The following is a 273,438-nucleotide window of genomic DNA, read 5'->3' on the forward strand; positions in this document are numbered from 1 at the left end:
CTCTGAGAGGATTCACTGAACAGCACCAGATGGAAATCATAAGGTAAATACCAACCAAGAAGTACCTGCAGGAGAGTTGCTTATTTCACATTTATTAAGAACATTCTGCCAACCCCTCAGCTTGGTATCAGTTAGTCCCTGAGGTACTACTTGACATGGTTACTCTAAAGAAAAACCCATCCACTATGAGAGACTGTGCACAGGCCAACCTACCTTTTCCCCGCTGCTTCCCAGAGGCAAAGATCTCACTGGATCCAGGCAATAATGTTTCAAGAAGATCCGTCACACATTCCTTCGGGGCCTCTCGTGTTTGCCATGGGTTCTTATAACCTAGACAGCAAGAGCCATGAAAAGAAAGTGTGGTGGGAGCTGACAAGATAATTTAATGGAAGTTTTTCCAACAAATAATATGTGTGTTCAAATAGAAGGAAAAGAACCAAGCCCTCTGAAAACTACATGAACAACAATATAAAAGGTAAGGTCAGAAGCAGAGCCAAAAAAAAGTTTTTAAAAAATGCTGAGAAGATAAACATAATGCCAGCTGGTTGTGTTGATCTCTCTTCCTTCATAAGGGTTTTCTCTCTTCTTGATTCAATGTAAGCATTGTTCTAACCCTTTCCAAATCCAAAGAGAAAAGTAAAATGTAATCATCATGTTTTATGTGTCTTTCCTGGAGCTGTATTCAAGATTTGTGTAGAGCAAGTTATTGAAATATTGGCTTTTTTCTTTACCTTAATAGAATAGACTATTATAATAAAAGACTTGGTATTGATAAACGTTAAAAAAAATCCTCCAAAACAAATGCAGAAAATAAAAATGCAAGTCCTAAATGCCTTTTCAACCAAAATGAATTTTCATTCACTTTTTAAAAAGAGTTCAGATTTCTCAAAGGATGAAAAATAAGACATTGGTCTTTGCATGAGAAACTTTCTGCAAAAATTAGCAATGATCCTTGATGCCCAGGGAACTGAGTAGTGATCATCCGTTTTCTCAACAGATTTGTCTTAAAAATTTGTAAAGACCCTTACAATACATTCACATTATCAAGTCCTAAACCCTTTCAATGTCAGTGAACTGAAAACTTCGGTGAAATAAATTTTGTTTCCTGGCTTTGGTTAGCTTTGGTAGGTGCGCTGGTTAATTCACTTACAAAGTTAATGACATCAGGTTGAACTTGAACCACGCGTTGCTTCACTCCGAAGACAAACACCACCCAAACCTTCCTTCCATCTCCTCTAACTCAGGGCCCTGAAGCCCAGGCAGAGCCCTGGCTATGAAAGTGATTGTTTACATCAAGAGATAAGTGCATTCGACTTGGAATAGCGGACTACACAAGCAACATGAGTTCACGTCATCCATGTCATCTTTGGGGTTGAAGAACAGCATTTGGACTTTCTTCTTAGACTTGCTATCCATTTATTTTGATAATGCTGTTGATTGGGTCTGAGTCAATGCCGGATATACTGAAAACCCTGCTGCAGGTAGTTAAAAATTTACCTCTGCACAGAGGCATGGGCCAGAGAAACCTTTAGGATTGCCTGGAATTCCCGTATATACAGTTGGAGAATCTTTACCACTAAAGTGTGGGAGATTGGTATCTAAACTGTCTGCTTTCTAAAAAGTGAAAATCCTAGAATGGCTTTCACTTATTCAACCTTGATCACTCAGGAGGAAATGAGAACTGAGTGCAGCAACTATGGCAACCATTGTTAAGGTCATTATACGGAGTCTATTTGAGCAGCGTAAAAGAAACTTATTTGGCCATAGAACCACACAAGAAAACCATTCTACATCTGTCACTGAGTCAGGGGGTGGGTATGAGCACATGGAGACAGATGGTGGAATTTCTGTGATTAATGTTAAGACCAGAAGGAGATATCAGAATCCAGTGTGGGGAGGTGAGAGGATTACCTTGCACATTTTGTTCTGTGACCAGCTGCAGGAGGAGGCTCTGAAGCCTCCAGCTGCCATCAGGTCATGGACCCCTGTTGAGGGTGATGACTCAAATGAACTCATTCCCGCCTGCGTTGTCGTGGGCCATGAGTAAAGCCCAAAGCTGTTACCTGAGCCATGGTTAACTGAAGCAAGGATTAAGGCCCCTTTGGCAATGGGTGATCAACTTCCAAGAAAATGTACATAGGAACAGACTCTCATTCGGGCATATAATTCCAGGGGGGGTTGTGGATCCCCAAAGCCTCAGGTCAAAACTCCCCAATGCTAGAGAAGCTGACCATCAAAGAGGTGAACTTTGGGGAACCATTTCTAGTTGGGGGGCCTCACACTGAAAAGCTGAAAGCTGACTCAGACCCTGTGTTGGGAGGGGAACAAAGAGAAGACAGTACCTCTCTTCCCTCTGATTACAGGTGATGAGAAATCTGTTGTGCTTCCTCATCCCAGCTCTGAGGCTCTTGGACCAGGAGGAATTGTGTAGACGATGAGGAAATTTCCCATCCTACCCTAAGTTCTCACATATTCTGACAATAAAATCCCATCAAAGAAGGTGATATGTTATGTATAAGATTCCTTCTTGTGACCTTGAAAAGCCCAACTAATACACCTACCAAGATGTGAGGTGGGATGTTGCAGTAGGATTACTCAATTGCCTGCTGGAAGGCTGGCTTCTCTCTTCCCCACTACTTCCCTGTAGCATCACAGCCAAGATGGGACCACCCCACATGCCAGCCCTTATCCTAGATACTGATTGTCTTTATTGTTTGTCTCTTATTGTGGGCTTAGAAGAAAGTTTCTGGGTAGTTGAACTCTGAAATGAGAATCTGGTAACTTGGAAAACAAGTGCTAACAAAAGTTGCCCAATAGAATGCTGTGAGGTAGGGGAATTGCTCCACATTAGAATTTGGACAGACTCCTAGAATTTCCTAGCTGTCCTTCAGTGCACAGTGTTTTTGAGAAGAACATTAGTCAAGGTGAGTTACACCCAATGTCACCAGGTCACAGGAATTGGAAATACCATGGAAGTCCACAGAGCTCAGGTCTAAAGAGCATTCAGGAAACCACCACTCCCAACCTGGCAACACACACAAACACACACATTCACATACACTGGTATACACCCGCCCTCACCTCCAGAGCAAAGGCTCACGTCCTCATACGGAACACTAAGATGGAATGAGGGCTGCTAAAGATTTGGATCAATGTTCAAATCAGAAGGGAGACTCAATAAAGAGGCTTTAAAAAGAGTCTTGAAGAAAATGGTTCATCACTTTTCTAGAATGAATTATCTTAAGGCAGGGAATTAGACGAGATTCATTTCTCATTTCTGGAATTGAAAATTGAGGAAATTTTCAAGAAAGGGTCAAGAGGGATTAACCAAGATGGCGGAGTAGAAGGACGTGCTCTCACTCCCTCTTGCGAGAGCACCAGAATCACAACTGGCTGCTGGACAATCATCGACAGGAAGACACTGGACTTCACCAAGGAGGATACCCCACGTCCAAGGACAGAGGAGAAGCCACAGTGAGACGGTAGGAGGGGCGCAATCAGAGTAAAATCAAATCCCATAACTGCTGGGTGGGCGACTCACAGACTGGCGAACACTTATACCACAGAAGTCCACCCACTGGAGTGAAGGTTCTGAGCCCCACGTCAGGCTTCCCAACCTGGGGGTCCGGCAATGGGAGGAGGAATTCCTAGAGAATCAGACTTTGAAGCCTAGTGGGAATTGATTGCAGGACTTCGACAGGACAGGGAGAAACAGAGACCCCACCCTTGGAGGGCACACACAAAGTAGTGTGCGCATCAGGACCCAGGGGAAGGAGCAGTGACCCTGGGGGAGACTGAACCAGACCTACCTGCTGGTGTTGGGGGGTCTCCTGCAGAGGCAGGGGGTGGCTCTGTTTCACCGTGGGGACAAGGACACTGGCAGCAGAGGTTCTGGGAAGTTCTCCTTGGCGTGAGCCCTCCCAGAGTCTGCCATTAACCCCACCAAAGAGCCCAGGTAGGCTCCAGTGTTGGGTTGCCTCAGGCAAAACAACCAACAGGGAGGGAACCCAGCCCTACCCATCAGCAGTCAAGCAGATTAAAGTTTTACTGAGCTCTGACCTCCACAGCAACAGTCAGCTCTACCCACCACCAGACCCTCCCATCAAACCTCTTAGATAGCCTCAACCACCAGAGGGCAGACAGCAGAAGCAAGAAAAACTACAATCCTGCAGCCTGTGGACCAAAAACCACAGTTACAGAAAGATAGAGAAGATGAAAAGGCAGAGGGCTATATACCAGATGAAGGAACAAGAAAAAAAACGCAGAAAAACAAATAAATGAAGTGGAGATAGGCAACCTTCCAGAAAAAGAATTCAGAATAATGATAATGAAGATGATCCAGGACCTCGGAATAAGAATGGAGGCAAAGATTGAGAAGATGCAAGAAATGATTAACAAAGACCTAGAAGAATTAAAGAACAAACAAACAGAGATGACCAATACAATAACTGAAATGAAAACTACACTAGAAGGAATCAATAGCAGAATAACTGAGGCAGAAGAACGGATAAGTGACCTGGAAGACAGAATGGTGAAATTCACTGCTGCAGAACAGACTAAAGAAAAAAGAATGAAAAGAAATGAAGACAGCCTAAGAGACCTCTGGGACAACATTAAATGCAACAATATTCGCATTATAGGGGTCCCAGAAGGAGAAGAGAGAGAGAAAGGACCAGAGAAAATATTTGAAGAGATTATAGTTGAAAACCTCCCTAACATGGGAAAGGAAATAGCCACCCAAGTCCAGGAAGTGCAGAGAGTCCCATACAGGATAAACCCAAGGAGAAACATGCTGAGACACATAGTAATCAAAGTGGCAAAAATTAAAGACAAAGAAAAATTATTGAAAGCAGCAAGGGAAAAACAACAAATAACATACAAGGGAACTCCCATAAGGTTAACAGCTGATTTCTCAGCAGAAACTCGACAAGCCAGAAGGGAGTGGCATGATATACTTAAAGTGATGAAAGGGAAGAACCTACAACCAAGATTACTCTACCCGGAAAGGATCTCATTTAGGTTTGATGAAGAAATCAAAAGCTTTACAGACAAGCAAAAGCTAAGAGAATTCAGCACCACCAAACCAGCTCTACGACAAATGCTAAAGGAACTTCTCTAAGTGGGAAACACAAGAGAAGAAAAGGACCTACAAAAACAAACCCAAAACAATTGAGAAAATGCTCATAGGAACATACATATCGATAATTACCTTAAACGTGAATGGATTAAATGCTCCAACCAAAAGACACAGGCTTGCTGAATGGATACAAAAACAAGACCCATATATATGCTGTCTACAAGAGACCCACTTTAGACCTAGGGACACATACAGACTGAAAGTGAGGGGATGGAAAAAGATATTCCATGCAAATGGAAATCAAAAGAATGCTGGAGTAGCCATACTCATATCAGATAAAATAGACTTTAAAATAAAGAATGTTACAAGAGACAAGAAAGGACACTACATAATGATCAAGGGATCAATCCAAGAAGAAGATATAACAATTATAAATATATACGCACCCAACATAGGAGTACCTCAATACATAAGGCAACTGCTAACAGCTATAAAAGAGGAAATCGACAGTAACAAAATAATAGTGGGGGACTTTAACACCTCACTTACACCAATGGACAGATCACCCAAAATGAAAATAAATAAGGAAACAGAAGCTTTAAATGACACAATAGACCAGATAGATTTAATTGATATTTATAGGACATTCCATCCAAAAACAGCAGATTACACGTTCTTCTCAAGTGTGCATGGGACATTCTCCAGGATAGATCACATCTTGGGTCACAAATCAAGCCTCAGTAAATTTAAGAAAATTGATAACATATCAAGCATCTTTTCTGACCACAGTGCTATGAGATTAGAAATGAATTACAGGGAAAAAAACGTAAAAAAGACAAACACATGGAGGCTAAACAATACATTACTATATTACCAAGAGACCACTGAAGAAATCAAAGAGGAAATAAAAAATACCTAGAGACAAATGACAATGAAAACACGACGACCCAAAACCTATGGGATGCAGCAAAAGCAGTTCTAAGAGGGAAGTTTATAGCTATACAAGCCTACCTCAAGAAACAAGAAAAATCTCAAGTAAACAATCTAACCTTACACCTAAAGGAACTACAGAAAGAAGAACAAACAAAACCCAAAGTTAGCAGAAGGAAAGAAATCATAAAGATCAGAGCGGAAGTAAATGAAATAGAAACAAAGAAAACAATAGCAAAGATCAACAAAACTAAAAGCTGGTTCTTTGAGAAGATAAAAAAAATTGATAAGCCATTAGCCAGACTCATCAAGAAAAAGAGGGAGAGGACTCAAATCAATAAAATCAGAAATGAAAAAGGAGAAGTTACAACAAACACCACAGAAATACAAGGCATCCTAAGAGACTACTACAAGCAACTTTATGCCAATAAAATGGACAACCTGGAAGAAATGGACAAATTCTTAGAAAGGTATAACCTTCCAAGACTGAACCAGGAAGAAACAGAAAATATGAACAGATCAATCACAAGTAATGAAATTGAAACTGTGATTAAAAATCTTCCAACAAAAGTCCAGGACCAGATGGCTTCACAGGTGAATTCTATCAAACATTTAGAGAAGAGCTAACACCTATCCTTCTCAAACTCTTCCAAAAAACTGCAGAGGAAGGAACACTCCCAAACTCATTCTATGACGCCACCATCACCCTGATACCAAAATCAGACAAAGACACTACAAAAAAAGAAAATTACAGACCAATATCACTGATGAATATAGATGCAAAAATCCTCAACAAAATACTAGCAAACAGAATCCAACAACACATTAAAAGGATCATACACCACGATCAAGTGGGATTTATCCCAGGGATGCAAGGATTCTTCAATATATGCAAATCAATCAATGTGATACACCATATTAACAAATTGAAGAATAAAAACCATATGATCATCTCAATAGATGCAGAAAAAGCTTTTAACAAAATTCAACACCCATTTAAGAGAAAAACTCTCCAGAAAGTGGGCATAGAGCGAACCTATCTCAACATAATAAAGGCCATATATGACAAACCCACAGCAAACATCATTCTCAATAGTGAAAAACTGAAAGCCTTTCCTCTAAGATCAGGAACAAGACAAGGATGTCCACTCTCACCACTATTATTCAACATAGTTTTGGAAGTCCTAGCCATGGCAATCAGAGAAGAAAAAGAAATAAAAGGAATGCAAATTGGAAAAGAAGAAGTAAAACTGTCACTGTTTGCAGATGACATGATACTATACATAGAGAATCCTAAAACTGCCACCAGAAAACTGCTAGAGCTAATAATGAATATGGTAAAGTTGCAGGATACAAAATGAATGCACAGAAATCTCTTGCATTCCTATACACTAATGATGAAAAATCTGAAAGAGAAATTATGGAAACACTCCCATTTACCATTGCAACAAAAAGAATAAAGTACCTAGGAATAAACCTACCTAGGGAGACAAAAGACCTGTATGCAGAAAACTATAAGACACTGATGAAAGAAATTAAAGATGATACCAACAGATGGAGAGATATACCATGTTCTTGGATTGGAAGAATCAACATTGTGAAAATGACTATACTACCCAAAGCAATCTACAGATTCAATGCAATCCCTACCAAATTATCAATGGCATTTTTTATGGAGCTAGAACAAATCATGTTAAAATTTGTATGGAGACACAAAAGACCCCGAATAGCCAAAGCAGTCTTGAGGGAAAAAAACGGAGCTGGAGGAATCAGACTCCCTGACTTCAGACTATACTACAAAGCTATGGTAATCAAGACAATATGGTACTGGCACAAAAACAGAAATATAGATCAATGGAACAAGATAGAAAGCCCAGAGATAAACCCACGCACCTATGGTCAACTAATCTATGACAAAGGAGGCAAAGATATACAATGCAGAAAAGACAGCCTCTTCAATAAGTTGTGCTGGGGAAACTGGACAGCTACATGTAAAAGAATGAAATTAGAATACTCCCTAACACCATACACAAAAATAAACTCAAAATGGATTAGAGACCTAAATGTAAGACTGGATACTATAAAACTCTTAGAGGAAAACATAGGAAGAACACTCTTTGACATAAATCACAGCAAGATCTTTTTTGATCCACCTCCTAGAGTAATGGAAAGAAAAACAAAAATAAACAAATGGGACCTAATGAAACTTCAAAGCTTTTGCACAGCAAAGGAAACCATAAATAAGACGAAAAGACAACCCTCAGAATGGGAGAAAATATTTGCAAACGAATCAATGGACAAAGGATTAATCTCCAAAATATATAAACAGCTCATGCAGCTCAATATTAAAGAAACAAACACCCCAATCCAAAAATGGGCAGAAGCCCTAAATAGACATTTCTCCAAAGAAGACATACAGATGGCCACGAAGCACATGAAAAGCTGCTGAACATCACTAATTATTAGAGAAATGAAAATCAAAACTACAATGAGGTATCACCTCACACCAGTTAGAATGGGCATCATCAGAAAATCTACAAACAACAAATGCTGGAGAGGGTGTGGAGAAAAGGGAACCCTCATGCCCTGTTGGTGGGAATGTAAATTGATAGAGCCACTATGGAGAGCAACATGGAGGTTCCTTAAAAAACTAAAAATAGAATTACCATATGACCCAGCAATCCCACTACTGGGCATTTACCCAGAGAAAATCATAATTCAAAAAGACACATGCACCCGAATGTTCATTGCAGCACTATTTACAATAGCCAGGTCATGGAAGCAACCTAAATGCCCATCAACAGACGAATGGATAAAGAAGTTGTGGGACATATATACAATGGAATATTACTCAGCCATAAAAAGGAACGAAATTGAGTCATTTGTTGAGACGTGGATGGATCTAGAGACTGTCATACAGAGTGAAGTAAGTCAGAAAGAGAAAAACAAATATCATATATTAACGCATGTATGTGGAACCTAGAAAAATGGTACAGATGAGCCGGTTTGCAGGGCAGAAGTTGAGACACAGATGTAGAGAACGGACATATGGACACCAAGGGGGGAAAACTGCGGTGAGCTGGGGATGGTGGTGTGCTGAATTGGGCGATTGGGATTGACATGTATACACTGATGTGTATAAAATTGATGCCTAATAAGAACATGCAGTATAAAAAAAACAAACAAACCAAACAACTAATACTAAACTTTCATTGGGTTATTTGTATGGAAATATGTTAATATAAATGTTTCAGACATTACATGAAATTTCTAAAAATCTTATATGTTCTGGTATAATGTTATAAGTCATAATCCTAGTTATTACTTTAAAATGTATATCTCAGAAATAATTAATTTTCTTGTCAACTGCATTATTATGAACTTTCATCAAATCTTTTAACTGTGGTCATTTTTAAGTCTTTTGTCATTTACAGACAGTTCTGGGTGTACGCTGATGCTTTTGCAAATATGTTCCTATAAAAGGGTTTCATCTTTAAGAAATTCATGGAAAAGACTCTGACAAGTACAGGTTTCTGGTAACTGTACTGCTGAACTGAATGAATAAGCATTTTCAGAACTCTAATGAAAAACTGATGAACTCATAAAAGTGTTAACAAAAGATCAAGATGAAAAAAAAATTAATTACATGGGACTGAGTGAACTGATGATGATGAGTATAATTTTTGTGACTTTGTCTGAATTTAAAAAAAAAAATCCCACCAGGACTCAGAGGCAAAGAACATACAAATCAATTTTCACTGCAAAGTAAAGGAGCTGTTACAGTGGAGGATTTCTGGACTGAATGTCAATATTATGACATAGTATGAGTGTGTTTCATGTTTGGTAATTGCAATCATTGTTGCTTTTGTTGTGGTCATCCATGTACAATGCTTGGTGTCAGTCTATTTATCTCTTGTAAAAATAAAATTGTGTGTGTGTGTGTGTGTGTGTGTGTGTGTGTGTGTAAAAAAAGAAAGGGTTAAGGGAAGGCCAAGCAGCTTTCTCAGCTAGATTATGAGAAAATAATTTGTCTTAGGAAAAAACTGAAAAGTGACATTAGATAACCTGCAGCTGCTTAGGTAGAAAAGTGACATTAGATAACCTGCAGCTGCTTAGGTAGAAAATTCTGAACGAATTTTCAGAATTGTTGTTGCTCACCAATAATCATAACAATAGCAGTAATAGCAATACCCATCACTTCATCACCTGAACTCTCAACCCCATCATTCTACATACCCCCAATCTGATCTCATCTCTCAGATTTCCCAAACTCCCAACTCCTCAAATCGTCCCACTGTACCCTCTGGAATCACAGCCCTCTCAGCAAAATCTCCTGCATCTTCAAACATGGCCAACTGTTTCTTTTTCCAAATGGTTTTAATGAAAATCTGGCTCTCTCTGAGCACACCGCTTTTCCTGGTGCCCTCAAGTGGATTGCTCTCCTTTCCACACATCTTGTACCACCAGACCCAGAAGTGGAGAATGACAGCCTCCCCGACCTCCTTATCCCACCAACACATTGTACCTCCCTCCTCCACAAATGCCCTTCTTTGAAGTTCTGACATCAGACTCTATCAGCAGACAATAGTGGCTCTTTTTTATGGTCACATATCTTTCTTTAGAGTTATTCTCCCTCACTTGTTGAAGATTTTATCTCCAGGTGCTCTGTTACCATCAGCTGGTATCACTTTTGGTGATTTTAATATCAATGTAAATTATTCCTCTGATACCCTGACCTCTCAGCTCATCAATCTCTTCTCCTCCACCTTTCTTCAGCTACCACTCTTATGCAGTACCTTGGCTTCATCATTACCAATATCTGCATCCCATCCATGATCAAGCATTCCATTCTTTGATCATCTCCTTCCCTTTGGTATCCCAATTCCAAAAACCTTGAGACCCCACATAATTCACAGTCCAGTCAACCATTCACCTTTTCAATATTCCTCACCCATTCAGTGTCCTGGTCTCCCTCCTCACCTAGTTTATATTACCTGCTCCAAACTTAAGTCATTCCTTTGCATTCTCCTCAACTCCCTCATCCCCTCTCTCTTCCTGTTGTATTTGCTTGGCATAACTCCAAACCTACTTAAATCCAGTTCTCCACCTACTGTATGACTGACTATACCTGTGTAGCTGAAGATGGTTAAAAAACATACAAACATCCTGACCAGTCTCTCTTCAAATTCATGAACTCTACGGCACATGGATCCTTTCACGATACCTTGCTATCTCTTTACTCTGGTCCATTCATTCCCATATCTTACTCCAAAGCCATACGGCAAACAGAACCAGGATGCCAGGAGATATTACTTTTGTTACTCATGTGAACATCTAAGCGGGACCTATGGCAAGCAGAAGACCTGAGCCAGTTGGCTCCTACCCCAATAAACTTGTCCAGAGCTCCAAATGCCCTCATAAATACCCAAGTGTGCCACCCAAATATTCTCACGGTTTTATGTGTGCCATGACTTTAAAAGATTAGGGAAAGTATTTTAGATAATAGTTCATACTTCCTTCTCCTTGAATCCCCAATATTTCCTTCCCAATTCTCATGCTCAACTTACGGCTTTCTCCCTATTTAATTGACAAAATTGAGTCAATCAAGAGAAAACTTTCGTAATTTCCACCCCCACATTTATCAACCTGCTTTTTCTCCATTCCTGTAAATAACGTCCATCCTCTTCACTAAAGGTGATCCCTCCTCTTGTGTCCTAGGACCCTTCACTCTCTCCTACTCAAGGTATCTGGGACAACTCCCCCCTCCCCTTAGCTGCTTATTCCCACATCCAATATACCGATAGGATGTTATTTCTCTTATCTTAAAAACAAACAAAAAACTTGACCTCACTTTCCCATCCACTTACAACCCATCTCTCTCCTTTCCTTTTAAGCAAAACTCAAAGTCTATACTTACTGTCTCTAATTGCTCTCTCTCCAGTCTCTTGAACCCTTAGCCCTTCTTTTCTATATTGATTCAGGCCCCAGGTCATCTAATCCTAAAGCATCCTCAAACTTTAAAGTGCCTTAAAATCACCTGGGGATCATGGTAAAATGCCAATATCCTTTCAATAGTTCTGGGGTAGGGTCTGAGACTCTGCATTCCTAACAAGCTCCTAGGTAATGTTAATGCTGCAAGGAGCAATGATCTAGTTCACTCTCATAGCATCAAAGACAATCTACATTTTGATGACTTTCATATTTCTGTCTCTACTCTGGACCTCTCTCCTGAACTTCAGACTCATATTCAACTGCTCACTTGCCATTCCACTTGGATGTCTCAAACTTAATATATCTAAAACAAGCCCTGAATCCTGCTGTCCCTCAACCAGCTTCTCCTTCAGTCTTCCCAATCTCAGTAACTGACAATTTCATCCTTAAAACTTCTCAGACCAAAAACTTTAGCATCATCCTTGAGTACTATCCTTCTTTCCCACCTATATCCAATTTATCATCAAATTCTGTTGTTTCTTTCTTCAAGATACATGCAGAGTCCAACCACCTCTCAGCTACACCATTGTTGCCACCTCGGTCCAAGCTGTTGTGGTCTTTCACTGGGACCATGTCAACAGACTCCTAACTGGTCTCTCTGCCTTTATGTTCTTACCTATTTCAGTCTAGTCTCAACACAGCAGCAGAGTGACACTGCTAGAATATAACTCCAATCACTTCACTTCTCACTCCAATGGTTTCCCTTATCACTTGGGGTAAAAGCCAGTGTTCTTATGGAAGACCATATCATCTCCCCTCCTACCACCCTTATCCCTATGATTCTATTTCTCTCTCTAATCTTAATAAAACACCTCATTGTTGTTCCTCCAACTTAATGAGCATCATTTTGCCTTTGCTTTTGCTCTTCCATTTGCCTCAATGACTCTTCTTCAAGACACCCACATGGCTTACTTCCCTTTAAATCTCTAGTTAGTTTTTCTCCTTAAGCTACTATATTACATAGTTTAACCAATTGTTTATTTCTGTCCCCACCCAATAGAATGTAAGCTGCATGAGACTGAAGACTTTGCCTTTTTCGTTGCTGCTATATCACTATCACCTAGAACACAGAGCTGACACTTGATAATTTGTTGAACATCTGGTTAAGAATTCTCATTTGCTGTCACTTTTTCATAAATGCTTCTGCAGTACCCTCAGGTGCCAGGCATCACGTTACTGTTCTTGTCGTCAGTTGACAAGCTTCGGTCCCCCCAGTCACCACTGTTGTGTTCCACTGGTCTCCTAAGCATCCCAGCTCTTTCATCCCGCTTGATTGCCCAAGCTACAAGGTCAATGGTTCTCAGCTGGCTGCACATTAGAATCACTTGCGGAGCCTTTGAGCTATCAATAACCTAACTCCATTCTCCCAAGATTCTTCTTTAATTGGTTTGAAATGGGGCTTTGTCTCCATGTTTCCTCAAGTTCTCCAGATTTTCCTAATGTTCATCCAGGTTTCACAACCACTGCTCTGATAATTATCACTCTTAGTCCAGGCTCTACAAAAAAATATCACCACAACAGCAATTTATTTCTTACATTTCTGGAGGCTGGGAAGTCTAAGATCAAGGTGCCGGCAGATCCGGGGTCTGGTGAGAGTGAGCTCCTCGTTCATACGCAGCCGCCTTCTCACTGCGTCCTCACCGGAAAAGGACCAGAGAGCATCCTGGGATCTCTTTTATAAGGGTACTAATTCTCTTCATGAAGGCTCCACCCTCATGACCTCATCACCTCCCAAAGGCTCCACCTCCTAATACCATCACACTGAGATTAGGGTTTCAACATATGAATTTTGGGGGGATACAAACGTTCAGACCATAGCAATCATTTTGACCTTGAAAGAATAGTGTGTTTTAAAAACTTTAATGTGAACAAGAGTCACCTGGAGGGTTTGTTAAAACAGTTTCCTGGGCAAACCGCCAGTGATTCTCATCCAGCAGGTTCGGGGAGGGGTACATGCGTTTCTATATCTAATAAGTTTATAGGTAATGCATGGTGCTACAGGCCTCAGGACCACACTCTGAGAACCACTGGTCTAGTTCTTTCAGGTTACTATCTCTGTGGAGAAAGTTCCAGTAACCTTGCAGGGACTGGGTTTAGGAGCTCTCAGCAGGATAGCACTTTCTGCAATCCTGGTCATACCCTCTAGGCACCCACACCTGGGAATCCAGCAGCAAAAGCTCTTTCATTCTCTCTCTCTCTCAGAGTGAGTTCCCTCCCCAACAGTGAGGGCAGAACTAATTTTCCTTTTTTGGGCGAAGCTTGACTTTGAGTTGTGCATTGACTTGGTATTTATTTAAAGTATTTATTGGGACTTCCCTGGTGGTCCAGTGGTAAAAAAAAAATCTGCGTTCCAATGCAGGGGACACGGGTTCAATCCCTGGTCAGGGAACTGAGATCCCACATGCCGTGGGGCAACTAAGCCCGTACGCCACAACTACTGAGCTCACGCGCCTCAATGAGAGTGCCCGCGCGCCCTGGAGCCCACGCACCACACTAGAGAGAAAAAACCCGCATGCCATAAGGAAGAGCCCGCGTGCCGCAATGAAAGATCCCACATGCCTCGACGAAGATCCCGTGTGCTGCAACTAAGACCTGACGCAGCCAAAAAAATAAAGAAAACAAAATTAAAAAGAAAATAATTTATTAAACTCCTATTATGCACAATACACCATGCTTGGCACTGGAGGATACAGCAGGGTGTTCTCGCCATAGCAAAGTTAACCAGTGGCCCCAAAGTGTTTTTCTGCATTTCTTCCAAGGATCAACAGGTAGCCTGGGAGGTTATTCCAGAGTTCTCCAGACAGAAATGCAGATTAGGCTTCAATAGGAAGTTTGATGTGCCCTCACAGACCCTTGCAGCAACTGAACAGTTTGCACATGTGCTCTCCCTTTAAGAGACAAAAAGTAGGTACTCTCATCCAAAAACTAACCCTAAAGGATGGCTGATGGAAACATTGTTAATACGCAAATATTTTCCAGCCATTGGTAAGGATTTCCCATGCCCTTTCCTTGCTGAATAAGTGTTTTAGGCCAACCATCCTCCACACAGAGTGTAAGTAGCACAAGGAAATAGAGTTGCACAGCCAAATAAGATGGGAAACATTGCACATGATATTCCACTCTTAGAGAGTTGAAAATGCACCTTTGCAAGTTAAAGGCTCTGAAAAGTCCTTCAGTAACATACAACATCCCCCTAAACAGACTGAGAAACTACTGACACAGGTCCCTCCAAGCCCCTTGTTAGTATACCTTTACAGACTTTGGGCTATATTAGATAGAATCACTTCAGCATTAGTAAAGCCTGTTACAAATCAACGACAAAGCCACAAACCTGAATCTCGGCAGTGCTGGAAAACATGAGCTTTCTCCAGCTGTGAGCATTCTGCTTTTCTGCAGAGATTTTCTGCAGTTTGAGACCCAGTGGGAGGGTAGAGCAGGGCTGGTAGGCTCTCTACAGAGGAAAGCATAACCAGAAAGTGCTTCTCTCTTTGTGTGGTAAACAGTCAGGTGACTTGCCTCTGATTAGAAATGAGTCTAAACTTCCAGTGGCTCCAAATCCAGGAGTCAGATGTGATTTCTGGAAAGACCTGTGACCTCTGAAATCACAGCTCACAGCTCTCTGAACATCCTTCAACAGGGACTGTGTGAGGAACAAAATGAGAACCATATATACAAAGCACCTGGCACAAACTCAGTGGAAAAAAAAAAGAGTTAACCAGGGGGTGAAAGATCAGAAAAACTGAAAACCACAGGAATTAGTATTAAGCTGGAAGACACCTTCCAGAACCAGCAGGTGAGGAACTCGTGGACCTGCTCCCCAGTGAAACAATGGTTACTGGTAAAAATCATCAAACAACCATTTAAAGTCTCTGGACTAAAGGCATACAGTAAATGAAGAAACATTTAATCAAGAAAATATAGTAAATCTATTAAGAGCAAAAGTCCATAGCAATTCAGCCATAACCTGCTCCCATATCCCTTCCCTAGCTTGGTATGAAAGAAGCTCTACTCTGGGACGTTGTGGCCAAGAAGATGGGGTTCCTTTTGCCCCTCGTTCACAGTGTGGGACTACAGGATCTCCCTAGGGGTGCAGGCCAGCTGCATTTCACATTCCCCTGGCCTGCAGCTCTGTGTCACAGAGGCTAAATTCCAGACGAGTGCAATGGAGAGGTCAGGGGCCCCCCCGCCTCCCCCCAGTCCCCACTGTAGGGCGCAGGCTCATCCCAGGTGTGGCAGCTGAGAACCCTTGGGCCCTGATTGCTCTCACACTAGCTCATTCAAAGGGCAGAAGTTTTATGTCAGGAGATGCAAGCTTAGAAGACCAGACTCTACCACCCCAACTCAATACCTTGCTATAAAACTGGGGTGTCCTCCAAGGGCAGTGGGAAACTGCTTGCCCCCAGTTCTGGAACAGTGGCTCAGAGATTTTGCCCAGGTGGAGAGGCACATCATCGGGACAGAGAACTCTCCCCAAAGGAAAGGACTTTATTGGGAACAGAGTGTGGGGGAAGCTCAAGCCTGAAGGTGCTTTCAGAAACAATCGAGATTTAGGTGGGAAGCAATTGAGAGCAGGCTGGTAGCTCCAGAAGAACAAGGTAGCTACAGTGCTTTGTGACCACCTAGAGGGGTGGGAGAGGGAGGGTGGGAGGGACACTGCAAGAGGGAGGAGATGTGGGGACATATGTATATGTATAGCTGATTCACTTTGTTGTAAAGCAGAAACTAACACACCACTGTAAAGCAATTATACGCCAATAAAGATGTTAAAAAAAAAAAAAAAAAAAAAAGAACAACGAGCTAAACCAGTAGGCCGGCTAGTTTACCAGAGAGAACCAGGAAAAAAGACAGCTAGGAAAAAATAAAATAAAACAAAGGAACCTAAATGTGTCTCAAGCAGGCAGCTTAATCACACAGAAAGGAATTATTCCAAATGACTTTAAAGCACGGAAATTTGCCTGCATCTCTGGTGGAATATACCCTAAAGATTAAAAAAAGAAAAAATGCAAGGGAAACAGAGGAAAAGGAAATTAAACATTTTTCAGTAATTGTAGTGTTGGTATAGTATTGTACTATTATTTTGAAACTGTGAGCCAGAGAGTAATTACATAATACCCTAATTTTTATCACTGTTAGTGTTTTGAGGACTGGAATTCTTGGCATGGGAGAGAGAAAATGCAGATAGTAGAAGAAAGGTAAGTAAAAACCCTATAGTTCTGAATTTGGATTGAAAGTGATGGTATGACCTTATGACATATTTTCACTATAGTATAGAAATAGGTAGAGATATAGACATAAACATAGAAATAGACATATATAGAGATGTACTTCTTTGCTCAGTTCAAATCCATTATATATTTTATCTATATCTAGTTCTTAGCTCGATCCACTGAAAAGACCAATGCAATGACCAATTCAATAGCAAGGAGCAACTCTAGTGACCAAATTTTGGTCTTCAAATACCATTTCCCACTGAGAGGAACCTGGGCTCCTTAGAGAAGTGGTGAGTTCCATGTCTGCAAGTAAGCTTAGAATATCTACAAGTAAGCTGAGATACCAAGATGCAAAGAAACTATCAAAACCTACTAGGGTGTTTCAAAAGGGCTCAGCTAGAAACCTTTGGATCTAACCACTAATTAACAGGAAATAGGGAGTACAGAAACTTGTTAAACACCTCTAGGGAGAAGAAAATAGCAAAATCCAGACTGTGGAAAACTGCAAAGGATAAAAAACCCAGTTTCTCCAACCAGTAAATTGCATGAAAAAAAGAAAGAAAAGAAAATGGAGGGAGAATCTATAAAGGAACTTAAGAGATATATAAACCAATTACAATATGTAAACCTTAATTGGATCTTGATTCAAACAAACTAGGCAGGCCTATTTTATACCATTCAGATATGAATAAATATCTGTTACAACAGTTTAGTTAAATGATACCAGTCCCTCGGCAACATGGTTCAAATTTCAGTTGACACAGTATACTGATTGTGAATAATTGCATAAAATACAAACCTCACTACTAGCCCTTCTGTCCGTGACTCTGCATCATCCCTCAGTATCCACAGGGACTGGTTCCAGGCGCCCCCGTGGATACCAAAATCCGTGGATGCTCAAGTCCCTTATATAAAATGGCGTAGTACAATGAATACAGTCGACCCTCCATGTCTGCAGGTTTTGCATCAGGCTCAGTGACCAATCATGTCACTTCTTTCAAAGTCTGTTGGTGACTGGTCTCTGTGCAACCGTTACTCAGTACACTCAAAAACAGTAAGGCGGGGTGGGAGGGAGACGCAAGAGGGAGGAGATATGGGGATATATGTATATGTATAGCTGATTCACTTTGTTATACAGCAGAAACGAACACACCATTGTAAAGCAATTATACTCCAATAAAGATGTTAAAAAAAAAAACAGTACAGTGTGTGGAGTGTGTGGTGGCGTGCCTCCTGGTCTCACAGTGATAAACCCACATACTAGTTTACAAAAATGGAAAACCAAGAGGGAATTGGCCAACAAAGATGAAAATGCAGCAGCGACAAAAAGTGATAATGCTGGAAGTGAAATTCAAATAGTACGTAAATGGAGTTATGGAAGAAACAGCTGACCATGGGAATGTTGAGCAGCTATTTAGGAGATTCTAGATATGCAGCCAGAGGGACCTGATGAAGGCAAACTTAGTGACATAAATGAGGAAAGCGGTTGTGACAAAAAGACAAAGATGTCCCAGAGGAAGTGACATCAGCCAAAGTCTTTACATTAAACAGACTCTTAGAGATATTTCACAACATTGGAGGCACTAAGGATAAAATGTTGGAAGCTGATCCAAACAGAAAGAAGTATGACAACTTGCCAAGACATGCTCTCTTCACATCGTGAGTTACATGCCCAGAAGAAAACCATTGCTCAAACTATTCTTGACAAGTATTTATAAAGAAATAAAACACTTTAATTCTAAATGTTTTAGAGTGTACTAAATATTAGTTTCACCAGATATTTCATTTCCTTATTTATAACCAGCAGTTTGAGAGGTTTTAAATGTCCAATTGTTTAATATTTTTAAAGGTCATGGAACAATCATATTTTTCCCATTAATTATTTAAATTATTTTTGTATGGTACTTTAACATTCCCACACTATTGTGCAAAGGGAGGACTACCTATGTTTGGAAAAAAATGAGACAATGGCACTTGTACATTGAATGGATATTTCAGGATATTAGGGACTTCTTTCTTTTTAGTTGTTGCAGTGGCATTGTGGATATGGTTTTTTTTTTTTTAAAACAAAAGGATAAGAGAGAAAGTCCTTGCCTTTTAGAGGTACACACAGCTAAAGTTGTATGATGTCTGGGATTTGCTGAAAATTATGTAGGACGGAAATTCAAGGGAGAACAGATGAAATAAGATTGGCTATGTGTTGATACCTATTGAAGCTCAGCAACAGGGATGTGAAGTTTATTATATTATATGCCTACTTTTATATATATTTGAAATTTCCAAAATTTTCTAAATATGCTAATTGACCAGATAATGTAAAAAGATCATCATCCAATGTTTAATTTTACTTTGTGGATCCCTGGCCACAGAATAGCCAGGCAACATTGCAAAGTTCAAGTGCAAATCCTGGTGTGGGCTCCCAAGTAGGAAGGAAGCTTAGTCTGTGCAAGGACACTCTAGTGCCTGCTTTGCCTCCTCAAGGGCACCGGAGCATCCAACCTAAATGGGTGACAAGAGGAAATAAAAATGAAGATTTCTTCCTCACAAGAGGATTGCCTATGATCATGTTTGTTTATACGTTTCCGTAGAATATTAGTAAGCCCCTGGCACCTGTTGCCAGTGAAGAGGCAGAGGGGAAGAGAGATGGTTGTTTAGAAAATTGTCTTGTTTTTGTTAGCTTATAGAACTCAGACAAAAATGATGGTCAGGCAATCAACTGTGGCCAACTATTTTTTTTTACCTCTGAATTTAATTTCCAGCTTTATTGAGATATAATTTACATATAGCACTGTGTAAATTTAATGTGTTGATTTGATATACCTATGTATTACAAAATGATGACCACCATAGTGTTAGCTAACACCTCCAACACATCACATAATCACCACTTCTTTTCTGTGGTGAGAATATATAAGATGTACTCTCTTGGCAACTTTCAAGCATATAACACAGATTGTTAACTATAATCAACATGCTGCACATTACATCCCCAGACTTATTCATCTTAATGACTGGAAGTTTGTATCCTTTGACTGAAGTTTGTATCCTTTGACATCTCCCTATTTCCCTTGGCCCCTGGCAACCACCATTTTACTCTATTTTTTTAAAAAATAAAACAGAGAAAGCCTATTCTTTACATTATAATTTTAGGTAAATTACAACTTTAATTTCTTAGGAGTTAATTGCAAGATGGATTTCTGTATTATTTTTAGCATTTGTGTCAATACTTGTCAATCAAAATACAATTCAGCTTTAGTTCCATTTATCAGCACATCTGTCATTGCTGTTGAAGATCATTCCTTCTATTATTCCATCAGTGTCAAAGGTGAATGGGGAAGAACATATTTAAAGAGTTGTTTATACACGAAAATTATTTAGGCTTAAATTCCAATATTTACAATGGCTTCAGGAGAAAATGTATTAGAGATTCATTTAAATTAGCGTGTGAGTCTGAGTTCACTTCAGTAATTGGCATATGCATTTTTTTGGGGAAAAGCAGTTATCCTAACAATAGAACCAAATCTCTACAAGGGAGCACTATTTGAAGGTCAATCTGTACTTTCTGTACCGATTTTGTACTTTGATGAATGGAAGATGTAAATTGTGTCAACTTTTGATCCAAGTAACTATCATTACTGCTGCATTAATTCATTTTGCTACATGAAATTAAAGGCCAGCATTAGCATATTTGCTTAGACAAAAATTTTGACCACATTTCCCAATGCGCTATATCATTTTACAGTTAGAGAAACTGAGTTATTAAAAAAGCAACTGAGTGGTCCCACTATAATGAATTAAGGATAAAGTCTAAACTTCTGCCAAGAAGTCTCCCTTCTCTGAGAATGTACATAGATACTGATTCCCCAGTTTCCTGTCAACAGACAGAAAGTGACTGGGGTCTGTTTGGCTCTACACACTGGGAGCAGCTAATAATTCACCATCTATTGATTTGGAGTTCTCATGCCCAAGGCATTTGTCTTGAATTTATGGGTTTTTCTCATTGTATCTTTTAATAGGGAATTGTGATTGTCTGCACCTGTTTTAACAGGTCAAACAGGTTTTTACATTGAGCTTTTTAAACTTCATTCTAAATTGTCTTCCACATAATATTTGAGGGTTCTTTCTTTAGCAAACTACTAAAATATTTACATTGGGGGTTTTATTAACCTTTCACTCTGATACACTGCAATTTCCCAACCCTGGAAGGTTCTCAGTTACTGGAAGGAAATGTACTTGTTTCAAGCCTTAGCTTTTTTCTCGTAACGAGGAAGAATAATGTGAAAGGTCTGAGAAATAAATGAAAAAAGTATGAGTCAGATGAGAGTGGGTGTAGACTGAGACAAGAAGAACCCAAAACTCCAGACTTACATATAGAAAATAAACAGATAAAAGTAGAAGGCCTGTGGCCAGAATAATGTATTTTGCAAATGAAAAAAAAAGAGTGAAGAAAATCTGATGCGAAGAAAAGCCAGGTGGTATGATGAGCAGTGGAGCTTGGGTGAACAACGTTGACTTTCCCTTCTTGTTTCAGCGTTTTCCTTCTTAAAGTGAGCTTTTAGAATTAGGGCTTCTTTTGTCACATTTAGTTTGCATTTGACTCCTTCTCCCTTTGCAAAGTTTTGTTTGTTTGTTTTTTACTCAAAAAGAACTAGAAAGGCTTCTGGTTTCAGATCTGGTATGTAAGGAACTTAGAAGTTGCCACGCCAACCTAACAATAAATAAAAAGTTGAACAAACTGAAACATCAGCAACTCTTCTTAGATCTGTCAGAGAAGTAAAGTCACAGGACAAACTGCTGCTGAAGCAGGGGCTGAGACTGGGGCTAGATGAGGGTGCTCCTGGTTGCCCAGCCTTCTGTCGAGAACCTTTCCTGGGATCAGAGCTGCTGTTGCCAGGGAAAAGTGTTGTCTCCCTTGCCCCTCTAATGGGCCCCATGGTGTGATGCTGTGTCTGTGTATTCTATACAAAGGTACTTGTCCTTTACCTTTGTAAACTACATTTGACATAGATTAAACCCATATAAACAGCTTTAAAAAATTGGAGACAGACAGGTGTATACAGAGAATCACAACTTACCTGAGTAGAAACTACAAAGGAGAAATCTCCATAGGAACTAGTGCTGGGATAGGACAACCTGAACTGTAACTGATGAGTTTCTAGAGGCTCAGTGTAGGCAAGCCTGAGAGATGAAAACTCCGAGGGGATGCAGTCATCAGGGGAGAGGGACCCACACCTTCATGAGTTTTACCTCCCAAAGCTCTAACAGGGTCTCACAAGAAAGATGGATGAAAATTCCCTTTTGCTTCCAGCAGGGGGAGCAGAAAGGTAATCATTTTGAAAAATACCAGAGAATTCTGTTTTTCTTATCAAGGCTTGAACTCAGAAAAAACTATTTTACCAGATCCTAACCTATCTGGGGAAGGGAAGTACCCAATTCCAACCCACTCTAGCAGTCCAGCTCCACTTAAGAGGGGCGAAAAAAGCTGAGAAGCATTGGTGAAGTTCACAGTCCAGGGGCACAGGATCACCAGAAGACTGAGACCTAGTCATAGGAGTACAGAGCTCTTGTTTCCCCCTTCGTATTACTACTATATAACTAACAGCCTATTTGCCACAGCTCCTTTTCCCCAAAAGGAAATTTTTCACAAAAAATTTACAAGGGGCATACAAAAAGGTAAAAAACCCAGTTTAAAGAGATTGAACAAGTATCAGAACTAGAGTCAGATATGCCAGGAATTATCAGACCAGGAATGCATAAAAACTATTAATATCCTAAGGGATCTAAAAGAAAAAATAGACAAGATACAAGAACAGATAGATAATGTAAACAAAAAGATAGAAATTCTAAGAAAGAATCAAAAAGAAATATAGAGATCAAAAACACTGTAATAGAAATGAAGAATACCTTTGATGAGCTCATTAGTAGACTGAACATGGCTGAGGAAAGAATCTCTGAGCTTGACGATATGACAATAGAAACCTCCCAGACTGAAAAACATAGAGAAAAAAACCTGAATATTCAAGAACTATGGGACAACTACATAAGGTATAATATATCTGTAATAGGAATACCAGAAGAAAAAGAAATAAACAAAAGAAATATTTGAAGCAATAATGACTGAGAACTTCCCCCAAAGTAGTGTCAGACACCAAACTGCAGATCCAGGAAGCTCAGTGAACACCAAGCAAGATTAATGGCCCCCCAAAGCCCCACACCTAGGCATTATATTCAAACTGCAGAAAATCAAACATAGAGAAAAAATCTTGAAAGAAGAAGAAAAAATACACTATACTTATGAGGAGAAAAGACAAGAATTACATTTGACTACTGCTCAAAAACCATGCAGGCAAGAAGAGTGGGGTGAAATATTTAAAGTGTTGACAGAAAAAACCCAAAAGCTAGAATTCAGTACCCTGTAAAATTATCATACAAAAGTAAAGGAGAAATAAAGACAGTGCAAAACAAACAAAAATTGAGGGAATTTGTTGCCAGTAGACCTACCTTGAAAGAAACATTAAAAGAAGTTCTTCAGAGAGAAGGAAAATTATATAGGTCAGAAACTCAGCTTTCCATGAAAAAAGGAAGAGCATCAAAGAATGAATAAGTAAAGGTAAAATAAATCTTTTATTTTTATTATTCTTAAATGATCTAAAATATTATAGCTTGTTCAATAAATAATAGAAACATATTTGGTTACATATAGCATGCATATAAATATGCTTACATAATAAATAAAATGAATGCCAGCAATGATATAAAAAACAGGAGAGAGGTATTAGGAATATTTTGTTATTATGAGGTACCTGTACTACTCCTGCAGTGCCATGGTGTTATTTAAAGGTTACTTAGATTAGTTGTAAATATATATTGCCAACTCTATGGCAACCACTAAAAAGTTTGAAAAAAAAGTTTAATTGATGTGCTAAGAAAGGAGAAAAAATGGCATCATAAAATGCTCAATTAAAGTCATAAAAGGGAGAAAAAGTGACGAGGACAAAAATAGGAACAAAGAACAAGGGCAATAAATAGAAAATAATAACAAGTATGGTAGATATTAATTGAACTATATCAATAATCACTTTAAATTTTAATGGTCTAAACACTAGTTAAAAGAGAGAGACTGTCAGAGTGAATCAAAAAAATTAGACCCAACTTTAAAAATGAAAAGTATGGAAAAAGTTATACCATGCTAACATTAATCAAAAGAAAGTGGGAGTACCTATATTAATTCCAGACAGAGCTGACTTCACAGCAAAGAAAGTTATTAGGGATAGAGAGGGGCATTACATAATTATAAAGAGGTCAATACTACAAGAAGCCTTAACAATCCTTAATGTGTATGTGCCTAACAACTGAGGTGTGTGTACACACAAAATACATGAAGCAAAAACTGACAGAACTGCAAGGAGAAATTGTAATAGATGAATCCACTATTACGGTTGAGAGACGCTATGAATGACAGATTCAGCAGGCAGAAAATCAGTGTAGACATAGTCGAACTCAACAGCACCATTAATCACCTGGATATAACTGACATCTACAGACTTCATCCAACAACAGAAAAATACCCACTCTTTTCAACCCTGCATGGAAAATCACACTGTGGGCCATAAAAACCCTTAACAAATTTAAAAGAATAGAAATCGCATGATGTCTGCTCTCAGACCACAGTGGAATTAAACTAGAAATCAATAACAGAAGGATAGCTGGAAAATTCCAGAATACTTGGAGATTAAACATTACATTTCTAAAGAACACAAGTCAAAGAAGCAATCTCAACACAGATAAAAATATTTTGAACTAATTGAACATAAAAAAGCAACTTATCAAAATTTGTGGCATGCAGCAAAAATCGTGCTTAGACAAAAACTTATAGCATTGAATGTATATATTAGAAAAGAAGAAAGACCTAAATTCAATCATCTAAGCTTCCACCTTAGAAACCAATAAAGAAAAGCATATTAAATCCAAATTAGGCAAAGAAAAGAAATAATAAAGAATTAAATCAGTAATCAATGAAATTTAAAACAGGAGGTCATTCGAGAAAATAAACAAAACAAAAACTTGATTCTTTGAAAAGATCAACAAAATAGACAAATCTCTAGCCAGGCTAGCTAAGAAAATGAAAGAGAGGACATAAATTACTAATATCAGAAATGAAAGAGGGAAAATCACTACTGATCCTATAGGCATTAAAAAGACAATAAAAGAATAATGTGTAAAACTCTATGCCCATAAATTTGATAACCTAGAGGAGATGGAACCATTCCCAAAAGACACAATCTGCTAAACCTCAGACAAGAAGAAATAGGCAATTTGAATAGACCTTTTAAAGAAATTGAAACAATAATTAATAACTTTCTGAAACAAAGCACCAGGCCCAGATGGGTTCACTGGTGAATTCTATCAAACATTTAAGGAAGAAATTCTACCAATTCTCTGCAATCTCTTTCAGAAGATAGACACAGAAGAGATACTTTCTAACTCATTCTTTGAAGCCAGCATTACCCTAATAATAAATCTGACAAAGGCTTTACAAGAAAATAAAAGACCAATATCTCTCAGGAACATAGATGCAAAATGCTGAATAAAATATTAGCAAGTCAAATTCAGCAATGTGTAAAAAGAATTATACACCATTACCAAGTGGGATTATTCCTTGGTACACCAGGCTGGTTCAGCATTTGAAATCAGTTCACATAATTCATCACAATGACAGGATAAATAAGAAAAATCACATGATCATAACAATATATGCGGAAAAAGCAGTTGACAAAATCCAACACCAATTCCTGATAAAAACTCTCAGCAAAGTAGGATTAGAGGGGAACATTCTCAACTTGATAAAGAACATCTACAGAAACCCTCCAGCTAACCCCTACTTAATGGTGAGAAATCTGAAGCTTTCCCACTAAGATCAAGAACCCGGCAAGGATGTACCCTCTCACCACTGCTTTCAGCATCTTACCGGAAGTTCTAGCTAATTCAAAAAGAAGAGAAAATAAAATCATACAAATTGTGAAGGAAAAAATAAAACTGTCTTTGCTCATAATCACATACGTAGAAAATCCAAAAGAACTGACAAAAAAAAAAAATCCACTTGAAGCTCATAAGTGATTATTGCAAGGATGCAAGGTACAAGGTAAATATACAAAATACAATTACTTTCCTATTTCTAGTAATGAACAAGTAAAATTTGAAATTAAAAACACATTACCATTTACATTAGCATCCTCCCCAAAATGAAATACTTAGGTATAAATATTTCCTCTATGTGAGGAAAACTATAAAACTCTGATGAATGAAATAAAAAAGGAACTAAATAGATATTCCATATTCATGGGTAGGAAGACTCAATATTGTCAAGATATTGGTTCTTCCCAACTTATCTACAGATTCAACACAATCCCTATCAGAATCCCAACAAGTTATTTTATAGATATCAACAAACTGATTCTTAAGTTTATATGGAGAGAATAAAGACCCAAAATATCCAACTCAATAATGAAAGAGAAGAACAAAGTCCAAGAACTGACACTACCCAACTTCAAGTTTTTCTACAAAGCTTCAAGAGACTATAGTATTGGCAAAAGAATACACAAATAGTTCAATGAAGCAGAGTAGAGAGCCCAGAAACAGACCCACATAAATATAGTCAACTTAACTGTGACAATGAGGAAAGGCAATACAATGGAGAAAAGAGAGTCTTTTCAACAAATGGTGCTAGAACACCTGAACATCCTCACACCAGAAATGACTCTAGACACAGACCGTACACTTTTCACAAAACCTAACTCAAAATGGATCACAGACCTAAATATAAAATACAGAACTATAAAACTTATAGAAGATAACATAGAAAACCTACATAACCTTGGGTATGGTGATGACTTTTTATATACAACACCAAAGGCACGATTAACGAAAGAAAAATTGATAAGTTGGACTTCATTAAAATTAAAAACCTCTGCTCTGCCTAAGGCATTGTCAGGAGCATAAGACAAGCCACACTTGCAAAAGACACATTTGATAAAGGACTGTTACCCACAATATACAAAGAACTCTTAAAACTCACCAATTAGAGAGTGAACAACCCAATTAAAAAATGTGCAAAAGACCTGAACAGACATCCCATCAAAGAAGATATACAGATGGCAAATAAGCATATGAAAAGTGTTCAACATCACATCATCAGGGAAATGCAAATGAAAACAACAATGAGATAAGAGTATACACCTATTAGAATGGCCAAATTCCCAGACACTGACACCACCAAATGCTGGTGAGGATTCAAACAGGAATTCTCATTCATTGCTGGCAGGAATGAAAAATGGTACAGTCACTTTGGAAAACAGATTGAAGGTTTCTTACAAAATTAAATATATTCTTACCACAAGATCCTTGGTATTTACCCAAAGGATTTGAAAACTTATGTCCACACAAAAAGCTGCACAGGAATGTTTATTCATAATTGCCAGAAGTTGGACACAACCAAAATGTCCTTCAGTAGGTGAATGGATAAATAAACAGTGGTACATCCAGACAATGGAATATTATTCTATACCAAAATGAAATGAGATAGCAAGCCATGAAAAGACAGGGCTTTCCTATCTGAAGGAGGAAACAAATGCAAATTATCAATACTAAGTAAGAGAAGTCAATCTGAAAAGGCTACTACATACTGTATGATTCCAACTACGTGACATTCCAGAAAAGGCAAAACTATGGAAACAGTAAAAAGATCTGTGGTTACCAGGGCTTAGGAAGGAGGAAGGTATGAATAAGGGTTCACCAAGAATGAAACTTAATGTAAACATTGGATTTTGGGTGATAATGATGTGTTGATCGTAACAAATGTACCACTCTCGTGCGGGATGTTGAGAGTGGGGGAGGTTAGGGAGGGCTGGGATGGGGGGTGGGTTACAGGAACTCTCTTACTTTCTGCTCAGTTTTGCTGTGAACTTAAAACTGCCCTAAAAAATAAAGTTTATTAATTTAAAAACTTGAACTGGGATAACTAGAATAGAGCATGCTCTGAGACTGCCCTCTCAGGGTCACATGTGAAAATAAAAAATTTTTTCTCCCAATAAGAAAAGGGAGTGGGAGGCCTTGGCACTCAGTTGGGATCTACTGTCCATCTACCACACAATGGCACCTGCATCTTTCATGAAGAAACTCTGCAAGGAAGAAAAGGGGTCCCAAGAAGCCTCATCAATTAAAAACAGGGATTTGGACAAAGAATTCCACCCAGGTTCTAGTGTAGAAATCCTATTTCCCTTGATGAGATCTGCTCACTTGTCAAGATAGTGATAAAAATAGCTACTGCTCTTTGAATAAGCTTTCAAATAAATAAATGAACCCTTGTGGAATATATATCTTTTTTATTCTATAAGTCCCCATTTTAAAACAGAAATAAGCTCAAAAGTGTCCTCATTCATGAAAGTGGGGACACAAATAGTTATTTGTACAACCATGTTCATAAAAGCATCATCCAACATAGTCAAAAGGTGGAAGCAACCTAAGTTGTCCATTGACAAATGAAAGGAGAATCAAAATGTCATATATATGTACCTGCAATGGAATATCATTCAGCCTTAAAAAGAAAATTCTGACATATGCCACAATATGATGAACCCTGAAGACATTATTAAGTGAAATAAGCCAGTCACAAAAGGACAAATACTATATGATTCCACTCATATGAGGTACGCAGAGTAGTTAAATTCATAGAGACAGAAGATAGAATGGTAGTTGCCAGGAGCTGGGGGAAAGGATAAATAGGAAGTTTTATTTAATGGTTTCAGAGTTTCAGTTTTGCAAGATGAAAAAATTTCTGTGGATGGATTGTGATGATGATTGTATAACAATGTGAACGTACTTAAAGCCACTGAACTGTACATTTAGAAATGGTTAAAATAGTAAATTTTAGGTTATGTATATTTTACCACAATTTAAAAAAAGAAATAATTTTTAGAGGGCCTTAATTCACATGGGATTCTCAAGAAGCTATATCTAAAGGAAAGATTCATGTTTTGTGTACCATGATCCTTAGAGACTGAAGTAAGAGATCAATGAGACACGATTAATGAACACATCTGAAAACAGCTAAGTTTCACACAAATATATGGATTTTATTGACACACGATATTTTCCTACAGTAATAAATAGAATGCAATCTTAAGGGTTAGTTTGGAGTTGAGAAGGCAGTGTATCCTTGATAGGGGTGGTCAGATTTTGTGGTACCATTTTCTTTAGGACTGCATCTAAGAGGGAACGAGTGTACTGGCCGGGAATCACACAGGTGTATGCAACATCTGTGTGGGCCCTAATGTTTCTCTCCACACCAACAACATAATTCATAGACCCTGGCTAATATCCCCCAAGGTTTCCCCCCCTCCCAGTTTTAACATATCATAAAAATAGCTAGTGCCATAAAATCAACATTTCAAATATAAAAATTCTTTTATACAAATATAATTCATAATATAATCATTCTTAAAATACAGCCATTTATATGAGTTTGAAACATTATTAAAATAAATATTTCCTAGAGAAAATTTCATTTGCATCACAAAATTATAAAACAGAAGCATATAAAACTAATTCAAGATTGACTCTACTTCAGTGTGTCCATTATCTATCCTGCTCAGTAATATACAGTATGAAGTGCACATAGGTAGCCTGAAAACACACCACATCACCCTCTCTATATCTAGATCTTTGAATTTCATGTACATCTACCTGGAGCGCCCACAGCCTATCTGCCTACACACTCTCTACCTGGAGCTTCTGTGTGATGAAGGGTTTTCCTGCACCAATTTGCATTAAAGCGTTTTTCCAGCCATCCTTCAGTTCAGAAGTCTTATGAGCTTGTTACTTTCTGGAAGCAGACATCTTCACTTCCAAATCAAGGGAGCTACATCCTTGTTCCCTACATGGGACTGTAACAGCCCATTTCCCAGATAAGGGATGTTTTCTGATTTATTTGCATTTGGGTATTGCTGAATGGTACTAACCCTGATTTCCAAGATCGGGAAGTTCTGTCTCCTGACTGATACTTAGGTGCTATGTGGTGCACATTTTGATGGGCTGTCTTGTGACTCTCACAGCATTCCATTACTTGCTTGGAAACGGGGCGGTCTGAATCCTTAACAGACAATATAGCTGTGTTTTTAAATATCGTGGAGAAAGTGGAGAAAAAGGTATATAAACATATATAAGCTACTAAAGTTTCCAGTTATCATTACTTAATTGTATCTCTAAGTAGTATGATTACAGTTCTTCTTCAATAATACAAATGAGTAAGTTTCACTAAACAATAAGTTGAAGAATTAAGCTGGCTGACGTTTACAGTCACCTTTCCAATGACGACCAAAGGAAAAAGTTTTCAGGAAAAGCTGGCTTGCGATTACAAGCGGTATAAACCTTCAAGGATTTGAAGTACCTGTCACACGGTTTGACCATTGCCAGGAAGCCATTCATCCACCGGAACATCCTTAATTCCTCTTACCCGAAGTTTTCCTTTTTTTAAAAAACATCATTCATCCTTGTTTCCTGAGGCAGAAACTCTTTTTTTTTTTCTTCAACTCCATGCGTGAATGTCCCAGGCAAACCTTTGTTCTGCTCTCTAAAACCTTGTTTCTTGCACCTCTTCTTCCGTCTCCTCCTTCAGGGCAGCGATTTTGGACCGAGACCTCTGCTTGCTCGAGTTCCGGTGGGGGAAGAGCTTCAAGCGGACGGCGGGGCTGATCGCCTGCCGGAAGAGGCTCTTCTCGCTCAGCAGCCTCTGGATGGAGTCGTACTGCCGTACTCTATTCTCCTCTATGACCTAGGGAAGTGGCCGTTAGTGAGATCTCGGACAAGGAGGCAGGGCGGACCAAAGCAAGGCAAGAAGGGCACAGGCTCAGAGGATGAGGAAAGCCAGAAAGAACACACAGCGTCCGTCCAGAGGCTTGCAGTCTGAACAGTCAGGGAGAGCTCATTTCACTGCTGAGTCCTCGTGCTTTACGGAGCTTCTACCATTTGTGAAATTAGCTGTAATTTTTTACTTAGAAGCTGGGAGATTGTTTTTTTTAATTGGTATAGTACTGAACAATGTGCTTCTTCAGAGAACTTTAGAGGAACTAAGGGGGCTTTGAAAGCAAGAATTATTCATGTTAGATCCCTTATGCATTAACCTTACAAATGAGTGTAAGTCCACAGCACCATAAAGAGTTGAACCGCGTCAACAGTGGATTTGAAGCTTAACAATTTCAAATCGGTCAGGATGTGCCTGAGTTACTGTGCCTCCTTCACATGTTCAAGCTGAGCCTGACCGTAGCTGGGCAAGAGGTTGTGAGTCGGCCCCTAACTTGTCACTCGAAGCTTAGTAATAATAATGGTAATAACAATCCTTCAGTAAGGAAAGCATTTACCTCCAGGAGCCTGAAAAGCCTTAACAGAAATGATGTGATACATCATCCTCAGGATTTCCTTGTGGCTGAACTCAAAGGAATTTGTAAACATCACTTGAGAGACTCTGTGACAGTTTTGAAACCGCAATGAGAAGGTGGTTGGGAGACGCACTAAGCTGAGTTCCAAATAATAGCTAGAAAAATGAAATAAACCTTTCAACTACTGCATTAAAACCATACATCAGGTTGCAAGACAATCCAGGCCTGTCCTGGACCCCATCCATGGGAGATTTAGTTACTGAAAGCATCAGGACTTAGTCTTTTTCATGACTTGATCCCCAAATGAAAGAAGCAAAAAGTATAGATGTTCCAATTTATTAATGTAATTTAGTAATAAGCTGTTATTTTAGATTTGCTGAAATCCAACCTCAACTCGTTGCACACATCAAAGTGAGAAACTTGGGCAGGTATTTTGAGTAAAGCTGGATAGCTGTGAGCTTGTACATTGCTGTGACTTGCAGGAACCAGCACATATCAGATTGTTATCAAGAGTCAAAGGAGAGATGAGATCTTAGGTAAATTAGAAACACTCACCAAAAGTCGTTGACATTCCAACATTGCCTCTATCCTGTGTTCAGAGAGGATTACTGTGCAATCAGCAAATGCTTGTTTTAGGGTTCTTCGAATGATTTGGTATGTTCTAGCAAAGAAAAAAATACCGCATATAACATCACAGAACATTAATAATCTGTCTCTATCCTTGATAACATACCTATTCTTCTGTCAATTTAATTCCTTAAATTACTTATCTTTCCTTGAATCCTTTTAACAGAATGTTGCAATAGAGTCAGTCACAATCAGCTTTCCAACCACAGGGCAGATTCTAAGTTTTCATAAATAAATAGGACAAATATTTGGGAAAAAATTTCACAGTTTGAAAAAAGTTTCCCAAATAAGTATATTTTTCATTATGTAGCATCAATAGTAGTTCTTTATTTTGTGCTATAAATACTTCCTATGTTATAAATGGGATAGTAAGGAAAACCCTAAGGACCCAAGTATGCTTAGTAACTAAATATTTTATCACACATCAATAACGGGGAAGAGTTTGTATGAAATTGCAAAATTACACTGAGAAGAGAGTACACAGCTCTTATACTAGGAAATAAGTACTTGTGCTCATGTCAAGTAGTAACTGGGCAATTATTTCATATCTAGAAGGTAGTCTTCTGCTTGCAGACATGACAGCCTGATGGAAATTTGTGTCAATATGAAGTATGTCTCAATGATTCTTTTCCCCCTGTGTTATTAAATAGCAGGAATTCTGAAACTCACATTGGATCCAAATGAGCACTGGGTTCATCAAGCAGCAGGATCTTTGCTTTACTGAGAACAGATCTGGCCAAGCACATCAGCTGCTTGTGGCCGTGGCTTAGGACACAACCCCCATCCACAAGGACAAAATCAAGCTTCCCAGGAAACTGCTCTATCACAGATCTGAGTCCAACCTGCAGAAAAGAAAGAGGGAAAACACTGGGCTTAGGAGGGGTAGTTCACATACTGCAGGGTTAAAAACACTTAAGAGGCTGATAATCTGAAAAGATAGGAGTTCCAAAAGTTTAAATTTCATAACAACCCCCCACCATTCCTGCTATTTGGCTTTCACTGAACAAAAGACTATGTATAATCTTGGCAGCTCTAAAGCATCAGTCTACAGACTGTTTCAGCTCTGTACTTTTCCTTTCATGAGGTTTTCAGTGAGTGCCTATTCTATGCCAGGTGTCCTCCAATAGGGATTAAAGAGATGATAAATGGCCCATGGGCCCTGCAAAGCTCAGGGTTTATAAAGACATACACAGATAATTATAACACAATTGAATACATGCTAGAAAAGATAATATGTATAGAATGCAGTTACTTACTCTATCATGACAGATTCTTTTATGCTACCTTCCATTCTCTACTCTGTAATAATAGAGCATGAAAGGCAGCAATAAAAATCAACTGAGGAGCCATTTAAAAACACATATGGCAATGCACTACTCATCTCTTTAATTCATAAAAACTGACTTTAAGAAAGTCATGAAACTATGAAGTAAAGATAACTGGAGTTAAAATAGTGGTGTATTACTGGAGATTTAAAGGTGCTTAAATATTGGGGTGGAATATGAGAGTTGTGTTAGGGTCAATAGCTTATTTTTTTAAACTAGATAGGAAAAATAAATAGGTTGAAAAAGCAAATGAGATAGAGAAACCCATTCTTTTGAAATAAGATAAAAAATGAAACCTTGCCTCATATCACTTATTCAAATAAATGTGCATTGACATATATATTTTTGCCAAGCGTTGCTGAGTGTTTGAGACCTAAAGAGATACACAGATGATTATATCCTGCCCCTGGGAAGTCTGGGATTTAGTACTGGGAGGTAAGATGTGTTCCCACCTACCTGTAATACAGGCAGAATGAGATAATGGCCTTAAGACAGACTCTCATGAGTTCAGTGATGAATTTGGAGATGGCCTACATCACTGTGTTTGTTCAATAAATATTAACTGTGCCCAGGATATGTATTGCAGCCAATACTCCTTTCCTTGAGTGGATTTCTCATTAAAGCAACCTCACTTTGTGGGAATTCATTATGTTTGAAAAGAGTTTCTGAGATGGTAGGGAAAGTAAACATATTAATTAGACAAGGGGGACTATTCTCATGTATCCTGGAAGACTCAAACATAAAACTAATTTTGGATCTAACCAGCTGAGAATGTGAATAAGGGCTCTTGGGTGAGGAACTGGAGGACTTGTGTTCTTTCTCTCTTCAACTTTCGCTTTTTATTGGCTTCAGCCTGTGAACCTGCTACATCTCTCCCCTCTTAAAACAAAAACCCCTCACTTGCCTCCAGGTTCTCCTTTAGCTATTATTTATTTATTTAATGGATCTTTATTGGAGTATAATTGCTTCACAATACTGTGTTAGTTTCTGTTGTACAACAAAGTGAATCAGCCATACGCATATATATGTCCCCATATCCCCTCCCTCTTGAGCCTCCCTCCCACCCTCCCTATCCCACCCCTCTAGGTCATTGCAAAGCACTGAGCTGATCTCCCTGTGCTATGCTGCTGCTTCCCACTAGCTAACCATTTTAAATTTGGTAGTGCATATATGTCGATGCTACTCTCACGTCGCCCCAGCTTCCCCCTCCCCTCCCGTGTCCCCAAGTCCATTCTCTATGTCTACATCTTTATTCCTGCCCTGCCAGTAGGTTCGTCAGTACCATTTTTTTTTAAGAGTCCATATATATGCGTTAGCATACAGTATTTTCTCTGACTTATTTCACTCTGTATGACAGACTCTAGGTTCATCTACCTCACTACAAATAACTCAATTTCATTTCTTTTTATGGCTGAGTAATATTCCATTGTATATATGTGCCACGTCTTTATCCATTCATCTGTCGATGGACACTTAGGTTGCTTCCATGTCCTGGCTATTGTAAATAGTGCTGCAATGAACATTGTGGTATATGTCGCTTTTTGAATTATGGTTTTCTCAGGGTATATGCCCAGTAGTGGGATTGTTGGGTTGTATGGTAGTTCTATTTTTAGTTTTTTAAGGAACCTCCATACTGTTCTCCATAGTGGCTGTATCAATTTACATTCCCACCAACAGTGCAAGAGGGTTCCCTTTTCTCCACACCGTCTCCAGCATTTATTGTTTGTAGATTTTTTGATGATGGTCATTCTGACTGGTGTGAGGTGATACCTCATTGTAGTTTTGATTTGCATTTCTCTAATAATTAGTGATGTTGAGCATCCTTTCATGTGCTTCTTGGCCATCTGTATGTCTTCTTTGGTGAAATGTCTATTTAGGTCTTCTGCCCATTTTTTAAACTGTTTGTCTTTAAATTGTTTGTCTTTTTGATATTGAGCTCCATGAGCTCTTTGTATATTTTGGAGATTAATCCTTTGTCTGTTGCTTCATTTGCAAATATATTCTCCCATTCTGAGGGTTGTCTTTTTGTCCTGTTTATGGTTTCCTTTGCTGTGCAAAAGCTTTTAAGTTTAATTAGGTCCCATTTGTTTATTTTTGTTTTTATTTTCATTACTCTAGGAGGTGGGTCAAAAAAGATCTTGCTGTGGTTTACATCAAAGAGTGTTTTTCCTATGTTTTCCTCTGAGAGTTTTATAGTGTCTGGTCTTATATTTAGGTCTCTAATCCATTTTGAGTTTATTTTTGTGTATGGTGTTAGGGAGTGTTCTAATTTCATTCTTTTACATGTAGCTGCCCAGTTTTTCCAGCACCACTTATTGAAGAGGCTGCCTTTTCTCCATTGTATGTTCTTGCCTCCTTTGTCATAAATTAGGTGACCATATGTGTGTGGGTTTATCTCTGGGTTTTCTATCCTGTACCATTGATCTATATTTCTGTTTTTGTGCCACTACCATATTGTCTTGATTACTGTAGCTTTGTAGTATAGTCTGAAGTCAGGGAGCCTGATTCCTCTAGCCCCATTTTTCTCTCTCAAGATTGCTTTGGCTATTCGGGGTCTTTTGTATTTCCATACGAACTGTAAAATTTTTTGTTATAATTCTGTGAAGAATGACATTGGTAGTTTGATAGGGATTGCATTGAATCTGTAGATTGCTTTGGGTAGTATAGTCATTTTCACAATATTGATTCTTCCAATCCAAGAACATGGTATATTTCTCCATCTGTTTATGTCATCTTTGATTTCTTTCATCAGTGTTTCATAGTTCTCTGAGTAAAGGTCTTTTGCCTCCTTAGGCAGGTTTATTCCTGGGTATTTTATTCTTTTTGCTCTGATGGTAAATGGGATTGTTTCCTTAATTTTTCTTTTTGATTTTTCATTGTTAGTGTATAGGAATGCCAGAGATTTCTGTGCATTTTGTATCCTGCCACCTTACCAAATTCATTGATTAGTTCTAGTAGTTTTCTGGTGGCATCTTTAGGATTTTCTATGTATAGTGTCATGTCATCTGCAAACAGTGACAGTTTTACTTCTTCTTTACCAATTTGTATTCCTTTTATTTCTTTTTCTTCTCTGATTGCCGTGGCCAGGACTTCCAAAACTATGTTGAATAAGAGTGGTGTGAGTGGACATCCTTGTCTTGTTCCCGATCTTAGTGGAAATGCTTTCAGTTTTTCACCATTGAGTATGATGTTTGCTGTGGGTTTGTCATATATGGTCTTTATTATGTTGAGGTAGATTCCCTCTATGCCCATTTTCTGGAGAGTTTTTATTGTAAATGGGTGTCGAATTTTGTCAAAAGCTTTTTCTGCATCTATTGAGATGATCATATGGTTTTTATTCCTTAATTCATTAATACGGTGTATCACATTGATTGATTTGCATATATTGAAGAATCCTTGCATCCCTGGGATCAATTCCACTTGGTCATGGTGTATGATCATTTTAGTACGTTGTTGGATTCTGTTTGCTAGTATTTTGTTCAGGATTTTTGCATCTATGTTCATCAGTGATACTGGTCTATAATTTTCTTTCTTTGTGATATCTTTTCCTGGTTTTGGTATCAGGGTGATGGTGGCTTCATAGAATGAACTTGGGAGTGTTCCTTCCTCTGCAATTTTTTGGAAGAGTTTGAGAAGGGTTGGTGTTAGCTCTTCTCTAAATGTTTGATAGAATTCACCTGTGAAGCCATCTGGTCCTGGACTTTTGTTTGTTGGAAGATTTTAAATTACAGTTTCAATTTCATTACTTCTGCGCACGGGCTTTTTCTAGTCTCAACCAGTGGGGGCTACTCTTTATTTCAGTGCACGGGCTTCTCATTGCAGTGGCTTCTCTTGTTGCAGAGCATGGGCTCTAGGTGCGCTGGCTTCAGTAGCTGTGGCGTGCAGGCTCCATAGTTGTGGCTCACGGGCCTAACCGCTCCACGGCGTGTGGGATCTTCCCAGACCAGGGTTCAAACCCGTGTCCCCTGCATTGGCACACGCATTCTTAACCACTGTGCCACCAGGGAAGCCCTAGCCATTATTTAATGTCTCCTCCTTTTCTCATCTAGAAATCTTAAATAATGAGTGTGTATCTGTTTTCTCTACTGCCTGAGACCATAGAACATTTTTTTCCCTTCTTCAAACATCTATTCCTTGCCTTATGAGAAACCACACCCTCTATGGACATTTCTTCTTATTATCACATGTAGGTAATTCTCCCTCTTCCTGTCCCTTGAATATTAGTTTTCCTCATTGCCAACTCTCCAAATGCTCCTTCTGAGATCTCATTCATGCTCAGAGTATCGACTACCACCGATAAGCGAATGATTTTTCATCTTTATCTCCAGCCCTGGACCTCTTCCAAATACTTCTTAATCTTCCATCTCCGTGCTAGCCCTATTACAACAACCCTAGGCCAGGCCATTATTATCTCTTAAGCTTCATACTGTAATCTCAAGTTGATTTGTCACCTGACAACCTCACAGGGATCCTTCTAAAATATAGGTTTGACCCCATCATTTCTCTGTTTTAAATCGTATGGTGGCTCTCCTGCTGACAGAATAACTGAACTCTCTCACATGGCACATAAGGCATCCAGAATCGAGCCCCCTCCACTTTTACTTCCAGCAGCACTAAACACTCAGCTTGTAGTTCCCTATACACTTTGACCTTCTCAGGTTGGTGCCATTGCTTAGCCGGGAGCACCATTCCAAATACTCCTGATCATCCTCTAGGGCAGTCAGGCACATAGTCACAGAAGCATGGGTGCAAGTTCCCCTGTTAGACTGTTGGCTTCCTGAGGGTAAAGACATGTGCTCTTTAGCTCAGTACCAATGCCAGACACATTGTCAGCCTCAACACATCCATTCATTTGTTCAACAATTGTGTACTGAGCCCCTGGAATGCTGGCCAAACAAAACAAACACAGTTTTGATGAATGACAAATAAATCCAATTTAAGGAAGAATGACAAATGGTAAATGAATGAGTGCTGGTTTTAGCTCCCCCAATATGGAGTGTGATCTAAAACCAGTCACTTCACCTGTTGGTGTGCCTCCATTTTCTCATCTTTAAGACTCTATAAAACCCCTTATAAACAAATTATAAAATAAGAAGTTCTTTAACACTGATAGGTCAGTATTTCCTTTCAGATCAATCAGAAATACTTCAGAATTTTTCTTAAGTCAAATTAAGCATCAAGAAAAGTACTGATGAAAGACTGGAGCTATGAAGTCACACAGAAGTGGCTTTCAGTCTGCACTCCACCACTCGTTGGCTGATGCTGTCAGATGTGTTACTGGAAGTCTCACTTAGCTCACTGGAAAAAAATGGAGAAAATGCTAGGATAGACTTCAAAGGCTTGTAATGGGGATTAAATGGGATAATTTGTGGAAGGAGCTTGCCACAGAGTGTAGCTTGTGGTAAGCACCTAATCCACCCTAACTATTAGTATTGTTAGAGCCTGGGAAATCCCAAGACATGGGCCTGGCCACTGAAACACTTCCCTGGTATGACAGTATGATTTGTAAGATTCTCCCTTTACAAGTTACCTTGGAATGCAAGTTAGCAGGAAGTGTCACAATACTAGTAATTTACATCATGCTTAGTAACAAGATTGAGACTTTGGTAAGAACGTTGCAGCATGTAGTCTCCCTTTAGATTCACACCAATCATACCCTAGTTTCCTAAGGCCATACGGGGAAAGCTACTTTAGTGTGTTATACTTTGTACTTTCTTGTGATAGAGAGCTGAGCAAAGCGTGTGGTTCTTACCCAAATGAAACTATTTCTTAACACAAGTAAATAAGTACCTAAATATATAGCACTGTCAATATTTAGAGAAGAAAACTGTATAAAATGAGTGACAGAGACACAGACCAATCTAGGGTGCATTTTGCCACATTCCTATCTCAACTGTTTTACTCACTATCAAGTATAGTAAAAATCTTTTAAAATCATATTCACTAGAGAAAGGTCAACATAAGTTAGTAAAACTTTAAATTTGAAGTCAGTGAATATTTAACAAATGTATTAATTACCTATTTTCTGCCAGATATTGTGATAGGCTTTGGAGAGAAAATGGGAAGGAAGATAGACTAGTAATTGGTTTTTAAAAGATATAAAGTTCTTGTTACCAACTCCATGTGCTGATAAGAATGGCTTAAATTAACCTCATGATTGTTTGGGTGCTTAGTCATGTATTCCTTAATAGACTCTTAATGAGAGTTTATTAAAGTCTAGGCACTATGGCCGACCTGGGAATTCAAAGATGAATAACACAAGGCTCTGCCTTGAAGGAACTCATGGCTCAGACAGGGAGAAAAATAGTAAGTGGGAAATTACTGTTAAAAGAGAAAAGAGCTATGGGGGGGGGGGGGGAAGACTTAAAGGGAACTTGCTACAAAGATCATCTAATTTAGTGATCTTTAACAGCAGAATTCTTTAAAATTAAATATATACATGTATATACACACATATACATATATATTCCCAATATAATGTTATTTACACTATTGTCACAAACCACTTTTCAACAGATTAAAAAAAAAATACAAACTTTAGATTAGCTCTGTCCAAACTAAGGTGAATTTTAATTACTGGAATCTAAACATTTCTAAGTATTTTTGTTCCAACTTAGCATTACAAATAAATCAAAGCATCAAAAGTTTGTGGATATAAAGAACTTTGGGAAGAAAGAATTTGCCAGCTCTATGCGGTTGAGCTAATAAATCATATGTATTTCCAAACTGCTATTTACAAAGAAGAAATTTTATTTTGTGACATATCAAACTAAAAAAATGTATTACAGTCTGTAAAGGACCAGGCATTTTCTTCAAAGTGTTGACTTTTGCTATTGCTGCACTCTGGAATGTTATTATAGAGCAAGAGTTTGCTCTTGTGATAAGGAAACATGAAAAAAAAAAATCAGAAAAGTGAACTGTGGTTGGACTGGGCAGTAATAAAAATAGACTCTGTCAACTCCTTTAGACACTCCTTTTGCTATTCTACAGGTTTTCCAGGGCAAATTTTCTGCTTAAAAGGCCACTATTTCTGTTATTTTGTTTGCCCTCTAAAATAGCTTACCTGACTATCGATGTGTAAGGAAGGAAACTATTTTCTAAGTAATCTAAAAAGCAAGCAATTACCAAAAAGTCTTCCTTCTAAAAGCATTCTAAACCATTCTAGAACCAACAGATGTGCTGCTTGGATGACACTGGGTAACACAGACTGTGGTGAAGGAGCCTGAGATTATGGACAACACTGGGAAAGCTCACTGTGGCGAAAGAGCCTGTGAACCAGAAATCAAGGGAGACAGCTGTTTCTGCGCCCACCACCCATCTCAGCCAAGTCCCTCAGATGTCTCAGGGCTCAGTGTCCTCATTGTTAATGGTGATACCCGTTGTGTGTCAATCACAAGGCTACCTGCATGATACATTACACATGAACCATTAATTTATTCATTTAAATAAATGAATCAGATCATTCATTCATTCATTCATCCATCCAATCAATGTTTACTGAACACCAACCACATGCCCAACACTACTCTAAGCAAAGAAATACCACAGTGAATATCTCTGCCCTCAAGGAACTTACAAGCCGGTGGCGGACATGGACAAGTTAAGAGGTAAATCTCTCTCCCATGCGAAGAAAGCTGTGAAAGGGGTGTAGGTATAGGAGACACGTAGGAGGGGATCCTCCCTCACACCTGGAGCATCAGGGCAGGTTTCTGGGAAGAAGTGATGTGTAAGGAGAGGCCTGAATGAGGAGGAGGAGCAGGCAGTGAAGGACTGGGGGGTGCCCCAGGCACAGAGCGTGCGAAAAAACCTCTGCAGAACAGAGAGCACATGGTGCCTTAGAGGAACCAAAGGAATTCAGTGTAGCTGGATCCTGGTAAGCAGAGGCAGTTGGGGAGGGAGTTTAGAGAGGCAGGCAAAGATGAAATCATGAAGGACGTTACAAGCCACCTTGAGCAGTGTGGACTTTGCCCAATGGGCAATAAGGAGCCTTAAGAAGGGGAGAAACAAGTGCTCAGATGCAAGGTTGCAAAGAACAGAATGAACTGTAGGCAGCCAGTAAGAGAGACACCAGACAGGAGCCTGTTTCTAAAATCCACATGAGAATTAGTAGTGGTGTGAGATGGGGATGGAGAAAAGTGAGTACATTCTAGATTTTTACAGGAGACAGTCTTGACAGGGCTTGATATGTGAAGACAGGTGGAGAAATTGGGAGTCAAGGATGAGACCCAGGTCTTGGCTTTGGGCAATGAGAAGCTGGTGATGCCATCCACTGGAATTGGAAACGCAGGACACTTGTGCGGGTGGGGCAGCTAAGAGACTCACTTATGGACATAAGATGCCTGTCCATGCTGAGATGTCAGGTAGGGAGCTCTGGAGACAGGCAGGTTTGGGAGTCATCAGCACAGAAGTATTAGTTAGAGCTAAGAGGATGCATGATATTTCCCAGGAAGAGTAAGTAAAGTAAGACAACAATTAGGATTCTGGTAAGCAACAACATTTAAGAGATGGCCAGGTAAAGACCTCATGAAAACATGATTACAATAGCTAACATTTACTTACTACCTATTATGTGCCAGGCCTTAGGCTGGGCCCATTATACATATTAGCCTGAAAATGCACAGCAATGCTACCAATTTATTAGACCACAATGTTAGGGTCAACTTTTTTTTCCTCAAGATTCAGCCTCCTTTGAAATTCTCTTTGGTCTACACAGCTGGTAAAGTCAGTGCTCCTGTGGAGAAGCTATCTGGTCCTGAGTGGTTTGGGAAGGGGAAAATGAGATCTTTGTAGTTCTGGGTCTTAGAAATTCTTTCCCTCCCTTGGACTTGTTTTAAATTCATCCATAGAATTATAAGGCATACAGTGCCAAGATGAAGGTATGGGCCTAGGGTACAAAGGGTAAGGAAGCTGCTTTGGCCAGTTTTGCTTCCAAGTCTTAGAGCTTGTAACTAAGCATGTTCCTCATGGCTTCACACAGTTCAGTCCAGATCTGCAAAGATAAGGTTTCACACTGGAGTGCAGGGCCCAATGCAAGGTAGGAATAGAGTGTTTCTTGGCCTGACATTGTCATCGTGCACACTTTTGATTTCCGTTTCAGGGAAAGGGGAGTTACAAAGAATTGGGATAAGATTCAAGTGTTTGGCTCTCTGCTGTTATTCAATTCATTTCCCTCTAGAGAAACAAGTCATACAAAGGTCACAGAGAGGACTAGACGAAATGAAATTCAATCCCAGTTGGCCCTGGCCAATCCTGGTTTACACCTTTTGTCCCATTATCCTGTCCAGGTGAGAAATTGACCCCTCCCCAAATGGTCCTGTTTGGGCAAAGTATATGATCAATCATATAGGACTAAAGTCCAGACCCCACAACTTGTAAACCAATGCCTTTTCTGCTTCTCTGGGATGTTGCTTTTTTGTCTGTACTCCATTCTCAGGCCTCCTCAACAAAAATTTATCACTACTACTCAAACACATGACAGTACTGTAAGGACAGCAGCCCATCTCTGTGTTTGAACAGCAAGTTATTTTTAAAAGGATCAGTAAAAAGATACACCTAAGTATGAGTTGATCAAATAAAAATCTAAACAGGTAAAATTTCTGCATATATTGGCATTTAAAATCTTAACCATGTCTTCTAAAATTTTAGATTATTTTTATGATCCTGATTTCCTGTAAACTTTATTGTGACTTGGCAATACTTGCAGATTTTATAAAGTCTAATGTCTTCCTTTCAAAGTTTCTCTCCCACCACATTGTGTTCCTATAGTTCATTCTCTGAAGTCACATCAAAGACCTTAAAATGTGTCACTTGCAATTTAGTTAATGTTTTCTTTAAAACCCCTGTTTGTTCGGTAATAAGGAAACTTTGATAATGAAGACGGTTAATCTAAGTGCATTTTATTAGGGGCATGTTAAGGTTAGACACTCAATGGGTAAGTGTTTAACACTCACAGGCATTTCAAAGCTTCTGGCAAGATCCACTCTGAAGGGAGGAAGCAAAGGAAAGAACATTTGGGATAAACAGAATTGGGCTTTACAACAAGGACCAAATATGTCAGAGATAATGGAATAAAGCTGTTCCCTGAGAAGACCTTTGCATCTCAACGTTCTTAGGTCCCATAATTGTACTCTGCCACCATCCAGAGCTTTGGACATAAACCTCAAGTTTAGTAAACTGGAACAATTTATGTTCTCCTTTTCTTAAATATAATGCCTGTATTTCAAGAATTATCAGTTAACACCTAGGGTGTCTGTTAAGGGAACGAAGAATCCCACTCTAGTTCTCCCCCAACCCTAAATTCCTCCATATAATGCCTTCAGTTATAATGAACCACCTGGTGGGTAAATACAGGGTATTATTTAGGAATTTAGATTCCATTTTAATCCATGTATTTCCTATGGTGTCCTAATGACCTCAAGGAATAGAGTCTGCCACATCTAGGTCATGTGGTATTTTGGCTGGAGGTGCTCATAGCCAAAGCCTCTGAAGGCAGTTGATTTCTGGTGACTTCCAGAGAAGATTGTAGCCATCTGCAGGTGTTCTAGGATGATCATTAACCTTTTGTGCTAAACCTATACTTCCCAGACAAGTATATCATGTCAAACCAAAGCCTCCTTCTTGTGCTGGGAAAGTTTCAGAACCCAGACAGGGAGTAGATGAGAAGGTGTGGACAGATGCGCCTCTGTGTCGGGAATGATCCTGGTGTGCTGTAGGTGTCTGGGTCTCTCCTAGTTCATGTCTCAGTGATGCGCATTTGGGAAGAAGGCCGAAGTATACTATCTCTGGGGGCTGATAGTTGGAGACTTACTACTGAGGAAAGGGCTAGGTCTAATCCAGAAAACTTGGTGCTTGAGGTATATCAGAGTTTACCATTTTAAAGTTATCCACACACACATGCACATACATGCACAAAGTGTATAAAATTCTCTCAGCTGTGATAACCACTCGTGTGTTATGAGCAACCTTTTTCAAAATTAATTCAGTGAGCATACTTACCTCATCAGCAACTTTCCATATTTCTTGATCACTCCACTGCCCATAAGGATCCAAGTTTTTTCTAAATGTTCCATAAAAGATGAATACTTTCTATAACAATAAAAAAAGAGGAAAGCATGAATAACCTAAACAACTTTGTATATTTCCCTCATTTTATTGTGAAATATTCCACAGAGAAAAAAATATTTTAAAAAATAGCACAACAAACATCCATGCACTTACCATCCAGTTTTCTTAAATTTTTATCATATTTGCTTTGTATCTTTTTTAAGAAATAAAATATTACAGCTACATTTGAAGTCTCTTGTTAACACTTATCTAATCACAATGTCCTTAGAATAAAGAAATTGAGATCACTATAAGTTGTGGGAAATTAAATTCTTTTTATTCCTAGTAATATTCCTTACTATGAACAAATATAATATAAAATTAAAGTTAAAATTATAAGTTTATGAGTTATAATTAACTTGTTAGAAGAAATTCCTATTTTGTTCATGTATTTTCCTTGGATTTCTTTTATGATCCTAGCTTCCTCAGGGATTCTGAAACTCTATGAATTTACAGACACTCAAACACATATGTTCATATGGTCTAAAACCAAGGCACACTTCTACTTATACAACCAGACAGACACAGGAGAGTGTCACGACTTAGAAATCAGTGAAAGAACGAAAATCAAATATTTGTTTAACTGAATGCATGTCACAGAAGGGAAGGGAGGCAGACAAGCTGGATCCTGCTGAGGTGGCAAAATGACAATCAAATTTCCTGTAAGGAGCATTGCACAACTATCACCCCTACTTGCTACATCACTGTCTACTTAGGTCTGCCTATATGAATAAAAAAATTTTTTTAAAGAAAATCACTGTCTCACTGGGAAATGCTGATGCAACAATAAAAATAATATTTAGATCTCTCTCTCTCTCTCTGTACACATGGGTGAACTGAAAAATACTTTTGACGTAACATTCAGAACATTTTTTTCTTTACCATTTTTCTTTTGCCTTTGGTTAATAACATCCAGTCAGGAGAACTGAGAACTAAATTCTTTGAAGCTTTAGTTTTCACTAATTGCCTTAGACTAAGAGAGAATGCTCAGTGCCCAACTGGTCTGTGAGGAACTGCACAAGGTAAGTCACCCCAGGTGAATGGTGTCTGTGCCTCTCAGGCAGAAGGAGAGTATCCTCACCATGGCAGCCAAGTTCAAGGAGAGTCACATTAGAAACCTCATTCCCCGGGGCATAATTGATGGCTTAAAGAACAAAGTTGTGGCCAGATATCACAGGAACCCTCTGGAGAAGGCAACAAGACTTATGCTGGTATTTCTTAATCTGCATCAAATCACGTTCCTAAGGGATGCTTCCATTGCTTTACAGAAGTGAATATAAGGGCTTCCCTGGTGGCGCAGTGGTTGAGAATCTGCCTGCTAATGCAGGGGACACAGGTTCGAGCCCTGGTCTGGGAGGATCCCACATGCCGCGGAGCAACTAGGCCCGTGAGCCACAATTACTGAGCCTGCGCGTCTGGAGCCTGTGCTCCGCAACAAGAAAGGCCGCAATAGTGAGAGGCCCGCGCAGTGCGATGAAGAGTGGCCCCCGCTTGCCGCAACCGGAGAAAGCCTTCGCACAGAAACGAAGACCCAACACCGCCATAAATAAGTAAATAAATAAAATTTTAAAAAAAAAGTGAATATAAGAGACAAATATATGACTCATAAGAGATGATGGATATATTTGGACATCCTCCTCCAAGCTTCCAAGTAAATGAAAGTAATGTCCAAATAAGCTAAAGAGAGCAGACAAAGTGTGCTATCAGGAGATTCTGATAAAGAGAATTAAATAAGAAGTGGCTCCAAGAATGCCAATGTATTATTGAAGCAATTAGGTTTATTTAGTATCTAAAGTTCAAAGGCTTGCCAATGGAATTTTGCCATTTACTGTTTTTCACGTTTTCTTTTAATATTATGTTTCTTTATATAAAAGCTTCTAGCATTATTGAGAAACATAGGAAATAACAACTGTGAGGGTTTACCAAGTATAAGCCAATGTACTACCTCAGTCACTAAAGTTATCTCCACCGGGAACTCAGAGGCCAGAACACAGAGCTCCGGTCTATGGCAGGCTTACCATGTGCCAGGTAAGGCTCTTTACATGTGTTATCGCTTTTTATCCTCATATCAGCCTAATGAAATAGATCTTATTGTACATGAAGAAATCACAGCTGGGAGAAGTTAAGTGACTTGCCCAGGGTTACTTAGCTAGTAGTTATAGAGTTGGAATTCAAACCTAAGAGTGTTTGTCTCCAAACCTGTGCTCCTCATAACCATAGCAAAACGCCTCAAGTCCTGGGCAGACCAGTTTTTATTCCTATCTGGAGCACAAGAAAGATGAAAGGTTGAACAGGTGCCGCCCACTGGGTCCATAAAGAGCCCATCAGTGCTCGGCAGCATGGTCATAATCCAAGCACTGCTATCCAGCCTTCTGGTCACAGGCTCAGTTCCTGCACTGGGAGTGGAGATTTTAGCTTCCTGTTCCTATTCAGGACCTGACTTGAGGGCTTTTATATGGGTTACAGTGACCTTGTAACTTTCAAAGAGACTTAACATAGCCAATGGAAGAGCACAATAGGAAATTTTACTTTGGCCAAACGGAAAAGGCCATTATTCTGGAGGACTGTGTAGAGGCCAAAGGTGTCATAACATCAAAGCAGACACAGAAGTTATAAAGGCAAGGTGCCTTGCTAAGGTGCTGTGGCAATGCAGCTCTGGCCTGGTAGGTATACCTGTGAACAGGAACCCAATCTCTTTGAGCCTTAGTGTTACTGTAAAATGGGGAGATGCTACCTTTCTTCTCAAATCTGCTCTAACTTTGGGCTTTCCCATTTTGATAGATGGCACCTTCGTTTTATCAATCCACAAACTTTGGAGTCATCCATGACTTATCTTTCTTCCTGATCCTCCTAAAAGGAACCAATCATCAGTCCTGTGGATTGTTTTCCCCAATATATCTCAAATCCATTTGTTTCTCTATCTCTACGGCCACCACATAGTTCAAGCCACCAGTATCTTTCTCTGAACACTCTAAGAACCTCCTCATTGGTTTCCTTCCTTTCACTCTTGCCTCCCTCCCAGCCCACTCTCATTTAGCAACCAAAGCAATCACCACAAGTGTAAGTTGCATCATGTCATTAACCTTTAAAAAAACTGACAGTGGCCTTCCATTACATTCAGAGCAAAATGTAAAACCCTTAAGATGGCCTACAGACCCTGCACGATGCAGCCGCTTCCACTTCGCCTGTCTCATTTAGTGCCCTTGGCTACTCCACTCCCTTTTTCACTCCAGCCTCCAGCCACCTGGGTTTCTTTCACTTCCTCAGTTCACTTCACACATTCTATCCTCCCTGCCTGGGAATCTCATCCCCTACCTTCTTCCTATGGCCAACTACATCCTTCAGGTCTCAAGTTCAATGTCACTTCCTCAGAGAATCTCTCTTGATTCTTAACACGGAATAAGGTCGTCCAGTAGGATACGGCTTATAGTGAATATTAAAATTACATATGCATTTATGAGCATTTTGTTTTTAATGTCTATCTCCTCTCCTAGACCATAACTTTGCTGTGTACCCTGTCATTAGCACACAGGCTTTACATAGTATATGCTCAGTAAACACTGCCTGAATAAATAAATGGGCTGATGTGAACATAAGAAGTAAAAACTATGAAACATCATAGCCACAGTTCAGCACATACTATTTTTCTTCCTTTTGAAAGAATAGCTACCACAACCCAGAGTGTTTAAATGAATAGTACTAACAGCGCATTAAAACTTTGATGTTTGTAATTGCTTGAGAAATGGTATGCCTAACTTTTTTCACAGTAGCCTGATAATTTATACATAATAAATGTATGGCAATATACTATATATTACTCTTATTTAAAATAGATATATATTCAAAATTACAAAGGAAGAAAGTTTTTGTTGAAACTAGACATCCAAAAGTTTTAGATGTAGTGGATTTGATACCATTCAGAAATTCTATAGGTCTTTTGTTTACAGTTTATTGTCTAGCATTAAAATAATACTTTAATTTTAACTTTAAAGAAAAATTAAGTGAACAAACTGGTTCAGTTAAAATTCAGTTTCATACAATTAATCAAACATTCCATTCTTGTCTGACAAATAGTACCTGGCACTCATTTGCTTTGAGGGGTGCCAGTGGGTGTCCCATTGTTTTCTATACTATTGGAAACAGTGTTTCTACAAACTCATCTCTAAAGCTGAGAGGTCCTTGGAGGTCACCTATGCCCTTTTCCTGGTGTACGGATGAAACAGCCAGGGTCCTAAGAAGTTATATGGTTTGGCCAAGGAGGCACAGTCCGATTGTGCAACAAAAAATACGCTGGAAATTATATATCACAATGATCTTCTACCTCTCTTTCAAGAAACTGTTCACCGGTAGGAAAATTAGGATGTGCAAATATTTGATATTTATGTAATGTCATCATGTATGTACACTACAAAGAACAGTTCTTGGGGCTCAAGGAAGAACAAAGAGAGCACCATTGTTCGCCACCTGACTCATCTCTTCCCTGAAGCTGACTCCTCAACCGCTCAGCTCAGTGGCGATGGCTGAGCCTGTGTGGGGCGTTCAGGGCTGGCCACGCATCACAGCAACAGGCATTATGCTTTAGCCTTGGAGGTCAGATGAAAAACAAAAAAGCATCTGTCTTCTGTGGTTATTGAGTGTAGTATAAATTAAACAAGTGGGAGGAATGACTCCTTAAGTATATAGTGTTGTTTTGTTTTGGCTCAGAAGGGGGGAAAAATATATATATACACACATATATACACAATATGTATATATATACACATACAATGTACAGTTTTATTAAAATGTGGCTCAAATGTTTATAAGCATCAAAGTGTCTGTGATCTTGCCTTTTGGCAATGTTTGCAAAACTGTATTATACATTGAATTTGTACAATAAAAATTCATCCAATATGAACAAATCGAGATCCTAAGGTTGGATTACAGAATGTCTAAAAATAAATGCTGCTTTGCTTTTAGGAACATCTAGGAACAAAAACAAGGTGAATTTTATTAGTCAAAAATGTTTAAGGTTGATAACAACTTGAGAATAACTTTAAAATTTTGATGTACTTATCATTTATTTGTATGTAAATGACTGCATGTAACGTGTTCAGATTATTGTTTCTGTAAAGTCATTTAATGTTTCACAACCTTTTACACTACGTTTTAATACACACTTTTTCAGAAATAGCATTAAAAAATGATTTTCAGATCTGGCCAAATTATCACAAATTTCAAATGGTTAGGCTCAGAAATAGTACAATTGTGTTGCACTAATGTCCATACTAGTTATTTTTCTTTTCTCCCTTGAATTCGGCACTCCACGCCCAATGCCCACTGTCCTCTGCACTTTAGTCCAGGCTTTTACCACATCACAGCTAGAGAGTGTCTGAGCCCATCTCCCTGCTTCCCATCCTGCCTGCTCCACTGTCCACACACAGCCAGCCGCAGCATGTTCTTCGGCTGCCCTTTTACCACCCTCCTCCCAGCTCAAGAAGACTCAACCCACTCCTTGACCACTTTAGTACTAGTGAAGTCTTTCCCTCTTTCTCCTAACGCTCCCTAACAGGCGGCCTCCTCTGCCCATTTTGCCCCCACAGCTCTTTCTAGTTCCACCTCTGTAGCTGTTTACAATATCCGTGTCTAGGATCCTGGAATATCCTCTCCACAACTCCCTGCCCCCAACCCTTCTAAAACCTACACATTTTACGACCCTTTAAGGCCCACCTTCATCATCATCTTCTTTGTGAAACTGTCAATACTCATTTGTTCATTTCCAATCCAATACAAAGATGAAAGAGACATGCTTCTCTATCCTCAAGGAACTCTAAAAAATAGTAACAACCAGCATAACACAGTGTGTTGTAATTGCTACAGGCCAGGGAGTAGTTTAAGTACTTCGAGTTATTTATTCCTTTACTCATTTAATCCTCATAAAACCCCAATGAAGTAGTTACTACTATTATACATGTTTTACGGACAAGGAAATTGAGGCTCAGAGAAATTAAATAAATTGCATAAGGTTATACGGCAAGAAAACCCAGACACTCGTAGAACCACAGCCTCTTGTAAAAGAGAGCAAGCATTTAGTGACTCAGCAGAAAAATATACATCTTGAATTCCTACCATGTAACTTACTGTATGTGCTATATAAGAGATAGAAAAATCAGTAAGGGAAAAAAAATCTATGTTTAATTTAGCATTGCTACTCTATTCTTCTTGCTAGATTTCTTTGATTGTTGATGATTTTGTCTTTACGTCTTGCTTCCTTAACTAGTAATGTCTACAAAGTGTTTATAATACTGAGTGGAAATTAAACAAATACACAGATAATTCCAATACAAGACACAGAGAAGTACCAGGAGAGATTTGTAAACAAAGTTCTAGATCCCATCTGGGATTGGGATGTGGGAGTGGAGAGCTGGGGTTAGAGTCAGGGTTAACAGGGAAAGGGAGGGAGTCAGAAAAGGCCATCTGGCAGAGTTTAACATCGGAGATGCCAAAGTGACTCCAGTGAAGGAAGATCATCTCAGACAGAGGAAGTGCGCGGACAGAGGAAATGAGCGAGAAAAGTGAGGTATATCTCACGGCACAGTAAGTCCAGCTTGACTGAAACTTAAAGGTGCCCAGGTATGAAGAGTGGTGGATCTGACTGGGCAGGTTGGGTTGGGACCAGATTATCAGGGACCTAAACCACAAATGGAAGAATCTGGATGTTATTCAGTGAAGAAAGGGGTGTCCTAGAAGGTTTTTGACTTGGCAAATCACAGAGCTGGAATGCTACTGTAAAAAAGTTTAATCTGTGTGCAACATGTAATAGAGAATTCCAAAGAATAAGGAGAGAAAAGCACAGCAGTGGGAGTAAAAGAAGGAAGGCTACAGTTCTGTGGTGAAGGTAGCAATGACAGAGCTTGGAGCTGGATTCTTGCTCATCATTACCCAAGGCACTCCATCACTATACTTAAAAGTCTTGGTGTTCAACTGCCTAAGCCAATGGGACGCTGACTATAGGCCTCGCTGTCTTCTCCACGCTCTCAGAGCTTAGAGGTAAAGTAGATCAAATTAAAGAAGGCTCCACCTTGAAATGTACACAATGTCCTGTTTTCCACGCTGGTACCTTCTCTAAGATTGCTTTCTAGCTGCAGGAGGGAAGAACACACAAACACACACACACAGACACACTGCAAGAATTTGCCAAAACTACTGACATCTTGTGATTCCACAGCTGACGTCTCGGGGTCACTATGAGGGAGAGGGAAGTTTCTTGTTCAAAGTGCCTGTTTCATGTGTCTGAAAACAAGTGACTAATTGACCTAGAGATCTCTGTTATCTCAGTGTCAGAGGTCTTGGGGGAACCTCTTGTAAGGTCAGAAAGATGGAAGGGAAAAAAAAAGATGGAAAAGCAAACAAAAATAGTTCCTGGATTTTTAATTTCTTCTTTCTGCTTTTTAAAGATCAAACTCCAGGAAAGGAAAAAAATTACTTAATTTGAACTTTCAAAGGAAAGTTGGGAAAATAAAAGCAACTCTTGGTTTGGATGTTATAAAGGTCTGAGGAGTTTACCCTCTTTCTCTCTTTCTTGGGCATTCACTTAACGTTCTCAAGATGTCACTGTACAAGAAATAGTACCTTCTGTCTACAGACATCCTTGTGATACCGGAAGACAGTCCCAGAAACCAGGGTCATAAACATGTACAATGAGAAGCATTTTTATTAGCACGATTACACAGTTTTAAAGGCGTAGCTCAAAGTATTTCTTGTTTAGTTTATAAAAAACTTGATGCCATAGAAGAGGGAAAAGGCAAGTTTGGAAGATTCATGTTGGCAGAGAGACAAGATAAAGAATTTTCATAATTCTAGCCCACTTGGTTTTCCTCTACGTTTTGCATATTTGGGTTCCTAAATAGAACATACAATAAAACAAAAATCTATTCATCACATGGCAGATAAACTAAAGGATTCTCAGTGAAACTGAAATTATTTCTTAGAGCTTTGCTTATTCTAATGGGCAAATTTGTATAAACAAAAACAACAAAAAAGAACAAAAGTTTCACTACTGTAGTTTAAAATGGGATCAGAAAACAGAGTCAACTGAAGGCAATGCTTCTCAGAAAACCAAATTCTATCCCATGCTCTTCAATATTGTTATCTTGCCTAATGCTGTCACCTTGGGATACTTGTATTCCCAGTGTTTCTTTATCTTCAGACCGTCTGACAATCCCTTTTTTCTTTCTGAAGAAACAATACTGTTTTTCAAAAGTTCAACCAAAGCTGAACTTTTGAAAAAGCTTTTGATGAAGCTTCTGGCAACATGACAAAGTTTAGATAAATGAATTAAAAGCATCAGTCTAGCAGTTACAATATTTAGTGCCGCATTAGATGAAAGGAGCAAATGTTCCACAGAGGCAATCTATCAAGAAATACAAGCTGTTTTCTCAGGCTAGATTTGCAGCCGGTAGCATCTACTTGGAGATGCTCCTGGCATTTTAATTTTGTGTTAAAAGTAGAGAATTGTTAGGACCATGGTAGTAGAAAGGATTCAGTGCCCATTAGTACAAGGGGAACAAAGATATTAAAACAGCAACTATATCCATAGAGATGAGAACAAACACCAGTAGATATACAGCCCATGCCTTTCAGATTTGGTCCCAGTAAAGACATTCCTTGGTTTCCATTAAGATCATTTAAAAATGGAACTGTTGCTATTTCTCTCATAATTAAAAAGTCCTCTTGCCCAATAACACAGATAGAATATACTAAGCCAGTGAGGCTGAAGATCCTTTGTGACGCAAATAAAAGAGTGACATTAAAAAAAAAAAAAAAAAGCTACAGATTACTCTGACATGGTTCATTCTATTCAAAGAACAAAAAAAACAATCATTACACTTTTTATTTTCAATTCCACTACTTCATGCTTCCAAGTGTTTGTTATTTCAGCAGCATCTTTTATATCTTGCAAAGCATTTCTCAACCTGCTGTGATTGCTAACTTGGAGCTCAGACCACTGAAGCAGAAAAAAAAACAATTGATAAAAACAAAAGCCCCAATGCTCCTGCTGTGGTTTATGTCTTCTGGAAAAAGCTATCAAAACTATTAATAGTTCAATAACTGTATGTCAGAGAATTCCAAACTTCTAGAAGTAGTTTTTCTCCGTATGAAAAGGCTGCATTGTAGAAAAAAAAAGACAGCGATACATAGGGAATATATTTTGCAGGGAAATGTGAATTTGAGTGCAAGTGTCAAATAAAGGGAAAAATGTACTTAGTTATTTTTTTTTACTAGCTAAGTCTTTCTGGCTTACCTGTGGTACGACTCCAAAGGCTTTCCTCCACTGTTGCAAAGTTACTGAATCCCAAGACACACCATCTATTTGGATTTCTCCTTTGGTGTTCAGCAGTCTCAAAAAAGCCAATAACAAAGTGCTCTTCCCTGATCCAGTTCTTCCCAAGAGGCCCACCTAGAACATAAGTGATGGAATTACTCGTGTGACAGATAGATACAATACCATAAATGTAATCTGGTATTAAACGTTAATAAAAAACCCCAGTGGAACCGTTTTCTTGTTGCTGTTGTTGTTTTGTTTGTTTTTTAAATCATCACCAGGGGAAGTTTCACTTATTCATTCAAACCTTTTTGCACACTTCAAATTCTGACCAAAATTGATCTGGAACAGAGCAACCCTGGAAGACAATATAGAAACTGGCCATAACGGATTGGATCCCTGATGCTGGGTTCATTTATCACTGACCTTTACGAACGGCAAAAAGGTTGAAAATGCCCATTTTGCATCGAAGAAAACAAAGATAGAGTGTCTTAATGCACATAATTTTTGAGAATGGGCTCAAGCCAGAAGCAGAGACCTATAGCTTGATCTAGTTCCAAACATGAATATGAGTTTGAAAATTAATAAATCTGCAACAGTTCTAATATTTAGATACTGCCATAATAAAATAAGCGAGCATCAAGTTTAGGCCTAAAATAAAGAATAAGTTCACATTCTCACGGAAGGCAGGTTGGGCCTTGCCACTCCTCAGTGGATAAGCACGTGGACAGTTGTCAAATCAACTTCTTATATCCATTCTGACTGGCAAGAAGAGAATTTTAGGAAGCAAAAGGGATATTAAGGAAAAGAAAAAACTATTCTTGTTCCTTAAAGACTGTAAGAACACAGCATGGAAGTGAGAAGGCTGTGTACTGCAAGGAGAGGACAGGTGCCTCATGTGCCCCACAGGGAGCTGACTCTGTTCTGATGCCAGCGCAGACCCAGCTCTTAGAGGAAGACGCTGTGAGTGGGACAGAACATTTCTGCAGTCATTAACTAAACCCTGAATAAACTGCTCAACCTTTAGTGGCACTGAATGTTTCTTTCTTTCCCCTTACATTATTGCTATTTCTTTTTTATCATTTGGCCTTTTTACAAGAGAGCTGAACAAATGGTCTTGTAAATCATGCTTTTTACACTATTTGTGGTAAAGGACAGTTTTGCTTTGTGTTTTAGTTTCCAATCCACCACCAGTACTTTAAAAAGTAGAAAATAAAAATGAATTTCGAAATGCTTGCTCTCAATTTCTATACTTATTACAGACTAGTAACAGTTTCTAAACCGGAACTAGTTACAGACCACAATAAATGCTTGAGAGCGTACAGAAACCCACAATAATAATAACTTATTGAATACTGATTAGGAACCTGGTAGTAAACTAGGCCTTTAGGTAAGCTGATAAACAAAAGTGACACAATTGTCTTTCTGTCTATCATAAGAGCCCTATAATGGGACTTTCACACGTTTGTTTTCTGAGACAACTGAGAAAATCAGATAAACAACATATTATACATAACACTCTGTTGAGGTTCTTCATACTACTAATCACAATTGGTAATTATTTTATTTATTCTTTCCTTGATTATTGCTTGTATTCACCCAAAGAATATAAGTTCAAAAAGGTCAGGGTAATCTACCTTGTTTTCCACTGAATTCTCAGCACCTGGCATAGTGGTTGGCTCACATAAATACTCAATAAAAACTTATCTGGATTGACTGAGAGACAGTCAGATGGAAGGATGAATAGATGGATGGACAGACAGACAGATAGGTGGGTGAGCAGGTGGGTAGATAGATGGAAGGAAGGAAGGAAGGAAGGAAGGAAGGGAGGAAGGGAGGAAGGGAGGAAGGGAGGAAGGGAGGGAGGGCAGATGAATGAATAAACTTATTTAGTAGATCTAATAAATAAATTGATATAGTCAATTTTGGTCAATTACCAGATCAACTCTTAATTTAAAAATCTTGTGGAATTTCATATGCACACTTCTATTTCTGAATGAGCCCATGTTGTACAAACACATTCACCATACATCATGATTTTCCAAACACAACAGTAAGGCTTTGTATAAGCAATCTGAGTATGCCCTGTGTAGATGAGGCATGAGGAAAGAGAAGCGAAGGCAAATTCAAGAGCAGAAAGTGATCTGCTCTAAAGTCATATCAAGCACTTTTGATGAAAAGTTCCTTGAGTTTCAGACTCTTAAATCATTAGCCAGGATTCTAATGATTAGGATAAATGACTACATTCCTTTTCCTTAAGAAGCAAACATTGAATGTTTAGAGAACACAGGTTTTATGTTGGGATAAAACTGGATTAAGACGCAATTTGTAAATCTATAGCTTTAAAGTTTTTAGCTATCACTCTGGTTTCCTTATATTGTTGAACTGCTGGCATTGCATTATGTCATACACGGTTTTCAACAGCACGGAATCTAATTGGTTCATACATAACAAAGTCTTCTGTTGTTTATATAATTGGCACATAATAATTCTTTTCCAGGATTTGTTTTTCCAGGCTTCTCAGTGATCTGTTGAATAAGGCCAGAGTACTTCCCGCAAATAAGCTTTTAAGATAGATCTTAATTCCAAGTCAATGTTTTCTAGTAACTTCAGTGTACCTCCTCTTTGAGAACTTTGGATCAAGATAAATCACAATGTTATGTGGAAAGTTAAACAGTGTTGAGTTTGGTGCTAGCTGTAATTGCATTGTACCATGACTAGAACAGTCTCAGTACATTCTTTTCAGAGTGTCTTATTCGCCATTTTAATACTGCAACAGACTGAAACCTGTTGTAATTACTTTTCACCTCCTTTAGTCTCCAGAAATCAAGATGCCAAATCAAATGAAATTTGGATCCCCAGAGTTATAATAATTGTAACTTTTATATGTTGATTATTAATCTGTTTATTATTAATAAAGCATAATTCCTAACATAATAAGTTCTTGAGACTATGCTCCTTATAAAACCAGTATAAGACAGAATTCCATATGTGTTTAACAAATCAAATAGATACTAGGCACTTATGCTGCTATGATCTGAGCCCCTGATATTGTGTGAAATTGTTTGTGGCATCTTAGTATTTTAAAGAGACTACAAATGGAGAAAGCAGATAAGCTCACCCAAAAGAACAGACCTTGAAGTCTGATGCAATATCTATTTAATCAGAGGACTGTCCAGTACTGTAGTATATACAATATATCATCTGAGGCATTTTGTTAAATCTAGGTTTATCATGAAAGACTTAGCTCCAAATTAAAATCACAGCCTGTATTTTGAGAGGAAAGAGAAAACGAAAAAAAGGAAGAGATATTCTAGTTAGGGGAAGGTGATGTTAAAAATTTAGGCAAAAATCAAAAGCTTTTAAGAAAAAACTATTTGAGACTGAAAAGAAAAATAAGTTTTTTTTAAGTTACTGTTTTTAAGTTAAAGTTATGAAATACTTGCTACATTTCTCATGCATTGAAAATAAAATTTTAAAGCACAGGTTCTGTGAAGTAAAGGCCTAAATTAAGAGCCCAGAAAGTAATAGGACATCTCTTCACTAAAGTAATTTCTATGAACAAAGTGTTTTAATATGAAGATTGAATCATTTTTCTGCACAAAATATTGATTTTTTCATCTTTTCACCATGCTATAGGCTGAATATTTGTGTCTCTCCTAAATTCATATGTTGAAATCCTAACCCTCAATGTGACAGTATTAGGAGGTAGGGCCATTGGGAGGTGATTTGGTCATGAGGGTGGAGCCTTCATGAATGGGATTAGTGCCCTTATAAAAGAGGCCCCAGAGAAATTCCTTGTCCCTTCCACCATGTGAGGTTACAGTGAGAAGACAGACACCTATGATGAAGTGGGCTCTCATCAGACACTGAACCTGTGGTGCCATGATCTTGGACTTCCCAGACCCCAGAATTGTAAGAAATAAATTTCTGTTGTTTATAAGTCACGAAGCCTATGATATTTTGTTATAGCAGCCTGAATGGACTCAGACACACCATAGAACCAAGAACACCGAAATTCATTAAAAATTAAACAAGAAATGCCCATTTAAGTCCTTTTCCAATGTTTTCTCTCTCTCTTTTAAGAAGATGAATTAGACCACAGTTAAGCTTGCAGGATTTTTGGATAATAGAAATAATATACAGATGGTCCCTGAGTTAAGATGGTTTGACTTACAATTTTCTGACTTTACAATGATGCGAAAGCAATATGCATTCAGTAGAAACTGTACTTTGAATTTTGAATTTTGATCTTTTCCTGGGCTAGTGATATGTGGTACGATACTCTCTCATGATGCTGGATAGCAGCAGTGAGCTGCAGCTCCCAGTCAGCCATGCGATTATGAGGGTAAACAACTGATACACTCACAACCTTTCCATAACCATACAACCATTCTGTTTTCACTCAGTATAATATTCAATAAATTACATGAGATATTCAACACTTTATTATAAAATAGGCTTTGTGTAAGACAACTTTGCCCAACTGTAGGCTAACGTAAGTGTTCTGAGCTTGTTTAAGGTAGGCCAGGCTAAGCTATGATGTTTAGTAGATTAAGTGTATTAAATGCATTTTTGACTTAATATTTTCAACTTATGGTGGGTTCAACAGGACATAACCCCATCATAAGTCAAGGAAGATCCATACTAAACTTGAGCCTACTTCTTAATCACCATGCAAGAAGTTTTTTGGGGGGCATCTTGTTACAGTTTGCAAGATGTTGTTAAAGGTTCTAAGGGCAAAGCAGTAGAAATTACATCCTTAAGAGAGTTGCTCAGAATAACATTTTAAGAATCAATTCCTACTGTAATCAATCATATGACCTAGAAGTAGGTATAATCCATTCATTCATTCATGCATTTAACATATAGTAAGCTAGGCAATGTGCCAGGCAAAGGGACCAAAAAATTGAAAAACAAGACTTCTAGTTTCTGGTCCAGCATATAAGGAATTTGGGTGTCATCACTCTATCTTAACAACAAGTGAAAAGCTGAGCAAACTGAAAATCAAAACTCTTCTTAGATCCTTCAGAAAATGAAGTCACAGGGCAAATCATTGCCACTACAAGTGGAGAGAGAGACAGAATCACAACTTACTGGAGCAGAAACACATGATCAGAAACTTCCATAGCAACTTGAGTGAGGGTAGGGAAATCGAAACTGTAACCAACAAATTGCTGGAGGCTCAGTGTGGTCAAGTCTGAGAGTAAAAACCTCCCAGTGAGGTCATTCATAGAGAGGTCCCCACACTTTTGTAAGTATTACCTCCAGGAGCTCAATTACAGTTCATCTCACAGTGAAGTACACAGAAATACCTTCTGGTGCATCCAGCAGGAAGATGTGGGAAACCACAATTTCATAATATTACAGAACATTCTGTTTTTCTTTTTTTTTTTTTTAAACATCTTTATTGAAGTATAATTGCCTTACAATGGTGTGTTAGCTTCTGCTTTATAACAAAGTGAATCAGTTATACATATACAATATGTTCCCATATCTCTTCCCTCTTGCATCTCCCTCCCTCCCACCCTCCCCATCCCACCCCTCTAGGTGGTCACAAAGCACCGAGCTGATCTCCCTGTGCTATGCGGCTGCTTCCCACTAGCTACCTATTTTACATTTGGTAGTGTATATATGTCCATGACACTCTCTCACCCTGTCACATCTCACCCCACCCCCTCCCCATATCCTCAAGTCCATTCTCTAGTAGGTCTGTGTCTTTATTCCCGTCTTGCCACTAGGTTCTTCATGGCTTTTTTTCCCCTTAGATTCCGTATATATGTGTTAGCATACTGTATTTGTTTTTCTCTTTCTGACTTACTTCACTCTGTATGACAGACTCTAACTCCATCCACCTCATTACAAATACCTCCATTTCATTTCTTTTTATGGCTGAGTAATATTCCATTGTATATATGTGCCACATCTTCTTTATCCATTCATCTGTCGATGGACATTTAGGTTGCTTCCATGTCCTGGCTATTGTAAATAGAGCTGCAATGAACATTTTGGTACAAGACTCTTTTTGACCTATGGTTTTCTCAGGGTATATGCCCAGTAGTGGGATTGCTGGATCGTATGGTAGTTCTATTTGTAGTTTTTTAAGGAACCTCCATACTGTTCTCCATAGTGGCTGTATCAATTTACATTCCCACCAACAGTGCAAGAGAGTTCCCTTTCCTCCACACCCTCTCCAGCATTTATTGTTTCTAGATTTTTTGATGATGGCCATTCTGACTGGTGTGAGATGATATCTCATTGTAGTTTTGATTTGCATTTCTCTAATGATTAATGATGTTGAGCATTCTTTCATGTGTCTGTTGGCCATCTGTATATCTTCTTTGGAGAAATGTCTATTTAGGTCTTCTGCCCATTTTTGGATTGGGTTGTTCGTTTTTTTGTTATTGAGCTGCATGAGCTGCTTGTAAATCTTGGAGATTAATCCTTTGTCAGTTGCTTCATTTGCAAATATTTTCTCCCATTCTGATGGTTGTCTTTTGGTCTTGTTTATGGTTTCCTTTGCTGTGCAAAAGCTTTTAAGTTTCATTAGGTCCCATTTGTTTATTTGTGTTCTTATTTCCATTTCTCTGGGAGCTGGGTCAAAAAGAATCTTGCTGTGATGTATGTCATAGAATGTTCTGCCTATGTTTTCCTCTAAGAGTTTGATAGTGTCTGGTCTTACACTTAGGTCTTTAATCCATTTTGAGTTTATTTTTGTGCATGGTGTCAGGGAGTGTTCTAATTTCATACTTTTACATGTATCTGTCCAATTTTCCCAGCACCACTTATTGAAGAGGCTGTCTTTCCTCCACTGTATATGCTTGCCTCCTTTATCAAAGATAAGGTGACCATATGTGCGTGGGTTTATCTCTGGGCTTTCTATCCTGTTCCATTGATCAATATTTCTGTTTTTGTGCCAGTACCAAACTGTCTTGATTACTGTAGCTTTGTAATATAGTCTGAAGTCAGGGAGCCTGATTCCCCCAGCTCCATTTTTCATTCTCAAGATTGCTTTGGCTATTCGGGGTCTTTTGTGTTTCCATACAAATTGTGAAATTTTTTGTTCTAGTTCTGTGAAAAATGCCAGTGGTAGTTTGATAGGGATTGCATTGAATCTGTAGATTGCTTTGGGTAGTAGAGTCATTTTCACAATGTTGATTCTTCCAATCCAGGAACATGGTATATCTTTCCATCTATTTGTATCATCTTTAATTTCTTTCATCAGTGTCTTATAATTTTCTGCATACAGGTCTTTTGTCTCCTTAGGTAGGTTTATTCCTAGATATTTTATTCTTTTTGTTGCAATGGTAAACGGGAGTGTTTTCTTAATTTCACTTTCAGATTTTTCGTCATTAGTGTATAGAAATGCAAGAGATTTCTGTGCATTAATTTTGTATCCTGCTACTTTACCAAATTCATTGATTAGCTCTAGGAGTTTTCTGGTAGCATCTTTAGGATTCTCTATGTATAGTATCATGTCATCTGCAAACAGTGACAGCTTTACTTCTTCTTTTCCGATTTGGATTCCTTTTATTTCTTTGTCTTCTCTGATTGCTGTGGCTAACACTTCCAAAACTATGTTGAATAATAGTGGTGAGAGTGGGCAACCTTGTATTGTTCCTGATCTTAGTGGAAATGGTTTCAGTTTTTCACCATTGAGGACAATGTTGGCTGTGGGTTTGTCATATATGGCCTTTATTATGTTGAGGAAAGTTCCCTCTATGCCTACTTTCTGCAGGACTTTTATCATAAATGGGTGTTGAATTTTGTCGAAAGCTTTCTCTGCATCTATTGAGATGATCATATGGTTTTTCTCCTTCAATTTGTTAATATGGTGTATCACATTGATTGATTTACGTATATTGAAGAATCCTTGCATTCCTGGGATAAACCCCACTTGATCATGGTGTATGATCCTTTTAATGTGCTGTTGGATTCTGTTTGTGAGTATTTTGTTGAGGATTTTTGCATCTATGTTCATCAGTGATATTGGCCTGTAGTTTTCTTTCTTTGTGACATCTTTGTCTGGTTTTGGTATCAGGGTGATGGTGGCCTCGTAGAATGAGTTTGGGAGTGTTCCTCCCTCTGCAATATTTTGGAAGAGTTTGAGAAGGATAGGTGTTAGCTCTTCTCTAAATGTTTGATAGAATTCACCTGTGAAGCCATCTGGTCCTGGGCTTTTGTTTGTTGGAAGGTTTTTAATCACAGTTTCAATTTCAGTGCTTGTGATTGGTCTGTTCATATTTTCTATTTCTTCCTGGTTCAGTCTCGGCAGTTTGTGCATTTCTAAGAATCTGTCCATTTCTTCCAGGTTGTCCATTTTATTGGCGTAGAGTTGCTTGTAGTAATCTCTCATGATCTTTTGTATTTCTGCAGTGTCAGTGGTTACTTCTCCTTTTTCATTTCTAATTCTATTGATTTGAGACTTCTCCCCTTTTTTGTTTGATGAGTCTGGCTAATGGTTTATCAATTTTGTTTATCTTCTCAAAGAACCAGCTTTTAGTTTTATTGATTTTTGCTATTGTTTCCTTCATTTCTTTTTCATTTATTTCTGACCTGATCTTTATGATTTCTTTCCTTCTGCTGGCTTTGGGGTTTTTTTGTTCTTCTTTCTCTAATTGCTTTAGGTGCAAGGTTAGGTTGTTTATTCGAGATGTTTCCTGTTTCTTGAGGTAGGCTTGTATTGCTATAAACTTCCCTCTTAGCACTGCTTTTGCTGCGTCCCATAGGTTTTGGGTCGTCGTATCTCCATTGTCATTTGTTTCTAGGTATTTTTTGATTTCCCCTTTGATTTCTTCAGTGATCACTTCATTATTAAGTAGTGTATTGTGTAGCCTCCATGTGTTTGTATTTTTTACAGATCTTTTCCTGTAATTGATATCTAGTCTCATAGCGTTGTGGTCGGAAAAGATACTTGATACGATTTCAATTTTCTTAAATTTACCAAGGCTTGATTTGTGACCCAAGATATGATCTATCCTGGAGAATGTTCCATGCGCACTTGAGAAAAATGTGTATTCTGTTGTTTTTGGGTGGAATGTCCTATAAATATCAATTAAGTCCATCTTGTTTAATGTATCATTTAAAGCTTGTGTTTCCTTATTTATTTTCATTTTGGATGATCTGTCCATTGATGAAAGTGGGGTGTTAAAGTCCCCTACTATGATTGTGTTGCTGTCAATTTCCCCTTTTATGGCTGTTAGTATTTGCCTTATGTATTGAGGTGCTCCTATGTTGGGTGCATAAATATTTACAATTGTTATACCTTCCTCTTGGATCAATCCCTTGATCATTATATAGTGTCCTTCTTTGTCTCTTATAATATTCTTTATTTTAAAGTCTATTTTGTCTGATATGAGAATTGCTACTCCAGCTTTCTTTTGATTTCCATTTGCATGGAATATCTTTTTCCATCCCCTCACTTTCAGTCTGTATGTGTCTCTAGGTCTGAAGTGGGTCTCTTGTAGACAGCATATATATGGGTCTTGTTTTTGTATCCATTCAGCCAGTCTGTGTCTTTTGGTGGGAGCATTTAATCCATTTACATTCAAGGTAATTATCGATATGTATGTTCCCATTCCCATTTTCTTAAATGTTTTGGGTTTGTTATTGTAGGTGTTTTCCTTCTCTTGTGTTTCTTGCCTAGAGAAGTTCCTTTAGCATTTGTTGTAAAGCTGGTTTGGTGGTGCTGAACTCTCTCAGCTTTTGCTTGTCTGTAAAGGTTTTAATTTCTCCATCAAATCTGAATGAGATCCTTGCTGGGTAGAGTAACCTTGGTTGTAGGTTTTTCTCCTTCATCACTTTAAGTATATCCTGCCACTCCCTTCTGGCTTGCAGAGTTTCTGCTGAAAGATCAGATGTTAACCTTATGGGGATTCCCTTGTGTGTTATTTGTTGTTTTTCCCTTGCTGCTTTTAATATGTTTTCTTTATATTTAATTTTTGACAGTTTGATTAATATGTGTCTTGGCGTGTTTCTCCTTGGGTTTATCCTGTATGGGACTCTCTGTGCTTCCTGGACTTGATTAACTATTTCCTTTCCCATATTAGGGAAGTTTTCAACTATAATCTCTTCAAATATTTTCTCAGTCCCTTTCTTTTTCTCTTCTTCTTCTGGGACCCCTATAATTCGAATGTTGGTGCGTTTAATGTTGTCCCAGAGGTCTCTGAGACTGTCCTCAGTTCTTTTCATTCTTTTCTCTTTATCCTGCTCTGCAGTAGTTATTTCCACCATTTTATCTTCCAGGTCACTTATCCTTTCTTCTGCCTCAGTTATTCTGCTATTGATCCCATCTAGAGTATTTTTAATTTCATTTATTGTGTTTTTCATCGTTGCTTGGTTCCTCTTTAGTTCTTCTACGTCCTTGTTAAATGTTTCTTGCATTTTGTCTATTCTGTTTCCAAGATTTTGGATCATCCTTACTATCATTATTCTGAATTCTTTTTCAGGTAGACTACCTATTTCCTCTTCATTTGTTAGGTCTGGTGTGTTTTGACCCTGCTCCTTCATCTGCTGTGTGTTTTTCTGTCGTCTCATTTTGCTTATCTTACTGTGTTTGGGGTCTCCTTTTCACAGGCTGCAGGTTCGTAGTTCCCGTTGTTTTTGGTATCTGTCCCCAGTGGGTAAGGTTGGTTCAGTGGGTTGTGTAGGCTTCCTGGTGGAGGGGACTATTGCCTGTGTTCTGGTGGATGAGGTTGAATCTTGTCTTTCTGGTGGGCACGTCCACGTCTGGTGGTGTGTTTTGGGGTGTCTGTGACCTTATGATTTTAGGCAGCCTCCCTGCTAATGGATGGGGCTGTGTTCCTGTCTTGCTAGTTGTTTGGCATAGGGTGTCCAGCCCTGTAGCTTGCTGGTCGTTGAGTGAAGCTGGGTCTTGATGTTGAGATGGAGATCTCTGAGAGATTTTTGTCGTTTGGTGTTACGTGGAGCTGGTAGGTCTCTTGTGGACCAGTGTCCTGAAGTTGGCTCTCCCACCTCAGAGGCACAGCCCTGATGCCTGGCTGGAGCACCAAGAGCCTTTCATCCACACAGCAGTTACAGGTATATTGCCTGTCTCAAAAAAATATCTTCTGGAAGAAGATCTTCATGAGAAAGTCTTCTAGTCATGCACTTAAATCACTTTTTTAAATTCCATAAGATATCTTCTTAGTAGAACAGGCCATTATCCATATTTTAAGTGCTATGGATTACAATGGGAGTTCCATCTTTAAATTCCTTACACTATCGGAGGCCTGAGCAGTGGAAGCTGCGGACCCGTCTTCAGGGCCAGCTGAGGGCTGCAGTCTCAGAAGGGAACTGCTGAAAAGGCACAGATGGCGCCTGCCGCCTTCAGACCAGTCCCGACCTCAGGTAGCGGTAAACTCAGGAGCTGTAGCAGGACCCTCTTGGCGGCAGCAGCCAGCTCTTCCTCTGTTTTTCTTAACAAGGCCTCCTTCAAGAGAAACTATTTTACCAGAACCTAACCTACTGGGTTTTTTATTAGAACCTAACTGCTCAAAGAAAGGAGAATACTCAACTCCAGCCCACACAAGTGTACTGTTGCACCTAAGGGGGAGAAGAATCTGAGAAGCACTTGTGAAGTTCACTGCTCAAGGGCACAGTCTCAATAAAAGACTGAGACTTAATTATAGAACAATAGAACACTTCCCTTTTCCCCAGACCTTACACCACTAAAGGCCTAATTATCAGTTTCTTTTATCCAGTATATCATGCCCACCTTTCAACAAAAAATCACAAAGTAGGGAATTCCCTGGTGGTCCAGTGGTTAAGACTTCGCCTTCCAATGCAGGGGGTACAGGTTCGATCCCTGGTGAGGGAGCTAAGATCCCATATGCCTCGTGGCCAAAAAACCAAAACATAAAACAGAAGCAATATTGTAACAAATTCAATAAAGACTTTAAAAATGGTCCATGTCAAAAAAAAAAAAATCTTTAAAAAAAAATTACAAGGTACACTAAAAGGCAAAAAACACAGTATGAAGAGATTAAGCAAGCATCAGAACCAGAGTCAGATATGCCAGAAATGTTGGGATTATCAGTCTAGGAATTTAAAAGAACTATGAATAATATGCTAAGAGCCCTAATGGAAAAAGTAGAAAACATGCAAGAACAGATAGTGTAAGCAGAGAGAATGAAATTTTAATAAAATTAAAAAAGAAATGCAAGAGATAAAAAACAACAACAACACTTTAACAGAAATGAAGAATGGCTATGATGGGCACAGCAGACTGAACATGGCTAGGAAAAAAAACCTGTGAGCTTGAGGCTATGACAACAGAAACCTCCAAACCAAAAAACAAAGAGAAAAAGACTAAACAAAAAAACCCCCCAGAATATCCAAGAACTGTGGGACAATTACAAAAGGTATAGTATACCACTAATGGAAATACCAGAAGGAGAAGAAAGAGAGAAAGGAACAAAAATATTTGAAACAATAATGACTCAGAACTTCCCCAAATTAATGTCAAAAACTAAACCATAGGTCCAGGAAGTTCACAGAACACCAAGCAGGATAAATGCCAAAAAACTACATGTAGGTATATCATATTCAAACTACAGAAAATCAGAGATAAAGAAAAAATCTTGAAAGAAGCCAGAGGGGAAAAAACCACCTTATTTATAGAGGAACAAAGAAAAGAACTAAATTCAACTTTTCTTCAGAAAACATGCAAGCAAAAAAAGAATGGAGTGAAATATTTAAAGTGTTGAGAGAAAAGGACCACCAAGCTAGAATTCTGTACCTTGTGAAATTATCCTTCAAAAGATAAGGGAGAAATAAAGACTTTCTCAAACAAAAATCAAGGGAATTTGATGCCAGTAGATCAGCTTTGCAATAAATGTTTTAAAAAGTTCTTCAGGAAAATTAAGTCAGAAATTCTGATCTACGTAAAGAAAGGAAGAGCGTTAGAGAATGAATAAGTGAAGGTAAAATAAGAAATATTATTTTTCTTATTCTTAATTGATCTGACAGGTAGTAGTGTGTTCAAAATAATAATAGCAACAATGTATTCAATTATGTATGTTTATATATATGCTTCTGTATAAGTGAAATGAATGGCAGCAACAATACAAGGGACAAAGAGGGAGGAAGTGGGAATACAGTTGACCCTTGAACAACACAGGTTTGAACTGTGCAAGTCCACTTACACGCAGATTATTTTCAATAGTAAACACTACAGTGCTACAATATCCAGAGTTGGTTGAATTAGATGATGCAGAACAGCGGATAAAGAGGGACCATGTGTACAGAGCAATCTCGGATAAACAGAGAAGATATTTTCGACTGTGCAGAGGGTGGGCACCCCCTACCTCCACCCTGTTCAGGGGTCAACTGTATTTTGTTATAATAACATACTTCCACGACCTGTGAGGCACTATAGTGTTGTTTAAAGGTGACCTGGATTAGTTGAAAACATATATTGCAAATTTTAGGGCAACTACAAAAAGTTTTAATCTCTCTCACCTATTTCTCTCATCCTCCCAGTGCCCACCCCTCTGGCAACCACTTGTTCTCTGTATCTATGACTCTCTGTTTTGTTATATTTGTTCATTTTTTTTGTTTTTAGAGTTCGTGTATAAGTGAAGCCAGATGGTATTTGTCTTGCCCTGACTAATTTCACTTTAAAGAAATAAACCCGCTTTAAATGTAAAGGCGTATAGAAATAGATTAAAAGTACAGAAAAAGATATACCATGTTAACACTAATTAAAGAAAGTTGTAGTAACTAATTTTACACAGAGCAGATATCAGAGCAAGAGAAATTATCAGATAAGGGGTACCATATAATGATAAAGGGGCCAATACTCCAGAAAGACATAATTTTTAATGTGTATATGCCTAACAACATTGTGTCAAAATAACATGAGGCAAAAACTGACAGAATTGCAAAGAGAAATAGATGAATCCACTATTACAGTTGGAGACTTCAATATTCCTCTATCAAAAATGGACAGACACAGAAGTTAGAAAATCAGTAAGGATATAATTGAACTCTACACAATCATCAGTCAATTGGATATAATTAACACCTATAGACTACTTCATCCAACAACAGCAAAATAACATTCTTCTCAAGCTCACAGGGAACATTCACCAAGATAAATCACATTATGGGTCATAAAACACAATTTAACGAATTCAAGAGAATGCAACTCATACAATGTATGCTCTCAGACCACGATGGACTTAAACCAGAAATCAATAACAGAAAGACAGCTGGAAAATCCCCAAATACTTGGACATTAAACAACACATAGGGTAAAAAAGAAATCTCAAGGGAAAAAAAGATTTCAAATAAATGAAAATAGGAAAGAAATTTATCAGATTTTGTGGTACGCAGCAAAAGCAGTACAGAGGGAAATTTATAATATTAAATGCTATAGAAAAGAAGAAATATCTAATATAGAAATATCTAATATATCTCATACAAAATAAATATATATCTGTAGTATAATATAAATATCTTGTATAGAAAAGAATATGTAATACAAAAAAGAAGAAATAACTAAAATCAATAATCTAAGCTTCCATCTTAGGAAACCAGAAAAAGAAGAGTAAATTAAATCAAAATTAGGCAGAAGAAAAATAAATAAATAACAATTACAGTAGAATCAACCAATTGAAAACAGGAAATTGGTAGGGAAAATCAATGAAACTAAAACCTGGTTCTCTGAAAAGATCATTAAATTTTATAAGTTTCTAGCCAGGCTAACTAAGAAAATAAGAGAGATGTCACAAATTACTAACATCAAAAATGAAAGAATATTTACCTTATTTAGCATAAGGAATGTGGTTAATATTGTAATAACTTTGTATGGGGATGGCTGGTTACTAGACTTATTGTGGTGACCATTTCATAATGTATGCAGATGTCAAATCACTATGTAGTACACCTGAACCTTACATAATAGTATGTCAACTATATTTCAATTAAAAATTTTTTAAAGAAATGAAAGAGGGAAACTCACTACATCTCTTAATACATATTATTAATAGTAAAGAAATACTATGAAAAACTCTATGCGCACTAGTTTGATAACTTAGATGAAATGAACAAATTCCTTAAAAGATACAATCTGCCAAAACTCATAAGAAGAAATAGACAATCTGAATAGGCATATACTTTTTAAAGAAATTGAATTGATAATTAATAACCTTCCAAATCAGAAAGTACCAATCCCAGATAGATTCACTGGTGAATTCTACAAGTCACCTAAAGTAGAAATTCTACCAATTTTCTACAATCTCATTCAGAAGATAGAAGCAAAAGGGATACATCCTAAATCATTCTATGAGACCAGCATTGCCATAATACCAAAACTAAAGATATTACAGATCAATATTTCTCATGAACATAGATGCAAAATGCTTAAAAAAATTAACAAATGAAACCCAACAACGTAAAAAGAGAATTATACACCATGACCAAGTGGGATTTATCCCAGATATGCAGGGTTGGTTCAACATTTGAAAATCAATTAATACAATCCATCATATCAACAGGCAAGAAAAATAATACAGCCATATCAACAGATGCAGAAAAAGCCTTTGACAAAATCCACCACCAATGCCTGATAAAAGCTCTTAGCAAAGTAGGAATAGAGGGGAAGGTCATCAACTTGATAAAGAACCTCTACAAAAACCCTACAGCTATTATTACTGAATGATGAAAAACGTGAAGCTTTCCCACTAAGATCAACATCAAGGCAAGAATGCTCCCCTCTTACAACTGCTTTCAGCATCCTAATCTTAGCTAATGCAACAAGACAAGAAAAGGAAATAAAAGGCATACAGATTGAGAAGAACAAAGTAAAACTGTTTTTGTTCACAGATGATGTTATCATCTAGGTAGAAAGTACAAAAGACTCAACACTAAAACTCCTGGAACTAATAAGTGACTATAGCAAGATTGCAGGATACAAGGTTAATATACAGAAGTCAACTGCTTTCCTACATACCAGCAATGAACAAGTGGAATTTTAAATTTAAAACAAAATACAATTTACATTAGCACTCCCCAAAATGAAATACTTAGGTATAAATCTTAAGAAAATATACGCAAGATCGGGATGAGAAAAATTACAAAAGTGATGAATTAAATCAAAGAAAAATTAAACAAATAGAGAGATATTCCATGTTCATGGATAGGAAGCCTCAATATTGTCAAGATGTTGGTTCTTCTCAACTTGATCTATAGATTCAGTGCAATCCCAGTCAAAATCCCAGCAAGTTATTTTGTGTATATGGCAAACTGATTCTAAAGTTTATATGGAGATGCAAAAGAACAGTCAACACATTATTGAAGGAGAAGAACAAAATCAGAGGACTGACACTACTCAACTTCGATGATTGTGGAAGTTGACTTAAAATATTAAGGCAGCCTAATAAGAACACCTTCAGTTTTCCAGCTTTTTGCTCAATGATTCTCTTTAACTCCACTTCTCTTTAACTCCACTTATCTCCTTTCCTCCTGTCTCAAGAAACAAAACAAAACAAACAAACAAAAAAACTCCCAACTACTCCTACAGAACAAAGGCAAATCCCTCTATATACCCATCCTCTTAGACAGATGTTCTTGCTTTCTCTCTCCCATCACCAACACTGGTGTTCTATATAACCCCTCAATTTAGGACTCACCCATTCCCTAAGCCTTTACTGTTGGAATTCTACCCTCACTCTTCTACATCACTCCTCTACACCTAACGACTCTCTTAAGTATGGGTTCTCACAAGTAGATGGGCATGTATCAGCACCACCTGGAAGGTGTGATAAAACACAGACCACTGTCCCCACCCCTTGGGCAGTAGGGCTCAGTGAGGCTCAAAAATATGCATTTCTCGCAAGTTTTCAAGTGACGCAGATGATGCTGGTGCAGGAACCACACTTTGAGAACCACTGCTCTCAAAGACCATGTGGTAGCAAAATCAATTAGGATTTTCTGAGTTATAACCTCCCTTTATTGCTTTGGCTCTCAAGATCCATAATCTGCACCAACTTGCACCAATCTTGGATCCAATTACATCCTTTATGCATCCTCCAGTCATCGAATGACTGAACCAGTCATTGTTTTCCGTACATGCTCCATGCCTCATGTTTTTCCCTCTGCCTACAGCACCCTTCTTCACCCACCTTAATTACTCAAATCACAGTTTAAGTCTTGAAGCCTCATTCTAAATGCTACTTCCTGTGGTAAACCTTCCCTGAACAGGCCAACTCCCAGCCAAATGATAATAACTGCTTCCTCTTCTGAATTACCTTAGCATTTTATCTATATATCTCTTATTCAAGGGTATAATTTTTTGGGGCGGGGAGGGGAGCTCTTTTCAAGAATAAAGATTTCAAAACTATAAACACAAAATTATGTACAGGCCCTTGAAAGGGGCTCAGGCAAGTGAAGTTCTTTGAAACCTCAGCCTTGTTAGCTTCAGAGTAATTCTGCTTTAGCTGTTACTGGATTTCACATTTCCCCTTTTAGATTGACATCTTCTGTGACAGATCTCTCTCTCTCTTTCTGTCTTCTTTCTTCTGCTCCTTCTTTTTCTTCTTTTAAGAGAAGCAGGTAAAAAAGGACTTTGAGGTCAGAGAGATCTGAGTTTGAGATCCCTGCTACTTCACTCACTTAACTGATCGTTAGTTTCTTCCACTATGCGCAAAAAGGGTAATAACATCTACCTTTGGAGTTATAATAAGATCAAATGTGATAGCAAATAAAGGTCTTTAAACAGTGCTTAGGACATGATAAGTGCTCTATAAACATCTATAGCCTTATGTGAGTAATTTTCAATTCTCCCAAAGCACCTAGGGAGTGTCTTGCAAAGACACATCGCCTGCTTCCTGTATAAAGGTTCAGAGAAGATGGAATGCCTGGGCATATTGCTTCTTCTCATTTTACAGCATCTCTGATTACTACTCTCACATCAAGGAAACTACCTACAAAAATGAGGACTCTGAAACTCTGTCACTCTACTAGGACTTGTTTGTATTTAATTTAGTGGGCAAGTGAGCATTGGAAAAGCAAATGGATGGGAGAATGTCAGGAGGAGGGAAAGCAAATAATTTACCAAATCTATTCCTCCTGTGGATCAACCTATCTGTTGCTGTTGTTATAACTTCACAGCGCTTTTGGCATCCAGCCTGGTGACCTTCAGCTGCCTATGTCATTCATTGATGTATGAAGCAAGAAAGAGTAATTAATTATGCTTTTCTCAATGGAAGGGAAGAATGAAGGCAAACCATTAATTTTACTTAGTTCCAAAGCATAACTTTAGACAACCTCATTCTAATATTAGGGGAAAATTCAGTCTAGAACCTAGTCTTTCCATTTATGCCCATTTATACTTTTCTCTCAGGAAAAAACAAATCTCATTCTTGATGAGCATAAATATAATAAAGAGCTAATTTTAGTAGTATGTGAATATATTTTTCCTAACTAGACTAAAAGGTAAGTCAAAATTTCCAGTGTGCAATTTCAAGCCATTTAGCATAAGATGTAGAAAATTTTTGCTCACTCTATACTTTTTTCTTATCAGAACTTTGCCTAATACATCCAATTATCAAACATTCGTAAACCCATGGGCAAAAGCAAGTGAAAACAGTCTGTTTCTGTGTTGGTGACAGTGATGATGGCCTAACAAACCTTACTGACCATTATCTCCCCAGTTAAAAAAAAAAAAATCTCTGTTTGAAATTAAACCACAGAGAGATGAAGTTTTAAAATTCAGTTTTCAGGGAATTGGTTGGTGGCACAGTGGTTAAGACTTCGTGCTCCCAATGCCGGGGGCCCGGGTTCGATCCCTGGTCAGGGAACTAGATCCCAAATGCATGCCACAACTAAGGAGCTGGTGAGCCGCAACTAAAACTGGCGCAACACAATAAATATTTTTAAAAATAAATAAAATAAAATAAAATTCAGTTTTCATAAGAAGTGGCCCTATTGTATTCTATCTCAATTTAAATGGAAAAGAAAGCAATCCAAACAATATAATACTCCTGCTAGATTTACAGAGTGGCCCAGAATAAGGAATCTGGAGAGAATATAAAATCACATTTACAGAGCATAAAATGTAGGGAGAATGACCATCCCCTTCTCTAAGAATCAATTCCAGAATCCGTATATTTGAGTAACTTCTGTGAATTCAGCCCAGTGCTGGGATCCATAAAAAACACTTCAAAATAGTACAAGGTTATTTTTGCTTATTAAATAATAAAAAATTATTGCTTCATAAATAATTATAGCTTAGTGCATTATTGGGAAGAAAATTTAACAATCCATACCTTGATGAAAACTCCAACTAAACAAGCAAATTGAAAAAAGCTAAGAAAAAAAGTACCACTTGTTTGAAAGAGTGTCAATTAGGTAAAATTTAAGAAAACTTTAGATGGAATCAGCAACAAAATATTTCCCTCACCTGAAATGGAAGATAGTTTCAAGATGCAAAATCTAAAACATGTTATAATTTTTGTTTATTTAACAGCTTCTTTAGTTGGTAAGGTAGCAATCAATTAGATATTCTGCAAGTAGAATCACATTTAAAATGGTCCCAGGGCTTCCCTGGTGGCGCAGTGGTTGAGAATCCGCCTGCCAATGCAGTTCGATTCCTGGTCCAGGAAGATCCCACATGCCACAGAGCAACTAAGCCTGTGCGCCACAACTACAGAGCCTGTGCTCTAGAGCGCATGAGCCACAACTATTGAGCCTGCATGCCGCAACCACTGAAGCCCACGTGCCTAGAGCCCGTGCTCCACAAGAGAAGCCACCGCAATGAGAAGCCTGCGCACCGCAACAAAGAGTAGCCCCCGCTCACTGCAACTAGAGAAAGCATGCACACAGCAACAAAGACCCAACTCAGCCAAAAATAAATAAATAAACTGAAAAAAAAAAAAAAAGGTCCCATTATATGCCCAGGAGTGGGATTGCTGGATCATATGGTAGCTCTATTTTTAGTTTTTTAAGGAACCTCCATACTGTTCTCCATAGTGACTACACCAATTTACATTCCCACCAACAGTGTAGGAGGGTTCCTTTTGCTCCACACCATCTCCAGCACTTATTATTTGTAGACTTTTTGATGATGGTCATTCTGACCAGTGTGAGGTGATATCTCACTGTAGTTCTGATTTGCATTTCTCTAATAATTAGTGATGTCTAGCATCTTTTCATGTGTTTTTTGGCCATGTGTATGTCTTCTTTGGAGAAATGTCTATTTAGATCTTCTACCCATTTTTTGATTGGGTTGTTAGTTTTTTGATATTGAGCTGCATGAGCTGTTTGTATAAGCAACCTAAATGTCCATCGACAGAGGAATGGATAAAGAAGATGTGGCATATATATATATATATATATATATATATATATATATATATATATATAAAATGGAATATTACTCAGCCATAAAAGGAACAAAATAATGTCATTTCCAGCAACATGGATGGACCCAGAGATTGTCATACAGAGTGAAGTAAGTTAGAAAGAGAAAGACAAATATCATAATATTGCTTATATGTGGAACCTAGAAAAATGGTACAGATGAACTTACTTGCAAAGCAGAAATAGAATCACAGATGTAGAAAACAAACTCATGGTTACCAAGGGGGAAAGAGGTGGGTGGGATGAATTGGGGGATTAGGACTGACATATATACACTACTATGTATAAAATAGATAACTAATGAGCACCTACTGTATAGCAGAGGGAGCGCTACTCAGTGCTCTGTGGTGACCTAAATAGGAATGGAATCTAAAAAAGAGTGCATATATGTATATATATAACTGATTCACTTTGATGTACAGCAGAAACTAACACAACATTGTAAAGTAGCTATACTCCAATAAAAATTAATACAAAAATAAAATAAAATGGAATAAAATGGTTCCATTATATAGATTCAGGACTTTGCAAAGTATATTTCACATGAAACAATGACTTCATATAATAACTTGAAAATATTTGTGTTCAATATTGGTCCTAGTCTACAATAACAATGTTACAAATGGATTCTACTAACACATTGCTTTAGGCTACTGAGATTCACTTACTGAACACAGGTTTAACAAAGCAAGCAATGTTTAAATCTCACCCTCTGGCCAGGACTTATTGAGAAGGAAATGTTCTCTAATACGGCATTCCCACCGTCTGTATACTTCACTGTGAGGTCTTTGACGGTCATTCGGCCCCCTGAGGGCCAGATGTCATCTTTCTTCACATGTTGATTCTTGATAATCATAACTTTCGAGAGCTGGTCATCCTTGGATGGTTTCAATGACTTGTTAGGTTTACCGTCTTCTGCTGGCATATCAATAAACTTAAAGACTCGGCTCACAGATCGCATCTGAAATAAAAATAATTTTTAATTTTTGTTTAAGAGCTGCAGGCAAAGTCATAATTAGTTTGGTGTTTCCTAAAAAATAACTTGTAAGATGTGATGCTAGCTAGTCGTCACTTGGTTATTTGTTAGGTTTTTCAATGAACTAACAGGAAATAATTGGGTGTAATTAAAAGCTTAACCAAGAGAATTAACTAGGATTTCTATAAATGCGCTCTGTATATAACTGCTTATTTTTGTGATCAGTTAATTCTCAGTTATGCAAGCCACACATAAATAGCCAAACTCTACTCAAGGGAATAGATGATGTCAAGGGGAAAACTTTTTTCTACCATGAGTAGTACTACACAATGTTTTACAACTGGTATATTATAGTAAAATGTTTCACACCTCTAAACCACTACATAAGAGTCTTGCCTTACTCTCACAGTACATTAATAACTATCGACAATTCTATGTCAGCTGGGTGGTAAGTGGACTCTTGAAGCTTAGTAAATTTTGAATAACTTCACAATAATCTTCAAACAAATTTAAGTCACTGGCATATATCTGTAGTTAAATATTACATTTTTAATCTGAATTACTTAAAGATCAATTTCCATTTCTGAGCAAAATGTGACTGTGTATAAGGGCTGTATTTAAAATTCAACCATTTTTTAAATTAATTTATTTTTTAAAATTTATTTTATTGAAGTATAGTTGATTTACAATGTTGTGTTAGTTTCTGGTGTACTGCAAAGTGATTCAGTTATGCGTATGTATATAAATTCTTTTTCATATTCTTTTCCCTTATGGTTTATCACAGGATATTGAATATAGTTCCCTTGCAACAGTAGGACCTTGTTGTTTATCCATTCTATATATAATAGTTTGCATCTGCTAACCTCAAACTCCCAATCCATTCCCCCACCACTGCCTACCCGCCTTGGCAACCACAAGTCCATTCTCTTTGTCTGTGAGTCTGTTTCTGTTTTGTAAATAAGTTCATTTGTGTCATATTTTAGATTCTACATATAAGTGGTATCATATAGTATTTGTCTTTCTCCTTCTGACTTACTTTACTTAGTATGATGATCTCTAGTTGCATCCATGTTGCTGCAAATGGCATTATGAAATTCAACTATTTTTCAAAGGTGCTTAAATTCTTTAACGAGAACATATTTCTCTGAACAATTATAATTTATTGGAATTTGGAATGTGATTTTTAAAATAGCCTGGCATATAATAAACATCCAATAAATATTTGAAAAAATTTTAAGTGAATAAAGGGATAAATATGTGAATGATTAAATATATAAATAAATAAATGAATAAGAAGAAAGAGTTGGAGACTTTGAATTCACTCAATTTCTATTTTTAAAAGATATCATCCTTGATTCTATGGCTTAGTCCTTCACAGGTGTTAACAGCTTACTAGACAGAAATTTTTTTGTCTTAAAAGTAATTGTTTTTAAGTCTTTTGTCATTTACAGACAGTTCTGGGTGTACTCTGATGCTTTTGCAAATATGTTCCTATAAAAGGCTTTCATCTTCAAGAAATTCATGGAAAAGACTCTGACAAGTACAGGCTTCTGGTAACTGACTGTACTGCTGAACTGAATGAATAAGCATTTTCAGAACTCTAATGAAAAACTGATGAACTCATAAAAGTGCTAACAAAAGATCAAGATGAAAAAAAAAAATTAATTACATGGGACTGAGTGAACTGATGAGGATGAGTATAATTTTTGTGACTTTCTGTCTGAATTAAAAAAAAAAAAAAAATCCCACAAGGACTCAGAGGCAAAGAATATACAAATCAATTTTCACTGCAAAGTAAAGGAGCTGTTACAGTGGAGGATTACTGGACTGAATGTCAATATTATGACATAGTATGAGTGTGTTTCATGTTTGGTAATTGCAATCATTGTTGCTTTTGTTGTGGTCATCCATGTACAATGCTTGGTGTCAGTCTATTTATCTCTTGTAAAAATAAAATGCAGTGTGTGTGTGTGAAAAAATAAAAATAAAAACTAAGAAAGCCAAAAAAAAAAAAAAAGAAAAATATTTTTGAAAAATTAATGTGTTTGTCATAGCTGAACAAAATGTCAAATGTTTGAATCAGAGAATAAAAACATTTTTAAAACAGCAAAAAAAAAAAAAAAAAAAGTAATTGTTGATTCTGGCTTTACCCAGTCAAGAATTTAACCTTCTCCTTTACAATGTTAATTTCTTATCATCGTATTTATAGTTAAGGTTTAGATTATTAGAAATGATTCTTTTTGCAAAAAAAATGGTGGGAAGAAATGCTTTTGGGCATTTGTCTCTATTATTTCTATTTTTCATTATCAAAAGGTGAAATGGGAAGAATTCTTCACCTTTAGTATGAAATGACTGGTAGATGAATCAGAGAAGTTTAGATATTGATCCTTAACTGAACATTAAAAGTTCCATCTTAGCAAATCTAATAGCGTTGCCTGTTTTCACATGCACTGATCAAGCCTGCTGTTTATAAAGAGCTTTCTTCTATCTAGTAATTGTGTGCTTCAATTTCCTTCACCTTGAAAATACCTTCGAATTATCTTCAATAATTATTTGAAATTCAAAAAGGGAATCTTTTTAAGCCAAGCCCACTGTAAATGGAAGTGAAAAGTATCCAAAGCCCACATCCATCATAAATAACTCTAGAGGAAATGAAAGGCATATTATAACTAGTCCTCTGACATAGTATTTTAAATTCCAAATTATGGGTGATTTTCAGAGTTTGTTAAATCCTGATTCAGTTATTTTTTATTAATTTTGAATTAAAGTAAACTGTTGACATTTCTGCATGTCAATGCTGTGAAGAATTCTAAATTAGTCTTTGTTAGGTGCTTTAGTATGTCAAGAAAGGTATAACAAAAATCCCTCATATTTTCATACTTCCAAGCAATCAAAAAACATGTAAATACTGCTATCTAAACTACTCAAAATTATATGTGGTGTTATTAGAAAATGACATTCAAAACTACTATTTTGGTAGCACTAAAATGTAGTGGATAAGCTTTCTGTGTAAGGATTTGTGTTTGAGTACAGCAAATTACATTCTCCATTAGCAAGGGTGAATCCAGAACTTCTCTGTTTGCTTGTTTGTTTTTTTGTTTGTTTTTTGAATGCAGAACTTCTAATGCCAGCTATGATAGATGGAAAGTACCTATCAAATTTAGAAAACAATTTTCAACTCGTCACCTTTCATATAGTCTAATTGCATAAAATGACCCCAGACAGGCTATTATAGTTACCCAGAGCATGGTCAAATATCCCTGACCAAGAACTAGTTCACCTTAACAATGGGCACTCATCCACAGCACATGAACATTCACTCAACTCAATGGGTTAGAATATTTTCTGATGGGAAGAAAAGGTGGCTAGTGCAGACACCTGCATTATGGTCAGTTTCTCAGCCACTGAAATGCCATTACTGAATAGATGATGTGGCCAGATAATGTTATGAATTGCTAACTAATTCCTTGTGCCTCGCGGGCTCTCCAATTTGCGCATTCTAGTTTCACTGCCTCTCAAGGAGAACCAGAGCACAGAAAATCATTTCTGGTCTTGCAAGTTGCAAAAAATTGCCTTTGTAGTCAGAGACTGACAGTTTGAAAATTTTGAGGCACATGAATATTGCCTTTTAAGCTTCAAAAACCAAACCCTGAAGGACACAAAGCACAGTGTTTATGTAAAAAACAGTAGTCATGGATGAAATTCTGATGGATGAGAAATAGCCTCTCTCCTCACTGCACAATCCAACTCATGAATGGGCTGAGACACCAGTTCCTCTTAAAAGAAGCAGTGCCTTGCAACTGAACTCTGGTTCTCTCCTCAAGTAGATTTGAGGGATTTTAGAACATAGGAAGCCTATGCCTCATTTCTAAGGTGGAGTCAGGAATGAGGAGGGCCTTAGAGAAGCTTCCAGTGCCCGGCATGGCACAGGAGCAATAGAGTGGACACGGATGCTTGGCATGTCTAGACATAGATAACATGACATAGCTTCAGATTTTCTTGTATTTCCAGAATGGTGCTGAAGGGAAGCCAAAGAATCCCAACGCTTTGATCCCTCAGGGTCTTCCCTTCCTCAGAGACAGGGAAGAAGCTGAGAGAGAGAGAGAGCTCACTTAGGGAGAGCTCATAATCAGGACCAGAAGGACAAAGACCCAATATACCTGGACTGTACACCTCTAGGTCAGAGGCAGTCTCAGAGACAGCAAGCACAACAAGGGACAACCTAGGGCCAGACGCCCCCTCCCTCAGTGTCTTGGTATCCTGTAAACTCCACTCACAATTTATTATGGATTCACTTCTAGGAAGATCTCTGTATTTGCTGAGGTTGTTTCTTCCACTCGGCGGAAGGCATGTTCAAATAGAAAATAAATTTGACTATAGCACAAGTAGTCATATTTCTCATACACTTGATTTCACAGCCAAAGATTCATACCTGAAATCAGGGATGGATCCAGGTTTGGTGGAACCTGAAACTTAAGTAATTTAGGGGACTCTTCTTAAGAAAAAGAATATATATACAATGAAATCCTAGCCATAAAAAGGATGAAATATTGCCATTTGCAGCAATATTGATGGATCTAGAGAATATCATACTAAGTGAAGCAAGTGAGACAGAGAAAGATAAATATATGATATCACTTATATGTGAAATCTAAAAAATAATACTAATGAATCTATCTACAAAACAGAAACAGACTCACAGATACAGAAAACAAATTTATGGTTACTAAGGGGGAATAAATTAGGAGCATGGGATTAACAGATGCACACTACTATAAATAAAATAGATAAGCAACAAGGATTTACAGGGAACAATATTCAAAAAGAGGGAAGAAAGAAAAAGAATTAAAATTCTGCATAGAAAATTAAGTATAGGGCCTTCAAAGGGTTCCATGCAAGTGAGAGAACATGAAGCTTACATCCCATGAGCTTCAGTTAAATCCACTGTGGCTATTACAGTAAACTTATTCAAGCATTGTTTGTTGTATCTTCCCCATCTAGTGTTTACCATCATGCAGTCCCTTAATAAATCTTTGTTCGTAATGAATTAATGCATTGTTCTACCTCATATGCAGAAAGCAGTTTCTGAGCAGGGAGAATGACAGTGCTGTGGGGACCTTAGCAGGAAATCCAGGCTGCGGTTGCAGCCTCGGCCTCTCAGCCTGAAAATATACATTGCTATTTGGATTAGAAGGAAGTTGCAACATACCAAACTATTTTTAGTCTCATATTTTTGTCTTCATTGAGCTTTTTAAACTAACTTAATCCTGTCTCTAATTTGGAATGTCTAAACATTTTCAGGTGATACGTAAAAACTGCTACGCCATTGTCCAGCTATGTAGATGGAGCTGGATGGAAATTCAGATTTGGCAATTTTCAGAGTTCTGTAGACGGAGTCAGGCAAACTCCTTAACCTTAAGCTGCTGCTTCTGTGCATAGAAAAGTGTTTCCCGAAGAGGAATGAGGGGGAGGCTCTGTCTAGCCCACTGACAGCAAAGTCTCAACGTGGCCATTACCAGCTTAGGTGGGAGAATGTGTCTTAGATTTTAAGAAGTAAATGATGAAGCCAAAATGAGACTCAGGCACTGAAACATCAAACCTTTCCTCACATGAAGAGGAAAACTTGATATACTTTGCACAGACTTCTATAAAATTGGAGTTCAACTAAAATGAAGTGGGATTTTTGCTTGAGTAGCATCTGCTTTAAATTTTTGGCTTGATTATTCAAATTTATTATGCTCAAAAAATTCTCCTGAGTCAATCTTTAAAACTGAATCTCATTATCTTTATGATAGCATCTAAATCAGGGGTCCCCAACCCCCAGTCTGCGGACCTCTACAGTTCTGCGGCCCCTCTACAGAACAGGGCCACACAACAGGAGGTGAGTGGTGGGCCAGTGAGCAAAGCTTCATCTGACGCTCCCCATCGCTCACAGTACCGCCTGAACCAACCCCCCCAACCCCCCGTCTGTGGAAAAATTGTTTTCCACGAAACCGGTCCCTGGTGTCAAAAAGGTTGGGGACCGCTGGCCTAAATTACTAATCTAGGCATCAGGAGAACAGAGTCTTTTGGGAAAAGACAGCTCCACAGCCTCATCTCAACTTTATAACAGATATATTTAGTGAAAAAGAAAATGATTCCTGATTTTCCTTTCCACCTTTTGTTAACAAAGAGGGAAGAAAAGGCTTAAAGATCTATTCTAGGGGAAGTCAGGAAGCCAGACTCCTCTCCCTCACAAAATATTGCTCTTTTTCCTTTCATCCTTTTGGCTATTTGGAAACCAGTACATCAAAATTGTGCATTAACACCTAAACTACATGCTGTAATACCCCAAAAGCCATGATGACAGAAAATATATTTCATAAGCCTGAGATCTGGCTGGCAACACTGTAAAGAGTTTTCACAACTGGTTGTTATAGGAAGATTATAAGAAGTAAATGTGAAGAGAATCATCTAGAAGAGTGACATGTGAAAAACCACACATTTTGCAAGAGAAATTTTCAAAACGTGAAGTACGTGAAAGGGAGGATTAAAGTGTTTTAAATCATAGATTCTTCCTGGTAGGCCCAAACTAAATGCTTTTCAGAATCAACTAACTAGAGACCTGAGGCCCAAGACCATGTTAGAGTCATTGTCATAACCTTTAAGCCATGCATATAGACTTAAGAGATAATGGTTATCATGGAAACAGACTCTGCCCAAAACATATTCTTGAAACTCTGGTCTATCGTTCTGCACCTATTACTTACGCTCCTAGAGCTCTTAAAAAGTCAATCAGAACTGTATGGTTATAAATCATTAACAGCATAAATGAGTTACTTATAGTATACTATAAATTCTAACCCTTTGGAAATTATTATAGCTTGCTATTTAACTTGTGGCAAATCACATGGCAAGTCAATGTCACTTTTTCTGACTGCAAGAAGTGAGAAAGAGAAAGAAAACACATTACAACGAATGACAAAAGACATATCCTAAATAAACGTAGAGGTATCAAATATGTTGTGCCTATTTCAATAAGTAAGAGCTTCAATAATCAAGGTACTAAGTGCCAATAGGCAAAGAAAGACTCTCAAATTTACCTGTCTGAAAAGGTCTGATATCACTTATTGAATCTACTACTCAAACTTGAACTCTTTCTGGTGTTACGTTTTTTAAAAGCACATGATAGGCCATCAGTAAGTGCTTGGTGAATGCAATTGGGTCTATGTGGTATCCATTAAACATACTTCAAAGGAAATCTCAAGAAGAGAAGATTTACTAAAAAACAAAATCCAGAACAACAAATCAAAATATTTTCCCAAGGTTTTGATTTTCTCTAAGCATCTTAATTTTGAGATAGTGCAACTTCCCCAAGTTCTCTATCATTAAGCACCATCCTTTATATGTCATATACAGAATTATATGTGTCATTGGCTGATATACAGGACAAAAATAATTTGCTGATGGTCTATCAGTTCCAAAGTAAATTCTATCCCATAGACCAGAGGTCAGCAAAACTATGGCCCAATGGCCAGATCCAGCCACATCCATTTGTTTACATTAGCTTTGCCCTACAAAGGCTGAGTTGAATAATTGTCATAGAGACCACATAGCTCACAAGGCTTAAAAAAGGACTATCTAACCCTTTATAGACAAAGTTTTCTGACTCCGTGCCATGACTCACAGAAAACTGGAGTGAAAATGAATCTTAGAGACCATCTAATCCAGTGATTCTCAAGTCTAGATTTACCGGAATCACCTGGAACACTTTTTAAAAGACAGACATCATGCCTGGTCACCTTGCCCCCAACCAAGAGAACTGCTTTAACTAATCTTAGAGGACCCTAAGTAATCTCTATCTTTATAAAGTTTCCACATGCGCTGTCAGGTTGAGAACCTCTGTTCTAATCCACTCCTTCTTGGTACAAATGAAAAATTCTAAACCCAGGAAGTTAAAGTGACAGGCACAAAGCTCAACAAATTTTCCAAACTTTTCCACACTCCCGCAATCCCTTCAGGTTCTCATAAGCCTCTCCTACTAATTCAAGACCCAAGAACATCTTAATGGTGCTTTCTTTGTCTTTGTTGGTTCTAGTAACACACTGGTTCAGAGTTCTTTATCAGCTCTGACAACTGCAGTGGTGAATGACCTAATCATTGGACATGAGCATTCGGGGACAGTGGCAGATACGTGTGATTCCTGAGAGCACCTGGAATTGTGCCTGCATACATGCCAATCAAGACTTGAAATCTTTCATAGGTTCAGAAGAGAATGTCAGAGCTAACAGAAGCTTACAAAATTTCTAACCAAACTGTTTCATTTACAAAAGAGAAAAGTGAAGCCCTCAAGTGGGTTATGACTTGCCTAAGGCCACACAACTTCTTGGTGGTAGGGCCAGAGTGGAACACAGAATAGAAAGTCACTTTGCAGGATGGAAATAGAAAGGCTAGGTGGAAAGAAGTCTTGGGACAGAGGTCATAAGTGGAAACTACACCACAAAGACTCATGAGAACAGAAAAACAAAGAAAGGTGTTATCAAGAGGACATTAAAAGGAGGTTAAAAAAAAATAGGAGGAGTGAATCCTCCCCTCAGATTCTCATGGCAGAAACTACTGTCAATGCAATAGAATTAGGCATCAGGAGCACTGAAGAAAAGGCAGGTTCCCCACTTCTCCTCCCATCAGGTTTCTTGTTGGTCATTGTACAATCAGTCACTTGATCTTTACTGGAACCCAAAATAAACACGGTCAATAAAAGGACAAAGGAGAAACAGAGGGAGTTTCTATTGACAGAAAACTCTTCTCAGATTACATCAATCTTGCAAGAACTTTCTGGAAACTCATTAACTGGAATCTAACTGTGAACCGTACAGAGGCACAGTCTTCCCTGCTCATCCCGGCGGCTCCCATACTCCTGTGTTATTAGGAACACACTCTATAACAGGGATGGCTTATCTGCTGCTGCAATTGGTGAATTAAGGCAGTGGATACTATTCATATGCTCAGATCTTTTAGCTCTGCCCACTAGGGTGTAGACAGCCCTGAAAACAGATGAATTGTCAACTGCCTCATTCAAACAGTGAGACTATGAGTGTGGGCAATTCACTAGTCACCAAATGGCTTGATAAGCACTAAGTCTGAAACATCACCTCATCACCTTTCATCCTTTCTACCTCTTATTTATTTATTTAATTTTCACTCATTCATGGAGGCAAAAATCTAGGTATGCACAGCCTATTTAAGATATATAATGTTTAAGTAGCTAACAGTAGGAGACAGAGAAGCTTTATGGTACTAAAAATGGCAGGCATCTTGTGAATCCAAATAAAATAAATAAGCATACAGCTTTGTTAATTAAGAACACAAAAATTTTAAGATAATAGCTCTAGCAATAACACCTATAATCCATATAGTACGTGAGGAATGGAGCTAAAAAGAATTAACACTTCTCTTTTCATCCTATCTACAGAATAGTATGAGATACACAATTGAAATGAATAGAGACATACATGCTATTCATGTTAAAATGAAGAGTGAATTAGAAATAATAGTTTTTAAAACACTGTGATATCAATTGAAATAATTGGAAATCCCTTAACATGGAGGTTTCTAGTGGGAATTATTAAGTTGGACTCTGATAATTTTACTATTTTACAAATTTCTGGGGTTATTCACAACCTATTACACTATGCAGTTCATAAGGTGACAATGTTCAGATGATTTTTTTCCCAAACTGCTATATAAAACTAGACAAACTAGCAGGTAGAAGTTTCGTTCACTTTTAATGGTCTCTTGATACTGCAAGCATATTTTGAGGAGATTCCAAACAAGAACTATGCCCTAAAATGTCAAGTCTACTGGAAGACATTCTATCACTGTGTTTTATAAACACTGGGAGGTGTCAAGTTAGTAGTTGGATATATATTTAGAGGGCAGGGGAGTGGTCTAAATTAGAGATATGAATGTGCAATGCATTGAGAGATGATTTCTGAAGCATGGAGTTAGATAACAGTTAGAGAAAGTGTAGATAGAGGAGGGCTGGAATACAACTGATGTTTAGAGCTCTGCAAGAAGATGAGAGGCCAGCAAAGAGAACTAAGGAGGAACCAGAGAGGCAGCGGAAAACGAGGTGGGAGTAGCATCACCCTATTGAGAGAAGAAAGGATCACAAGAAGGATGGTCCATGGCATAAGTAACTGCTGAGAGGTTGAGAGAAACAAAGATGCTGGCTCCGGAAAGATGTTGGTCATGAGTGCTGGGGATGATGGAAATGAAATGAAGCAGGTTATGTAAAGAAAGGGGGGCGGGGAGGAATGGAGTCAGGCACTCTTTTAAGAATTTTTGCTGAAAACTGGTCAAAGAAATGGAGTGCTAGCTGGAGATCAAGGGATGGCAGTTTTTTTTTTTAAATATATATATCTTTATTGGAGTATAAATGCTTTACAGTGTTGTGTTAGTTTCTGCTGTACAATAAACTGAATCAGCTATATGTGTACCTGTATCCCCATATCCCCTCCCTCTTGAGCCTCCCTCCCACCCTCCTTATCCCACCCCTCTAGATCGTCACAAAGCATTAAGCTGATCTCCCTGTGCTATGCAGCAGCTTCCCAGGATGGTAGTTTTATGCTAGGGAGAAAGGTCCCACAAAGAGGGGTTGATCGCATATCACTGGCCTTTATACAGGAGCGAAGACACAGAGGGCACTGGAGCATATGAGTAGTGGTGCAGAAGGGTGGTGGAGAGAAAGGAGGGAATTCTTTCTGGTTGCATGTTTTTTTCTATATAGTATGTAGCAAGGTCATTGGCTGAGAATGCAGGGGGTGGAATTATTGGAGCACCTGAGAAGAGACAAGAAGGTGGGAAAGAACCATCTTAGGGAATAAAATAGAGAATTTATTAGGAAAATGTAATAAAAGGGTTGTTGACCAGTTCTGAGTGCCAACATCTGAGATGTGCAGTCAGTCATAAATGCAAAGATACCTGAGGTTGTGATGAGGAAGTGTTATCCTCCAAATATTACCTCTACCGTTTGAAAGCTAATGAAAGCTAGGCACCTGGGTTAAGCAATGGATGAGCAGTAGAAGAAAAGTCATATTGCCATTTTTATAACTTCATATTTCTGTTGACGGTTGACTCTTTGTTCATGTCTAAACCCAGCCAGATGCGTAAATGAAATATTCTTTCCAAGTCTAAAGACATTTTTTTCTGAGTACCTTTGTACTGAAAAACTAAAAGTGTGTGTCAAACAAAACACCCTGTTTACTGCATTTTAAACTCAGGTCTAAATTCATTTCAGAACTCAGTAAAGTAAAGTGAGTTTTCACTTCAGAGGTCACAAGGACCTTTAGTGTTAACATATATGTAAACATGAAGTTTGAGGGCAGAGCTCTCTCCCCTTCTACTTTCAACATATGCTAGGTGAAAACCAACAGATTACTGGACAACTTTAGCAGTTGCAGGGGTGGAAGCAGCAAGATGGGAATTAATAACTAGATAAAGGCCCAGGAAAGACCAGTTGTGCTGTTTGGCAGGGAAATGAAAACTAACATGATCACTTTGATATTCAAAGAAAAGAAAATGACTTTAAAAAATATGATGAAATGCAAATATTGATACTTTCCATAGACTGTATTAGAACATAATAGTTTTTTGCAAAGATCCTTTTATGCCAGGAGGTGAAACAATGTCAAAGAACAGGTCACAAAGCCCAGGATGACCATGTGAAAAACTAGAGAAATTAAAATGCCTGAAAGAAATTTTAATGGAGATTAGACATGCAAAACAGACACCAAACAAAGAGAGGCTGTAGAGGCTGTTACATAAACCAAGCAAACTAACGTGACAAAGAGAAAGGAATTGTGCATATACGAGCTAAAGAGATGCTTTCAGATAAAGAAAACGAAGTGAAGTGCATGAGGATTTTAATCGTAAAGTCAAAGTTGTAGAAAGTTTGAACAAAGAATTAAATAGATGCCAGCACAATATTTACTTACTATCTTCCTGCTATCTTCCAATAGAAACATTTTAAAGTACATTTACAAGACTCAACCCCAAAAGCATAAGAGCTAAGTGAGGAGATGAATGGCATCACTAAAAAGAGCTGGTCAAACTCACAAAGAAAATGATGTTGAAGGAAAAGAAAAAAAACCCTGCTATAAATCAGGTTAAGGTTAAATTACATTTCAATGAATTACTACAGTGCTTTGGTTAAATAAAATATTAAGTCACATAGACAAGAAGAGGGAATGAAAAGGTTTGGTTTTTCCCTATAGAAGTATTTTTTATAACGATACTTGTTCTGACAGGAACTGATTATACAAATTTCACAGCTGAATGAATGTGTGCATTTTGAGAACATGCCAACTGTCTCAGGGAATAAGAAAAAGAACCTAAGCCAAAAGGGTAATAACAAGTGTTATATAGTCATTCCCAACATGGGTTTCTAGACCGTCCACAAATACAGTACTGGATGTCTGATTTGAATACAGTACTCCAGCTAGACTAATAGAAGTTGATGATGAAGCTATCCAGACCAACTATACCATCTGATGAAAATTATGCATTTGTTTTTTAAATAAAAAGAGGAAAGATGCCTTGATTCCATTTATCTCTCACTCTTGCTGCCATGGGATTTGTGCCCTGGACACAGTGTTACCTCACATACGTTACTGCAGGCTCTGCACTCCAAGGAACCAAAACAAGAGAAATCACAAAACCAAAATATGGTCTTTGTACACACTAATAAATTACATAAATATGTGACAATATTGACCAAGCAAAAAGAGAAGGCAATGATAAACACTTAAGAATGAGAAAGGAGCTACCACCAAAAAAAAAAAAAAAAAAGACTGTGGAAATTTTAAATATGAAAAATATTATGAAAAATGTAATGCTGATAAATTTGAAAACCCAAGATAGGGGAGGATTTCTTAAAAAGATACCAAAAGCACAAAACATAAAGGAAAATATTGAAAAATTTAACTTCATTAAACTTAAAAGTTTCTTTCCATCAAAAGATACTATAAGCCAAGCCACTGACTGGAGGACCATGTTTGAAATGTATACAAGTGACAAGTGATTCAGAATTCATAAACTCCAACAAATGAATTAAGAAAAAAACCAATCTACTTGAAAAATGAGCAATCGAAATGAACAAGCAATTAACAGACAAGGAATCTCAAATGGCCAATAAATATGTATTAAGCTGCCCTATCTCCTCAGCATTCACTTCACACCCATCAGATTTCCAAAATTAAAAAGTCTGACAAGAATAGCTATCATCAGAAAGTCTACAAATAATAAATGCTGGAGAGGTTGTGGAGAAAAGAGAACCCTCTTACACTACTGATGGGAATGTAAATTTGTGCAGCCACTATGGAAAACAGTATGGGGAGGTTCCTTAAAAAAATTAAAAATAGAGCTACCATTTGATCCAGCAATCCCATTCCTGGGCATACGTCTGGAAAAGTTAAAAACTAATTCAAAAAGATACATGTACCCCAATGTTCACAGCAGCACTGTTTACAATAGCCAAGAAATGGAAGCAACCTAAGTGTCCATCAACAGATGAATGGATAAAGAAGATGTGGTACATATATACAATGGAATACTACTCAGCCATAAAAAAGAATGAAATAATGCCATTTGCAGCAACATGGATGGACCTAGAGAATATCATACTAAGTGAGTAAGTCAGAGAAATACAGATGCTATACATTATCACTTATATGTGGAATCTAAAAAGTAATACAAATGAATCTACATACAAAACAGAAACAGACTCACAGACATAGAAAACAAACTTATGGTTACCAAAGGGGAAAGGGAGGGGCGGAGGGATAAATTAGGAGTATAGGATTAGCAGATACAAACTACTATATATAAAATAGATAAGCAATAAGGATTTACTGTATCCACAGGGAACTATATTCAATATCTTGTAATAACCTATAATGGAAAATAATCTGAAAAAATATATATATAACTGAATCACTTCGCTGTACACTTGAAACTAACACAATGTTATAAATCAACTATACTTCAATTAAACCAAAGTCCAACAATATCAAGTGTTGCATGTCATAGCTATGGACCTCTGAGAATTCTTATACTCTCTTTTTTTTTTTTTTTAATAGCTACTTTTTATTTTATTTATTTATTTATTTTTTATTTTTGGCTGTCCTGGCTCTTCGGTTCGTGCGAGGGCTTTCTCCAGTTGCGGCAAGCGGGGGCCACTCTTCATCGCGGTGCGCGGGCCTCTCACCATCGCGGCCCCTCCCGTTGCGGGGCACAGGCTCCAGACGCGCAGGCTCAGCAGTTGTGGCTCACGGGCCCAGCTGCTCCGCGGCATGTGGGATCTTCCCAGACCAGGGCTCGAACCCGTGTCCCCTGCACTAGCAGGCAGACTCTCAACCACTGCGCCACCAGGGAAGCCCTATACTCTCTTGATGGGAGGTTAAACTGGTACAACAGATCTTAGAATAATTTGGCACCATCTAGTAAAGTTGAACATGGGTGAATTCTATGGCCTACCAATACCACTCCTGGATGGCTATCCTAGAAAAATCCTGGGCAAGGAGACTGCAAGAATGTTCACCGTAGCACCAGATCTTGATTGTGGCTATTTATGTGGAGGAAAGAAGAGTTATGGGTTTAATGAGAGATAGACAGTGACCTTCAATTTATCCGCAGTGTTTTATTTCTTAAGCTGGGTCTGGGTATATAGTCATCCCTTATGTTACTACCTATACTTTTTGGTTCATCTGAATTTTTTTTCATAAAATATAAAAAAAATAATACTTACCAAGCTATCCACATCTATGCTAGAGTTTATGGCCCACTGTAGTGTACTCATGATATTCATGGCTAAAGTTAGAATAATCCCAGCTTTTCCCTCTCCTTCACCTATAGGTGGAAAAAAGATATAAACAAACTTTATGCTGTTTCTCTCTTCTGTGAACCACTTTATGTATTCCTAGAAGAGGGCACATATTAAAGTTACATTTTGATTCTGTACCAGTTTTAACCATTTTTCATCTCAGATCCCCACAGCATGTATCACTAGTAATAATATGCCCTGTATATAATAAGTATTCAACCAACATTTTAAATCGAAGAGTGATTGACTATTAGGAAAGAGTTGCCCTTTTTTAAATGCTTCAGATAGTGAAGGGGATGTTGGTGTTGGGTAAATATCACTTTTATCCCTTCTACTATCACTCTGTAAGTAATAATACCTTCAAAGACTACAATGGACAATGGAAAAAAAGTCCTGTGTCTGTCTGAATAAGCTCCTCTACAAAGAAGTCAAAAGTAGGAGAGATATGTGTGTGAGCAGTGTCCAGAAGATGTTTAGATGTGCTTCATGCCTTTGTGAGGCGGACTTTCTCTGCCAATCAGATGCTGTTGGGAAGAAAGAACTTCGAGGTTCATGGGGAAGTCAGAACTCATGGGTCTGCCATTTGGAAAAAGAGAAGACTGCTCTTTATGTTAAAATAAAATTGACTCATTCACCCAGGAAGAACAATACTTAAAAGTCTAATTAGAGTAAATAGTTTTTAAGGGCTAGAGGGGACCACTAATTAAAGTTCATAAATACTCTCTATTCATGGCCCTAAAATTTTTCTAATAAGAATGTTCTTAAATTATTATAAATTTAGGTTATCAAGTCTCAATTGAGAGTCAGTCCTTGCATCTGTAATGCATGATAAAACTGCCATAGGGTTCTAAAATTGGGAGAAATAATTCGTCCCATTATTATGAATTGAAATTTTTGCTTCTACAATTCCTCTAACAGAAGACAAACCATAGACAGCAGGTATGTGCTTTTAATACTAAATCATTTATTCTAAATAGGTGAGATTTATCCAGGGCCCCAATATATTACTCATTCTGAAGAGTAAGATGAGAGTAAGATAAAATTTTTAAAATAATAACAATAATAAGTAATATAAGATTTTCAGGTGCTTACTATGGACCAGGCACTACACTAAGTGTTTTGTACAAATTATCACATTTAATACTCACCACAAACTTATGGGATAGGTACTATTATTATGTTTATTTACACATGAGGAAAATGAGGGCTTTAGAGAAGTTAATTAAAGTGTACAAGTTACCACAGCTGAAGACCAGCAGAGGCAGGGTTGTTATTAGCTGTGTGGCTAACATTCACTCTGGGTGGGCATCTGATTTAATGGATAGGTCCTGAGCTATACTGATTGCGAAATGCTTTGACTATCATGCCTGGTAAATCGGGACTCAATCAGATCCTTAACCATTATGTTATAGCACATGATATATTGGTTTGAATTCACTGTTAACAAATCCTTGTTCACTCAGCCCTCTTGGATCCCATTTCAAATAACTTAATTAAAGGCAAAATTTTTTAAAAATCCTGAACCACAAAAGAAATTTTATTTTGTTTTAAAGTTGCCCCAAATTACTGTACTGCTAAAGATTTAGTTCATTTGCCTGGCCCCTTATATTCTTTCATAGAGTCATTTCCCATCGCCCTAGGCTGAGAGAACAGTGAAGGCGGGGAATCCACTAGTCTCGCGGCACCTATGTAGACAGCAGGTGGACCCTTCAGCCAAAATGAGCCTGTTTTCAGTTCTTGCCCATACTTGGTAACTGGACAGAGGGAAGTCAGCTGTTCATTCAAAGGGCCTGAATGGAGAGGCCATATAAGGTCACTGTAGCACAGCTCTGGGACATCAGGGAAACCAGTCTTCAGAGAAAGAGAAATGAATGAAGTAGCCAGAGGAAGGAATGGGCACGGCCGGCATCCGGTCTCCAGAGACGGGAAGCTCTGAGTCTGACTCTCCACGCCTGTCCCATTTTCCCTGGAGGCTCCGTGTGCCTCCCACCCTGTGCTCCACGAGGTCCTCCTATAATTCTCCAACACGCGCTTCATTTTGTTTGATCCGGATTCTATTCTTAGAACCAAACGACCCCTCAGATTTGGCAGTCACTCTGAATCTCTGTCCACAGTCACATATATAAGATATTTCAACCTTTCTTATAGCTCAGTAATTCACCTTTTTTAATTAGAAGAGCTCACTTGTCTATATAGGTTTTCATTTTACTTACGATGAAATATTTTACGTTTTTCACCCAAAGATCCTAAAACTCAGAACATTTGTATTTGAAAAATATGGCACTTTCACCTAAGTTATTTCACTTCTATGGCAGTTTTTCACCATGCAAAGTTCACATTAGGATGACAAATTGCACCAACTGGTGGTTAAAAGAACAAAACTTACCAGGGAGGGGGATTTTGTGTGTATCTGTATATAAATTTGGATGTTTCTTTTCCCCTATTCAGAGAGTTCTTTAATAAAGAGATCTATTACTTTTGAAGCCAAGATCCTTTATCAAAATGAGAGTCATGAGATGGTTTTTTTCTTTGAATCACAGATTTGTTATCTGACACTCCTTGTATCTCAGTTTTTCAACTGCATACATCTCTAATTCAAAGAAATCATTCATTCAACAATAAACAAATTATTTGATCAATAAACTCTCAAAAAATTGATTTAAAGATATCTAAAATTTTTAACCTATAAGAATGTAGCATTTTGTTGGTTGGCAAAGCTTTAAATTAAATGCTTAGCTAAATAGTTAAGGAGTTCACAGTACCTGTTGTTAAAATGGAAATGAAGGTAACAGCAATGAAGAAGAGGACAAAAATCATTTCTACTCTCATTTGGAACCAGCGCAGTGCTGATAGATACAAGAACCAGTTGGCAGTATGTAAATTCAGAGCTTTGTGGAACAAAGTTTCAAAGTAAGGCTGCCGTCCAAAGGCACGAAGTGTCCATAGTCCCTTTAAGCTCGTAACAAGATGAGTGAAAATTGGACTTCTGCCTGTGAAATATTACATAGGAAACAATGCAAGTCATGTAAACACATAATGCAAATTCTTACTTTAAAAAGAGTGGCTTAAAGAATAACCAAACAACAAATGTCATTGGTTAAAAAGGCTTTTCATTTTGGTGCCGTACTTTGAATAGATGCAATCTGTTATTTTTTTAATGAGTTACCCTCTTTTTTACTTGGTTACCATGGATGGGAACTTATTATAAAATCACTGCCATTATTTATTCATATCCCTTGGCTACCACTGGGCATTGTTTATCTGACTAATCCTAAATTAATCAGAGAAAAAGTTTTTCTTTTGAGGCAATTTATTCAAGGCCTCAATTAAGAAAGTTTATGTGACTTAATTTAGCAAATAACCTTCAATGCAGAAACACACTGGAAATATATCCCCTGAAAATGCACCCAAACAAAGGCTGTTACTGAACAACGTGCTTCCCAAAGAGCTCAAGCAGTGTTTGGGGGCACACAAAAAGGCAGACCCCCAGGAGAGAAAGGAAAGGTGTCTGAAAACAAGCCAGAGGGAAGAATTTTGTCCAGTATCATTTGGGAACACAGACAAACATTTAGTAATAGCAGCACTATGTTTTCAGATTTTAGTTTATATGATTATGAATGGATATAATGTACATCAAGCCTCCTAAGACTCTATATACTTGTCTTAAAATCAAAACGAAGTCACATGGTCATTCATTAATAAAAACAATCTATGTGTGCTTTATAATTTACTGTTTCCTTTTCCTACTTATACTTTTTTTTGGGGGGGGGGATAGTTTGTGGTTTAACATTATATTTTAAATCTGAAAGAAGACAAAGGTCAAATTCTCAATAATAATACTTAAGATCTAATGAATAACAAAAGTATGAGACCCAAGAGAGTTATATATGATGAGAATGTACAGAGACGGCCTGGATCACAGTTGAAATAGATGTTTTTAAAAGTCGTTGTCATATAATGCCAGAGATTAAAAATGGGAAAAAAATTTTGGAAAGGTACATAAATCACAGATAAATATCCACGAATAGCTCTTGTGATATTTTCCCAGGTGAGCGTTGCACAGGCTGCATCATACCTTCAGATTCCAGCTGTTTGAGTTGCTGTGAGGTGCAGAGGAAGTAGGCTCTCAACAGAATAAAAGCCACTATCACTGGCACTGTAGCTAGGAAGATGTAGGGTAGTAAAACTGAGACTACCGCCACAGCCCCAATCACAATTAATAACAACTGTGGGATCAAAGAAAATACACTGGTAAGTAAACAGTTCCATGTTGCAAAGTGCACAAGGTATGTTAGCAACATCTTTCTAAATAGGGTCTTCACACTCTGTTCCATTCTTCCTACTGGGAAGGCAGCCACCTCTAAGTATATTTTTCATAAGTTCTATCAAAATTCCAAAAATTGTTTAGGTTGCTCATAATAATGTTTTGCAGTTTAGAAAACACGGTATTCTTGCATCTTAGTGTATACTCACTTCCTATACACTTTAAAGTGCTGTATGATAAATAAATTTTAAATGAACATAATTTTTTTCTAGCCTGGGCTTCTTTTAAAAGAAACTTTCTATTTTAAAATAATTTTAGTATGAATGTGAAATTTTAGGATTTATTTTGTTCAGACAATTTCTGAAAATTGGGCATTCACCTTGGAGCCTTTTGAGTCAGAAAAATCTGGTAGGCTTGGTCATCTAGGCAAGCTACTTAATTTCTTCAAACCTAGTTGATTAACATTTAAGATTGAAAAAAAAAAGTATACTTAATAAATTTCACTCCCCTTCCTGTTTTTGTTCCTGTTCCTTAAAACAATCGAAGATGACCTAGAGGCTCAAAAAAAAGCAAAAAGAAGATTTTGGGGGTATGGCTGATTTAATTTGAAATTAGACCACTTTTCTCTCATATACTGTCAAATGAATTTTGTGTTTCAGTCAAGCCCATTCATTAGAGACATATCTTCACATTATCCACCCCCAAAACTGGATCCTTGTGGGCAGTCTCAGAAATAAGTTAACCATATTGGTGTTCTTCAGATCAAGTTCAAGGCTTAAATTCTATATTTCCAAAGGACACTAAATCCATACATATTAAAAAAAAATCTGCTAACATTTGTTCCACAATACCCCATGTGAATAAAGTATAAATAAAGTAACTGTCACAACAAGGGTTGAAAAATAAACCTATCATAACATCTATCTGATAATCACTGAGCCAGTTGTCTACCAACTGCCATGGGTGACACATGTACTTTAAAACCAATACAGAAATACAGAACATTTTGGTAGATGAAAACATGAATAAGCGTGTAACTAAGATCTGCATAAATCTTCTTTGAATGGGTTGTTATGTTCATCTAAAGCTTCGGATGATCATATCTCAATGATACTTTTCTAGGGAAAATGCCTCTAAGGTGTCCATCATCAAATTCTACAATAAGCCCTTCACTCATTCTCGTTCAACAAATACTCAGATAAATACAGTGCCAAACACTGGACTAAGTACATATGATGACTCAATAATCTAAAGAAAGTCTTCTCTATTCTGTTCTTGCCCTACAAGTTCCACCAGTGCAATGAGAAAGCCTCAAACGCCCTAGTTACTACATGATAAGACTTCATCAATGGCAAATGACTCAGTTTTTTAACTGAGGGTATTTATTTCTCAGAAATAGGATCTTTTGAAAAAAAGAGAAAAATTAACTTCCAAGCATTATTTACTAGGAAATACAATTTAATTTAAATGGGCCACTATATTAAATACCAGTATGTCTGAAAGACAAATGCTATTGCATTGGCAACATGGAAACGTTCAGCTATTCCATTAGAATCAGGGTTTTTTTTTTGTTTGCTGTTGACAGTTGTAAACAGTACTGTGTTCATTTGTCTTGTGCTATTTTTACCATGTAATTCCAATCTGGAGCTGTTGGATTATAACAGTGGGTGGGGAAAGTGATCATTGTTTTTTCTTTTCTTTTTTTTTTTCTGTTTTTGTTTTCTTGTTTTTTTAACATCTTTATTGGAGTATAATTGCTTTACAATGGTGTGTTAGTTTCTGCTTTATAGCAAAATGAATCAGTTATACATATACATATGTCCCCATATCTCTTCCCTCTTGCGTCTCTCTCCCTCCCACCCTCCCTATCCCACCCCTCTAGGTGGTCACAAAGCACAGAGCTGATCTCCCTGTGCTATGCGGCTGCTTCCCACTAGCTATCTATTTTACGTTTGGTAGTGTATATATGTCCATGCCACTGTCTCACTTTGTCCCAGCTTACCCTTCCCCCTCCCCGTATCCTCAAGTCCATTCTCTAGTAGGTCTGTGTCTTTATTCCTGTCTTGCCCCTAGGTTCTTCATGACCATTTTTTTTTTTTTTAGGTTCCATATATATGTGTTAGCATATGGTATTTGTTTTTCTCTTTCTAACTTAATTATTGCTGATATGGTGGAGATTCTTAGGAATGACAATGTAACTATGTTACAATAGAACAGGAAGAGTTGTGCAGCCAACCCTACCAAGATATCACATAGGGTTTGAGAAGAATGGAGAAGGTGGGTAAAACTGGAAATGGTGAAATATTCACAAGGTAGATTTCCAGCGATTAAAATTATCCAGAATACAGCCCAAACTGAGAAGTGAACAGTAAATCTAAGCTTTGAGGAAAATAACTCTATTTGCTTTATAAGGAGCCCTCCTTAGGCATTGAGGTCAGAAGCTAATAATTTAGCACTTGTGCAAAACTAAAGGCACTGGTTTAATATGTTTGATATTCTAATTATACAAAGAAACTTTAAATTCTGTCCTAGTTTTTAATTCACAGTGAATAAGAAACAAGTCATTTCAGACCAGGTATATTAGTGAGAGGACAACAAAATAAATAAATAGAGGGACTTCAATACAAGATGGAAATGTGAGTACAGATTCTAATTCCCGTTCATCCCTACCCAAATCCTAAAATTCTAGGGGAAAAAAATCAACAGACTATAAAACCTGCAAGGCACCAGATGATAAGAATGAAGGATCACTTTGAAATCATTTAGAAGGTTAATTAATTAATTGATTGATCAATAAATAGATAATAAATACCTATTTAAAACCAGGCAATGAACACCAGATCTGGAATTTAATTCATAATTGATAGTTAGTCCTTGAGAATTTTTAAGCCAGGGATTAATGGAATTAACAGAATGAATAAGGGAGGAAAAAAGATGTAAAAGACATAGTAAAGATCAAAGTGGCGGGACTCACTGTGTATTCATATATTAGGGTAAGACAGAAAGAATCAAAAAAACCTAAAGGTTTTGAGGCTGACAAGAGAAGATTTGCATATTTTAAAACACGGAGGCTTCTGTTTCGTGAAAAAAATCAGTCACTGAAGCATAGAGATAAGTAGGACACCAGGATAGTTTTTTTTCTGTGTGGCTTCAAGTTCAAATTTGTCATGTATGGTCCACTTCCAGTATGCCAATCTGAAGCATACAAGTTTAATATTGAAAGTGACCATCATCAGACTTATCTTCCTCATTTGAGAAACCTGAGACTCTTAGAGATAAAGTATCTAGCTCAAGGTAAAATAAATAGTGGTATCTGCAGAATAGAATCTGGATCTTTCATTTTCACTATACAATGTTCCAATCCAGAAAGTAAATTGCCCAGAATATTATCAAATGTTAAGAACTAGAGTTAATAGAAATAACATTTTTTTAAAAAAAGGAAATTTACAGGTGTGCCTCATTCTGTGAAAAAATCTGTTTCTGAAATGTGACTAAAAAGAAATTTAACTAATCTGAACCTAAGTATAACCAAAGGGGTTCACAATTTAAAGGACCCCTCTGATGCATTTTTTAATAAAATCAAAATTAATCAGATTTTTACTGTATTTGATTGTCATGTATCATGCTTCCTTAATGTGAGACCTCCTTGTAAATAAAATAGGGAAATCAAAATTAAAAAGCCCTGCCCAATCACTTATGAAACAACTAGTGAGCTGCAACAACATTAGAAGTTGAGCAGAAACTACTGAAATTGCCGTAAGAGAAAGGATGAGAACCATCACGTGTGTCAAGAAGTGTTAATTCATAAAATAAGTGTTCAAAACTGCACTCTCCCAAAGGATTTCTGAAGTGAGCCTTACACTGATTCAGAAAATACTCAGCAGACTACAAAAGTTTTTTTTTTAAAAAATTATCAAGGGCTAACATTTGCGAATTCTTTTGCAATCATGTCAAGATGTCCATGTTCCCGTTTGTACCTGATTTAATAATATTACAGTTGAGACCAGTCATTTACAATCCTAGAACAAGGAAGAAATGCCCAGAAATTAAAGAAAGACATGGGAAACATTCCTTCACATGCATAAACTCAAAGCATCGGTTAAAGAATTCCAGCAGCGGCTGCTAAGTTATATCCCTAAACAGAGTAACTGAAGGAAACTCAAAATACTAAAGTTCACCTGGAACAGTTAATGTGTTTGACTGTGCCAATCATTTCAGATGAGGCAAACTGGCAATCTGGTTTTTGTGCACCTGCCAATGTCAGCTGTGTATACACACAAATGTGATAGCCCTTATTTTATTTTATTTCACAGGTTCTCAGTGGGGGGGGTGACGAACAACTCATCCTGAGATGGGCAGCATCCTGTTCCAAGTGTCTCTCCAAGGAGGTTATTTGAGACTGCGTCATTTACTCTCTGAAGCTCAACCTAAGCCAGACAGTAAGCTGTTTTCAAACCTCATTCAACAGCCAAGGTTATTAACTCACAACACTCAAGTTCTGTCACTTAGGAAGTCTTGATGCGGTATCCCCTAGGTCACCTTCATCTCCAACCCCTTCTTCCCTTCTCCACTTTCACCATCAATCACCCCACGCTAAGGACACATGCTCAGAGTCAGACTGCCCTGCAGGTGTCTTCAGATCTGTCACCCAGGGATAGTCCTGACTAGTCCTGAATTTTTCCTTCCTCTCTCACCTGCTTGAAAACTTACCTGTACTTCTGTCCCTGCATTATGGTCCTTACTGTGAGATTGCTAACTAGCTAATCTTTGCCAAAGTGTTCATGGATGAGACTGGTTGAAACTGTAGTCCACCAGGAAACTGACTGATCTTCATTTTAACACGGACCCTCGGGAGGTAGGTGACTTCTATCAAATAGTGATGCCAATGTCAAAAATGTCACACTTCACGGACAGTGATTTGGGGGAAAACGGTCTGCCATGCATCTTAAATCACTCCCAAGTAGACAGCTATTATATCTAAATGAGGAATTGCCTTAGGTTTTGGTCAGGTAAACAGTTCTGACTTACTACTGAATTTACTAAATTTATGACTATTTTGAAGATTTTTTTTAATATTGAAAAGATTTATACAATATACAGGCTTCAACTCTTAATCGAATGAAAAGTAAGCAAGAACTAATTTACTACATTTTCTAATTAGTTTTAAAAAGTGCAACAAAGCAAAGTCACTTAATAGTACTTATTTTTACAAACCTGAATGAAGTCAAATATGGTAAGAGGCAGAAGATCATCCAAAACTGCTGTATCTTTGGAGAATCTATTGAGAATCCCACCTATAATGTGAAGAAAAATTCTTCAAAAACTAGTAATCTTAAAAATATGTATCAATATTTGATGAATTTGATAAATTTGGATCACAGCAGAAGCATTCAGAACTCAAATACAAATGAGTACATAATCATATATATATACATATATATATATATAATGACGTAGACAACTTTAGTACAAGGATTCTAAGTAACTTGTGCAAAGATTCTAAATAACTCTGTGTTCAAGTTATTGTCTACTACTTTTAAACTTTTATAAAATACAGATTGCTGTAAGATTCAGGCAAAAACCAAGGTCTTTAATAGAGCCCTATCACAAATTATGTCAGGAATAGGCACCCATCCTACTACTAAAGTCTCCCATTTACAAGCCTGAGTTTAGTAATAATTTTCTGGATATGCTCTCATCATTCCCTCATATCGTATTTTGTAATATAGAGCCTCCCTATCCTTCAACTTCCACACCTTTCTAAAACATACCTCAGCAGAACCCGTGGCTGCTCTCAACCCCTTCCTGCCCACCACGTGGACCTCCTTTGCCCTGTCCTCCTTTTCTACCCTCTTCACTGGCAATCTAAGCTTCAGTCTGTCTTCTAAATTAACAGACTCACATTTGTATGTCTGATCATTTTTTCCTTCAATGAAGAAAAGTTACACATGGAGTGTCTACTAGGTGTCAGGCACAATGCTAGGCACTGAGATAACAGAGGTGAATAAGCCTTGCTCCTTGCCCTTGAGGAATACATTGTCTAGGGGTGAGTTAAACCTATAATTAGATAAAATACAACACAATACTGTACAAACAAAGTGATATTGAATCTTATCATTTACCCCCCGCCATTTATCGCAGGATAAAGTCTAAAATTCTTAGTTTAATATTTAATATCTTCCATGATTTGGCCGTAAACTACCCTAGGTACAAGCTTCCTCTTCTCAAACATTGTTTCAAACTGGCTTATTGTTTAAATACACCTTATACTCTCCTACCTCCTTGCCTTTTCCACGTAGCTCCTCTGCCTGAAAACCCTTTCCTCTCATGTCTACATGTTAAAATCTATGTCTCCTTCCTGGCCCAACTCAAATGCCTTTCCTGCAAGGAAGCGTCAATTTTTGCACCACCTCAAATTAATCCCTTCTTCCTCTGGACACATTTAATACCTTTAATACATCTTTACAGCACTTCTGTGTTGTAATAATTATATCCATGTTGTACAGTCGCTTGTATACATGTCTTACCTCTTTTTTCTATATTGTAAATTTCTAGAGGTCATTGGACCATGCCACATTTATTTTGTATCACTCTGAGCCCTCGGCAAAAAGCCTTATGTAGGAAGAATTCAATGCTTATTTTTTTATTTGTCACTATCTCCTTGCCCTTGCTAATGATATTTTATTTAGCATATTTAATTAAATATATTTGTATATCTTTTCATAAATGAATCAAAAATTGAAAAAAAAGTAGCGTATGGTATTTATTCTGTGTAGAAAATGAAAGTTGCTTTGGTAAAAAAAAAAAAAAATATATATATATATCATTCTAGTGCTTAGTATATTTCAAATGGGAAACAATGGAAAGTGAACAACAGTGGGGAACTGGCATTTATTTCATGTTGGCTATGTAACAGGCTAGTAGATGATGACTTTTTTTCATTCTCACAATGATCCTCTGAGATAATTATTCCTTTCCCCATTTTACAGATGCGGATGCAAAGTCTCAGAAGAGTAACTTGCCCATGATCATCACTCTCATGAGGACAAGCCAGACCTCAAACAATTCCCATGATCCTTTCATTAATTCTCATTGCCCATTTCTCATTGCTAGAATCCTGGGCAAATCCCCTACCTTCTCTGGATCTCAGTTTTCCCATTTAAAAAAATGAAATCATTGGATCAAGGTAATTGGGCATTCTCTTTTAGGTCTAAAATTTCTTAGCTCTAAAACAGAAGCGTGGTGATGAGTGTATCCAAATGAGGCAAGGCTTTAGTGATACACAAGGACTTAAAAGAATAAATATAAGGAAGATCTTCTTGAATACTAACACTGAAATGTTTTACCCAGAAAAAAATGATGGATAATTCTTATCTTGAGATTTTTAGATACAAATCACTCTAAAAATCTCGGTCTTGGAATTTATTCTTTCCTTTATAATCAAATGTTCCTGTGTCTACCTCCTCTCCCTTGTCTGGATCCTTCCAGGGCAAGAACTGTGCCTTATTCATCCTTTCATACCAGTCCCTGGCTTAGTGCCATAGAAAGTAAGTGCTCAACAGATTTCTGTAAGAATAAAACTTGGGAGATTCCTTATTAACCTCAGATTCTTTAAATGTGAATTTGTCTAAAGGGGAATCAATAAAATTGATTACTTTCAAAGTACCTTATTGTCCTTAGTTTTTAAAATCTTTGGTCCCTTTATTTCACTACTCTTACTTTCTGTGGCCTTATTTTTGTTGAGGTGTAATTGACAAAAAAATTGTAAGATATTTAAAGTATACAACGTGATGATTTAATATATGTATACATTGTGAAAGGATTCCTCTCACTGAGTTCATTAACACATTCACCCCCTTTCATAGTTACCTTTGTGCGTGTGTGAGAGAACATTTAAGTTTTATTCTCTTAGCAAATTTCAATTATACAGGACAGTGTTATCAATTATAGTCACCACGTTATACATTAGATCTTCAGACCTTACTCATCTTATAACGGACAGCTTGTACTCTTTTATTAACCTCTATGATAGTGTCAAAAATACTTTTAAAATACATTTGGGATCCGCCCAACCCATTTAAAACAACCCTGAATGAATTTATGGGATCATCTTTGAACAGTTACATGAAACTAGATTACTCTACCTCATCAAAACACTTTATTAGTAAAAGAATCTTAGAATTGTTTTGATCACTTCAAATCTTCTCTTTTAAACAACAATATACATTGGCAGCAAGATGCCTAGAAGGGGGCTAGATCAAATATCTGAATAGAGAAGGACAGCTGACTCAGAAGGGCCTGCTTCTGCTGCTACAGTCCCATCAGCATCATGTCCTAACAAATGGAGCTACTCTAATTAACTGATACAGAAATATGAGGAGTGATGGTATCTGAGAGCCTATAATACCTGAGACAGGTACATGCCAGTCATAAGGAAGCTCAACAAAGGGTAGATGCCTGCATGCAAAAGCCAGTGCTACTACTAGAAAACCAACCAACTCACAGGCCCTGTTTGTGGAGGAGCAGCAGCTTCATTTTGTACACTTAGTCAAGTACCTGCTTTCAACGTGTTGAGGGTTGACATAGGGGCTTGAAGAACAGACTGTAACATTTTGTGGTGTAGTATTTTTGACGCTGTGATTAGAGTATGCACCAGTGGTAAACCTCTGAAGAGTCCCAGAGCAAGCAAAGTGTCAGCTACTCCCACATAAATGTAGAAAACATAATACGAGCTGGTGCTGGTGATGATCACTGTATAACTGTTATTTGCTGTACTATTCCCTTTGTCTTGAGGAGATGGTCTGTAAAGCAAAAGGAAATTGTTATCAGGCAACCAAACTTTCCCACTGAATTTCCAATACATGTAAATGATGCTGAATTTGAGTCTAAAGAAACACAACATATTTCATTAGCAGAGCTTATGCCTTTAACCTGAAGGACTTACTATTGCAAGAAAGTAGATTAAGTTTTTAACCATTGAAATAGATAAAATTTCAAATACTCAGAGAAAATACTAAGTGTGCAAGGTTGTTTTAAATATTGTTATTGCATTGTATGGAAACTAAGCACAACTAAATCCTTTAAAAATTGGTAAAGAGCTGCAGGAACTGCACATGCTCACAATTTTAAACAAAAGAACTCAATTTTCCACTACAGTACTGTGGGGAAATGAAGCAGAGTGGATATTACAATAATTAATAAGACCCAAATAATCAATAGAAACAAAATACAATCCACAATAGGACATGGAATACTCACTTTGGAAGTAGCCACAACACAGCCAAAGAAACAGCCACCTGGAATGGAACAATACACACTTGATTTTTTTCCCAGCATCTTCTCCTATTTTTCCCACACCAACTTCTAATTCCACCATGACTAACATTGAAATATATACAATTTCATTTTCCTTTGCTTTACTTTCCTGGGTCCAGCAGCTGCAATAATTGTTCTAAGAACCACTATTTGAGGTGAGAACATGTTAAGTTAATGGAATTCAAATTTCACTGAATAAAATACTTTTCCATTTCTCTCCTTCATTCAACAGGAACTGTTCATAGAACCTCACAGCAGAGCTAATATTGCAGTTAAACATTTTAAATAATAAAGTTTGTTTCTTACGAAGAGATTACTCTCAGCCTGCTGGCAGATAATTTATCTGGTTGGTGGCTATAAATAATTTCATTTGTCATACAATGATTATGAGGGACATAACTATAAGACCAATTAATTACTGGAAAAGATGAGATATATATTTATGAAAACCAGTTAAAATCTCAAAAGTGTAAAAATTCATGGTTTTTTGGGGGAGGTGGTAGTGGGATGGACTGGGAGATTGGGATTGACAGATATACACTAATATGTATAAAACAGATAACTAATAAGAACCTGCTGTATAAAAAATAAATAAATAAAATAAAATTCAAAATAAATAAATAAATAAATAAATTCATGGTTTTTGAATAAAGATAAGGTGCATTCAGGTTAAAACATACACTATTGGCACTATTTGGGCTTTCTCAAGGTGGAAACTTTTGGTTGAAGAACAAATGTTCTATACCATAACTAAACCAAAATAAAAAAATGTTTAACAACCATGATTTTTCTTTTTAGTTTCTGTGTTATTTAAATGATCTGTACTCTGCTCTATTTCAATTTGGCATTCCAGTCTCCTAAATGCTGTGGGAAAACCATCTTGTGATGATACCAACACAATTATAACACCAGAAATATTTACACAATTATAAGACAAATTATACAATTAGCCCGATAACTTTAACAAAGAATCAAATAGAAAAAAAAGGAGAAATTGTAAGTAAAATAATTTGAAAATGAACACAGAATAAAAATAAATAGGGGAGAAACAAATACGCTTGGTATAAGAAATCTATCTCTTATTTCATAATCAATTTATCTTAAGTATTTAACAGTACCATATAAAAATTATGGAGAATAATTAACATTAATTAAGAAATTACATTATGAAGTTCTATACTTTAAATAGTATATAATTTTAGGTAAATTTGCATATCAGATAGGAGTATAATAATGAAAAATCTAATAGCATCATTCTCACTTTCCTACTTTTTTTCATTATACACATAGCCTATATGAACCATATTAATAAAAAAAAAACCCACCTTTGTTTCCTTGAAATTCAAGTGAATTCAAAATGACAAGAAACACAGCAATAATCTAGCTATTTCAAAAGTCTTTGTTCCAGTGCAAATGTTTTCCGATTTCCTAAGACTAATCAAATTACTCAAGAACCTAGATAAGGGTATATTTCTGAGTGACTCTTTGGTTATTATAGTCCCTCTTTGTTCCAGTGAAAGAAGTGTCAATAATGTTGGCATTCTAACCTTCTCTGAATGTGAGTAAATCCCAGAAATAAATATTTTATAATATTTACAATAACCAAAGCAGTTGTTCAAAGACACTGATCTAATCAGTGTAATATAAAGTTATTTCTTGGCTCTTGTGAATAGAGCCCACTTGCGGAAGAGACCACTTGTGGAACCACCAACCCAAACTACTTTTATTGACTGGAACAAAAACATTTCCAAGGACTTGACATAATGACTTTAATGAAAATGTCTGGGGCATATAGAAACAATTAAGCAAGCAAGTTCTAACATTTAATTTCCAAAATGTCTGAGGTTATAAAGTTCATACAGTTTGTGATAGAGTGACAGTCCTGAAAGATTCGAGGAAAAGCAAAAAGGTCATTATTTTCAGCTCTTTCAGGGTTTTAAACATCATTCCATATCACATAGAAAATGGTCCCGTCTAGATCAGCACTGTCCAAGAGAAATTTCTACAAAAATAGAAATGTTCAATATCTGCACTGTTCAGTATCACTGCCACTTAATACACATGGCACTTGATCACTTGAAATGTGACCAGTGTGGGTGACTGAGGAACTGAATTTTACATTGTGTTTCATTTTAAATAATTTCATTTAATTTATATGGTCATACATGGCTGGTGGGTGGCTACTGTACTGGACAGTGCATGAATAGACTAAAACTGTTAGTTAGAGAGGGGTGTAGCCAGAGTATTTATTATATACCCATGCTAGGTATCAGGAGTCTGATGATGGTGTTCTCTAAGGATAGATCCATGAACAGTCAACATGATGATTCACGAACTTTGCAAATGACCCCAAATGAAAAAGAAGTAGCCAGTATTTAGAAGCTAGGTCACAATTTAAATTATATAGATAATTTGTCTCTATGATTTAAAAAATAATGGCATGTCGGGGATAGAATATACAGCATATACATACGGAAAGAGAAATTAAGTGCCTCTTTCTGAAAGACTTATTTGCTAAATGAACTAGTAAACATCTTTGGAGACGTGACAGATGAAGGTTAATCATCTATATAGTAAAACACCAACAGTATGATTTCGAAAATAAGACGTGATGGAGAACTAGAGCAAGAATATATTCAAGACTTAGGAGGAACCCTACCATGACATAACCTGGCTAGGTACAAGTCTGATACTCACAACGAAAGAAAATAGGCATGAAAAGAGAAGAAAACTGCCAAGACCAGGTATAGAAAAGGTTCAAAAACGTGAATACAACCAAATGAGGTATAACGGTCCAATATTCTATCATGAAGAACTTTAATGAACTACAAAAAAGACACTCCTAAATACTTCACTGTGGAATATCTTCAGAAGCCTTTAAATATGACTTAAAGATTCTAAACACTCTGGATGCTGAGCCTAGTTAATAACAGCAATCCCTTCCTGTCATAACAGATGTTCCGGCCTCCCTTCGTGTCCCCATCCAATCCATTTTCCATATAGCAGACAGAGTGATCTTTATTAAAGCATAAAAAAGTCATATCATACCCTGAATGAAGCCTTTCAAAGGCTTCCTGTTGCATTTAAAATAAAACCCAAATTCTTTACTTCAGCCAATGGTTCTGCAAACCTGTTTCTGGCCTACTTTTCCAATGTCACCACATGACATGCCACTCACTTCTCTCTCCCATTGTTCCAATTGTGCTGGCCTCCTCTCAGTTTCCATAATTTACCAAACTTTTCCAAGACCTCTGCATTTGCCCCAGTTTCTGCATGTCTGAGTCCTTCTTATCTTTTGGGTGTCAATTAAATGTCATTTCGTCAGGAAGCCTTCCCTGTCTACCCTCCTTTGCCCAGCTTTATATTAGTTCACTGTTTATTTCCTTCTGGCACTTATTACACTCTGTGATTATTTCCATCAAAATGTATTTATCCTCTGTCCTCTTTCCTATTGTAGCCTTAGTGTCTAAAACAACACCCGGTAAACAGTAGGCATTTGGTAAATCTGTACTTAATAAATAAAGGAAGGGATAAATAAGAGTATACTTAAATAAAAAATACAGGGACTTCCCTGGTGGCACGGTGGTTGGGACTCTGCACTCCCAATGCGGGGGGCCTGGGTTCAATCCCTGGTCAGGGAACTAGATCCCACATGCATGCCACATCTAAGAGTTCACCTGCCACAACTAAGACCCAGTGCAACCAAATAAATAATAAATAAATGTTTTTTTAAAAAAATAAAACATACCAATGTCAACAGAGAGAAATTATATACTAATCACATAGAAAACATTTTAAAAAGCATAACATATCATGATATGTTATGTAGGATAAAGATAAAGAACCGGAACGAATTCATTCTATAAGTTCTGTACAAATGCAGAATTCAGAGCTCTTCCCAAGTCACACAAGGAGATCTGTGTGTAAATGACTACCATTAAAATAGTATTGGCATTTTGAGTTTTCACCAAAGGAGCACAGCATTATGAATGTCCTGTTAACATAAGTACATTAGTGTATTCTATCTGTACATTCTGTTCTTCATGGTATACACAGCATATAGAATTATGCCTGACACACTGAAAGAACTAAAAAAATACGTGTTGAATGAGTAAGTGGCTGAATGAATGACAGGCAGTAATAGTAAAGTGACACCTTGTTATGACTTAATCGTAGATTTCAATGCTTTGCAGGTTAAATCACGCCCTAAAACATAGACACTTGCTAAGTAATGCTGCCTGAAAAGTACTACTATCAATAAAGGTATAACTATCATTAAGGTATTATGGGAGCATATATTGCATATATTAATAATGTAAAGCCACCTAGTGATTCCTCATTAGCAAACAGAAGGGAAATCATAAGGGAATAGTATATAGCAATTCTCTGACACTTTTCTTAAAACTCTCAGGAATAAAAGGACTAAACTGGATCTTTAGATACTCCAGGCAACAATAATACCCTCTGGTTGTTGTAAAAGGAAGGAGGAAACTGCTTCCTACTGTATAATTTGCGTTTCTTCTCTATCTAGTCAATGCTGTACTGCCAAGTTAGAGCACTAGAGAGACCAACATAATAGAAATTTAAAAGCCTATATCCCTGGTGCTAATATCTAAGAACTTAACAGAAGATATTGTTCTATGGTAAAGAAAACAGTACAAAAATATAAGGTAGACTGACTCCTTTATCAAAATGACACTCTAATGATAATTGGTAACAAACTGAGTAGACCAAACTAATTTTTTCAGTTTAGCACTTTGAAGAAATAAAAAAAGTTATTACTTTCATACTCTAAAAGGGAAGTTTATTGAACGTACTCTATAAAATTATAAAATCTAGATTGAAGTATGGCCCCTATGAAAACTAAAAATGGGTACATCACTTCCACAAAGGAAGAAATGTATCTTAACTTTTCTTTAGGTTCTCTGATCATGTTGAGTATGAGGCTCTAAATAAAGTTTAAAAGACCTAAACTATCTTCCTGGATTAGCACTTGTACCATGATGCAAAGCACATATGAGATATTTCAATGGTAATGAGAAGAGGCACATTGGTATTAAGAAAGGAGCTTAGTCTAAAAGTAAAATTACGGAAATTTTGATTCAAAGATGTGACAGAATTGTGAACATCTGAATGATTTGTTTAGCTGCATAACTGTGCACATGATGAAAACAATTACTGTTTTTCTACTATCACCAAGTTTTTGTTATTCAAAATTTTGAGAACCAGGCAATTGGCAATGCCTTCAGGATATTGGGCCAAAAAAGGCTCATAATTTTTTATATTATTTCTTGCCTAGAAAATGACATTACTGTTTTTTTTTGTCCATTAAAAAGAAAAGTTTTTGCTATAATTGTGAGAGCTCAACTAATAATGGGAAGTTATACAACATTTACATCCTCTGTTGTAGTTTGGTTTCTAGCCTAAAGACAAAGGACCACTGTCTTCTTGAGTAAGTGAGCTAATAATATTGTACACATGTTCGGTGGCTCAATGCTCAGTCTCTAATTAATTAACTATACACTGTGTTGAAAGTCACGTAAGTTCAGCTCTACAGCTCTACCTGGGACAAGGGTCCTGTAAGTGAACATAAATCACCACCACATTCAGATAGGACCATTTTTTCTCATAAAACTAAACTGAAGACAGTCAAGTAATGTTGATCTTTCAATGAAGAGGTTCAAATCATTAACAGTGACAAAGGGCTGGTTTGAGATTAACTGTGGCACAGGACTGAGTTTCATTCACATTAATGTTGGTCATTTGGCATGATTGGCAGAGATTAATGAGGTAAATTAAAAATACATTTCAATGCAATTTTCATTATCTCATGTGAGAGTCTCAAGTTACTCAACCCCATAGTTTTGTTACACTGTAAAAGGAATTATTGAAATTTTCACTATATCTCTGTCATGGACTTGTCCACCTCAAACTAGCTTGAGCTTTATAATGATGATAGACATTAAGGATATTAGTAAGAATAGCAATTAGCATTGCTCATTATATGCCAAGCCCTACAGTAAGTGCTTTATAATCATGGTATCTCTTAACCCACAAAAATGACCTTTGAAATTGGTACTATTACAACCTCCATTTTATAGGTGAGGAAACTGAGGCTCAGAGAGGTTAACTAACTTGTTCAGTGTCATAGTGTTAATAACACAGAATTAGAATTCACAGCCAGATCAGTCTGAGTCCAGAGGTGGCACTACGCAATACTGCATCTCACATTCAGCCTCCATTTGTTTCATTAATTTAAAATAGTAGTAGAGCAAAAGAAGAGATATCATCAAAACTCAAAGATCAAATGGAAACCAACACTTTATAGGTGAAGTGGTACGTACAACTTTTGGTACATACCTTTAATATTTTATACTACTTTACTTGGTCAAGGAGGAGTGATAATATTTTATGTAGACTTCTTAACTGAGGTTAGAAACAGCCTAATAAGACAATGAAGTAGTTTTAAGTTTGGGTTTCAGGTATGTATATAATTGCCCTCAGGAGAGGCAGTACTTCACCTGGGTCATTTCTCCCCTGAAGGCAGCCTGGGCCTTTATGTTGGATTCAGGCTGTATATTAGGACACATCCACCAGTATCCTCCGAGATAAATATCTAGAGTAGTCATTCACAGGCTGAATCCAATCCACAGATGTGTTTTTTTGTACCCACGTAGTGTTCATTTCTTTGTTTTACTTTAACCAACTACCCACACTTAAAAATGGGAAATTTTTACAGAAAAAATCTGTATCTTCACCTTCTGTTGAAAAATAAGAAGGTTTAGCGAAACTGATCCCAAAACCCCTCATGGGAAGTCCTTGACTGGTGTTGAGTTACGACTGCCCCCGTTCGACAATTGGAGGGCAAATATTCTCCATCGAGCCTCAAAGCCACTTCACCCCTAGACATCCTCTGCCAAGCCTCTTTTCGCATTTAAGTGGCTGCTCCTGATCTAGAGAAAAACCTCATTCACCAACCAGCTTCAGAAACCTCTTACCTTAATGCAGAACTGAACTTGTGACCTACTGCCCCCCTCTTTTATTTTAACCTGGTGATGTGAAGGACAGCAGCAGCATGGTAAAGAGACCATGATGGTGGCATTGAAGACAAAAGAATTCTGTAGGCAAATGGGTGATTTGAATCTCTGAAAGGCTTGTTTAAAATGATTTCTAAGCCACTAATATATATTTATTTTATTTTGTGAGGAGATAGTCTTTTAAAGGTGGTGATTCATCACTGGCATATTTAATAACGCAATATCTAGAGCCAAATGAATTTAATATTTAGTACAGAATAATTTTCATTGTTTAAATTCAGTTCATATAAAGACATTCTACTTTGAGGTTTTGAATGTCTCAATTAAAAACTCTTCATATAGAAGATATGTGCTTAAGTATATTTTATATGCTATGTATGAAGTAACAAAATATCAATAGAAGAACTATACATATCATTATAATGATATAAAATTTCATATATACATATACACTTATATTTATGTATATATATACATTTATACATGTGTATATATATATATATATATATCCTTCCAAACTATTCTTAATTTAACTTTAAATCACATTTATATTTAATAACAGAAAATTCTTACCTCAGCTAGAAAAATGACTAAGCACCAAATTAGCACAAAAAGTAAGCTCTTGTGGACAGTAATATATCGAAGGTATGTGTTCCATGTAGTCACTGCTGGTATGTTCTCCACATCATCAAAAAAGCACTCCTGAAAAAAAGAATCATGGTTATTACAATGAGACAATACAGGTTCACACCAGCACTGTGGTTTTATTTTGAATGTGTGGAAATAAAGGAATATTACTATTTGAAACTAAGTGAATTTCAACAAATATAAACCATTATGAATGACACAGGTGATGTCACTCCACAGCCAATATAATGTCCACTGGAGCAACATAGCTTTTTGAAAAATGAGAAACACTGCGATTCTTCAAACTCTGAATGTAATATTGCTGATAAAACAACTGTATTATTTTTGAACAATTTTACCATTTTAATGCTTAACAGTGTCACACATTTTATCAAATAAATGGTACCAGCAAACTGAAGCTTCCCAGAACCGTCCTTGACTTAACTTTGAGAGCTATAGTTCAATAATTTGAAAGAGAGAAAATCCAGATATTTCAAAGGGAAAGGATAGTTTTGTTTCTTATAAAGTCAACAAAATTCACAGAAGAAGCACTAGAACATCAAAGAAAGGGTCCTAGGAAATTGGAATATGACACACTGGTTAGATGTAAAAATTTTTGAAGTCAAGTAAACCTGCATTTGAATCTGGACTCTATCATTGACTTCCTAGGAGCTGCTTGAATTCAGGCAGCTGAACTTCTCTAAAATTTAGTTTCCTTATCTATAAATGAGAATAATGAGAGGTACCTTCTAAGAATATGCTCATGACACTAGAAGCAATCAATAAATACTATTATCAGTCAAAGTGATCATTCTTTACAATTAAACTTATAGAATCAGGTTTGAGAAATTCATTCGGATTGGTATTAAAACCATACAGATAAATTATCTTTTAGGAAACCTTTTTTAAGATTATAGAAACACTGAAAGTATGCATTTTAGAGATCATCTATTCTGTTCCCTCATTTTACAAACAAAGAAACTTTGGCCCAGAGACATTAAATGACATGTGACTTGCCAAAGTTCACACTACTCTTAATTGATCTATGCTATTAAACGTATCAATTTATTACAACATTGTTTCATCCAAGGCACTTAAGGAATTTTTCTAGTTTAAAAAAAAAACCCTCCTCTTTTCTATTGCCTCCTATTTTAAGAATAAAAGCATTTTACTCTTTAGAACTTAATATAAAAGACTTTCTACCTGAACGTTGGCACTAGTATATGTTGAATTTCACATACCTTCTTTAAAAGAAACCTGCCCAGGGCTTCCCTGGTGGCGCAGTGGTTGAGAATCTGCCTGCCAATGCAGGGGACACGGGTTCGAGCCCTGGTCTGGGAAGATCCCACATGCCATGGAGCAACTGGCCCCGTGAGCCACAATTACTGGGCCTGCGCATCTGGAGCCTGTGCTCCGCAACAAGAGAGGCCGCGATAGTAAGAGGCCCGCGCACTGTGATGAAAAGTGGCCCCCACTTGCCGCAACTAGAGAAAGCCCTCGCACAGAAACGAAGACCCAACACAGCCATAAATAAATAAAATAAATAAATAAAATTTTTTTAAAAAAGAGAGTTCCTACTCAAAAAAAAAAAAAAAAAAGAAAGAAACCTGCCCAGAAATCCTATGTATAATGCAAATTTAAACGATAAAAAAGCTCACATTAACTAAATTCAGGCAAGACCGATGTATAAGCCAGAATGTTAGTCCTGTTGAGAGACTAGATGTTTATATACCTTATAGAGGCTACCTGCATACAGCAACATTTCTTTGTCTCTCAATAACTGAAGCTATTACTTGTTTATATATTTGTTTTCACTCCACCTCTTCCCACAGAGGTTTTAGGAGGGTAATGAAACAGATTTATAATAATTCATAATTTTTCTCATTAATAATAATGATTATCACTGCTTTGTAAAGGACTCAATATTAGTCCTTGCTTTGACTTACATCTTACGGTAAGAGACATCACAAAAGGAAATAGTTGATTCTTTCACATTTCGAAGTTGCTTACATAATTTACATACTTTGGACTTTGGGAATCTTAAAAATAAACCTCATCCTACACTCAAATTTGAGTAAGTTTTGCTACATAGTATGTATTACATCCCACTCTTTGTGGCCAAAAGAAAAAAAAGAAAGGAAAAAACGGAAACACCACACTGATTACTTATACACACCCTTAAATCTTCTTCATTAATTTCTTCACTTATTTCCAAGTCAGTATCTTGAGATAACCGTCTTGAATATATATCCATTTCAGTTAAGCTCGCCTGAGGGGCCAATGACATTTTTCGTGTGGATGTTGCTGTCTTTCGGTGAATGCTTTGACCTTGGTTCACTGAGGAGCCGGTCATAAGGTTCAGGACTGACTGCCTCCTTCGTCCCTGAAATGTGGGACCAGCACTGACCATGTTGCTCTGAGGCAGGATCGCCGCTCTCGGTTCAGAACCGGGAACTAAGGATAGTCTTCTCTCTAAAGGCTCAACAGAATCTTCTTCGATGCCATTCATTTGTAATGGAGCCTTCTGTACAATTGAAAATTTCCTCATAGAGCTGATTGAATTGAGAATGGAGTTCTTCCTTTTTTCACCACACTCTCCAGTCTGTTTAAAAGATTGCTTTTTTGTTTCATTCCAGGACACAGAAGTATCTCCTTCTAGTGAGAAACGCTGTAAAGTCTCAGTTATGATTGAATTTCTTCGTTCTGCAGTAAACTGGTCAAAAGTGTCATATCCCATGAGCTTTGAGCTGAAGTCGGGCCGTTGATTTTGTAACTCAGAAAATGTCCCATAAAAATAGCTGCTACCTTCATGTAAAATTAGTATTTTGTCAGCTTTCTTTAAATGTTCCATTTTAGAGGTGACCAAAATCCTAGTTTTGTTAGCCATCAATTTACAGATACAGCTTTAAGAATATAAAAATATATAAATATTAATTTTATAAACAATTTATTACAATAGTATATATATTGCATTTTAACATTTTATTAACCTATTCTTGTATAAAACCTCTATCATACAATGTTATTATACTTAAAATAATTTTAAAAGTAAATATGCAATAGTAACTAATTTGCACTTCTTGAATTATTATGGCATGAAATACTGTATTATTGAATTATTATAGTACGCTACATTATAAAGCTGAGTGTTAACAGACCTAGAATGAAATTAAATATCTGATATTAAATAAACATTTGACTTTGAACCAACTGGTTACCCTCTGGGTCATGGCTGATTCATCTAGAAAATGAGGGAATCGTTAGATGACCTTTAAGATTCCTCAGGGTTTATATTTCTACGTGTCTTCTAAAATGTCAGAGCTTTCTTGTTCTTTAAATTTTCCACTCATTTCCTTTTATATTTTAAGTTGACCACAAATTTTGTCCTCAAGAGCTTATATTAAGACTAATTTGATTTGTTAAAAACACAACAACAATAACAAACATGAGAACTGGATAATAAATTTGACCCTCCTCCAACAAAACTTCCCTCTAAGTCTAGAAGTAAATCCTTTCTAGAACCACCTAAGGGAGACCAATTTCTTTTTGGCATTAAAACATTTTATATTATATATTGATAGAAAGAGGTATCATTCTAGTCTATACTCTAACATACTAACATAACTAGCAAAGCTTATATTGGTAAGAAGGTACTTATAGTTACAGGACTATAAAAATAGTATCATAGGCATTAAATTTCGCTAAATTCTAGGAAAGGTGCTTCTAGAAATAATATGGCCATTTTATACACACACAATCTACATCCTTATTGATTAAAATGAATCATGATAATTCTCTGAATAAACTACTTTATAGTCTATGAAATCATTTTGAAACCTTAAAATCAAGTTATATAACTAACTGTTCCTGTTAGGAACTTCACATACGTTGAGCCCTAATGGGAGCTCCAATGAAATGTATACCCCGAGCTTTGTGTGACTGAGGAGAAGGTTCTGAAGGAGGTATTGAGGTAGATGAATAGTCTGAGCATTCACCTATATTAAAACATTAAAACATTCAGTTTCTCTGGCTCCTTAAGAAGTTTACTACCTAAGGAGGAGATAAAATAAAATACTAACACGAAAAAAGTGAATGAAAAATTTAAGTATAATAATCAATTAAAATAATATAAGCTATGTCACAAGACAATAATACTATAAAAACTACATAAATAGTGACTGTTAAAGTAATAATGGGAAAAATTGGTTCAGCATAAGGTGGACAGAAAAGTGGACGTGATCTTTAATCTTGACTGTGGAGGGAAGATCAGATTTGAATAAGTGGCTACATTACATTTTGTCATTCTAAGTCACAATGGTGGACATATTTCTCAAGGAATAATATGCAGCCTATGGTGGTATAGTTGTTCTTTCTTGTCTTTTAGCGTGAATAAGTTATTCAAAGAACATACCTTTCAAATATTTCTTTCTCTGTTAACACATCTAGGTATCCAAAAGGAGAGTCTAATAGGTACAAATCAGCATCTCTGTATACTGCTCTAAAAAGAAAATGGAAATGAAATTATATTCCTTCAATATTTCCCATGTCTTCTGGTATAGATGATTTTAAGTGAAGAACAAAAAGATAAGTCATATGTGATTTTTATGGCTTTTCGCAATACTCCAAAAACTGCTGAAGTGGTTTTGCTAAATATAAGTGACATACACTTGAAGTTACAAAAGTTACAAACTGAATCACACCATACATACAATTTTAAATATTACCTTAAAAAAGAAAAAGAAAACCTTTTAACAATAGTATCTATTTACAGCCAAGCACTATGCCACACGCTGGGAATACAATGGTAAAAATTACACAAGCTCTGCCCTCAAAGGTCCTGCATTTTGGTGGGAAACAAAGAAGAACAGACTTTTTCAAACCTGTAAAATGTCAGAGACAGCACCTAAATTGCAGCATTTATGTGAAATTATTTTTTTAATATTTTTCCAGTGTTGACTGTTACCGACAAATTGATAGCAGTGTTGTTACAGCTGTATGATTGATATTGCTCTTTGGTCCTTACAGTCTTAGTTTCTGGACCATACTCTTAAAAATTCCACACAAGTGAAGGATGAAAAATTTGCAATGAAAATGTATACCCATATTGTTTTATATTATAAAATTTTAGAAAATTTTACTATTTTCTAAGTTAAAAAATAAAATTTTATGAGCAAGTAAAATCTTCATTAAGTTGATCTTAGGACAGTAATAAGATGAAGATATGGTCCCATATGAACGGAAGTGAGGCAATTTCTTCATAACATTTAAACTTTTTTCAGCTGTGGTTGTTAGTACCCTATACCTGTGCCAGTCACATAGCATTCAGTGTTTACGTATAGTTCTGTAAAAAAGGAAACTGTGTTTAGTCAGCAGGTAACTAAGAGAAGTAATAACAATAATAATAATTAAAAAACAGAAATGACAAAAAGTCAAAGTAAAATCTAGAAGAACCTTTGCAGTGTAAATTATTTTTGAAGATAACACGTAAGAACTAGATAAAAGTCCCCCATCGAAATGTACCCTCGAGGGCTTCCTTCTCTTACTCAGCTCTTCTCTCTCTCCTACGCATCTATGACCACAGTTTCTCAAGAGATCAGAAATAACATATTCATCATCCCCAAATGGACAATATATGACACATTCAGATCAGAATAGCAATAAACAATTATTTTCTTTAATGCCTCAAACTGTGTGCATTTTATAATAAAACTGAATCTTCAACTGGTAAATACAAACTCAATTCTATACTGAATGCCTGAAGCCATAGAGCATATCTTACCTAAATTTGAAATGAGATGTTTAAGACAAGTCTTACTTTGGCTCACAGATTAATCAACTTTCAGTTATTTAGAAACTATTATTTTATCTGTGAATTATCCATATCTATTGATTTATTACTTGACATTGTAATCCCAAGATCAAGGCGTGGTTTAATGTAGAGTCAAGACGACCTGGTTCAAACTGTAACCCTAGAATTTCCCAGTATGGATTTTGGCAAGTTAAGATCTAACCTTCTCATTTATCTCATTATCTCTTCTATAAACTGGGGAGAACAATCCTTTTTTGGCAGAGTGATATGGGGATTAAGTAAAATTACACATGTACTCATGCACACCCAACCCAGAATAGTACTAGGCAACTGTAGGTGCTCAGTGAGTTAGTTTCCTGCCCCAGCTTTTGAAAGCACAAGAAAGTAAGGGAAAGAAGCCAGAATATCAATAGGTCAAGGTGATTTCTTGCTAACAACTTCGGCAACACAGTAAGAAGAATTTAGTTCAAATAAAACTGGAGTAACATTTGCCATACCACATCACCAATAATTTTTTAAACTGACAGTTACAATTTAACCACAAAGGTTTCTTCTTGACACAAATTAACTATACATATATATACACTTCCCTTTGACACTTCAAAATGCTTAGACCAAGAATGTCTCCACCAAGGGACCACCATAGCCCCCACTATATTAGATGTGCTTGTCCTATTTATTTTTCTTTAAAGATTACAGACTTTTAGCTAAGTGACATCATTTGCCCTGCTATTTCTGTCATGAGATTAATTAGTAATGTTGAAAATTTTGAAAATTTATGTTTATCTAAACCAAGAAGCATAAACAGAAGCCTAGAGCAGGTGTGTACATTTTGGGATGGGGCAAGCAAGGAACTGTATGAAGGACTAAATAAAAATTTACATCTTCTCTTTCACTCTGCTAGGCAGAGTGCCAGGGTTTTCCATTTGTAGTAAATCATGTCATGAGGCAAACACACACACCAACATAAGGGTATGCATTTTTAAAAAGCCATCAGCTTTATCAGACATGAATACTATATCATTAACTATAGTTCTTAAAGGTTATTCTTAACCTGTTACCTATAAGATCCCGGGCATTTTTCAATTCCGGAAACAGAATATAAAGAAATAGAGAATCAACTATAATTTTTACATGCATGATATTTACAACAAATGCTCGCTGGACCAATAATCAGATATTCACCTTGCTAAAGAAATTCTTGCTTGCTGACCTCCACTCAATGTGATTCCACCATCTCCAAGAACTATGTTGTCTTTCTCTGCAAATTTGGAGATGTCCTGTTATCAAAAATAGACAGAGAGGAATTGTCAGTATGTTGGATCTGAATTTGAAAGGTACATTTTCCTTCAAATGCAATCGTATATCAGACTTCTGCTTTAACCACAGCAGAAATTGTAAACACCGCATCTCAGTTATTTTAAATGCATTTCAATTGCTCAAAACATTGTTGAAATTTTATAAAGAAAACTTTCTTTAATTTTTCAAATGTTATTTATGATAATTAAATAAGAATTGGAAAATATCAGAAAGTAAAGCATATGCATATTTATGATACGTAAAGAGGTGTGTATATCATCCATTGACCATTTTACAAACCCAAGTGCTATTAATGTGCTAAAGTGCACTTCCTTTCAATTTAAATTCACTCCTTTAAAAGGAAATCCCCAAAGATGAATAAACCTCCTAATAAGAGAAACTAAAAGAATACCATTTACAGCTCCCTGCAGTATCTAAGCATATTCAGTGACCAGGGGTACAAAGCACCTCTTTTCCACACTTCTCTCACCTACCCACCCAAACAACACAGCCTTCTCCCTCATCCATCCTCCCACCTCATTCTTATGTCTTCTCCCCATCCGCTCTGTCTCTCCTGTCACCTCCCTGCCACACGTGTCCTGTCATCCCTTCTCCAGTTAATGAACTCTGTGGCAACAACCATGCTAGACATTGTAGAAGATTAGAATTTATAAGAAATAATCTTCAAATTGCAGTCATTGTAAGTCTAACTTGGAAAATAAGCCATAATCCTGGAGAAAGCTAAAAAACATCCCAAAGAATTAATTAACCATTTTAAGAGAATAAAACAATATGCAATTAATTGGCAAATTAATTGTTCAGAATATAGAAGTATTGTAAAGTAGATAGAAAATGCTGTAAGGCTTTCTGGAATAGGTGAGGTTTGCCCTGAGACTTGAGAATGTGACGAGTTAGATGGATAGGATTCTCTCTTTAATTCAAAACAAGTTCTTTGCCTTTTCTTTTCTCATCCCCATACATCTTCTCTTTTCTTTTGTTGCCACCTTCTTCTCTCTCCCTCTATTAAAAATACTCTTCCACTCTATTCCTCCTTTTTCTTTCACAATCTAGAAGCAGCACATCAGCTCTCCTTGACCTGACATGAACATTACCTGTATTTAAATTGTCAAAATGGGTACTTATATTGTCCATTTGTTTCTGTTATCCACCATATGAAAGTCAAATAGAACTTCATACACAAAACTGTAAACTCACAAAGCTGGTAAATTAGTACATGATCATTCATATTAAGAGTTAGTTGGCAGCTCCTGTAGGCTTAGAACCATGCCAGCCACTGCCCCCAAGGAATGGCTGCTGTCAATACTCCTGAGCTAAGGGGACCAAAAAGGATCAAAAATGTGACTTAAAAAATGCTGACATGTTGGAGGAGATACAGCAGGACCCAGTGGAGCTAGCTACTCAGGCACTGGAGAAATGCAACACAGAGAGGTCATTGAGACCCATATAGCACTGTGATGCGGAGGACCTTCTGTAGTTATGAGACACGTGAAACAAAGTGCTTCATTTCTTTCCACTGGACTGAATTTTTTTGTTCAACTCATGAACCAGGCCACATAACCAGGATTCCATCCAAATAACAAGGACTACAGCTAAATTCCACACCCAAGGTCTTAAATCTCAGTCTTGCTAAGGGAGCATGTCCAGGAGCACCTCAGCCTTTAAGCCTTTAGTGAGCAGTTCTATGCAGCACAACCTCTGTACTCAATTTAGAGCAATTAGTAAAATGGCTTACATGTGTATTTCTTCTCTGCTGCACCATATTTTCCTTCCCCATATCCCATTCCCTTTTAAAAAATTTAAATCTTTTAGAGGAAAAGAAAGAATAATTTATCTTATATGAATAGACTGAGTGCAGGCTTTTGTAAAGGAGGCACATTTTCTAACAGAATCTCTTTTTTTTTTTGGCTGCATTAGGTCTTCGTTGCTGTGCGCGGGCTCTCTCTAGTTGCAGCGAGCGGGGGATACTGCTTGTTGGGGTGCACGGGCTTCTCATTGCAGTGGCTTCTCTTGTTGCGGAGCACGGGCTCTAGGTGTCTAGGTGTGCGGGCTTCAGTAGTTGTGGTTCGTGGGCTCAGTAGTAGTGGCTTGTGGGATCTAGAGCACAGGCTCAGTAGTTGTGGCACACGGGCTTAGTTGCTCCTAGGTATGTGGGATCTTCCCGGACCAGGGCTTGAACCCGTGTCCCCGGCACTGGCAGGCGGATTCTTAACCACTGTGCCACCAGGGAAACCCTCTGACACGATCTTAAAAAACCAGAGGTTGCTGGAATTATTAGAGTTTTTTTTTTAAATTTGAATTCAATACAGTATCAGTTAAATCAGTTAAAATTTCTATTTTTTTTAAATTTAGAAATATCAGTGGTTATTTTGATGGTATGCTTATAACACTGTTACACTTAGGGGATTATAGATTTGGAGGGTGTAGAATCCTAGCCCAGTGCAAGAGTTTAACAAAGATTTGTGGAATGAAGGAAGAAAAAAGGAGAGAATGGATGAAGGAAAGGTAAACAAACATTAAGTGACAAAGAAACAGGTGCATATAAGAAAATAAGAAAGGTGTACAGCATAGAAAAGAAAGAAAATGGGAAAAGGAATAATTGTCAGAAGAAGTAGACATCTGTAGGAAAAAGCAGGAAGATACTGGCAGCATAAAGAGACAAGAAAAGTGAAGGGAAAGATTGGAAATGATAGAAGACAAGGAACTATAATTGACACTTTAGCAAATATCCCTAGTGAATGTAAATGTCCAAAGAATACAAATGCAATTTATTTCAATAATTTTCTTTTCTTAAGACAGAATAAATAAGAGGCTGTTTCAGCCAAATTTCTCTCACAGGAGCCTGTAATATTCACCCTTTAAACAAGCCAAGGAAATAGGAGGGAGAAGGAAAAAAAAAACATTCTCTTCCTTCTTTCCTGTATGAGTAGGCTGAAACATAATATTAGAGAAAGAAATTGGAAGATCCTCAAGTGAGCTTAGGCTTTACATGTTCAGATCGAATGGAAAACCATCAATTTCCTCCAAAAACGACCGGAAATAGCCATTCCTTTGAGTATCACTCCTCAAATCCTGACCTGGAACTGGTCCAGGGAAAGGAGAAAAATACATTAAGAAAATGAGGGATTCAAGGAAGGAATTGCTTAGATGGTTTCTTGGTACCAAGTTAATCTATTTCAATTATAACCACAAGCTACTCTGCTTCATTTTTATTTTCAGAACGCTATTAATTTTGAGCTCCTATGATAATGTACTCTGCCCCGTGCCTGGTCTGTTCAGCACGTTTAGTCAGAAGCCACGCCTGCATCCCTGGGGTGCCCCAGGCCTGCCTGGCATGATGCCTAATAAGTGACTGGTCATCTTCTTTGGCCTGCCTTAGACAGAATGGGATTTCTCAGTGCGAAATTTCCCCTCATACTTGGGAGAATTTCCAGGTTGGGTGCACCCTGGAAAAATGCCATGACGAACTGAATCTAAGCATCTCTGCTCCCAAGTCACTGGTGAGCTGGAATCTGAATTATGTTTGCGGTGCCCATTTAGAGAGCTGTTGGGATGTCATGTAAACTATGCTAATGGTGATGGTTCAATAAGTAACAAAGCTGGAATACTGAACTGCATAGCGTGGGGCCCAGGATTTGAACCCTGCTCTGCAGGCTTATTGTGAAATCTCAGTTGCTTAACAGCTTTGTAACTTAATTCTCCTAACCATAAGCTAGGTGTAATTATAGTCTGTCTTTTATAAAGGGTGCTCAGTATAAGAATTAAGAATATGTCATATACAAAGCAATTCGATAAATATAAATCAATGAAATGAAATGTGCCAATCCAAGTAGAATATTTTTAATTCTAAAATAAAGTTTAAAACAAAATAGAGAACATGAATGGCAACATTGACCAGAGAGCACAATGACTTATTTTCTAGCTCTGTTTCCGCTAATAACTGGATAAGTAGCTTTGGGCAAGTCTATTCTGGCCTTCAGTTCTCCCTCTGTAAATGGGGGTAATAGTACCTTCCTTTAACAGTTGCAAAAATTTGAAGTAACTTCATATAAAGAGCTTGGTCCATAATGCGCACTCAAACTTTGGTGATTTGCAATTTTAGAATGATATATTTACCAACAATCTGTGTACATCATTCATTTCCATTTGGCCTTAAGTATAATGCTTACCTGATGTAATACTCTGCCCCATTCTCCTATTAAAGGAAAGGCAGATTCTTATTAAGGCCTGAAAATATAGCCTTTATTAGCATATGATTGTAAGAAACGTACAAGGGATAATGTATCGGAAAAGAATCAGACTTAGAATTGGAAGCCGTGCATTCAAGTCCCAAGTTCGCGTGCCTTTTACCAGATGTACTTCTGTTGAGGTTGCTATGTATGTAGTCACATGTTTTGAAACTAAGAGTCAAGGTTCTTAAGGGTGACACCATATTCCCAGACAAGATCTAGATACCTTCCAAATGCTACCTCTCTAGAGATGGTTAGTTAATTTTATTTAACATTTTAGCCATGGTAAATTGTGCTATGATATTTTTATTCATCTTATTATCTTCTCATTATAAAAGAAGCAAGGAGGGTAGGGAATGCCAGTTCTCTACCTTCTTTTTTCTGAGAAACTTTTTCATGTTTTTGGGATGATTCTGTAGTATTTGATTTGAAATTTCCACCAGAATATGTTTCAGCAGTACAAACAAATAAGAAGACTATTTTTAAATCCCCACATTCTGCTAATTGACTGCGGTACTACTGAATGAAGAACACCTAGTTAGACAAATAAATATTTTAGCAATCAACACCACAGTAACCTTCTTGATGAGTCAACATCAGAATTCTATAATAAGAAAGCAGCTTGATGCAAGCTCCTTTCAGGAAGCTCTGTGCTTGAATTCACTGGTCCACATTTATTTGCAGTCTGGACTAGACTGGACTGGAAGTGTAAGATTTTGTATTTCAAAATACATAGCTCCGGGCTTCCCTGGTGGCGCAGTGGTTAAGAATCTGCCTGCCAGTGCAGGGTACACGGGTTCGAGCCCTGGTCCGGGAAGATCGCACATGCCATGGAACAACTAAGTCCGTGCGCCACAACTACTGAGCCTGCGCTCTAGAGCCGGTGCTCTGCAACAAGGGAAGCCACCGCAATGAGAAGCCAGTGCACCGCAGCAAAGAGTAGCCCCCGCTCGCCTCAACTAGAGAGAAGCCCGGGTGCAGCAACAGAGACCCAGTGCAGCCAAAAATAAAAAATAAATTAATTAAAAAAAAAAACAAAAAACATAGCTCTGTCAGATGCTCTGTGATCTTCCCTGGCATTTGCTACCAAAAAAAAAAAAAAAAAGTCTACTGATAACACCATTGTACATAAATCATTGAGCTTTTGTGATTTTATTTCTGTGAGATATATTCTCATGAATGAGACAGCATGGTCACAGGTATGTGTCTTCTTTCTTTTTAAAAGATACTGCTGCCAGAATCCTTTACAAAACAACTTTTAAAAGTAACAGTTCCAGGGCTTCCCTGGTGGTGCAGTGGTTGAGAATCCATCTGCCAATGCAGGGGACACAGGTTCAGGCCCTGGTCCAGGAAGATCCCACATGCCTCGGAGCAACTAAGCCTGTCCACCACAACTACTGAGCTGGCACTCTATAGACTGAGAGCCACAACTATTAGAGCCCACGCGCCTAGAGCTCGTGCTCCGCAATGAGAAGCCACCGCAGTGAGAAGCCCGCGCACCGCAACAAAGAGTAGTCCCCACTTACCGCAACTAGAGAAAGCCCACGCGCAGCAACGAAAACCCAACGCAGCCAAAAATAAATAAATAAATTTATTTTTTTAAAAAAGTAACAGTTCCATCAGCAAGATTTGATGGAACTGTTACTTTTCTTCACATCACCAACAATAGGTATCATCACATTTTAATTTTTGCTAACTTGTCATTTTAATTTGCATTTTCCTTAATAATGGTGAAATTTTAAATATTTATTGGTAACGTGGGGTTTGTCTTCTGTGAAATGCCTGTTTTTACCCGATTTTTGTCCTTTTCTTATCAATTCATTTTTCATTTTAAGGTATAGATATTAACAACTTTTTCTTTAATATTTTTAAAACATTTTCCCTGTTTCTATTTTTACTATGTATGTACCATCTGTCATATGCAAAATTTAAATTTTTCATGTAGTTAATATATCTACCTGCAATTAGTATACTGGTTAAAAAATACTACTGCGCTTTCAGGTTATACAGATAGTATCCTAAATTTTCTTTTAAAATGTTTATTACTCTTTTTAAATTAAAGAATTTATTCAAGGTATGATTTATGTTTATACATGGTGTGAGATAAGAACGTAGTCTTATTTTCTTTTAGTTGGATAGTAGACATAATTTATTAAATGATGTTTCCACTCAATTTATATATCATCTATCATAGTCTCATATTTCCAAAGATCTATTTCTGGGCTCTCTGTTTGGTTCCTCTGATCCATTCTCTATTCCTACACTAATATTCTGCTGAGTTTTTGGTGTTTAGGTTTTTTAATGGCTTTAAGTATGACTTAATACCTGACAAAGCACGATTCTTCTTCATAAATTTTTGTCTCTTTTTGCTTACTTAGTCTTCTATATAATAACAATATTAACAACAACAATAATATAAATAATACTAATAATAGCTAATGGATATTGAGTGCTTACTATGCACCAGGCACTATTTTAAGCATTTTACAAGTATTAACTTCTTTAATACTCATCACAACACTATCCCCATTATAAATATGAGAAAATTGAAAGTTAGAAAAGGTTAATATCATTCCAAAGATAACACAGCCAATAAACAATAGAGCAAGAATTCAAACCAAGGCAGTTTGTCTACAATGTGTGTACTCTTAACTACTTTTTATATTTCCTCCCACATGAAATTTAAGTTCGGTTTAATAAAATTCCAAAAGCAATCTCATTCAGATGTATTGTGCTTTTATTAAATGTATACATAAGTTTGGATGTGATTCACACCTTAGGATACTAAATCTTATTAAAAATCATATCTTTCCATTAATTCAGTTGTTTTAGATCTTTCGATAAGACTTTGCAACCTTCTTCATATATATCCTGTAAATTTCCTGTTAGATTTATCCTTAAGCATTTTATGGTTTTCTACTATTGTGAATTGAATAGCTTTTTATTTCCACTTCTAGATTGCTATTGCCAGTGTAAAGAAAAGCTGATTATTTTTGTATGCTCATCTACTATTCAGCCATCTTATCATAGTCCCTTATTAATTCTGGCAGGGTTTTGCTCTCCGTTTGCTTTTGCTAGAATCACTTAGGGTTTTCTTAGGTGAACAATTTTTTCACCAACATGTAATATTATTCTTATTTTAAGACAAATGGCATTAACCTTTCACCATTTAAAATAATGTTAGGACTTCCCTGGTGATGCAGTGGTTAAGAATCTGCCTGCCAATGCAGGGGACACGGGTTCAAGCCCTGGTCCGGGAAGACCCCACATGCCACAGAGCAACTAAGCCCGTGCGCCACAACTACTAAGCCTGTACTCTAGCGCCTGTGAGCCACAACTACTGAAGCCCATGTGCCTAGAGCCCGTGCTCCACAACAAGAGAAGCCACCGCAATGAGAAGCCCGCGCACCACAACGAAGAGTAGCCCCCGCTCACGGCAACTAGAGAAAGCCCACGTGCAGCAATGAAGACCCAACGCAGCCATAAATAAATAAATAAATAAATTTTAAATAAATAAATAAAATTAAAATAATGCTTACTTTGGATTGTTTGGTTTAAAAAAGGTACGAAGCTCTTTAATGAAGTTTTCTTCTACTATTCTTACTTTGAATTTTTATTAGAAATAACTGCTGAATTTTATGTAAGACCCTTTTAGCATGTACTGACCCTATTATATGGTCTTCTTCCTTGTCAATGTAACAAATTATATTGTATTTATAGATTGTTTATATTGAAGCACCCTTGTATTCCTATTCATGAATCTTGCCTGATATTTTATTTTTTATACCATACTGAATTCTATTTAGTAGTATTTTATTTAAATATCTATATTCATAAGTATGATTTATTACAGTTTTCTTTTTTATATAATTTTTCATATTTTGGTACAAAGACTATTCTGGCTTTAGAAAATGAAGAGTTTTTCATTTTTTTCTATGATTTGGTATAGTTTAAATAATATTGGAAGTTATATTATTAAAGGTAAAATAGAATCCAGCTATGCAATTATCTAGTGATAGTACCTTTTAATTTTTATTAATCGACATTGAACCATCTTTACAATGGTAATCTGTCTATTCAAGTTTCCTTATGCTTCTTTCTTCAATTTTGATCAGTTGTATTTTGCTAGTAAATCATCCAGTTCCTCTAGGTTTTTAACTTTTTCAACAGATTTGCATTAATTTTTAATAATAATTTTAATCTTGTCCATATTTTTGCTTAAGCTTCTTTGTCATTCCTAATATTTTAAGTCTTTTCCTTACTAAAGATAAGGATAGATTCAACTATTTTACTGGTCTTTTCAAAGAACTGGCTTTGAAGAATTATTATATCTTTCGTTTATCTGTTTGTTTCCTACTTCATTAAATTTTTATCCTTCCTTACTCCCTCTTTTAACTTTTTATTATTTGGTTGCTTTTTAAAAATTCTCAAGAAAAATATGAATTTTGTGTATTTTTAGGCTTGCTTCTTAACAATAAAGGCATTTAAAGCTATAAATTTCCCTCTGAGTACAGCCATGTTCTGTAGATTTTTATATGAAGTGTTCACTCTTTCAATGTATTCTAGATTTTAAACAATTAACACTCAGTCAGGAGATTTTACCTCTCAAAGTATGTGTTTTTCAACTTAACTAACTTAATCATATGTAAACAAATGTTATCTTTTACCAAGCATAGGCAACATGTTTAGTCAGACATTTTCATTAGAAACTCCAGGGCTTCCCTGGTGGTGCAGTGGTTGAGAGTCTGCCTGCTAGTGCAGGGGACACGGGTTTGAGCTCTGGTCTGGGAGGATCCCACATGCCGCGGAACAACTGGGCCCATGAGCCACAATTGCCGACCCTGTGCGTCTGGAGCCTGTTCTCCACAACAAGAGAGGCCGCGATAGGGTAGGGCCCATGCACCGCGATGGAGAGTGGCCCCCGCTTGCCGCAACTGGGGAAGGCCCTCGCACAGAGGCGAGGACCCAGCACAGACAAAAATAAATAAATAAAATTAAATTGAATTAAAAATAAAAGATAGCATCATGTAATGGCAATTCCATAAATCTGGGTTTAAAAAAAAAAAAACAAAAAAAAACTCCAAACTATGACTTAAGAAGAAGCTAAGAAACGATTTTTTAATAAAGAAAGAAAAGAAAAGGAAAAAGTTTGAGTGGAAGAAGAGTGCTATTAGAAGGGCTTACATGTATTTCCTAAAATCTGAATGGATTTTTACAGACATTCATTAGCCAAACTTAAAAAACTGGGGATTGCGCTAAATTTAGCTTAAGAGAAGAGATCTTCAAAATTACTTGCAAAAGATCTAAACAGGTATGAAATTTAAGGGTTTTGATCCTTTGTTTCCTTTTTAGGGAATAGAAGATGTCTTAAGTGTTAGATAAGACTTTATCCGCTAGCAGAGGAGATTCAAGATGACGGAGGAGTAAGACACGGAGATCACCTTCCTCCCCACAAATACATCAGAAATACATCCACATGTGGCACAGCTCCTACAGAACACCCACTGAACGGTGGCAGAAGACCTCAGACTTCCCAAAAGGCAAGAAACTCCCCACGTACCTGGGTAGGGCAAAAGAAAAAACAAAAAACAGAGACAAAAGAATAGGGATGGGACCTGCACCTCTGCGAGGGAGCTGTGAAGGAGGAAAGGTTTCCACACACTAGGAAGCCCCTTCACTGGTGGAGATGGGGGCTGGCAGGGGGGCGGGGGGGAGGAGACTCGTAGCCACAGAAGAGAGCTCAGCAACAGGGGTGCAGAGGGCAAAGCGGAGAGATTCCCGCACAGAGGCTCGGTGCCAACCAGCACTCACCAGCCCTAGAGGCTTGTGTGCTCACCCGCAGGGGTGGGCGGGGGCTGGGAGCTGAGGCTCGGGCTTCGGTTGGATTGCAGGGAGAGGACTGGGGTTGGCTGCATGAACACAGCCTGAAGGGGTTAGTGGGCCACAGCTAGCCGGGAGGGAGTCCGGGAAAATGTCTGGAGCTGCCGAAGAGACAAGAGACGTTTTCTTGCCTCTCTGTTTGCTGGTGCGCGAGGAGAGGGGATTCAGAGCGCCACGTAAACGAGCTCCAGAGACGGGCGCGAGCCGCGGCTATCAGCGCAGACCCCAGAGACGGGCATGAGACGCTAAGGTTGCTGCTGCCGCCACCAAGAAGCCTGTGTGCGAGCACAGGTCACTCTCCACACCTCCCCTCCCGGGAGCCTGTGCAGCCCGCCACTGCCAGGGTCCCATGATCCAGGGACAACTTCCCTGGGAGAACACACGGCACGCCTCAGGCTGGTGCAATGTCACTCTAGCCTCTGCCGCCGCAGGCTCGTCCCGCATCCGTACCCCTCCCTCCCCCAGCCTGAGTGAGCCAGAGCCCCCGAATCAGCTGCTCCTTTAACCCCGTCCTGTCTGAGCGAAGAACAGACGCCCTCAGGTGACCTACACGCAGAGGCAGGTCCAAATCCAAAGCTGAACCCCAGGAGCTGTGTGAACAAAGCAGAGAAAGGGAAATCTCTCCCAGCAGCCTCAGGAGCAGCGGATTAAATCTCCACAGTCAACTTGATGTACCCTGCATCTGTGGAATACCTGAATAGACAACGAATCATCCCAAATTGAGGAGGTGGACTTTGGGAGCAATGATATATATATATTTTTTCCCTTTTTCTCTTTTTGTGAGTGTGTATGTGTATGCTTCTGTGTGTGATTTTGTCTGTATAGCTATGCTTTTACCATTTGCCCTAGGGTTCTGTCTGTCCTTTTTTATTTATTTATTTATTTTTAGTACAGTTTTCAGCACTTGTTATCATTGGTGGATGTGTTTTTTGGTTTGGTTGTTTTCTTCTTTCTTTCTTTTTATTAAATTACTTAAAAAATATTTTAATAACTATTTTTTGTTTTTTATTTTAATAACTTTTAAATTTTATCTTAATTTATTTTATCTTTATCTTTCTTTCTTTTTTCTCCCTTTTATTCTGAGCTGTGTGGATGGCAGGCTTTTGGTGCTCCAGCCAGGCATCAGGGCTGTGCCTCTGAGGTGGGAGAGCCAAGTTCAGGACATAGGTCCACCAGAGGCCTCCCAGCTCCACATTATATCAAACGGCGAAAATCTCCAACAGATCTCCATCTCAACGCCAAGACCCAGCTCCACTCAACGACCAGCAAGCTCCAGTGCTGGACACCCTATGCTAAACAACTAGCAAGAGAGGAACACAACCCCACCCATTAGCAGAGAGGCTGCCTAAAAATCATAGTAAGGTCACAGACACCCCAAAAAACACCACCGGACATAGTCCTGCCCACCACAAAGACAAGATCCAGCCTCATCCACCAGAACACAGGCACTAGTCCCCTTCACCAGGAAGCCTACACAACCCACTGAACCAACCTTAGCCACTGGAGGCACACACCAAAAACAACGGGAATGACGAACCTGCAGCTTGCATAAAGGAGACCCCAAACACAGTAAGTTGAGCAAAATGAGAAGACAAAGAAACACACAGCAGATGAAGGAGCAAGGTAAAAACCCACCAGACCTACTAGATGAAGAGGAGAATGGTGAAAATACAAGAAACGCTTAACAAGGGTCTAGAAGAACTAAAGAGCAAACAAACAATCATGAACAACACAATAAACGAAATTAAAAATTCTCTAGAAGGGATCAATAGCAGAATAACTAAGGCAGAAGAAGGATAAGTGACCTGGAAGATAAAATAATGGAAATAACTACTGCAGAGCAGAATAAAGAAAAAGAAAAGAAAAGAATTGAGGAGAGTCTCAGAGACCTCTGGGACAATATTAAATGCACCAACATTCGAATTATAGGGGTCCCAGAAGAAGAAGAGAAAAAGAAAAGGACTGAGAAAATATTTGAAGAGATTATAGTTGAAAACTTCCCTAATATGGGAAAGGAAATAGTTAATCAAGTCCAGGAAGCACAGAGAGTCCCATACAGGATACATCCAAGGAGAAACACACCAAGACACAAATTAATCAAACTATCAAAAATTAAATACAAAGAAAAACTATTAAAAGCAGCAAGGGAAAAACAACAAGTAACATACAAGGGAATCCCCATAAGGCTAACAGCTGATCATTCAGCAGAAACTCTGCAAGCCAGAAGGGAGTGGCAGGACATATTTAAAGTGATGAAAGGGGAAAACCTACAACCAAGATTACTCTACCCAGCAAGGATCTCATTCAGATTTGACGGAGAAATTAAAACCTTTACAGACAAGCAAAAGTTAAGAGAATTCATCACCACCAAACCAGCTTTACAACAAATGCTAAAGGCACTTCTCTAGGGAGGAAACACAAGAGAAGGAAAAGACCTACAATAACAAACCCAAAACAATTAAGAAAATGGTAATAGGAACACACATTTTGATAATTACCTTAAATGTAAATGGATTAAATGCTCCAACCAAAAGACATAGACTGGCTGAATGGATACAAAAACAAGACCCGTATATATGCTGTCTACAAGAGACCCACTTCAGACCTAGGGACACATACAGACTGAAAGTGAGAGGATGGAAAAAGATATACCATGCAAATGGAAATCAAAAGAAAGCTGGAGTAGCAATTCTCATATCAGACAAAATAGACTTTAAAATACAGACTATTACAAGAGACAAAGAAGGACACTACATAATGATCAAGGGATCAATCCAAGACGAAGATATAACAATTGTAAATATTTATGCACCCAACATAGGAGCACCTCAATACATAAGGTAAATACTAACAGCCATAAAAGGGGAAATCGACAGTAACACAATCATAGTAGGGGACTTTAACACCCCACATTCACCAATGGACAGATCATCCAAAATGAAAATAAATAAGGAAACACAAGCTTTAAATGATACATTAAACAAGATGGACTTAATTGATATTTATAGGACATTCCATCCAAAAACAGCAGAACACACTTTCTTCTCAAGTGCTCATAGAACATTCTCCAGGATAGATCATATCTTGGGTCACAAATCAAGCCCTGGTAAATTTAAGAAAATTGAAATTGTATCAAGTATCTTTTCTGACCACAACGCTATAAGACTAGATATCAATTACAGGAAAAAATCTGTAAAAAATACAAACACATGAAGGCTAAACAATACACTAGTTAATAACGAAGAGGTCACTGAAGAAATCAAAGAGGAAATCAAAAAATACCTAGAAAAAAATGACAATGAAAACACGACGACCCAAAGCCTATGGGATGCAGCAAAAGCAGTTCTAAGAGGGAAGTTTATAGCAATATCATCCTACCCTAAGAAACAGGAAACGTCTCAAATAAACAACCTAACCTTACACCTAAAGCAATTAGAGAAAGAAGAACAAAAAAACCCCCAAAGTTAGCAGAAGAAAAGAAATCATAAATATCAGATCAGAAATAAATGAAAAATAAATGAAGAAAACAGTAGCAAAGATCAATAAAACTAAAAGCCGGTTCTTTGAGAAGATAAACAAAATTGATAAACCATTAGCCAGACTCATCAAACAAAAAAGGGGAGAAGTCTCAAATCAATAGAATTAGAAATGAAAAAGGAGAAGTAACAACTGACACTGCAGAAATACAAAGGATCATGAGAGATTAGTACAAGCAACTATACATCAATAAAATGGACAACCAGGATGAAATGGACAAGTTCTTAGAAAAGCACAACCTTCTGAGACTGAACCAGGAAGAAATAGAAAGTATGAACAGACCAATCACAAGCACTGAAATTGAAACTGTGATTAAAAATCTTCCAACAAACAAAAGGCCAGGACCAGAAAGCTTCAGAGGTGAATTCTACCAAACATTTAGAGAAGAGCTAACCCCTATCCTTCTCAAACTCTTCCAAAATACAGCAGAGAGAGGAACACTCCCAAACTCATTCTACGAGGCCACCATCACCCTGATACCAAAACCAGACAAAGATGGCACAGAAAAAGAAAACTACAGACCAATATCACTGATGAACATGGATGCAAAAATCCTCAACAAAATACTATCAAACAGAATCAAACAGCACATTAAAAGGATCATACACCATGATCAAGTAGGGTTTATCCCAGGAATGCAAGGATTCTTCAATATACGCAAATCAATCAATGTGATACACCATATTAACATTGAAGGAGAAAAACCATATGATCATCTCAACAGATGCAGAAATAGATTTCGACAAAATTCAACACTCACTTATGATAAAAACCCTCCAGAAAGTAGGCCTACAGGGAACTTACCTCAACATAATAAAGGCCATGTATGACAAACCCACAGCCAACATCATCCTCGACGGTGAAAAACTGAAACCATTTCCACTAAGATCAGGAACAAGACAAGGTTCCCACTCTCACCACTATTACTCACAATAGTTTTGGAAGTTTTAGTCACAGCAATCAGAGAAGAAAAAGAAATAATAGGAATACAAATTGGAAGAGAAGAGGTAAAACTGTCACTCTTTGCAGATGACATGATACTATACATAGAGAATCCTAAAGATGCCACCAGAAAACTACTAGAGCTAAACAATGAATTTGGTAAAGTAGCAGGATACAAAATTAATGCACAGAAATCTCTTGCATTCCTATACATTAATGATGAAAAATCTGAAAGTGAAATTAAGAAAACACTCCCATTTACCATTGCAACAAAAAGAATAAAATACCTAGGAATAAACCTACCTAAGGAGACAAATGACCTGTATGCAGAAAATTATAAGACACTGATGAACAAAATTAAAGATGATACAAACAGATGGAGAGATATACCCTGTTCTTGGATTGGAAAAATCAACATTGTGAAAATGACTATACTACCCAAAGCAATCTACAGGTTCAATGCAATCCCTATCAAACTACCAATGGCATTTTTCACAGAACTAGAACAAAAAATTTCACAATTTGTGTGGAAACATAAAAGACCTCGAATAGCCAAAGCAATCTTGAGAAAGAAAAACGGAGCTGGAGGAATCAGGCTCCCAGACTTCAGACTATACTACAAAGCTACAGTAATCAAGACAGTATGGTACTGGCACAAAAACAGAAATATAGATCAATGGAATGGGATACAAAGCCCAGAGATAAACCCACGCACATATGGTCACCTTATCTTTGATAAAGGAGGCAAGAATACACAATGGAGAAGAGACAGCCTCTTCAATAAGTGGTTCCGGGAAAACGGGATAGCTACATGTAAAAGAATGAAATTAGAACACTCCCTAACACCATACACAAAAGTAAACTCAAAATGGATTAGAGATGTAAATGTAAGGCCAGACACTGTCAATCTCTTAGAGGAAAACATAGGCAGAACACCCTATGACATAAATCACAGCAAGATCCTTTTGGACTCACCTCCTAGAGAAATGGAAATAAAAACACAAATAAACAGATGGGACCTAATGAAACTTAAAAGCTTTTGCACAGCAAAGGAAACCATAAATAAGACCAAAAGACAACCCTCAGAAAGGGAGAAAATATTTGCAAATGAAGCAACTGACAAAGGATTAATCTCCAAAATTTACAAGCAGCTCATGCAGCTCAATATCAAAAGAACAAACAACCCAATCCAAAAATGGGCAGAAGACCTAAACAGACATTTCTCCAAAGAAGATATACAGATTGCCAACAAACACATGAAAGAATGCTCAACATCATTAATCATCAGAGGAATGCAAATCAAAACTACAATGCAATATCATCTCACACCAGTCGGAATGGCCATCATCTAAAAATCTACAAACAATATATGCTGGAGAGGGTGTGGAGAAAAGGGAACCCTCATACACTGTTGGTGGGAATGTAAATTGATACAGCCACTATGGAGAACAGTATGGAGGTTCCTTAAAAAACTAAACATAGGACTACCATATGACCCAGCAATCCCACTACTGGGCATATACCCTGAGAAAACCATAATTCAAAAAGAGTCATGTACCACAATGTTCATTGCAGCTCTATTTACAATAGCCAGGACAGGGAAGCAACCTAAGTGTCCATCGACAGATGAATGGATAAAGAAGATGTGGCACATATATACAATGGAATATTACTCAGCCATAAAAAGAAACGAAACTGAGTTATTTGTAGTGAGGTGGATGGACCTAGAGTCTGTCGTACAGAGTGAAGTAAGTCAGAAAGAGAAAAACAAATACCGTATGCTAACACATATATATGGCATCTAAAAAAGAAAAAAATATGGTCATGAAGAACCTAGGGGCAAGACGGGAATAAAGACGCAGACCTACTAGAGAATGGACTTGAGGACAAGGGGAGGGGGACGTGTAAACTGGGACAAAGTGAGAGAGTGGTAGCGTATGTATGGACGTATATACACTACCAAATGTAAAATAGATAGCTAGTGGGAAGCAATCGCGTAACACAGGGAAATCAGTTCGGTGCTTTGTGACCAGCTAGAAGGGTGGGATAGGGAGGGTGGGAGGGAGGGAGACGCAAGAGGGAGGAGATATGGGGATATATGAATATGTATAACTGATTCACTTTTTTATAAAGGAGAAACTAACACAACATTGTAAAGCAATTATACTCCAATAAAAATGTTTTAAAAAATTAAATAAATAAATAATAAAAATTAAAAAAAGACTTTATCCAGTAGTAGTACTTTCCTCAATAATATTTTAATGGTGTATAAAATATTTTCTTTGGTAACTATAGTATATCTAACCAGAGGTTATCACAACTGATATCCAAAATACTCATTATAGTGACTGGGGTATAGACACACATACATTTGAATATACATACATATATACACACATATAGATTGCATTTTTATACATCTGTATAGATGTACATAGATGTGTGTATACGTATATTATTTACACGTATATGTATGGTATACATACATACATGCATGTGTTTATTCAGCTTGATCTCTATCATCCACTATTATGGTGCTAAGCAAGTGAATTCTGCATAAGTAAAATGGGATGTTTATTGATATTTTCCTTCTTAACTAGGTTACTAGTTCTCTTATCAAAAAAAAATAAAACATATGTGGAAGATATGGAGTTCTTAAGTATCAAGTTGTCTCACTTTCCAAAGGTTTATCCTCTTCAATCCTGTTAACATAACATAATGAGAGCTGATTCATGGGATACGATGATATCCCATGACCCTAAAATATAGGAGAAGTCATATTTTTTCTCAGCTGGTAGCAGATAGCTTGGCCAAAGAACGTATGATCCACATTACTTTAAACAATTCAAATTCATTCAATCAAACTGATCATGTCACACCCCTGCTTAAAACAAAACATCATAAAACAGACGACCAAAAATATATTGGATCCTTGTGAACTCCAGAATAAAATCCAAACTTTAAAAGATGGCATACAGGGACTTCCTTGGTGGCGCAGTGGTTAAGAATCCACCTGCCAATGCAGAGGACATGGGTTTGAGCCCTGGTCCAGGAAGATCCTACATGCCACGGAGCAACTAAGCCCCTGTGCCACAACTGCTGAGCCTGCGCTCTGGAGCCCATGAGCCACAACTACGGAGCCTGCGTGCCTAGAGCCCGTGCTCTGCAGCAGGAGAAGCCACCGCAATAAGAAGCCTGTGCACTGCAATGAGTAGCCCCTGCTCACGGCAACTAGAGGGAAAGCCCGTGCGCAGCAACGAAGACCCCACGCAGCCAAAAAATAAATAAATTAATTAAAAAAATAAAAATAGAAAGATGGCATACAAAACTTTTCCCAGCTCACTTCTTCAGACTCACCTCCCAGCACTCCTCCAAATACGTCTTGACCCTTAGCCACACGAAAGTTTTATTGCTCTCCAAATTTACCATATCTTTCACTATTTGCACCTGCCAGTCCCTCTATCTAGAATGGCTTTCCTCTACTTCTTTATCTGGCAAATTCCTTTAAAATCAATAAAAATTTAATATCCTCCATAAAGTCTTCCATGACTTTTTTGACAACTAGTCATGACTTTTCTGTTCCTATGTGTTATAAGAGCTTTCATCTCTTTTCTTATTGTCTGTTTACCCTCAAAGACTGTGAGCTTCTCAAGGGCAAGGGCAGGGTTATAATTTGCTCTATGCTTTGGGAACCAGGACAGGTTTAAATTATTATAGGCATATGTTCCAAACAGTGAGCAAGTATTTTAGGCAACTTAGAGATGGTTAAGATTAATCCCCTGCATTCGGGAGCTTACAATCTATAATCTATCAAGGACAACTTAATGAAAGAGCTGGATTTTGAGCTGAGATGTGGCTTCATGCCTGGGAGAACCTTTGTGTCTTCCTCATCGAACCTAACCAAGTCTGCCCCCAACTTATCTCTCTGGCCAGCTTGAGATACTGGGATATGTCACCAGAGCACACTCGTTAACCCAAAATAATAAATAAAGTTAAATGGTAAAGCTACCGTCATTTGAAAAGTAGATTCTGGGGGCTTCCCTGGTGGCTCAGTGGTTGAGAATCTGCCTGCTAATGCAGGGGACACGGGTTCGAGCCCTGGTCTGGGAAGATCCCACATGTTGTGGGGCAACTAGGCCCGTGAGCCACAACTACTGAGCCTGCGCGTCTGGAGCCTGTGCTCCGCAACAAGAGAGGCCCGCGCACCACGATGAAGAGTGGCCTCCACTTGCCGCAACTAGAGAAAGCCCTAGCACAGAAACGAAGACCCAACATAGCAATCAATCAATCAATCAATCAATCTTTAAAAAAAAAAAAAAGAAAAGTAGATTCTGATGGAGAATAAACAGACAGATGAACGGAACAGAATATTCCACAAACAAACAAACAAACCCACACATAGATCAGAACCTAGCATAAAAGTGTTAGAATGACAGTTTATAGGGAAAGGAGAAACTGCTCAAAAAATTATCTCGTGACATATGGATCCCCATTTGGAAGATAAAATTAGACCCCTAGCTCATACCAAATACAAAAATTAATTCCAATGGTTTGTAGTCCTGAATGGAAAAAATGAAACTTTAAGAATATTGAGAATACACAAGAATATATTTTTATGATTTGTATTAGAAAGGATTGTCTTAAAGATAAAGAACAAACCATAAAAGACAATATGGATGTAATTCATTATATGAAAATCAAAAAACTCTCTATAACAAAAGATTCTAGAACAAAACATACATTGCATTACCTCCCATCCCTAAAGGACAGTAATGCAATGTATATAACTGTTTTAGTCCAGTCCCTCCAAGCTGCAGATACCAAGAAAGTACTGAACATGAAATTATCTTATTATGGGAAATACTTGTATAAAAGAAAACAGGAAAGGAGGCAAGGAAGGCTGGGAGAGCTGTCAGACCTCAATGCAGTTCCAACCCAAGTGAAGGAGAGAAGGACAGAAGGTTAGATGGAAAGACATTAGAACACTTTGCAATCTAAGCAAGGTTTGACAGAGCCACCTGGGAGTCTCTGAGCCAAAATCCGTTAATAAATAAGTCCCATGTCTTTCAGACACAAATCTGCTTCAGTATCCCTGTCACACTCAATCATTTGTGGGAAGGTGTAGTCTCAAGACAAACTCTGAAAGTGAAGGATTTTAACTCATAGCAGTGGGCCCTCATTCAATTACATTCCCTAAGACAGAGGTGTATAAGGCACATCTCACAGCTACCACAATCTTACCAAAAAAACTGGCAAAGGATATGTAGTCAAATGACTAACAAATATAATCTCACAAGCAATCAGGGAACTGCAAATTAGAACAGTAAAGAGATAGGACTTCTTACAACTTAGAATGGCAAAAATTAAACTCTGTCAATAACAAGAGTTTTCAAAGATTGAGGAAATGGGAACGCTTATAAATGACTGGTGGTAGTGTAAATCGGTACAGCTACTTTAAAATACAATTTGGCAGCATCTAGTGATATTGGAAATGTACATACATATCCTAGGACACCACAATTCATCTGTTTACACCAGAGAAACTCTTACACATGTGCAAAGAGAAATATTCAAAGATTGTCATTGCAGTGCTAAGTAAAATCTTAGAACAATCTAAATATTCATCAATAGCAGAGTAAATAAAATGTTACACATAAGCACCATATAGCAGTTTAAAAGAATGAAATAAATTTCTACATCTAAGTAGCATAGCTATACCTCAAAAAGGTAATTGGGGCAAAGAAAGCAAGTTGAAGAATTATGTGTACAAATTATACCATTTATGTAAATTTTAAAGCCACACAAAACTATTAAGTATTGTTTATAGATAAATATGTATGGTGTAAATTCATTTAAATGGATTGGAAAAGTACATATCACATTTGTAACAGTGATTGCCTGAAGTTTGGGGTTTATGGAAGAATCATGGTGAGAAGGATTTGGTGAAATGTTTGTTTTTTTTTTTTAACATCTTTATTGGAGTATAATTGCTTTACAATGGTGTGTTAGTTTCTGCTTTATAACAATGTGAATCAGCTATACATATACATATATCCGCATATCTCCTCCCTCTTGCGTCTCTCTCCCTCCCACCCTCCCTATCCCACCCCTCTAGGTGGTCACAAAGCACAGAGCTGATCTCCCTGTGCTATGCGGCTGCTTCCCACTAGCTATTGGTTTTACATTTGGTAGTGTATATATGTCCATGCCACTCTCTCACTTTGTCCCAGCTTACCCTTCCCCCTCCCCAGGCAGGATGGGAATAAAGACGCAGACCTACTAGAGAATGGACTTGAGGATTTGGTGAAATGTTCTTACAATTCGTCTAGGGCTCTAACAATATAGTTAAGAAAACAGGGATGTCGTCATATGAATGTTTCCTATCTGGAATAGATGCTAGTGATGCAGATTACCTTGAAAAAGCACGAAAATAAGAGATTCCTGCATCTGAAAAAGATTTGATGTTCTGAACCAATGCACTTGGCCTCCTTTTCTGGACTGAAACCATTTATGAAGAGAAATGTGTCAATATGGATAATTTAACAAGTATCTCAAAGATCATAATTACTAGTAAGCTGCCGAGATTGAAGTGAAACAAAACAGTAGGGGTAGGCTGAAGAGAATTGTGAATAAGCCCATTATTTTAAGATCAGATGCATTAATAACACCAATATCCTGCTGCTAATGTGAGTACTTGTTCTGATTACTGTATTGTTCATTTGGAGATTTCTTTATTAGTATTTAGCTTCTATTTGATTTAACATAAAACACTTTGTTTTGTATACACTGTTAAACATTTATCTTTGCTGATTACTAAGGGCACTCCAATCTGGTGCTATATTTATCTTAAGGGTGTTGGTTTTCAGCCTTGGTGCTATCATGAGTTTAAAAAGCAGCGTAAGAGCATGTGCTGCTCCGAGAAGCTTTGCACCCAGAGACAAATTCTATTTCTCTTTACTTGCACTGCAACTTCTCTTGAGTTCTCTTGGAGTTACCCATAAAAATTATTGGAGGAAATCATTTATTGGAATTAAGATACGGGGCATGATTTGATTTCTAATATAAAAATTAACTACTGAGATTTTTCTAAACCTAAATCTTAAAATAAATCAAATATAAACTTTTAAAAATTGTGATCAGTTAATTTTCCTGTTGAAGGAGACCCTGAAAAATCTTTCTTTGTAACCACCCTACACTGCCATTTCAGTTTTTAATAATTTTCTCATCACAGTTTATTTACAGATAAAATCAAATATCTGGATCATTGGTTTTCAAAGTGTGATCCTTGGACCAATTATTTCAGAATCACCTGGGGAGCTTGTTTAAAAATGCTGCACCTATTCTTACTCAGAAGAATTAGGGCAGAGTGCAGGAATCTGTGATTTTTAACCTGTGATTTTTATGCCTGTTTGAATAGATACCTGTTCTTTTGGCTAACTTCCTTTACAACCTGCTGGTCAGAAAGGCAAATATCAACTTCAAAGGATTCTGCGCACAAAATACATTAAGTCTGTTTAAGATTGTAAAGCACTTGAAAATACTTAGATAAAGAGTACCAGAGAGGGTCAAAGTAATATTATAATAAATGTTCAATAAAGATTAACTTATTTTATTATTAAAAAGTATATAATATACTCAATGTTATGAACACACTTTTCACACAAATGTGTATCACTTTACTTTTTTAAAATGCACCTAAATTTCTTCACCCTGATATTATTCAACTGAGCCAGACAAACCAGAAGCTGTTAAAGAGGAACTGCTAATACAAAGCTCATCAACTCTGACTTGAACATAGAGGAATGGTATAGGGTATTACTATATTGAGAGAGAGAGAACTTTAAAGAAAGGGTGGAGTGTTACATTTAATGGTCCTATGTAATTATGCAATATTTGCTGAGTACATTTGAGCTTCCTGCGACTTTGTAGATAGGAAAATACCATAAACCTTGTTTTATGGCCGTCTTATCCCTCTTCAGAACAACCTTGACAATACAGCTGCTTGTGGTAAGGGAGGACGGTGAGCAGCCTGGGTTGAGGGAACATGAACTTCAGAAGTAATGCCATTCAATAAGGCATGTCTTTAACAGTGAATCATTAGACAGTTAATGCCACTGTTGTTAATGTTTAATAATTACTAAGCACTTGTATTATGCTTTATGCACATGGAAACTAGGCAAGAAGGAGGAAGGAGAAAAGAAGTGTTGGGGGAACAGAGGGAAGGGGAAGGGAGAAGAGAGGAAGAAGAGAATGTGAGAAAGCCAAGAGGTACTGTATAGAGAGAAAAAATGAATTAACCATGTCTGCACACAGCTGTTGTAACTGTGGATGTAGCTCTGTATGATGTGCATCCACAGAGGGAGGTTAACTTCTAAAGCAGGGAATATACATGAATGAATTCTATAAATTAAAAACTGGAGTTCCGGGCTTCCCTGGTGGCGCAGTGGTTGAGAGTCTGCCTGCTAATGCAGGGGACACGGGTTCGAGCCCTGGTCTGGGAGGATCCCACATGCCACGGAGCAGCTGGGCCCGTGAGCCACAGCTACTGAGCCTGCGCGTCTGGAGCCTGTGCCCCCCAACGGGAGGGGCCGCGATAGTGAAAGGCCCGCGCACCGCGATGAGGAGCGGTCCCCGCACCGCGATGAAGAGTGGCCCCCACTTGCCGTAACTAGAGAAAGCCCTCGCACGAACCGAAGACCCAACATAGCGAAAAATAAATAAATAAATAAATAAAGTAGCTATAAAAAAAAAAAAAAAAAAACTGGAGTTCTGTTCATTAGGGAAGATAGTTTGTTGGCCTAAGTCAAACTTGATTACAAATAGCTGTACCTACAAATATTGGCTAAAGATTAATCCTTGCTAGAAAGCTTAAGAAGTGAGAACGTTCTATCAACTTGAAAAATAAAAACTCTTCTTTCACTGGGTTTTGGTACTGACCAAAAGTTTTCATAGCAGAAAACTCGAATTCCAATATATTTGTTATTGGACCCAACAAAAGCACAAAAAGCACTATTATAATAGATATTACGGTCTTTTGTCGTCAATATTAAACTACTGTTTAACATTCATATACATATATATACATACATGGTTTTATGTATGAACTTGTGAGTATATATGTAATTCTATTCATAGCTCGAAGAGCTGTAAAATGCAGTGCTTTAATGTATCTTGGGATAAGTGTCCCCAAGGAAGTTAGAAAAGATACTTGAGACAAAGAATCTTATTTATTGTGTTCTAGCTCTACATTAGACTCATTTAACGACAGATTTCTGGACTCCAGATTTCAGATTCTCTGAAATGATTCTTAACAATCTATTTTTTAAAAGCTCTCTAGATGATTTTAATTCAGTTGGTCTAAGAATTGGCAGTTAAGAACCTACTCATTCCTTAACTATCTTTTCTAGGTCTACCCACCCAAGATGCTGGGACAAATCCAGCATCCAGAAAGTACTCCTTTCTCAGAGTTTCACTGGCACATTACTGTGTTATCTTGCACTTGATCCTGCTCTGGAGTTCCTCGCAGGTCTCCCAGGTCCCTAGTAACCAGGGCTCCTCAGGAGATGGGCTTCAATACGTCCTCACCCATCACCTCTGAAGTAATCCTACCAAGATCCTTATTCTCTCAAGAGCTCATTTTAGAAAACCAGCTGCTCAACTTGCCCTGAGAAGGCTTCCTTCCCTGAGCTGACTGCCCACCTACTTGGACCTCCAGGTTTTAAATTTGAGGTCATGAGGCATGAAGAAGAGATTCTGCCCCAAGGTGAGAAGAAAAGAAGATAATTTGGGAGAAGATACGGGAAGAAATGTTCTGACATTTAAATTTCAAGTGTGTTAGTATAGGTGGTCTTCCCAAGATCCAGGAGTATGGAATTTAGGAGTATGGTAGCTTGATATGTCAATTATATGAAAATAAATATCCTCCAAAGACTTTTCAAAACTATGTCATGAAATTTTCAGTGCCGTTAGTTCACAAGTCTTTGTTATCATAACATTCTCTTTCACAAATGGCAGACTTATAATCCCAATGGTTTAATAATACTGTTACAATCATAGTGACATTAACCAGCCTGAAGTCCTAACTCAAAGTCTGCAATGTTCAATGCATAAGTCGTAGGAGTTTCTAATAGGCAACAACCCTAATCGAGTATAGCAAAAAAGAGAAGAAGTCAGAAGGTTTGGATTCTCTTGCTGGTCCCATCAATTATGAGACGTGATCTTCAACAAGTCTCTCAAACTTTCACTTCTTACACTTTAAAATGTGCATAACAATATTTCATAAATGTCTATCCACATCTCCATTATCCCCCTCCAGTTTGCATGTTACACTGGATAAATCTTCCTAAAATATTGTTTTTATTATGGCACTCCCTCCAGTGAAGAAAAGCAACCATGGAGGACCCACCTGCTCCCCTCACAAGGAGCCTGTGCTCCCACTAAGCACCACGTTTTGCCGACTCCTCTTGCAGCTAAACCGCTGCATGAGAACTGGATTTCCCCAGGGATATGAAACATGAAAGTGAAGTGTGGATGACTCTCCCTTTCTGCCTCTTGTGGCTATTTGGTTTAATTGCTGGCAAGTGGGGAGACAGAAACCACGATCTGATTGTTCTCTCCCAGTTCAGCTCTCATCATATACCCCTTCCTTTCCAGGTCCCAGCTTCGCTGCACTACCTAGAGCTCCCCTGAAAGTGCAGTGCTCTCACTTGACTCCAGCCCATTTCATCCTACACCCCAGCCACACACAACTGGCCACAGCTCCTCGAAGGTACAATGTTCTCTGTTGGCTCCCGGCTTTGTACATTGTGTTCTCTTTCTGGAATGTTCTCCCTGTTCTTCATTCAAATGATTCCTACTCATCCATCAACTCTCACCTTAGATGTCACTTCCTCCAGGGAAACCTCACCTGACCTTCTAAGACCAGATTAAGTGCTGCTTCTCTATACCATATAAGTACCCGGTATTAACCAATATCATAGAACTTAACAAACTGCACTGGTTTTACTTGTTCATTTCCACCAGAATGAAAGACCTTTGAGGACAGGGATTGTGCCTTTTTCACCAGTAATTCCCAGAGTTTGACGCAGTCCCTAGTTTAATGTTTGCACTCACAAATATTTACTACATGAGTGAATATATATATTCACATATATGTGTGTGTGTGTGTGTATATATATATATATATATATATTTCCCCCCCTAAAAAATCTGTAAGTCAAAAACTCATTACAGACAGGACCCTTGTTATACTTGCAGGCAGCATTCAGAGTACCTAACATATACTGTGTCCATAGCAGAAACTCAACAAATGCTTATTGAAATCAATTTTTTAATTTATGAAATTTGAATCAAGGGTAATTAAACCTTCTAAATAAAAATTAGGTATTATAGACTTGGTTCTGAAATATATTCATGGTAATATAATTGCTATTTCAAGGGCTATTTTTGTCTAGAGAATACTTATACTCAATTTTTAGAAAACCCAAGTTTCCCTTCCTGGAAAGGAATTTATGAACATTACCAAGTTCTAAGGTTCTATTAAAGTCTAAAGTTCTATTAAAATATAAGTGTAAAATCTTCTCTTGATCTCGTTTAATTAGCCATCACTACAAAATGGAAAATTCCAAAAGTGTAGGGTCCAGTATCCCAGTTCTTCAAAAGGGATGAAACATCAGGCCTATATATAATGATACAGCATGGCTTTGACCTTTGGAAAACTTAATGATTTTTTGTTTTTTAATATGAAGGCCTGGCCTAAATATCTTAATTTCATTATCTATTCATGAGATAGCTTGGTCCCAGACAGTTATAATTCAACTTTTATACTACTGTCCTGTTGACCTGCCCACATCTTAGGAAGAGGGGCAGTCTTAGGGTTATTCAGGTTTTAGAGATGCAAGAACTCCCATTTGTTTAAGCTAATAATTAGTTCCAGAATTGTAATCTTAATTGCTAAACCCTAGTTCACACTTTTAGAATTCAGCACATTTTCATTTTGATTGTAAACTCTAGGGAAAGTGGTCACTAGATAACTAGAAAGTGAAAATTCAATGGACCAAGGTGTGCAAAAATGCTTAGCAGAGCACTGCTGACTTATGCCCTCCCAATGGATGTTAGCTAGTATTTATTTTTAAGTTCCAGGGTTCAAATGAAGTGAAATAATAGTCTAGTTCAGGAAACGCTATGGTGTTCCTGTTTGGTTCCACAGTTTTATTAAATAAATGTACTTGCTTCATATTATAATAAATAAATGGGAGTGCTTTCAAACTTAATTACCTATCAATCAGTAGAAAATGACAGGTGGTTCAAGGTACAGTCACTTAGTGTGGTTTATTCTGGTTTAGGGGACATAGTTCAGTGTGTTTCGAATATCTGCTTTGGATGTCTATTATATCTTGGCTACTACTGAATGCAAATGTTAATTTGTGTGGCACCATTTTATTTACAGATCTCACAACTGAACATTCCTGAATTCTCCTGCAATGGTGGATTGACCACCCAAAGGTTAAGTCTGTTCAATGCAGGTTAGTTTTGGCCAGATCTGAAGATCCAGGGGTCAAATTCAAATTTAATTAGTCTTGTGGTATCTGCATGATGGAATTTATTTTCCAGCACAGCTGTTAACTCATTTCTTTGCTTACTTCCCTCCCAAGTTTTTCATACTTCTTGCCAGTTTCCCTCCCAAGATTTCTTTCTCTTAGTAATTTCTTGCCAAGTTCCCTCCCAATTTTTTTTTCTTCTAGTGACTAAATATGAAAACTGTCTAGTGGAATAGAAAACACAAACAGATTTTACTTCTTCAACTTACACAGTAAATATTTTTATTACAATGTGTATGTAATGAATGGCCGTGACAAATATTTACCTAATGACGACCATTTTGTGGTTACAGAAGGACTGCAACAGCTTTGTGAAAACCAATTACATATCCTTAGCCTCGGACCTATTCTCACATCCCCCACCCCACCTCCCACCATGCACTATTACAAAAGCCAATTACTGCTCCAAACCAGGTCCTTTTACAAGAGAGTGAGTCACTGAAGAAAGACAGTCCAATTACTTGGTACCCAAACACTAGCCTGCCTGGGATCCGTTGCTGTCAGTTGTGAGGCAGTGTCATAGGATAAGATATTGGAGAATGGCAAAGGAGCGGTATTCTGGAAAGTTTTACAAGGCAAGAGGACAGTGAAACCTGTCACTCTTTCAATGACAAAATATGATTATAATCTCCTTACGGGATAAGTAAATTAATGGGGGCCCAATTATATTAATTCCTCTTTTTGAGCTAGCAAAATCTTCAGTGCTGGTTACAAAAGTCACAAATATTTAGGAGGATTCTAAGGGTAGTCTGGGAACGTGGAAAGAAAACATTGGAGGATAAGTTAATGGGCACAAGGATACAAAATGGTATTTTTAAGAATTAACTATTAATTTGTCTAGAAATCCATTCTACTATAATCTAGATCCAAAGTAGGACATATAAGCAAGACATGGAGAAGTTCCTGAAAGAGGAGACCTAAAGGTGAAGAGTCTGAACAGGACTTGCTTTCTCGTGTCTGCTTGTTACAATTTATTCTATCAGCATAGCACTGTCTCCATGCCCTTCCCTGTGATAAAGTCTTCACTCAATCCCACTGGCTGAATAGTTTTCAACCACAGACTGAAATCAGAAAACTATGTGAACTATGTTGTGCATGCTTTTTCCTATCCAAGCGAATTTGCACCTACCTGCCTACTCCTATGACACCAGGCATCATTACACACTCAAGTGCTTTGTAGATATCAAAGTTGAATAAAAACACAAAAATGATGAAGAAAATATTCCGCCTCATCTACAGTTGCAAGTCTAGATGTAGTACATTAAGAAACAGATCAGCTTTGGCAGTCAAAATGAAAACCTATTGAATCATGAATGTTTATATTTGGTGATAGGGGCCACAGAGAGAACACGCTGAGGGAGTGCTGGGCTGACACCAGGTGTTAACCCTCAAGGATTCTGTAGGTATTTTGTGTTCCTGTGCTCAAAACTCCTCCACCAAATGCTTAAAAAAATAAAACCTTCATTTTGGAAGGTTCTCACTGGCCTCTTTCAAAGGCGGGAACAGTTGTTTAACAACAACAAAAATCGGAAACTCTAAAGTCACTGAAAATAGGGGAAACTTGATTTTGACTGCCAGGATAGTCTAGCACTTTTAATTATGTTTGTCACTCCCAGCAAAAACTTTCTGTTGTATAATTGTCTCCTCAAACTCTGAGACTGTGAGGCTCAGAAAAGAACATTTTCTGAGCAAAATTCTTGCAACTGACATGGCTACTTCAAAATATTTCTGAAACAGTCATCCAGCAAGAATTTATCCTTCTCCCTATCAATGTGCTTGGTGGAGTATCCCAAAATAAAGTTTTTAGAATCACTATTCTCAAGGAATTTACCATGTAGTTGGATAGATAACAGCATACAGGAAACATTCAGTAAAGAGAAGAGAAAATCATATACTAATGTACTCATTGTACTTACTACATTTGCCAGTTTAAAGTACAGGAACTTAGGAGATGCTGGATGGTTTCGCCTATCATAAGATGACTAGGAAGACCTAAGTCAGTTGCAAAAGTCAGCAGGACAGAAAGGAGCAGGGACTCAGGGACTATTAAAAATAAAAAGCTAAGTGTTTTATTTGCTATTTTAAGGCAAAGAGGATGAAGAATGAATTGTACAATAAAAAAACAAAAAACATCGTCATTATTAAAACCCATCTAGTGGTGTCCTCCACTGGTACTTTGTTAGCAAGACCTGTGATCCCTCTGCTTGATCAGACATCTTAGTTCTATGTAACTGACCTCCACATCCTTCTTTGCTAAACCCATAGCATCTCTACCTGTACCTCTTTCCAGTTCCTGTTATGCAAGGAATCCTTAATCCTAAACCAATTTCTCTTCTCTTCTAATATCTAGAGGAAAAAAATATTCACTTTTTCCCAAAGGCTCATTTTTCCTGATGCTCTTTCCTAAGGATGCAAATATTGAACAGTATACAAATAAGGGATTCCTTATCTTCTCATAATTACTCTGATACTTTTGTCTCTTCTTGTCCATCATTGACATTATCTGGATTACTGAAATAGCTTCCTATTAGTCTTCCTCCTTCTAATCAGAAGAGCAAAAAGTACTACTACTACTACTACTACTAATCACTGTTTTATTTATTAAGTACTCTCTACGTGCCAGAAGAATCCACAAAACCCTATAAAATAGGTAATATTATCCTTATATTGCAGAGGATAAAACTCAGTATACAGCAAGGTTAAATAACTTTCTTCAGTAGCCCAGCTCTATTAGGTTTCAAAATCTCTGTTCTTTCTGCTAGTCCACAAAGGTTCGAATCATGTCCACCTTAATTCTGCTTCTCATATCACAGCCAAAGAGATATATCTGAATTGCAAAGCTGATTACATCACTTCCCTGATTAAAGCTCTCCAAGACCAAATTCCTGAGACTGGTTTTCAAGGCTCCCAAGTCATGGCCCTCCGGCTTCATTCCTCCCCACTCACGTTCCCCCAATAACACTCTCGTTCTATCAAGATGCTTGTGGTTCCCCACGCAAACCAAGTGGTTTCATGTCTGGTTTTTCTGCTCATGCAGTTTCCTCTGTCCAGAATATATTTTCCATTTTTACTTATCCTTCAAGGTGTCTGTTTTTAGAGAAAGCCTCCCTGAGAAGCTCCCTCAGCTGGGCTTCTGTAGTGCCTGAGAGCACTTCTAGCCCAACGCTTGCTATATTATACTGAAATAGTCTCTTTGGATATGTTTTCTTTGAGTAAAGGAATAATAAGGTTTTCATTTGGTACCCACCCTGCCTCCACCACAGTGAATGGTGTCTGGTAATCACAGAAGTCATGTTGTGGGGTTTGAAAGGGACAGAGAAACTAGAACCACCTCCCAACCCTGTGGCCATTTCTGGAGCATGGAACCAATATGCCTACACGCCAGAACTTCAGGATCGTATGCCAACTGTTTTCTTCCACAGAACACTCCAACTTTTGTTGATTGGGTCATGTAGACCAGCTATAGATGACCACTTTTATAATTTTCTCTTAAAACTGCTTTTGTCAGCATCAAAATTGATACTGATGATTTTTCATGGTTCTCTTCAATTACGCCAAATCCCACCTTTTTCCACAGTACTCACTAACAAGAACAGGGTCTCAGACACATTTATCTTACGTCATGCTCTCTAGCAGTATTCTCCACCTCCAAAGGAAATAGAAATGAGCTACTGTTTACTGAATGGCTAATTTGTACCACATGTTGTGTTAGGCACCTATTTATCGCATTTAATTTTCTCAACAATCCAGGGGACATCACTCATCAATCTTCACTTCTTCATATCAACCTAATCTTCTCTACTTTATTGGCAGCTCTAATGTTCTTAATCAAAAAAATTCCTCCAACGCCATAAGTTTCACTCTTGTCGCCATTAGAATTCCACAGGGACTCATTCCATCAGAGGACATCAGCCTTGTGCCTCCTCTGGAGATTATTCCTTACATTAGCAGACTCAGCTTCATCCTTTTACTCCTATAGAAATGTCTCTTTTCTTCCTATTAGAGCAGCCATTACATTCTTTATTGATTTTTTTTTCCTACTGGCCCATGAACTTCCGCAGTATATAGATCTTGCTCTATTCATATTTTCATAAAATACAGCAAGTCTCAATAATGTTTTCAAAATTAAGACTCCCTATTTTCTTATAGTTTAAAAGTTCATTTAGGCACAGAAAACCATATATTGTATGATTCTAATTATGTGAAATATCTAGAATAGGAATATTTTAAAGACAAAAGTTTGCTTAGGACTGGGTGGACGAGTTAGGTATGAGAGAATGTAAATTGATTGCTAACCGGGATTTCTTTTAGAGGAGTTGAAAATGTGGTGATGGTTGTACAACCTTGAGAATATACTAAAAAAAAAAAAAAAAAGGATTATACACTTTAAAAATAATTTTAAGGCTGGCCATGGAATCAGAAAAAAAAGGAATAATATGTGTTTACTCTTATCCTCTTTCCTTCATTATTTTAACAGTTTTATCAAGATATAATTCACATACCATACAACCATTCATTAAAATACAGGTCACTTTACTATGCACTCTTTAGAAAATAGACTACATCTTATTCAACTTGGCATTCTCAGGACCTAGCACAGTATTCAGAAGATAGTAAATGCTCATTCTATGAATTAGGTACCTATACCTCTGAATTTACTACTACTAATATAGCTATGCCATATTTGGGTTAAATATACTTTCATAGGTTTACTTGGGGGGAATCAAGACACCAATTATAAGACCATTTCTATGGGAAAAGATATATTCAAAGCAAAAAATAAAACCTACCAGAAACCTGCCAACACCTTGCCACTAATAAACAAAGAGAGCCCATGATTTATCTTGCAGGGCACTCACTATCAGTCCTACATCCTAGCCCCCTCCTAGACAAATATCTATATTCTCTAGAAACACGCAGATTCTTTATAACAAATTTAATGAGTGTTCCAACCTCTAGGTTTTGAAATACTATCCCTGGAAGAAGAGCTTTTGAGGAATGAAGAATATTTCTTCAAGGTAAATCCAGTATTTTTCAGGATAGCTTTCATTTTTATTATGCTTTCAGGGTGTATGAAAAATAAGAGAATGGAGCTTTTAAAAACTACTGTTGAATAAGTCAGTACATACATAAAAAGCCATTTGTTCAAGGATGTAGCCCTCTTTTGTAAGGACTGCAGTTTCTATCTAATCCACAATTAGCCTTTTTTCTATTTTTCTTGCACTGCATTTTAAGCTTCATTTTATTCCACTGCAATTTTTTTTCATAAAAGTTGATTTAAAGGAATCTACTAATGTCAAATGCCATTTACCAAGGATAGTGATTTTGAATCAAGATCATTATTCAGGCAATACTACTAATAAACCTCATAATGTCATATTTTCCCTGCTGATAAACCTCATAATGATATATTCCCTACCATTAACATCGATAATTATTGAACCCTTTATCATGCAATTTATGTATTGAATAGTACAAGATCCATGTACTGACTTCATTTGGAATGCTTTCTGTATTTCCAGATGATTAGCTCATTCCTCGATATTGTTACGAAGTGATTCGTCGTAATTTTGCCTCTGTTTCAGAGAATTAGTCACTAAAGGTTGTATGATTACATGTTCAAGGCCAAAGGATGAGATATAATCACAATTTAATCGCTGATTCCCTACCGGAGGTCAATGTTCGTTTCATTAGGCTATGGTGTTATTAAAATAATTAAAATCCTCTTATGTAATTTTGAAGTACCTTTCAAAAAATATATGCTATATAAATGTCTATGGAGGACATCTGTCTCACTAATAAGTGTACAAAATTCTTACCATTCATAGAGTTTTTATTGTAACCAAACCAGACCACCATTTAAAAAATAAATTGTAAAAAAAAAAAAAAATTTAAATAAATAAATAAATAAATAAATAAATTGTAACTTCTTTATGTTTCTGCAAGCTTCTTACAGCAGGGGTCATATATTTTATTAATTAATTTACTCACAGTTTACCCATTGTGGAAATGTGATTAATATATACAGATTGAGGGCTTCCCTGGTGGCGCAGTGGTTGAGAATCTGCCTGCCAATGCAGGGCACACGGGTTCGAGCCCTGGTCTGGGAAGATCCCACATGCCGTAGAGCGGCTGGGCCCGCGAGCCACGGTTATTGAGCCTGCGCGTCTGGAGCCTGTGCTCCGTAACAAGAGAGGCCCGCGCACCGCGATGAAGAGTGGCCCCCGCTTGCCACAACTAGAGAAAGCCCTCGCGCAGAAACGAAGACCCAGCACAGCCATAAATAAATAAATAAATAAAATTAAAAAATAAAAATAAAAAATATATATACAGATTGATTAAGTAAAAAGTTAAATATATAGTTTGAAGGTTTCATATGCATAATCAGATATTTTTCACATAGTTACTTACCTCTTCTAGTTGGCATGCTTTGATGACACTCCTATATCTATACTCATCATAGGAAACACCAAAGATGATGTTATCTTTAATGGTGCCAGGCATGATCCAGGAAAACTGAGAGCAGAATGAAATTCTTCCACTGTGCTTAATTTTACCCTCTGAAGGCTCCAGTTCTCCCATAATCATCATTAGAAGTGAAGTCTGGAAATAAACCCATTGTTATTAAGTTAAATCACTTGATCACATCACTCTCAGGATGCACGTGCCTCCAACTGTCATCCTAAGCAGAAGTATCTATTCTAATTTTTAAAGATTCTATATTAATTTAGTCAATTCAAAACATTTTAAGCACTTCCTGTTCTAGATATACTGCTATGCACAAAAGATACAAAGAGGAATAAAAGAGACAATTACAATGGAGTGTGATAAGTGCTACAATAGAGGCTCACAGAGATGGGGCACCTAATTCAGATTGTTGGGATGGGTTTGGAAGAGGTCAGGGAAAGATTAGTAACAGCTGACATTTATTGACAGCTCATTTATTTTTTCACATGCCTTATTCAATCTATCTAATGCCGTTGTACTTTTCTTGGAAACATGTTCAGAATCTGGGGGCTTCTTCCACTACTACCTGGATTAAGCTAATATCATCTCTTGCCAGAATAAATACAATAGCCTTCTAACTTATCTCCTTGCTCTGCCCTTGTCTTCCTATAATCTATTCTCAAAGTGGCCCTGTCAAAATGTAAGTCTGATCATGTTACTTTTCTACTGAAAACCCTCCAAAGGTTTCTAATGTCTTCAGAACAAAAGCCTAACTCCTCACAAGGCCCTTTGTAAGTCCCTCAGAGCCTTTTTACAAGGTCCCAAGTAATGGTGTGGCTCCCATTACTTCTCTGACAGCTCTACTCTCCACGGCTCACTGTGCCAACCCCAACGACCTCCTTGCTGTTGTGTGAACTGGACAGACACAGTCCCATTTCACAGGTTTGCTCCACCCCCTACCTGGAAGATTTCCCCAGAGAGCCACATGACCTAATCTCTCACCTCCTTCAAGTTTTTGCTCAAATGTTACCTTTCAATGAGGCCTTCCTTATCTCCACTGCTTAAAATCATACCCCTATCACCAATCTTCCTTTCTGTTTTATCTTCATAGTATTTACTATCATATGACACACACACACACACACACACACACACACACACACACACATATATATATATGTATATCTCCCACTAGAATGTGAGCCTTTTGGGTTGAGGAAGAGGGTATGTTGTGGGTTTTTTTCACTACTATATCCTCAGGACCTAGAATGGTACCTGGCACAAAGTAGCTACTCAATATAATCGCTAAATGATATTGTATTTTACTCAATAATTTAATGATATGATACATTATATTAAATTAGAAGGGCTCAAAAACTTTAAACAGTGAATTACTGGTACATAAATATAGAAACCAATGGAAGAGAATTAAAACTACACAAACAGATCCAAATGCATAAAAGAACTAGTGTTTGATAAAGATGGCATCTAAAATCAGTGGAGAAAAATAGACTATTCAGTATATGGTGCTGAACAACTGAACAGCCAACTGGAGGTCAAACAAAAAAACTGTAGGCATATATCACACCATATGCATGATGAACTCCAAACAGGCCAAAGAATAATTATAAAAATAAGACCATAAAACACTTGAAGAAAACATTGAAGGATGCCTAAATTAAAAAAGAAAGAAAGAAAGAAAAAAAAAATGGAGTAAGAAAGCCTTTCTATGACTCAAAATCCAGAAGCCATAACATAAAAGATAAATTAAATCACGTTTAAAAAAATCTTGTGCACAGAAAACTAAAGGAAAAAATGTCAAGCTGAAGTAAATATTTGCAAGTTATATCACTCAAAGGAATAATTTCCCTCTTAAGTGATCTTAAAATCAAAAAGAAAAATACCAACATCCCATTAGAAAATTGTGCAAAGTATACAAACAGATATTTTACCAAAAATTAAAATAGAAGTGGCCTTTAAACATATGACAAGATATTGTACTTTATTCATAATAAGAGAAGTGCAAATTGAAAAACACACTGACATATGGCTTCACCCAATGAGACTGGAAATAATTCAAAAATTAGATGCCGTCTGCTGCGGATGCTGTGGGGGAATAAATCTGCAATCTTATGTGGACTGTATGGCCTGTGAATAAATCGATGCAACCTTCAGGAAGTTTGACAGATATACAAATGCTTTACCATTTCTAGGAAGCTACATTGCAGAAATACTTGTAGACGTGCTGAATGGCATATATGCAAGATTAGTCATAGCATCATTCTTTGTGTTAGCTAAGCATTGGAAATAACCCAAATTGTCAATCGATAGGTGACTCATTACATTACAGACCTCTATCCAAACAATAAAATACTATGTAGCGATATATATAATACATATACATTCAAAAAATTAACAAGAGTAGCTGCCTGGGTTGGGAGAAAGAATGGTGGAAAGTGGCAAATAAGCAGAGGAGAAACAGAAGTGAGAGGGAAAATTTTCAACTTTTTATACATTTTAATTTTCCAGAATTTTTAATTTTTGATTAAATTTTAATAAATAATAATATCACCTAAAATATATTAGGAAGAAAGGAGGGACAAGAGACGACATCTTTGTGATATCTAGTTCAGTAAATTTTAAAATTCTTATTGTATAGGGAAAAAAAATCCAAAATTCCTTATTTCTACATAAAATTCTTCTATATAAAAATTAAAACTAGAAGTGTTATTTTCATATAGAACAGCTTTATAAATCCCAACAATGGAATGGATCTGATTATATATGGATTACATATCTATATATATAATATATAGATATATATATGTGTAGGCATATAATATTATATGTGTATATATACATATATATGTATACATATATATGCCCACAATATACAGGTTAAATATAGGTTTGTATATGTTAAATAAAAAGGTTAAATATATATTTAACAATATTTATCTATATAAACTTATATAGATAAATATATAATATTTATCAATATAAACATTTATCAATAGTTTGCTATTTTGAGAGATGTGAAGTTAAATGTAAACATCATTGAATATAATATATATATAAAATACCAAATATTGATAAAACTTGGCAGACTTTGTATTTTATTTAAAAAGTAAGCAAAAACAGAAGCCAACAGCCATTCCACACATCTGATGCTCAGTTATTAGCAGAGCAAGCTAAGAGTTCCAGAGCAAGGCCAGCCAGGGCAGAAGACAGAGACTATGTGGTGTCAGGGGTTGTCAGCAAGGCCACAGACCTGCTTCAGTTGTGTAGACAACAGAAGAACTAAAAATCCCCACACCCTGGGGGCGATGCCATAAGCCAGCCTTTAGTTGGGGATACCCAGGAGTGTAGACTCTTACACCAATACTGCTTAATTAAAATAATTCAAGGAAGTTCCATAAATGAAAGATATTGAATGTAGATTAGAACCCCCCCCCCCGCAAAATTCATTTTCCCAAAGACATTCAATTAAATAAATTTATATCAAGCACCTATTACATGCTAGGTACTATGATAGTCCTTGGAATATAAAAACAAAGAAGACATGGTTCCCCTACAGTCTAGACATTAATAACAAGGGAGAGTGATAAAATTAAACCTGACCTTACTGGGTTTTTTTAAAGAGACTAAGACGTGTGTTTTATTCAAAAATTAAACAGTCCAATAAAAATTAGGTTTTAAAATCTGTAAACTCTTTGACTCTGCAATCCTAGTCTTAGAAACTGATCATTAGAAAATTATGAAATGCACAAAGATACAGAGCAATAGATTTACAAATAATAGAGAATGCCATCACAACATCATTTATGCAAAAATAACTTGGCAATAATCTGAATATTCAACAAAAACATGTAATGCTATGCAGCCATTGGGAATGACAGTGCTCTGCAGATAAATCTTTGTGATGTGTTTGATTTCTATCTGAGTGAAATTGGTTACAATACAGTATTAGAGAATAATCCTATTTTGGTTTTTATAAACACATATATATAGGAAAATGTCTGGAAGAAAAATATTTCAAAATATTTACCTGATTATCCCTAAGAGGTGAAATTAGGAATAATGTGCATTTTTCCCGATATTTTTTGTTCTATCTGCATTTTCTTGCTTTTCTACAAAGTTTTAACAACAGTATAAACAACTACCATTTATTAAGCATGTACTTTGTTCCAAGTACTGCATCAAGGGCTTTCTGTACATTTGCTTATCTAATCCTTATACCTGACCTTATTGTATTTTATATCTCTGGATTTCCAGAGATGTAAAATACAACCAAAATCTCAGAGATAGCTACTTGATCCATAATGTCCTTCTGGACACAAGTATACACATATATATATGCTTTTATAAAATGCAGATCATAATGTACATATTATTTTATAACCTGTTGTCTTTCTTCACTTAAGAGTATCTTCAGAGTCATTTTTTAACATCCCTTAGCCTGACTGAATAACATGCCATTATATAACTACACCAAAATTTATCTAATCAATCCCCTATTGTTAGATATTTAGGGCTTCCCCCAATTTTGGGCTACTGAAACAATGTTGTGATGAATATATAAAATCTCTGCAAACATACTAGGATAAGTCATAGAAATTGACAAGTTATTTGGTTATTTTTAAGGCTTTGGATATACAAATTACCAAATTGAGTGGTGCAGGATTTATCTTGAAATGTGAATATTTTCAATTATTCTATCATATATTTTAGCTAGATCTTTTATCTAATAAGATTATAAAATGCTCCATTCCTATACTATGAAAGGACATCCTCCTAGACTGAGTTGCCAAGTTGTTTCTCAGAGGGGTTTAATTATTCCTAAGGGGCCACTGCCTCCATCTGACTCCATCTTCATATCTACTTCCCAGAAGATGCAACTGTAACTCCAGCCAGCAATTATCTGCTCATCAGTTCTTAATAGAGTTGCCTGAAATTTAATTGCTGGTTAAGTCTTGTAATCTGTAATCCCAAAGCTATTTGCTTACACCTTTAAAGAAGTAATTTTAAACACCTAAACAAAATTAATTTTAAAAATTCTGTGAAATACTATTACTGTCTGCTCACAAGCAATCATTCTTGTTTAGATCATCTGTGACTTGTTTATTAGCAGCTCCTCCTATGGTATCATTTTCTTTTAATAGTGATAATTGCTAGTAATATTATACAAGAAATAGAAGGAAAAAGTAGCACTTGAAGAAGAAACACATTTTTCTAAGAAGAAAATGCACAACTACAGCTACTTTATTGAAAGGCCTGTTTCTCATGTGGGGAAACGTACCTGGAGAGAGAAATAAGCAAATTGTATCTCACTAGCACTATGAACACTAAATTCAATGACTAGAAATTTTCTGTGGCATTTTGTTTCCCACGTCTCAGACTAAATTCTTCAAAATATGGTTCTTCCTATATTAGACATTAATAAATAACTGTCTTTCAGGAGTATTTCTATTTTTATTTACATTTTTATCTTATAGCAGCACTGCTCCTTCCTTCCTCCCTCCCTTCCTCCCTCCCTCCCTTCTTCCCTCCCTCGCTTTCTTCCTTCCTTCCTTTTCTTTCATCAAAGCTAAAATTATAGTCAAATGGGATGAAGGACCTATTTTTAATAGACTTTCAAAGCAAATACCTATTATCCTTAGTAGCCCATTCCAAAGCCAGGAGGCCCTTTCTTATCCCTGATTTTATTCCTTCATGCCCTTTAAATTTATTTCCTAGATAAAGACAACAAGTGTTTATAATTATCTGAACAATAACTCAGATCTTTGAAGATCACTATAAAGTCTTCTCTGACAATAAAGTTTGACCCTTTAGCTTTCTAACCTATTAATTTTTGTCAGATATATCTCCAAATATCCATGGTTTATAATTAGTTGGGGTGGGGGGGAGGGTGTTGAGGCTGACCAGCACTGAATAAATTAACATTCCTATGTATAGCCTTCAAAAAACTGTCCCAACTCAATAATTTTTCCTCATAATAAATCATAAGCAAGTCTGAGTCCATTCTCCAAAATTCTAATGTCAACAAAATGGGGACCTTTTACATGCAGTTATTGAAGTAAAATCTAAGCCATGATTTTCCTGGACCAGCTCTGAGAAAATGTCTGTGCCACAGACTGGTAAAAATGGATGCCTCATTTGTTCAATAAAGTTATTGAATGCTCATCCTGTATGTGCATGACGCTGTGCTGAGTGGTGTCCAAAATATAAAGATATAAAAGAAAAAGTCACTGAAAATAATAGGAAGAAATAAAAGGCTAGAGGATGCTATCAGTGGAATAACTTATATTATAAGGAACTCTACATCCAAGTATTCTCCTAATACCAATGTAAGAATTTCTCCAAAACACCTTATTACATTACAGACAAACTAGAAAAAGAAAGGAGAAAATCATGTCAAGTTAAGATCTTCATAATGAGGTATAAATGAGACTACCTTGCCTGCTCCAGTAGATCCAGCGACAGCCAACAACTGTCCTCTTTCTATCTTGAAACTGATATCTTTCAGGACAGGAGCACCGAGAAGTGAGAAGTTACTGAAGAAGAGGCTGTTATCACCATTGGAAATTTTTCTATTGTTATTATTTTGTTTTGCTTTCTCAAATAATTTCCCAAATCCCTGTAAAAAAAACAAACAAACATGTTTTTCAGATATTTTCAATAGCTACTTGCATTATGTATGATTAGTTTGAAAAGCACATGGCACATGACCCATACTTTACAGCACACAATTGATAGCACATGATTTCTAGAGCACATGATCCAAAACATCTGAAAATTATAATAATAATTTCAATTTCTCAGATTGTTGCTCACCACCAAATTTAATTAAAGATATCTATCTACATATATAAAGGTATCTATCTATATATATGTGTGCATGTATATATATATATATATGTGTGTATGTAAATATATACACACACATAAATATATATCCTCTCCTATAGGCTGGGTACATAAACATAATTATTTAATCTTCAGCAGAATAACAATATATGAGGTAGATTTTATAATCCTTCTCTTTCAAAGCTGTAGACTGTGACTCAAAGAGGTTAAGCAACTAAAGTCACGTAAGTAGTAGGCCTGAGTAGAATTACAACCCAAATCTTCTGCTCTATCATGCTGGTAGTACCTTCCTCTGAGAAGCTCAAAGCATTTCTTTAATTAGCTATTATTAAGTATAAATGTGATGATACTGCCATATGATTTGAATGAATTCCATTTTTGTAAGGGTAGCTGGGAGAAGGAATTCTCTTTTGAAAGTGCCCTGCTTCTATACTGCCCCATGGGAAGCTTTAGGGTAGAGGTCTTCAAACCAAAGTAAACAGCACTACAGATTATCAGGAGGAAGGTAGTGCACACAGTTTTAACGGAATGTATTCCCACATCCTCAACATGCAAAAGTACTCCTTCCTAAAGTTAATCTGCCTGAGAATTTGCCTGCTGTTTGTCATTTCTCTTTCCCACTTCCTTCTCACAATTGTCCTTCCCTCACTTTACACAGAAGAGGCAGATTTCTCACCAGCCCTAAGTTTAGCTACGTTGCACTTTCTGGAGTGCAAAAAGTTCAGTAATACAAACAATGGGACCATAAGAGAATGATTTTCTCCTGAAAGGTGATCCCATAAAAGCAAAGCCAGAAATACTGAAGGAGGTAACATCTTATTTCACCCAAGTTTCAAACTGATGGCAATCTATGTGTCTTATCATCTCAGAATCATATTTCAGAAATGAATTGAGAAATAAGATATTTTAATTAACTTATTATTTAATTAATTATTTAATTTTAATGAGTTAATAAATTAATACAAATTATTATCTGCATTTTAAAGTCTAGTCACACTTTCCTGACATAAAGCAAGTCACATTTAGCTGATTGGCTTGACAATGAGACCTGATTTCATAAATTCATTTATTTCCCATGAAATTGCACTGAAACTGCAGCTCCCAAGTTTTGAAAAAAATTATTTAACATATGAAGACAATGTACAATAGACAAGAATTACATTCTTTGCCACCACTTAAACCTATGTTGAAAAATTAGTTTTTAAGTTGAAAAGTCAACTTAAAATGTATCAGATATACATAGTTTTTCAGAACTATTTTAGGGCATACATAAGCAATTAAGCTTGAAGACAACTGCGTGAATACTTATGATATGAATGGCTAACATCCCTTTCAGTCAACAGATAACTAAAAGCAAAGCTTTTAAGAAGTAGGCAATGAAAAGTCTTTAAATGAGACAAAGTCATCTGTTATTCCTTTATTCATTTATTTATCTAATAGACATTTATTGAGCATCACCTCTGTATTAAAGACCACTTCAGGGACTTCCCTGGTGGTCCAGTGGTTAACACTCCATGCTCCCAGTGCAGGGGGCCTGGGTTCGATCCCTGGTCAGGGAATTAGATCCCGCTTGCCGCAACTAAGAGTCCGCATGCTGCAACTAAAGATCCCCGAAGATCCCACGTGCCGCAACTAAGACCCGGCACAACCAAATAAACAAATACATATTTTTTAAAAAGACCACTTCAAAAATCCCACATAGGAGAATAACATATGGATAGATATTAATACTGCAATGTGTTTAGTGCTACAACCGAAAATTCACACCAAGTCCTATAGGAGCGCATTAGAGAAAGCAACTGACTCAGTCTGGAATTTGACCAAGTAAATGACACAGTACTAGGCTATGAAGGATGTAAGTGGTTATTTCACAAGAACAAGAAATAGTCTAGGTGTTCCAGGAAGAAGGATCTGGATGCACAACATTTTAGGCTTAAAAGAACAAAATAGATCTCAGGAACGGTGAGTGGCTAGGTGAGATGTATGTGGTAAGATGACAAAGGGTATCCTTGGTAAGGTGGGCAGTGCAGGCTATTAAGGGGCTCATGTGCCATGCTTAGAAATAGGACTTTTATCCAATAAGCCCTTGGACCAATGGAAGGTTGTTTTTACTAATAACTTTAATTTCTGAGTACAGAAGTAAAACACTTATTTCAGGAAATTTGGTAAACAGAGGAAAGCAGCAAGAAGAAAAAAATAATCACCTGTAATCCTACCACTGAAAAGAAACCATGTTTAACATTTTAATGATACCCCTCCACTCCTTCACATATATATATAAAATCATACGTATGATATTTTACAACATTAAGGAAAAATTATACATAAGGTTTGTGACCTGCTTTTTCTGACTTACAATAAATCATAAATATTTTCACATACCATTAAACATTCTTCTAAATATAATTTTAAGTTGCAGGATAGTATCCAAGAGTATGGATAAACTATAAATAGTTCTCTATTTTTGACATTATATGGTTTTCTTTTTAACTTAAGAATTCTGTGATGCATGTATTTTGCTATAAATCTTGGAGCAAATCTCTTTTTTTTTTTTTTTAAGTATAAATTCCCGCACGTGGGATTTCCAGGGCAAAAGGTATAGCAAAAATTCTAAGTCTTTTGAAAAGCAGTTCCAAATTTTCCTCCATTAAGGTATGAGAGTGCTAGATTTGAGGAACCATTATCAACACTGTTGCTTTCTGGTTTGGGATTTATTTTGTATTGTTTTGTTCAGTTTTTTGTGTTTTATAGGTGAAAATGGAATCTCACTATTGACCTTATTTTTATTTGATCCCTAGTAAAGTTGAACATGTTCCGTGTTTACAAGTCCCCTGTGGTTGTCAGAGGAAGGATTATGATACCCTTTGTCTTTACTTCAGTCTCTGTCTCATCTTCTCAACTAGCTGGGTAATAAATCATGACATTCTGAACTTCAGTCTCCTGAGTCGTTGAGGGTTTTAAATGAGATAATATATATGAAAGTATTTTGTATACAGTAAAGCATTAGTCCACTTTTTAAAATTAGAGGCAGAGAAACCTAGGCTGACCTTTTGGCTCTCTCCTAACCAGTTGTATAACCTTATTCGAGTTACTTACACTCCCTAAAGCTCAGCTTCCCAATACATAAATAGAAACTGTACCTACTCACAGGTGTGGTGTGAGTGAGGAGTCATATATAACTCATCAGGGACTTGCCTCTTGAGTAACTGGGTGAACGGTGACATCATCAAACGTGTGGAGAAGACACTGGAAGGAGCAGGTTTATGAAGCTTGGGGAGTGATGAATGTGGGTGCCTGAGGAGCTTGCAGGGAATTTAGAAATGATGTATGAAGTTCAGGAAAGAAACTGGGGCTAGAGATTTGCCTTTGAGAGTCATCAGCACTTTGATGTCAGTTGAGCCTGAGTCACCCAGAGAGCATGAAATGCCTGAAGGAAGCCTAGGTGTAGATGCAGTGGCCCATCACCATTGAAGAGGCAGAGAGGGAAGACTTAGAAGTCATGGTCAGAATATAAGATGACATGGAAAGAGTGGTTCACTAAAGCTAATTTAAATAAGTAGTTTTAAAAGAACAGTTTTAATGTATTGGTAAGGGCAGAATCCAGATTGCAGCAGGGAAAAGTCATAAAAGATGACGAAGCAAGAACAGCTTTGATGGCAAAAGAAAGCAGAATGATCAAGCTTGGAGGATGAGGCTGGGTGCGCAAAAGTCAGAGAAGAAATTTTTTTAACTTGAAAATATTTAAATGTGAAAAGGAGTCAGTTGAAAAAAAGATGTTGAAACTTGTAGAGAGAGACTAATTCCTGGCCCCATGTCCTGAGAAGATGAAGCAAGACGATAACAGTTTAGTCAAAGGCAGGAGGAAGCATACATCTTTCACTTAGACAAGAAAGAGAAGAAAAAAATCATCCCAAGGGTGAAGAAAGAAGTTATAAGCATTCATACATGATGCTGCATATTTTATAGCATCTATATATTTTCTCTATATCTTACAGAAGTCAAGGCCATCTGCTGGGGGTGAGCAGAACCTGGGAGAGATTGGGAGTTTCAGGAAAGTGGTAAAAATCTGGAAAAGCTTTTAGAGAAATGGTAAAGAAAATTAACTAAATATAAATGAAAATATTTCCCAAGAAAGTTTATAGGCCCATTTGAAGTTGAAACAATAACTGTATAAAACTTGTAACTGACTAGAGTATATGATTTTCCCAGATAGCACCTCCTTCGTCAAAGATATCAAGTGAATGTTTTGTAGCAAAAAATTCAGTGAAAGGAAAAGGGAATTGAGGTTGCTGCTGGGAGAAGAACTGAAGTGACTGGTGTTGTCACTGGTGGAGGTTAAACCAGGAGTCGTCCAAAAGGGAGAACTAAGGAGCCTAGAAATTTTCATGAAATTGGAAGGCAGTAAAGGTGGGATGAAGAGACTGAGAGAGCTAAGGTCAGGAAATTCTGAACTAAAAAAGAGATTCCAGAGTGCGACATTTCCAAAGTGGAGTAAGTCTAGGTGCTCACCAAGCTCAGCATGTGACCATGAAAGGAAGCTTCTGAACTAACTGTAAAATGTAAGTTCTGAGGACAGTACTGGAAGGATTTCTCATGTGGGTGCTGAAGTCTCAGACATGATGGCAGAGATTTAACAAGCACCACTATCCTGGGTAAATATCATCAAGGAGTGTCCAGAATTTGATAGCTGACAGAGTCTGGAGGATGAGGATACAGCCAGACAGAAGGTTCACTGAAAGAGTTGTAGACTGTGACATTGGGGTCCAAAACCTGACTTCAGCCCTTGCCTGTTCTGTGAGCTGAGCCAGGTTCTGTAACCTTCCTAAGCCTCCATTCCCTTATCAGCAAAATGGAAACATTAAGATTTCATCATAGGAATGTTATGAGAAATAAGACAAAACATATAAAGTGCTTATCTAGTACCTGGCAGATTGTAAGGGCTCAAGCATGCTACCTATTTTATTAGATGAAAGCAGAGGGAAATGGAGATTAGAAAAACAATTGTCTGTAAGTACTGTCAAACTTCTTATTTTTCTTCATGCCTAGAAGGGCATTTGAAATTCCTAAAATCAAAGAAGTAAAATCAATCTGATCCACACACCTCTCCACAATTTTTCTGGGCAGATAAAGAATTATTCTCTTACTTACATCTAAAAAAATGAAGTATAGTAAAGCCCTTGAGGTCAGGTTACTTATATAAATAAAACCAATTTAAGATATTGTGAAATATGTAGAAATGGGACATTGGTTTCATAACTCCTATGTTTACTCAACATAAAAAAGTGATAAGGAAAGAGGAACTCAACAGGTATTCTCAATAATCAAATATTACTTCTTTAGAAGCTGAAAAAAATCATTGATAATATTTTTTCTGACCATGAGAAATATGAGAGAATTTTTAGTAGTGAATTAAAATAAGTAAAAATAGTAGAAAACAATACATTGGTCTATTTCTCATACATCTTTATGGTGACTGGTGTATGTAAATTGCATTGGATTGGAACTTGAGATCAAAGAGGGTAGCATTTACTGAGGAACTATTATGTGCATGGTACTATGCTGAATACTTTCCATAAGTTATCTCAGTCAATCCTCACAACAAAATTGCAAGGTATATATTAATATTCCCATTTTATAGATGAAGAACGAGAGGCTCCACAAAGTTCAGTAACTTGGTCTAGATTACACAGATAGTAAATGGCAGAACCAGGATTCAAACCCAGCTCTATCTGGCTCCAAAACCTATGAGCTTTGTATTACTTCCTAATTTGTTATGTGAAACAAATTACATGACTTAGAAAAAAATGACGAGGCTTGTCTATCGTATTTAATATTCCTGGGCCTCTACCTCTTAATCTATAAAATAAGTTCTATCATCATTCTAACTTTATTGCCCATCCGGATGAAAACCAGAACCACAAACAAGCAAAGCTTAAATATTTAGAACAAACAAAAACGAAAAATATCTGACCTCCTCCCAGAAGGCTGTTACATTCTCCATCACTACTTCTGTAGTTGTTAAGTTATATTCCAGTGTCTTATATTCTTGCTTTTGTAAGAAATCCTGTTTGCAAAAGAGAGCAAAAACGTATTGCAGAACCAGGATACCATTAATACATTATTACATCTATTTTACACTCTAATAGTGATGCATTCTGTACTTGGATTTTATGAATTATATTAGAAATTGTTTCTTAATAAAATAATTTTATAAGTGTTCTAAAGTTAATTTGCCAAGTACTAGAATTCATCATTTTGAAATGTGATATTTTATAAAACTGTTTTTATACATTAGATTTTTAACATACCACTGATTCATCCTTGTACTATTACATGTTACCCTTAGTGATGAATTTATAAAGCACACCTGAATTACCCACCAATTGCCTCAATTCAACATTAAGAGAGAGAAAACTATTATCTTCATCTTTATAGCACCCTCCTGATTAGAGACATCATTAGCATCACTTCTCTGGGTTAAGTAAAGGTGTGAAGATCTGATCTAACTGATTTTAGGGTATCAAACCTTGATTCTAAAAGAAGGGCTCTATTAGCGAATCAGAATCACAGTGCTCCTAGAGATGGTGGGAGCATGAGGAAGAATTAAGTTTATGCATCCTGAAGTCTTCTTCATAGGAGGTAGTTTTAAAAATCTGGTGCTTGCTCACTTTTTCCCTTCTCGCCTCTTCAATTCACTCATTATCTCTATTTTGGTTTCCCCCTTTTTCTCCCAGTTTTGTTTTTAAGATCTGTTTCTCTGTCTGTATTCCTGTTTAGTGAATCTGTTTCTCTGATGCATTCTCTTTGGGTCTCTATGTCTGTTTCTCTCTCTCTCTCTCTTTCTCTATCTCCTCACCACCTCCCACATGGCTGTGATGGACTAACAGAAGAAATAAGACTAGTCCAAGAGCTGCCATGGTTCTGAGCTACATTCACCAATCTGTCTAAATTGCAGATCTCAAACTCACATATTTTCAAGATAATAAAACTAAGGAAGGTGGCTAAGTAGAGACTGTGATGAACTGGAGAGGGCAGACCTTCTCTGAGGGGGGAGCTGCCACAGCTTGTGAGGGAAGAGGACCCAGTTTACTGTATACTTCAAATTTTCAAAAGAGGCTGAAGACATGATTTGTTGTATATGTGACAGCACACAATTTTTAAATGCTGCCAACGAATTCAAATGCGTTGTTTTAGGTTTTTTTGTTTTGTTTTGTTTTTTAATGTAAAGGTCAAATAAAACAGGTCAAGGGCCAAAATTAAGTCCATGGGCCACCATTTGCAAACTCTGGCCTAGGCTAAATAATGGCAGAACTACCTAAAAGTGGCTCACCCTTCACCCTCATTTTTTAAATTTATGTCACAATGATTTATTTTCTGGGTTAACTATTTAAATGGATATCAAACAAGTATAATAAAACATTTTGAACTGTATATTAATTATAAAAATAATAACCACACCCAAGGTTATGGTGCTGATTCTGTTAGCTTTGCATTAATTGAGTCTCATTACCTGAGGACTTTAGAACCTCCCTTCAAAATTACCAGCTACATCAGCTTGCTGAGATTTTAAGGTAATTAATGTGTCATAAAATGCCACTGTCATCCATCACACAGTCCAGAAAAACACTTGGAAAAGTTTAAGGTGAACATTCCTAGTGTTAGCTGCAAAATCTTATAACTCCCGGATGAATCTGCCACCATCATTTTGCACATTTGCCAAGTTCATTAGAACTGCTCTATTGATTGATTACTTGAATAAAAATCTCCAGAATACAGAAACAATATTTTCTTCAATTTCTCTGACTTAAGAGAATTTCACAGGCCTTCATTTTATTTCACTAGGCTTTCATTACAAGGGCTCATTAGACCACATACAGACATCAAGACAGGAGATACTGTGCATCAAACAGGCCCAAGGCCAAGAATACCTCTCCAGAGAGTTTGCTCATGAATAAAGTTCTAAACTGTTCTAAATTCATTGTGATGATGCCCAATTTTGGTACATTACCTGTATTTTGTTTATTGCTCCAAGAGAATCATACCAAGTTTGTACAGCCCAGGGGAATTGCCGAGTGACTGCCATGCGCAGAACGATGCAGAATGAGATGGTTGTGAATATTTTTCGAAGGCCGATTCCTTTAAGCAGTGTATAAGGAAGCACAGAAAAAAACACTACAAAGAACCCTGAGAAGAAGAAGGCTGAGCTACTGAGGTATCTCACATAGGCTGTCTTCCGGGTCAGTTTCAGTTCTGTTCTATAAAAAAAAAATAGGATTTGGGATGCTTATTTACTTTTCAAATATCAGGCATCTTGGAATTAAAAATCTGAACATAGACTCTCAAATCTTTCTCTCTGTGTTCTGATCCTCGTTCTACCCTGCATGAGCTGTGTGACCTTGTGCAAGTTATTTAACCTCTCTGGGCCTCAGTTACCTTATCTGAAAGGGAGATGGATCATAATGAATGTACCAGTGTCTTGCATATAATACCTGTAAATATTATTTTTAAATTACAATAATCTTAATAATTATTACTATAATTATTATATTGTTTTTATATCTTTATTCACTTCTTTATTAATTTTTAAGATTAATGACACTGATAATTTTTTGTTTGTTGGTTGGTTGGTGTTTTAAGTAATTAAGTGTGGATATGAGAATAATGTTGAAAGACTTATAAAGGAAAAAGACAATTCTGGGATTCCCTAATGGATTGTTAACATTTTAGAAGTTCTAGCTTGGCTTTGGGGAACCTTGAAAATAACATATAAGCCATAGAGGAGTGGTTCTCAAGCCTTAGCATGAGTAAAAATCACCTGAGAAACCTGTTAAAATGCAGAGTTTCAGGCCCACCACTCAGAGATACTGATTGAGTCTGCAGTAGGCCTCCAGAATCTGCATTTTAAAAAGGAACCCAAATGGGGCTTCCCTGATGGCACAGTAGTTAAGAGTCTGCCTGCCAATGCAGGGGACACGGGTTCAAGCCCTGGTCTGGGAAGATCCCACATGCCACGGAGAAACTAAGCCTGTGCACCACAACTACTGAGCCTGTGCTCTAGAGCCCGCAAGCCACAACTACTGAGCCCGTGTGCCACAACTACTGAAGCCCATGTGCCTAAAGCCCATACTCAACAAAAGAAGCCACCACAATGAGAAGCCTGCGCACTGCAAGAGAGTAGCCCTGCTCGCCACAACCAGAGAAAAGCCCATGCTCAGCAACAAAGGTCCAACACAGACAAAAATAAATAAATAAATAAATAAATTTAAAAAAAGAACCCAGGTAATTCTTGAAAAATTATAAGTGAGTAGATGCTGCATCCTCCCTGTCTCTCTTCTTTCAGTATAGTTATTTGCAATCACACTTCTGATCCTATAGTCTGAACTACAAATGTGAACTATTTTTTTAACACACACAGAAGAGGTTTAAATGCACCAATAAGCAGAAAACAGGGAGTGCAGAGGCTGGCGAGAAGAGAGGACAATGCTGCCTTCAACCTCCGTCCTACTCTTCCAGGACCATCAAAACTAGAGTCACTTGTGATCCTCCTATTCAGCTCTTGCAAGGGAAAGAGCAGAGATAAAACAGACAAGTAGAGAGTGCTGGTGGGAAGGAGCAATAGCTGTGCCCAGCATTTAGTTCCACATGCTTGTACAACTCAGAAAAGTTCTCATTCTCAAGTTGTAGAATTCAGAGGAAATCTTTTTTTTAAGTCTGAAAAAAAATGTAATCCTGAGCACTCTGATGAAGAAAACGAAGTTCAATGTTCCCAATCTACATTGTGACTCCCAGTCTAATGCGGTCTAGCCTACCTATTTTAATTATTTGGTATTGAAGGCAGATTATGATTTGGGAATCTCACTGGGGTGTGACTCTCAGCTCTCCTGGTTATAGCTATGCCATCTTAAGCAAGTTTCTCTTCCCTCTGATCCTACAGAATCCACATCTACAGAAGAGAAACATAATATCTCCCTTGTGGAGTTGCTGCCAAGATAAATGACAGCACAGCACAGGGTCTTGCACTTAGAATCTACATGTGTGTCTCTAATCTTCAGCAGAAAGAAGAATACTATTGGCTAGGCTTATATGTTTTTAATGCTAGAAAATACTGTTTACAAAAATGTTAATAAATTTGTCAATATGAAAGGAGGAAAATGAGGAAAATGAAAGAAGTGGTACTGTAAGAGTAATGCACTCAAGAACATCTATAAGAGAAGGAGTACTTCCCAGAACTTCTGCTGTCAGTGTCCTTGTCCTGACGGTGAGACACAGCCACCCCCCACCTCTGCAGGAGACCCTCCAACACTAGCAGAAACTGCAGCTCAGCAAGCAATCTGCTGCCGACAATCAAATCAATTTTGTGATATTTAAAACTTTTACTGAGAGGGCAGACACAGAAGCAAGAAGAACTACAATCCTGCAGCCTGTGGAACAAAAACCACATTCATAGAAAGATAGACAAGATGAAAAGGCAGAGGGCTATATACCAGATGAAGGAACAAGATAAAACCCCAGAAAAACAACTAAATGAAGTAGAAATAGGCAACCTTCCAGAAAAAGAATTCAGAATAATGATAGTGAAGATGATCCAGGACCTCAGAAAAAGAATGGAGGCAAAGATCGAGAAGATGCAAGAAATGTTTAACAAACACCTAGGAGAATTAAAGACCAAACAAACAGAGATGAACAATACAATAACTGAAATGAAAACTACACTAGAAGGAATCAATAGCAGAATAACTGAGGCAGAAGAACGGAGAAGTGACCTGGAAGACAGAATGGTGGAATTCACTGCTGCGGAACAGAATAAAGAAAAAATAATGAAAAGAAATGAAGACAGCCTAAGAGACCTCTGGGACAACATTAAAGACAACAACATTCACATTATAGGGGTCCCAAAAGGAGAAGAGAGAAAGGGCCAGAGAAAATAATTGAAGAGAGTATAGTCGAAAACTCCCCTAACATGGGAAAAGAAGTAGCCACCCAAGTCCAGAGAGAGCAGAGAGTCCCATACAGGATAAACCCAAGGAGAAACACGCCGAGACACATAGTAATCAAATTGGCAAAAACTAAAGACAAAGAAAAATTATTAAAAGCAGCAAGGGAAAAACGACAAATAACATACAAGGGAACTCCCATAAGGTTAACAGCTGATTTCTCAGCAGAAACTCTACAAGCCAGAAGGGACTAGCACGATATACTTTAAGTGATGAAAGGGAAGAAACTACAACGAAGATTACTCTATCCGGCAAGGATCTCATTCAGATCCGATGGAGAAATCAAAAGCTTAACAGACAAGCAAAAGCTAAGAGAATTCAGCACCACCAAACCAGCTCTACAACAAATGCTAAAGGAACTTCTCTAAGTGGGAAACACAAGAGAAGAAAAGGACCTACAAAAACAAACCCAAAACAATTAAGAAAATGGTCATAGGAACATACATATTGATAATTACCTTAAATGTGAATGGATTAAATGCTCCAACCAAAAGACATAGACTGGCTGAATGGATACAAAAACAAGACCCATATATATGCTGTCTACAAGAGACTCACTTCAGACCTAGGGACACATACAGACTGAAAGTGAGGGGATGGAAAAAGATATTCCATGCAAATGAAAATCAAAAGAAAGCTGCAGTAGCAATCCTAATATCAGATAAAATAGACTTTAAAATAAAGAATGTTACAAGAGACAAGGAAGGACACTACACAATGATCAAGGGATCAATCCAAGAAGAAGATATAACAATTATAAATAATACATAAGGCAACTACTAACAGCTATAAAAGAGGAAATTGACAGTAACACAATAATAGTGGGGGATTTTAACACCTCACTTACACCAATGGACAGATCATCCAAAATGAAAATAAATAAGGAAACAGAAGCTTTAAATGACACAACAGACCAGGTAGATTTAATTGATATTTATAGAACATTCCATCCAAAAACAGATTACACTTTCTTCTCAAGTGCGCACGGAACATTCTCCAGGATAGATCACATCCTGGGTCACAAATCAAGCCTCAGTAAATTTAAGAGAATTGAAATCATATCAAGCATCTCTTCTGACCACAACGCTATGAGATTAGAAATGAATGACAGGGAAAAAAATGTAAAAAACACAAACACATGGAGGCTAAACAATATGTTACTAAATAACCAAGAGATCATTGAAGAAATCAAAGAGGAAATCAAAAATACCTAGAGACAAATGAAAACAATGAAGACAACGAAAACACAATGATCCAAAACCTATGGGATGCAGCAAAAGCAGTTCTAAGAGGAAAGTTTATAGCTATACAAGCCTACCTCAAGAAACAAGAAAAATCTCAAATAAACAATCTAACCTGACACCTAAAGGAACTAGAGAAAGAAGAACAAACAAAACCCAAAGTTAGCAGAAGGAAGGAAATCTAAAGATCAGAGAAGAAATAAATGAAACAGAAACAAAGAAAACAATAGCAAAGATCAATAAAACTAAAAGCTGGTTCCTTGAGAAGATAAACAAAATTGATAAACTATTAGCCAGACTCATCAAGAAAAAGAGGGAGAGGACTCAAGTCAAAACAATTAGAAATGAAAAAGGAGAAGTTACAACAGACACCGCAGATATACAAAGCATCCTAAAAGACTACTACAAGCAACCCTATGCCAATAAAATGGACAATCTGGAAGAAATGGACAAATTCTTAGAAAGGTATAACCTTCCAAGACTGAACCAGGAAGAAATAGAAAATATGAACAGACCAATCACAACTAATGAAATTGAAACTGATTAAAAATCTTCCAACAAACAAAAGTCCAGGACCAGATGGCTTCACAGGTGAATTCTATCAAACATTTAGAGAAGAGCTAACACCCATCCTTCTCAAACTCTTCCAAAAAATTGCAGAGGAAGAAACACTTCCAAACTCATTCTATGAGGCCACCATTACCCTGATACCAAAACCAGACAAAGATACTACAAAAAAAGAAAGTTACAGACCAATATCACTGATGAATATAGATGCAAAACTCCTCAACAAAATATTAGCAAACAGAATCCAACAACACATTAAAAGGATCATACACCATGATCAAGCGGAATTTATCCCAGGGATGCAAGGATTCTTCAATATACACAAATCAATCAATGCGGTACACCATATTAACAAATTGAAGAATAAAAACCATATGATCATCTCAATAGATGCAGAAAAAGCTTTTGACAAAATTCAACACCCATTTATGATAAAAATTCTCCAGGAAGTGGGCATAAAGGGAACCTACCTCAACATAATAAAGGGCATATACGACAAACCCACAGCAAACATCATTCTCAATGGTGAAAAACTGAAAGCATTTCCTCTAAGATCAGGAACAAGACAAGGTGGTCCACTCTCACCACTATTATTCAACATAGTTTTGGAAGTCCTAGCCATGGCAATCAGAGAAGAAAAAGAAAGACAAATTGAAAAAGAAGAAGTAAAACTGTCACCCTTTGCAAATGACATGATACTATACCTATAGAATCCTAAAGATGCCACCAGAAAACTACTAGAGCTAATCAATCAATTTGGTAAAGTTGTAGGATACAAAATTAATGCACAGAAATCTCTTGCATTCCTCTATATTAATGATGAAAAACCTGAAAGAGAAATTAAGGAAACATTCCCATTTACCATTGCAACAAAAAGAATAAAATACCTAGGAATAAACCTATGTAGGGGGACAAAAGACCTGTATGCAGAAAACTATAAGACACTGATGAAAGAAATTAAAGATGATACCAACAGATGGAGAGATATACCATGTTCTTGGATTGGAAGAATCAACATTGTGAAAATGACTATACTAGCCAAAGCAATCTACAGATTCAATGCAATCCCTATCAAATTACCAATGGCATTTTTTACAGAACTAGAACAAAAAAAATCTTAAAATTTGTATGGAGACACAAAAGACCTCGAATAGCCAAAGCAGTCTTGAGGGAAAAAAAACGAAACTGGAGGAATCAGACTCCCTGACTTCAGACTATACTATAAAGCTTCAGTAATCAAGACAATATGGTACTGGCACAAAAACAGAAACATAGATCAATAGAACAGGATAGAAAGCCCAGAGATAAACCCACACACCTATGGTCAACTAATCTATGACAAAGGAGGCAAGGATATATAATGGAGAAAAGACAGTCTCTCCAATAAGTAGTGCTGGGAAAACTGGACAGCTACATGTAGTGCTGGGAAAACTGGACAGCTACATGTAAAGGAATGAAATTAGAACACTGCCTAACACCATACACAAAAATAAACTCAAACTGGATTAGAGACCTAAATATAAGACTGGACGCTATAAAACTCTTAGAGGAAAACATAGGAAAAACACTCTTTGACATAAATCACAGTAAGATCTTTTTTGATCCACCTCCTAGAGTAATGCAAAGAAAAACAAAAATAAACAAATGGGACCTAATGAAACTTCAAAGCTTTTGCACAGCAAAGGAAACCATAAACAAGATGAAAAGACAACCCTCAGAATGGGAGAAAATATTTGCAAACAAATCAATGGACAAAGGATTAATCTCCAAAATATATAAACAGCTCATGCAGCTCAGTGTTAAAAAAGCAAACAACCCAATCCAAAAATGGGCAGAAGACCTAGATAGACATTTCTTCAAAGAAGACATACAGATGGCCAAGAAGCACATGAAAACCTGCTCAACATCACTAATCATTAGAGTAATGCAAATCAAAACCACAATGAGGTATCACCTCACACCAGTAAGAATGGGCATCATTAGAAAATCTACAAACAACAAATGCTGGAGACGGTGTGGAGAAAAGCGAACCCTCTTGCACTGTTGGTGGGAATGTAAATTGATACAGCCACTATGGAGAACAGTATGGAGGTTCCTTAAAAACTAAAAACAGAATTACCATATGATCCAGCAATCCCACTACTGGGCATATACCCAGAGAAAACCATAATTCAAAAAGACACATGCACCCCAATGTTCATTGCAGCACTATTTACAATAGCCAGGTCATGGAAGCAACCTAAATGCCCATCGACAGATGAATGGATAAAGAAGATGTGGTACATATATACAATGGAATATTACTCAGCCATAAAAAAGGAACGAAATTGGGTCATTTGTTGAGGCGTGGTTGGATCTAGAGACTGTCATACAGAGTGAAGTAAGTCAGAAAGAGAAAAACAAATATCGTATATTAACGCATATATGTGGAACGTAGAAAAATGGTACAGATGAACCGGTTTGCAGGGCAGAAGTTGAGACACAGATGTAGAGAACAAACGTATGGACACCAAGGGGGGAAAGCAGCAGAGGGTGGGGGTGGTGGTGGTGATGAATTGGGAGATTGGGATTGACATGTATACACTGATGTGTATAAAAAGGATGACTAATAAGAACCTGCTGTATAAAAAAATAAATAAAATTTAAAAATTAAAAAAAAAGAGGGAGTGAGAGCATGTCCTTCTACTCTGCCATCTTGAATCAATCTCCCTATGACTTTAGTCTTGCTAATTAGAATACATCATTAGAATGCTTTATTGTATACCCTGATATGGACATTTACAAATAAAAATAAATAATTGCTCCTGAGTGAAATAAAAGACTTGGAGTTTCTTAAAAAAAAAAAAAAAAAAAAAAAGAACATATATAAGAATCACCTAGAAAGTAGTACTCACCATAATAAAATCACTAGCACTATAGGAGTCATAAAAATATTTTATCTTATAAAAAAAATTCAAAGTGACTTTATTACCAGAGAGCAATAAAGAAGTAGATTTTCAGGGAGTGTTACACAGCCTTTTGCCCAGTGCAGCAGTGGCCCAGGCTGAGGTCATCCCTTTGCAGCGCATCCTGCCAATCTCTTCCAGTACATTCTATTTGCTCTTTTGAGTAGAAGCAATTTTTGCTTTCCCATATTTACGTCAGCACTTTGCAGCCTTTTCAGGTAACAATTTCATGCCAGATTAAGGAACCAGATTATACAAGTTAAAACCAAACATTTGCTATTAGAATTGGTTAAACAGAAATACAGAATAGGAAGGATGGATTTCATCTTTTGAGGAAGAGGGGAAAAAAAACCCAAAGTCAAGAAAAGTCAGCACCTAGAATGATCTGACCAGGAGTTTACCCTGAAGCTTGAGAAAACCAAATTCTCTGATAATCTCCTCATCATTCTGGTTATGCCTGTGCCTATAGGCATTTAAGAGTGATCCAGGGGCAAGTGTGATGGAAAACTCACTTGTTAATGAGAAAAACCTTCAACCAACTAAACAAGATCTTAAAGGATGTTTCTGGAAAGAAAATATAATTTCTTTCCTGGATTTGTCTTGAAAGGCATAATAAAAACAGGTGACCAATTATGTTTGGGCAATAAATACGCTTTTACTCTTTCTATTTACACTGCAAAGGACTTAACATTTCAGCATTTCTTTTGTTGTTCCAATCACACACCTGCAGCTCAGTTACCACTGTCTACTGGAATCAGCAGCCTGAATCCCTGATAACCCATATTCACAACATCCAAAATGGGACTCTTCCCTTTAGTACATTTCTTCCCCATGAAGCTCTCATGAGCTAATTCATCCTGAAATTATTTGCCCTTTAACAGAAGATCTATGCCCACTGAATTTCAGAGAGTCTTTTTTGTTTTTTTTTGTTTTTTTTTTTTTTGGATTGCAATTTGTAGAACATGGAACTTGACTAAAGAAAAATGGTCACAGCTATAGAAATGCCCTAGTTTATATTTTGTCCAAAATTTTCTCAGTAACAGTATCTCAGTCTGTGCTGTACTTTTTTGCTGGCTATAATCTTTACTAATCAGTGAGAGAAAGGTTATCTAAGGTAAAACAAGACCGGAGATGTAGACGGTTGCCAAGTACTGATTCTACTTCAGGTGGCGGCTTTCATTACTTGAACTGATTTCTCAAGTGGAGGGTTTATAGAAACACAATTTATAGATATTACCCTGCATTACTCGTAAGTTAAGGAAGAACAAACATATTTTAAACAAACAGAAGGGTTTGTTTTTTGTTTGTTTTTCATGAGCCATAACATATAAATTAAGGAAGCTATAATACTAGAGAATCAGTTATTTGGTTCAGAATCATATCCTTATTACTCTAGCAGTTCCACTTAAGGTTTCAATCAGTCTCTAGAATCATGATCATTATTTTAGTCAATAAGTATATTAAGCAGCTATAAGCACATATAGGCAATTCTTTCATAAGGGATACATATCCCTGTAGTGCAAAATAGCACACTTGACACCTATGTAAAACGATAGCCCCATGAAAATGGCATTAAGCCATAACACATGAATATTGATATAACTTAATACAACTGTTTGGTTGTCAGAAATTTCAAATATGAGCTGAAGTCCACTCTGACATACTCATTTTTTAATATGTTAAACCTTAATTGGCTAATTCAATTGATACTGAAATTATCAGAATGACTTACTGTCTTAGGTTTTCAATTATTTTTTCCATTGCTTCTTCCCAGCAGTATGCCTTAACCGACTGGATATTTTCAATCATTTCTGACGTGATCACCAGTCTTTCATTAATCTTTCCAGCTCTCTGATCTCTGTAAATTAATCCATCCACCAATCAAATACTTAGTAAAAACAAGTCAAAATGTCCACTAAGAACTGCCCAAGCTTTTAAGAAAAGCCACATTTCTTTTATTAAACAGATGGAGGTTTATTTTATTATCAAATATATAGTAACAAAAATAGTAACTGTCATTTAGTAAATGCCTCCCATGTGCCAGACACTGTATTAGATGCATGTCATACGTTATGCCTAATTCTTCTGACAACCTAACAGAGGTGATTACCTCCATTTTAAAGACGAAAAAAAAACAGAAACACAGTGGCTGAAGCAGCTTGACACAGGTCATGTAACTAGTAAGCATGCAATCTGGGATTCAAACTAAGAGCTATTTGACTCCAAAATGTGTACACTTTCTATCATACTCTAGCTGGCAAACTAGAAGTCCTCTTTCATAAGCAGTGACTGGTGTCACTGATTCATTCTGTAATAAAAAGCAACTAAGCCTGTGGTGTGATGATTCACAAACCAGGGTAGAAAAAACCTATAAACTCTCCCCAAAATATATGCATACCCTCCCATTCACATAAATGTTTTATCCATTGTACCTAAATCTCTGATGTGCAAAAAGTGAACTGGATGGTAACATATTTATAGAGAAATTCTATAGACTGACAAGCAAAAACATGTCCCCTTGATATAGAAAGTATTACGTCATGAAAATAATTCCTTTTACGTGACACCTAGCAAGATCACGGTTCAGTGCATAGAGAAGTTCTGGTTTTATTAGAGTGGGCTTTTGGAAAACCTAATTTAAAACCCTTTCAAACTATGTAAATAAGAGTGCTACCTGTACTTCATCATCATTTTCCCTAATCCGGCTTGAAGAAGGGCAAGGACTATGAGGAAAGCAAGTCCACAGAAGGCGCAGGCCTGTAACAACTGCCAGAGCAGCCCCATCAGCAGCGTCACTTGCAAAGGAGCAATCCACACGAAATGCGCCAGTGCAAGTCCCTGAAAAATAAAATCACAGTGAAAACCACTGACGTTTTATCCTCCACCCCCAAAACAAAGGAAAAAACAAGCAAAGAAGAAAGAAATCAAGCACAGTGAGCTCATACAATCAAACACTTCATGGTTCTGAACACACTAAAATCTAGGTATTCACTACATGGAACACGTAGCAATGTGCTTAAACATTCTACGCATAGGATTTCCCCCAAAACAAACTTCAAGTCACTGTGATCTTTTTCCAGTGGAATTGCATGGTGATTGAAGAATTTATTTTAAATAACTTACTTCTGTGTGGATAAAGCAAGAGCCATGACACAGAACATGAGAGAACAAAAGACTCTTCAGGAGTTCAACCTACACAACTGTACAACCTTATCACCTGACAATATATTCAGAACACATGCATGCTCAATTCAACAGTAATTTATTTAGCATCTGCTAAGGGTTGGATACCATGTAAAATACTAGAAATGCAAAGATAAATAAAACAATCTGTCCTCAAGGACCTCGAATTTTATTGTGACAGAAGACAGCACTGAACAAGAATTGCTCAGAGTATCATACTCAGCCAAAGTAAATAACTGATTTAAAGTATTAAAAGGAAACAAGATCTGATAGGGACTGAATTGTAAAAAAAACCTTGTAAATACAAAGCAAGCTGAGGTGCCCTTGAGTTGGGTGGTCCCGTGAGACCCCAAAATGGCACTCTGCTACACAACTTAGCCTTCTCAGTTTTCAGAAATAGGTAAGGTAGGGATGCTTATGACTTAACCACTTATTACTGTTATCTGACCCAGAAAACCTTTGGGGTTGTATGAGTTATAATAAAGATGCATAAAAGATTAAATCAGTAGGTACATACTTCATCAAATTTGTTCAGGTTGTTGGAAAGGAGACTAACAAGTTGTCCAATGCTTATTTTATCTAGAACACGGCTTGACAGCTTCAAAGTCTAAAAGGAAAATGGGAAGTTAGATATTGTCAATGAACAGTAGACAAATATATTTATAAGTAATGTTACAATACAGCTGAGGAATTAGGTAACTATGCACGCATTTTTAAGTTAAGGTAATGAAAATTATTTTATGTTCATCTAACTCAGTATCTTCTCAGATTTATAAATATTTCTCTTTACAACAAATATTACACTGGCATGCCTCTTCTTATTTTATTTTACAGTATCTAGTGAGTAGTAACTATTTTTTCTAATCCAAAATGGGAACAATATTGTACTTAAATATTCATTTATATACGGTAGAGGGTTTTTTGGGTTTTTTTTTTTTTGCTTTTGTTTGTTTTTATAAAAGATGGAACCAAAGGCAGTGAAATTTGAGATTAATACCTCGGTCTTACAGGGAACTATATTCAATATCTTGTAATAACCTATAATGGAAAAGAATTGAAAAAATATATATATAGATATATATATCTATATCACTTTGCTGTACACTTGAAACTAACACAATATTGTAAACCAACTATACGTCAATAAAAAAAATTTTTTAATAAAATCTTGGCCTTAAATTTTTCATGCGATCTTATAGTAACTCTGTTGAATAAAATTACTGTTAAAGTCAATAAAATTATATTACAAATAATTTAATCATTAATAATTTTGTGAAAGATTACATTAATAAAAAATTCTTAAATTTTACAAAGAAAAATATATCCATATATACAAAATAGAATTTTTATGTAGATAAATTATTATTATGAAAGATAAGTCATACTTTGCCTATAAACTTTAATAAGAATTGATTTGCCATTAGATGGCTTTGACTGAAGAGTACCTATCTAATATTTGCTTCAACTGAATCCCTCATATATGTACTGAGCACTTAGTAGATACAAATCACTATATTCAAGGCTTCAGGGATTATTGTTAAGATTTCTTAAACATAATTCTTGCCTCAGGATAACCTAGTACATACATAACTAAATATGATAATTTAGTTAAAGGGAGTAGATAGAATAAAATAGGGTGATTAAGTTCCCATATCTGGTTATAAAAATCTGCAAATATTTTATTGAGGTTGAATTTTAAGATGGGTGTGGAATAATGAATAGCATTTAGATAAGCACAGATGAATAAGGAATAAAGCAGTTAATTTCAAAATGCTATTAGAGCAATACAGGGCAGGGGAGGGGGGGAGTCCATTGAGCTGGATGACACATGACCTGGTAACATGCTCAGTCTCAGGTAACTTGAGACTGGGCTTAACATGGGTTCTACATGGCTTAACATGGAGTTTATGTGCACAATAAACAGTGAATATCTGTTCACTCTAGTTAACTTTATCTTCTTGAAATTCACAGGCAAAGCTCAATCTAGTTTGTATTTAGATTCATTATTTAAAATATAATTTGAATGTATCATGGTTACAGATTTTGGAACAAAGAAAACTATGCTCTACTACAAAATCTGGAACAATGTGGGAAGAATTAGTGGCTGCCTGCCACATGGATGAAACTGGTCAGATATGGTACCAGTTTATTTTAGGGACCAAACCACAGCCACATGGAGATGAAATTGTATTCTTTGGTGATGATGTCAATGCAGGTCAATAGGTGTGGCTAGAGGGGTAAAGAAAATATGTAAGAACACAGATAATCAATGTTGAAAAAGGACAGGCACAACTTCTAACTTTTTATTAATGCATTCTGGGTCTGAAAGCACATATATCGCTGTATTTGTGCTAAACATTCTATATGAACTTATTCACAAACTAACCTGCTCCTTCTTTGATCTCCCCTCCCCTTAGCCCAGAGCACTTCATGTTTCTCTCTGCCTATATAACACAATTTGAATTGTTATATTATTTCAGTACTTATTTTATGTTCTCTAATAGTTGGAAAACCCTCCACTTTAAGGATTGTGACTTACCCATTTTAGAAATTTTGACGCAGTTCTTGTACAATGTTTTATAACTTTTAGGTCTTAGCTTCTCAAAATATTTTATCCATAAAATAGGGATAATAGTTTCTACCATATGGAGTTTTGGTCAAATGAAATGATATACCTAAAAATCACTTAGAAGCTTGTCATGTACATCCTTAGCTATTAGTTACCATTATGATAAAATCACTTTTATAAATATTTTTAAACTGGATTCAACTTTCTTTGATATGCATTCTGTGTAAATTCTACCCTCCAAATAATACCTAATAATTTCATCACTTACATATAATTTCTGGATCAAGATAAAATTTTTATTGATTTATCACCCATGCTTTCCTGGTACTTGTGAACTGATGAGACTGTGGCTGAGGTGATTTGATTAAACTGTAGACTCGGTTTTTCCCTTGTGCCTCCACAGAAGGCTTTTTTGAACAATAAAGTATGGCTATCAAGGTTTTACAACACCACTGACCTTGCATGTATATTATGGAAGTGTTACGGGTTATTTGCTACAGGGAATTTCAGGTCCGTGTCCCTTATAAGCCAAGTATATAAAGTTTTTACATTGGGGTAAGAAAAAAGAGAAGAAGGATAAAGCAATATCCAAATGATTCAACCAAACAGGTTTCTATAATCACTTGGTAGATCAAATGGTCACACATGAATCAGGCTGGTGAAAGCACATGTCATTGAGATGACCTTAAATTGTGTTTGTAAGGTAAGGAAGTCTTAATCTGAATTCACCCAAAGCGCACATCAGCAACTTGGGCTCTTAACTGGACAATGCACACAGAAAAGCAGAGAAGGTTCTTATGGTTGCCATGCATGTGCTATTCGAAAAATTTTTAACTTGCAGAACTTAGGATGACAAAAATCTAACTCAAAATAAGGCAGTGGATACCACCACTGTGTCACAACTAGTTAAGGTAGAAATTTCTATTGCTTGGGTTATTGTTAACAATTTCTTGTTGCTGAACGTAAAGATACATGGCAGTTTACAATAAGATGATATTTTGTCAATGACTTTTAGGCAGATAGTAAGAATCATTTCAATGGGGAGCCATGGATTCCAAAAAATGGTATATGACTAGTGAAAAAAAAAAATGAAATCTAAAATATAGGCAGTTTATAGAAGGCACTCAATAATTATTAGTTGAAGTGAGGTGAATTATCAAGGAAAATTAGAAATATTCATTATTGCTGCCATTTATTTCACAGGTATACAAAACTGATTTCAGCATTTACCCCTTATTTGTATCAGTATGGCATTTAAAACATGACGCCACTAACACGTAGCATGGCGACTGTGCAAGGAAGTATTACCTTCTTATAAATCAAACTAAACATAGCTATTCTCATCTGCATTCCAATGTGGTGGAGGCCAAAAATGGCCGGATGAAGGAGCAGCATCCTCACGATAAAGAGAAGGCATAAGCCTATGCCTAGGTAGATCGCAATGGCGCGTTCCACCTTGTTATCTGGATCATAGGAAGCTATGATTCTTCCCAGTAAGAGAGGCTGTACTGCTTTGGTGACTTCCTGCAGAAGAGGGAAAACAGAGAAATGAAATTTTATTTTCCTTTCATAAAATGCCCTCACAATTTCAACACAAGAAGTTTCATCTTTACAGGAGATGAGAGAGGGCCATGCCATACATGAAACTCTGGATGTCCTTTGTAATATCTTTACACTTTGAAATAAGATTTTATTTTAGGTTATAGCAAAGGTCATTTGGAGACGTTTATGTATGAGGTATTTTTTACTAAAAACTGAATAGCGGCCATAAAGCAAAGGTGTAATTTTTGGAATAGTGTGTTAATTGGTAACATCTACATGGCACTTAACAATTTATAAAATATTTTTCGTTTGATTTTTATGACAACTTTAGGAGTCAGAGTAAGCATTAATATTTTCACATTGCAGGTGAAGAAACTGAGGCCAAAGAGACCAGGTGATTTGATGTGATTTCAAAATAGAACTTTCAAAAGCACTTTGAGTGATGGAATTATTACCAGAATGAACAGTTTCTTGAGGCAACCACATAAAGGGGAACTGGCAACAGGAGGGAGGAGCGTAAAGGCACTGGTGGTATTTAAAGTCCGGTGCCACACCCTTCGCAGTCTGGGGTAGGTGGGGATTTTAGGAAAAAAGTGTGTCAGAAGACTTCAGCCTCAGGCCAGTTTCCAACAATTCATCAAGCCCTCAAAGGCCTATGAGTTAACAAGGGAAGACCAAAGTTGTGTTTTCCAAATCTTCCTCATCAGATCTTCAATTGATCACTAAATCAAATTGTTCATCAAATTCATTACCATTTTGCCTGAATATGTAAGAATAAATCTGAACACATGGATTTGAACCCAGAAGGTCTAAGTCTTAACCATCTTGCTAATTTGCCTTCAAAAGAGAAAGACATGTAATCCTGTTTTGTTTTATGATGGCCTAGTGAAATGGGGATCTGAGGCTAAACCCTTCTGGGAAATAATATTATGCTAATTGATTCCATTTCAAATGTATATTTTCAAGCCAGACTGCCCTTCCCCACAGTATTGCTCAGCATTACTTTCTGGCAGCCCATAATTTGCTTTTTTTTTCTTTTCTATTTTCTACTATGTCTTCTCTAAACCTCAGTGCCCAATCCCATCAGCCCTCTCACTCTCAATAAATGAAAATGCTTTCCTATAACAACTTCATCCCCACAAGGAATCCTAAGCTACAGCACCATCATTGACTGACCACTAGCTTTGGGTAGCTGCTCACTCTATACCTGGTTGGTATTCAGTACCTCATTTCAAATTAACTGTGTAGACCAAGGATCTGAATGTAGGAAAAGATTCAAACCTTTAAAAAAAAGTTTCCAAACTAATCACAAACATGGAATATTAGAGTTCTCTCATCTCACATAGCCATATTTTAATATAAGTTTGAATTACAGCAAACAGACAGGTGCTGAAAAGAAAATCGCTAACTACCTACCCAGATATACCATGTTAATAGTTGGCCAATATCAACTGAAGAGCACTTTTTTTTTTTTGAACTTCATATCATCTTTATTTTTTTTAACATCTTTATTGGGGTATAATTGCTTTACAATGGTGTGTTAGTTTCTGCTTTATAACAAAGTGAATCAGCTATACATATACATACATGCTCATATCTCCTCCCTCTTGCATCTCCCTCCCACCCTCTCAATCCCACCCCCTGTATCCCACCCCTCTAGGTGGTCACAGAGCACAGAGCTGATCTCCCTGTGCTATGTGGCTGCTTTCCACTAGCTATCTGTTTTACTTTTGGTAGTGTATATAAGTCCATGTCACTTTCTCACTTCGTCCCAGCTTACCCTTCCCCCTCTCCATGTCCTCAGGTCCATTCTCTATGTCTGTGTCTTTATTCCTGTCCTGCCCCTAGGTTCATCAGAACCTTTTTTTTTTTTTTTTTTTAGATTCCATATATATGTGTTAGCCAGCACTTGTTTTTTAAAATGTAAATAAGTGAACAATTACTGCTTGTTGGCATGTGTCATTTTATGCATGCTTTGTACTTTTGTTACACATGTATCCGTTTTTAGAATGTATAGAATTGTTTTTCAGGTTTTAAATTTTATATAAATGGTATCATATCGTGCTTCTTGCAACTTTTTTCTAACTTAAAAGTTGTGTTTCTGACATTTAGTCTAATTGATACTTGTATATCTACCTCATTTATTCTGAGTGCTGTTTAACATGACATCCTGTGAATAAATCAGGCTATTTGCCCCACTGCCCTATGTTGGAGAAGATGGGTTGTTTCCATTCTTAAACTATTACAATCTGTGCAAGTGTTGCACTCACTGTTTTCATTAAATTCCATAGATCCATGCCAAACTTTCTCTAGAGTAGATAATTTTATTTCAAAATAACTCCTTAAACTAGGAAAATGTACAGTTAAGATAAACCTTGGATTTTAAATTATATGTATAAATATATCTGCAATACAAATATAATTTTTCATAGTATGTTTATAGTGGCAATATTTCATCCTCCAAATTATTTTTAGATCAATATTTTATCCTAGAATTTTTCAATATTATGTTGTTCTTCCTAGACAAATGTCAATGCCACATCTACTTTGATTTACTTTTCCATTAATAGTGGGTTTGCACTTGGCTAAAATGCTCTCAAGTTGCAGTCAAGGGCATTGGATTCATGTGTGCCACCCATGCTGGAGATATTGTGTGTGGCCACAAAGCAGAGAGTAAGTAAGGAGCTTGGATGTTTACCAGGCATACCAGATAAAACATAATTTCTTGTTCATTATAAGACAATAATCAGAAGACTATGATCTGTGACTGCTTCTCATGAATCCAACTGCTTATATCGTAATTAACATAATCACCTTTCTCCTTTTTCCAGAACTCATATATATATAATCTCCTAATAGATAATAATAGAACCACTGATAAAGACCACAATACATATTTCTAAGGAGTAACTCCTATCTATGGAATGATAAAAGGAGCATTCTGAGGAAAAAGAGAAATATTTTAGTAATTGAGCTGTACACAGAATTTTTAGAGTTAGAAATGTACAGGCTTACATAAGTTTTCTCCTATCGAGTAATCTGAACTAAAGTCCCTGCCATTGTATCACCATTATATTTTTTCCAGAACCTGTCACCTCTATCACAATAGACCCATTTGCTGAATTTATTTTGATTTATAACAAAATAAATAAAACTGTGTCAATCCAATTCGGACACCTATTCTGCAGGTTGCATAACTGAATTAATTACTTGTCTTCTTGCCTCAAGCAAAAGAGGACATACTCATCCTCTGAACAACAACAGCTATTACACAATGACACTGGTAGCATTACTGTGGGAGGGTACCTGTTCATAGAAAAAAAATGCAGTTTATTTCTGGTAGAGAAAATTCCAATAATTGGACCATCTGCCAGCAGCAAAACAACATAAACCTCACCACAACATGGAACTGTCAACATTCAAGGACAAAATCAGCACTCCAGACCCCTCCCTCCTTTAGTTTCCCCTACTCTGTTTTAAGCAGCATGTTCTCTAATATTTATAAGGAAAGCATTTACAGACATCACCTGATTTTATAATTTGGGAGGGAAAACAATGGTAACTAATACCTAGCTTAATCTAGGTGTGCAGTCCTTTACAAAAATCATCCCTGTAATGACTGGGAGAAACGCAGTCCTCTATTCTTGATATGTGAAAGCTGTGTGAACCCTGTTGCCAGTATAGTTTCAGTTACACAAGAAATTTCCCAATCTGCCACCATGTAAAATAGTGTAAGCAGACTGAGGCTTGAATGTAATGAGTCGGAATGTAAATTAATTTGAAAATTTGATAAAATATTTTATTAATTTTTAATTAGACACAAATCAAGATGAAATTAAGGGTTCACTTAGCTAATGGAAGAAGCCTGATACCAATCTTTAAGTCAGCATGACAGGGAAATGAACACTGAATTCAGAGTCATGAAACCCAAGTTCTTATCCCAGCATGTTACCTACACTCTCTGTGTCACCTTAGTCACTTCCCTTCTCTTGACAGTTTCCTCACTGATAAAATGAGTGGTGGAGCAAGCTTATCTTAAAGTTCCCCTCCAGAGCTAATATCTTGGAATATATGATCTGAGTCTGGGGAGTCCTGTGGCAGAGGCTGATGATTCTTGGGCAAATGGTCCTGGCACACATCCTGACATCGCTATGGGTATTTTCTACTCAGAGGGATGCAAGTCTGAATAGGATGAGTTCAGAATGCCATCTGAGTAGAGGGGATCAGGTTAGAGAACAACACAAGTGACTATATTCCTGCTAGGAATAATCATGAATCTCAATTTAGATCAGCCTCCCAGGGGAAAATTAGGAAGCCTAAAAATACCTCCTGGGAAATACATCTGATCTCTCATGGGATCCCCCAGACCAGAACTTAAAGTCACTGTAGATGAGTCTGAATCCTTTAACCATTTTGTTCTACCTGCATACCTAGGACAGGGTCAGATGTTTCTAGAGATGGGGATGTCCGCTGGATATTCAGACCAAGAAAGAAATTTCAGGTGAAAATAAAAAACTTAGTTCACGCTTGCAATTACATTAAATTAATTAATCCCAAAATAACTTTACTTTAAAAATTACAATTCCAAATCCAAAGCATAGTTGTTTCTAATATGGGAAGAATCAATACTGAAGAACTTCTAAGGTTACATTGTTTTCTATTGTGTGTAGTCAGTAAAACCATCATCATCATCATCATCATCATCATCTCAACTTGCTTTAAATATATTTTATATATCTTAATCCCAGAAATACAGAAATAAGAAAATAAAAATAATAGAAAATAAGAAAATAGATTCCTAGATACCAAGAATAATCAATTAAATAAGTATCCCAATTATAGTAATGATACAAAAGATACTTTGTAAATACCAAAAATTAATATATACATATCTTAAAATATATTCTAAAAAACATTACTAAGACATATTTTTTAAGTGTCAAATAAATGGAGAGACTTTAAAACTTTCCATAAAAAAATCTGAATACTGCAAAGATTACATTCTCCTCCAAGCTATTTTATAAGATTAATACAATCTTCATCAGAATTCCAAGTGGATTTTTTGGATGTGAACCATAAGAGCAGGGACTGCCTTAGTTTTTGCAACAATCTCAACATCATGCACAACACCTAGCACAGAATATCCACTCAGCAGATACTTGCTGAATCAATGGATAAAATGATTCTAAATTTCATTTGGAAAAAAAATGAGAGACTAATCAAAAACATGTGAGGAATAAGAATAATGTGTGAGAAGGTTTACATTACTGGATATTAAATTATATTATACAGCCAGAATAGTATGTGGCATGACAAAGAAATAGACTAACTTATCTGGAATGTTCAAAAACAGGTCCAAGTACATGTAGCCATTTTACATATAATAAAATACGGCATTTTAATTCAGTGGAGAAAGTGTAATAAGCAATGGAGAAACTGGAAACTCATTTTTTAAAAATTAGATTTCTATCTCATACATACATCCAAATAAATTCAAATGGATGCAATAGTTACATGTAAAAGATGAAATAATAAAAACATAGATATGTGTTTACACAATACTTGGGTAGAGAGGACTTTTTAAAATGTCAAAAGCCAGAAAAAGAAAACAAAACAAAAAAACTATAGATACTGGCAACAAATTTTTAAAAACTGAAACTTCTGATTGTCAAGAAAATAAAAAATTAACAAAACTCACTAGAAACAAATGACAGTCACCTCATACCAGTCAGAATGGCCATCATCAAAAAATCTACAAACAGTAAATGCTGGAGAGGGTGTGGAGAAAAGGGAACCTTCTTGCACTGTTGGTGGGAATGTAAATTGATACAGCCACTATGGAGAACAGTATAGAGGTTCCTTAAAAAACTAAAAATAGAACTACCATACGACCCAGCAATCCCACTACTGGGCGTATACCCTGAGAAAGCCGTAATTCAAAAAGAGTCATGTACCACAATGTTCATTGCGGCACTATTTACAATAGCCAGGACATGGAAGCAACCTAAGTATCCATTGACAGATGAATGGATAAAGAAAATGTGACATATATACAATGGAATATTACTCAGCCATAAAAAGAAACGAAATTGAGTTATTTGTAGTGGGGTGGATGAACCTAGAGTCTGTCATACGGAGTGAAGTAAGTCAGAAAGAGAAAAACAAATACCATATGCTAACACATATATATGGAGTCTAAAAAAAAAAGTGGCTCTTATGAACTTAGGTGCAGGATAGGAATAAAGACTCAGAGGTAGAGAATGGACTTGAGGACACGGGGAGGGGGAAGTGTAAGCTGGGACAAAGTGAGAGAGTGGCATTGACATATATACACTACCAAATGTAAAATAGATAGCTAGTGGGAAGTAGCTGCATGGCACAGGGAGATCAGTTCAGTGCTTTGTCACCACCTAGAGGGGTGGGAGAGGGAGAGAGGGAGGGAGACGCAAGAGGGAGGGGATATGGGGATATATATGTATACATATAGCTGACTCACTTTGTTATACAGCAGAAACTAACACAACATTGTAAAGCAATTATACTCCAACAAAGATGTTAAAAAAAATTTTTTTTTAATTAAAAAAAAAAGAAACAAATGACAGGCTGAGGAAAATAGTCTCTCATAGATCAATAAGAAAGAGACAAACACACCAAAATAAAAATAGACAAAGAATATGAAAAGGCAATTTGCACCCCACAAAAGATATGCATAATTAATACATAAAAACAGTTTAAACTCACTAGGAACCAAAAGTAATGCAAATACAAAAGATAATATACTGTTTTTCACTTAGCAATTTGGAAACATTTTTTAAATGATAATAAGTATTGTTAGTGAGGGCTGAATTTCATACTTTAGTATCAGGAAAGTAAATTAATACATCTTTTCTGGAAGGCAACTGGAATATCTACTAAAATTTAGCTTTTAAAGAGATGTGCATTGAAGAATTATTTATGACAGTGAAAAATAGGAGGCTATCTAAATATTCAACAATGAGGAACTAATAAACTATGGTACAGCCACATGAGTCATTAAACATTAAAATGATTAGGAAGAGAATTATCTAATGATATGAAAAGGCATTCACAAAACATTAAGAGGAGAAGTAGATTTATGACACATATGTAAAGTAATGATCCACCTCCCTTCATTAAGTATATATTCTCATGGGAAAAAACTGGAAAGATAAACATCAAATTTATCAATAATTATCTGATTATTTTCAGAATCATAAAAGAATATTTAAAAGATAAAATAAATAATAAAATATTGGATAGAAAATTGTATATAACTTACGACAACAAATAAATGATAAAAAGAAAACACGCATACAAAAAAATAGAACAGAGTGAACACACATGCAGGCATACACCCAGAATTTATCATAAAATACAAAGAGTACTGGCTTATATACCAAAGCAAAGGCTTAAGATTCTGCCTTTGACATGGTAAACAAGAGTGTCAAATTTTTGTTTATCTTGATACACTAGAGTCTTATGGAAATTTTTGGCTTTATACAATTGCTAAATGAAAAAATTTTCCATATTCAGCATAGAAAATAAAACCTATCCAATGCCCCAACTGTATGTAGTTTTTACAAAAATGTATGTATACCATACCACAGGGGTCTCCAACCCCCAGAACTGGGCCACACAGCAGGAGGGGAGTGGCAGGCGAGTGAGCAAAGCTTCATCTGCATTTACAGCTGCTCCCCATCGCTCGCATTACCTCTTGAGCTCCGTCTCCTGTCAGATCATCGGTGGCATTAGATTCTCATCGGAGCAAGAACCCTACTGTGAACTGTGCATGCGAGGGATCTAGGTTGTGCACTCCTTACGAGAATCTAATGCCTGGTGATCTGAGGTGGAGCTGAGGCAGTGATGCTAGCGCTGGGGAGCGGCTGCAAATACAGATGATCATTAGCAGAGAGGTTTGCACAGAGACCATAATAAATCAACTGCTTGCAGACTCATATCAAAACCCTATCAGTGAGTGGCAAGTGACAATTAAGCTGCATCTTACGGAGTAGACTGGACATGAGCAACACACGGGTGTCACTGTCTCCCATCGCCCCCAGATGGGACCATCCAGTTGCAGGAAAACAAGCTCAGGGCTCGCACTGATCCCGCATTACGGTGAGTTGTATAATTATTTCATTATATATTACAATGTATTAATAATAGAAATAAAATGCACAATAAATGTAATGCGCTTGAATAATCCCGAAACCTTCCCCCCTCCTCTGAGTCCGTGGAAAAGTTGTCTTCCACGCAACTGGTCCCTGGTCCCAAAAAGGTTGGGGACCGCTGCCATACCAAGAACAGAATCTCAAAAATATTATTATAGTATCTGTCTACCCTGAATCATGTTTTTAGGTTCAGTGCCTAATTTAAAATGTTTTGCTTTTGGTATTTTCCTTTGAGTGTTCATTGATTTATTAACTATTACCAGCAATGTCTTCACTAGAAATCTAAGCTCTGTTCTTCATGTTTTGTAAGAAAACAATCCTAGACTTGCTGATATAGCAGCAAAAGTAGGTTTAATCCAGAAAATGCAATAATGGAAGACACGTTAAAATATTAATTTTAATTTCTGAAGTAATGCTTAGAATCTAGGTATCATTTTTAAACATTAGCAAAATATTTTCCTGTGCCCTATAAAAATGAAATTGGTACTTTAAGACTTGCTTATAGCATATATAGAGAAACAAGTAAATGCAAATAATAGGAGTATTTGTGAAGGTAGGTAGAGATTGTATTGAATGATACAGTAACAGGTAACATTTATAAAGCACTTGCTACGTACCAGGATCTATTCTACATGCTTAACTTGTTTAATTCTCACAATAATTCTATGAAATATGTGCTATTATTGTCTCCATCTTACAATCAAAGAAACCGAGACAAAGAGAATTTAAATAACTTTCCCAGGTATCAGACAGCTAGCAAGTGGTAGAACTAGGATTTGAACCAGATAGTTTGACTCCAGAGCCCCCCATCTTATTCATAACCTTAAATAGAAAAGACAATGTTATAATATGATCTGGCAGTTGATCAATTCAAGCATTGTGACTAGTTCAGTATCAACCTACCAAATAAAGTTACAACTTAATATCACTGTAATTTAAGATAAAGCCATTTCTCTAGGCCCCGTATCATAGACACATAATTTAAAAGGTAGACGGGATCATAGAAACTGTACACTTTCACCACATCACACTCATTAGTCACCATAGGATACTGGTTAACTACAAGAAGTAAAGAGGCACCATGTTCACACCAAGAATGAGGAAACTGGGCCACCTCATATCTAGTTTAAGTTGAAAGTACAAGATCACAGACAATTCCTAATTTACAAATCGATTTTGTTCTAAAATTTCACACGTGAGAACAGACGCATTTTGCCCTAGATACAATATCCTACCAGACATGGTGTTGGATTCCTAGGTTCGCCTTCTAAAGCACATATAATGGTAAATGCTCTTGGAGCACCTCTGAGTTCAATAGTACTGTAAAAGCCTAACCAACCTGCATAACAACGTTTTTACAGAAAGAGATGGATCATCTCCTCCGTGCAGTCTTGGAAGAGAAACATAGTCCTTCCTAGCTATACCTTTGCCCTCTCCACGCACACAGTCATCTACTTCTCTCCAGCAGAGTCCTGAGAGAGAGTGCCGGAGGAAGATGCAGAAAGTTAACAGTTAACGTTGGGATACTGCAGTAAACCCTCAGCCACATTTAATCTCAGTGGGATTCTTGTCACTTCTATTCAGGGGCTCCTTGGCCATGATTAGTCCACCTACTTCTCTTTTCACAATAACTGTAACTTCTAACTAGGCTTTCTCTTCTTTCATGACCCTGTAAATCCTTGCTACTCAAAGCATGGTGCTAGGGCAAACAGGATCTTCACCTGGGAGCTTTTAGAAATGCAGAATCTCAGGTTCCACCCAATATCTGCATTTTAGCCAGATGGGAGGGGGCAGTGGTTGGTATGCATATAAAAGTTTGAGAAACACTGTCCTTCTGTCATTAAAGGACTTAATATTTATTTTTTGTCTAAATTTTTTTTGATATTATCATTTTTAAAAAATCAAACTAAAAAATTCCATGTGTACCACCCCCCAATACCCTCACCTTAGATTCTAGCAAAAGTCAGATGCCTTCAGTGATAACGTTCCTGCTTGTCTACCTCAATCAGAATCACCTGGGGAACTTTAGCCCCGAGCTCATCCCAAACCAATTAAGTCACATTATCTGGGGTTGGGCTGCTGGTTACTCTAAAGTAAAAATTCTCTGTTTCAAAGAAATCTAAACCCCATGATTTTCCAAACCTTGACACAGGAAATGGGTAGTACACTGTGGGTAACACAGGAAGTACAGCATGTGTGTTACGGATGGGGGTTCTAGTAGAGGGTAGAAATATTCAGGATGTAGGGTGAGTGTAGGCAATGTAGCATTCAAGTCCCTGCTGGGGTTAGAGAAGCAGCTAGATATGGGGGGATGGGAGAGGAAGCTGAGAAAAGAGTTCTCCATGACAGGCATCTAGAAAATTTGCTGGAGGTAGGTGACCTTAGGTGAAAGGGACATAAGTAAGTCAAAGTGCCTAAGCCAGAGACTACCTGTGTGCAGAATTCCCCAAAACACTCTCTTAGTTAGCAGTTTGCTTGAATTCAACACCTACCCAATGTCTCTGTCAAAACATAAGGGACAAAGATCTTTTGCAAGGTAGACTGTGGGACTTGAAAACTCTAACAGCCTAAGTCCTAAGACTTCTTTATGACCTTAAACTTCTTGGGGTTTAAGAAATGTAAATAATAAAAGTAGTTTGACTCAAGTTGTACTGACATTTGTCTCAATTTGATGATGGAAATATGCCCAGAGCTGCCTAGGAGTCAAGAATATATTTGAGTGAATGCTTGTAAATTTCTTATCATAATAAAGGTATTGTGATAACCATATTCTCTCAGTAACCTGCTTACAGGACTCCCTTCCCTTGGCTTCCCTCTGACTGTCCTTAATTGACTTGCACACTCAATTCTTCAATGGCCAGTTTTTCCTTTATGCTGGGAGTCTTAAATGTTAAAGGCAATGTTATATCTGGCTGCTGAGTCAAATGGAGAAAAAACAAGTACATAGTTAATCATGAGAGGCCATAGCTAATATGATTTAAAATTACATCAGTATTGCAGAGAGACACACTCTTTCATGATGGCATTTCCTTTTTTTCTTAACCTTTCACAGTCAACAGCTTTTTTTTTTTTTTTTTTTTTGGCCACACCAGCATGGCATGTGGGATCTTAGTTCCCTGACCAGGGATCAAACCCGTGCCCCCTGCAGTGGAAGCTTGGAGTTTTAACCACTGGAATGCCAGGAAAGTCCCAACAGCAAATTTTATAGTACTTTTTCTATCAGTCCTGAAACCAATCAAATATTCTTCATACCACAATTATCCTGGTTTAGAGGGATTAAGAACACACAGGATATCTTGAAAGTACGTCCACCTTTTACCAAGAGTAGTGTAAAGCAACTTCAAGAATCCCTGCTCATTTAATGGAAATTAAAACATTATCAAGATGACACACACAGAAGAAAGAAGGAATCCCCAGAAAGAATACGATAAATACTAAGGCATTGGTATAAGTTGTTTAAAAGGATAGAGGTCTTATTATAATAACAGCGAAATTTTCTCGCCTTCTTTTCTTCCTGTAACAGACAGAAAGGATGGAGTAGAGAGATCAGATGCTCTGAAAAACTACACTCATCTTAATGACCACCATAAGTTCTTAAAGACTTAACAGTTTTTAACATTTTTACTACTTAAAACTGCACGGTGAGGCCGTGAAGCCTTTACTCTGTGACAAGGGTGAGAAACCCACAGCCTCACCACACCTGTGCCATTGCCAATGTAAATTTCCTCTCCATGCCTTCTCACCATACACATTTCAGCTGCTTTCCCCATCGGTTCTTTTCCTCGCCCATTTTCTACTGGTTATCAGTAGAAGTTGAGCTGATGGAAATCACCTTTGCCCTTTAAACATGCTGTCAGTTCCAGACCAGTGGCCTTGGGCTCAGCTTAGATCAGTGGCACCACTCACTCCCCTCAATCCCACCCCTGGGTAATTAATTAATACACCAAGAAAGGCTTTAAGATTCCTTTTGCTGGGATATTTTTAAGCTCGAGAAGTTTAAGAATAAGTTAGTCCTTCTCCACATCCACTCCATTCTTCTACCCTTAATTTTTTCTATATGTTTGACTCTTAGCACTGCTGGCTCTTGGGTGGATTTCACACAGTTCCTTCCCAAGTATAAGTGGAAAGATTCCAGTTGGTTCTCCTATCCTGCCACCTGCTCTGAACTTTCTTCAGATTTGCCCCTGAGGTGACCCTGGAAGAATCCTCAACATTCAAGCTTTTAACCTATGTCTCCTGAGCAGATGCAAAGAAGCTCAGCAGACCCAAGACTGATTACTACAGTCACAATTCTATTGAGTACCTACATACAATCATTACAAATATAGTTACATAGCAATTATAATCTGATCTAATGCAAGGGTCATAGGTTTTGGAACCAAAGAGACCTGGCTATCACTCAAATTTACCACATGCATAACGTTGGAAAAGTTACTTAGTTTCCTGCATCTCAATTTCCTTTTCTATATATTTGAGATACTAATGTCTGCTCCATGGAGTTGCTAGGAGAATTACCTAAAATAATCTGTATAAAGGGCTTAATGCTGAACCTGGAACAGAGTAAGTACTCAATAAATATTAAACTATATTTTGTTTATTTTTTGATCTGTGTGTACCAGGCCAAAAATAAATTTTATAAATATGTTCATGTATCATCTAAATTTTCATGTTTAGGTGACTGCTTTGGCTCACATGAAACTTCTATGCTGGTGGAATCTAGAGGAATAAATTATCTCACAAGTCAGGCAGAGCATAAAAGGGACTTAATAATTCAGCCTCTCTCCCAGCTTCTACTCAGTTGTGCTTATGTTAATTGATGGAAGCAGCATGTGATGGAGAACACAAAGAGAAAATTTTGAGTTTCTATACAATCTTAGTTATGACATAACAATTATTTGAAATATCATTCACTTCAATCCAAGGATGACTTATTAAGAATGTTGCATTCTTGGGACTTCCCTGGTGGCACAGTGGTTAAGAATCCGCCTGCCAACGCAGGGGACACGGGTTCTATCCCTGGCCCGGGAATTTCCCACATGCCGGGGAGCAACTAAGCCCATGCACCACAACTACTGAGCCTGTGCTCTACGGCCTGCGAGCCACAACTACTGAAGCCCGCGTGCCTAGAGCCCATCCTCTGCAACAAGAGAAGCCACCGCAATGAGAAGCCCAAACATCGCAACGAAGCGTAGCCCCCACTCACCGCGACTAGAGAAAGCCCACGTGCAGCAATGAAGACCCAACACAGCCAGATAAATAAATAAATAAATAAATAAATAAATAAATAAATAAATAAAATGGGTGACATAGATTAGTGGCTATATTAGTACAATACTAGAAAAATAACTCAGTGCTGAACATATATTTAAAAAAAAAGAATGTTGTATTCTTATATGCTATGGGCAGAGTAAACTGTACTTCTATACACTGATTCAAATGCAGAGAGTACAGTCATTAAGGCAAACAACAAAACATTTTAAAACATTAAGTCAAATGGAGCCAGAGCTATGGATAAAATTGTTCCCCCAAACTGGGACTTACCTGGTTGGTGCAGTGGTTAAGAATCCACCTGCAAATGCAGGGGACACGGGTTCAATCCCTGGTCTGGGAAGACCCCACATGCCACGGAGCAACTAAGCGCGTGTGCCACAACTACTGAAGCCCGCGCGCCTAGAGCCCGTGCTCTGCAACAAGAGAAGCCACCACAATGAGAAGCCCATGCACTGCAACGAAGAGTAGTCCCCGCTCGCCGCAGCTAGAGAAAGCCCGTGCACAGCAACAAAGACCCAACGCAGCCAAAAAATAAATAAAATTTAAAAAATAAATAAATAAAATTTTTTTTAAAAATTGCTTCCCAAAGCTCTGGCTGCTCTCATTAAGAAAAATCACCTCAAAGATATCTTAAAAGATAGTTAATTCTTCAGCTACCTTATTCATATTTACAGATAAAATATTTTCACCCCCAAACTGCTGCAGGTTTCTATAGAGATAGATAGATAAATAGATAGATAGATAGATAGATAGATAGATAGATAGATAGACAGACAGATAGACGGACATCAATAGACAGATAACTTCAAAAGCCAGAGCATTTCTCCCAGGAGGTAATCAAGAGCATTACAAAACATTGGGGACCTAAATGTGGTCATCTTTGTCAAAATAAATGTGTAAATGTATTTATTTGCTGTGTATTAAGTACAAGTTCCTAAAGCAATGCAACTTGCATAGCATCTCTTCAAGAGACACTATGGCAACCCTCACTCCCAAAGGCATGAAGACCAATATAATTACAACACAAATCCATCCAACCGGTACCTAACCTCCCAAAGCAAATACTGTGCACAGCCTTTACTTGAAGACTAAATAAGTTTTCAACTTGCCATCAGTCTTACAGGTTACAGTCAAGGATTCCAAATGATGCTCTGGTGAGGTAAAAAATAATAGATCAGAGTCATATTTGACAACAGCTGGGGAACATCCCAGACTGCACTTAAACACCATAAAGCCTGGGATCTTCACGCATTGAGCTCTCTCCACAATGAGGAAGACATAGGAGACTGAGAAAACATACTGCAGGAGTACCTCACTGCCATATTTTAAATTTTTGCTATTTTTTCTTGAAACCATTCAGCATGCAGATATGATTTCAAAATATTACAAACACTCATATATGTAATTGGCTGAATTTTACCTAATTCTCCTCCTGACATTGTCTCCTGACTTTCTCCTGTTGAATACAGGAAAATAAAATCATCGGCAATCTCATATAACAGTAATATAATGTGATTTGGGATCATAAGAGAAAATAACTTTTTAAAAGAAATTTATTTTACTGAACCCATTTGAAATTATAAATGGCCACCTGTGTTCCAGGACATCCTAGTTCCAATGCATTTTTTACTTGTCTCCACTAGAGTTTTAGTGGTTTCTTTGTATTCAGAGTTAGCCTTTTACCTGTGTACCAGATTACCCTAGTCCTCCTATAATCATAAAAATGAATATAGGGACTTCCCTGGTGACACAGTGGTTAAGAATCTGCCTCCCAAGGCAGGGGACACGAGTTCGAGCCCTGGTCCAGGAAGATCCCATATGCCGCGGAGCAACTAAGCCCGTGTGCCACAACTACTGAGCCTGCGCTCCAGAGCCCGCGAGCCACAACTATTGAGCCCACGTGCCACAGCTACTGAAGCCTGTGCACCTAGAGCCCATGCACTGCAACAAAGAGTGGCCCCTGCTCACCGCAACTAGAGAAAGCCCACACGCAGCAATGAAGACCCAACAAAGCCAAAAATAAATAAATAAAAAAAAATGAATATAATTATTTTATCCATAATGAATTTACAAATGAGATCCTTACCCCTAAATATAATATGATTCCATAGAACATAAATCTCCAGAAAAAGCATCGCCGAAGGGCATTAATGAGTTTGGGATTTTTCTTTGAGGCCAATTCTCTATCCCATTCTCTGCAAAAGAACACAAAATGGGACCAGTAAGTTGCATGTGCAAATATCTGAGTTCTCTATTTCCCTTAACATAGTTTTATTCACACAAGTACATTCAAGGAGATTAACCCAAGTGACTAAAGAGACAAAACCTTGGGGGGACCTTCCAACACCAACGCTCAGGCAGATGTTTGGCAGAATTCAATGCTCCGCCATATATCAATTTTCGAGGAGTTGACTTCATGAAAAGGCCACTCTATATGTGTTAAAGAAAGGTTCTGGGCTTCTAAAAAGCAATGAATGCAAGAGGTGGACAAGTAAAATATGACTCTTATGAATACACATTGCTGTGCTTAGAACAAGGTGAAAAATAAATATTTAATTTTTTTCCCTTCACCTCTTGATCTTTGCCTGTTTAGAATTGTAGTGGATTTTACAAAATCTGTCAAACCGAAAACAAGATTAAAAGTCAGGTGGATTTTTCTGTGATTTAACATTAGAAAAACTTGTTGTTTTTAAATGTAGGGGTATGAAACAAGTATCATCAACTTTGATTTTCAAATACTAAAGTCATTCTTTACAATAAAAATCTTTGGAAAATTAGAACAGAATCAAATTCTATATTTTCTGGCAGGAATAGAAATTAAATAAGTCTGAAAAATGGTTGGTGTCAAATAAATGTTTTTGTTTTCTTTTAAATACTATACATTCATCAGCCGATTATATTTACATTTTTGCCACTACTTTCTGTTCATAAAAACCTTCTTTCTCTTCCCAAGTGGATAAAATATATCCCTAAATGTTACCCTCATCTTCATTGTTAAACTGTACAGAGATGAAAAGTTTCACAGGAAAGAACTATATAAAGACTTTATATTTTATCAACAGCTATTTTCATTACTATCCATCTACCATTATTAGAGGTGGTTCTAAGTTACTCCAAAGGAAGACCACACAACTGAGATTTGAGGGCAGGTTTGGCAGTCATGGGCATTGTGCATGGACACTGGCTTCCCTGAAAAGCTTACTATCTATCATGCCTAATTGCGCTATGCCATCCATCTACCTGCTCACACTCTTCCCACTCTTTCATTCACACACAAGACTTGCCTCCCATCCATGTCATTTGGTGATTCACAACGGGGTAAGAAGCTAAATATGGAGACAGATTCTGCCTCTCTTTCAAAGGAAGAATGAGTCAGATGAGAAAGCCAGGAAGAGAGGTGGTACATAAACCAAAGAAATGGTTTCAAGTTGGGAAGAAGTGGTCCACTCTTAAGTCATGGTAGGAAGATGTCATTATATTTGGCATTAAGAGACCTCTGATGACCCTAGTCAGTGTCACTTTAGGAATATGGTAGACACAGAAACCATATTTCAGGGAGCTGAGATGTAAAGGAAAGGAGAAGTAGAGAGACGAGGAGAGCACAGAGATATTAGCTGTGGGAAAAAAAAAATGAATGAGGTAGCGATCTGAGGGGAAGGCAAAGCTGGGGAATTTTTCAGTGGATGGGACTTGAACTACTGGACCCTGAGGGAAGGAATCAGCAGCGAGAGTAGATGGGGTGGTTCCCGCAACACCACGACAGACCCAGTAAGCATTCCAAACACCAAGACTTGAATCATAATGGAAGAAATTTTATACTTATCAAGTTTGTAGCTTAGCTACAATCATGGAATGGATGTGCGGTCTGCATACAGGAGTAATGCACAGGGTTCAAATCCACGGCCGCAAACTGAGCCAGATGGGCCAAGGTACCTCAACCACATGGTAACCACCTAGGGCCTTTGTCACATGTCATCTTTGAAATCTGTGGCCAGGGTCACTTTCCAAGGGTGCAGAGATACAAAGTACTATAAGTGGTATTTCACTCTTTCAAAATATTTCAGTAAATTCTAAATAACAATTTTTATAAAAAAGAAATAACAGAGTGAAGAAGAGATACCCCAAAAAAGACAAAAATAATAAAGTCTATGGACTTATGCTGGCACAGTGTTGTTGGATTGAAACAAAATAGGTACATTTTAAACACTGAATTGATATGGAGACACAATGAAAACTGAGGAGAAAAAAATGTTAGGCCAGATAATCCTACAAATTCAGGTTATGTCCTCTATTTGGCCATAAGTAAAAATAAATCTGGAGTACGCAGGTTTTGATTAACCTAGTCCTACTCTGATTAATCTTTCCCTCAGCATCCATTTAGAACTTAGATATTCATCATCTACTATATTATTTTGAACTTGCTGATATACCTACAATATACTATGTTTATATATTTTATCTCTGCAGAAGTGTTACAGGTTTTTACATAATGCTAGCCATTTCACATTCAATCATCATTCATTCATTCAACAAATATTTACTGAGCACCTACTACAGTCAGCCCTTCATGTCTGCGGGTTCCTCATCCTCAGATTCAACCAACTGGGGATGGAAAATACTCACCAAAAAAAATTCCAGAAAGTTCCAAACAGCAAAACTTGGATTTGTCATGTGCTGGCAACAATTTACATAGCATTTACATTGTATTATGTACCATAAGTAATCTAGAGATGATTTAAACTATACAAGAGGATATGTGTAGGTTATATGCATTTTGTATAAGGGACTTGAGCATCCATAGATTATTATATCCAGGGGGAATCTAGCAAGGGACAACTGTATATACCAGACCCTATTCTAGACCCTATTCCAGGCACATCATAAGTTGAACAAATCAAACAAAAACAAAACAAAACAAAAAAATATATCCCTGCCCTCATGGCACATACACACACTAAGTACTCAATATTAGGAGCTGGACCTTGAACTTGGAAATGTGAACCTGCTACTCCCACTAGCCTAATTCTTTGAATAAATCAAGAAAAAGTAAGGTTGAATATCTTATTTGCTTTGAAATTTCAAAAGAAATTCAATGAATTTCATGAAAATAAGGTAAACAAATTGCAAATCTACTCAACTATTTTATTTTGGTGCAGTAAAAAGTAGCTACTTCTTTTTCTTTTTCTTTTTTCTGTCAACTCCCTCTCCCCTTTCCCCTTCATCTGGTATCAGACCCTGTACTGCTGGCACAAGACCCAGTCTAGCTCATTCATAGATTGTTGTTGGTCCAAGGAGTGAGCTTGTGACTCAAAAGTTTCTGGGATTTTTCACATTTGGCCACAGAGAAAGGACTCTTTCCTCTGTGGTCTATAAAAATATGAGCAAAGAGTTCTGAGGACCCACTGAATGGAGGAAGCTGGTCTGAGAGAATAAAACCAGTTCCTGGTTCCACTGAGTCCCTAAGGCCAATTCTCTACCTAGGCCTTCACACAGGTTGACTACATGAACCAATAAATTCCCTCTTAAATAAATTCACTCGCAACCAAAAGGATTATAACCAATACCCTTAGAAAGGGAGACTTCTTTACAACGGGAAACACTGTTCCTGGGGAGGCCAGGAGTATAGACCTGGGTTTGAACCACAGCTCAATCAATTATTAGCTGGAAAATTAAATCATCTCTCTGAGCGTCAGTTTGCTCTTCTGTAAGACAGAGATAATGATGCTTTCCTTCCAGAGTGGCTGAGAGGAGATACTACACTTGGCATTCAACGTATACTCAAAAATATGAAATTTTTACATTTCTTTGACATCCAACAGCCTTTACCCTAAAATTTCCAAGTATGTACATTTGTATTCACACATTAAGATTATGGAGGCAAATGTACACAACTTGCTTCATAAAGATGTGATTGCAGTCTTCACAAAATCCACGTAATAGTCTTTAAAGGCAGGTAGCTTCTCAGAATTCAAATATGTGTTTTTCAAAAAAAGGTCCTATCTCAGGAAAATGGTTTTTTTTCTTTCATCCTTTCATTGTTTAATTCTTGACTAATCAAGACTTCATCAAGAAAATAGGATGTTCCTATTATAAATATGCCATTTTAAGAATTAAACCCTCTCATGTCTGTTCTCTAGTCTCTAAATAATAATATTAATTTCTCTCTTCAATAAACAATGTGCATGAACATACCTTTCCAATTTTTCAGATAGATTGTCAGCAGAATCAGAAGAAGAGATATGGTATATGTCTGACAATTCCAGGCGCTGTCTGTACCCTTTCCTCAAAATTGGTCTGGTCCAGCTAAAATAAAGAGAGGAGAGACAGATATAAGTGTTAACTTGATTTGATCTCCAGTGTAGACTTGGAATCAGATACAGTTTCACATTTTTTAGCATGTGGAAAATGGTGGTAGTGCATAAATACGAGAATAAAATAAGCCAACTTATAGGAATGCCAGGGAGTCATATCTTACAGAACACAACTCTATAAAACAGCATCACCTCTGAACTGATGTGACTATAGCTTTGTCTAAAAGGATCGGGGATGACGGTAGAATCATCATCTTTCCCAGAGGGAAAAAACAAACTGTTAAACATTCTAGACTAAAAGTATTCTTCAAGAAAAAAAAAAAAAGAAGAAAATTCCCCAAAATAACCAGATACTAGGAGTTTATAGTTTGCTGAAGTCCAGTCTCTACCACTTCAAATACAAAATGATCTCTGAATAAGAAGACAGACCCTCAAACAACACCCTTATATAATTTTGTTAACCATAGCTCACAGTACTCAGCAATGAGCTATTTGTTGAATGAACTGACTGTAGCTGGAGTATCAATTTGTTGACTTAATCATCACCCCTGAATGAGAGTGGGGATCATTATTTTCTTATGTTTTGTCTCCTCACCCCATAGCAGTTATGCACATCTGCCCGCTACGCATCTAATAAATAACAATTTATGATGGAAGCTAGGGAAGCTGGCATAGTAAATACTTATGCAGGATACTCTAGTTATTTTCAAATACATTGTTTCTAACTACTGTGAATAAGGCAAAATAATCTTCACAGAGATAAGAAAATCTAAAAAGAAGTCAAAGACAAGGGAAAACAAAGAGGAAGGAGGGAGGGGCAGGAGAATTGTAAAACAAAGAAATCACATACAAAGAGAAACTTCTAAATGAAATTTGAGCAAATGAGACCTTTCTCATGTGAAATTTCATATATTTATTTATTTTTTAACATCTTTATTGGAGTATAATTGCTTTACAATGGTGTGTTAGTTTCTGCTTTATAACAAAGTGAATCAGCTATACATATACATATAGCCCCATATCTCCTCCCTCTTGCGTCTCCCTCCCACCCTCCCTACCCCACCTCTCTAGGTGGTCACAAAACACCGAGCTAATCTCCCTGTGCTATGTGTCATATATTTATTAAAGAAAGGAATTGAACTTGGAATCAGTGATTCCCAACATATGCTTTTACCCTTACCATCTTTCTTTTCTCCAGAGAGTCCTAAAATTTGGTGTCATCGAGACTTTGGTAATACATCAAAATTCATGTTACCCACCAAAAATCAATAGGGAGTGTTTTAGCAATATCTGAGAAGCAAAATAAACTTATACTAGGAAAAGTGTTCTAGCAAAGCCATTCAGAATAAAAAGAGGAAATGCTATGCCAAATGCAAACATTTTGACATTGTTTCAGGGCAAAACTTTGGAGAAGGCTCTTATGTCCACCTTCACCACTCCCACCCCAAGAGTCCAGATTCTCGTTTCACTTCCCTTGTCTCCACCTTCTTCAGTCAGCCACTGCCCTGTGTTCCTGATGTCTCTGCAACTTGTCCTTCCTTAAAATTTAACTGAATTAAGACCCAGCTCAAGGACTTCGCTGGCGGTCCAGCAGTTAAGACTCCACGCTCCCAATGCAGGGGGCCCAGGTTCGATCTCTGGTCAGGGAACTAGACCCCACACGCCACAACTAAAGACCCCACATGCTGCAACTAAAGATCCAGCGTGCCACAACCAGGACCCGGCACAGCCAAATAAATAAATATTTAAAAAAAAAAAAAAAAGACCCTGCTCAAAGGCTCAGTAGTTTCACCAACCATTTCTGACCAAGATATCAACGAGTGACAATGGCTTAATATGTCAGTTTCTTCCATTAACTTGCAATATTTGCATCTTAACAAGAGCCTTCAAACCTCAGCAAAGGGTGATAATTGTTTTATCTTTATTGCCCAGTGTGACCCATTGGCAATTTCTCCTGGAGAACAAGAATGAAAATAGTTAAGGACAGTCTGAACACAGCAGTTAAAGAAGTGCTGTGATCATGCAGCATCTGCATTGGGCATCGTCTGTGAGAGTGCTGGCACACCCGCCTGGCACTCACAATCCACTAGCCAACATAAGCACTTTGGAAGCACATTTGCCAATATAGGGGGCAGTAAGGGTGTGAAAAATCTGGGACAGCAATTTAGGATACAAACTCCATTCTGTTGGTTATAAGCCTTTGTAAACTTAAGAAGTGAAAAGGTGAAGCAAGTGTTTACTACTAATAAAAAAATTATGTGTATATAGCACTTTCACAAACACTAGCATATTGTGATTTTAATTTGAAAATCTTGATAGGTAGGTAGAACAAGAAGAGATCATTGCCCTACTTTAAGGATAAAGAAATGGAGGCTCAAAGATGCTAAATTTGTCTGTTACTAAATGCCAAAAACTAGATTTTTACCACATTCTTCTGATGTCATGCCTTCCTTTACCATGTTCAGCTCTTATATTTAGGAAAATTAAGCTTGGTGGGTTATTCTAGACATAGTGCTGGAATGCGGGTCTGGAAGCAGGGAGACCAGAAGCTAGCAGACTGCAGGCAGTGGTGTGGTGTGGTGTGCTGACAAATCTTTAACCATGCCTTCTCCAGGAAAACAAAAAACAAAAAGTGACTTATGGTATTTGCCAATTTCTGTGGTGTAAATACTCCCACCATGACCAGTTTCAAGTCACCAAATGTGAAGTCACTGAACACAGAGTTGGGAAGAGATACACAGCTGCATATTATAAGATAGTGTGATTACCATTCAGATACAATCAACATAACCTCAATACATAGATAATAATTATGTAGTGATAACTTTTCAATTACTATCTTTGTTTTAACATAATTTATTTAATTGTAAGTATAAATCAATTAATTTTTAATACTAGTTGTTCTTAACAACCAGCTCACAAAGTTCCTGAAAATTTAACAATCAGCTCAGCCAGAAAGGGCCAACTGCAATAGATCACTGACTGCCAGATGGTTGAAAGACTCAGAACAAGGGTAATAGCATTGAGAATGGAAAGGAAGGGGCCTATGGAAAATTTAGAAGAGAAAAATATACTCTATCTATTAATAAACCTTTCATTTTCAGTATGTTTGAAATTGTTAAAATATGAAACTAAATTTACAAATAAAGAGAAGTTCACTATCTGTAAATATTACAATACCAAAGACATTTGCAGGAAATTTAAAAGCAAATCTTTTCTTTCTTTCAAAAACTAAATAAACATACATCTTTTGGTCCATATCTAAGACCTGATCACCGTTTCCATTAATGAGTTTCTAGCTCATTTTTAAAATACTTTAAGTAACAACTACATTTATAAAAAGCTTCCTGCGTTATCCATGCCCATTTTAATATATATGTTATACCAAGACATCTAGTTTTTATTATCAAGAGTTCCATAGCCCAGCATCATCAAATCAAACATATTCAGTAGTATTAAAAGTTAGCCATTTATAATTATTAATATAATTTAGTGTTTCTGACAGATTCACTACAGTAAACCTATATTTGTAACCTGAAATAGAAACAACTTAAGGTAAATTTTGAGAACTAAAATCAATTAACCTTAGGCTGCCTGGCAATCACCAGAGTTATCTGAAAGAATTTATTTTGTGAGATTAAACCAAAAAGACAATTGAATGAAATTTCTGCCCCATCAAGGAGGTCTCCATGACTACCTCAAGCCAGTCGCAGAAATACAAAAAACAAAACAAAACAAACAAAAGACTCCCCAGGTATCTACACTTAGACATTCAATGAAATATTAGTTACTGTAAAACTCCAGCCACCGCTTTTTTTGAATGAGCTTGAGTATGTTAAACATACTTGGATAGAATTTAGAAATGCCAACTCAGGATTTGTACTTCAGTATTTCTTCCATTAAATATTAATGAGTACCCAGGTGTTTCATTAGCAAGGCAGGTACACCTGGGATAACCAAAAGCAATAAACACTATTCTTCCTCCTTATCCTCAAATTTGCTCCCACCCACCCTTCCTCTAACCTCTAACTGACCTTACCCTTCTCCTTCATCCATAACCTGTCAGTGTATATTGAAAATGGACTTATAAATTGATCTACTTAGAAACTGTGACAGTTTCCAAAGTTCTCGTTATTTCTAACAGAAACTAGCTAATCATTAATTACAAGGTAGCAGACAGAAATCCTTAAGATATATAGTTCTTTATAACATAAAATTTTGGGACTTCCCTGGTAGCGCAGTGGTTAAGAATCTGCCTGCCAATGCAGGGGACACGGGTTCGAGCCCTGGTCCGGGAAGATCCCACATGCCACGGAGCAGCTAAGCCCGTGTGCCACAACTACTGAGCCCGTGAGCCACAACTACTGAAGCCCACGTGCCTAGAGCCCATGCTCCGCAACAAGAGAAGCCACTGCTCACAGCAACTAGAGAAAGCCCGTGTGCAGCAACGAAGACCCAATGCAGCCAAAAATAATAATAATAATAATAAATAAATAAATGTATTTAAAATATATATATATTTCCTAAAGTTTTCAACAAACTTTAAAAAAGTCTAGTACCCAGACACACTGTGCACTTAACGATAAGAGTCTTCAGGTTTTATTAAGGAAAAATGCTATCACTTGATTTTTTTTAATATATACACACACATACACACAATGAAACTGTATTTAGTTTCTTTTCTTAGGACAAAATTTCCAATTTTTACATAAATTTAGAGTGACTTGTAATTCCTCATGATGAAAAGAATTTTCCAATTATAGACACTATTAAAGCCTTGATTTTCATGAAACCTATCCCCGTAAAACCACATAATTAAAGCTTATAATCATTTTTCCATTTGACATTTGGCTTTTATTAATCCAACAGAGGCATCTGACATTTTCATCTGCTAGAATTTAAGATAAAGGTCAGGTATCAGATCTTTTCAGTTTCAAATGATTTTGTTTGTATAAAACAATCATGCCTCCACATTATTTAACATTACTTTTGATTTAACTAGCCAGATAAAATGAAATGAAATAGCAAATTCAAACCCATGGTTGCATGACACATCTCCCAAATACTGACAAATTGATACACTCAAATGACTAAGTCTTTTTCCTTTTTGCATGAAATAATACTTGAGGAACTAAGTAGAAATTACTCTAAACTGCTTAGTATGGACAAATTTAAATATGCTAGAGGTTTTCTCATCATCCAATATGTTTACCATGAGTTTGAAATAGCCCAAATAAGCTGGATAGTCCTAACTAAGGAAAATGTTGAAGTTCAGGCTGAGGAAAGAGGGGGAATCATTTGAACAGACTGTGACAACAAATCTCAAATTCCTGCAGCATATTCTACCAGTTTGCTTTAGGTTTTTTGATAAATGGCTATGATGGGAAGAATTGAGTTGAGACCAGAAGTCATTTCATCTCTAAAAGATGTTTCTTTTCTAATTCATATAAATAACACTTCAAATGTCACAGTTATTTTATCAACTTAGATCTGGTGTTATTTTATAGTTGGATATGTTTTTTCTCAATGAATTTTAGTAAAAATAAAACTGGAGAAAGTAGTGGCAGAAACTAGCTCTCAAAAGTCCTGTATAAAACTTGTAGGCTTCAAGAATGCATCCCAAAGTCACAGCACTGGGGTGAGGGTCAAGTCGGTGAGTCTCTGTCCTCTCATCCCACAAGGTAATTAAACAGTGTTTGCTGCTTACCCATAAAATGGTAAATTTATAATAAATAACCACTTTAGTCAGCTCAATCACCTTTTTGCTTGCTAAAGATGAGCTATTTTTGTGTTTGAGAGTTAATTTCTCATGAGGCTCCTAGTTTACCAAGAGAACTGTAGAAGTTCTTTTTCTTTCTGTACATGAGTAAACAGTAAATGTAGTCAATGAATTTTAGAAGATTTGGAAAGATAATTATTTGCTGCTCAACAAAACACTACAAACCAATTCTGAAAAACCTTCCAGAGGCCCAGAATTTAAAACCATAACATAAATTAACTTCATGCTTAATGAACCTAAACATTAAATAGGAAATCGATCTGCCCATTTTAAAAGATGCTCCCAAATATAAATGTATTTGGAATGTAAGCATATTAAGAAAACTTCAGGAAAGATATTTTCTTTTTTTGCTTATCTATATTCACTAATGTTTAACTATGAGCATGTATAACTTTGGAAATAAGGAGGAAGTTCTTTTTAATTAAAAAAGAAGTTACATATTATAATTAGTACTTGCTATGGCTAGCTATGCACATAAACTTTCTAGTCAAATATGTTTTAACTCCATGATTTTCATATAATGCTCACTATTAATTTTCATTTCCCATAAAATTGCTTTCTTTTCTTTCCTGATATGATTGTCTGAGGTAAAACTTTATCATGAAGACTACAAAACTCCAGTTACCTAACTTCTACTATGAATCTGTTACTGAAAAAACTGAATTAGTGATTTTAAGAAAGCTCTAGGTTTTAACTCTGTCTCTGTCATTTTCCAGTCATGTGACCTTGGAAATAGCGCTTCTTAAGCTCTCTCAGCTGTGGCTCCTGCTGGAAATAATAACTACTATGACTACCTGGTTTTCATGGGGGCCAAATTCAATGTTGTATATAAAATATTACAGCTGTACATTATTGCATTGCTTCTTCATAGAAACTACTTGGCTTTAGTTTAATTTTCAGAGCACTAGAGTTTATTATTATTGGGATTATAACAAAAGTACTAGCTAACCTTAATAGACTATTCCTATAACTCTCTAAAATTCTAAGTATTTCACATACGTTATTTCATCTGATCCCTACTACAATTCAAGAGATAAGCCCTAATATTATCTCCATCTTACAGATAAGTAACTGAGGCTGAGGGAGCTTAAATAATTTATCCAAGGCAGAGTTAGAATTTCAAAACAGGACTGTGATACCAAAGCCTACACTTGTACCAAATTTGCCATATTAGGACTAATTTTAGAAGGAAAAAAAAAAACAGCACACAGGTAAGTATAATACGAAAAGCATAAGCAACAATAGAAAAAATAGATAAATTAGACATCATCAAATTATAAAACTTTTATGCCTCAAAGCAGACCATCAATAAAGTAGAAAAATAACCCAGAGAATGGGAGAAAATTTTTGCAAATCATATATCTGATAAGAGACCTGTATTTGGAACATACAAGGGACTCTTACAACTCAGTAATAAAAAGACAACCCAATTTAGAAATTGGCAAAGGATTTGAACAGACATTTCTCCAAAGAAGATATACAAACACCCCAAAACATATGAAAAGATGTTCAACCTCATTAGCCATTAGAGAAATGCAAATCAAAACCACAGTGAGATTCTACTACACACCCACTAGAAAGGCCATAATCAAAAAGACACGTAACGATAAGTGTTGACATAGATGTGGAAAATAATATTAGAGTCCTTATACCCTGCTGGTGGGGATGTAAAATGATGCAGCCACTTTGGAAAACAATCTGAAAGGTACTCAAAATATTAAACAGAAAGTTACCATATGACCTAGCAATTCCACTCCTCAGTGTATGCCCAAGAGAAATGAAAATATATGTCCACATGAAAACTTGTACACAAGTGTTTATAACAGCATTTTTAATAATAAGCAAAAAATAGAAACAATCCAAATATCTACCAACTGCTGAATGGCTAAATGTATAATCCTACAACTTGAATATTATTTAGCGATAAAAAAGAATGACATACTGATACATGCTACAACTTGGATGAATCTTGAAAACATTATGCTAAGTGAAAGAAGCTAGTTGCAAAAGACCACATTGTTTCATTTATATGAAATGTCCAGAACTGGCACACCTATGGAGAAAGTGGATTAGTAGTTGTCCAGGGTGGAGGTGAAGGAGGGAATGGGGAATGATTGCTTATGGGTATGGAGTTTCTTTTTGGGGTGATGCAAGTGTTCTAAAATTGGTTGTAGTGATAGTTACACACCTCTTGTATACTTTAAGTAGGTAAATTTTTTGGTATGTGAATTATATCTCAAAAAAGCTGGTATTACGACAAACAGCATAAAGAAATCAATTGTTAGCATGGATTTTAGAAACTTTTCCCAAATGTTTGATTTTCCCTCCTAGAGTTGGTGAAATGCACATTTTTATTATGGTGACTTTGACACTCTAAACCCTTTCATATATGTCAGTGCCTGGGTAGCTGCTACAAGTGATTAAGACTCTGTGCAAAGCCCACGAAAGGCTCCAAGGGTTGATGACATGAAACATGAGTCATATAAGTCGTTTATTCCTGGCCCCCACAAGCAAAGCACTTAATTGCTGGAACTACTATGAATACAGAAAAAATAAGAATGGTGAGGGAGTAGCATTGGCATAAAAAGACCACTTCTAACAGCTATACTTAAGCCATTCACATGTATTGGATTTCAGGGACTCAAGCAATTGAGAGACAATAAGCAATGCTACAAAAAATAGCCCAAGTCCGTGTACTTTAGAAAAGCAGCCTCAGAGCACTGTTTCATGGTTTTAGTTTGATTTTTATTCTATCTGGGCATGAAGCCACAAATAAGAGACACGAAATTGATTATAGCTGGAACAACTGGCTAGAAAGATAGGATGATTAACTACCAATAAAACTGCTGCATCTTGTATGAGTTCACTTTTAGGAGCTCTTTACTAACCAAGAAAGACAAGTGATAACATTGCTGTCTAACTTCTGATTTTTATTTCCATTAGCAATAAGAAATATATCTGAAACCAAGAAAATAAGGAAGAGGGGAAATGGATTGGCCTTCTGATTTTATGGTAGAAATGCCACTGGGTTACTGGCTGGCATTTGTAAAAGCTTACAGAGAGAAACTTGTGTGACTATCAGAAAATCACCACTATTACTATTATTTTAGACAATTCCATACTAGCAACAGAGCAGAGAAGCAGTTTCAAGCATGCCCAGTGGTAGCTGAAAGGAAAAGAAGGGAAACAAGTTCTACGTGATCTTTTAAGGTAGGAACAAAACATACTTCACATGAGTGATGTAAGGATATCTCCCACATGATATATTGATGTAACTGGTATTTGTTTTATAATTAACCCACTTATTCCCTCACTTTTTTATAGAACTCTGAATCCCTTATTGAAGCTCTTTGTTCACCTAGTTTGTTCAGACACCATCACTAGGACCCAAAGTAAACACTCTCTAACAGGCTTCTTCATCCTTCGGCAATGAAATCCCCATGTCCTTCGGAGTCAGGGTTGCCATTCTAGAATTAACTCAACATCTGGAGTCAAGGCCACTTGATATTTCTCTGCTAAAGTCTTTCTCGCAATATGGAGATAACTCTCCCCTCTTGGGGACAGAAATCCTCTGAGAAGCTCTGGGCTGTGGAGTCAGTGATCTGTTTGGTATGAGCTGTAATAGGCAAATCACATGCTAGACTCTCATGACCTTCAACCTCCAAATGACTTAATGACCCCTCACCATGTGTACAAAAAAAATCACTACTTATTAAATCCTCTGTGACACCTGCTTTCCAGTTACTGCCTCAAAGCAACTTTTCCCAAAATTAAAAAAAAAAAAAAAAAAAGCAGTCTAAGTCCACCTAACATAGTTTATTTGAGGATGTTTACTTGTTTATTTTGCTTGATAGGTGGAATGGTAAAATGGAGGTTGGAGACAACCTCAGAAATGTTTTAAGATGAAGATGGTTAAGAATGAATCTTCCAAGGGTAACATTCAAACACGACGCATCAGGAAGACAAAGCTGATGATTTTTTAAATTTAGGCATGATAAATCTAGTCTCTAGGGTTCTGCTTGGAATCCTCTAGCCAGATAAACGATCAGTCAAATTCTAGAATTTTTCTCATTTATCTTAACTTTCTCTTTAACTTGTATATGCTGTATGTTCTGTTATACTGTTATCCTGCTGTTACTCATGATAATTTCTCAGGATTCAAAGAGCCTTATGGCATTGTATTCAGACTTCTCAGCTGCAGATAATTCCCCATCTTCAAACTATATATGGAATTTGGTCATTGGTTGCATTTTAACCCCTTTTTATCTTCCATTTTATTAGTTCACCCTCTAGAAAACACATCACAAATTATAGCATTAAAAGGTAAATTTAGCATCTTCTTTATTTCTCCCTGCTTTGGCAAGGTGGGGAGTGTTTGTAGACACATTGTATGACTCAGGATTTAAGTATCAGATCCTGTTCCTGAGGTTCCGGAGCAATGTTAATGCTATTTTTCATTTTCTTGGAGCCTTGATATCACTAAGAGGGACACTGACAGTAAAACTCCTATGAGATGTAAGGGGAGGAGAACAGTAGTGGCTGAACCCTCACTCATCCCCAGTGTGAATCCCAGGAAAAAAAGGTGCCTGACAGAAGCAGAGAATGGAGACAGCCATTGGTTCAAGGTTTATCATGGAAATAAGACTTCACTGCAAGAGCCTTACTTTAAATCCTCTTCACTTAATCTCTACATCTTTTTTTCATATAGGCAACATATAAGTAAATAAAGATCCACAAAATAACCTAAGTTACTTTTTCCCCCAATAGCAAAACACGCAATAATGGATGACTGAATCATTAGATCCTAACAAGCAATTTAAAAGTTCAGAACAGTCACCTTTGCAATCAGGTCCTTAAAAACAGAAATCATTAACACAAATGATGATAGTTTAGTGCAAATTATTTTTACAGGCATTTAAGAATTATTTTTACTTCAGAATGTCATAATCTCTTGCTTGCATATACACGTTAGGAAAAAGAACTTTAAAGGAAACATCAAGCCAGATTCTCTTCCTTTTAAACTCTGCAGGAGCTCTCACTGGATGAAACCATTGATAATAAGATGGCTCTTAATTTTTTAAAGGATTCTCCTATTCGTATCAGTTGATACAGCATTTTTTTGGTTTTGTTCCAACACCAGCCAAATGCCAGGTCACACTGAAGAAAAAGTAATAACTTCCTCAAAATAAAACCTGACCTCTATTTCCCAAAAATCTCAAATGCATTGAAATAGTTTCATATGACTTATGTGTGTCTCTCTACAATCTAGGTTTAATTTTCCTCCCATGCGCTCCATTCTCTCCTGTACTTCCTCCACACCACTACAGGTGTCACTACTGTCTATTTGCTTGTCTGCCAAACCCCCGTGTTTCCAAACATGCCAAACTATAAACTCCCCAAGGGCAAATACCTTAGAGATTTTTTTTACTGCTGTATTCCCTGCCTACCACAGAGCATAGCACATAACTGTCACTCAATTATTTTTTAAACTGTTAAATATATGTTACCACATTATACTTTGCTAGTTTATTTCCCTCATAAGATTAACTTCCTGAGGACAATGTAGTTGTAATATATATCTTTATATCTCCATTGTCTGGTCCAGTGTCTGAGGCAGTGTAAAAGCTGAATGAATTAAAGTGTTAACTAATTAATTACTCAAACCTGATATGTTTATAGCCCATGTGAGAACACTGATATGATGGCAAATAGGTGTTGCCCAGCCATTACTCTTGATCAAATGTATTAAAAGCAAAAAAAAAAAAAAAAAAGTGAAAATATTGTCCAAGTCAATGGTAAATGCAATGCAAATGTGAGGGTGCCTATACTTTTCCAGGGACCACTCTTTATTAACAGTTATGCCCCTTTTCTGAGTCATAAGTTAAAGCCAATAATTCTAAAACTTCCAGCCAAAATTATTTAATTCTCCTCAATAAAATGTTTTCATTTTTAACACTCTTCATTACCAAAACATTCTAAAGTCTGGCCTTCAAGCTATTTACTCTCAGTGGAGATGTACCAAAATTTCATAAATGGAAAGTTGTTCTTCAGTCTACTCAAGAACAACTGGACCCTTTTATTTTGACCCTTCTTGACCGTTCCCATGTCATGTCACCTGACGTACTTGACATTGTCTCCATGTTACCTGTGTACCATTACAGATGAGGTAAACACAGCTTTTTAAAAAATTTCATAAATTAGTGTAACCCTCTGTATGTATTATACTTTAGAGTTTCAAATTGCTTCCATAGCTCATTCTGCTCCTGAAAACTATTACTATTCTCGGTTGAATTGTGCTCCTCTCAAAAAAGATATATTTTAATTCTAACACCAAGTACCTCAGAACGTGATCTTTACAGAGGTGACCAAGTTAAAATGAGTTCATTAGAGTGGGCCCTACACCTATATGACTGGTCTCCTTAGAAAAAAAAGGAAATGTGGACACAGAGACAGGCACACAGGGAAAATCCCACGTGAAGATGAAGGCAGAGGCCAAAGTGAGGTGTCTATAAGTCAAAGAGTGCCAGCAAATCACCAGAAGCTGGAGGAGAACATGGAACAGATTGTCTCTCAGAGCCTCAGCGGAAACCAAACCGGCTGACACCTTGGTCTCAGACACATCTAGCCTTCAGAACTGTGAGACATTACATTTCTGTTGTCTAAGCCGCCCAGATTTTGGTACTTTGTTACAGCAGCCCTAGCAAACTAATGCACTGGCTTATAAGAGCATGATGGTAAGAGAGTGTTTTTGGATGAGACTTACATTTAAATTGGTGGACGTTGGACAAAACAGATTGCCCTCCATAACGTGGGTGGGTCTCATCCAATCAACTGAACGCCTGAATAGAACAAAAATGCAGGCCTGACCAAATAAGAGAGAATTCTCCAGGAGACTGCCTTCAGAATAAAACTGGAACATCAGCTCTCCTGGGTCTCCAGCCTACCAGTCTATGCTGCAGATTTGGGACTTGCCAGCCTTCATAATCATGTAAGCCAATTCCTTGTAATAAATCCTTTTATATACATATATATGTATATACATATATATATATATATATATATATATATATATATATATATATACACATATATATATATCTCCTATTGGTTTCATTTCTCTGGAGAACACTAATACACATATTAAACACTCAATCAATATTAGGTCTCATAATAATGCTGAGTTGTGTTAAGAGGAGGAGAACTCATTGCACTGATGAGCATGACATCATCATCAAAGTTAAGTAAATTACCCAAGATCATATTGTTGTTAAGTCACAGAGCAAGGATTCAAGCCAGGTCTGTCTGATTCCAAAGTACATGTTTCTTCCCCTATATATTGCTACTTAAGAGTTGACAATAAGGATAGAGACAAAGTCAAATGTGAGATTATTTTCTAAGAGTATAGGATGGATGAAATGAGGACTCAAGGGAAGGTCGAGACCAACGAATATGGGGGAAAAACTAGTTCAGTGGCTTTCAAACTATGGACCCCAACACCTAGTGTTCCCCTGAGATACTTCCTAGAGTTCAACAACTTTTGATCTGAAATGTCAATATTTTAAAGTATGTTTTGCTATTCTAAAAATAAGAATAAAAAACATCACACATTCGCAAAACTGTTATATGAAAATTTTAACACACTGGATCCATCTAAACATTATCCTGGACTTTAAGGCTAACTCATTTAGTGTCCACTGTGTAGGAAAGCTTCCCCTGACATCTCTTTGAACCTATTTAAACATATTGCAATCTGTCATTGGTTATATCCACACTGCATAAATGAGCATATTCACTATAAACCAAGTGAACACAGTCTATAGTGAACATGCACCAAGACATGCATATATAGACGTGCACCAAGCTCAATTAACAGCCCATCATATCTCTGGCATACCTGCTTATACAAGGTTTCATTCCAGCCTAACAGAGAGTTGTGCAATCCCCAGGGAATGATAACAAGAAGCATACGATATTATCTTGGTTTTACAATATTTTACCATGCTTACTCAACAGTAAGGTGACATTGATTACAAGACGCATCATCAGTGTAATAATGGCCTTTCCTAAAAAGCCCCTCTAAATTAAATATACACAGTTAAAAAAATTTTTTTTCCAGTATTATATACTTAATTCACACAATTACACACCACTTCCTCCTTCAGTGCCATAATTAAAGTTTTCTTCTAAGCCTTCTTAACATTCAGGTCAAAGATATACTTTTGGATTATTCTTGGTATTCACAGTTATGAATAGGGTTACAAGTGACAAGTTGCATTCACACCACCTTCACCTGTAGGACAGGCAGTATAATTTCAAAGTAAAGCAAAGTGCTGAGCTTGGGCAACTTCTACCTTAATTACAGTGCTTGGTATGCCAGACAAACTTCAGACTAAATAATTATTGTTCTTTCAAAACTAGATCACAGAATAATCTTTCTCAAGAAATTTCAAGGAAGAAACTAAATTTAAGTTAAAAGTCAACCTTGTGGGGTACAACCAATGCAAATAATTCAACTGAAGTTACGGGAAGATATACCTTCTATGAACTGCTAAGCTCCCATATTTCAAGTTATTCCTGTGCCTGATGGCTGACAGGTTTCTTTTGACATCAATTATAAGAGTCATCTCAATTTCAGAAGCATAATGGGAAAAATGTAAGCATGTAGGACCAAGAAAAGAGCACGTAAATGTTATATAGTCATTTCAGCCCTTATCTGGGGGCAGGAGATTACCTATATCTTTGTATTTACGGAGGACTTACTGTCTTTTATTGTCACTTTTATTTGCATATGTTGCAGTTCCATGGAAGATTGCCTTTGGATTCTGGATTCACTGATAAAAATATTGTTTTTAAAAAATTGTAAAAACCACTGCACTAGGAAAATCCAAGATTTATACATACAAAGAGTCAAACATCAAGTTGAAGAACCATCTGCGAGGTGACTGCCTCTTCCTTCAGCCCCAAGAAATACAGTAAGAGTAAACATAAAGAAACAAATGACATGAGTGATGAACAACCAGGGACTGGTGATCAGAACAGGACACCAAAGAGGGTGGGTGGTGGTGAGAGGAACACTGAAGTGACTGAACCTGGAACTCAACGGAGGGGATTAAGTTGGTAAGGTAAGAAGAATGGATACAAAAACGCAACAGAAAGCCTAGCTCAGTAGGTTTGACAAAGTGGAAGAAGGCAGGAAGCTAGATTTAGAAAATGAAAAAGATGAAGGGAGATTATTAGTACCTGGATGGAACAAATAAGGATAAGAAGTGCAGTCTGGGTCACGTTTTGTGAAACTGAGCTGTGTCCATGTAACAATGGTTGGCTAATGGCATGCCTTTGGCCGATCACATTTCTCACTCTTTAACTGGACATTTAGAATTTTAAAGACCTCATTAACCTAAGACAAGACCCTTCCCTTCCCCTCCCCATCCTTCCCTCTTCACCTCTCTCCACCTCAAGTAGTTTGTCATATGGATCCATGCAAAACACTGTAAGAGGGCATGCTCCTGGCACTTGCAAGAAGAACAGAGTCTAATGCCTTATTTAAATAATATTATTGATAATACATGTATCAAAAATAAATTTCAGAGACAAGAAAATTAAGAAAACCTATATACAAAATTAAGTGAAATTATATAATTTACCAATTCCATTCTAGATTGTTGGATAGTGTGATACACTGGTTAAGAGTTCTAGAGATCAATGTAAGTTCATGTCTTGACTTCACAGTAATTAGCTGGGTGGCCTTGCATAAGCTCTTTAATCTTTCTAAACTACATATTTCTTACATGTAGACTCTATCTAAAATTATTTGAAGAATTCACTGAGATAATACGTATAATCCCTGGTACATAGAAAGTGCTTAGTAAATGTTAGGAGATACTGGAGGCAAAACTGCAGATTTCAAGAACTATTTAAGAGGAAATTTTGAATTCTGTGGCAAGTTGAACAATATCTATATTTCTATTGTTAATTTTCTAAAAAAAAAAAATGTGAACTTTCAAAATTCTCTTCCTTGGATCCTAAGATTAAAAAAGAAGAATGTTAGGATGCAACTAGAGATTATCATACTAAGTGAAGTAAGTCACAAAGAGAAGGACAAATACCATATAATATCACTTATACATGGAATCTAAAATATGGCACAAATGAACCTATCTACAAAACAGAAACTGACTCATAGACATAGAGAACAGACTTGTGGTTGCCAAGGGAGAGGGATGCACTGGGAGATTGGGGTTAGTAGATGCAAACTATTATGTTTAGAATGGATAAACAACAAGGTCCTAATGTATAGCACAGGGAAATATATTCAATATCCTGTGATAAGCCACAATGGAAAAGAATATAAAAAAAGAATGTATGTGTATAACTGAGTCACTTTGCTGTACAGCAGAGACTGGCACAACATTGTAAATCAACTATACTGCAATAAAAAAATTTTTTTTTTTTAAAAGAAGAATGTTAGGAAAGACAAGTTTAGTGGAGCTGGGAAAAGATGGAATCACCTCCATATCCCACATTTTATGATTATGTGGTAGAATCCTGTTTTTTGTCCTCAAATCTGCAGTTTCCCAATCTTTCATTAAGGTTGAAAAGCACTAGTTGGGCCATTTAAACCCACTTTCTTAAGATTAACTTAATGGCTCTTAGACTTCAGTATGCAAAAAGAAACACCTGAAATGTAAAAAAACAAACAAACAAACAGAAAACAAAAAATCAAGATTATAGTTGCACTCTCCCAGAGATTCTGGATTTAGTTGATATGGAGTGGGACCTAGGAATCTGCATATTTAACGTAAGATATATTATAGATAGATAGATCTATCTTAATATATTTTTTGAGCAGGTGACTGGCAATTTGAGAAGCACTTATCTAAAGCTATAGAAAATACTGATATTTGTGAAGGGCTTCTAATTTTAAGAGCATAAGTATTCACCTAAAGAATTTCTTGGGACTTCCCTGGTGGCGCAGTGGTTAAGAATCCGCCTCCCAGTGCAGGGGACACGGGTTCGAGCCCTGGTCTGGGAAGATCCCACATGACGCAGAGCAACTTAGCCGGTGCGCCACAACTACGGAGCCTGCGCTCTAGAGCCCGCGAGCCACAACTACTGAGCCTGTGTGCCACAACTACTGAAGTCCGCACGCCTGTGCTCCACAACAAGAGAAGCCAACGCAGTGAGAAGCCTGCACACCGCAATGAAGAGTAGCCGCAACTAGAGAAAGCCCACGCACAGCAACAAAGACCCAAAGCAGCCAAAAGAAAAAAAAAAGAATTTCTTAATCCTGTTTCTAGCTAGATTTCTTTTCCAACAGAATAACTAAACTTTGATCAAATTTTCATTGATAGGAAATTTGGCAACTCATTGTTTTTTAATAATAACATACATGTCTACTAACCCCAGAACCTGACTCTACTTTGCAGTAATAGTGGCTGGAGTGACAGACCGTGACTCAAGAAAGACAAGAGTTGTGTGGCTACCCTTGGCAGAAACAGAAACAATTGAATCAGCAAAACCTTGTATGAGAGTTCAAAAAGGCTGCCAAGTTACAAGTTAACACCTCAGTGGATCCAAAGACTGTGTTCAAGGACTAAATCCAATATACATTTCTAAATGTAATGATCTTATCTTTACATTTCATAGGAAGTATTTTAAAAATTTTTAAATACATCAAACAATATTTGCTGTCAAGGAATTATACTGTTGACTTTAGAAAAGTTTATTATGTGAGATGACCTTTATACAGTCATTTGGTAAATCAATAAAAAAATTTAGGCCCCCTTCATTAAATGGAGTAAGGGAAAATCTATAGATATATACGATGGCCTTTGCTCCAAAGAGAATATAACATTGCCTCATTAAAAATATCAATCTGAAAATTCCAGTAAAAGAATAATTAGAATGTATAATACATTTTGATATGTGGCCTAAGCCTTCAAACTGCTATATCCTGGAATATATCAGAGATTCAACATTTATACTGAATAAAGGCATGCATGCATGAATAAATGAATGAATAAAAATCACATTAGTATTTCAAAAATTACTTTTACATTAATGAGTTCATTTTACAGTGGTTGTCTTTCTAGCTAATAAAATTGCATAAAAACTTAGCTCTGGGGCTTCCCTGGTGGCGCAGAGGTTGAGAATCTGCCTGCCAATGCAGGGGACACGGTTTCGAGCCCTGGTCCGGGAAGATCCCACATGCCGCGGAGCAACTAGGCCCGTGAGCCACAACTACTGAGCCTGCACGTCTGGAGCCTGTGCTCCACAACAAGAGAAGCCGCGATAGTGAGAGGCCCGCGCACCGCGATGAAGAGTGGCCCCCACTTGCCGCAACTAGAGAAAGCCCTCGCGCAGAAACGAAGACCCAACATAGCCATAAATAAATAAAAAATAAATTAATTTAAAAAAAAACTTAGCTCTGATGTTATTGGGATGGCTAAATTGGAGCTTTAATTTCATCAGTCTTATAAACTCTTAATATAGTGAATAAAATTTTGGATCTCATTGTCGTTGTATATTTTATGCTCTGATTTATGAAACTGATTTATGAAAATACCTATTGTTTAATTACATTAATGATGTTGAGCCAAGTTTGCTCCATAATCAAATTAATCTGTAGGGGATTTATTTGTGCACTTTTGTTCACAGTCCATATATACAAGATATACATTCACTTTTATGGATAGGAGAGATTAACTCTAATAGATCTCAGATGAAAAGCGGTGGAAAAGAGGCTAATGTGAGTTTCAGAAGCCAACCCTATCTTTGATTGAAAGGAGACGTTCTTTTGGTAATAAATATTTCATCAGCTTATTTATTATTTTGAAAAATGTATTCAGAGGTCCAAGACGAAAATGAGTTTAAGGTCTTTTTTTTTTTTTTAAGACTAGATTGTGGTATATACATTTAGGAAGAAATTCTGGAAATAATCATTTAAATAATCTGTTTTAAAATTAAACTGTCAGGCACCCAGAATACTCACATGATATTTGAAGAGAAAAAACATTTCAGGTGGAAAGCTCATCTTTAGCAAAGCATTGATCTTCTGAAGAAAAATAATAGTGTACTAACTTAACCTGGTATTTTCCTAGAAAGTCCTGTAACCCACACAAGAAAGCAAACCATAGAAACCAATTTTCCTATTTTGTTATACTTTAGAATTCATGGATTTGGTAAAGTAACTAATATTTTTATTCAAAATTGGTATTTTATCTTCAGAAAAGTCAAATGGAAAGTTTTTAAAATCTCATATTTATAAGTAAATTTTTACATTTCCATCAAAAATTAAATTTTAGAAGCATAAACATAAACTGAATTAGTCAAGTTTTATTCATTCAACAAGTATATTTTAAAGGCCTACTATTCACCAGGGAGTCAGACAGGTGCTGGAACCAAAAGATGGATAAGATAGAGCCTATACCTTAAAGGACGCATCAAAAAAAAAGTATATGCAAAAAAGAAGCAAAGAAGAAATGGTCAGTAGGTTCCTATAAGACAAAACTATTCTGAGAAGTTAATATCTAATCTAATGTTAAACTACTGTTCCCTCTTCTGAAAAGTCCACTTTGCATGTCTAAGTGTTTCAGTTACTTTTAAAATTACTCAATTATTGAATACACTAATGTTAATTACAAATGAGCCCTGAAATTTTTCCTAGATCTTTATTTAAAACTAAGTAATTATAAAGCTGCAAATTCTGAAGCTTATTGCAATAGACTTTTTAAAAAAAGTATTATATGAAATTCAATTTTCAGTGCCCATAAATAAAGTTTTATTGGAACACAGCCATGCCCATTTGTTTGCGTCCTGTCTATGGCTGCTTTCCTACAATGGCAGAGACTACGTGGCCCACACATTGAAAATATTTACTATCTGGCCCTTTACAGAAAAAGTTTGCCGACCCCTGATCTAAAGGATAGCAATGGATTTTGGCTGAAAAAAGTACAGCTTTGTTGTTGTTGCTCTATTTTCCAGAGTTCGTAGAGATATTTAAAATAAATAAAATGTGCAAAGAGAGCTTCTTATAAAGCTTCTCCAGTATGCCGCCTCTATGAGGACTGCTAATCCTGGCCAGCAGTGGCTTCATTTTCTTGTTGCTCCCATAGCCAATACTGGGCTCCAAGGTCTGGCCTTGAATCTCCTCGAAACACAGCTGTCAGCACCTCTAGGATTCTGCCTATTAAGCTTAATTTTCACACAATGGTCTGACTGGTAACAGATGAAACTCCTGGGTCCCTTTTTGAAGTTAAGAACTTCAGTTAAGAATTTCACTAGGTATTGGGGGTGGGTGTGAAGTTGGGTAGAAGGTAGCTGCACCTATGTAGGCAATGCTAAGAAAGCTCTGTGTGTTTTAACAGGTTCAAAGTTTTAACATAAAACAACGATACGTAATCTTTTCAAGAGTAGGAGAATCTTTTTTTTTTTCAGATTAACAAAATTTAATAGTGGTATTAGGTATTAAATTAGAGTTTAAAATATATATTGAAACCACAGTGTTACCCATGGGCTTACACATTCTACATTATATATTTCTGTAACTTTGAAATACCTTTTTGCTAATGATCATGCATCACCTTTTTCAGTTATATTTTTTTCAGATTGTATTGCAGAAAATCTTTTTTTCAATCACTGCAGACAATACTTGAAGCCCCAGTGAATTTTCATATGTCCTTCTTAAACGTCTATGATCATAGAAATCAGCTGTGTAAAAACTGCTGTTTAAATGTGTGAAGTTATGGGGGGTGGGGACCCTTCATATATCAGTTGGTGGGTTTGCAGGGGAGGGTATTGGGAGGGTGCTAAGTAGAATTTCTAGGTAGAATTTAACCAGTGCTGTCCCTAGTATACCGCTGCTTTTTTTCTGACACACTCTCAGGTGACTCCATATCACAATAAAGCCCAAAAAGTCAGCACTTTAAATTATCACCTAGATACCACCCCGGACTTTACTGAACAGTGTGAGGGATGTATTTACAATTCTGACTGTCACCTCTGACATCTAAATCTCTCTCACCTAAAGCTCTAAATCACTTCAATGTGTTTTCAAATAATCATATTACCTGGCCTTGAGCCATATGCATCATTTCCGTTTTCATTTTAAAAAGAAGTTGAGGGCTTCCCTGGTGGCGCAGTGGTTGAGAATCTGCCTGCCAATGCAGGTGACACGGGTTCGAGCCCTGGTCTGGGAAGATCCCACATGCCGCGGAGCAACTAGGCCCGTGAGCCACAATTACTGAGCCTGCGCGTCTGGAGCCTGTGCTCCGCAACAAGAGAGGCCGCAACAAGAGAGGCCACGATAGTGAGAGGCCCGCGCACCGCGATGAGGAGTGGTCCCCACTTGCCGCGACTGGGGAAAGCCCTCGCACAGAAACGAAGACTCAACACAGTCATAAATAAATAAATAAATAAAGAACGTGAATTTCTTAAAAAAAAAAAAAAAGAAGTTGAGAGTCTGCATAAGCCTCCACCTCCCCCCCAAGATGCCTCCTCCAACTGAAACCTCTGCCCTCAGCAAGCGTCACCATCACCCACTGTTACCCATGTCAGCAAATCTAGACAGCATCCTTGATTCTTCTCTCTTCTTCACTTTCCACATCTAATCAATTACCAAACCTGTTGATTTTACCTCCTAATGTCTTTCAAATCCATCTTTCTCTCTATCCCAACTGCTACTCTTTCAGTTCATCCGTTTTTTGCAAAACTGCAACAGCTTTGAACTGGACACATTGCTCCCCTGCTAGAAAGCCAAGGCTTTTCACTTCCAGTATGATAAAGCCCAGACAAAGTTCACCAAGCCCCTTATGATCTGGTCCTCGCTAGAGTTCCAGACCCAGCTCCCACAAATCTTTGTCACACATCTTATGCTCCAGTTACAGGGAACTTCTTTGACTCTTTTGAAGGTGCTATGCTCGCTTTTGCTGTCAGTCCTACACACAGTCTGCCGCTTCTGTGTTTAAATTTTTCCTAACCCAGCCCTACCCTTTTTGTCTGGATAGGTGCCAACTCAAGAGTCACTCCTGCAGCAAGCCTTCCTTAACCGGTCTAAGACTGGATTAGATGCCCAGGGAGGGTTACTATAAGCCCTTGAAAATCTGGGTTTCAGAGAACTCATTCCATGAAGGCAGCACCAATTTCTTCCTTGTCCACCTCAACCTTCAAAATGCCTTTCATAGAATACAGAAGGTGGTAAATTAATGAATTAAGGTATCCTCCAAGCTGCCCTGAATCATAACCTACAAAGTCAGTATTGCTCTGATTCAGTTCTCTGAAGCAACCTATGGGAGAATTCTCTGATTATATCAGAGTAAAGCCCAGTTGTCCAGTGTCAGAGCTAAGAATCCTAACCATAAGAACTTAGCAGAAATCTTCAAATCACTTCTTGACCCCATGAGCAAGGAATTAGCAAGCAGGCCTTCCCGCAAGGCAAAGGCCTGGCTATAAAGGAAGATAAGAAATATTTCATGGAATAATTACTCTAAGTATTAGAAAATCTGTCCAGGGTCCTGCTCGCTTTGACCTCTCTCTATCAGAATAATGCTGTATTACAGGACTGTTGAATGTCAGCAATCTACAATATCCATAAATCTCCATGGATCACCATGGAATTATCATCATCACAAAGAAATATTTAGTAAACTGTTGCATGCAGGAGTCTTGAAATGGTCTGAATACTAAACAAGTCACAGAAGGCCCTGACATCCAGGGCTTTACAATTTGAAAGAGTCATTGATGTCAAAAGATAGTAATAAGCTAACAGAGCTGCACAAAGAATAGCAAACTTGACAAGTCTTGCGACTTGGATACAGCTGTGAAAACAGATCATTCAGAGCTCTGTAAGAATATATTCGTTCTCTACATCAAGCAACCTAATTGAATTTTTACAGGTTTCTTGCAAAAAGAAGCCTAAACTCTTAGGCTCAATAGCAAAGCCACTTTGTAATGCTAATTTTACTTTCAAACGACCACAAGGTAAAATCTTAGAAGCTGAAGAGAAGCACCTGAAATAATAATGTTAACATATTTATAAAGTAAGCCTTCAGTCAGGGTTCCCAAACAATCAGACCTCTATCATAATCTGTTTTCTCCTCTTGACATCATTGCATCACAGGGATTTTGCTCCAGGGAAGAGCCCTACACAGATGCGTCAGGAATCACTGGAATCAAAATTGCCAAAATTGCTGCTGAGTCAGAGCTGTTTTTAAAGTTTTGATAAACAACATATAGCTGCACGCTAAACGGTTAACACCCTTCCCTGATGGTTTTACAATCCTATACTTATATTGTAGCTCTATCACTGAAATTATAGGTTCCTGTGAAGCAACACTGACAATAATAATACATTTTATACTGGGGATCATTCAAGGGCCTTTTAAACAAGTTTTAACATTTATGCATTGAATATTATCACACTAACTCCTACTTCTTCCCATGAAACATAAATGGAAAACTGAAAAACCATGATTTCCCTAGTGTATCAGTTGGCTCTAGAGGGTATTTTGACTGTCACATCAAACATAAAATATTAATGAACCAGTTAAGAAAACTGATTCCACTTCTCTCTTTAGCAAGGGATGGAATATTACAGTTACACTGTATGGTATGTGTTATAAGTATATAAGAATCTTCCCAGAGAGTTAAGTGAGTAATAATTTGAACCAGCATATAAAAACTATTGGAATACACTTCATAACCAAGGAGGAAGTTTTTAAACTTGCAAAATGAACTAAAAGAAACTTAATTATATATACACATATATTTTATATAATAAAATATATATAATTACAATTTTAGTAATATCATGCAGAGGAGGTACTTTTAGAACTCTGAGAGTTAAATCAATCAAAATTGGCACATATCCCAAGTTGAAAATCTGAACTGTATCATAAAAATCATGATTAGCAAAAGACAGATGGGTAGAAAGGAATTTTAAGGGACTGGTGTAGGGAGTCAACATTTGTCAGTGTTCAGGCAACACTGTTCCAGAGGGGCCCCTGTCCCAAAAGTGGCCTCCTCCAATTCCTACAAGAGACAAAGCCAAGGGAATGTATGGGAACCCTGGGCTGTCCTCACTGGATGGCATCTGCCCACTGACTGACTAAATGAACTCATGCTATTGAGGGACCCTTGGCAGCTGTACATCTCAATACGAATTGTGCAACTCATATTGGCATTTTGTTTTATGCATCTATTTCTTTTGATTTGGATCATCTAAGCCTTGTCTGAGAGACGAACCTGAGATACAATATGTGTATTGATCAAGATAGGAACAGGCCCTTGTTTGAGTGGTCATCTGGTCTCCCTTGGCAACATTTCTATAAATACCCCCGACAAACTGCAAAAATACTTATGGCTCTGCCATAACTTTAGATTTCCTCACACCTTGCCAAAAGTAAATAAAATGTAAATATAAAGTCATTGTGATGGATTTTTTTGTTTACACATACTGTAATTTATATAACCAAATTAGTGTGGTCCTCTTCAAAATTGTCATCTTTATGGGTCTTTCATTACATACTTGTAATCATCTTCTGTTGCTCAAAGCACTTATGTTTCTCTTCATTAAGAAATGTCTTTAAAGTTTGCAATACATTTTTGGAATGATAATACCTAAACTTAAGTAGCACTTGGCTGTTAACAAAGCAAATTATGATGAAAAATCTTTATACTTTCTTGAGCTACAATCAAAAGTCATTTAGAAGCAAGTCCAAGTGATCGGTCTGAGTAATATAACTTTTAATCCAAAGCAAGCTATGACTATAAAATAATGGCTAAAAGGTAATGAAGCTACTTATGAGAATAAATTTATATACTGTTTTAAAGTTAATTCCATTAAAAGAATCCAAAAATATTCTGATCAGAGGCAGAATTTCACTGGTAGCTACTTTGATCCACCACACCCATCCTGATGTAGAAATTCTAGTCTCTTTATTTAAAAATCTCTCATTACTTCGTATTTAATGATTACAAAAGTAACTTAAATTATCTTATTATTAACCTGAGACTTACAATATGCAACTCCTTGCTGAATTTCCACTTTAGAGCCTAACCTTGTTTACTTTTTGGTCTTACTTGAGACTTACCTGTGGAACTTATTGGGGGCCCCTATATCCAGTCTTGTAAGAAACCTGTGGCATTGTACACATGGATTCTGTGGGGCTCTGACAATTCCTCAAGTATAGATCTAGACTTCTGGTATGAAAACCATGACCAAAATTCAAGCTGTGTCATCTGACACATGGTTTGGTACACAATCTAACATCTAAAGAGAATATGGGAAATTCAGGGCATGAGAGAAGACAGAGAACAAACTGAATAACCACCTTGAAAAGTTAGAAAATGTAAACTTGACAAATTGCTCAAAAATGAAAAACATAATCTCTCTTGGTAAACATTTGTAAATCAATTGCACTGGTATATAAATTATAAATTCTATGCAAATATATCACCTCTAGTTTAAAAACATCTTTGTATTTCATAAAAGCTTTAAGTTAATGTAACTTGGTCTCCATGATGCACACTATTTGAATTTTTGTGGTGAAATTCTCTTTTAGGTTATGTTTATAATATTGACATTATTATTATTTTATGCATTATGACACCTCAGATATCTTTCAAATTTCATACTTGATGTGAAACTCATGCAAAATTAAGAAAGTACTTAAATTTTTCCTAAACATTATCAGTTTTCCCAGTAACAAAATCTAGACAATAAAAGAGATATTTAATATAATCTATAAACCAGACCAAACAGCTTTACTCTTTTATGACTCTGAAACTGAATGGATCATACTCAGAAAGTTAAATTCTAAGGCATTTAACAACATATGATACAAGCATATGACTTTTTTCCTGTATATCTGGTAATGCCATGTTGGACGAGATTTTTCCTAAATTAAATTCTCATCTAGGCCCATCCATTGCACATACAGATGGATAGTCACAAAATTATATTCAACAAAGATGAATTGAATATTTTATATAAACAAGGTATGTGGTATTGTAAAGAATGTAAAAATATGGTAATTAATAATAATAATAGTGGCAGCTAACATTTACTAGGCTAACGACTTTACATGCATTTTCTCAACAGATTAACCCCTAAAACATCGGTCCTACTAGTGTCCAAGTTTTAAAGGTGAAGTCATACAAACAGAGATGTTAAGGGACTTGCCTTAGGTCACAGAGCTACTAAGTAGCAGATCCAGGATCTGAATCAAAACAATCTGAATCCAAAGCCTAAAACCCTGGACCACTAAGCAGGACTACTGTCTAATCCGAAGACAGAAAATACGTTTCTTACCCTTTCAGAATTACAACCCAGAAGGAAGTTTATAATCACTGGTACTTTAGGTGATTGTCAGTTCCTATAAATAGTAGGAACTTAACTTTTAAAAATATACCTATTCTTAGAGCAACTTATTATAAAGTAGTTTGAAGAGCAGGACTGAGTATGCTCTTCACACATTTAGTAGCCATTATAATATTTATTTTTTAACAAATCCACCTGAGAGCATTTTTAAAACTATACTAAAATGTATAAGGTGATCTGTTTTAAAAAAAGAAAAAAATACTTTGATAGACCAACAATGATATAATTTAAATCAACAATGAGCTCATTTAAAGTTCCTCAGTATTATACTTAGACGTAGCCATGGGATATGTATTCTTCTGAAAACTGCATTTTTTTTAAAACTGCATTTTTAGACAGAATGGCATTTAGGTTCCTCCAAGTGCTCTAGTAGAAAGGCTACAATTTATGCCAATTAGCATTCTGATTTTGTAAATAACAGGAAAACAGATCAACAGACAATCCCATTTGTATAGATGGAGTAACAAAAGGTGCTGAAAACACCCACCCAAGAGGCAATTCCAAACAGTAAAGTCCTTCTCTCTCATCCACAGGGAGGAGCTCTCCTTCTATGGCCTATGCCCTCTCCTTAGCACCTGAGTTCCAGGTTTGCTGCACATTCAGAGAATAAAACATTAGAAAGCTGTGAAAGCCAAGCTCCTTCCCCCCACACACATATGAGCATATTTATAATGTATTTGGCTTTTCTGATACCTAAGTATGCTGATTCATTAGATAATTATGAATGGGATAAGTAATATCCCATGAGAGAGCTGAACCTATTCATTCATTCATACAAGTATAACAGAAATAAAGTAGATACAGTATCCAAAGAACACTTCAAATATGAAATGCTACATCTAACTACACTTTGCCCAAGACTCTGAACTTAGACTCTATTTTTTAAAATCTCATTAGATGAAGTTCACAAGCTTTTATGGCTCATCACACGTAAAGTAGGATAAGAGTACAATTTATTAAATGTCAGTTGGTTTAACTTCAGCATCTATTCCCATGGTTTCACATTTCCATGGTAATTCTGACCCCTCGTTTAAAATGTATAGCTTGTAGAATTGGCTTTTTTTAAAACGGATATTTCGAAGGATTTGCTTTCATTCTTAAAAGAAAGAATAATGGAATTGCGGCAAATACTTGTTAGATATATTCAGTATCATAACAATAAAAACTTTAAGCACATATTACCCACTTTATACTTCTCCCCTATAAACATTCAAAATTCAGTCAACAAGTGTTTTCTGAGCACCTACTACATGCAGGCATGGCACTTGTAGTACATGAGCCAAGAAGACTTCTAAGTTTCCAAGGCATGAAGGGGGGAAAAATAAGGGCCAAACGTAAGTATTTGTTATTAACAAGTTTATAATTCACAAGTTTCTTAGAAGAATCTAAGAAGACAATTGCACAGTAGCACATTTGGGTCTTGAGAGTGATTTTCAGTTGCAAGTAGTTAAAATTTCAGGGTTAAGCTAAGGCTCTTTATTCACACAATCGGCTTCAGTTTATTCTTTTATCTCTTCCTAATGCTTTCTATCTTATTCCACAAAATCCTCGTTCTCCTCCATAACAATGAATGACAGCGCATCTTTTTAAAAAAACTCTTCCACTTTCCCCAAAATCCAGCCCATACACGCGTCCTCCTCTTTCCTGGGCACGTGTGCTTCCAAAGCTCAGCTGGACACCCTCTCACCTGAAAAAAAGTTTGGAGATGACGCTGGCCTTTTCCAGAGGCGACCTCTGCATGGTCCCTGGGAGCACCGGGGTCCCTGCCGGGGCAGACCGGGCACGAGCTCCTAGTGCCAAATGCCCTACTCTTCTCGGTGACTGCCGCTCGCCCCTTTTTCTCTGACCTGCTGTGATGTCATTTGCTTCCAACTCCCCCCACCCGCCCCTGCCCCACACACCTCCCCTCTCCTTTCGCTCCTTCCCCCGCCTCCACTGCCCAGGTTAAAAGCTGGACGCTGCCTGGTCCGGCCCCAAATTTGCTTTAGCGGCTTTCCCCACCCCGTCCGCCCCCAGCGCCCGCACCGCGCCCGCTCCTTCCTTCTCGCCTCCTTCCCTCCCTCGCTGCTCCGCGCCACCCTTTCCCGGTTCTGACTCCCAGCCTTCCCTCCCTCGCGCGCGCTCCTTCCAGGTGCGCGTCCCTACCTACCTTCCGGCCCCAGCCCAGCCCGCAGGCGGGGGACCGTCGCGGCCGCTCTCCAGGTCCAGTCTCCGACGCTCGAAGACAGAAGGAGCCACCAGCGCGAGCAGAGCCGGTCAGTCCGCCGGGAGCCTCCTGGACCTTCCTGCGCGCCAGGCTCCGCGAGACCCAGGGCACGACGCGGCCAACTTCCCCGAGCCTTCTTCCTCCTCCCTTTTTCCGAGATCCTAGCCGGGTTCGCGTTACGTTTGTACGGTGCCTTTTGAAAGGGAAACGAAAAGATGTCTCTCCTGTATCAGACTGCAGCCTCGGAGAGCTGCAGAGTTCCGCGGCAGCGTCTGATGTGTTCGCCTTAACGCTTCCCTTGAGTGTCAGAGGGAAAAACCAAGCTTGTTTGTTTCAGGCTTAGGTGAGCTGCAAGTGTGGCCCCTTAGGAGATGTACTTCAGGTGGAGGGAATCCCTATCAGGACGTAAGAGGAATTGCCGCTTTGTCCATTACCCGCCCAGGATTTGTTCATTGTCTGTCCTAAGTTTTTCAGTCCGGCTTGCATTTTTCAAGAAGGCTTTTGTGTGTGTTAGCGACTACGATGACGACAAGCGGACAGTATGTAGACTCACCCGCCATCCTATAGTTCCTAGTCTCGGTCAGCAAAACATCTTGACTAATAACACTGAAAGGAATCCAAACAATCTTTGAAGCGAAGGTAGCATGTTAACGCTGACCTGCCTCAGAGAAACGCCATCTTCAACTCTTGAAGGGCATCTAAGCTTTCCCAGGTGTGGGCGCCCTAGCTTCCCCGAGTTTTTGCTGCGTGTATTGTGTGCCTGTTTGATGGTTTTTAAAGAACCAAAGCTTTCGTTCCTGAATCCTGTTGTGTAAAAGCAAGGGCACATTGAGTTTAAATTGAAAAATTCAAATGGAAGTAAAAAGTTTGGTCTGATTACGGTAATGCCTCTACACCTAAAGGAAGGGCGTTTACTTGTGAATTGCTTGTTGTTGATTTGTGGTCACCCAGATATAGTACAAATGAAACTGCATTTCATAATAATAGAAAGAAAGGAACACGTATTTAAATTAATAAATGAGTTCAAATCAGGTCTTTATAGCTCCCCTTTGCATTTCCATGCCACCTTTTTTTTAAATCTTAAAGTGGGTTTTATAAACATTTAAATTTTATTATCCTAAATTTTAACAGTAGAGAAAATAACACCAAAGAGATAGGCAAATTGCATAAAGTTAGATACCAGGAGAAAACTTAATTTCTAACTCATGATCTCTTGCTTCAAATCCTGTACCTGTGTTTTCCTCTCTCCTGTATGGCATGCAAATCTAGGCTCTGCCTTCATTATTGACTTTTCCCAGGTATGTGATTGAACTCACTTCATCCACTTTCCCACCCCCCACTCTATTGTTTGCTTTATAACTGCTAATGTAACCCATCAAATGTAATACACACATTTCGAAAGGAAGCGGTAATCAGTTCCTCTTTGTTCTCAAAGAGCAGGTGACAATAAAGAGATTAAGAATTGAGTTCCAAAGAAGATCACAGAAGCTGACCAAGTGATATGCCTCAGAGACCCCAAATATTTGTCAATCAATCTCTTTCCTCTGGAAAGAATAGATAAAATAGTGACTAGTTCTTGATTTCTTGCTATTTGCCAGGCACCATCTCATGGGAATCTAACAACAACCATGTAAATAGGTGTTATTCTCCCCAGTTTTCAGTAGAGGAAACAGAAAAGAGAAGTAAATGCCTGTAATGATAGAGCTAACATTTAAACTCATGTCTGATTTCAAAGCATCACTCCTATCAGTGTGTAATATTGCTTCTAATCAAATCACCCCTCATGCATTTATGTACTATCACTTACACTGGTATAACCAGTCTTTCTTCTCATATTAGTTTCATGCAATTGTAACTGCTAGACCTGTTCAAGAATGAGGCAAGAAAGCAGAAATCTGCAAACCAAGTAGCTACTGGAGTTCACACTTTTAAAAGATGACATCTAACTATAATATTCCATTTTAAGTGTGTGTACACGCACACATACCTAGGAAGACCCTAGATTTTTATCATGAAAGGTTACATCCCAAATTTGTTCTTGGCATAAGTAAGACTTCACCATTACTCAGAACATTAACACGGTTAGCTGACATAAACAAATGAACTAATTGAGACGTGATATTCAAGGCTTGCATCTAGGTACAAACGTAATGTGGGAATGTAGATTTATGCACCAGGAAAATGTTCAAATACGGCTGAAGGTCATGACTGAAATCCTAAATGTGTCTTCGAGATGTCAGGAATAGGAAAGAGATTAAAGGGCCAGGATGAAAATAAAAGGTGGTAGTAAGAAACAATGAAACTCTTCTCTCCAAGCTGCTCAAATATCAGCTCACAAAATTTTATAATAATAGCTTATATATGTTAAGCACTTACCATGTATGTAAGATGCCATGCTAAATACACAGAATGCTTTGCCTTTTTTTAATCTTTATGACACCTTCATGAGATATTACCTTCTTCATTGTCTATATATTATAGGTGAAGAAACTGAGGTATAAAAAGTTTAGTAATTTTCCCAAGCAAGTTTCGTAGTAAAAAGTAACAGAGAAAACTGAGATTTGAACCTAAACAGTCTATTGCCTGAGCACAAGCATTTAACCACTACTCATACTTCCCCCACAGAATTTCCTAACATTTTAAGCAGAACTGACCTTCAATATAGAAGATTAGATGGCCATTTGTATGGGTTTTTTAAATTGTAGAATACATATAAAATTTGCTAACTTGCGCCTTTTTTGAGTGTACAGTCCAGTAACACATTCACATTGTTGTGCAATCACCACCATCACAGTAACCCTTCTATCTTGTAAAGCTGAAACTCTATACACATTACACAATAACTCCCCATTCTCCCTTCCCCCCAGCCCCTGGCAACCACCATTGTATCAATTCTTTCTTGTTTTTTATGATTTTGACTCTACCTCACATACGGGGAATCACACAGTATTTGTCTTTTTGTGACTGGCTTATTTCACTTAGCATAATGTCCTCAAGGTTTATCCATGTTGTAGCATAGTGCAGGATTTCTTTCCTTTTTAAGGCTGAATAATATTGCATTGTACATATATATCACATTTGGCTTATCCACTCATTTTTTGGTGGGCACTTGGGTTTCAGCTATTGTGAATAATGCTGCTGTGAACATGGGTGTAATGGTGTGGCATCATTTTAAAGGTATATTAAAAAGAAGCAAGAAGAAGAGAAGGAGAAGGAAAGAAAGTCAATGTTTATTTAGTACCTACTATGTGTTCAGCAATGTGCCATGTGCTTCCTCAAATGATCTCAATATATGAAAGCTTGAGATAACCTTTCTCTCATATGTTCCTGTCATACATTACTCACTCTGCCATCAGGTGATGGCTGAAGTTTCATCATTACATATCACCAGAGTGCAACTGCACTATACTTTACTTATCCATTATGTTCAATTTAATATGATTGTGTTCCTCAGATTCTCTCCTGAGAACAGGCCTTAATAGTGATAAGTAGGCCATGACCATGAGTGCACTAAAACCTGGAAAAGTAGAAGGAAAAAGGAAAAAGTCACAAAACAAGAGAAGGGCAAATTCTTGTCAGCTTCATGTGCATAGGCTGGCTCTGCGTATAAATGTATCTAAGCCAGAAGCTTAAGAGCAGCTGAGGCTCTCCCACAGTGTGCCACAGTGTTGGCCAAGGATGAGAGTACACATCATAGTCTTACAAAGATGTTTCAGACCCAGAGAGAGGTGTCCTGGTACATGACTAAGCCAGATTATCATTTATTTTTACCACGTCCAACATTCTGTTTGGTCTGAAAATTCTGTTTATAAACACACATGCACACATACTTCTGTTTATATACATACATAACCTTTCTTCCCCACAACCTCCTTGGAGACAAGAATTGTGTCTTCTGTTTTCCTTTCAACTCATCTCTTATTTAGTAATACTGTGTACAATCAAACAATTTTCTCTCAGGCTTACTGACCTAACAGTTGAAATGTCATCCTAAAGGGGGAATCTGAAGATGCTCAAGAGATGAATCATTGCCATTAATCTCTCAGCAAGCAAGAGCTCAGTGCTAAGGCAGGAGTATGGAATAAAAGAGGATCTCCACACTCCAAAACTCAGAATCTACCCATGGTCATCAAAATTCCCTGAAGAGGGTAGCAGAGTGTAGTGGAAAGAGCTTGGGCTTTGAGGCAATAAAGAGCTGGTTTTTCAATCTTGGTACCACTACTTACTTAGCTGTGTGGTCTTGGGTAAGTTACTTAACCTTTCTGTGTCTCAGTTCCCTTTTCTGAAAATGAGGTTAATAATAGCCACTTCCAAGTGTTGTTGAATGTATTCAGTCCTGGTCTTTCTACCTCAGCACTATTGACGTTTGGGGCTGAATAACTCTTTGATGTGGGCGGACTGTCCTGTGCATTGTAGGAGGTTTAGCGGCATCTCTAGCTTCTACCCCTTGGATGCCAGTAGAACTACCCCCTCCCCCTAGATGTGACAACCAAAACTGTCTCCAGAGATTGGCAAATACCCTCTGGGTGGCAAAATTGCTCCCGTTATGAATCACTGGATGAAATTATTTAAAGGTGATGCATACAACAGCCATAAAGGGCTTAGAACCTAATAAGGACTCCACAAACTTTAGAATTTATTGTTACGTATCACTAGTGATAAATCAGAAATCAGTGTAGCATTGCAAAATGGATGGCTACAGAAAACGGAACTCCCTAACAGCTATCAGAATTCTCAGGAACACTGGGTTCTCTCATCCCCTCTGAAGTTATTTGCTTGTATTCAGATTAGATAAAAGGCGGAAATTCAGGTATCCTTCCAACTGTAAGCTAATTTTGATTTAGAGGCAGAACTATGTTTTTATACTGTGGAAACATTCTTACTACTTTTGCATTGAAATGACATTTGAAAGCTCTATTTTTCAGTTCCTCTCATTTTCAGCTCATCACCAGTGGTATATTCTTAACAACTGTATCCAGATGGAATTTGGCACCCTGAGGGTCTTCTGTAACTTAAAAGTACTTCCTTGTAAGGGAAGCCTTAAGGATCCTCAATCTGTACAAAACAGGAGCTTATTAATGCTACTAATGAACTGGAACGATTGTGAACAATATTTAAAATACAACTTTGGGGCTTCCCTGGTGGCGCAGTGGTTAAGAATCCGCCTGCTAATGCAGGGGACACGGGTTCGAGCCCTGGTCCAGGAAAATCCCACATGCCGCGGAGCAACTAAGTCCGTGAGCCACAACTACTGAGCCCACGTGCCACAACTACTGAGGCCCGTGCACCTAGAGCCTGTGCTCCGCAATAAGAGAAGCCACCGCAATGAGAGGCCCGTGCATCACAATGAAGAGTAGCCCCCACTCTCCACAACTAGAGAAAGCCCGCGCGCAGCAACGAAGACCCAACACAGCCAAAAATAAAATAAATAAAAAGTAAAAAAAATAAAATACAACTTTTTCATGAATGTAAAAGCTAATAAATCTGGGATTTTCTAAAACTCCTTTTTATAAAATGTTTCATTGTTTACATTGGTGCTTTTTCATTTTTCCTACTGATGCTTTTTTAGAAACAAGAGAATGTATAACACCAGATTAAATTTTCATTGATGATATCATCTTGAAAGCCAGATGTTCTCTATAGAATTAAAATTGTGGTTTAATATATTTAAACCCTAAGAAAAATTTTCCTCAGGTGAATTCTATACTAATCTATGTGCTTCATAGAAGAGTTACATTTAGAAAGGCAGTAGAGAGACTTCCCTGGTGGCCCAGTGGGTAGGACTCCATGCTCCCAACGCAGGGGACCTGGATTCGATCCCTGATTGGGAAACTAGATCCTGCATGCATGCAGAAACAGAAATCCCGCATACCACATTCAACATGCCACAGCAAAGATCCTGCGTGCTGCAACTAAGACCTGGAACATCCTAAATAAATAAATCTTTAAAAAAAAAAGAAAGTAGAGTGCAGTAAGTAGAATAGTAGGTTATTTACTTATTTGTAACTATTTCCCCCCAAATAGATAATTTATAATAAAAACCTATAAATCAGGAGAATGTTTGAAATAAAAAATAAGAGAGACTAGGTGGGAAATTGTTATTGTATCTGGGAACTAAAAGTAATTCTGAATATCTTGGTTGTCAAAGTCCAAAAGGTTGTATTATTCTCATAGTCTGATACCTGACAGAAGTCGATATGCAAGTTCACCTGGGGAAAAAAAAAATCCTCCCTCCACCCCAATCCTGGAAGTGTTTGTCATTCAAAGACTTATAGAATTATTACTGAATGACATCATGGTCATTATTTTCAGCAATAATTTTTTCAGAAACATCTATTTGATGGTCATTTCTTATACCAATTCATAATTAAAGCCAAGGACACGACATGAAGTCAGTTACTCAAGGAAGGCTGTTCAGCCTGGGAAACTAGAATAGAAGAATTCCCAGGTTCAGAGTTTCCTTTCTGTTTTGCTTTAACTTACCCTATATAGAGAAAGTCTATGAGATCTTGTTGTTTTAGACACTATGCTGGCTACTTACTGATCTACAAGTTCAATGTGATTGGTGAAACTATGGTGATTAATCTGTATGGTCAAAAGGACAACCAATTCCTGGTTCAGGGACTCTGGCTCATTGGGCTCCGCAGCCTGCATCCCAGTGTCTCCCAGTGTGACTGAAACCTCCTTACTTCAAAGACTGCTGAGAGGCAGCACTGATGAAAGGATGGCAAAACACTTTGGAATTCTTATTTACTTGTGCAAGAATTATGTTTAGCAATATGTATGAAAATCGTCTAAATCCTTTCTAGAATAAAGTGAATCATGCTAACTAAAGAAAATCAAACTGACAAATACGTATCAGAGTTTTCATCTAAACAAATTAGACAGTCATAAAGTTTTACCTAAAACTAATTGAAATTTTTTATAACAAATTAAGTTTAGCATGATCCTGTTTTACAAGGAAAAAATTATATGTTGTATATATTTATTTGCTGCATAAATAATATTACACACCTCAGAAAAACCCTATAAAGTTGGTATATTTTATTTTCATCGTTGTTCCATTTTACAAATGAAGACACTGAGGTACAGAAGGTTAAAGACCATGTCCAAATTCAAGAAATAGAGCTAGAATTTGAACAAACCTATTGGTTTGGTTCTGGAGCTGAGCATTTAATCATGGTGCCCTGTGTGTAACTGGACCATATAGAATGGTTTTGTTTGTTTAACTAAAAGGAGCTGCTTTTTACAATTTATCCACTTGCTTCTCTGTTTAGGTGAAAACAGGGGCTTATTACAAAGGAGATGTTTCTTTCTTCTTTTTCTTCATTTCTTCAGAATCCACTGACTGGTCTCTTCATTATAGGATTACAAAGTAGGTAGGTATCCAAGGGGAGAAAGGGGGAAACAAAATCTTTTTTCTTTTTCTTTTTTTTTAAATAAATTTATCTATTTATTTATTTATTTTTGGCTGCATTAGTTCTCCATTGCTGCAGACGGGCTTTCTCTAGTTGTGTCGAGCGGGGGCTACTCTTTGTTGTGGTGCGTGGGCTTCTCATTGCGGTGGCTTCTCTTGTTGTGGAGCATGGGCTCTAGGCGTGTGGGCTTCAGTAGTTGTGGCACGTGGGCTCAGTAGTTGTGGCTTGCGGGCTCTAGAGCACAGGCTCAGTAGTTGTGGCGCACCTGCTTATTTGTTGCTCCGCAGCATGTGGGATCTTCCCAGGCCAGGGCTCAAACCCATGTCTCCTGCATTGGCAGGCGGATTCTTAACCACTGCGCCACCAGGGAGGCCCTTCTTTTTCTTTTGAGGTTCAACATAGAATCTATTTGATGAATTGAGATGACCCCAACTGAAATGCTCAAATATGGACACCAAGGGTCCCCATGGAGAGCCAGATATACCATGAGAGGAAAAGTTTAATGTCAATGTCTTCAGTTTGGTGGGAGATGGGCCACTTTGCAGCTGAAACTGGAAGGTGGCCTTTTCCTACCCATCATGGGATGCTGGGTGGGCCTTGCCAACTACTGGAGAAATGTTAAAAGTCCAATTATAATGTACTACTGGCTGAGACTAAGGTGGGGGAGTGAGCTTCATCTTCCTCTAGGAACTGTTATGACCTGTGCAGAGATCTGTTCCAACAGGGTGATGATCATAGCAGTGTGCCAGGGTGCATCAGACTCTGTGGGAGGACCTTTTTTCACCAGTAACGCAATGTTGTGGTGACAGAGGCTCCTGCAGCAGAAAATGAGGTGGGGCATGCGACAGCAGCCTGGTCAGGTCCTCCATATTCTCCATCTCTCTGTGTTTGGAAACAGAAATAACCCCTTTGGATGATGAAAACCCTGGGGTTCCTGGACAGTTGGGGGATGGAGGAAGAAATGCATCCTGTGAAGTAAAGTGACTTTCTGATTCCATTCCACAAATGTTTCTGGAAAGCCTATAGCGCTGCAGCTCTATGCCAGGAAGGGGGAAAAGATGGAATTCTGCTACAACCTTCAAAGGGCTTCATAGATCTAATTTGTTACTTAAACTGACAAAACAAAGCATTAGTTGCCTGAGCCCAAAGGAAATTACCAGGGTCCATGTCTCTTTCATTCATTCTGGATTCCGCAAAATCTACAGCAACTCCCTAAGTCTTCTTCAGCAACCTTTCTTTTGCCCCACCCCAGGGCTGCATTGTTTCCCCATTCCTGGTTTTAGGATACGGTTACAAAGATGCCCTGTCAAGAGTAGCAGAAAAATACTTCCATCGAGTAACTTTAAACATATGACCCATAACCAGCTTCCTCTACTAGTTCATCAGAAGTTAATATTCTTAAATAAATCCTATGAGTGTTACGTGTCTTATGTAAGTGCCACAGTTATACAGCATTTCATTTTGTGCAGGTTAAGAGCAATATGTTTTTAAATGTAGAAATGCAAGATAAGACACAATTTTGAGAACTCTAATTTGGCAATTTTTTTCTTAAAAAAACCCCCCAAAAAACACTAGAAGCCTCCAAAATGAAAGTGTCTCAGTCCCGTTTCTGCGGAGGACCCTGCAAACTCGCCACTCCTCTCAGAGGCCAGGCTAAGGAAGGCACTGAAGGCTCAGCAGTTCTCACACCCCTGTCAACACAGAGCTGTCCCCCGAGACACAGCAGAAGCTCCACTCCCCATGCCCCTCAGGGCCCTAGGGGGAACAGAAACCTTGAACCTTTCTGCACCTGCCGAGCGCTTGGCACTGTGGGAACCCAGCAACTGACAGCTCCCTGGAGGGGAGCCAGGCCGAGTGGGACACGCAGTCCCACGCTGCGGGCTCCTGGCCAGCTCAGAGCCAGCCGCCAGCTGAGATTGCACTGCTATGTTTTTCAAGGCCCAATTTGGTCATGAGTCTAATTGTCTTTAGGAATTCTTTTTGTTCTCAACCCAAACAAATTTGAGGCTTGTAACAATCTGGAAAATTCAAGAAAAATGGACTTTCTTCTGGAATCTGTTTCTATGTTCACTGATAATTAAATTTAAAATATACTTTCATTTGGCTGTGTAATAAAATAAACTTTAGATCATCTCCTTTTAAAGTTCAGAGCTTCTCCACTGGGAACTGAGATTTCCTCATTTGTAAAACGGGCGAAACAAGAGCTTTCATTACATAGGGGTTGTTGTGAGGATTAAATGAGTTGATATAAGTAAAAAATGTAACAGATTATCTGACATAGGATAAGCACTCAATAAATAGCGTGTGTGTGTTTCAAATTTCACATCCTTACATTAGTGATTCACTGAAGGCTGAAGTGGTTCTTCCACGTTTTTTTTTTTTTTACACGGAAGAATGAAATGAGCATGGGATGGTTCTTTTAATGCACATCTTCTCACCAAGTTTTACTCTTTGTTCATTTACTTCCTTCAAAAATAAGGGAAAATAAAACTCAACAATAAGAAAACAAACAACCCTATTTAAAAAACAAGCCAAACATCTGAGCACCAAAAAAGATATACAGATGGCAAATAAGCATATGAAAAGATGCTCATCATCATTTGTCATTAGGGAATTGCAAATGAAAACAACAATGAGACACCACTACTCACCCTTCAGAGTGGCTAAAATCCAAAAAACTGACAATACCATATCCTGATGAGGATTGATTGTGGGATTGCAAAATAGTACAACCACTTTGGAATACAATTTGGCAGTTTCTTGCAAAGCTAAGTATAGTCTTACTAGACAATCTAGCAATCACACTTCTAGGTATTTATCCAACTGGTTTGAAAACTTACATCCACACAGAAATCTGCATGCCAATGTTTATAGTCGTTTTATTCATAATTGCCAAAACCTGAAGTAAACAAGATATATTTCAGTCGACAAATGTATAAACAAACTGTGGTCCATCTCAACAGCGGAATACTACTCAGTAATAAAAAGGAATGAACTATCAAGCCACGAAAAGACATGGATGAATCTTAATTGTGTATTGTTAGTGAAAGAAGCCAGTGGGGAAAGTCTACATATGGTATGATTTCAACTATATGCATTCTGGAAAAGGTACAACTATTCAGAGATGTTACATGGATCACTGGTTGCCAGGACTTTGGGGTAAGGAGAGGGTTACATTAATGGGGCACAAGGAATACTTTTAGGGCAGTGAAACTATTCATTATAATACTGCAATGGTGGATACATGATACTATGCATTTCTCAAAACCCATAGAACTTTACAGCACAAAGAGTGAACCTTAATGTCTGTGAATTTTTAAAAAATCATTTAGGTGATCAGGAATGGGGGGATCTCCAGGTTGGAACACAGAATATGACAAAAGAATCTCACTGTATTACAAATATATGAAACAACCTCACTGAAAGGAATTGGGGGAGAAGTGTTGTGGGAGAAGCTTCTGGTCTAAGTAACTTGGAAATAGTGGAGTCTATAAAACTAAAGGTAAAAGTCTACATAAGCACTCCTCTAGATTATAAAGTTTTATCCCACGGGGGAACAGGTTAACAATTCCGAAACCACTATACATGTATACTGGAAACAAACGAGTAAGTAAATAGATAGTGGATACTGGAAGTCAGGTTTCTCACTATTCGAGTGGGAAGCTACAGATAAGGAAGAGGAAGAGATTAGAATGATCCATACTGTAAAGAATTAGAATTAGAGACACCAGTATTAACTCACTATTAGTTTAATACAGATATAGATGGTTATATTTTGAATTATTTATAGACGTGTATACACTACATACACACGTATATTTTCTTGCTCTGTCAGCTGAGATAGCCTAGAAACTATGACACCTCAATAGCAGCCATACACCCTAACACCCAGATCTTGGTATTAAATACTGTTCCTCAATATAAAGAACCAGGATTCCTTTTAGGACTGGGGCAGAAAATATACAAAAGGAGCCTAGAAAATCTTACAGTGCCAGAAAGTAAAGAAGTGCTAAAACAAAACAAAAATAAAATTTGGGGTATTTTAAAGGGAAAAGAGCACACCAGTGGTCAAAGCTGGAAAAATTTGAGCAATAAAATAATCATAACCCAGTTCAATTATAACCCAAGTCTAAAATAAATATCCACAAGTCCATAGTGGCAAAAATAAATGATTTAATAAATTAATGGTAGAGAATAGACAAATTTGCAGCACAGAAGAATTTCACTTAGATTATGTAGATATTTCACTCTCAAGGAGGTAGAGCTCAACTCCCCACTCCAGTGTGGGCTGTGCATAATGACTTCCTTCCAAAGAGTACAGTATCAAGGGGAGAAAAGTGTAACTTTATAGAGAAGGAACCTGACAAACACTATTTCAGCCAGGTGATCAAGGTCAACATCAACAGTGACAGGTCATGTTGACAGTATGTACCCTTGATATTATGTGATGAAGATGGCACTTTACCTCTGTGGTCCTTCTCCGTAAAACTCATAACCCTAGTCTTACTTTGAAAAAACACCAGACAAATCCCAAACTGTCAAGGTCATCAAAAATAAGGAAAATCTGAGACGTTGTCACAGCCAAGAGGAGCCTAATAAAACACAAGGGTTAAATATAATGTGTTAACCTGGATGAGATCTCGGAACAGAAAAAGAATTCTGGGGAATTCTGACTAAGGTATAGACTTCAGTTAATAATGTATCAATATTGGTTCATTAATTGTGACAAATGTACCCTACTAATGTTATGATGTTATCAATAGGGGAAACTGAGTGTGGGATGTATGGGACCTCTCTGTAGTACCTTCACAATATTTCTGTAAATCTAAAACTATTTTAAAATAAAATTTTTATTTAGAAACTAAGGAAAAAAATTTTATTGATTTTTGGCACATTTCCATGCAACCACAAATTACTAACAATTTAGACTTTTAATAATCTTTGATATTTAATAACAATATCTCAAGCCCAGTCAGATCCTTTTATCTCATATTTAGCATTTTCAAAATTAATACTTTTGTACTTACTTTTATTAATTATTTCTCTTGCAAGGGTGAGCATAGGATCTAGGACTTAGAGCATGAACCACGTAAGTCTGGAAAATTGGCTTCAAATTGGGTTACTCAATGACCTTAAAAAAGCCTTTCTAGTCCCAGTGGGAAATAAATCATGTAAAAAACAAGTCAACGAGTATTTCTTAAAAACTAATTTTAAAAATCTAATAAATTTATTGATTCCAAAAAACTCACAAGAAAAATAAAGTCTTCATGTTCTAATATCAACTCGGGACCATCAAATTGACCTGCAATTATTCCATAATCTGTAGCTATTTTTAAGAAATTATTAAGAAAATGGAAGTCATCTCTCATGCCAAAGTTTCAAGGTAATATTAACTACTCACTATGAAGTTCATATGACTTAAAAATAAAGGTGACTTTGGCCACAGTGGTGACAAATTTCTACTCACATTGTATTATGTAAAAAACATTTGGATTCTAGAAGAATATTGGATTCAACTTTAAGGTGCTATTGTTTATTTTCTCTAGGAAAATACTTCACAGAAATAATTATATTGTATCTGTGTGATTCCATCTGTCCACGCACTCTGTTCTCTCTTTCTTCTGTAGTTAACATTACTGACTTTCAGCTTTAAATTTTATGTGAGATTGCTATGAATTAACAGAGTTGTCACATTTCACTCAAAAAAAAAAAAAAAAGAAAAAAGTATTTTGGAAGTAGTTGAAGTTGTACAGCCATAGTTTTTACATCTCTGTTGGAAAATGTGTAGTAAAACATGCTTTGAAAATAAAATATTTTTCTTTGGGGAACAACTAATGTTTTAAGACATTGTGGCATAAAATATGCATCTTTGTTCCTCACTTGATCCTGTCTCATTTTCAAATCTGAATCAAACCCACTGTGTATCCAGGATAAATGAAATGCAGGAAATTAATTAGTATTGAGTTTCTAATGTACTAAGCCTTTCATTTGTTTTCCCCCCATTTAACTCTCTCAGTATCCTTATGAGATGATTACTATTATACCGTTTTACTCGTGAGGAAAATACAATTCAAAAGAATCCTTACCATACGTATCTAGAGCCTTCTATCTAGTAGAGGTAGCCCTGGATTATATCCCAAGACCACTCTCTGACTACACTGTTGTGGGGTAAAATGTCACTCAGTGAACTAAAATCATTGAGAATAGGAAATTGTTGAAGTAATGCCCAACATGTTTTTAACAAGAGATCTTCACGAATTAAAATTTTAAGTTTTTACCGTGTAATATCAGCAAAATAATTTGTTCTGGAAACTTCATCTGGCATCTTAACATCACACAGATTTTTGGCATTTGGAAGAGGGGACACTATGGTTGTTCCCTTGAGTCTCAAGAGGTCCACTTTACAGAGCAAAGGGCAAGGAAGTAGAGAATTACAAAGCAATACTCTCTTTTTACCCTTCCCACACTCAGAAGAAGTCAGTTGATGGGACACCTCTCATTCAACAGTTCAAGCCAGAACTCAAACCAATGTCCAGGGCCTGTGGTTGGCAGAAGAGGTTAAGGTTAAATTATGTGTTTGGAGAGTAATATAAGTTTTGTTGCATTTGAACATGGAATTCCATGTGGTTATCTGTAAATAAAGACACATACTGAGTTTTGTTTTTTGTTTTTTTTTTTCTGAGTTTTGTTTTGTAACACTGCACAGAAATATTTAAACTTACAGTTTTTTAAAATGAGACAAATTTTAAATTCTTGTTGGAACCTTTGAAATGGTTGGGACTACACTGAGTGTTTCACAACTACATAATTAACAGAGTTTTGCACACAAATAAATGTTTATTTTCAGATACCTGTTGGCCATATATATGCTTACTCAACTGGAAAGTGCTGGTCATTAGGTCATCATGAGAGCTATCCTTCAGATATATTTTTGTATGTGCAAACTGTCCTCTTGATACTTGTCCTTAGTCGTTAAAAAACTATCTTCACTTTTTTCCATAAAATTCTACATTGATAGCATTTGCATACTAATAGTTTTCCTAAGTTTAAGTTATATTGGGAATTATCTTAAATGCCTTCATGTGCTATACTTAAAAACAAATTGTAGGTTAGCAAAATGCTTTTAACTTTTGGTAAATTAAAAAATTTATAGGTAAAAAATGAGAATATGAGACATATATGGATATGGGTTATTCATATTGCAATTTACTTCGAGTCATTAAAAAACCTTTAGTGTTCTTATAGATTTTTAAATGTTTTTAATGCACAATAAAGTTTAAATAAGTGTAAGTTAATGTATTTAAAATAAATTTATCAATAAACTTGGCAAGTTTAACTTTCAAGTTTTCATATATTTAATTATCTATCTCTTAGGAATGATTCTTGTGGTGGACATATCAGAACCACTTGCATTTAATAAAACTTATTTGATTCTAACTTCACCACTCCTTGGTTCCCAATCCTTCTCCACTCCTACTTCTTGAACCCCTGATATTTATGGGCATATGTCAAATCCCTCAGGTATATAGGAGTAGGATAAAAGGTTTATACCTATTGCTTAAATAACCAAATTTTCTTTCTTACTACTGAATTATCACAAGCAACTGGGTCCTCTTCATTTCTTCTTTTCCTTTTCATTATAAAATAATTTTCTAGAAAAGGTTGGGTTCATATTAATTTAGCAAAGTAGGGCTTGAAACACATCATTCTACTAATTAGTCTAAGAGAGATTATATCAGAAAAGAATACCTAAATGCATACATTTCAAAAAATAAACAATGGTAATTCTAATAATGAGTCCATGCTTCCAATTGTGCCTGATTTCTATGCACTGTATTAGAAGGAAAATCACAGAGATTCTCATTATTTTTCATCCCTAGCCTAGTTTCAAGAAATAAATTATGCTAATTCTCATCAGGTGTTCATTTTTGATACTAAGGAGAGTCACGGAGAACACAGTTCTCTTTGTGTGCCTCATAGTACAGGGAAATATGCATTTAGTCACTCAATCAGTAAGAATGAGTACTTTTTAAGCTTCCCAGTGTCTAGTTCTTTGATCTGACAAGTGTAAAACAAGTAGAAGTTAAATTATAGGCATAAATTTGAAGTTAATATTAACTTTCAATTTTATTTCTGAATAATATTCTGATCAAATTAAAAATAGGAATTAATGCAGTATATTTATATACAGCACCTTTTTTGGCATATAATTAAATTTAACTCATCTCAGTGAATATTTATCAGGGCCCCTCACACAGAAAGCCAGAGGGTCCTTTAGCGCAGGCCTCAGATGATGCACAGTCCCAGGGATACCCTGGCAAGACTGAAAGAAGATAGTTGCTATACAAGATTAAACTTGAGTCCAGTTACTAGACCACATCAGCTGAAGTGTACTATGAGTTAAATGTTTTAAAAATCCTATGATTATCTCATGAACATCACAATTACTTTGGGGATTATTGTGGGCATTCATATGTTTTAATTGCATCCATTTATCAATATAACATTTTAAATACACCACAATTTTGTAACCCTGGCATTTTTAATATACTGAGGGCCTCAAAAATGCAAATGGCCCTAGCCTCTCTGAATATCTGACAGGTTCTGCCAGCTGCAAGTCACCATGCTGTTCTCTGGGGACAAGAAGACATAGTCCCTGCTCTCAACAAGCTTACTGTCAGCAGAAAAAAAGAATCAAATACAAAAATACCTATTATAGTTAATAGAATAAGATAAGGGCCATTCTAGAGATGCAAACAGCCGTGAGATTCAATGGCACCAATGTCCATTTCCAGTTAAGAATTAGAATATCGGGCTTCCCTGGTGGCGCAGTGGTTGAGAATCTGCCTGCCAATGCAGGGGACACGGGTTCGAGCCCTGGTCTGGGAAGATCCCACATGCCACGGAGCAACTGGGCCCATGAGCCACAATTACTGAGCCTGCGCGTCTGGAGCCTGTGCTCCGCAACAAGAGAGGCCGCGATGGTGAGAGGCCCGCGCACCGCGATGAAGAGTGGTCCCCACTTGCCGCAACTAGAGAAAGCCCTCGCACAGAAACGAAGACTCAACACAGTCATAAATAAATAAATAAAAGAACGTGAATTTCTAAAAAAAAAAAAAAAAGAATTAGAATATCTTTAAGAGGAGGTGTCATTGAAGATGGATCTTGAAAAACAAGGCGCTATTGACAGGCACAGATGAGTGAGAAAGACATGAATGGAGAGGGACATCTTTAGAACAGCACCGTTTGGTTGGTGTGTAAAAAGTAGAGGAGGAAGTGAACATGGAATATCAGATTGGGACCAGGTAGTTCAGAGTCACAAATGGCAGGTTAAGGAGTCCCACTCCTACTCTCATTGGCAAAAGAAAGTGAGTATGGGGTTTTCAACAAGGAAGTAACATCATCATGCTGCCTTTTAGGAAGATAAAACTGGAATAAATACACACAGTGGCCTAGTGAATCAGGAAAAGATGGTATGGGAAATCAGTGTGGAGGCTGGCACGCAACCCTCAGCCTGAAGATTCATCACTCTTTGCCTAACCCGAAGAACTTCCTTTTTCCTCAGTCTTGAAGACCCTTTCTTATATTCTCCCTCCACCTAAGCTATAAGCTTACGTACAGGGGGTGATCAGAAGAAGTTCTCTTTTGTTCAGTGTTTTGAGACACTCCTTATTAAGACCAGGGGGACTTCTTTCTCATCAAAGGTAAGATTTCCTTCCTCACCCAGCTTGGTTCCTTTAAAAGGAGTAGATCTTATCCTATTATATATTTATTGTGCATAGTCAGGAAATTCAATACCAATTCACAATACCAGGAAGCATTTAGTCCAAGACAACTAAGTGACAAACATTACTGCTCAATAAAGTTAGTGTTAAGAGTCACTCAAGTCAAAGTTGTTTTTTTTTTTCCATTGAATAAATGAAGAATAGAACTGGCCTTTCCAAGAATGAGATTATTTTTCTAGTTTTTCCTTTTACTGAAGAATCAACTTTTTTCAACTGTACATGATCCCCTAGCCTAGTTCAATAAATGGATTAAACTTAGGATAAGTCTATGACTTTGTAGTTATCGCTAACACTTATAAAGCACTCACTATGTGCCGGTAGTGTTCTAAGCACTATATATAACTTCGCTTGACAGTTCAAAAAAAAAAAAGGAAAAAGATTCTTACAGATGAGGTTCACAGAGGAGGAAAGAAGGAATTCCTAGCACTTGGAATAAGTAGTATGGAGATTTCTCTTCCCAATGGTAGAACTTATTCAGTTTCTTCCTGCTCCTGTACTTCCAGAACAATGGTATAATTCAAACAGAGAAAGCAAAACTCCAAGCTGCCACTTGACTTCTGATTTAACAAAGGTTACATGGAAACTGTCCTGAGCTGTTGAATTACATGGTTTATCATACCATCTAATGTATTGAAAAGGATGTTTTATTATTGATTAAACAAATTTAAAGTTGTAAGAGAAAACATCTTAATATACCTACAAAAACTATATTTAAACATTCCCATGAGGTACACTACTACAAGAAAGAGAAAAAAAGAAACCTCTACTGCATTGTGCTTGAGTTTCCTTCAATTTTGTTTTATTTTATTTTATTTTTTAAACGTCTTTATTGGAGTATAATTGCTTTACAATGGTGTGTTAGTTTCTGCTTTATAACAAAGTGAATCAGCTATAGCTATACATATATCCCCATATCTCCTCCCTCTTGCATCTCCCTCCCACCCTCCCTATCCCACCCATCTAGGTGGTCACAAAGCACTGAGCTGATCTCCCTGTGCTATGTGGCTGCTTCCCACTAGCTATCTATTTTACATTTGGTAGTGTATATATGTCCATGCCACTCTCTCACTTCGTCCCAGCTTACACTTCCCCCTCCCCATGTCCTCAAGCCCATTCTCTACATCTGCGTCTTTATTCCTGTCCTGCCCCTAGGTTCTTCAGAACCATTTTTTTCTTCAATTTTGTTTTAAAAGACACATTAGTTGATTGAAAAAACTGCAAACTATGCTTAACAACTCTGCATATTGAAGTAATGACCAAATAACTGTATTAAGATACATATGTAAAATATACACATAAACATATCCATAATTGAATTAGAAAATTAAAATAAAGAGGTTTAACTAATCAGCATTAGCCAAAATAAGGAGCACTTATTATATAACCTCAAAATGCAAATTAATTCCTATTTTTCAATATAATCACTGATTTATAAACTTAAAAATTCAAATAATTTCATTTGAAATTCATTAATTAAACCAAATATATCTATAAAGAGTAAAATTTATACTTAAATATCTTTCAAAATAGAATAACCAAAGAGAAAGCAAAATAACCTGCTTTGTAAACATTTCAGAAAAGTGTTTAAATAGTTTGAATCAAGACCAGGAAGAGATACCTATATTTTCTTCTCTCTTCCTCGCCTGCCCTCTGCTGGCAAAAAAGAGAAAAGTGAAAAAGTAAACATACATACTGAAAAAGTATTATTTTTAAACAAGAAATGTACTATAGAGTTATATATATAATTTTCCATAAGATTAATTTGCCGTCATATTATCTCACCACTCATATGTGAGTTAATATTGGAATAAAAAAATAATGTTTGGAACTTGGAAATATTTCACTATTTAACATAGTTCAGATAAATGACCGTGTTAAAATAAGAATATAAGCATAAAAACGTGTCAGAGTGAGAGATACTTTATGTCATTTACATCCTTACATCCTTACTGACAAATTAAACATGGACTAGGTGAGTTTCATTAGCAGCACTCATAACTGTTTGAATGACCTTATGCAAAAGGGTCTGATTACTGGATCACTGTGAGCCAGGACAGAGGGTGGTCCTGCAGGGCTTTTTCTCCGGTCCTCCCTAAGTAGCATTCCCATTAATGTTGAGAATGAAGAATAGTGAACCCCAATCTATAAAGATCTCAACTAACTGGACATTGAACCAATTCTACCACAGTAAAATAAAACAGGAATTACTACATTGTCCACAAGTTGCACAAGCATGAGGTTCATAGTGGTACCATCTGTGAAAGAGACTTGCACATTTTAGATATTAGCAAAGTTAAAATAAGTCTACAGTGTGACACAAGTTTTCCCCCAAAAGTTAACAATGTGTTTTCACTGAGTGCTTACTGTGTGCCAGAACTACATTAAGCTTGTCACATATTTCATAAAACCCCAGAGTAATAATGCAAATTTGGGTTTGTGATTGGCTCATTTATTGCCCAGCTCTCATTCTCAAAAAAAAAAAGGAGCTAGAATTCTTTTTCTGGGGGAGGAGGATCAGGAAATGACAGTCTCTCGATATTTTCAGACTTTCTCAACACAAAATTAAGTTTGTTGTGTGCAGCAGAAAATTCCATCTTTACTATTGTGCTTACTATGAAAATTCTGACTCATTAATTGCACAGTAAGACAGCCCTGCATTTTAGGTAACTGGAATTTTTAGACCTGTTTATGGCCATTTTTTCCCTTTAAAGTTAACTTTTTGAAATTTAATATACATACAGAAAAGTGCATAATTCAATATGTACAGTTTGATGATTTTTTACAAAGTGAATAAACCCAAGTAATTATTACCAGATCAAGAAATAGAATATACCAGCAAAACAGAACATCCCCTCTGGTCACCTCTCAATCTTACCTCCTCCCCAAAGAAACTACTATTCTAACTTCTGTCACCATAGATTTGTTTTGCCTGTTTTGAATTTCACCTAAGTGGAACTCTACAGTCTGTTCTCTTTAGAGTCTGGCTTCTTTCTCTCAAATTATGTTTGTGGGATTCATTCATACTGTTGTATGTAAAAGTAGTGCACTCATTTTCATTGCTATATAGTATCCCATCATATGTATATACTTGATATGTTTATCCATTCTATTCTTAATGAATGTTTGGATTTTACAGTTTTTGCACTTCTTTTAGGATATCTAGGAGTAGAAAATCTGTGTCATGAGTTTTACATATGCTCAATTTTAGTAGAAATCTCCATAGTTTTCCAAATGTTATATCATTTCATAATTTATGCTCTACCAACAGCAGATCTAGTTGTTGGGAGATCTAGTTGTTCTACATCTAAGATAACACTTGGCATAACCAGGGTTTTTTTCCTTTTTTAATTTTAGTCATTTTGGTGAGTAGTGGTATCTCATTGTGGGTTTTGATTATTAATAATTTTGAGTCCATTTTTATATGTTTATTGACCAACTGAATGTGTTCACTTGTGAAACACTTGTTCAACACATCTGCTCATTTTTCCACTAGATTATGTGTTCTCTTTCTGTTATTGATTGTTGGAAATTCTTCATATATCTAGATATAAGTTCTTCATCTGATATAACATATTGCAAATATCCTTTTCCCTTTGGTGGGTTTACTTTTCACTCTCTTAATGATATCATCTGAGGAAAGAAGTACCTAATTCTTTTAAAATAAATTTATTTATTTTATTTATTTATTTATGGCTACATTGAGTCTTCGTTGCTGAGCGTGGGCTTTCTCTAGTTGCAGCGAGCAGGGGCTACACTTCGTTGCAGTGCGCAGGCTTCTCATTAGGGTGGCTTCTCTTGTTACGGAGCAGGGGCTCTAGGCTCACAGGCTTCAGTAGTTGTGGCACACAGGCTCAGTAGTTGTGGCTCGTGGGCTCCAGAGTGCAGGCTCAGTAGTTGTGGCACACGGGCTTAGTTGCTCTGCGGCATGTGGGATCTTCCCGGGCCAGGGATCGAACCTGTGTCCCCTGCATTGGCAGGCAGATTCATAACCATTGCGCCACCAGGGAAGTCCCAAGAAGTACCTAATTTTAATGAAGTCCTTCATTAATCTTTTCCTTTATAGTTGAGTACTTTTGTATTCTGCTAGAAATATACAAGTGTCTTTTGGGCAAAATCCAGGTTTACTTCTCCAAGCATTTTGGCCTCTCAAGTCCTGGCTGCTAAACATATTAAGCAGGGAAGGGAAGGGAAGGGAAGGGGTAGGAAATACACAATATTGTCTTCAAATATTTGAAAAGCTATCATAGGGATGAAAACATTAGGTTTGCCCTGCATAGTGCCCTGAAAGAAATAAGAACTTAGGTTGGAAAGTAACAACATAAAATTGTTTATCTGACTTAACCCAATAATGAAAAGAGATTGTATTTTCTCCCTGTCACTGGACGTGTTGAAGTACAAGCTGATGCATAGTTTTCTGGAAACATACATTCTAATAGATAACCTTTAAGCCAATCCATGTGACTTTAAGAGTGTGGTTATAGCATGTGATGTAGAACAGAATAGTTGCCCTATATGCCACCAGCTTAAAGAAATTAGGGTTGAACTTCCATAATATCCTTATTTAACTCCTAATAGAATTCACAAATCTTTATAAATTCTTACTTGCAACTATATTTTCAGTCTCTATGACCTCCACTTTTTAAAATAGTATAGCAATTCCCTTCACCTTAAATTTTCATTTTGAAAGTTTTTAAGGGAAACTCTCTACCTCTAATATTCCAGGATTTGTCAAATAAGATTCTATTTATCCTAAGCATAGGCTTCAGAATTTAACTCCAGTCCTTTTCCCTTTCTACCTTCATCTTTACAGAAGAAAAAAATTTTCTGTTAACTGATAACATGGCAGTAAATGTCCTTCAGTTCTTTGTTTATTCTAAAATGCATTCTCCAGCATATTCTCCATACATTCTCCTATAGCTCTATGTATTCCTTGAAGTTCAGTATCAAAAATATATAAATATTACAAGAGAGAACATACTACTAAGATAGCACTGTACTGTCTTGCTTAAGTGATTGGACCCTAGAGATAGACAGACCTAGTTCAGATTCTATCCCTAACATATTCTAAACCATATTACTTAAACTTTCTAGGCCCCAGTGTTCTCATCCATAAACTGGAGATAATAATATTACCTACCCATTGGTTGTTGTGAGGATTAAATGAGATATTGCCCATAAAATTTAACATAGTGCGTGAATGACAGCATACTCTTTCCTTTAAAAAAAGTATATGCAATGGAATATTATTCAGCCATAAAAAGAATGACATTCTGATACATGCTACAACTTGGATGAAGCTTGAAAACATTATGCTAAGTGAAATAAGTCAGACACAAAATGATAGGTATTGTATGATTCCACTTATACAAGATATCTGGAATAGGGAAATTCATAGAAACAGAAAGTAGAATACAGGTTACCAGGGTCTGGAGGGAGAAGGAAATAGGGAGTTATTGTTTAATGGATACAGCGCTTCTATTTGGGATGATAAAAAATTTATGGAAATGGATGATGGGGATGGTTGCACATTGTGAATGTACTTAGTGCCACTGAATTATACCATTAAAAATGGTTTAAATGGTACATTTTATGGTATGTATATTTTACCAGAATAAAACAAATTAATTAATTTAAAAATTTTTAATGAGCGATCATTTTTAACTTCCCAAAATCTCTAAGGAAGGTCTACAGTGATTCTTATAAGATCATGTCCCTACAATGATAATTTGGATTCTTTCTAGGCTTAGATTATATCTTATACTTAGCCATACCAAAGTTTAACTCTCTTCTTTCTGTCCTCCCTCCCATAATTCCAGACTTTAAAAATCTCTTTCTTAAGTTTTTACACATCTATAAAGCATTTATTATGTGATTGTGAACTTAGACACTTAATATAAGTGCCTCATCTATAAAATTTTTAAACTAACATCAGCACTTCTTACGGGGAGAGCCGACTACCAAACTTTACTTTTTAAATAAATAACTGCCCTGACTCTTTGTTACTGGTCTCTAAATCAGTTCCTAAACAAAGCAAATCTTTCCCTCCAACCCTATAGCAACCCTATAGTGTGTGTCTTAAGAAATAGTTTCTGGGGTGTTTGTGTATGTGTATGTGTGTGTGTGTGTGTGTGTGTGTGTGTGTGTGTGTGTTGGAATGTGTGAGGGGAATGGGGGGAGCACAGCAAGGAGAAGGAAGACTTTGTCAAAGGTATTTTTTCTAACGTTAATAAGTTATATCTATTTGTTCCTATTTTTTCAGATAGTTATTTAATCATTCCACTCAACTCAACTTGATTGGGTGGCATGATTTCCCATTACGTAAATCATACAGTTCATCTGCAAATAGACTGTGTTTGCTTAAATGTTCAACAATTATACCATTCATTACAAATTCTACCAGCTTCCCTGCCCTTGAAGTAAAAGTAAGCAATCTGTAATCAAAAAGGACCTCCACTGGAATGCTTTGTGTAGATCGATTACACAGAAGTTATTTGTAATGATAAGATATACACTTAGTCAGCTAATAGTAGTAGATTAATATGTGCTTGGAAAAATGAAGTCTTTCATGAGCACCACCTAGCCAAATTATTTCATTTCTTAATCTTTGTATTATTTCCTATTCCTAGTCAGATATTTTATAATATATCCTTATTATTATATATACATTTAAAAAACCTGGATGGACATGGAATTTGCTCCACAAAAACTATATATTACTACTAGTACTTAATAGGTACCTGAAAAACTAGAGGCAAAAACTTGTAGTACTCTGGAATAGAAAAAAAAATATGCTCTTCCACTAATCCTAGTTTTCTGTTATTAAAAAGTGTTCCAATTTTGCTTTTACTGATGTAACTTTCATTAACAGAAAAAATGCAAAATAGTAAATCTAATTTTAGCCAGAGGATTACATTCTCAAATTTCTACTGGACATCCTTGGGCTGGCAGCAGCCCAAGCAGTGATTACAAAAATTTATCTATGTTCAGCTTTAAAATACTCTCAGTAAAAAGAACACAGTATAAGAGCTACTGAGCCTTATCACAAGATGTGTTCATCACGGGGATTCAATCTATTGTCCTATCTATTTACATGAGCAATCAAGGAACCTTCTGGGAGAGAATTTACACTAAGGAAAGAGAGAACTGAGTAAACTCTCTTGGTACCAAAAAAAAAAAAAAAAAAAAAGGCAGTGTATTGTGGTGGTTAGAAAATGGGATTAGGGGTCTTAGGTCAGGTTCCCTAGAAGGGCCTGAGATGAGTTTTATTAGGGTGTACTCTCAAAAGTGAAGGATAGTATAGGTCAGGAGAAGCAAGAGAGGGGCCCAGATAGAGACTAGTTTCAGTTTGACCCAACAAGAAAGCTCCAGAGCACAAATTGCACCACAGAATTATCCTTACCTTGAGGCAAGTGGTCAGACCTTTGTAACCCTTATAATCTAGTCATTGGTCAAGAGCTACTGGTAGGGATAGGAGGAATCAGTCTTCCAGGAGAGAGTAACTTGCTGAGTTAGCAACCCACAGTCATATCAGCTGAGGATGGGATGGCCAGCAGGGTAAAGTGGATCCAGTTGCAGCATCAACATCTACTGCAGGGTCCAAATGATCAGGCTTTGAGTCCCACCACATAGCTATTAGCTATACAACACTTGGAAACTATTTAGGCTTTCTGAACTTGGGCTCTTTACCTATAAAACTGGGGAGAATAACACTTACCTCTCAAGGTTGTTTTGAAAACTTTAAAAATGTATATATAGTACTTGGGCTGGTACTGATCAAAGTGCTCAATAAATAAATGCTTTTAAAAATGCTAAGTAGCTAGAAGGCAAGAGTGATTGAAAGAATAGCATGGTTTCTTTCAAATGAATATGGTGCTTGGCAAAGCTCTACAAGTAAGAAAATATTTTGGGGTGCCCTTCCAACACAGCATTGCACAATAAAAGTATTCTTGCCTGTTTTTACAAATGTCTGTGTAATCACCAAGTCTCCAGTGACTCAGCGGTAGCACGCAGTGAAAGAGACAAAGTGGTGCGGTGAATGGTGTGATTCTCATGAGAGCAACAGCCTTGCCCAAAAGGCTGAAGTCGCAGCATCCAGCAGAAAGGAAATAGAATAGGAAGAAAAAATGGTTGAACCTATGCCATAGCTGACCAAAATTGTCAGGACATAAGAGATACAGGGTGGAGGGGGATGCCTAGCACAAGGCTCAGTAGCAAGGGTGATGATGGTAAAAGTCAACCAAAGAAGAATAGCACTAGGTCCCTAGGGGGCACTGCTCTGTCATATTTATTGATGTAGGACATGGTTGACTAGCTTACAGCTACCGGGTCAGCGAAAACATTTGTGATTGGCAACAACTTCAGTAGGCTTGCCTTCAGCACTATTCTAGGGTCTTAAGATACATCAGGGAATAAAACACAGATGGCTGCTATAGGAGCTTATACTCTGGCAGGGAATAAACATAATAAATAAGCAAATAATATATACTGTAGTATGTTAGAAGGTGGTAACTGCTATGGAATAAAAAAAAAACATGGAGTAGGGCAAGGCATGTCAGAGGGTGAAGGAGCAGGTTGGGGTACTGAACAGAGTGATCATGTAATGTACAGCATGGAATACAGTTAACAATACTGTATTGTATATTTGAAAGTTGCTAAGAGAATAGATCAAGATTTCCCATCACAAGAAAAAAATTGTAACTACATATGTGTTGTGAGGGATGTGAACAAAACTTATTGCAGTAATCATTTCTTAATATATATATGTCATATGTTATACATCTAAAACTAATTCAATGTTATATGTCAATTATACCTCAATTTAAAAAATATAGGGTGGTCATAATAGGCCTTAGGGAGACGGTAAAACTTGAGCAAAGACATAAAGGAAGTGAAAATATTAGTTTAGTAGATATCTTGGGAGAGCATTTCAGACAGAAGAAACAGCCGCAGCAAAGAACTTTAAGTCAGAAGAGACTAGTGTGTTTACGGAAAAACACGAGAGGAATAAGCAAGGAGAGTGATATGAAATGAGGTCACAAGGGTAAGAGGAAGAAGCAACATGTGCAGCAAGGGATTCAAAGTGGAGGGACAGATCGGGGGAAACCTTCAAGATGGAGGAAGAGTAAGACGTGGAGATCACCTTCCTCCCCACAAATACACCAGAAATACATCTACGTGTGGAACAGCTCCTACAGGACACCTACTGAACACTGGCAGAAGACCTCAGACTTCCCAAAAGGCAAGAAACTGCCCCACGTACCTGGGCAGGGCAAAAGAAAAAAGGAAAAACAGAGACAAAAGAATAGGGATGGGACCTGCACCTCTGGGAGGGAGCTGTGAAGGAGGAAAGGTTTCCACACACTAGGAAGCCCCTTCGCGAGCGGAGACAGCGGGTGGCGGAAGGGTGAAGCTTCAGAGCCATGGAGGAGAGCACAGCAACAGGGGTGCGGAGGGCAAAGTGAAGAGATTCCCGCACAGAGGATCGGTGCCGACCAGCACTCACCAGCCCGAGAGGCTTGTCTGCTCACCCGCTGGGGCGGGTGGGGGCTGGGAGCTGAGGCTCGGGGGCTTCGGAGGTCAGATCCCAGGGAGAGGACTGGGGTTGGCTGCGTGAACACAGCCTGAGGGGGGCTAGTGCACCACAGCTAGCTGGGAGGAGGTCTGGGAAAAAGTCTGGAGCTGCCTAAGAGGCAAGAGACCATTGTTTTGGGGTGCACGAGGAGAGGGGATTCAGAGCACGGCCCAAATGAGCTCCAGAGATATGCACAAGACGCAGCTACCAGCGCGGACACCAGAGGCAGGCATGAGATGCTAAGCCTGCTGCTGCAGCCACCAAGAAGCCTGTGTGCAAGCACAGGTCACTATCCACAGCTCCCCTCCTGGGACTCTGTGCAGCCCACCACTGCCAGGGTCCGGTGATCCAGGGACAACTTCCCCAAGAGAACACACGGTGTGCTGCAGGCTGGTGCAACATCATGCCGGGCTCTGCCGCTGCAGGCTCACCCCGCATTCCGTACCACTCCCTCCCGTGGGCTTGAGTGAGCCAGAGCCCCCTAATCAGCTGCTCCTTTAACCCCGTCCTGAGCAAAGAACAGATGCCCTCAGGCAACATACACTCAGAAGCGGGGCCAAATCCAAAGCTGAACCCCAGGAGCTGTGTGAACAAAGAAGAGAAAGGGAAATCTCTCCCAGCAGCCTCAGGAGCAGTGGATTAAACATCCAAAATCAACTTGCTGTACCCTGCATCTGTGGAATACCTGAATAGAAAACAGGTCATCCCAAAATTGAGGCAGTGGACTTTGGGAGCAATGATATATATATTTTTTTTCCTTTTTCTCTTTTTGTGAGTGTGTATGTGTATAGTTTTTTGTGTGATTTTTTCTGTATAGCTTTGCTTTCACCACTTGTCCTAGGGTTCTGACTGTCCGTTTTTGTTTTTTGTTTTCTTTTTGTCTGTTTTGTTTTTTAGTATAGTTTTTAGTGCTTGTTATAATTGGTGGATTTGTTTCTTGGTTTGGTTGCTCACTTCTTTCTTTCTTTCTATTTTTTTCTTGTTTTTAAATTACTTTGTAATATTTTTATTTTTAATAATTATATTTTATTTTTTATTTTAATAACTTTATTTTCTTTTTTTCTTTCTTTCTTTCTTTTTTCTTCCCTTTTCTTCTGAGCCATGTGGCTGACACGGTCTTGGTACGGTGGCCAGGTGTCAGGCCTGTGCCTCTAAGGTGGACGAGCCAAGTTCAGGACATTCGGCCACCAGAGACCTCCCGGCTCCATGTAATATCAAATGGTGAAAGCTAACCAGAGACCTCCATTACAACGCTAAGACCCAGCTCCACTCAAAGACCAGCAAGCTACAGTGCTGGACACCATATGGCAAACAACTAGCAAGACAGGAACACAACTCCACCCATTAGCAGAGAGGATGCCTAAAATAATAATAAGGTCACAGACACCCCAAAACACACCACCAGACGTGGTACTGCCCACCACAAAGACAAGATCCAACCTCATTCACCAGAACACAGGCACTAGTCCCCTCCAGCAAGAAGCCTACACAACCCATTGAACCAACCTTAGCCACTGGGGGCACACACCAAAAACAACGGGAACTAAGAACGTGCACCCTGCGAAAAGGAGACCCCAAACACAGTAAGTTAAGCAAAATGAGAAGACAGAGAAACACAGAGCAGATGAATGAGCAAGGTAAAAACCCACCAGACCAAACAAATCTAGGAAATAGGAAGTCTACCTGAAAAAGAATTCAGAGTAATAATAGTAAACATGATCCAAAATCTTGGAAATAGAATGCAGAAAATACAAGAAACGTTTAACAAGGACCGAGAAGAACTAAAGAGCAAACAAACAATCATGAACAACACAATAAATGAAATTAAAAATTCTCTAGAAGGAATCCATAGCAGAATAATAGAGGCAGAAGAACGGATAAGTGACTTGGAAGGCAAAATAGTGGAAATAACTACCACAGAGGAGAATAAAGAAAAAAGAATGAAAATAATTGCAGACAGTCTCAGAGACCTCTGGGACAACATTAAATGCACCAACATTTGAATTATAGGGATCCCAGAAGAAGAAGAGAAACAGAAAGGGACTGAGAAAATATTTGAAGACATTATAGTTGAAAACTTCCCTAACATGGGAAAGGAAATAGTTAATCAAGTCCAGGGAGTGCAGAGAGTCCCATACAGGATAAAATCAAGGAGAAAAACACCGAGACACATATTAATCAAACTATCAAAAATTAAATACAAAGAAAAAATATTAAAACCAGCAAGGGAAAAGCAACAAATAACATACAAGGGAATCCCCATAAGGTTAACAGCTGATCTTTCAGCAGAAACTCTGCAAGCCAGAAGGCAATGGCAGGACATATTTAAAGTGATGAAAGGGAAAAACCTACAACCAAGATTACTCTACCCAGCAAGGATCTCATTCAGATTCGACGGAGAAATTTAAAGGTTTACAGACAAGCAAAAGCTAAGAGAATTCAGCACCACCAAACCAGCTTTACAACAAATGCTAAAGGAACTTCTCTAGGCAGGAAACACAAGACAAGGAAAAGATCTACAATAACAAACCCAAAACAATTAAGAAAATGGTAATAGGAATATCGATATCAATAATTACCTTAAATGTAAATGGATTAAATGCTCCAATCAAAAGACATAGACTGGCTGAATGGATATAAAAGCAAGACCCATATATATGCTGTCTACAAGAGACCCACTTCAGACCTAGGGACACATACAGACTGAAAGTGAGGGGATGGAAAAAGATATTCCATGCAAATGGAAATCAAAAGAAAGCTGGAGAAGCAATTCTCATATCAGACAAAATAGACTTTAAGACAAAGACTATTACAAGAGACAAAGAAGGACACTACATGATGATCAAGGGATCAATCCAAGAAGAAGATACAACAATTATAAATATTTATGCACCCAACATAGGAGCAACTCAATACATAAGGCAAATGCTAACAGCCATAAAAGGGGAAATCGACAGTAGCACAACCATAGTAGGGGACTTCATTACCCCACTTTCAACAATGGACAGATCATCCAAAATGAAAATAAATAAGGAAACACAAGTTTTAAATGACACATTAGACAAGATGGACTTAATTGATATTTATCGGACATTCCATCCAAAAACAACAGAATACACTTTCTTCTCAAGTGCTCATGGAACATTCTCCAGGATAGATCACACCTTAGGTCACAAATCAAGCCTTGGTAATTTTAAGAAAACTGAAATCGTATCAAGTATCTTTTCCAACCACAACCCTATGAGACTAGATATCAATTACAGGAAAAAATCTGTAAAAAATACAAACACGTGGAGGCTAAACAATACACTACTTAATAACCAAGAGATCACTGAAGAAATCAAACAGGAACTCAAAAAATACCTAGAAACAAATGACAATGAAAACACGATGACCCAAAACCTATGGGATGCAGCAAAAGGAGTTCTAACAGGGAAGTTTATAGCAATACAATCCTACCTCAAGAAAAAAGAAACATCTCAAATAAACAACCTAACCTAACACCTAAAGTAATCAGAGAAAGAAGAACAAAAAACCCCCAAAGTTAGCAGAAGGAAAGAAATCATAATGATCAGATCAGAAATAAATGAAAAAGAAATGGAGAAAACAGTAGCAAAGATCAATAAAACTAAAAGCTGGTTCTTTGAGAAGATAAACAAAATTGATAAACCATTAGCCAGACTCATCAAGAGAAAAAGGGAGAAGACTCAAATCAATGGATTTAGAAATGAAAAAGGAGAAGTAACAACTGACACTGCAGAAATACAAAGGATAATGAGAGATTACTACAAGCAACTCTATGCCAATAAAATGGACAACCTGGAAGAAATGGACAAATTCTTAGAAATGCACAACTTTCAGAGACTGAACCAGGAAGAAATACAAAATAGAAACAGACCAATCACAAGCACTGAAATTGAAACTGTGATTAAAAATCTTCCAACAAACAAAAGCCCAGGACCAGATGGCTTCACAGGCGAATTCTATCAAACATTTAGAGAAGAGCTAACACCTATCCTTCTCAAACTGTTCCAAAATATAGCAGAGGGAGGAACACTCCCAAACTCATTCTACGAGGCCACCATCACCCTGATACCAAAACCAGACAAAGATGTCACAAAGAAAGAAGACTACAGGCCTATATCACTGATGAACATAGATGTAAAACTCCTCAACAGAATACCAGCAAACAGAATCCAACAGCACATTAAATGGATCATAGACCATGATCAAGTGGGATTTATCCCAGGAATGCAAGGATTCTTCAATATATGCAAAACAATCAATGTGATACACCATATTAACAAATTGAAGGATAAAAACCATATGATCATCTCAATAGATGGAGAAAAAGCTTTTGACAAAATTCAATACCCATTTATGATAAAAACCCTCCAAAAACTAGGCATAGAGGGAACTTACCTCAACATAATAAAGGCCATATATGACAAACCCATAGCCAACATTATTCTCAATGGTGAAAAACTGAAACCATTTCCACTAAGATCAGGAACAAGACAAGGTTGCCCACACTCACAACTATTATTCATCATAGTTTTGGAAGTTTTTGCCACAGCAATCAGAGAAGAAAAAGAAATAAAAGGAATCCAAATCGGAAAAGAAGAAGTAAAGCTGTCACTGTTTGCAGATGACATGATACTATACATAGAGAATCCTAAAGACGCTACCAGAAAACTACTAGAGCTAATCAACGAATTCAGTAAAATAGCAGGATACAAAATTAATGCACAGAAATCTCTTGCATTTCTATACACTAATGATGAAATACCTGAAAGAGAAATTAAGGAAACACTCCCATTATCATTGCAACAAAAAGAATGAAACACCCAGGAATAAACCTACCTCGGGAGACAAAAGACCTGTATGCAGAAAACTATAAGACACTGATGAAAGAAATTAAAGATGATACCAACAGATAGAGAGATATACCATGTTCTCAGATTGGAAGAATCAATATTGTGAAAATGACTATACTACCCAAAGCAATCTACAGATTCAGTGCAATCCCTATCAAATTACCAATGGCATTTTTTACAGAACTAGAACAAAACATCTTAAAATTTGTATGGAGACACAAAAGACCCCAAATAGCCAAAGCAGTCTTGAGGGAAAAAAACGGAGCTGGAGGAATCAGACTCCTTGACTTCAGACTATACTACAAAGCTACAGTAATCAAGACAATATGGTACTGGCACAAAAACAGAAATATAGCTCAATGGAACAGGATAGAAAGCCCAGAGATAAACCCATGCACCTATGGTCAACTAATCTATAACAAAGGAGGCAAGGATATACAATGGAGAAAAGACATTCTCTTCAATAAGTGGTGTTGGGAAAATTGGACACCTACGTGTAAAAGAATGAAATTAGAACACTCCCTGACACCATACACAAAAATAAACTCAAAATGGATTAGAGACCTAAATGTAAGACCGGACACTATAAAACTCTTAGAGGAACACATAGGGAGAACACTCTTTGACATAAATCACAGCAAGGTCTTTTTTGATCCACCTCCTAGAGTAATGGAAAGAAAAACAAAAATTAACACATGGGACCTAATGAAACTTAAAATCTTTTGCAAAGCAAAGGAAACTACAAACAAGATGAAAAGACAACCCTCAAAATGGGAGAAATTATTTGCAAACGAATCAAAGGACAAAGGATTAATCTCCAAAATATATAAACAGCTCATGCAGCTCAATATTAAAAAAACACACAACCTAATCCAAAAATGGGCCTAAGACCTAAATAGACCCTTCTCTAAAGAAGACATACAGATGGCCAAGAAGCACATGAAAAGCTGCTCAACATCACTAATTATTAGAGAAATGCAAATCAAAACTACAATGAGGTATCACCTCACCCCAGTTAGAATGGGCATCATCAGAAAATGTACAAACAACAAATACTGGAGAGGGTGCGGAGAAAAGGGAACCCTCTTGCACTGTTGGTGGGAATGTAAATTGATGCAGCCACTATGGAGATCAGTATGGAGGTTCCTTAAAAAACAAAAAATAGAATTACCACATGACCCAGCAATCCCACTACTGGGCATATACCCAGAGAAAACCATAATTCAAAAAGATACATGCACCCCAATGTTCATTGCAGCATTATTTACAATAGCCAGGTCATGGAAGCAACCTAAATGCCCATCAACACATGAATGGATAAAGATGTGGTACATATATACAATGGAATATTACTCAGCCATAAAAAGGAATGAAATTGGGTCATTTGTAGAGACATGGATGAATCTAGAGACTGTCATACAGAGTGAAGTAAGTCAGAAAGAGAAAAACAAATATCATATATTAATGCATATATGTGGAACCTAGAAAAATGGTACAGATGAACCCGTTTTCAGGGCAGAAATTGAGACACAGATGTAGAGAACAAATGTATGGACACCAAGGGGGGAAAGTGGCGGGGGGGGCGGTATGTGGGATGAATTCAGAGATTGGGATTGACATATATACAGTAATATGTATAAAATGGATAACTAATAAGAACCTGTTGTATAAAAATATAAAATAAAATTCAAAAATTCAAAAAAAAATTATACATGTAATCCACATTTCCTATTTAGTAGTCTATGGATTTTCAAATTTGAAAAAGAATAAAGCACCTAACACTTTGTAGTTGTATAAAGTTTTCTTTGTAAACATAAAATGTCACTGTATCCTACTCAGAGGGGAAGAAACAAGGACCAGAAAGAAAGAAACTTTTAAGTCAAAAAAAAAAAAAAGTCTACAAATAACAAATGGTGGAGAGGATGTGGGAAAAAAGGGAACCCTAGTACACTGCTGGTGGGAATGTAAATTGTTGTTGCCACTATGGAAAACAGTAGGGAAGGGCCTCAAAACACTAAACACAGAACTACCACATGATCCAGCAATTCCACTTCTAGGTATATATCTGAAGAAAATAAAAACCAAATTCAAAAAGAATTCAAAAAGATACATGCACCCCAATGTTCATAGCAGCTTTATTTATAATAGCCAAGATAAGGAAGCAACCTAAATGCCCATCAACAGATGAATGGATAAAGAATTAGTGATATATATATATATACACACACACACACACACACACACACACACACATATATAATGTGATATATATATATATATTATATATATATAATGGAGTATTACTCAGACATAAAAAGAATGAAATTCTGCCATTTGCAATATTATGGATGGACCTAGAGAATATTATACTTAGCGAAATAAGTCAGACAGAGAAAGACAAATACTCTCTGCTCTATATTATCACTTATGTGTGAAATTAAAAAAAATAAAACAAATGAATGTATATAACAAAACAGAAACAGACTCACAGATATAGAGAACAAACTAGTGGTTACCAGTGGGGAGAGGGGAGGCGGGAAGGGAGAGATAGGAGTATGGGATTAAGAGGTACAAACTGCTAAGCATAAAATAAATAAGCAACAAGGATACATTGCACAGCACAGGGAAATAGAGCCAACATTTTGTAATAACTTTAAATGGAATATAATCTATTAAAATATTGAATCACTGTTATACACCTGAAACGAATAAAGTATTGTAAATCAACCATACTTCAATAAAAAAATTGTGGAAATTTAAAAATCCGTGTTGCCTATTAGAACATGAAAAAAATTAGTAAGGAAGAAAACGATTTAATTTGATTAAAAGAAACAAAATAAAAGATTAGTTCCAATAGAAAAAATACTTGATATAAATGACAGTGAGATTTTAGTTTCTTTCAAATAATAACAAAGTGTACAATTTATTTCCTGCATAGAGCATACAATTACTCAGGGTAATACAGTTTATAAAATAGAGCCAAAAAACGTGTCAAAATTTCAAGTAACCAATGGAAATAACTTTCATAAAATATGGTACCTCCAAGTCCATTGTTAAGAAAAAAAATTAAGATATATTAAAATGTTCGGTTTTAAAGTTTTAAACCTTTGCCTAGGTGGGAAAATTTGTAATGTAATACTGGTTTTGATTCTTCTGTAAATTTAATTAAAATTTATCCTTAAGTAAAAACATCTATATTTGCTGGTGCCTAAAGAAGTAAGAATGACTTTGCTGTATACCTGAAACTAACACAACATTATAAATCAACTATACTGTAATAAAAATCAAAAAAAAAAAAAAAAGGAGTAAGAATGGACAGACCATGTAAATCTGAGTTTAGGTCTCAGATCTCTTTGACACAACCTGGATCTAGTACTCCGAACTGTCATGCAAATGATCACATTTACCTTTGCCTATTTTGCACAGGATTTATGAACAAATCACAGGTATGAAAACACTTAAGAGTTCTTTGAAATGACTTGACAAATTCAAATTAACTATTTATTAGTAGTAGTTAAATAAGAAAGTATAATATCAATAGCAAACATTTATTTGATTTTTAGGTAATACTTTGCCTATTATGATAAACAATGTGTCATCATGAGAATGTTAGGAAGTTATATGAAAGATCACTCTTACAAGAAGGCAGAATGTGAAACCCGTCTAAGGCTTAGTTTCCATATCATAGTGGAGCGGCTGAGAAGAGGGTGAACTCTGAGGACTGACCACCTGAGTTGACTCCTGATTCTGTTATCTTTTAGTTGTTTGACCTTGGTCAAGTTTTGTAACTTCTCTGTCTGAGTTCCTTATTTGCAAAATGCGGATAAACAACAGTACCAATTTGGTAGGGTTTTCATAAGGATGACACGGATTTGCAGCAGTCATTCTTGACTGTCTAATGCAACACCCATTCTCAACCTTCTTTTCTCTTCTCCTGCTCCACTATAAAGTCTGAAAAAGTGTAAAACTTGATTTCCCAATCTCCCTTGCAAATTGGGGTGCTAGGTGACAGTGCAAGCAAAGGAGACAAAAGCAGAATACTGTTGGAGCTTCTAGGAAAGCTTTGCCTTCCCTGATAAAAGGAGACAGATTTAGCTGGGATAAAAGGGGAGAGATGTAGCTGAGACCATCCTTTCCTTCCTTCTTTTTTCCTTCAACACAAACATGCTGCTTGGTGTTGGGAGAGACATCTTACAAATAGGAGAACAAGGTCAAGGGAATGGGATGCTGTCAGAAACCACTATGTCACTGAACCAATGCCAGTTGCCAGAAGCCTTTTAATATGAAAAAGTGAACTGTAATTTTTTAACTGACTGATACTGAATATTTTTACTTGCAGCTATAACTATTCCTAACTGATTCAGAGTTAATACATGTGGAATGCTTGGAATAGTTCTTAGCCATGATTAATGCTTAATAAATTTTAGCTATAAGTATTATTTTCTAGTTGATCATGTGTTGTATGTCATCAGTTTTATATTCATTAATGTGTGATATGTATTTTTGTGGTTTATGTATCTTGTCTGATAGTTTCAACATAGAGTTGTAATATTATTTAAATATTATTTAAAATTCACAGTAGTTTAAATACATGATAAATGTGGTCATTTCTTGGAGCAATTAATCTGTCTAAATGCCCATTTTTTTGCTATCTTCTTTAATTCAAGAGCCCATTATATCTGTTGAGCTTTTCTTGTTATTCATTAATATGTCACTAATTTAAAAGTTTTGGAAAAGATGCTCTGGAATTTCATCATTTGCTACCTTTTATCCATTGTTTTAGAACTTCTATTTTTTTGCAACATTTTCAACATAAAAATGTTGAGGCACTTATGAGCTTCTACTATTTCCTAGCAGTATACAACTATAATGTTCTGTTGGAAGTAAGGGCTAACTACTCTTAAGGTACTTTCTTCCCCCATGCCTATCTGAAATGCAGTAGATTTATGGATATACATTAAAAATCTGGAAAGAAAAAATTAAATTAAATTAAGAGGGCAATAAAAAAACTACAAGTTCTAAAATTTACTTTACAAGTTAAGTAAATGATTGAGTAAATTTCCTAGCTAATGCAAACAAAAAACAGATATCAAGTCAAAGAAACTAATCATTTCCAGGAAACTAATCATTCAATTGTGAACCTGTATCCAACTCTATGTAACAGCCCATTTTAGAGTTTATTAGCACTCCCTATATTATGAAGAATAAACCAACACTCTTGATTTCAATACCCAGCCCCCAAACACACATCCACATCCACACACACATCCCTGCTTTTCCACACATTTTCTTTCACTGGAGTGAATTCAACCACCATTTACCCAATTTTTCAGGCTTAAAACTTGAATGTCATCCCTGACCCCCTCTTTCCTTCTCATCTCACTTTCCACCTATTAGCAGTTTTTATCTGCTATCTCTATCCCTTGACTCTGGCATCTAGCCACCTCCAAAGATAACTGCTCTTGACCTATCCTTCTATGATCATTTTCAAACCTGGGCTACATGTTAGAATATTTGAAGAAATAAACATGACACAAACAAACATTTTCATTAACCATTACTTCCTTGTATTATATTGGTTAATGCTTCTTTTAACACCCATTTTCATCATTTCCTGATGATTGTTTTCCTCTTTGTTTAATTGGTTGGATTGGTTTAGTTCTCTGATCTAACCATGCTCCTTAAGGAAGAAAACAAATCCACATAAGAATCCACTCCTGTTTTAATAATTTAACCTCATCATTTTGGATTTTTACATTCTCCCACTGGATGTAGAGAACTGCCCTAGATCCAGCCCCACATCTTTCTTCTACAACCTTATCCAACCCTGGCTACACATTAAAATCACCATAGGAGCCTTGAGAAATATCAACTCCAGGGCCCTACTCCCAGAGATTTTGATATAATTGCTTTAGACTGGGGCTGGCTAGAATCAACTCCAGAGGATACTAATATGCAGGTGGGGTTGAGAAACTAGACTATTGTAGTAGATTCTTAATTGGCATTCCTGCTTCTACTCTTGCTCCCCCTGCATACAGTGTTTTCCCCCTTTAGCCAGAATGACCTTTTAAAATGGGAAATCAAACCCTAGGAACTCCCTATAACACTAAGAACAACACTTCAGAGAGGCCTTCTCTGAAATCCCTATTTCAAATTCCCATTTGCCTCCACTAATCTCTATTCCCTTTACCTAGTTAATTTTTCTTTATAGAACTTATTATTACCTGATATTTGATTATATATTTGTTTCTTTTTCTTACTAGACTATAAACACTCTGAGGTCAAGAATCTTGCCTTTCTTACAACTTCATCCTCCATGCCTATGTATAGTAGGAGCACAGAACATATTGTGGAATCAATTAATGTTATTTTTTTTAATGCTTATCTCTCCCCTTGACTGTCTTGAGCATATAAATTTTAATAATTGAAAAAAACCATTTTCAATTACCATTTTTATGCTTCCAAAATTATCTCTAAAAGAAGCAGTTACCCCAACTGGATCCCAGACAGGATTAAGTATTAAGGATCCCAATGGAATTTTTTTAAATGAATGAAAATGAGACCACATATATTACTCTAGAAAATAAGCAAGAATTATAACTGCATGATAACATTAACTTTAAAACAAGTTCCCCACAAATACAGCATCATCAGAGGTACTGGTAAAATAAACTGTATTAGCTAATCATTACTAATCTCTGAGTCAAAGCTTGAAAGTTAAAACAAAGCAAAACAAAACAAAAAAAAACACCCAGGAACTAAGGAAAGTCTAAATTTGAGTAATATTTATTTCCCAGATACTGCTGTTTTCTTGCCCTCTTTGTTTTACCAGTCTCCTATCATCAGTTAACTAAGCAGAACACTGCGGTCATTAACAAAGAGGGTAGGTGGCTTTCTGACCCACTCCAGGAAGTCACCCTGGGGGAATTTCCAAATCTTTTCCGACAAAACCAAATTACCCATTTCTTATCTGTCCAGGAATGAAGCTTGTGATTAACCTGTAAATGAATCAACGTTTATTCTGAGTCTGGTTTACTGGTCAGAAGATGAAATCTGCTTTGGAAAAGAGTGCTTTAGAGACAGGGCTACAGTGTGACGGTGAAACACTTGTTAGAAACAAGGATCCCTCTTGTGCTTTTGTGTGCTTTTGAGTGCTTTTGTGGGCATCACACTTCCCTGAGTTAAACCTGAGCCCCATCCTGGAGCCAGAGAGTCTGCTGTGAATTCTGACCATCCCACCTAGCAGCTGTATAATCTTGGGCTATTTACCTAACCTTTCTGTACTTCAGTTTCTTCACCTGTAAAATGGAGATAATAATAGCACTTACCTCAAAAAGTTATAGTGAGGATTACATGAATTAATGGATGTAAGGTGCTTAGAAAAGTGTCAGGGCACAGGAAAGTTCTACATAAGTGTTAAAAAGTGATGACTAAAAGCATGGATTTCAGAGCCGACTGTTTTCTGCATTTGAATTCCATCCCTGCCAAGGTAGATGACCTTGGGCAGGTGACTTTACCTTTCTGTGTCTCCATTTCCCTTTCTGTAAAACTGAGATCATATTTACCTCAACAGGGTTGTGTAAGTATTGACTTAATATAGGTAAAGTCCTGAGAACTGTGACTGGAATATAGGAAGTACTATAAAATGAATTTAGTATCATTATTATTGCTGTTGTTATTATCTGAGGTTATAATTCAGTGCAAGATTTTTGAGACATTGATCTCTTCCAAGTCTTCTGCTTCTTTGATCATTATTTCTAAAAGAACAGTCATTCCACAAGGATGTATTTCTGGCCCACTGATCTCTTCATCCTATCCATTCTCCCTCAGCAATATCGTTGCTTTAATGTATTCATTATCACCTCTTAGGAAGATGGTTTCTAAAGCTGAATTGATAGCCCAGCCCTCTCTGGGAGCTCTACACCTTATCTGAACATGGATGTTCCTCAGACATTTCAGACTGTCTCTGTGCAAAACAAAATTAATCTCCATTTTCATTTTCCTCTTCTAATGTCCTTGTCACATTAGCTTTGACTTCTCTGTCCCCTTGTCCTTCATATAATCACCATTGTGATTCTAATTCACAATAAATTTTGAATGCATCCTCTTCTCTCCATGTTTCCTGCCACTTCTCCAGCTCACAATTATAGCAGTCTTTTAATGGGTCCTGCCACCTCCTGAAATCACCTTTTGAAATCAGTACCACACCTTATTCAGCATAAAAGGGAATGAAGTACAGATATATGTTACAATGTGGATCTTGAAAACATTATGCTAAGTGATATATATGGTATATTGGGTTGAACTGTGACCCCCTAAAATTCATGTCCACCCAAAACCTATGAATGTGACCATGTTTGGAAACAAGGTCTTTGCAGATATAATCAAGTTAAGATGAGGTCACAGTGAATTAGGGTGAGTCCTAAATCCAATATGACTGATATCCTTACAAGGAGAGGGGAATTTAGATACACAGGCCCTCAGAGACACAGACACACAGAAAAGAATACCTTGTAAATAAAGAGGCAGAGATTAAAGTGATGCATCTACAAGCCAAGGAATGTCAAGGATTGCTAGCAACCACCAGAAGCTATGAGAAGGCAAGGAAGGAGCCCCCTCCAGAGCCTTCTGAGGGAACATGGTGCTGCTGACACTTTGATTTCAGACTAACCTCCAGAATGGTCAGAGAATAAATTTCTGTTGTTATAAGCCACTCAATTTGTAGTAATTTGTTATGGTAGTCCTGGGAAACTAATATATATAGTATGGATATACCACATTTTGTTTATCCATTCATCAGTTGAAGGACATTTGGGTTGTTTCCAATTTTTGGCTAATAGGAATAATGCTGCTATGAACATTTGTGTACATCTGTGATCCATTTTGAGTTAATTTTTAAAAAGAAGTGAGGTTTTCAAAATTAAGTCCACTTTTTTTACCTATGGATATTCAGTTGATCCAGCATCATCTGTTGAAGACCATCCTTCCTCCACTGAACTGCTCTTTCACCTTTGTCAAAAACCATTTGGTCTTATTTACATGGGTCTATTTCCAGGTTCTCTGTTCCATTCTATTCCTTCTCCAATACAGTATAGTCCTGATTACTGTAGCTAGCTACATGATAAGTCTTAAAATCAAGTAGGATAATTCCTCCTACTTTATTCATCTTTCTCAGAATGTTTAAGCTGTCTAGTTCCTTTGCCTTTCCACATAAGTTTTAGATTAATCTTATCTATTGTTATAGTCTGTTCAGGCTGCTATAACAGAATACCATAGATTGGGTGGTTTAAAATAACAGAAATTTATTTCTCACAGTTCTGGAGGCTGAGAAGTCCAAGACCAAGGCACTGGCAGATTCAGTGCCTGGTGAGAGCTTACTACCTCATTCATAGGGCACCTTCTTCTTGTGTCCTCACATGGTAGGACAAGAGAGTTCTCTGGGGTCTCTTTCATGGCACTAATCCCATTCGTGAGGGCTCCACCCTAATGAGCTAATCACCTCCCAAAGGTCCCACCTCCAAATACTATCATTTGGGGGATCAGGTTTCAACGTATGAATTTTGTGGGGCCGGGGGGGGGGGGGGGGAGGCGGGGCTGGGGAACACAAACATTTAGTCTATAGCATCTATATTTACAAAAACTCTTGCTGGATAAATTCCCAAAGTTCTAAAAATCAATTATGTGTAGATAACTCCGTAATTTATATCTCCAAGATCAGCCTTTCTCCTGAGCTCCATAGTTGAACACCCAACTACCCACCTGACAGCTACATTTGAGTGTTTGATATTGAATATGTTAATTTTGGGATGCTCATTCCATCTTCACGTTTATCCTATGATCTTCCCCCATCTTAGTAAATGGCACCACTGTTTAGCCAGATGCTCAAACCAAAAACCTTCTCTACAAAAGAATTTGAGTATCTTTAAATAGACACATATATACATACACACACACCAGAACATGACTTTTATCAGTTTAAAAATATTTCAGTGTCCAATTGCTCTTACAGTAAAATCTAAAAATCCTTGCTTAAGGCCAACAGGTCCTCTCATCACATACCCCTTCCTTCAGCGAAGCTCCAGCCTCAGGCCTTTCTGGTCCAAGCAGGGCAGGGACAAGGTAAAGTAAATGAGACACCTAGAGTGCAAAATAGAAGAACTTACAGGCTCTTAAGAGTGTCTCTTAAATTTTTCTCCCTAGGGTCTTCACTTGCCCCACCCTAGTCCCAGGCCTTGGTCCAAGGTTTTTCCTGCCTTAGGGCCTTGGTACTAGCCATCTCCTCCACCAAGAAAGCTCTGCTCTCTCACTTTTTATAGCCGGCTCCTTCTTGTCATTCATGACTCTGCTCAGGTCAACTACCCTATTTAAAATAATAATAATAGTACTAGCTAAGATTTATTTACCTCTTACACTGAGACTGGCTCTATTCCAAGCCCACTACTTTATTTAATCTTCCAAACAACTCTATATGATGGGTACCATCATAATCTCCATTTTACAGATAAGGGAACTGATGAAGAAAGATGCTAAGTACATTGCCCAACAGCACACAGCTCCTGATAGTAAGTGATTTGGCTGGGAAACACCCTAAGTGATGCAATTCCAGAAACTGAGCACTTGTTTATTTCCTTGGGTCACTTACAATCTTCAATAATCCTGTTTGTTTACTTGCTTACTGCCTTTATTCGTTAAAATGTTAGTTCCACGAGGCAGCTTGGTTTGTCTTTGATGTTTTCTCCCCTAACTTAGTTATGCCTGGCTGTGCTCAGTGATGCATAACATTTATGGAATGAATGCATTTAGAAAGACAGACCTTGCCCCCAAATAACCACACTACTTAAAAATACTTATCCGTGAAAATCTCTGAAGTAAATAATTTCAAAATCTTACACCAAAGACCTCTTAAGGGGAAAAAAATATTGTAAAACTTTCTAAGAATGGTGCATGGCTACATTCTTTTAAAATTATCTTTAGGTACATACATGTGCCCTACTCGTTGATAGGTCTACTTTCCTCTGGTGGCAAAGATAATCACTGTGTTACCAATATTTCATCTAGAAGCTGGAATAGACGCAGAAAAGTGAGTTTGGGCCGCTTTCACCTGGAGTTGCTTGTGTTTACTTTCCGAAAGTTTAAATCATTTCTTTTTCCCAGCTGTTTTGATGCACTCTCTTCCCCACTCCTCCTCTTCCTCGATTATTTCCTTTAAGGCATCTACACTACCCATCTGGGAGAGTGTTTGATGTTCCGAAGTTTCTAAATCTACGATGAGATCTGAGATCACATGAAATTTAAAGAATTCTCCTGGTTCCTTTGTCGGCTCCCATTTATCTGCCGGCTCCTTGAACGTATGGGTGATGCTTCTCAGGGAGGTATATTCTAGCCAACAGCATTGGCCAGGGGACGCATGTTTGACAGTGGACAGTGGCAGGGGGACAGGTAAAGGGAATGGAAGCGAAAGCCTAGTCTTACGCGTCATTTAAATCCCCATTCTGCTCCTACCACAAGTGGGGCATTCCTTAAAGAGCAAGAATTTCATTAAGC

General features: G+C 37.1%; 1 protein-coding gene across 1 annotated transcript; it reads right to left on the reverse strand.

The window, feature by feature from the left end:
• Nucleotides 1-30,487: 30,487 nt before the first annotated feature.
• On the reverse strand, nt 30,488-230,803 carry CFTR (CF transmembrane conductance regulator). Its single transcript, XM_059932516.1, has 28 exons — nt 230,797-230,803; nt 230,187-230,295; nt 201,763-201,873; nt 197,657-197,765; nt 181,877-182,092; nt 178,517-178,606; nt 177,491-177,654; nt 176,549-176,674; nt 167,078-167,324; nt 165,041-165,133; nt 158,657-158,839; nt 152,167-152,358; nt 118,437-118,531; nt 115,854-115,940; nt 113,619-114,345; nt 111,389-111,517; nt 103,722-103,759; nt 103,020-103,264; nt 99,678-99,757; nt 94,275-94,425; nt 92,962-93,189; nt 90,125-90,225; nt 75,073-75,324; nt 53,979-54,134; nt 44,588-44,677; nt 32,937-33,109; nt 32,196-32,301; nt 30,488-31,036 (listed from the first exon to the last, which is right to left on the reverse strand). The coding sequence occupies exons 1-28, from the start codon at nt 230,801-230,803 to the stop codon at nt 30,836-30,838; spliced, it is 4,506 nt and encodes a 1,501-aa protein (XP_059788499.1). The 3' UTR covers nt 30,488-30,835.
• Nucleotides 230,804-273,438: the final 42,635 nt, after the last annotated feature.

This window comes from Balaenoptera ricei, chromosome 9 (genome assembly GCF_028023285.1).
Source record: "Balaenoptera ricei isolate mBalRic1 chromosome 9, mBalRic1.hap2, whole genome shotgun sequence".
Classification (NCBI taxonomy): Eukaryota; Metazoa; Chordata; class Mammalia; order Artiodactyla; family Balaenopteridae; genus Balaenoptera; species Balaenoptera ricei.

Bases quoted from the DNA above. Each gene is read 5' to 3' on its own strand.
- CFTR (XM_059932516.1), bottom strand. The intron at 93,190-94,274 runs GTATGATGCAGC...AATATTTCACAG, and splicing joins CAAACAGCTGGAATCTGAAG to GCAGAAGTCCAATTTTCACT. The intron at 31,037-32,195 runs GTGAGTGTTTCT...CCACTTCCCTAG, and splicing joins TGGAATGTCAACGACTTTTG to GTCATAGAGGAGAATAGAGT.